The 255,223-nt window shown below is 43.6% G+C and overlaps 1 protein-coding gene across 8 annotated transcripts; it reads right to left on the bottom strand.

The window, feature by feature from the left end:
* Window positions 1-18,440: 18,440 nt before the first annotated feature.
* NOX4 (NADPH oxidase 4) lies at window positions 18,441-185,776 on the bottom strand. Of its 8 annotated transcripts, none has more exons than XR_006175841.2 (19): window positions 185,563-185,772; window positions 184,483-184,578; window positions 170,183-170,293; window positions 168,882-168,966; window positions 167,354-167,451; window positions 164,658-164,685; window positions 160,123-160,195; window positions 156,283-156,363; window positions 145,573-145,792; window positions 140,443-140,607; window positions 140,226-140,288; window positions 120,545-120,605; window positions 93,435-93,516; window positions 49,130-49,249; window positions 43,788-43,896; window positions 42,911-42,979; window positions 40,362-40,462; window positions 30,231-30,403; window positions 18,441-21,375 (listed from the first exon to the last, which is right to left on the bottom strand). XR_006175841.2 is itself a non-coding variant. In XM_024108465.3 (19 exons), the coding sequence occupies exons 1-19, from the start codon at window positions 185,617-185,619 to the stop codon at window positions 21,246-21,248; spliced, it is 1,839 nt and encodes a 612-aa protein (XP_023964233.2). In that variant the 5' UTR covers window positions 185,620-185,774; the 3' UTR covers window positions 18,441-21,245. The 8 variants fall into 8 exon arrangements, 7 of the variants coding, with proteins under 7 accessions (XP_023964233.2, XP_023964234.2, XP_042711929.2 ...); XM_024108465.3 differs by having other exon boundaries at window positions 30,314-30,403; window positions 185,563-185,774; XM_024108466.3 differs by having other exon boundaries at window positions 30,314-30,403; window positions 170,183-170,289; window positions 185,563-185,774.
* Between the last annotated feature and the right edge of the window lie 69,447 nt (window positions 185,777-255,223).

Genomic DNA, 255,223 nt, shown 5'->3' with positions numbered 1-255,223 from the left:
CATAAGTGAACAGGATTATGGTATAGGCCAGTTTAGGCTATATCACTATTACAATATTTGTGCTTAATGTTATTGGTGATTAATGCATACTAATATATACATGGTGTGGATAATACATATTATGATATATATTTATGTGCTAGCCTACATATATTAGTCATCATAGGGTGAGAAAACAAATATGGAAAAGGAGATGAACCCTGGCTGAATATGCATTATGCATAAGCATCAGCGTAACACTTTACAAAAGTTGTATCCCAGCCTATGTGCCTTGAGAGATATAGCTCTTGGGTAACAGCAACAGGTGATGGTGATGAGGAAGATGCTGAGGAGAATGATAATGACTAACACTTCAGGTTGTTCTGTAAGGGATAGTGTGAATATATAAATGCTCAGATGCTCATTCTGTATTATCTCTAGCTTGCTGGGTTGGAATGTTTGTAACTTTGCTAATTGTGTTAATAAAACTATTACAAATGCAGAAGCATTTTCTTAGGTGTGAGTGTTACAGCCATGCAGGTTGGAGTTTCCAACTGAACTGTAATTCTAGTAATAGTAGACCTTAACCTTTGAGTAATCATTCATTTAAACTACAATACAGAAACATATTTCCCACACCCTTAGAAGCAGTGCAAAGGCTTGGGGGAATCAGGGGTAACAGAGGAGCTGAAAGGTAAGGAATTGCTAGGAAAAAGCCTGGGAGTGACCCTGGGTGGTTGTTGGGTGTAAGTGGGAAAAGTATGGAACAGGATTTTTGGGGGGAGGGGAAGGATTGTTAGGGAGTTGGGGAGCCTCCCCCATGCATCCCCTGGCTGGCCCCTTGCCTCTCTCATACAGTCAGGCATATCTGCCCCTGTCCTCGTGTGCCTCTGCACCTCCACTCCCGCCATCCCCATGTCTCCCTGCAGCCTCACTCAGCCAGGCATATCTACACATGTCCCCATGTGTTCCTGCACCCTCCTGTCCCGTTCCCATGTGTCCCTGCACCCCCACGCCCTATTCAGCCAGGCATAGCTGACCCTGTCCCAATGTTTCCCTGCAGCCCCACTCAACCACTTCAACTCCCCTCATCCCCATGTGGCCCTACATCCCAACTCCCATTCAGCCCCTGGTTCAATGTTGTCACCCCACTAGCTCCTGTGCCTCCACCCCAGTCTGTCCTCCCACTAGCCTTTCTGAACCCCAGTCTGTGACCCCCAGCAGCCTCCTGTCCCCCACTCTGTCTGTCCCCCCAATATTCCGTGCCTCCTCACCTGGCCCCACCAGCAGGCAAATGTCAGGAAGGCAGCCTCTGCCCCCTCCTTCTTTGCAGCGAGCTGCTCTGGCTGGCGAGCCAGCTGCCCTCTTTTCTGGTGCCACATCAGCCCCTGGTGGGCAAAAGGTATAAATTCACCTTCTCTTTGCCTCCCTATCAGAATCTGCGGGGGGGGAGGATAATCTGCAGGGGACATTAGTTCTGCGTTTGTGCAGTAGCACAGAATTCACCCAGACGTTATTAAAGCAAAAAGAAATACCTAACTGTCATTCAGAAGTCAGGATACCTGGCAGCTTGATTATAATGTAATCAGCATTATATCTCTCTGGTTTTTGTTGAAAAGTGTTCTCTGTGAAATTCTTTAATTTTCGAAGCTGAGCGCTTTCTAGCAGCATCATTATGAACCTTGTTTTGAAAGGGAAGGAAAATGAACAGCTGTCACTCTTGTTGTTCCTCCGTCTGTATTTTGCTGAAATTCATACTTTTAGCACCTGCCCTCACCAAAGAGGCAAACATGCAATTCACCATCTGTGTGTACAAGTATGAGTGGAGTGCAAGTCACTTTGAACCAGTCTCCACAGAGAGTTGAAAACTAACAATGCTGGGTTGTTAAAAATTCCTTTCTTTCTTTCTTTAACTTGGATTTACAGATTCAGTTGCTTTTGTAATTACTGAAAACAAGTTTATTCTTGCTCACTCATTCTTGAGGGGTTTTTTTGTGCCTAGCTTTTGTAATGACTGAAAACAAGTTTATTCTTGCTCACTCATTCTTGAGGGTTTTTTGTGCCTTTGTGGCTGTACATTCCCTCTTTTCTCATGGGAGCAAGGGAGTTAATACTGCAACTAGGCCCTGATCTACACTACAGGGTTAGGTCAAATTTAGCCACATTAGGTCGATTTTATAACACATACATCTACACAACCAACCCAGTTCCGTTGACTTAAAGAGCTCTTAAAATTGACATCTGTACTCCTCCCCAGTGAGGGGAGTAGTCCTAAAATCAACCTTGCTGTGTCGAATTTGGGGTAGTGCAGACGCAATTCGACGTTATTGGCTTCCGGGGCTATCCCAGAGTGCTCCAATGTGACCACTCTGGAAAGCAGTTTCAACTCCAATGCACTAGCCAGATACACAGGAAAAGCCCCAGGAAATTTTGAATTTAATTTCCTGTTTGGTCAGCGTGGCGAGCTCAGCAGCACAGGTGACCATGCAATCCCCTCAGAATCGTAAATGAGCTGCAGCATGGGCCGAACGGGAGACACTGGATCTGATTGCTGTATGGGGAGAAGAATCTGTGCAGGCAGAACTCTGATTCAAAAGAAGAAATGCAAATATATATGCCAAAATCGCACAGGGCATGGTGGACAGAGACTACAACAGGGACACACAGCAGTGCCGCATGAAAGTTAAGGAGCTCAGGCAAGCCTACCAAAAGACAAAGGAGGCAAACGGTTGCTCCGGGTCAGAGCCCCATACATGCCGCTTCTGTGATCAGCTGCATGGCATTCTAGGGGGGGACCCTATCATTACCCCACCACTGTCCGTGGACACCTGCAAGGGGGGAGTCTCCCTCAACAGGGAGGAGGATTTTGTGGATGAGGAAGAGGAGGAGAAGGAGGAGGAGAATGTGCAACAGGCAAGTGGTGAATCCGTTCTCCCCAGCAGCCAAGACCTTTTCATCACCCTGGAGCCAATACCCTCCCAAGGTGGGATCCCTGACCCTGAAGCCGGAGAAGGCACCTCTGGTCAGTGCACATTTGTAACTACACTACAGGGTTTAAAAGCAATAGTGTTTAATGTTTGATTTGCCCTGAAGATGTGGGATGCATTCGCAGCCAGTGCAGCTACTGGAAAAGTCTGTTAACGTGTCTGGGGATAGAGTGGCAATCCTCCAGGGACATCTCCATGAAGCTCTCCTGGAGGTACTCTGAAAGCCTTTGCAGAAGGTTTCTGGGGAGGGCTGCCTTATTTTGTCCTCCACAGTAGGACACTTTATCATGTGAAGCCAGTAGCAAGTTGTCTGGAATCATTGCAGCACAAAGCATGGCAGCGAATGGTCCTGGGTTTTGGTCACATTCAAGCAACATTCGGTCTATATCTTTCTGTGTTAGCCTCAGAAGAGTGATATCATTCATGGTCACCAGGTTGAAATAGGGGAATTTTTGTAAGGGAACAGTAAAAGGTCCCTGGTCATGCTGGGCTGTTTGCGCTTGGCTAAAAGGGATCATCCCTGTGAATAGCCATGCAGTGGGGGGAGGGGTGAAGGGAATCATCCCAGAGAATAGCCACTCGATGGGGTGGGGGGAAGAGTGTGCTGCACATCCACCCAAAAACTGCAGCCCCTCCCTTTAAATGGCAAACCCAATTGGCATTGCTTGCTATGGGAAAGAAGGGCGCTGCAGTTTGAAACCATTCCCACATGTTATGAAGGCTTTAGAAGCCAACCCTCTGGCTTACCATGGCTGCGTGGAAACCAAATTCTGTTGCCCAGCCGTGTGTAATGTGTCACCATACTGGCAGGTGCTCAATATAAAAGGCAAAATGTGACCTTGTACCAAAAGCACATGCTGTCTGCTGTGAATTGCTTCATTCACTGTGACAGAGTCTCCCTTTTGTTCTCAGAAATGTATCATCTTAAATTTTACTCTCCCTTTTTATCCCCCCACAGGTGCAAATGTTTCTATGCTCCCCCTATCATCTCGTCCCTGAGGTTATCGCAGATTAGAAGGCAAAAAAAAACGCTCTCGCGATGACATGTTTTCTGAGCTTATGCAGTTCTCCTGCACTGATAGGGCACAGCTTAATGCATGGAGGCATTCAGTGGCAGAGTCCAGGAAAGCATTAAGTGAGCACGATGAGAAGAAGCAAGATGCAATTCTGAGGCTAATGGGGGAGCAAATGGGCATGCTCAGACGTCTGGTGGAGCTGCAGGAAAGCTAACAAAAGCACAGACCGCCACTGCATCCACTGAATAACTGCCTGCCCTCCTCCCCAAGTTCCATATCCTCCTCACCCAGATGCCCAACAACACGGTGGGGGAGGCTATATAAATAAATAAATGTATATAGCTATATAAATAAATTACACTCCCTTTATACATTTGGGGCAGTTAAGTTCCAATAGAACCCCCTCATATGCTTTTAGCAAATTTGACTAAATTGTTCATAGTCAAATGATTTCAATTATATAGTCTCTTTGCCTGGATTATTTACAGACATTTCTTTGGAAAAGGGCCCATTTTTCCTTCAGAATGGCTGCAAAGAAACCAAGAATTTTCTTTTCATAACACTTTTCCTTTTTGCCATTTTCACAAAATTTAACTGCTTAATTCCCTCCAGCCTCTGCAGAGTTAACTTGTACTCTCTTTCCTTAAATCACTTGCTTATCTCCCCAAATGACACCTTCATCAACTCAGATTTCACCATTCCAAATACTATTTCAGGGATCTGAATTCCCCATGTCTGCAATTACTCCTTTCCTTACTCCTGCCACTATGCCCTCAGGGCTTCCAACCTGTTTTTCGATTTCTTTATTTGTTGCCTGCCTGCTTGTCTGGGCCCGATCCTGTTTTTTCTCGTTGAACTGTCCCTTTCCCTGGGCACAAGCTTTGTTCACTTACCAATTTAGCAAGGAGGTTGGGCTCCTCAACTAGCTCTCATCCCTCCTGGTCCCTTTCCTCTTCATAATCACCCCATGGGGTGCTCTTCTTCGTAGTTGGGGGCGCCGTACATACGTCCTTCTCCCCCTTCACCCGCCATAATGGCTGCCACCTGGACAGAACGCATGGCCAATTGATGTTTCAACTCTTCGATTTCCTTTTCAAGGTGAACACACTGCTGCTGCGGCATATGCTGGGCACGAATGGTCAAATCTTTGACGAGTCCCTGAAGGACCAGTACTTGCTTAGCCAGTGCTTCCAGGCGGGTGTGTTCTGCTTTTTCTGCTTGGAAGTCCTGTCTCAAGGCCAGCAACTTGTCCTGGGCATAAGCTTGGGTTGCCGCCTGGTTAGTAATTTGCACTTTTAGTTGCTCAATTTCCACTAGCTGTCGGGTACACACTGCTTCCCTTCTCCCCAACTCCTCTTTCTGTCCCGACAACATTTGATTCCACATGGCTGCTGCAGTCCATATCAATCCCTCAGCTGCCCTAGTTTTTTACTCTTCTGCTTTTCATACTCAGCATATAGGTCTAACAAATCCTGCCAAGAATGCACTCTTCTCTGAAGCTCTGCGATGGAACCCCAAGGATTATATCCCATCTTGGTGAGAGTCCTCTCCAGCCGGGAGAGGTCCTCACCCCCCTCCCCCATGAAAGAGGCAACCGGATTTTTGTCACCACTTCCGTAGTTCGGGCATCAGGACCACCAGCCTCCCGTGACACCAGCAGGCCAGGCAGCTGGACTCCCGTATCCACGCTGCCTAATGCCCGTGCATCCAGCCCTGATCCCACCATGAATGCCGCCGTCACCCATGACTGCGGGACACCCAAGTCTGCAGTTGAACCTTTCCGTTTCCTAAACATGTTATCACAATCCGTTGGTACCGTTCTTAAAATCTCTCTAGTCACTTAAGATTTCACGTTGCCCAAGCTGGCACTGGGGCTTACAATGTTACCCCACTGGGCCAGAGGGAGGGACGCTAAGTCTCCCTCTGTATTACTCGGCCTCTACCACTGAGGGTCCATACACCCCATGCAAAAACCCAGTCATGCTACGGCTGAGGGTGCGTGCACCGAGGATTTTATCAGCGTGGAGAGAGGATCACTAAGTCCTCCTCCTATTGCCCTGCCATACTACAACTGGGGATATACTCACCTGCAACTATTTCCCCCACCGCCCAGATTGGACTGGGGTGGAGAAAGGAATGCTAAACCTCTCTCTGTTTCTCAGCCCTGCTATGATTGAGGGTAGGCATACCTTTATCACAAAATCCTCAACTTGAAAGGCCCAGTGCTGGGCAGGCCAACATGAAATATCAAGGACAGAACAGTTGGTGCGCTCCACAGGGCCCCCACCCCACAATTCTCCACCAAAAATGTGACAGATTTATTTTACCAATCTGCCTGAGGCATCAGGTGATCAGGCTGAGGCCGCAGGATCGTTAGGGGAGGAGATGAAGGAGTACACCAAGTGACTAAATTTTAAAGGTTTATTAATAAAATAACAGCGGTGAGTGATGGGTCTGGCCCCACATCACTCAGAGGAAGGAAAAACGTGTTAGTGCCCGAGCCCTAACCCACTTTCATACTCACACACACACAACCCAAGGCTGGCCAAGTCTGGGTGTAACGGAAGAAGAGGGGGAAGGGTAGACAAGAGTTCTGTCCTGTGCACAGGCTATCCAGGGTCTGCTGTTAATCTCTGATTTGTTTCAGCTCTCAGGAGGGTTTTAAGTCCTGAGGTCTTTTGGGGGTGTTTCGTTCAGGGACCTCTGTCCCCCGTGCTCTTTGTACCAGTCCAAACTGGCTTTCTGTGGCTTCCTCAGCTTTCCAAAACACACCAGCTTCAGGAACGCAAAACTGTTGTTTTCCCCGTCGCTGGCTTGTAGAATTTAAGAATATAACCTTCTGCAAACCTAGACTTTAAAAGGCCTCTTTGTATGGAACTCCTTCAAACAAGATGTAAAACTCTACTGTACTATTTTTTCACCCAGTAGAAAGAGTCAGGAACATCGGCTAATAAGGACAGTGGAGGGGTTTGACCTGAAAGTCTAACTTTCCTGTGGTAAATCTACTGTGGGATTGCAAGGTGGAAAAAGCTACTCCATTAGTGCTACTGCATTAAATTTAGTGTGAGATGATTTCACTTTCAGATGACCTCCACTTTCCATAATGAACTCAAAAAAATACAGTAATTTTTTTTATAGTTACTTAAATACCTAGACGATGAGAGCACCCTATATTTTTTAATATTATTGACATGGTTCTCACACTCACAGGCCTGGTGTAGACACAGTTTTTGTACTGGTATCATTATTTCAGTTCAGAATGTGATCTTTACCAAAATAGCTAAGCAACCCCGAATGTAGAAACAGCTATACTGCTTTAAAGAGAATTTATAGAATCATAGAACTCGAAGGGACCTTGAGAGGTCATCTAGTCCAGTCCCCTGCACTCGTGGCAGGACTAAGTCTTATCTAGAGCATTCCTGACAATTGTTGGACTAACCTGCTCTTAAAAATCTCCAATGATGGAGATTCCACAACGTCCCTAAGTAATTTATTCCAATGCTTAACCATCCTGAAGTTAGGAAGTTTTTCCTAATGTCCAACCTAAACCTCCCTTGCTGCAACTTAAGCCCATTGCTTCTTGTCCTCTCCTCAGAAGTTAAGAAGAACAATTTTTCTTCCTCCTCCTTGTAACAACCTTTTATGTACTTAAAACTGTTATGTCCCGTCACTCTTCTCTAAATAAACCCATTTTTTAAATCTTCCCTTGGAGGTCATGTTTTCTAGACCTTTAATAATTTTTGTTGCTCTTCTCTGGACTTTCTCCAATTTGTCCAAATCTTCCCTGAAATGTGGTGCCCAGAAGTGGACACAATACTCCAGTTGAGGCCTAATCAGCATGGAGTAGAACAGAAGAATTACTTCTTGTGTCTTCCTTACAACACTCCTGCTAATACATCCCAGAATGATGTTTGCTTTTTTTGCAACAGTGTTACACTGTTGACTCATATTTAGCTTGTGGTCTACTAGGACCCCCAGATCCCTTTCAGCAGTACTCCTTCCTAGGCAGTCATTTCCCATTTTGTATGTGTGCAACTGATTGTTCCTTCCTAAGTGGAGTACTTTGCATTTGTCCTTATCAAATTAAATCCTATTTACTTCAGACCATTTGTCCAGAGCATTTTGAATTATAATCCTATACTCCAAAGAAGTTGCAACCCCTCCCAGCTTGGTATTGTCCGCAAACTTTATAAGCGTACTCTGTATGCCATTATCTAAGTCATTCCTGAAGATATTGAACAGAACCAGACCCAGAACTGATACCTGGGGGACCCCACTCATTATGCCCTTCCAGCATGACTGTGAACCACTGATAACTACATTCTAGGAATGGTTTTCCAACCAGTTATGCACCCACCGTATAGTAACTCCATCTAGGTTGCATTTCCCTACTTTGTTTATGAGAAGGTCATGCGAGACAGTATCAAAAGCTTTACTTGAGTCAAGATACACCACGTCTACCACTTCTCCTCTATCCATAAGGCTTGTTACCCTGTCAAATAAAGTTATCAGGTTGGTTTGACATGATTTGTTCCTGACAAATCCATGCTGATTGTTACTTATCACCATATTATGTTTTAGATGTCTGCAAATTGATTGCTTTATATTTGCTCTATTATCTTTCCGGGTACAGAAGCTGACTGGTCTGTAATTCCCCAGGTTGTCCTTATTTCCCTTTTTATAGATGGGCACTATATTTGCCCTTTTCCAGTCTTCTGGAATCTCTCCCATCTTCCATGACTTTTCAAAGATAATAGCTAATGGCTCAGATATCTCCTCTGTCAGCTCTTAGAGTATTCTAGGATGCATTTCATCAAGCCCTGGTGACTTGAAGACATCTAATTTGTCTAAGTAATTTTTAACTTGTTCTTTTCCTATTTTAGCCTCTAATCCTACTTGATTTTCACTGGCATTCACTATGTTAAATGTCCAGTCACCACCAACCTTTTTGGTGAAAACTAAAATAAAGAAGTCATTAAGCACATCTGCCATTTCCACATTTTCTGCGTAGACTGTCAGTCCTTCATCAGACTGAGCCGATCACAACACGTCTTCCAATTTTCTCTCCCTCTGGCCATCCTTCGCCATGCTTGTCCATATCTCCTTGTTAGGAAATCATCTCACCTCTTTGGAGGCTGACCGCGTGGCCATTTCTGTTCTCTTGGATACCACTCAGATGTAGCAGCGGTCCATCTGTTGTCGCTGAGTCGGGCCACATGTCCCGTCCACCGCATTTTGCTGGGCCTGCTTTCAACAACGTCTCACACTCCAGACTGCCGCCTAATTATTTCATTGGGGATGTGATTGAGGAGCGAGATGCCCAAAAATGTTTGTTTCCTTGCCCTCTGTTGATGTTCTTCAATCTTTGTCAGTGACCATGTTTCGTGGCCATATAACATCGCTGGAAGCACGGTCGAGTTTAAAAGATTTGCACGAGTTGTTTTGCTGATCTTTCCTTGGCGGATGTCCTTGATGTCATTGAATGCGCACCATCCAGCTTTTCTGATTGTGACGCATGTTGACTACCTGGCCCAAATAAACGTATTTATCAACCTCTTGGATCTGCTCTCCTCCTAGAGTTATTTGGGTTCTTGGCAGAACACCTGATCTCATGTATTTCATTTTCAACTGATTCATTTTTAATATGACTTGACTACTTTTTGCGTTCAGTTCTTTAAGCATTCTCTCAAGCTGGGCGGTATTTTCAGCTATCAGCACTATATCATCTGTGAATCTGAAATGGTTTAGCTGCTCGCCATTGATATTAATACCACCTTTCAAGTCTACTTGTTGAAAGACCAATTCAAGACAGGTTGTGAATAATTTTGGTGAAACTGTATCTCCTTGTTTCACACCTTTCTCGATGGGGATTCAGAGGGGAGTATCAAACAGCGATATGTCCATGCTGCAGCCAGAGTTCACTTCCTTTAGTAATGTGATATATTTTGCGCTGATGCCCTGTTCTGAAAGAGCTTCAAGAATGGCGTTAGTCTCTATGCTGTTGAACGCCTTCTCATAGACTTCTCTCCACATTTTTTATTGTTTTTCCCCCCCCCCCATTGTGTAATGGGACTACCCTGACCTTGGTCTTCCTCTTGCTTCTAATGTATTTGTAGAATGTTTTCTTGTTACTCTTTATGTCTCTAGCTAGTTTGATCTCGTTTTGTGTCTTGGCTTTTCTAATTTTGTCCCTACATACTTGTTATTTTATATTCATCCTTTGTAAGTTGACCTCATTTCCACTTTTTGTAGGACTCTTTTTTGATTTTTAGATCATTTAAAATCTCCTGGTTAAGCCAGGGTGGTCTCTTGCCATATTTCCTATCTTTCCTACGCAGTGGGATAGTTTGTTCGTGCCCTTAATAACATCTCTTAGAAGAATTGCCAACTGTCTTCAATTGTTTTCCCCTTACACTTGCTTCCCATGGGATCTTACCTACCAACTCGCTGAGTTTGCTAAAGTCTGCCTTCTGGAAATCCATTGTCTTTATTTTGCTGTTCTCCCTCCTACCATTCCTTAGAATCATGAAGTCTATCATTTCATGATCACTTTCATCCAAACTACCTTCCACTTTCAAATTCTTAACCAGTTCCTCCCTATTTGTCAAAATCAAATCTAGAACAGCCTCTCCCCTAGTAGCTTTCTCCATCTTCTGAAATAAAAAATTGTCTCCAATACATTCCAAGAACTTGTTGGATAATCTGTGCCCTGCTGTGTTATTTTCCCAACAGGTGTGTGAGTACTTGAAGTCCCCCATCACCACCAAGTCCTGCGCTTTGGATGATTTTGCTAGTTGTTTAAAAAAAGCCTCATCCACATCTTCCTGGTTAGGTGGTCTATAGTAGACCTCTACCATGACATCACCCTTGTTTTTTTACCCTTTTTATCCTTACCCAGAGACTTTCAACAAGTCTGTCTCCTATTTCCATCTCAACCTCAGTCCAAGTGTGTACATTTTTAATATATACGGCAACACCTCCTCCCTTTTTTCCCTGCCTGTCCTTCCTGAGCAAGCTGTACGCTTCTATACCAATATGCTAGTCATACATATTATCCCACCAGGTTTCTGTCATGGCAACTATGTCATAATTGTGTTTATTTACTAGCATTTTGAGTTCTTCCTGCTTATTCCCCATACTTTTTGCATTAGTATGCAGACATCTAAGATACTGATTTGACCCCCCCACCCAGTTCTGTCTTGTCTCTCCTTTATCCCTGCTATAACAGCCCATGCTCCCCCCAAATTCCAACCCTTCTCCCAGGTCTCCATGTTTTTGACTTACCTGTGGGCTTTGGTCACCTGCCCCCTTCAAACCTAGTTTAAAGCCCTCCTCACTAAGTTAGCCAGTCAGTATACAAATATGCTCTTCTCCTTCCTTGATAGGTAGACCTCCATCTCTGCTTAGCAGTCTTTCTTCCTAGAACAGCATCCCATGGGCAAGGAAGTCGAAGCCCTCCTGGTGACACCATCTTCGCAGCCAGGCATTCACCTCCAGGATACATCTGTCTCTGCCTGGGCCCCTACCCTTGACCAGAAGGATCGAAGAGAACACCACCTGTGCACCAAACTCCTTCACCCTTACTCCCAGAGCCCTGTAGTCACTTCTGATCTGCTTATTCCTCTTCCTGTATGTAAGCTATGTTTGAACTTAGATGATAAATTCTTTGGGCAGGGACAGTCTTTTTGTTCCGTGTTTGCAGAGCACCTTGCACAATGGAGCCATGGTCCATGAACTGGGATGCCTTGGTGCTATGATGATACAAATAGTAATAAATGCACCTTTATACCAGTATAACTACAACCACAATAGGGGTGTTGTGCTGCGTTAACTCTACTGGTAGACTTAAAGCAGTACAACTTGTGTGTGCGGACAAAGCCTAACAGACTTGGTTTGTCATTACACTGAGCCTTATGTAGTCAGTGCAAAGTGTGGGGAAAAGAGACAATCAAAACAGAATGATGATGATCTACATCCACTTTGAATTCACTCTGCACTGCTGTGAATGACCACACAGGGTGCAGGGCACTGGAAAATCAGGCCCTATTTTAGACCCATCAGGGAATTCAGATACTATGTTATATCTGTTGCATTTGTCTAATTCTATAGTCTGTGCTCTAGATTTTCAAACCTAGGGGTAGTTAAGAGGGGTACCTAATTGCCATTCGTACCTTTGAAAAACACCCCATAGGTGCCTGAATTTAGACTCCTAAATCCACATTTGGGCACCCAAATGGAAATGGACTGATTTTAATGATGGTGAACATTTGCAGCTCCCACTGACTGCACTGGAAGTCTTTGGTGCTTCTCAAAATCGGATCATTTCAATTTAGGGGCAAAATTTTACTTTCCATGGGACTTGTACTCCTAAATCACTTATGGACCAGATTCTCAAAGGTACTGTTAGGTGACTAACTCCCATTGATTTCAATGAGAGTTAGGCATCTAAATACCTTTGATGATCTGGGCCTTTGGTACTTTTGACAATCTTGAGTGTCTAAATATGTATTTGGTAGCCTAAATTTAGGTGCCCAGGTTTGAAAACTTCAGCCTGTGCTTTTACCAGCTCATGGTCCTATAGAGCATTGCTCACCGATGTCAGTGGGAGCTGTCATGTTCAGAATTGTGTTTGGGGGAGTTAGGGTGTTTTCTTGAAGACGATTGATATGGGAGTCAGAACAGTGTCCCTGATGGAAATGCCATGCTCTGAGTAGGAGACAGAGAAAGCTTCCTTTGGAAAATTAATCCTTAAAAAGGTCAGATGCCTGGATCTAAAATCATTACATTTTCAGGAAAACTAAAGTCTGGTTTTTAGAGCTGGAACAAGCCCTTGGCTACTGCCTCACAGCACTAGAATATACACTTCAGCATGACTAGATACAGTAATTAATTACACTCATAAGTTAGCCATGACATTACTAAGACTGTGTGTAAATCATATGACCATGAAAGTCATCAGAACGAAATTTGGGGGGAAGTGAAAAGAACGCAAACCACAGACATGACATTTAATTACTTTTTGCTTCTAGAACAAAAGAGAGAGATGGCAGAAATTCTGGAGACACAATCACAGATGTGTTGATTATGCAAATTATTCCGGTGCCCTGATTCTGCAACTCCCTGCAATATGCACAACAGGCAGTGGAAGGCTGCCGTGTTCCAAGGCAAGTATGAAGGCAGGTTATGGATGGATGCACTTGTGGTTAAGCATTCGGTGCCATTTTCCAGACTGAGCAGGAATAAGTATTAACCCTCTTGCACATCTGCTCCCTGAGCCTGGGATGCCTAGGGCGGTGTGTGAGGAGACACAGGCATAAGTGTGACTTGTGGCACAGTGCTCTTGTTATGCAGGATCAGCCTGGCTGCCATTATCCTGCTGTTACGTTCCCCAGTGTTATCTGGACTGGTGATCTGCTAGGTCACTCCAATCCTCGACTCTGGGAGCCTGCTCCTCTGTGAGGACCCCCTGCTCCTCTGTGAGGACCCCCACTCCTGGGCTGTTCACGCACAGCCTCTAGCATGTAAGCTGCTTGGATTGTGCAACCGAATGACACTAGCCAATATCTCCGGTCCAGACACAACGCTAGGAACCTCCGTCTTGCAGTGTCCAGTTATGCCGGCTGGATGCTGCAAGCTTATATGAGTTTGTCAATTTAACAAAGAAATTGATATGTACCAGGCTTGTTATCCAAGGGGAGTCTCTGACACACTTCAAACCAATCGCACTGCTTCAGGTAGAATAAACAAACAAATTTATTAACTTCAAAAGATCGATTTTAAGTGATTATAAATCAAAGCACAAAAGTCAGATTTGGTCAAATGAAATAAAGCAAAATGCATTTTAAGCTGATCTTAACACTTTCATTGCCCTTACAAACTTATATGCTTCTCACCACAGGCTGGCAGGTTGCCCTTCAGCCAGGCTCTCCCCTTTGATCAGCCCTTCAGTTGCTTGGTGGTGGTGTCTGTAGATGGAGGTGGAAGAGAGAGGGAGCATGGCAAATGTCTCTCCCTTTTATCATGTTCTTTCTTCCCTCTTGGCTTTGCCCCACCCCTTCAGAGTCAGGTGAGCATTAAAAAACATATATATATATATACACCTATCTCATAGAGCTGGAAGGGACCTCAAAAGGTCATTGATTCCAGCCCCCTGCCTTCACTAGCAGGACCAAGTACTGATTTCTGCCCCAGATCCCTAACTGGCCCCCTCAAGAATTAAACTCACAACCCTGGTTTAGCAGGCCAATACTCAAACCACTGAGCTATCCCTCCCCCTCATCACATTACCTCATTGTAGTCCCACACTGACCAAGGAAGGGGGGTGACTCACTCAAGAGTCCAACAGATCCTTTGTTGCTGCCTAGGCCAGTGTCCTTTGTTCCTGTGAGGCTGGGCTGGGTTTGTCCCATACATGCCCCGATGAGGTGTGAACTGCCCCTCTGCTCCTGGAAAAATTTTGCCTGGGCTTGTTTTAAGCCATGTGGACACATTTTCAGCCTCATACATGAATACATGAAATTACAACCTATAACATTACTATAACAACAATGCTCAGCACATCATGAGCCTTCCGAAGACACCCGGCATGACAAACTTTGCATTGGATACCACACAATCATATTATAAAGATGAACATGGGAGTGCAGGGTGTTCCCCCAAGGTCACACCTGCTCATCACATTTTACCCGGCATTTATATGCCACACTGTGCCCGTGTGCAGAGATTAAATTAAGGAGCCAATGGAAGAACACAGCTCTGATTCCTGTGCTAAAAACCAAGAAACCAAGCTCCCCCAGACTCATTGGCTGTCACTGTGGGAGCTCCCCCTGCTGTTTCTGTTTGTTTTAACTAGAGCTGGTCAAAAAAATTCCATCTAAAATCCCCCCTGCTCCCTCAAGGAAAAATTGGGGTTTTCAGTTAAAACAAACATTGTTGCAAAAAGGGGCAGTGTTCTTCAAAAATTTTAGCTTTGTTTTTGGTCAGAAAACTGAACCCCTTCCCATAGTAAACTTTTTTTGGCAAACCAACACCTTTTTTGTGGCAAAATTTTTCAGCGGCCAAACAAAAAATAAAATAGTATTTTGACAAAATCTAAATTTTCCATGGGGGAAAATTCCCTCCACGCCCCCCCCTCATTTTCTGACCTTCTCTAGTTTTAATCATTCCACCAGTGTTGGGCAAGAACAAGTGTTGACAGATCAACTTTTCTTTATTTCTAAAGCATGCATGCTGTAGAACAGGGGTGGGCAAACTTTTTGGTCAGAGGGCCACATCTGGGTGGGGAAATCGTATGCAGGGCCAGGGCAGGGGGTTGGGGTGTGGGAGGGAGTGCGGGGTGTGGGAGGGGGTGCGGGGTGCATGAGGGGGCTCAAGGAAGGGGGTTGGGGCACAGGAGGGGTGTGGAGTACAGGAGGGGGCTCAGGGAAGGGGCATGGGGTGCACAGGGGTGCAGGATGCAGCAGGGAGCTCAGGACAGGGGGTTGGGGTGCAGGAGGGGTGCGGAGTGTATGAGGGGGCTCAGGGCAGGGAGTTGGGGAGTGGGAGGGGTGCAAGGTGCAGGCGGGGGGCTTAGGGCAGGGAGTTGGGGGGGTGGGATGCAGGAGGTGTTTGAGCTCCAGCCTGGCACCGCTTACCTACAGTGGCTCCGGGGTGGCAGCTCCCTGCCTGCCTGCCCTGTCCCCAGCCCCGTGCTGCTCCAGGAAGTACTGCGGCCCCTGGGGGAGAAGGGGGCAGAGGGTTCTGCGTGTGCTGCCCTTGCTGCGCCTCCAGTACCTCCCCCAAAGCTCCCATTGGCCGCGGTTCCCCATTCCCGGCCAATGGGACTGTGGGGGGGGAGGGTGTGCTTGGAGCCAAGGGCAATGCACGTGGAGTCCTCTGCCCCACCGCCCGGGGGCTGCTTCTGAGATCCGTAGTTTGCCCACCCTTGCTGTAGAAGCTGGGATATTTGCTTTTTCCATGTGTTTCTTCTCCAACAATAAAAAAATTTCTGAAAAGGAATCTAGAACATAAGAACGGCCATACTGGGTCAGACCAAAGGTCCATCTAGCCCAATATCCTGTCTTCTGACAGTAGCCAAAGCCAGGTGCCCCAGAGGGAATGAATAGAACAGGGCAATATCGAGCTATCCATCCCCTCTCGTCCACTCCCAGCTTCTGGCAGTCAGAGGTTCAGGACACCCAGAGCATGAAGTTGTATCCCTGACCATCTTGGCTAATAGCCATTGATGGACCTAAGCTCCATGAACATTTCTAAATCTTGTTTGAACCCAGTTACAGTTTTGGCCTTCACAACATTCCCTGGCCACAAGTTCCACAGACTGTGCATTGTGTGAAGAAGTACTTCCTTTTGTTTGTTTTAAATTGGCTATTAATTTCATTGGGTGACACTTGGTTCTTGTGTTATGAGAAGGAGTAAATAACGCTGCCTTATTCTCTTTATCCCCATCATTCTTGATTTCATAGACCTCTATCATATCTCTCCTTAGTCGTCTCTTTTTTAAACTGAAAAATATCCCAGTCTTTTAAATCTCTCCTGATCTGGAAGCTATTCCATACCTCTAATCATTTTTGTTGCCCTTCTTTGTACCTTTTCTAATGCGAATATGTCTTTTTCGAAATGGGGTGACTAGAACTTCATGCAGTATTCAAGGTGTGGGAGTACCATGGATTTATATAGTGGCATTATGATACTTTGTCTTGTTATCAATCCCTTTCCTAACGGTGCCTAACATTCTGTTCACTTTTTTGATTGCCGCTGCTGCTCATTGAGCAGATGTTTTCAGAGAACTATCCACAAAGACTCCAAGATCTCTTTTTTGATCAGTAACAGCTAATTTAGACTCCATCATTTTGTATGCGTATTGAGATTATGTTTTCCAACGTGGATTACTTTGCACTTATCAACATTGAATTTCGTCTGCCATTTTGTTGCCCAGTCACCCAGTTTTGTGAGATTCCTTTGTAACTCTTTGCAGTCTGCTTTGGACTCAACTATCTTGAGTAGTTTTGTATCATCTGAAAATTTTGCCACCTCACTGTTTACCCCTTTTTCCAGATCATTTATGAATATGTTGAAAAGGACTGGTCCAACTACAGACCCCTGGGGGAACCTGCTCTTTACCCTCTCCATTCTGAAAACCATTTATTCCTACCTTTTGTTTCCTATCTTTAGTCAGTTACTGATCCATGAGAGGACCTTCCCTCTTATCCCATGACTGCTTACTTTGTTTAAGAGCCTTTGGTGAGGGACCTTGTCAAAAGTTTTCTGAAAGTTCAAGTACAGTACATTATATCCACTGGATCCCTCTTGTCCACATGTTTATTGACTCCCCTCAAAGAATTCTAATAGATTGGCAAGACATAGAATCTCAGGTTTGGAAGGGACCTCAGAAGATCATTTAGTCCAACCCTCTGCTCAAAGCTGGACAAATACCTAGAGTTTTTTTTTTTTTTTTTTTTTAAACCCAGATCCCTAAGTGTCCCCCTCAAGGGCTGAACTCACAATGCTGGCTTTAGCAGGCCAATGCTCAAACCACTGAGCTATCCCTCCATTTCCCTTTACAAAAATCATTTTGACTCTTTTCTAACAAATTGTGTTCATCTATGTGTAACCCACTCACCTCCTGGGTGTGGTGCTCTGTCCCATCTAATGGCACCGAGACCACTTAGAGAGAGAGATTAATGAGTTTGCTCTACAGCCTGAGCTAACAGCCAGTTGGTCCCCAGTTCACTCCCGCCCAGCGATGACTGGATTCTGTCAGTGTTACATATGTATTTGATAATTCCGTTCTTTATTATAGTTTCAACCAATTTGCCTGGTACTGAAGTCAGGTTTACCGGGCTGTAATTATCAGGATTGCCTCTGGAGCCTTTTAAAAAAAATGAGTGTCGCTTTAGCTATCCTCCAGTCATCTGGTACAGAAGCTGACTTAAGTGATAGGTTACATACCACAGTTAGTAGTTCTGCAATTTCACATTTGAGATCCTTCAGAACTTTTGGGCGAATACCATTTGGTTCTGGTGACTTATTAATGTTTAATTTATCAATTTGTTCCAAAAACCTCAATCTGGGATTATTCCTCAGATTTGTCATCTGAAAGAAAAAAAAATGGCCCAGGTGTGGGAATCTCCCTCACATTCTCTGCAGTGAAGACCAATGCAAAGATTTCATTTAGCTTCTCTGCAATGACCTTATCTTCCTTGAGTGCTCCTTTAGCACCTCAATTGTCCAGTGGCCCTACTGATTGTTCAGCAGGCTTTCTGCTTCTCATGTTCTTAAAAATGTTATTGCTGCTAGTTTTTGAGTCTTTTGCTAGTTGCTCTTTAAACTTTTTCTTGGCTTGCCTAATTGTACCTTTACACATGATTTACAATTTAACATGTCTTTTGTTTCATCTTGTTATTGTTAAAATAACCAACCTAGCCATCACCACACTGTGTAAAAAAGTAACAAGGCACAATTTCTACTTATACTTATATATTTTAATGATTTCTTTTTGGTTTCTCACAAAAAAGTATCGCTTTTGACAATGATTCTGAAATCAAAGTAGTTTGCACACAAATTGCTTTCCGTTTTTTTCCATGGCAAAAAGAATTTCATCATATTTTCACGTTAGGCCTTGATACTGCAAAGTGTTGAAGGGCGGAGGTCGTTCAGAATTAGGGACACCAAGCACCTCTCGGTAGCTCTCAGCTCTTTGCAGGATTCAGACTTTACAAGACAGTGGGTGTACTGGAGTTTCGATCCAGGTCCCACTGAAGTCAATGGAAAGCCTCACTAAAGTCAGTGGAGGTTGGATCAAACACTTTATTTTTTATTTTTTTTGAGACAGAGATTACTGGTTCTGGTCCAGACTCAGAAAAAGTCATACATAACCTTAAACACATCATTAAACCCCAATGACTTCAGTGGGACTTAAATACATGCTTAAAGGGAAGCACATCCTGAAATACTTTATCGAACAAGGATGGACTTTAGGCACATGCCAAGAGTTAAGTATGAACTCAAGTGCTTTGCTCAACAGGGAGCCCTAATAGTATTCCCCATTGTAAGAATATGGGATCTGTCTGAAATCCTTACTATTGCTAATATCAGAAGAAGCTTTTTAAAGGTCACACTTGGAATCAGCAGAAGATTTGCCATTGATTTCAGTAGGTGCAGAATCAGCCTATGTCAACCCTGCCTATAGTTTTCTTCTATCCTTACATTCTAAAAGAGATATTCAGAGCTTAGATGACTGGCATTGTTTCTGAAGCTAGTGTTCGTGAAATGGTGTTCATATGTTCAAATGGGACAAATCCATCCTGTGTTTGATTTGATCTCATTATTGGTGTTACAACAGGAACATTTTTGGCCCAGTTTCCTGTTTCCACTGTTTGTGTATTTGTTTGAGATCCCAATAGGTGGCAAATGAAATAAGTGTGTTTCCAAAATATGTCACGCAAAATGCTCAAAGTTTACTTCTAGTACTAACAAATATATATACACAGTGCTTCTATGTTAATTAAAGCAGTATGTCATGAATTAAAAACAGTTCTCAACTCAGCTGCTCTACCATGTTTTGATAGTGGTGGAATGTTTTATTTATTCCAAAGTCATGATGTTTTCGGTAAAGTGAATATCTTGAGAATACAGTGCAGTAATTACGAGTAAATGTACAGTGCTTTGTCAAATACAATACAAGAGTGAACCCAAGTTAGTACCTCCTGGTAATATAATGGAACACAATGTTGCTCAATGACATGTGACCAGCAAAAGAACCCAGATGAATGGTTTGCTTGTCAGGATGGCCATCGAGATAAAATGGTAATTCAGTAATTTTAGAAAAGAGGCATTCTTGCAAAAGAATCTTGCAATTTATCTATATACATTAGTAATGTGGAAAGATTCAGTGGAAAGATATCAGCCCTGTGATACAACAATAGACATAACAATACTTGGCAAATCCATAGCACTTTTCATCTGAGGAACTTAAAGTGCTTTAAAAGAACTGATTGTCACAACAGCCCTATGAAGTATATATTACTACCCCCATTTTACAGCTGCGCAGACTCAGGGACTGAGATATTTAGCCTGTGATTTTAAAAGTGGAACCTAATGCAATTACAACAAGGAGTCTGGTTGTGTTAAATTCTCATTGAAATTCCTGAATCCCTTAAACTCCTGCCCAAATCCTAGGTTGTGCAGTTTGACTAATGTCACATGTGGCAGAACAGGCAACAGACCCCCAGATTCCTGACTCACTGTTTCCTTCTCTAACCACACTAATAATCTACATTGCCTCCCATGAGCACCAAACAATTTAGAAAGAGCTGACATGGAAAGAGAATCCTACAGCTGACCTAGGAATAAGAGAGTACAAAAAAACAAAACAAAACAAAACAATCCCTCCCTCCCCAAACAACAAGAGAATTCAGCCCTTAGAGTAACAATCAAGATAAAAATATACAGGAAAGACAGGCATTCATCCATGCTTCTGATACCTCCTACCTCATGTGTGTTCCTTGGAAGTCTCATCATGTAGCCCTTGTTTTTCAACGGTGTGCATTATTCATGTAATGGGAGAATAATTGCATAGAGGAAGATGAGCCAAATCCACCCCCCTTATCTCAGCATTAGTTGTAGTGATAGGTTTGCCTGGGACCCATCCCCCTTAATCATTCTGATGCATTATTTTTGTCCTTAGAGCAGCACAAGTAAGCAGCAGCACTGGCTACAGAAGGCTCCTTCTCCAGAGGAAACACAGGCCCTTACATTGCTTTGGTGTCGATAACAATGTGTGATACTCTCCTCGTTCCATGCTGGGCAGCAGAACTTACACTGATTCTCCCATCACTTGTAAATCAGGAGTACCTCTGTCCCAAACAATACAGTTACAGTGCTGTAAAATAGGGAAGAATCAGGTCCCCTCTCGTCCTTTTCAGGTGGGTCCCATTCTAATCCCACACCACCTGCAGAAACCGTTAGAGGATATCTGACAGTTCCTTCATTTTAAAAGGAAGCTTTTCATGGTCAGAAGGCCAGATTGTGACCACTTTGCTCACTTCGAATAGTACTTTACACCATGAATCGAGGCCATTAAAACCAATGAGGCTGCTTGTACAACGCAGTGAGATTAAGGGTCTCACAAACTGGCCCAGAGAGACCAGTGTTTCTTGCCAAAGAAAAAAGTAATTGATCCCAGAGTTCCATCTACGCATTCATCCATTTGCCTGGAAGAGCCTCCTGGCTGAAGCAGGTGCCTCAGTGAAAACACTGCCTTTTTCTAGAGTGTCAACACAGCCTGAGTGCTTCTTCTCAAGGACACAGAGCAGAGCATACAGGCTGGGAGTAGGGCTCTTTGACAGCACAACCCTCTTTTTTTCCTCTTTGTAGATGACGTGTCCCCAGGTTTCCTGAAGTGAAGACAGAGGAAATGTTTAAACAGTAAAAGGAGGGAAGAATTAGCAGATAAACAGGAGCTATGTGGAAACAAGGTGCATAATGGAACTAAGCAAGCTTGTCATTCAATACCAAGTGTTGTGCAGGGCCTGACATCTGGGGTGAAAGCACAGCCCTGAAATCATGCTGAATTTTGCTGCTGATCAAGGAAGGGAGAGGACTTAACAGGATTGGATCCCTCCCCTAAGCTGGCACACACAGATAGCCTGTGCCCATGGATCTCCTCCTCTCTGCACAGCTACCTCTGGTACTCTCCCTCCTTTCACTGAGCAACACAGAAGGCGCTCTTCAGGGACCTGTACACAGGGACCAAGCCAATGCCTACTCAAGTGAATGGGAAAACCCCCACGGATTTCGATGTGCCAGGGACTGGGCATATAAAGAAGGGGCAGGCCTGGGAGGGGACAGAGCTAGGTGGAGGCACGGGTCTGGTTGAAGCTGAGCATCTCCACATCTTGGGAAGTGAAATTTCCCTGCACTAATGGAAGCAGAGAGCGGGGGAGTCCCTGCTCGGTGGGAGTGATAGTGAGAAATTTCCGACCTTTTTAGCTGTTGTTAAAGATGCATATTTTCAGTTGTTCGTGGGACACTGAAACACACCCTAAACCACGTTCTCAACCTGCGGCCCAATCAGCACACAGCAGTGACATCCTCAGGCCATACAGGTAGTACACATATTGTGTGGATGCGGCACCACGTAATACTGCATATGCGGTCCACAATGATAAATGGGTTGAGAACCACGGCGCTGAAGCCTGGGATTTTCAAAGAAGACTAGAGGGAATTAAGCATCCAACTCCTACTGGCTTTTAATGGCAGTTAGGTGCCTAGGTGCTTTTGATAATCCCACTATAGGCTCCTTACACTCCTTTGGAAATGCCTACTTTTTTAACCAGTGTTTCGGCTGGGAATGTATGTAAACTTGGATATGAGATGGTGTTTCCACAGGTCAGTTTGAATAAAATGTACTCTAGGAGGGGGAGAAATAATGGAACCCTGTGTTGCTACAGGGCAGAGGTAGTGCCTAACCAATGGGCTATTGGCTATTCTGGGGTGGTCTCTCTCTCTCCACCTTATGTGAATTTCCAGCCTGGTCCTGAGGAAATTGTTGTCAAAACCCAAACACTTCCGCTCACAGTTTTAGTTTTGAGAAATCAACATTTTCCAAAGAAAAACTTTTTTGAAAAATTCCCGACCAGCTTTACTCACAGAGGTGCTGTATTCCTCTTCCAAACTGCTGTTTTCCTCTGTCTATAGCTTGCCTCTTCCTGGGAGTTTACAGAGAATGCTGTGCAGCATTCCTAATCACACTGCATTGAGTGCAACTCAGGACATATTCCGCTCACTACATGTGCTATCTGGTCTTTTGCCTTGCTCTGGGATTATTAATGGGAGAAGGCAATGCTGGGATGCTTTATTTATTCTGTTCAAAGCAAGTGTTACATTTCTAACATGCCAACAACTCTACTCCAAACCAGGAGAGGATGCTTCATCACTGAAAGAAATGCTGCGGTATTTCAAAACTGAAATAAATGCTCTGATATAGATGAATAGATTCTTGGCTACATTACTACAGCGTGAAAAGAAGGTTCTCACTCTTCCCCAGGGGTGGAGAAATATCAGCCTAACACTGTGACCTTGCAATGACAGAATTTTAATGTGCTACCGGTGCACCAGAAGTAAGGCAGCAGCTTTTCTCCCCTCAGTGTTGCTATGTACGGTAGACATTTATGTAACCCTGCTTCTCATTTTCAAGTTTGTCCTTACCTAGGGTCAACAGCAACGAACCCAAGATTTATTTATCAAACTGTCAGTGCCACTTGGGCTGAAGGACTGTGTTTGCAACAGAGTGGCAGTGAAGGAGTTAAAAAGACAGAGCACGCCGAAAAATAAAATGCAGCAAAGACAGACGCTGATACGGCCTTTTAAAAATGGTAAATTAGAAATAGCCAGTGGTATTTGTATTTCAAATGCACTACATACTTCTAAGGCATTTACCAAATTATTCCAGATGTCCTCTGAGTGCTGGTATTTTCACTCTGATTTTTGCATAGGAAGGGTTTTCTTTGCAAGCATTAGTTCACAATCCTTGGGATAATATATCTGCACCTTATTTGACAATGGGAACGATTCCTATGGGGTCTGGTAAACAAGGGAAAATTTCCCTTCCCCATCATGGCTGCTCTAAATATTTCCTATCTACCCCATCTGAGGAAAATATCCTTCTCCCTCCTCTCTAGCTACAGAGCTTTTTCTTGAAGAATCATTTGATTAATATATTATGACACCATTAACCTGCAGTTTCAGGATCTTCACATGGCTTCCTCCTTCCCCTCCGGGTAAGAATATTACGAATCACCAGGCAAAAGGTGGACGTCTCGGGTTGGGGGACAGGAAGATTTTGACAGGAGGCATAGAGGAATGCACTTAGGTTGTGTGTGGGTGATTTGTGCTCAGACTTTCAAGGTCTCCGCTAAAAGCCAGGCTGTCATTTGATTTGTTGCTTTCCGCACTTCCCCCATTATAGTGGTATGTATCTAGAGCAGGGGTTCTCAAACTTCATTGTACCGAGACCCCCTTCTGACAACAAAAATTACTACAAGACCCTAGGAGGGGGGATGGAAACCTAAGCCCACCTGAGCCCCAGGGGTCAAAGCTCAAGGGAGCCGCCCAGGCAGGGGGCCTGTAATCGAAGCCCTGCTGTCCAGGGCTGATGCCCTTGGGCTTTGGCCCCAGGCCCCAGAAAGTCTAAGCCAGCCCTGAGGATGTTCAGAAGTGGGCCCATAATGTACTTGGCACATTATGTGATGGATTTTTGTGCTACTGTAACTGCTCCCCTCAGTGCTACAAGATAGGTAATGTGATTAATACAGTAGTGATTAACTATTAATCAACATACATTAATATAAGCACTTGAAGAAATGGCATTCGTTGATTGAAACCTTTGGGTATGACAATGCATTGCACATGTTGAGCCAGTGAAAGGTGTCAGAGGGCCCGACTCTGACCAGCTCACGGCACTGAGCACCCTCAGCTTAACTGGAGAATCCTTAAAACCTTCAGGATTTGCTCAGCTCAACTCCTTGACAAATCAGGCTCATCCTGGGGACCAAAGACTCTCATCTTAGTGACATGCTCTTACACCAGTGCAACTTCACAGTAGCCTCAATGCATGTTATTACTCTTGATTTCCACCAGCAGACGAGGAGATTCATGCTTGATATTAAAATTCAGAGCATGGTGGAAATTCTCCAGTTGGAATATACATACCCCTGCAAGATGCACCTCCATTACAGTAAAGGTCAGTTCAGCTTGCAAGCCTGAGATATTTCTATTAGCTTCCAAACTTTAGTGTTGAACTCTTTTAAAAATATTGCCTTTGTGAAAAAAAATGGTAGTAAAATGGGATGTATAATCTACAGAGGAGCAGATCCAGCTTTTTCTTAAATCATGCTGACATGCATATGAAATAACTGCTCAGCTGAAGTAGAAATTAATCTTCCTACCAGTTATTTTGTTACAAGTAAACCTTGCTTTTTAATAACTGTCTTCTTGCTCCGTGGCTGCTACTAGCAGCAACTTGTTAGCCTCCTGCAGGCTTCTTCAAGCAATGTCTTACTGTTTAAAACCATAACCTGGTGGGCTGGCTCTCTCTGAATGGAGGGTTTTCTCTTGGGCTGCAGCTTGGAGAACAAACCTCTTGCTAAACCATTACTCCCAAGATTTATTTTTTTTTAAAGCGGGTCTAGAATTACAGCCTCCCAAGCCTGTCATCCTCACTATTTACACCTTCCCAGCCAACTCCTCATCGGCCATTCTGCTCCCGTTCACATGCCAGTAGGATTTAAAGCCCTGGGATGAATTCGGCTCTTGTTTGCAATGGATGTGAATCTAGAGATATGGGTTATGTCAGCATGAGATCAGAACTGGTCCCTGGTATGGCATATCTACTAACATGAGACATGAAAATCAACATAACAACACAGGACTGGAAGGGCCCTCCTGGGTCATCCAGTCCAGTCCCCTGCTACTGCAGGAAACCCCATCCTATAATCCCATTTAGCAACTTCCATCTTAAAGCCAGTTAGGTTTCTTGCCCCAACTCCTCCTATTGGAAGGCCATTCCAGAACCTCATTCCTCTGCTGGTTAGAAGTCTTCTTCTAATTTCCAGCCTGAATGTACTCCCGGCGAGTTGACAGCCCTTTGTTCTTATGCCAATGTTGACCTTTAGTGCTTCTCCCTCCCTGATGTTTACCCCACTGAGCATGAGGGCTGAAACTCAGCCACGCTGCAGACAGCCCACACGCAAGAATCTCTACAAAACTTATGTAGTAGTGGAGACTGCATGTGTGACTGCACACCCTGTGTGCTATGGAAGGGGTCTCCACGCTGGCCCCAAATAGGCTGCTGCGAAGGGAGATTTATGGACAGGGCAAGAAAGGACATTGACTATCCAGATCCCGTGACCCTAATTCCCCTGTAGGAGAAGCAGCACTTACTACCAGCACATGGACTGAAATCATGGTCCTGGAGTGGCAGTGCAACTCAGGAATGTGCCTGCAAATGGTGGGGATGGATATCAACCTTAAGCCAACCCTACCCGGTCCCCAGTTGTCCCCATTCAGGCTCAATTAGGCAACCCTTAGTCACAATGGGGAGCACTTACTCACATGAGTAGCCCCAGTGACTTTACTGTGACTGCTTGAGAGAGTCAGCACCCCGCAATGTAAATGCGGCACTAGTCTCTGCACCAAGCCCAGCTCCTCAGGGGTTGCGAGAGGGGGGGGGGGGTAGAATGTCACAAGACAGGGGCGTGGCTTCAATCAGGGGATGAGAGGAGTTCATGCCATTTTAAATGCAGAAAAATAAAAGCACTGAAAGGTTGGTGACACACACGGCAGACAGAGAAAGGCACCTGCTGTGAAAATGCTGGTGGGTCTGCAGCTTTGTGAAGTATCAAGCAAGAAATGGCACAATACCCAGAGGAATTCTCCCTAGCAGTAGGGAGCTCCTGACAGCCTGGCTTATATGGCATGTTTCAAAGCACGAAGAGACATTCAGTTATGTAAATCCGGTTGATCTGTAAACGTGGAATTAAGCACTGCCAGCATTTACTTACTTTCCTGGCATTTATTATTATTTTTTTATATATCTTCTTGGCCTAGGGGTGAAAACGCTGTGTAGTAGAAAGGCCCTGCACTGTTTTTTTGCCAATCTGTACACTCAAAAACACAGTGCGTAGTGCAGCCTCCAGAAAGGTCTATTTGTCAATAACATTTTCTGCTACTGAAGTCAACAAGGCAAGATTTCAGTGTCACAATCCCCACCCCTTAATCTTTTTGCTGCTGTAAAAAGCATGCCTCAAGGAAAGCAAAGACATTCAGGCTTTGAGCCTCTTTTTCAATTCACACCACAACGTGGAGAGAGTACTCAGACCTGAACAATGCTGAAAGATCCAGGATTCAGAGCACCACAAAAAATAATAATGCAAATAAAGACAAAAGCACCTTTTGTTATAGAACTGCCAAAGTGCTTCAAAAACATCAAGTAAGCCTCACAAAACCCGTCTGAGGTAGATGGTATTAACCCCATTTTATAGCTGGGCAAACAGATACAGGAAGGCAAAATGATGCCCCCCAAGATCAGAAAAGCCAATGCCTTAGATAGAAGTCGAACCCAAAGGTTCTAACTATTTATCCCCAGTTCTGACAACCCTCCCAAGCTATATACTAGTTTTCAAAATTTCATAAGGACAGTACCAGCTCCTCCTATCATTTGGATTAAGAGGATAGCTCATTATTCTTTGAATTAGAAGGCATCACTTATATTTGAGCTGTGCCAAACTATACAATCTAGAAAAGTGTTTGCTCTTTGTATGTTAATGGAACAGCTATATGCCAGAGAGGAAAGCAAGCAACCATAAACATTTTTGTAGGTAGTTGCTAGAGAACCTAAAGCAACAGAATAATAACCATTATATCTGCACTTGTGGTTAACAAATAAGAACATAAGAACAGCCATATGGAGTCAGACCAATGGTCTATCTACCCCAGTATCTTGTCTTCCGACAGTGGCCAATGTCAGGTGCCCCAGAGGGAATTAACAGAATAGGTAATCATCAAGTGATCCATCCTCTGTCACCCATTCCCCAACTTCTGTCAAACAGAGGCTAGGGACACAATTCCTGCCCATCCTGGCTAACAGCCACTGATGGACCTGTCCTCCATGAATTTATCTAGTTCTTTTTTGAACCCTTGGTCTTCACAACATCCTCTGGCAAAGAGTTCCACAGGCTGACTGTGCACTGTGTGAAGAAATACTTCCCTTTATTTGCTTTAAATCTGCTGTCTATTAATTTCATTTGGTGACCCCTAGTTCTTGTGTTATGAAAAGGAGTAAATGACACTTTATTATTTATTTTCTCCACACCAGTCATGATTTTATAGACCTCAATCATCTCCCCCCTTACTCGTCTCTTTTTTAAGCTGAAAAGTCCCAAACTTGTTAATCTTTCCTCATATAGAAGCTGTTTCATACCCCTAATCTTTTTAGTTGCCCTTTTCTGAACCTTTTCCAATTTCAATATATCTTTTTTGAGATGAGGTGATACAGTTATGATATTGCTGGTCATAAACTAACCACAACCCCTCCCTCTGTGCATGGCAATATCTCATCGCTACACAGGTGGCTGGCAGCATTATATTCTGTTTAATATTAAGCTAATACAGATGGCAATAAAGGGTCTGATTCTCCAGTTTTACATTGCAGTAACTATCTACAGAAGGTCTGACCATAATGGTCCCTTCTGGCCTTAAAACTCTATTAATCTACAAATCATTTAGTGAATTAGGCCCAAAAATCAGTGGGTGGGATTTAGGCAGTGACTGAACTTCAAAGGGATTTGGGCACCTAACTCCTTTTGGCTAAGATTTGCAAAGGAGCCTATCTGAAAACAACCACTTTGCCCCTTCCATTTACTCCAAACTGAGTAAAGTCAGGGGCTAGTGGCATTTGTCTATCTTTGGCATAGACAAGTGCCAGGCCATTTTCCCCACACCTCTCTGCCAAGGCCCTTCTGTCCTACTATTCCAGTCATGGTGTCTCCTGAGCAGCAGCTGCAAAAGCAGAGACCAACCTCATTTTCATTGTCACACATGCGACAAGCCAATATATGAGCTACTGAAAGACTGCACCCCTCTTAATGCAGACACTGACATTAACAGACACCAACAGACACCAATGCAGGGCCGTGTCTGTATGTTGAAAATTAAAAAGTCCAGGTGATAAAAAAAAGGGTGAGTTGAAAGCCATAAACTAAATCAAAGTGCAAAGTGCTAACATATGGGAGAGCCACAGTTCTGAGTGGGGCTGAGACCCTCCTGTTTCAGCGTATGCCACAAGCATTCTAGAGGTGATGCTCCTGAGGTCTGGGGGAAGATTAAGGGCCAGATCCGCTCAAAATCAATGACATTCTATTAAAATCAATGGAACTATACTGATCCCGATTGTGTACGTCTTTAGTCCCCTATTATCCTTAGCGCAGAACTTGAACATGAGGAAACAGAACTGGGGGATTAAAGAAGAAATAAAGGAGGCCAAGGCAATGGGATAGGGGAAATGTTGCTCCTCAGAATCAGTGGGTTCCGATTTCTCCCGCTTATTATGTACAGATTGGGAAATGGATGGTAGGAGAGAGAGCTCGTGTTCTGAAGCTCTGGGAAAAGAAAAACAACAACAACATTCTGTAGACTGGGCAAGGCTTCCATCAGCACACACAAAGCAAAGGGTCACAGCAATTAAGGCTAATTCCTACCATATTATAAATGGTGATGCAAATGACACATCTGCCCCAATTCTCCTCTCAGTTATATCAGTGTAAATCAGCATCAATCCACTGAAGTCAGTTGAGAGGCTAAAATCAATTTGAGTCACTCTGGAGTACGTGAGTTGTAAACTCAGCAGCAGAGGCACCTAAAAAGTCCAGCTTGAACTCATTCACCGGTGTGTGCGTGCGCAAAGTGAGTGTGACTTTCATGGTGACTTGGGGGTACAGCAGAAATACCCTATCTTGCTTTCTCCTGCTAGTTGTTTTTCCTGATCCAACTCCAAGTGCATAAATCATATGCTTTTTGCGAACACACTCAGTATCAAACTAGTTACCCCTATGGGCCAGTTTACACCCCACCTGTCATTTACATCACCATAGGATTGGGCCCAGAGATTTCATAAGGTTGCACTCACTTTCCCATAGTCTGGGGTGAGCCCTCCATATATATCCCTACCAGACAGCTATTCAGTATGGAGGCAGGCTAGGGAGAATATACTTTCATATTTTACATACAGAATCCCAATCTGTAATATTTAAATCTAATATTTTTGCCTGGAGTTTCTCCCTTTCAAAGCCGTTTCATTTGTGTGCCAGTAAAGAGCACCGTCAGTCTTGCAGAGCACTTTTAATTCTGATCAATCTGGTGTTCATTTAACCAATCCCAATTTCAGAGGACTGAGGTTAGCAAGCTGAACTGGAAACATTTCAGATGTTCCATGGATTGTTCTTGAATCAGCCATAAAAGCAACTGTTTGTTTCCGTTTTTTAAATTAATTTACACCCTGATAAATGAATCATCCCCACCATCATAACAAATCTTCTCTGAGCCCTTTTGGCTTTGAGCATAAACACTTGATGTGACTTGGTACTTTGCTGTGTCCTCCTTATTTCAGAATTTTAAATAATCATAAATAAGAAAACCTGCTACTCTTTGGTACATTGTATCTGCTTAGCACAAAGCTCTGACTCTTAAGTCTTACAAAAAATAATTGCACTTCTTTCTTCCATAGAGTCCTGTTAGTCCCAAGACTTTCAGCTGAAGGATTCTTTATTGTATTCGAACCTTGTCCCATAGGAGTTGCTGCTGTTGCTCAATTTGTGGAGTACCTTGGAGATTTCATTTGGTCCACAACAGAAAACGCCAACAGTTTTCCTATTAAGAATGAAAAGTGAGTCACCACATGCCAGACAAATTGTGAATCGTGTCTAAAAGGCACACAGAGCTGGATTCTAATCTCACATGCCACAGAATTACAATAGTATCATATATTTTAAGGACAGAAAGGACCATTAGTTCATTTAATCTGACCTCTTGTATATCAGTGGCCATAGAATGTCACCCATTTATCCCTGTATTGAGTGCAATAACTTGTGTTTGATCAAAGCACATTTTCCAGAAAGGAATCCCGTCTTGATTTGAAGACATCAAAAGATCAAGAATCCACCACTCCCATTGCTCAGTCACCATCACTATTACAAATTTGTGTCACTGCAATGACTTCATTAGTATAACTTCTCATTTATACCACCGTGAGATCACAATCAAGTCTATGATGATTCAAAATGCTAATTAAAAGGAAGTACTACCAGATCATGCATTATTTCTAGCAGAAGCAGAATGCCTCTATGGCTACAATGTTCTCGATTGAAACATTCAGATTGAAATTCTGCCCTCCTGCTATGCATGTCAAAGTCTTGTGAGGACCCAAAGACAGGATATGGCCCTTAATCTGTGACCAAAATCATGAGCCTAGATTCACTGATATACTTTGGTGACAAAAGGCTGTTATAAATTAGCTTACTGGCTTGTCTTCAATTAATGCCACTTAAACTGGGTTTAGGCAACTTTGCATCACTAGAACAGCACAGTCAGAATGTAGTGTTGAATATGCTCCAGATTCGGATCCCAAACTGAAGACTACACTGCAATGCATGTGCACAAAGGGACAGAGTCAAAGAGGCACATGCAACCTTATTTGTGACATTTCCTCACTTTTGAGTGCTCACCCATGGAACCTTAATGTTCTTTTAATGTAGGGTTTTGTGTGCTTTTTTTTGTAATTTAAGTCAGTGGTATTTGATCTGTGGTTACTCATCACTGCTGAAAATCCAGTCCTATGTGATTTAGTTCCTAGGCACAGTTCAGAGGAAAAAAGAGGGAATATGAGTATAACTAAAATGGGACTATGAACCCTGCATGTCCAAAATCATGCAAGTTATTAAGGGACTTAAATACGGATGTGGGTGCCCAATATTGGACACTTAAGTTAGAAAATGTTCCTTTGCTACCAAATTTGACTTTTCACTTTTTAGACTAGTATTCTATAAAGGTAAATTAACTAGGCCTTATTATTACAAACATTACAAAATTACTATTATAAAATTGTAAGGAACAGGTTAAAGAATATTTAGATAAGTCAGCAGGGCCTGGTCAAATTCATCCTAGGGAATTTAAGGAACTAGCTGAAGCAATCTCGGAACTGTTAGCAATTATCTTTGAGAACTCATGGAAGACGGGTGAAGTCCAAGAAGACTGAGGAAGGGAAAACATAGTACACATCTTTAAAAAGGGGAACAGAGGATGTGGGGAATTATACACCAGTCAGCCTAGATTTGATACTTGGAAAGATACTGCAACAAATTAATAAACTATCAACTTGTAAGCACCTGGAGGATAATAGGGTTATAAGAAATATCCAGCATGGATCTGTCAAGAACAAATCATGCCAAACCAACCTAATTTCCTTCTTTGACAGGGCTACTGGCCGGGTGAATAAGAGGAAGCAGTAACTGTGGTATATCTTGATTTTAATAAGGCTTTTGACACAGACAGTCCCACATGAGCAATTTAAGCAAATGAGAGCAATGTAGTCTAGATAAAATTACTATAAAATGGGTGCACCACTGGTTGAAAAACCTACTCAAAGAAGAATTATCAGTGATTTGCTGTAACTGGGAGGGCATATCTAGTGGGGTCCTGCAGAGGAGGTCAGTCCTGAGCCCAGTACTATTTAATATTTTCATTAATGTCTGGGACAACAGAGAACAGAATATGCTTATAAAATTTGCAGATTGCACCTAGCTGGGAGGGTAGCAAGCACTTTGGAGGACAGGAATAGAATTCCAAATGACCTTGACAAATTGGAGAATTTGTCTGAATTCAACAATGCAAAGTACTTCACGTAGCAAGGAAAAATCAATGCACAAATGGAAAACAACTGGCTAGGTGGTAGTACTGTTGAAAAGAATCTGGGGGTTATAGCCAGGGCTTTGGAGCAGAGCCCGGAACTGGAGTACGAACCAGTAGGTTTTATGCCCAGAGCTGGAGCGGAGCAATTCAAAAATTTGATTGCTCCAAATCCCTGGTTATATCAGCTCAGAAATTGAATATAAGTCAACAACTTGATGCAGCTGCGAAAAAGGTTAATATAATTCTGAAGTGTATGAATAGGAGTGTTATATGTAAGACACAGGAGGTAACTGTCCCACTCTACTCAGCACTGGCGAGGCCTCAGTTGTAGTTCTGCATCCAATTGTGAGCACCACTCTTTAGGAAATACGTAGACAAAGTGGAGAGAGTCCAGAGGAGAGCACCAAAAATGATAAAAGGGTTAGAAAACCTGACCTATGAGGAAAAGTTAAAAGAACTCGGCATGTTTAGTCTTGAGAAAAGAAGACTGAGGGAGGACCTGATAACAGTCTTCAAATATGTTAAGGGCTCTTCTAAAGAGGAGGGTAGTAAATTGTTTTCCATGTCTACTGAAGGTAGAACAAGAAGTAATGGTCTTAATCTGCAGCATGGGAGATTTAGGTTAGCCATTAGGGAAAACTTTCTAACTATAAGGGTAGTTAAATAGGTTTCCAGGGGAGGTTGTGGCATCCCCATCATGGGAGGTTTTTAAGAACAAGTTTGACAAACACCTGTCGGGGTGGTCTAGGTTTACGTGGTCCTGTCTCAGTGCAGGGGGCTGGACTAGATGACTTCTCAGGGTCCCTTCCAGCCTTACATTTGTATGATTCTTGATTATTTAAAATGACAAAGAAAAAGCTGAAATGAGCATTTACCAAATTTTAAGAAGCACATGCAGAGATGTGGATTCTTATTATACATTCGTTACTGAAGATCTAGAATGGACAGTTACACTCATTACCATTTATCCATAATACTAGTGCACACCATAACAGCTCCAAGGAACCATTGGGACAGATGATGGGAATATTAACATTAATCCGTGTTCTATGTTAGGAATTAATTATTCAAAAGGCACACAATTGTTAATGTAGTTGGATCAAATCCAGATCCCAGAGTCCTTACTCAATTCTTATGCAGTGTAAACTCCCATGGCAGTTTTGTTCTAGGAGTCTCAGTTTCAGCATCCAAAAACTGAGGCACACAAAATCAGTGGCCACTTTTGATAATTAAGGCATATGTATATAGCAGAGAATGACAGTGGCAGTTTACTGGTATATATAATCTATTTTAGTGTGCAGTTAAGTTCACATCACACAGTTAATTGCATCATCCCCTAAACTGCACTGAAGGAATTCTGCGCTGCTAGACAGAAAAAAAAGTATAGTCTAAGGATATTGACAAACTTATGGAAATATGTGCCTTTGAAAGAAGAAAATGAATCACAGAAAAAAAAAGTCTTTGGCCCACAATTTCAAATTTAGGTATCTAAAGTTAACCCGTTAAATCCATAATTAGGCAACCTGAATAACATATGGCCACTGACTTTATGAAATGAAGGGAAGCGAACACTAGCATTGCAAAAGGCAGGAAATGTCACCAAAAAAGTTGCATGTGCAACCAAAACAATGGCCTTGTGCAGGTGCATCATAATACCATTTTTAATTATATGATCCCACACGATTTACAATTTTTCCATACACATTCAGCACCCCCCATCCCTGCACTGTTGTGTATTTACATTGAATTCCATTGTCATCATGGTCCAGTGTTGCATTACTGACAAGGGGAGAAAAATAAGTGGCCTAATTTTCAGATGCATTGAGCAAATTATTGACTGTCTTCAACGGGCTCTGTTGGTGCCGAACACTTTTGAAAACCAGATAGTATATGCTTTTGTGGAGGAGAAGGGCAAGTAAGCCTTGAATATGAATTTTTATCTTATTGTGTATTTAATTCAAAGCCTTATTGTTATTAAACAATTGTATCCATAAGTTTAATCAAGTACAGCGAGTTGTTGAGTAAAACTAATATACACTGCTACCCCGATATAACGCGACCTGATATAACACGAATTCGGATATAATGCAGGGGAGGGGGCTGCGTGCTCCGGCGGATCAAAACAAGTTCAACATAACACGGTTTCACCTATAACGCGGTAAGACTTTTTGGCTCGCGAGGACAGCATTATATTGGGGTAGAGGTGTAGTCTCTCTCACTCTAGGTACTTACATAACCGTAATCACCACAGTATCTCAGCCTCTCACAATCACTAACACAGCACTTCCATGAGTGACAGCACTTCCATGAGTAGGGAACATTTTACAACAGGAAACTGAGTCAAAGAAAGGTTAAGTGACGTGCCCAAGCTCACATCGGAAGTCTGTAGCTGAGCCAGAAATTGAATCCAGGGCTCTTAAGTCCCAGTCAAGTCAATGCCCTATCCACCAGACCACCCTTAACAGTAATACTTAGCACTGCTATAGCACTTTATATTTTCAAAGTGTTGTGCAAATACTAATTCATCAATCCATACAACACCCCTGTGAGGCAAGTAGGCAGGTAAGCATTATTATTCCCATTTTACATGTGGAGTAATTGAGGAAGAGGTGAGGTGACTGGCAATATAATAAGAGCCAGAGCTAGGATTTGGGATTTTTTGATTCCAAACCATGCATTACATTCCTTAGAGATGACTGTCTTTTATAGCATGGAGAAAATGTGCCTTATCTTTACATACCTTCTTTCCCCACATGTTTTAATTTCTTCTGTTTAGCTCATTCTTAGCTCTATGGAAGAAGCATATTGCCATTGGGACCCAGCAACATTTAAAAGCTATGATAATATCTCAGAAGTATATATCACATTTTTATCCTGAAGATAAATGAACCACATAAAAGGGCACCACCCTTTCCCCAAATAGATTGCACGAAAATCCTGAAAATTGGCTGCATAACGTACACACCGAATTGTCCCAGTGCAAATACTGTAGATGTGGTATAAACTATCAACAGTAGATGGTGCACTTTTTCTCCTCTTAGTTGAACTGAAAGAATATGAACCTGATGCTGGATTGAATTAATCTGTTAACTGTGCAGAGAAATATTAAATTCTAGCAGACCTCAGACACTTAGACATGAGCTTTCCCTGTCTGGGAGTCAAGCAACCAAAACCAGTGGTATGGCTGAACTGATGAAAGCATCCCTAGTTGCATGTTTGTTTATGTTGGGCTTTTAGTAACCATAGCCACAGAATGATAGGAGGGGAAGGGAGCTCAATAGGTCATCTAGTCCAGTCCCCTGCACTTAGACAGGACTAAGTGTTATCTCTAGACCATCCCTGACTGGTGTTTGTCTAACCTGTTCTTTTTTAGTAGAAATGTAAAATAAAAACTGGGAAATACTTTGGATGTCACAAAATAAAGACTGCAAACCAACCATGTGTGTGTCTGCCAATATGTCCGGAATCCTGAATGCCAACGCTAGACTTATTTGGCTAAAAGAAGAACTGTTTGTCTTGCCCTTATTTAGTGGTATGCATATTGCACCAGGGCCATTCGGAGGGAGTTACTGAAAAATGGGAAGAAGAAATAGGAGAAGAAGCAAAAAAAGTCAGGAAGCTGAACAATTGAATTATGGTGAAAGGTTAAAGTTCTGATCTTGCATCTGGTAAGTTCTAAGTTAATGGGACTCTGTAGAGGAGCGGACTCACCCCTGCGGCGCCTCCTGCTGGTGACTTCTGGGAATTAGCTCAATCCAGCCTCCAGAGCACTCTCTGCAGGCGGGTGATCCGCCTGTCCTCCAGCCCCCCGTGTCCCTCCCAGACCCCGGTGCCCTTTTATCTGGGGTGCTGCCCCCTGGCAGTACACCCCTCAGTATTAGGGGTTTCCCCTCCCTGGGGAACCCCCACCCACTATCCCTACCTCACCTCAGAATAAGGCCACTGCCAGTCTCCCACTAGCCCCCATTCCCTGGGGCAGACTGCAATATAGGCCACTCATCACAGGCAAGGTTGGGTTTGGACCTGCTGCCTTGGCCTAGCCCTGGGCTGCCCTCTGCAACCCCCAGTACCCCTTAGCCTCCTACTAGGCCGCAGCCTGGGGCTATCCAGGCTGGAGCTCCCCAGCTCCTCAGCCTTTCCCCAGCCCTGCTCCACTACAGGTACCCTATGTCTAGCTCATGCAACCAAGCCCTTCTCCCTCTGAAAGCAGAGAGAGGGACTGCTGAGCTCCTGGCTCCCAGCCTTTTTATACAGGCCAGCTGTGGCCTGATTGGGGCATGGCCCAGCTGCGGCTGCTTCCCCAATCAGCCTGGTAGCTTTTCCTTTGCCCCAGCCCTGCTCCCTGGCTGTTTTAAGCCCTTCAGGGCAGGAGCAGGGGACCACCCTGCGACAGACTCCTTACCTGCACCACTAGGGTTACCATATCTTATAAATAAAAAAAGAGGACCCTCCACGGGCCATGGCCCCGCCCATTTCCCCACCCCTAGCCCCGCCCCAACTCCGCCCCTTCCCCCACCCTAACTCTGCCCCCTCCTCCCTCCCACTCCCAGCCAGGGGGAAAGGGCTGCCCCAGTGCTACCAGCTTCACGGTTTGCCGGGCAGCCCCCAGACCCTGCGCCCCCAGCCGGCGCTTCCCCAGCGCAGCTGGAGCCTGGGAGGGGAAGCGCCCAGCCGGGGGCGCAGGGTCTGAAGGCTGCCCAGCAAACCGTGAAGCCGGTAGCGCTCAGGCTTTGGGCAGCCCCTATGCCTCCGGACCCTGTGCCCCCAGCCGGGCACTTCCCCTCCGGGGCTCCGGCGGCTCTGCGTAACTTAATAAGTTACACAGAGCCGAAGAGGAGCAGAGCCCCCGCAGCTGGAGGCTCTGCTCCTCTTAGGCTCTAAGAGCCGGGCTGCCCCAGCGCTACCGGCTTCGGGCAGCCCCCGTGCCTCCGGACCCTGCGCCGCCGGAGCCCGGGAGGGGAAGTGCCCGGCTGGGGGCGCAGGGTCCGGAGGCAAGGGGGCTGCCCGAAGCCGGTAGCTCTCAGGCAGCCCAGTTCTTAAACAGAGCCTCCAGCGGCTGCGGCTCTGTGTAACTGACACTGGGTCAGTTACACAGAGCCCCGGGGGCTGGAGGCTCCAGCCGCTGGAGGCTCTGTTTAAGAGCCGGGGTGCCCAAGCGCTACCGGCTTCGGGCAGCCCCCCTGCCTCCAGATCCTGCACCCCCAGCCGGGCACTTCCCGTCCCGGGCTCCGGCGGCGCAGGGTCTCCAGGCACGGGGCTGCCCGAAGCCGGTAGCTCTGGGGCAGCCCGGCTCTTAAACAGAGCCTCCAGCGGCTGGGGCTCTGTGTAACTGACACTGTGTCAGTTACACACAGCCCCGGCGGCTGGAGGCTCCAGCCAGCCCCGCTCTGTTTAGGAGCCGGGCTGCCCCAGCGCTACCGGCTTCGGGCAGCCCCCCTGCCTCCAGACCCTGTGCCCCCAGCCGGGCACTTCCCCTCCCGGGCTCCGGCGGCGCAGGGTCTGGAGGCACGGGGCTGCCCGAAGCTGGTAGCGCTGGGGCAGCCCGGCTCCTAAATAGAGCGGGGGCGGCTGGAGCCTCCAGCCGCTGGGGCTGTGTGTAACTGACACAGTGTCAGTTACACAGAGCCAGCCGCAGCCGCTGGAGGCTTTGTTTAAGAGCCAGGCTGCCCCAGAGCTACCGGCTTCGGGCAGCCCCGTGCCTCCAGACCCTGCGCCGCCGGAGCCCGGGAGGGGAAGTGCCCGGGTGGGGGCGCAGGGTCTGGAGGCAGGGGGGCTGCCCGAAGCCGGTAGCGCTCGGGCAGCCCGGCTCTTAAACAGAGCCTCCAGCGGCTGCGGCTGGCTCTGTGTAACTGACCCTGTGTCAGTTACACACAGCCCCGGCGGCTGGAGGCTCCAGCCGCCCCCGCTCTGTTTAAGAACCGGGCTGCCCGAGCGCTACCGGCTTCGGGCAGCCCCCCTGCCTCCAGACCCTGCGCCCCCAGCCGGGCACTTCCCCTCCCGGGCTCCAGCAGCGCAGGGTCTGGAGGCATGGGGCTGCCCGAAGCCGGTAGCGTTCAGGCAGCCCGGCTCTTAAACAGAGCCGCCATTTTCCCGGACATGTTCGGCTTTTTGGCAATTCCCCCCGGACGGGGGTTTGACTGCCGAAAAGCCGGACATGTCCGGGAAAAAGAGGACGTATGGTAACCCTATGCACCACACACCTAACTCAAGTGTCTGCAGGATGGTTACCTTACAGAGCTTGTCTATAGACCTTAGCAAGGGGGTGATATGGGCTGAGGAAGGACATAATAAGAGTCTACAAATAATGTAAAAGGTGTAAACAGTCAAGGATGGAGAAGCATTACTGAGGTAGTACAAGACATGTTGCTTAGAAATCAAGGTGATGGGCATCTTAGAGATACAAAGAATGTATGGGAAAGTGGTACTTGAGGATCTAACCAGGGGTGATATAATAATAATAATAATGATAGAGATATCCTATCTCCTAGAACTGGAAGGGACCTTGAAAGGTCATCAAGTCCAGCCCCCTGCTTTTACTAGCAGGACCAAGTACTGATTTTGCCCCAGATCCCTAAGTGACCCCCTCAAGGATTGAACTCACAACCCTGGGTTTAGCAGGCCAATGCTCAAACCACTGAGCTATCCCTCCCCCCATGATGAGATGAAATGTAGAAAGGAAAAATGAAAAACGTCTTGAAAGTGATGTGCATTCGGGTATGCAAGAGTCTCCCAACAGAAATGATGGAGGCTCCCATTATTTTGGTCTTTTAAAAAGATTAAGAAAGAAATAAGAACGACACTTAAAGGGTTAACATTCCCCAAACTATGCAGGAGGCTGTGATTACAGGACCAACCTAGCAGCAGATCCACCTCTCACACCCTCTGCCCTTTCCTTTGCTATGCCCTATCTCTCCCCACCATAAAGAGCAGGACTGCCCAGAGCTAAGCCCCTGCAGAGCTGTTCTCCATGTTGCACAGGAAGTACACACCTCTACCTAGGCCCCAGTTCCTGCCTTTCCTCCTGCACATCACTGACTGGTAGTATTTATATATATTGGTTTGCATTACAGTAACTCCCTAACAGGGAGCATGGCTCCATTGTGCTAAGCACTTTGCTACTTTGGGGGAATAGCAAGATTAGTACCACAGTGTATAGATCAGATCTTAGGTCCTGACCGGAGAGATATCACATACCAAGCATTCACACTGAGATCAATAAGATTTGCTGGGGCCCAATCCTTCTCAGGATCTAATCCTCAGTAACCACAGCGTCAACGAGGCTGGTTTAACAACTGGGTTAAATTAAATCCAGAAGAGGTGACTCAATAATTTGGTGCGTGTCTCATTTATCCTACATCTGCCTTGTCTAGACTGTAAGCTCTGCCTCGTACAGTACTGATTACAGAGTCAGCTCTTAAACAATAAATAGCACTGATACCCCCCAAAGAAAATGTATCTTCTGAACAAAGACATAACACAGTAGAATACGGCCGGTGTTTTACTGTTGCATTTCTATTATTCAAACTGTAAATTGTAAAAGTAACTGCAGAAAGCACCAATTATATCCTTCAATATAAAACTGGCATACGTTGCAAGCAAGATACTGATTATAGCAAAGGATTAAAACATGTACAATCGCTGTGTAGTAACACAGAAATATGATTTTTATTGCCTGGGCCACTGAACGGTTTAGTTGCAGGAAAAGATGAACTGCTCTGATAGCTCAAACGGAAAGATTTCTTTTTTTTTTTTTACAGTCCATCTTTCAGCTGCAACACATTCGATAATATTAACATCAGTAGCTTGAATGTTACATGATAAGATAAACCCCCAAGTCATTTCCATACAAATAACTGTTTATTAAACATACACAATCCCCATCCCTCAAGCTATGGCAAAACCCATCAAGATTGGTACTTACTGTCTGTTACACTTGGCTATTTCATCAAAAAGGAGTTTCCAACGAGGTCGTCCAATCAAAAGCCTCGAGTTCAGGACCTGATATTTTTCACCAATTATTTTCTGTGAGAAACAATAAATTCAGTTGCTGTGTGTTTTGTACATTGTTACACATCACTCAAAGCTTGCATACTGGTCTGGTAGATGCCCTGGCTGACTTACCAAATAGCTGAAATGTAAAAACTGAACTAAGCATCAAACCAAGTGACTTAAACTGCAGCCATTTCTAGGCATCAATACCTCGGCTCCTTGCCTTTTGAACAGCCATCTTCAGGGTTGTGTGCCGTTTCTTATATAGCTGCTTATTAGTCTCCACATTATTTTTAAACCAATTTGTCAATTAATACATAGAGCAATAGTTATATTCTCATTACTCACTCCCTAGTTTGCCTTCACTGCTACCCTTAAAGGGACACTGTCCATATAGGAAAAATCACATTTCTGTCTGAAGTATTTTTACCTACTATTGGTACAAGTAACACCTAAGCTAACTGGGGCTGAAAAAATGACAATGGAAACCTCTAGAGCAGGGGTCGGCAACCTTTCAGAAGTGGTGTGCAGAGTCTTCATTTATTCACTCTGATTTAAGGTTTCGTGTGCCAGTAATACATTTTAACGTTTTTAGGTCTCTTTCTATAAGTCTATAATATATAACTAAACTATTGTTGTATGTAAAGTGATTAAGGTTTTTTAAATTTTTAAGAAGCTTCATTTAAAATTAAATTAAAATGCAGAGCCCCCCCGGACCAGTGGCCAGGACCGGGGCAGTGTGAGTGCCACTGAAAATCAGCTCGCGTGCCGCCTTCGGCACGCGTGCCCATAGGTTGCCTACACCTGCTCTAGAGGATGGTTTACCAGTTGCTTTGAACAGCCTCAGCAGTATCAAGCACCAAAGCTGGGTCCTTGGAGTGAGCACAGGATTCTTCTAGCAATTCTAACTCACTAAAATCCCAGCTGACCTCTCTTTATGAAGCCAAACCTGTTTCCACTGCATTGCATTACTGCTCCTTGTTTTACTGTCCTAATATAATGTAACATGTGGCTAGAGAAGAATTATATCTGATCTGATTTTCTGCGTTCACCCCATAATCGAATGATCTAAACCGTCTATTATACTAATACAAAAGTACATTCTAAGCTTGAACCATTTTACATTGTTTTTTTTTACCATAGCTGAAAGCATTTTCTGGAAAAAAAATGGGCTTGATTCTCTGGTGTCCTGCATCTCGGGTCACTCAGTGCAGAGGGAGTAAAACGTGACACTATTCTGGTTTGGTAGCATTTTACACTCACTTTGGATTGGTGTCAATAACAGCACAAGTGCAGGGCAATGGAGACTTGCATCCAGTGCTCCCTTGAACTATGTGGAGTAACTGTTCAAATCTGGATATATGCCAGTGTAACTGAAGACAAAATTTAGCCCTCATTGTATACAGTTCTATACTTGATGCCACCTTTTCTACCAAATGGCCATAAAAAAGAAAAGGAGTTCTAATACAAAGTCAGTAGCTACTGGACACACAATTTAAGAGTAAATATTCTAAACTGCATTACATTGACATTCAGCTTCATCTTGGATGTTTTGACTTGAACCGAGTCATTTCTTGCCTGTTAATTAATCATATATTGGATTATCTCCATGCCGGCAGAGAGATCCCATCCAGTTATTTGGAACTAGCATTGAATATTTGGAAGATTGTTCAGAATTGTTGCTGGCAGATTATTTAGCTGGAGCCCAGCAGCAAGCCCTGTGTACTGGGGTAGTTCTCATCAGAACTATAAATTGTATCTTATCTTCATCTGCTAGAAAGGAGATCGAAACCCAACAGACCTGATTCTTGACTGCCTTTCACCTTAGGCAAAGCTCACATTAATTTTGAGTGTGAAGAATCGGGCTCTTACATCTGTGCTACATCAGTCCAAAATGGATGTAAAATGCTAACATCCAGGTCACCGCATCCCATGTATAAATGGCTACACAAAGTTCCAGCCAGTGGGGAATAAATCCAACTCTCTAAACTGGCATACCGTGAACAGTTCAGTACATTTTCTGGCTGCATACTTTAAAAAGTTTGACTTCTTCAAACATTCGAGACAAAAACAACATAAAAAGAAACCAATTGGGATTTTTAAAAATAGCCAGTTTCTCACAATGTGTTTGCTTTCAAAAGTTTGGGGCTAGAATTATTCCAGCCTGATCCTCAGCCCAGGAATGATGCAAGTTTCCCACAAAGCTCTGCCAACTGTCTAGTCTGTGGCCTGGCCTGAAGGACCTCTTTCCTAGTGGATGGCGATATGGATCTCTGCCCATTGATAATCAACTGAATGCTACCAGACTTCATTCTTCTAGTATTGTGGGGCTGGACTTGTGATGCAATCTTACTGAGAGAGTTAGCCCTTATTGTCTGCTTAAACCATCTGCAATCATTCCATTTCATGCTTAATTGGCAGTTTGTGTTGTCTACCACCAACAGATCTAGTTAGGTTTATAAACAGCATTTAGCCACATACCTGTATCCCATCTGTTTGACTGAGGTACAGCTGGATGTTTATATAGTCTGGGCGGTTTTCCTGCCAAAGCTGGGAGGATCAGAAAAACATCAAGTGAATTAATACGTCTCCTCTTAGAGAAGAATGCAGTTGCTCTTGTCCAGTACCCTGATTAAGCTGGATCTTCACAGAAGATGCAGTGGACACGTTAATGAAAATGACACATTTACATATCTTTCTTTTACCCAGAAGCTTCTTTACATCCCAGGATAGTGAAGAAATTCTTCTAAAAAGATTTTAAAATAGTTTGAAAATCCACCTGATCTCTGTTTTGAGAATTGAAGATGACTTCCAACTCCCATAAACACTCACCCACCCCCTTCCTTCAGTCTGCTCACTAGATGAGCTGGGGTTTCACTTTTCTTCAAAGGAAAGGATCCACCCAGACTCTCTAGATGCATTTTTTTCCCCTTCTAGCAAGCTTCTTGACCATGCAAGGAGACTGTGTGTCCCTGAAGAAGGGTCACATAACCCCGATTGCAGGGCCTGTCCCAACATCCTTGCCTGTTTTGGGGGGGGGGGGGGGGGGGGAGAGTGAGTAAAATCCTGATTCCACTGAAGGAAATGGCAAAACTTCCATTGACTTCAGGGGAGGCAGGATTTCATCCGTTTTGTCCCACATGACTCTTTGAACCAGTCTTTCCATGTACATCAACAACAAATTTCATCTGCCATTTTGCTGCCAAACCACATAACTTGATTTGGTCCCTCTGAAGTCCCAGCCTTCTCTAGTCATGTTTAATGGAAACACTTTTGTTACTAATCTAAATATACTCAAACAGATGTGTTTATTGTCAGTATCCCTTTAAAACCAACCCTGTGTAATCGTTCCCTTTACCTTGTTATGCAGCATACACAGCAAATCTGCAAACCAGCGAAAGGACTGGATTTCCCTGCACACCCAAATAAAGTAAAGTCTTCTGAGCTTGTAGCATTGCCAGTCATCACTTTAAAATGAAAATGATATGTTTGGGGAATTAATTAACACTAATTAATATGCTTTATATTCATTGTTCAAATGTTAATTTCCATTTCCATTAAGTGAAGTTAGTTTCCCCCCCATCACACTGAAATGCCCAAATCAGTCTAAATACTGAACCAATAACACAGAACAACACACTTTACGGATACTGTCTTTACAGCCGAACAGTATATACTGCACACTGACTGCATATATGACTTACGGTAAGAATGTTGATTCATACATCATAACCAAGATGAAAGTTGTTATCTAAAAGCAAAGCTGCCTGTGCATTTCAAATACATAGTGTGGATTCTTTATTGCAATTATAAGGCAGAGTTCATTCCACAAACTCAGTTCGTCCCAGGGGAGGTGATGCTGATGAATGCAAACCTCACAAAATGCAACTCCAAAGCAAAGTTAGGGCCAAATTCTGCATTCAGGTGCATGCAAGCACCAGATAATTTCAATTATTACTTTATATGCACAGAGGCCTAAACAAGGTCAGAGCCCCATTGTGCTAGACAAAGGTATACTCCCCCAAAGAGCTTCAATGGGTAAAGCATGTTCATGGACAAAGTTTGGCATTTGATTTAGAAAACATGACACTTGTGCCAGGTTTCCTAATGGAGATGGAGACAAAACATGAATTCAGTAAAAGAGGGATGATCACCATGAACCAGGCTAGAAAATAAACATGAAAAATATCTACTGATCAACAGATGTTTAAAAAAAGTCTGCATGATTTTTTCTCAGATCAGCCATGGCTGACTTTGTTATTGTTACTTACCTATAATTTAGCCATTTAGGGGACAAAATCCTTCCCCTTAAAACTATTTACAGATCATAAAGACCCATTGGAGACCATCACAGCTGCATTCTGGACTTCCAAAATTCAGCAGTATATGTGTGTATTAGGCCAAATGCCATGTCCAGGGGGCAAGGTGTGGGATAATGGCATAGCTGCTCCATATCTCCTACTGCACAACATGAGTTACAGTAGCGCTATGGTCCCATATACCAGCATTAGGGCTACCAACTTCATAATGACTACCAACTGGACCGCCCTGCCCTGCCTCTTCCCCTAAGACCCCACCCCAGCCCCTCCTTTTCCTCCAGGCCCTGCCCTGGCTCACTCCTTTTGCCCCCCCCCAGCTGCTCTCCTCCCTCTCCTTTCCTCACAGCTGGATCCTCTCCAGCTCCCCCTTCCCGCCCAAGCCGGGCTCCCTCTGCTCTAGAGCTGCAGCCGGATGCAGAGCCTGCCTGTCTGCCCATGAGGTGCCGGTAGGAGGCAGTCCTGGCTGAGCAGGGACTTGCCCAGTCTGATGACCTCGTGCCTCCTCGCCCTGCCCATGGTAACCAGACTTTTGGTGTCCAGTCCGTACATCTTACCAGACACTGCCAGGTCCCCTTTTCAACTGGACTTTCTGGTCGAAAACCGGGCACCCGCCAACCCTAACATCTGGGCCATTTTGCTAACGCATCTGTGTAACTGATGGATATGCCACCGTCCCTTTCCATATGCCTAAACCCTCCACGGCAGGCCTGCAGAGGCGCTGTGGAGCAAATACCCCATAGCACACAGGGTGTGGGGGCTCTGACCCCTTGTGTGAACTCTCCATAACCTGCAGAAAGGTGCTGGCTGCACTAGGCTTCACGCCTTGTGTGTCTGTAGTGGGAGTGCAGCATCCTTAATGACCTGACACCAGCTGCTGCACATACAATGCTGTCCTGCAGACAAATGTTATGTCTCCCTATTCTGTATGTCGTTTGTGCTGGGAGAAACCAGAACCAAGGTAATGGTCTGACCATATGGGGTGAGATCACAAATACAATATCATATGTGCAGTACGTAAGTAATAAACTCTAGCCATTTACTCCAGCGCATCATTCTGAAATGATTAAAGAAAATTAATGTCTCTCAGCATAAATGAACTGAAAGATATACAAGAGGATTCACTGGGGACCATCTTTTATCAATTCAGACTTTTGACTTGAGCAAACACGCCAGTGGGAATGAGCTAGGTTGAATCAATGCGAGGTTGATCTATACTGTTTTGTGGCATGCATCATGTGAAGTGAATGGCAAGTCAAACATACACCTCTACCCCGATATAACGCGGTCCTCGGGAGACAAAAAATCTCACCGCGTTATAGGTGAGACCGCGTTGAACTTGCTTTGCCCCCCCCCTTCCTTGTTCCCTGACCGCCAACTCCAGAGACCCCTGTCCCTAATCACCCCCAGGACTCCACCCCCTACCCAACTCCCGGTCTCCTGACTGCTCCGATCCCTATCCACATACCCGCCCCCTGACAGGCAGTCACCGGCAGCAGCGGGAAGCGGAGCAACCAGGGGCGGCTCTATGTTTTTTGCCGCCCCAAGCACTGCAGTCAGGCGGCCTTTGGCGGCATGCCTGCGGGCGGTCCGCTGGTCACCGGGATTCTGCGGCCTTTCTGCGGGTGATCTGCCAGTCCCACGCCTTTGGCGTACCCGCCGCCGAAGCCGCAGGACCGGCGGACCTCCCGCAGGCATGCTGCCGAAGGCTGCCTCACTGCCTCCCTCACGATGACCGGCAAGCCACCCTCCACATCTTGCCACCCCAGGCACGTACTTGCTGCACTAGTGCTCGGAGCCGCCCCTGGGAGCAACGTGGCCCCAGCCCGCTCCACTCCGCCACCTCCCAGCCGCGGCCGTCCGCTTCCCACCGCCGGTGAATGTGGGGAGGTTGGGGAAAGGACGCCCTCCGCACTCACCAGTGGCAGGAAAGGGAAGTGGAGGGATGCGGCCCCAGCCCGCTCCGCTTTCCTTGCCCCAGCCCCAGCCTCAGCCGTGTCGCTGGGGGCAGAGTGGGTGTTGGGGAAAGGTCCCGCACTCACCTGCGGCAGATAGCGGAGCGCCGCGGCTGGGAGCTGGCAGAGTGGAGCAGGGCTTTTCCGCTTCTGCCGCTGCCGGTGAGTGCAGGGGGGACTGCGGGGCCCCAAAAATTGCCCTCCCACAGTTTGTACCTCCTAGACCCTGGGGGGGAGGAGCCCCTGAACGCCCCCGAGACCCTCTACCCCTTATCCAACCCCTTGGCCCCGGCCAGGCCCGGCACCCTTAACACGCTGCTCAGAACAGTGTGTCAGAGCTTTACCGTGTTGTATGCAAACCCGTGTTATATCGGGTCGCGTTATATCGGGGTAGAGGTGTACGTGGTTGGGTCTACCTACAGTAAGCTATGATGTGATAAATGTGCAGTATCATTACACAGCTAAAGATGTGTGTACGACATGCCGTGTCCACTGATACGCATGTTACTGAATATTACTACTTGTAATTAATCATTAATTTATAGACACCTGACCCATGCCAAAAAACTTCAGACTCTCTTTAAAAAAAACAATCATGATTTATAATAAATAGGCAACATTTATTAGATACCCGAGTGGAGACCCCAGCTGCTCAGAAAATATCAAAACCAAAACCAAACAGAAAACAAAAGGCTGCATCCTAGTCCTGAAGGATACCCCGATATCCTCCACAGCTGCATGTCCTTAGCAAAAAGGGCTTTGCCTGCCTACTCCCTCAAGTTTGCACACAACAGTTATCATTTTCAACCCGCTGATCTCAATTTCTATGAAGGGACAAAAAACAACAGGCAGCCTATCCAGTGGACAGGTGCTCTGTACTGCTGATATCCTTACATATTAACAGCAAAACATTTCTTGCTGTTGCTATTGTATAATATTGCAGTGCATGGCAGCAAGATTGGTTCACTGTAATGCTGGGCTATGGCATGCAGTGTTTGGAAGCATCCCTTTATCTGATATTGAAAACATTCACTGGACACTAAGCTGCTGTGGCAACGTCTGTACTAGCCTTTCACTGCCTCTATTCACTGATAGAGGCAGCCGTCTTATTACCTACTGCTGGCCCATAGTTATGATATGTGACGTTTTTGCTCAGCGCTGTCAGGGATAAACGCATCCTGGAGAAAATAGTCAGGATATCCATCGGGACTCCAGTCTTTTGGCAGAAATGAAAATGCGCTTCAGAAAATGGTACTCCCCGTTCGAAAGAGCATGATCTCAAGAGGTCATCTAGTCCAGGCCCCTGCTCCAAGATGAACAATTGACTTTGAGAGATGAAAATTAGTAGGGAACCTGTTAGGTTCTTTAAGGGCTGCACAGGGCACCAGGAGCTGCCACATAAAAGCCGGATTTTCAGAAGCGCTGAGCACCCATGACTCTGAGATTGAGGGGAGTTGAGTGAGCTCAGCATCTCTGAAAATCAGGCTTTAAAAGGTTTTAATTTCACTCCAGCTACCAGCTGATCTCTGAACAAGTGTGTCATGTGTGAATTGTAAAACACTTCGTAAGCTAATTTCAACTGTAAGCTCTTTGGGCCAGGGACCGTCTTTGCTCAGTTTGTACAGTGTCTAGCACAGTGGGGTATTGGCCCGTGACTGGGGCTACTAGACAGCAGTGTGATACATGTAATAAAAATAATAATGAAGCGATCTCCCATTAAGAGAGCCACTAAAAATTTTGTCTTCCTGGATTTTAAAAATGTTTTAAATTAACAATAATAATAATTTTAAAAGAGCCAATTAAGGTTAGGATTTTCAAAGGGGCTTAAGAGAATTAGGTGCCCAAGTCCCATTTAAGTTCAATGGGAGTTGCATGCGTGACTCCTTTGAGTTCCTGTAAAACACCTAGCTTAAGTGTTCTTGAAAATGATAGGCAAGGAGCTGTGACTGAAGCCAAATATACATCACACTGATACTGCTCAACCTTCCCCATGTGAGGAAAATGCACCTCAGTCCTGACTCTCAGCACCCCTGTTATCTCTGTCCCTGACCTTGCTCTAACACAGACTGGGGAGTTTTCTAATTAAAATGTTGGGATTGTAAACAAATATCCCCATGGACTTGGCAGAGCTCAAACTCACTTTTCACTGGCAATTGAATGGGAAGCTCTGTCTATAAGATCTTTAGGGACCACTGTCCAACCCAAAGTACTTTTTCAGCATTGCACTTTTAGCATTCATTGGGCATGATCAGCCAGCGTGAACGGATTTGGGATTTTCAATGGCAGACCTCAGTCCTCCTCCCTGTTCCTCTCTCCACAGGAGGGCAGTGTTACATGAATAGGTGTTACGCACACGCTGGAAGCATTTACAATATGCAACACGGAAGTAACTCTGGGAAAATGGCTTTAAAACAGTTAGGCTCACATACAGCAGCGTGTTGAGTATTGATGCGAATGGAGTTACTCCAATGCCTCCAGCCACACAGAGGCTAACCTCATAATTCAAGGATTCTTCAGAGGGACTCCCAAAAGGACCGTCTATGTATAGCCTGCAGAAAAACCAGAAATACTTTTCAACAAACACATTAAAATACAATACAATAAAAAGGGTGCAACGAATGTAAAGCCTCTACAGAAACAGTTTAAAGTTAAATATTATTTCTGGGACTCAGAAGATGAAAGCTTTCCCTGGGAAAGCGTATGTGATGGAGGCTGTAGAGAGGAACCTAGGTCAAGACTGAAAAAAAAAAAAACCCTAGGTATACCGAATCTCTAGAGACTCTGCATGATTACATGGTGATGGCACATTTCTCAATGATGTGGACAGAGAGAGCCAAACTATGGCTGCCCTACAGTGGAGACAGTAACAACATGGCTGGTTGTGCTGGGGAAGGCAAGAAGCACTGCCTTGCATTGCCCATTAGGCTAGCAGTCCCAGAGAAGGCCTGCTTCCTGAACATCAGGCATGGCTGAGATGGCTCAACTGCCTACTCTACATTTTCATAAGTGTAGCAAGATCCACTCCCCTGCAACCTTTCCCTGGTGTCCATTATACTTCACATGGGCATAATGACTCCAGGGAACATAGGGGTGATATTGCACATTCTGATCATGCCCAGGAAGAGACATACATTAGCACAAATGATACAGTAAAAGACTATAAAAGGATGACTGAATGACCAAGAATGGCAACAGGGTGTGACACCTCTAGCATTTCAATTAAAAAAAATTAAAAAGGGAATTTCAATAGGAAGTCTGCACTTAGGCACTTTTGAAAATGTTGCCCTATGTGATTGGGAGCCTAAGTCCCATTTTCAAAAGTCACTGAAGCACTGAGAAGCTAAGTCTCATTGAAAGTCAATGGAATTTAGGCTCCTAAGCCACTAAATCACTTCTGAAATGGGATTTAGGCATTTTTAAAAACATTACCTCTAATTCTCTGTGGCAACTTTGAAAATCTCAGCCCCAGTCATTAGAAGAATTATAGACAACTCTATAAAATGTGTTGAACAATTTCACATAAATCAAGGTTATCTTTTTATTAATATTTAAGGATTGGATGCAGTTTTTGACTCATATTAGAGAAACAAAACTAACCAGAAGTAGTAAGTATCAGAATAGGTGGACTTGATACAAAAAAAAGCTAGGTCTTTGGTTTTTCCTTGCATTACACTTAGTGTAGCTATTTACACTTGTGCAAAGTAAGTATAAAACAGCACCATTTTGATGGGCTCAGATATAAAGGTAGGGGAGATTTGAGCCCTTATAGAATAGAATAATAGAATCATAGAATATTAGGGTTGGAAGGGGCCTCAGGAGGTCATCTAGTCCAACCCCCTGCTCAAAGCAGGGCAAACACCCATTAAATCATCTCAGCCAGGGCTTTGTGAAGCCGGGCCTTAAAAACCTCTAAGGATGGAGAGTCCACCACCTCCCTAGGTAATGCATTCCAGTGCTTCACCACCCTCCTAGTGAAATAATGTTTCCTGATATCCAACTTAGACCTTCCCCACTGCAACTGGAGACCATTGCTTCTTGTTCTGTCATCTGCCACCACTGAGAACAGCCTAGCTCCATCCTCTTTGGAATCCCCCTTCAGGTAGTTGAAGGTTGCTATCAAATCTCCCCTCACTCTTCTCTTCTGTAGACTAAATAACCCCAGTTCCTTCAGCCTCTCCTCGTAAGTCATGTGACCCATCCCCCTAATCATTTTTGTTGCCCTCTACTGGACTCTCTCCAATTTGTCCACATCCCTTCTGTGGTGGGGGGACCAAAACTGGATGCAATACTCTAGGTGTGGCCTCACCAGTGCCGAATAGAGGGTAATAATCACTTCCCTCGATCTGCTGGCAATGCTCCTACTAATAGAGCCCAATATGCTGTTGGCCTTCTTGGCAACAAGGGCACACTGCTGACTCATATCCAGCTTTTCGTACACTGTAATTCCCAGGTCCTTTTCTGCAGAACCGCTGCTTAGCCAGTCGGTCCCCAGCCTGTAGCGGTACATGGGGTTCTTCTTTCCTAAGTGCAGGACTCTGCACTTGTCCTTGTTGAACCTCATCAGATTTCTTTTGGCCCAATCCTCCAATTTGTCTAGGTCACTCTGGACTATATCCCTACCCTCCAGCATATCGACCTCTTCCCCCAGCTTAATGTCCCCTGCAAACTTGCTGAGGGTGCAATGAATCCCATCATCCAGATCATTAATAAAGACGTTGAACAAAACCAGTCCCAGGGGGGACTGACCCCTGGGGCACTCCACTTGATACAGGCTGCCAACTAAACATCGAGCCATTGATCACTAGCTGCTGAGCCCGACAATCTAGCCAGCTTTCTATCCACCTTATAGTCCATTCATCCATTCCATACTTCTTTAACTTGGCAGCAAGAATACTGTGGGAGACTGTATCAAAAGTTTTGCTATAGTCAAGCTATATCACATCCACCACTTTCCCCATATCCACAGTGCCAGTTATCTCATCATAGAAGACAATCAGGTTGGTCAGGCATGACTTGCCCTTGTTGAATCCATGTTGACTATTCCAGATCACCTTCCTCTCCTCCAAGTGCTTCAAAATGGATTCCTTGAGGACCTGCTGCACGATTTTGCCAGGGACTGAAGTGAGGCTGACCGGTCTGTAGTTCCCCGGGTTCTCTTTCTTCACTTTTTAAAATATGGGCAGTATATTTGCCTTTTTCCAGGGGACCTTCCCTGAATGCCACGAATTTTCAAAAATTATGGCCAATGGCTCTGCAATCAGATCAGCCAACTCCCTCAGCACCCTTGGATGCATGAGATCTGGATCCGTGGATTTGTGCACGTCCAGCTTTTCTAAATAGTCCTTAACCTGTTCTTTCACCACTGAGGGCTGCTCACCTCCTCCCCATACTCTGTTGCCCAGTACAGCAGTCTGGGAGCTGATCTTGTCTGTGAAGATCAAGGCAAAAAAAGTATTGAGTACTTCAGCTTTTTCCACATCATCTGTCACTATGTTGCCTCACCCATTCAGTAAAAGTCCCACACTTTCCCTGACCTAGTTCTTGTTGCTAACATACCTGTGGAAACCCTTCTTGTTACCCTTCACATTCCTTGCTAGCTGCAACTCCAATTGTGCCTTGGCCTTCCTGATGACACCCCTGCATGCTCCAGCAATATTTTTATACTCCTCCCTAGTCATCTGTCCAAATTTCCACTTCTTGTAAGCTTCTTTTTTGAGTTTAAGCTCACCGAATATTTCACTGTTAAGCCAAGCTGGTCACCTGCCATATTTGCTATTCTTTCTGCACATCGGGATGGTTTCTTCCTGTGCCCTCAATAAGGCTTCTTTAAAATACAGCCAGCTGTCCTGGACTCCTTGCCTCCTCATATTAGCCTCCCAGGGGATCCTGCCCATCAGTTTCCTAAGGGAGTTTAAGTCTGCTTTTCTGAAGTCCAGGGTCCATATTTTGCTACTCTCCTTTCTTCCTCTTGTCAGGATCCTGAACTCAACCATCTCATGGTCACTGTTGCCTAGGCTGCCACCCACTTCTACTTCCCTTACCAATTCTTCCCTGTTTGTAAGCAGCAGGTCAAGAGGAGCACGGCCCCTAGTCGGTTCCTCCAGCACTTGTACCAGGAAGTTGTCCCCAACACTCTTCAATAACTTCCTGGATTGTCTGTGCATTGCTGTATTGCTCTCCCAGCAGATGGCAGGGTGACTGAAGTCCCCTATTAGAACCAGGGCCTGTGATCTGAAAACTTCTGTTACTTGTCCGAAGAAAGCCTCATCTACCTCATCCTTCTGATCCGTCTATAGCAGATGTCCACCACAACATCATCCTTGTTCCTCTCGCCTCTAAACTTAACCCAAAGACTCTCAACAGGCTTTTCTCCAGTTTCAAACTGGAGCTCTGAGCAATCATACCACTCTCTTACATACAATGCAACTCCTCCACCTTTCATCCCCTGCCTGTCCTTCCTGAACAGTTTATACCCATCCATGACAATGCTCCAGTCATGTGAACTGCCCACTAAGTTTCTGTTATTCCAATCACATCATAGTTCCTTGACTGTGCCAGGACTTCCAATTCTTCCTGCTTGTTTCCCAGGCTTCTTGCGTTCGTGTACATACACCTAAGATAACTAGCCAATTGCCCTACTTTCTCAGTATGAATCAGGAGGCTTCCCATCTTGTACCCTCCTCCTTGCGTTTCCTCCCGGGATCCCACTCTCCCACTTACCTCTGGGCTTAGGTCACCATCCCCCGGCGAACCTACTTAAGAGCCCTCCTCACTAAGTTAGCAAGCCTGCCTGCGAAGATGCTCTTCCCTCTCTTTGTTAGGTAGATCCCATCTCTTCCTAGCAATATAGTCCCAGAATATCCCATATAGGCAGTGTCTGTGTGTTCAGCTAAATATATTATTCATATGGCAATTATTTAGGAAAACAAGTTACCTTATTTGTCCCAGAACAAACATTCTACCTTAAATTGGTCAGACTTTATACTGAGGTCCCATTTAAAAATAGTTTATAAAGTGTTAGTAGATAATTCCTAGCTATTTTAATAAATAGTTAATCAACTGTTATAGTTATTAAATCCCCAAAGTCAACAGGTAGCTTATAACCATGGGTTGTAAACATCTATAACATCTTCTAGTGAAGTGCATATGACTCCTACTATGAATATCTCTGATAGGCTTATAGCAGCTATTCATCATTTATTAACCATTTAGAAACCATTTGTGAATGGACCCTTAATATAAAAAGTGACCGTGAAAACAATTATTTTGATGTAATTGATTTTTAGTGCACAGCATGTAAGTGCATGTGCACTAAAATTAAATGTTTAATTTCATCATTTTCAGTAAAATTATATAACTTCTCTTCCTAATTCACCATTTATAATGGTCAGTGTTTCACTTACCATCATATATGCCTCTCATTATACCTCCATAATTGCTTTTGCCATTGCACAAAACAAAGGTGCAACAATATCAGAAGTACTGCCAACCTCCCCTCTTTACCTGGTTGAATCTCCTCAAATTAGCAACTGATCCTTCTATAAACTAGCTAGATTTCTTTTTTAAAGTCTTGGGGCTATTACCTTATTGATCCTATGAATGACTTCATAAATACCTTTATGAAATCCCAGTGCTAATCAATATCGGGTCCCCAGACAGCACAGTGATGAGCATGGCACAAAAACAGATTAGGAAGAAATATGGACAGGTAACTTCATTTCCAGGCTGGGAAAGAAATTTAGCAAGATGTGTGCATGCATCTTGTAAAAATAGGACTTTGTTTCTATCTTTTCATAAAATATGCTATAACATTTTTCTCTAGTTACTTAATAAATGTACCAAATTGATATATAAACTATATAAATGGGTAACTTTACTCAAGAACTGTCATCGGTTCAGTAATGAGTGGAGTACAGCAGTTGCTTAACAGACCATTGCAACACTGCACAGCCATTTAATAGAGATGGTAAAGAAGCATCTGTTACCTAAATGAAATAGAAGTGGGAATGTAGATAGCCAAACCGTAATTAATCAAACTGGGATTTGGAACAGAGAACTTTAAAGTATTCCTAGACTGCAATGTAAGCCCAGGGTTAGTAGAACTCGAATGAGCAGATCCTCGATTTGTTAACTTAGGGCTTAAACATCATCCCACATTTGTAACCCCAGGCTAGGAATTGTTGAACCCTGGGTCCCAACCTGGGGCTCCAGCCTATACATTACATTATGTGGGCTCAAGGCCAGTCACTCATATCCAGCTTGCCTAGCACCCTACCAAAATGTGGCTGCTCTAGCCCTTTGTTCATGATGCAGTGCGGGAAAATTTGACTGCTCACCAAACTTGACTGTCCAGAGAACAAAGAAAGTCAGCCAAGGGGGTTTTTGAATATTTTTAGTGGACTCCCAGGGTCCAGTGGGGCTGTGTCTACACTGCAAAGCAATATGGCTTGAACCCTGGGTTAGCACCATTTGTGTATAGATAGAAAGGGGGTTAGGCTTGAACCTGAATTCAAATCCTGGGCTTACATTGCAGTAGAGACTTACCCTTAGAGAAAATTGCCACAGATGCTTTAATGACAAATAGTATGCCTCTCAGATGTACATCTCATCTGTAAAATGGCACCTCCAACAGCACAGTAATACCTAAGACAGTTGAGGTCTAATTCTGGGGTATTGGTGTAGAAAAAAAAATCTGTACTGAATCACCAGAACCAATTCCTGCAGCCCACAGGCATTCCTTGGATGTTTCTCATCCTTGTAACCTAGCCAGACCCTGCTTAGCTTGTGAGATCTAACAAGATCACAGCCAAGATGATAGGGATACAAGTACAGAGCAAACACTTGCCTTGCATTTTTTACGAATTTCTTTTTCTTTCATAGACTCATAGACTCATAGACTTTAAGGTCAGAAGGGACCATTATGATCATCTGGTCTGACCCCCTGCACGCTGCAGGCCATAAAACCATCCCCGCCCCTTCCCTGGACTCTGCTGCTGAAGTCCCCAATCCTGTTATTAGTGACCTCAATCGGCAGAGACCCTCCTGCTAGAGATCCCTGCCCCATGCTGCGGAGGAAGGCGAAAAACCTCCAGAGGCTCAGCCAATCTGCCCTGGAGGAAAATTCCTTCCCGACCCCAAATATGGCGATCAGTAAGACCCCGAGCATATAGGCAAGAGTCTCCATCCTGACCCCTTTTAGCCATTATGCTATTTACCTACCATTGCTTGGTTTTCCTTGACAACTATGTTTTACCATTAAACCATTCCCTCCATAAACTTATCTAACTTAATCTTAAAGCCAGACAAGTCCCTCGCCCCCACCGTTTCCCTCGGAAGGCCGTTCCAATATTTCACCCCTCTAACGGTCAGAAACCTTCGTCTAATTTCAAGCCTGAACTTCCCCACGGCCAGTTTATATCCATTCGTTCTCGTATCCACGTTAGTACTAAGCTGGAATAATTCATCTCCCTCCCTTGTATTAATCCCTCTAATATATTTAAAGATAGCAATCATATCCCCCCTCAGCCTTCGCTTGGTCAGACTAAACAACCCAAGCTCCTCTAGTCTCCTTTCATATGACAGGTTTTCCATTCCTCTGATCATCCTAGTGGCCCTTCTCTGCACCCGTTCCAGTTTGAGTTCATCTTTTTTAAACATGGGAGACCAGAACTGCACACAGTACTCCAAATGAGGTCTCACCAGCGCCTTGTACAACGGAAGCAGGACCTCCTTATCCCTACTAGATATACCTCGCCTAATGCATCCCAAGACAGCATTGGCTTTTTTCACCGCCACGTCACACTGTCGACTCATAGTCATCCTGCGGTCTACAAGGACCCCTAGGTCCTTCTCCTCTTCCGTTACTTCTAACCAATGCGTCCCCATCTTGTAACTAAAATTGTTATTGGTCATCCCCAAATGCATCACCTTACACTTTTCACTATTAAATTTCATCCTATTTCTGACACTCCAATTCACAAGCTCATTCAAGTCTCCCTGCAGGATATCCCTATCCTCTTCCGAATTTACAACGCCTCCCACCTTCGTATCATCCGCAAACTTTACCAGCCTACTCCTGCAATCGGTTCCGAGGTCAGTTATAAATAGATTAAATAAAATGGGTCCCAAAACCGAACCTTGGGGAACTCCACTGGTAACCTCCCTCCAACCCGACAGTTCACCCTTCAATACGACCCGCTGCATTCTCCCCATTAACCAATTCCTTATCCATCTCTGGATTTTCAAATCGATCCCCATGTTTTTCAGTTTAACCAATAATTCCTCATGGGGTACAGTATCAAACGCTTTACTGAAATCCAGGTATATTAGGTCCACCGCATTTCCCTTATCTAATAAATCCGTTACCTTCTCAAAGAAGGAGATCAGATTCGTTTGGCACGATCTGCCCTTCGTAAAACCATGTTGTAAATTATCGCAATTGCCACTACCCTCCAGGTCCTCAACTAATTTCTCCTTCAAAATTTTCTCTAACACCTTGCACACTACAGATGTTAAACTAACAGGCCTGTAGTTACCCGGATCACTTTTTTTCCCTTTTTTGAAAATAGGAACCACATTAGCTATTCTCCAGTCTAACGGGACCACCCCCGAGTTTACAGATTCATTAAATATTATCGCTAACGGGCCTGCTATTTCCCGCGCCAATTCCTTCAATATTCTCGGATGAAGATCGTCCGGTCCTCCCGACTTAGCCCCATTAAGGCGTTCAAGTTTTGTTTCTACCTCGGATACGGTAATCCCCCATCCCGAACGCCCCTCTGTAATGGTGCTAGTATCCCTAATCCCTTCATTGGCCTCATTAAACACCGACGCAAAATATTCATTGAGATATTGCGCCATGCCTAGATTGTCTTTGATCTCCTCTCCGGCAATAGTCTTCAGCGGTCCCACTTCTTCTTTCTTTGCTTTCTTCCTGTTTATGTGGCTGTAAAACCTCTTACTATTGCTTTTAATTCCCCTCGCTAGGTCCAATTCTACACGGCCTTTGGCCTTTCTCACTCTATCTCTACATTCTCTGACTTCGCTTTGGTACATTTCCTTACTGATCCCTCCCCTCTTCCACTCTTTGTACGCTTTCTGTTTTTTCCTAATCGCCCCTTTGAGTCGGTCGCTCATCCAGCTCGGTCTAAATCTCTTGCTTGGTAATCTTTTTCCCTTTTTGGGAATACAGGCCTCCGACAGCTCATGCATCTTTAACTTAAAGTAATCCCAGGCTTCTTCTGCCTTTAAATCCATTAATACGTTTGCCCAATCCACTTCCCTTACCAGTCCCCTTAATTTGTTAAAATTGGCCTTTTTAAAATTATAAACCCTAGTCTTTGACTTAATTCTGTTACTCCTTCCCTGTATTTTAAACCGAATTAGCTCATGATCACTGGAGCCCAAATTGTCCCCTACTACCACTTCCTCAACGAGGTCCTCACTACTTACCAGAATCAAATCTAAAATGGCCTCCCCCCTCGTCGGTTCAGCTACCACTTGATGGAGGAATTGATCATCAAGCACATCTAGGAACATCTGAGCCCTATTATTGCTACTTTCTACTACAAAGGTTTTGGTTCTTCCTTGAATATATAGTGTCGTGGCCAAAATCATGAAAAACCAAAAGCAAATCAGGCAAATTGGACTTCAAAGATGATGGCCTGGCATCCTTTCTGAGAATAGCTTCACACCACATTGCAGCAATTCCGTAGGCTTGTACAAAGATCTGCTTCAGATGGTCTAAAATCGAGGGCAACGTACTATGGCCTGACCCTCCAAAAGGCTAAACAACTCCTGGAAATACTGAATGCCCTCAAATCCCAGTCACGTCAATGGGAGTTGAAGCTGCTCAACACCTTGCAAAACTGGACCCAGAATCAGCAAATTACTTAAGCAAGTGCTGAATTCTATGCCTATTATACAAAGCACTTAAGAATATGCTTAAAATTAAGTATATGCATATGTGCTGCTTTGCTGAACTAGGGCCATAAACATCAGGCTTTATTAGAGAATTCCAAAAGGAGCAAAAGCAAAGCCGCATGTATGAGCAATTAGAGCTGGACCCTGCTTCCATTCAAGTCAATGGAAAAACTCCCATACTGAAGGATCAAGGCTTTACTGAACTGACGAATGATTCAACCTCACAAGCATATGGAGAGTCTTATGTATCTTTTAAGTCCTGTCAACACTTCCCCCCACTCAACTGATAGTAATGAGAAGTTTTGCATAAAAACCGGCATGGCCGCAAATGAAACCTAACCGTGTTCTATTAAGACAGCCAAGCCAAAGGGAGCTGATTTGATTTCTTGTCTTGAACTTAGTCTCAATGCATCCTGTTACAGAGAAGTTTTTATTTAAAAACATCATTAATTTAAAATGTATAAAGGGATTACAATCTTAATAAAGTTTTATTAACTCCCCCTAGCAAAGCAATTCAAATGAATTACCATTTTTCACATTTATTAATTTTCAGGCTTAAGGGTTGCTCTCAATTATTCTAGCACAACATCTCTAAACACAGCAGAGGGGAAGCACAGGGGGAAAAAATGTGCCACATGAAGAATCATGGCATGGTGTATATATATATTAAAAAAAACCCTCAAAGAAACTTGGAATGTGTATGAACTATGTAACAGTAGAACACCCCTGTTATATTCCACTACACAACTGCAAATGCTGCTGCTATGTCTTGCCTTTTTTCCAAGGCTTTGGGGAGCAGTTAGGGGGACCACAGGTGATGTTAATGGAGCAATAAGCTGGATAAGGGAGTTCATAACGAATTCCGAAGAAAGTTGTATCAGAATTTGTATCTTGAAGAAAAATGGATGGAATCTGAGTATTGAACGTTATTTACCAGAGGTGAAATCCTAGTCCCAAATAAGTCAGAGGCAAAACACCTATTGACTTGAGTGTAGACAGGATTCCACCCAAGGAAATGAGCGTTGGTACCCCAGATACCTGACCCAGAGACCGGTTATGCCAATGGACAGATTCACACTCACTTCAATAGGTTTTGGATTAAGTCTAAATAAATAGAAATTTGTAGGTTTTAGTCTCTCCCTCTGTAGTCTGCTAGACCAATATTTACCTGCCTTACAGGGATGATTCTTCTTTTTCCTTTATGACGCTTTTCCTGGTGAGGGTTGCGGCGGCAGCATGGCGAGTAGGGAGGACCAGACCTCCTTTTCCTCCGCAACAGGTTCCAGCTCCTCCTGGGGGATTCCTCAGCATTCCCAAGCCAGCCAGGAGATATAATCCCTCCAGCATGTCCTGGGTCAGCCTCGGGACCTCCACCCAGTGAGATGTCTGGTAGAGTTCCATCAGAAGCCTCCCAGGGGGCATCCTTATCAGGTCCCGAACCACCTCAACTGGCTCCTCTTGATCCAAGGAGTAGGGGCTCTACTCCGAGGCCCTCCCAAATAGCCAAGCTCCTCACCCTGTCTCGGAGAGTAAGCACAGCCACTCTGCGGAGAAACCTCATTTCCACCGCTTGTACCTGTGATCTCGTCCTTTCAGTCATTACCCAAAGCTCATGACCACAGGTGAGAATGGGGATATAGAGAGACCTGTAAACTGAGTGCTTCATTTGAGAACTCAGCTCCCACTTCTCCACCATGGATTGGTACGGTACCAGCATCACTGCTGCCGTTGCACCAATCGGCTGGTTGATCTTACGCTCCTGCTTGCCAACCCTTGTGAACAAGACCCCTAGATACTTGAACGTTTCCACTAAGGGCAGCTGCTCCCCGCTCCCCCTCCCCCGGAGAGAGCAGCCTTTCTTCCAGGAGAGGAACATGACCTTCAATTTGGAGGTGCTGAGTCTCATCCCAGCCGCTTCACACTCAGCAGAGAAACATTCCTTAACTAACGTTTGTAAAGGACTTGGACTCACTTGAGTAAAATGTGCAGAACACCTCTAAGATGCGGCCTTTCCTATCCATCCACAAAGCTAAAACTCTCACCCAGGCTCTCATCATCTCACTTCTCAACTACTGCAGCATCCTTTTCCCTGGCCTTGATAAATGCAATCTTACTCCACTCTTATCCATTCTGAATGTTGCTGCAAAGACCATTTCCCTAGTCTATTGCTCTGACCATGTCACCCCTCTCTTTACATCTCTCCTCTATTCCCCTTTCTCTATTGCATCAAACGTAAGCGGCTTCTCTTCACCTCCTGATCCTTTACAGCCTATCCCCACCCTACCTATCACCTCTCATTCACTCTCCAGATGTCAACTCCTGCTTCCAATCAGCCCAGGAGGTCAGTCTCCATCACCCACGCATTACATTTTCAAACAAATACCTATGTGATGTCTCCCATTCTGCCCCTTGTGTTTGGGAGGACTCCAACATCACAAAACTACTTCAATATCTCCTTTACATCCCTCCTTAAAAACTCTCTTTTGACGTGATGCCTCCAAAAAATTGACAAGAGTTTGGCTGCTGGTGTGCCTAGATAACTGCCTATCATGCTTACCAACACTGTCTCATTGGTTCCTTGTACCCCCCCCCCACATTTGTCTGTCTGTAGCCATCTCTTGTCTCTTGTTTTACACTTCGATTGTAAGCTCTTTGGGGCAGGATCTAGCCTTCTGTTCTGTTTTTAAATAGCATCTAGCACAATGTGGTCCTGGCCTAGGGCTACAGTAATAAAAATGATAAATGGGACAGAACTGGAAATTTAAACCTGGGTATATCTGGAACATAAATTAGGCACACAGTGTGCAAAGGTATGTGGACAGTTGTTCCTGCCTCATTTTGAATATTTGACCCAATATATAGGTTGCTTAGATTATATTAGTACAAGTTATAGAGGTTCACATTATTTTAGCTTCCAAGTAAGCCATGTTTGTCATTATTACAGAATACATGCAACACCACGGCAAATTAATAAACAGATCTCCAAGTAGTTGTTTGGTCTTTGTAAGGCAAAATACTGTATCTTACATTGTAATTTAAACTTCAAATAATTAACCTAAACTCTGAAAGCACTGTGCTCAGAAAACTTGTAATTTTTGACAGCATTTCAATATCCTTAGTCTTTTTTCACAATACACAGAGCAACAATTGAATAACATAGGAGTCCGCCTTGGTTTGGACACATTTCCAGACCTACAATATGCATTGCTTTCACGATTTAAAGTGTAACAAAAGGTGACATCTGGCATGTGAAACTGGAAATCCCCGTGTGTTCTCCTGACATTGAAAAGGACGATGTTTTCATTAAAGAAAACAGCAACCACCTAGACATCAGCTTTTTGAAAACCCAGTGGGTCCAATTAGCTTCATATATTTCTTTTTACATCAGATGTCAAAGCATTAATATTTTAATTCAATTTATATTAGGGTTTTTATTTTGAACGGCTTGTGCTCAATTTCTATCAGATTGACTATGCAATTCTTTCTTTTCAATATCAAGCACTGCTTTTTTCTTAGACCATGCACAGTGGCTTTTAGAGGTTTTTCCCCCCTTTTTATAGAATCCGCTTTCTTTAGGGTATTTATTGGTACAGTGTCTAAGTTATAATAAAAGGTTTGCTCAAAAACCGCATGGAATCAATTACCTTCATATTTTATTTTCACAGAACGATTCCAAATTATTATTTCAGTGCAAGTTCTAGCAAACATTTTGTTTTGAAACATCTCCACTAGATTTCTTTCTTATTGACTGTGCAAATCTTTCCTTTCATATTTTCCCTTAGACCATAAAGATTATCTTCTTTCCCTTCCAAACAGAATCAGATCTTTTTAGAGAGACATGTACTAATCTGCAATATAGAGGTGGAAATTATTCATTTCAGAAGCTATCTAGTAGGATTTTAAAGCATCATACAGGAGAAGCCTGCCTGGGAAATTTCCCAGAATGTTACATGGCTTCCTGAAATAAGGAAAAAAAAATATTAAACAATACCACCCCGCCCCACCCCTTGCATTTATACGATACAATTTCCAAGTAGGATACAGTGTGTATGCCGACAAGAGCGTGTGTGTACCTAATGCACCTTCAAACCCACAAATCTGTGTACACAAAAGGTAAAAGAAATTCTCTCCTTTTGCAGAAGGACCTCGGAACGTAAGCAGAACATAATTGGGACATAGGCTTTGTTGGCTCTCTGCACACAGGGAAATTGGCACTCAATCTGTGGGTACCAATGGGTGCACAATTACCCAGCCCGCATACAGGAATTTGGAGGTGGTGGACCTGCTGTGATTCTTAACACAGGTGGCTTGGGATGGGTTTCCTTTGTTTCAATTTACATTTTTATATCCGAAAAGTAGAATGCTTTAAAATAAGGAGTTGGATTCTCTGCTAATGTCTCAAAGTGTATGTCTACGCTGCATCTGAGAGGTATGATTCCCAGCCCAGGTAGACAGACTCATGCTAGAGCTAGCATGCTAAAAATAGCAGTGTGGACATTGCATCACATGTGCCGGCTCGGGCTAGCCACTCAAGTACAGACCCGGACGGGGAGGGGGGGGTTGAGTGGGCTTGGATTCAAGTGGCCAGCCCGAGCTGCCGCCAGTGCTGCAATGTCCACCCTAAGTTCCCTGTAAGCTGCGCGGCCGCCCAGCAGCCTATTTAGTGCAGTGCAGGCACTTAGGGAACCAGCCCAGGAACCTGCCATGGCCAGGGAGAGGGGCGCCTCTCCCCTCTCCTCCACCTAGCCTGGTCCCCAACCTGCCACGGGAGGGGCGCCCCTCCCCCAGCCCCAACTCACCCTGCAGCTTGGACTTGCCATGGCCCGGACCCAGGCGTGACCGGATTGGGTCCAGACGCGGCCCCAGGTGCAGACCTAGGCATGGCTGGGGCGGCGTGGCACGGTACAGCCCTGGAGCTGCTTGGGCTGGCCCCAGGTGCAGTCGGCATGGCCCAGGCAGCCCTCCCCTGGCCCGGACCTGCTGGGTCCAGGGGAGGGGCGCCTATCCTGCAGCCCCAGTGCTCCCGTGGTGGGGACGGGCGCCTCTCTCCCCCAGCCCAGGTGCTGCTGCAGGAAGAGTGCGCAGGGGGGAGTCCTCCAGTAGTCTTGGAGCACCCCAAACCCCTGATCCCCGGCCCCACCCCAGAGCCTGCATCCCCAGCCCTTCACACCCTGCATCCTACCCTCTGCCCCAGCCCTGAGCCCCTCATCCCTGGACCACCCCAAAGCCCACATCGCCAGCTAGAGCCCTCACACCCCTGCATCCCAACCTTCTGCCCCAGCCCTGAGCCCCCTCCCACACTCCAAACCCCTTGGCCCTACCCCCACCACCTGAATTTTGTTATGTACACCAATATGAAGCTTGTGCACATCCAGCATCACCTCCATATTGGTGCACATAACAAAATTCATTCCGCACACGGGTGGGAAAAATTAGAGGGAACCCACTTCTGTTTTTAGTGTGCTAGCTCACACTGAGCTAGTGCAAGTCGATCTACCCAGGCTAGGAATCACATCCTCCCAGTTGCAGTGTAGACATACCCAAAGTGGCTGGAGAGGGTTGGTAAAGAATCTTCTCTCCTGTGTCAATTGCCCACAATCCCTGGCCATACGATGAAGGAGGGAGTGTGCCGGGGGCACGGACATAATGGAGAGAGCATCAAAGAGGGTGTGGAGTAGCAGCTTTGCTACACCCAATTCTCCAGCCCTAATCTGCACAGGGGCTATATGGCTGTGATGGGATGTACCTACCCTGCACTGGTTCAGCAGGGGTTAACCACACAACGTGGGTCAAGGAGGATATGCCCCACTGCCCCTGCTGGGCTTGCTCCAGCTGGAACTCCGGTATAAATGAGTAGCTCAGCTCAGTCTGGCTGGAAGCTGAAGGGAGCAGATGTGTGTTGCAGGCTCCTGCAGAGACTGCTAGATCTCCAAGACACAGAAGCCAGCCGGACTGACCTCCAACTGACTCCCAGCCGCCCGCCACTACTGATGGAAGAGAGACAGTGGAAGCCTCAAGCTGGCCAGACTCAGAAGAAAGGGTAGGAAGTAGCCCAGGTGAACTAGACATTGATCCAGCTGTGGAACTGGGGATGGACTTAGCATGTTTTGCAAGGACCCCTGCTGATCCTGTGGTGGATACACCTGCCACAGACAAGGCCCTGGGCGAGTAAGGAGGGCCTGGGTCCCTCTATCCTGGGTGCCACCCAACCCTGGATGGTGGCCTACTCTCCTCTGGCCACTAGGCTGTTCTACCCCACTAGGAGGGCAGGTGCCACGGACTCTGACCACTAGGTCGTGCTGCCCTGGGAGCCAGGGCCGTTACGGCAATGTGAGAGATTAGGCCACTCAGGTCCTGAATCCCCTGCCTTAATTCCCCCACAATTCCTCCTGATGGGGGTACCTACCCAGTTACAATGGTCCTGAGTTTGGGAGCCACAGTTCCACCCTCTCCAATCTGTCTGACACAACAGGCCAGAGTGGAATATTAAGGCCAAAATGTTCACTCATTCGCGGTCAATGAAATCCTCATTTGTATTTATTGATACCAGAACATTTAATAAATTAGGCCCCAATCCTCCATTAGTATCCAATAGCACAGCTATCAATGAGACTCCACATAAGTGCAGGGGCTAGCAGATCCCAGTGCAGTGTTGGGGCTCAGATACCAGTGTAAATACAGAGGTAGACAGATCGAAAGATAACTTTAGAGAGAAAGTGGCCTTATATATAACTAAAGGTGAGATTTGCAAAGATGCTTAGTGCTGGCCTAACTGCTTCATTGCTAAAGCTTTCATTGAAGTTAATGGGAGTAGAGCTAGACCAATGCTGAATGCTTTTGAAAATCCCACCCTTCATTGGCCAAGGCATGATCCTGCACCAGCTGGGAGGCAATAGGTGTTTTACTGCTAGCTTTTCTCACACCTGCATTGATTCCTTCATAATTGAATGACACTGCACAATATTTATTCAATGTACTTAAACAGAGAACCAAAATTCCTTCTTACGGTCTTTATAGTAGGCGGGTAGCAAGACTTTAGTCCATCTACTTTTTGCAGTAAAAAGGTCTGTAAAAGCCTGTATATGAACTGCATGAATTAAGACGCTTTTGTTCTCTCAAAGTAGTACAGGTCTGTTGCACATTACGCGCATTTAACATGCATGAATTCAGCTTTACACGCTCGACAAAAACAAAAAACACAAAACACACACACACACACACACACAAAATAATTTAAATACTGTTCCTGTAGTGCGAGTGATTCTACCCGCCATTACACTCAATGTAATTTTGACTATATGTGGTTTTCGCTTTACGCGCTGACCGCGGAACGTAACCCCAGCATAAGATGAGACAGAGCTGTATGCATATTTTCTGTACCAAAATTTTTGGTTCAATATTCTTAATGTTATATTAATTTTGTTTCCTGAGAGTTTTTTTATTGCCTCTTCACAGAATGTGTCTAAAATGTTCCTGTGATTAAATGTTACATATAATTTAATTTAATTATAACAAGAAATCCAATATTCTGTTATTTCCTTATTACTTTCCTAATTACATCAGATATTCTCCTAAACTGCCTGAGAAATGTTTTGCTCTTCCACAACATTGTCTCATCAGTGTTGCCTAAATAAATAAAAGTTAAACGAGCAAAACATTTACATCTTTAATAGTGTCGGCCTTTTGAGAACAGACTAGTATAACTTGTCTCTCTGAAGGCTAGATTCAGATATAATATAGGGATACCAGAAGGTTTCCTTGGGCATCTGCAAACGCATGTAGGAATCTGAAAGCTGAGGTGTTTATATTGAATCCAGTCCTGAAAAGAGATGTTGAAGGTGGATGAGGGGATGTCAATTGGATTTAAAATCTCTCCTTTGTATATTATTTACTGATGTATTCAGTGTCATGGTGATTGTCCATTTCCTACAATAAATTATAATTTAGTTTTACAATAGCCAACAGTAGCAATGCATTTTTCCCTGTTATGGGAACTCATAATCCCCTGTATTACGATGCTTGGAACCCACACTGGAGTTTCTGTCTGTCACACAGCCTGACCACTTCTCCTTAGCAGCAACAATACTCTGTTCTAACAGTGTAATCACTGTCCCCTGCCTCTGCTGGCCAGGGCCGCCCGGAGGGGTGGGGGGCAAGTGGGGCAATTTGCCCCAGGCCCTGGGCCCCACAGGGGCCCCCACGAGAAATTGTCGGAGGCTCCCCACTGCCTCCGCCTTCGCCCATCCCCCGGCGCCTCAGCGCGCTGCGTCCAGGAGCGGCCCTGGACAGCGCTGCAGCGGCGTGGCTCGGGCGGGGCCTGAGGTCCTCCCGCTCAGAGCCGCGTGGTAAGGGGGCAGGGCTGCGAGCTCCAGCGGGCCGAGCGGCAGGAGTTCCTGGACGCGGCTCGCTGAGGCTCTGGGAGAGGGGGAGGCGGCATGGTAAGCCCCTCTGAGCCAGGCACCCCCCAGCTCCAAGCCCAGCCCCTCTGAGCTGGGCACCTCCCGATTCCATCCCCTCCTCCCCCAGCCCCGAGCCCAGCCCCTCTGAGCCGGGCACCCCCCCGACCCAGAACCCAGCTCCTCACCCAGCCCTGGGCAACAGTAGCATCACCCCCAGGCAGCGACAGCCCAAGAGCACCAACCATCACCATCACCCAGCGACAGCCCATTATGTAATTGCAAATGTATACATACCATTAAAGCATTTAATGTTTTTAAATAATGTAGTTCATGTATTTTCAAATTATTAAAAATTAATTTTTGAATGTATTTCACAGGTTATTTTTTACATTTCCAAATATATGTTACTATAGTATTGCAACTTTTTTTTTAAATGGAAGGGGCCCCCAAAATTGCTTTGCCCCAGGCCCCCTGAATCCTCTGGGCAGCTCTGCTGCTGGCATCACCAATTCAGACACTTGACGCTCACGAGGCCAAATTCTATGCTGAGTCAATGCCATTGACCCCCATTTAGGATTGCACACGGTATACAAATAAGTGCAGAAATCAGCCTGCAATCTTTAGACTCCAATTCAAGTTTTTCCCACCTCCAACAGTTACACAGGATTCTTGGCTATTTGAACTAACACTGAAGAATAAAAGATAGATGGGAATCTAACCAGCCAAGAGACCAAGCAGTACTGCCAATGCTGAGACATTTGCAAGTTTGAAAAAAAATCACAGCATAAAATATTTTATCTGTTGCCTTAGGATTCACCGGCAGCTGCCACTGAGGACTTCTCTGTGCTAAGAAACAGATCCTCATGCAGCTGCTTTGCATCGACAAAAACCTTGTTTTGTGTTGCTTTGCATTGCTCAAGAAAGCATCTTACCTCTAAAGCAAACATTTTCTGGCAAAGCAGCTAAAAAAATAAATAAAATCATGGAAATTTTGTCCCGGTTTTCCAACAAAAATTTACAACAAAAAATTAGCAACTAGCTCTGTGAGGTTGTCCAAAAGTGGGGAAGATATCATAATTTTCCTATTTTTCATCAAAAACATATCTTGATCACCATTTTCTGATCAGTGCTACTTAGTTTTCTTTTCCAATCCTGAAATGCTGAGTTGCTGCAGAAGTGGAGAACTATCAATCAAGAAGGAAAGGCTAGATGATAGATAGAAATCTAACCACCCAAGAGACCAACCCAAGGATAGGTGGGTGGGTGGAATGTAGGATGCTGGAAGAGGAAGACTATGACAAACAGAATTACTGGTAGGTAATTTCCTCTTCTCATATGTATAATCTTCTCCCATTTTACAATGCAAGCTTTGCACTAAATAGGAGTAGCAAGCAGTAAGACTCAGGAGGAGGAGGAGGAGGAGGAGAACTACACTAATCATTATGGATGAATTTTTCTGAGTACAGGGGAGAGAGGTAAAGCATACAGCTAGCTAACTGCCCACAGGGCTTAAAGGATCTCTCAACTAGGCCCCAAGATCATAGAATATCAGGTGGGAAGGGACCTCAGTAGGTCATCTAGTCCAACCTCCTCAAAGAAAAACCAAGCCCCAGACAGATTTTTGCCCCACATCCCTAAATGGCCCCCTCGAGGATTGAACTCACAGCTCAAACCACTGAGCTATCCCTCCCCCCATTCAAGGGACATGAGTAAGAGGAGTTAACATCATCCTGTCAAACTCTACGGTTTAGCCTGACAGACAGATGTAGGTGTGTAAAATCCACGTTAAATATCTGCAAGAAGGAAGGCGGAAGATAAAGAAAACTCCATGACCACTGGAGGATCGAACTGATATAAAACCTGTTCTGTCCCAATACATGTGGCAAAAACAGAAATGCCAAAGTCTAGGCCAAGCTCAGGCACTCCAGGCTCCTCTGATTATGCAGCAGGTGTAATTTCAGAGCGAAAGGAATAGAGAGAAAGAGAAAGAGAATAGGCTGGTTTATATGGTAAATCCTTCAGTGAATTAGACACTTAGAACAGGGCAGATCAAAATGAACAAAAATCATTGAATGCATAACTGACTTGTAACGGGGACACAGAGACAAGGGGCACTTAACATCTAGCATAGCTAAGTAGAAATCCTTTGCTACACAATATTCAATAAACTACAAAGAAAGGTATCCATAAACCATTTCCACACACTGAAGGTGACCTGGGTAAGTAAAGGAGACTAACCAAGGCAAAAAGCCATCATCCCTCTGGAGAAACTCCCTTGTTGAATTAGCAAGAAATTCTCTCTCACAATCAGGGTCTTTTGATGGAAAGATCCTCTCCTGAACTGACCTACCCAGAGCAGAGGTGGTTTCCCTGATAGGCAGTCTCACTGGGGCACAATAATGGGAACAGCTAAAGAGGTTAGAAATCCAGTAGGCTTGAGGCTCTACAGAAGGCAGAGAAGACTCTCTCTGAGCCTAGGTGCCAGAGAAGCTGTAGGACCTCCTCTGAAGACCACTGTGAGCAGATGGGAACTGAGCTCTCCATGTTAGTGGGAGGTAAAGGCAAAGGGCCTCCAGCAGTTCCATCAGTAGTCAGACTACCTCAGTTCCATAGTTTCAGTATCTTGCTGACAGCCTCTTGCCTGGAGAGGAAGATGCAAAACCAGCAAGACAAAAATGGATGGGATCCATATCCACAGAAAGCTGCAGTGAACCAGAAGTAGGGTATCAGGCTGTGGGTGATCAGGCTTAGTGGTCGAAATGAAAGTTCAACCTACTGGTCAGAGCTGGGTCCAGCAGGTCAGAGTCCAAGAGAAAAGTAATGTTCAATACTGGAGGGACATAAGCCGAATCCCAGAGCTGGGGGGTAAACCAAGGTCACAGTCAGAAGGTGTAGCTTAGAGTCAGATCTGGCCGTCAGAAGCCGAAGCTGAAGGGTTAACCAGAGTCACAGTCAGAAGGCGTTGACGAGGGTCCAAAGCCAGTACAGGTACAAGCTGGGGTTGGGACTGGGACTTGAGCAGAAGCAACACTAGGAGCAAGCTGGCCTTGATTCTCAGCTTTGGTGTCAGGGGCAACACCAGTAAATAAAAGGGCAAGAGAAGAGCCAGATCTACTGGACCTCTAGAGGAAGTTTCTGGAGGTGACATAGGCTGAGGGATGAACCCAGAGAGCAGTCCATGCATAAAAGCTGATGGTGCTACCAGAGAATTCCATCACATCCAATTATTACAGCCCTGAGTAGCTACTTGACATCTTAGTTGCCCTTCTTTCCTAAATAGTGAAGGGCCCACTATGCAGCATTCCAACCTCAGTCTTGCTAAGGCTGTATATAACAGCATCATTATTCATAAGTAGTATAGTCTGCATGTCCTAGGATAGAGTTTCTCAATCTTTTCAGGTTGTTGAGCCCTTTTAAAGCCAAAAATATTCAGGACCCCTTTATATTTACTGTAAAAGTAAGCGGAAAATAATGATTCACTGAGAAAAGTGATATAATCCTATAGAATTTGTTTGTGTTTTCAAGAAGTTGACAGACAACATCTGACCTTGAAGGGGAAGGGTGTGCAGAGAGTGGGGAAGTGAGATTTTCTTTGCTTTACAATGAGATACATTTTTCAAAGCCTTCTGACCCTCGAGATTGCCCTTCCTCACCCGGGGGGTCATTACCACTAACTGAGAAACTCTCATAGGATAATGTTACTATAAGAAACTGAACCAAACGAGGGCCTGATCCTGTGCAATTATTGTCATCACAGTGATGTCATATCCTTCCTCAATGTGAAGCCGTGAAGGAATAAGGATGGATGAGGTAACTATTTGCAGGATTTGGTCTAGCATATGAGCTCATCTCCCCTTTTTATGGTCCAGTGGATTGAGCAGAGGCCAGGGAGAAAGGAGATAGGTTTCCCACCTCTCGCACTGATTCATTGTGACAATTTGAGGAAGACATTGAATTCTTCCCAACCTGGGGAATGGGATAAAAATACTTCTCATATCTAGGTGATGTGAGGCTTCATTAATGTTTGTGATGCTCTTTGTGATCCCTTGATAGAAGCCACTCTACAGTGCAAAGTACTATCCTAGCTCATTTTTCTGTATTACTGTTTTTTGAGCAGTTGTCTCTCTTTATATTTTTTGATTATTTTGCTCCAGGTGTATTATTGGACATTTATGCATATTAAAGCTCATCTCCTTTTTACTTCCACTAACCTCTTTAAACTTGCCAGATCATTCTGCAGTTTCAAGCCAATCGCGCTGGAATTTACTATCCTTCCTGGCCTGATATCACCTGAGGTTTTAATGAATATGACATTTACATTTCCCTCCTTGTCATTCAATATTTAATATATTGAAAGGAACAAGTCCCAAGATAGATTGCTGAATTTTTGATACTTCACTCCATTTGAAACAGTCTGATTAAAAACTTCACTGCTTGCAATCTGTCAGCCACCTTTTTTAAAATCCATAAAGAACTTTTATTTATGCAGTATTTTTCTAAATTTTCTGTAGGTCAAATTCTGGACCCAAAGAAGTTAGTGGGAAAAATCTCATTGATTTCACTGGGACTAAGATTTGGCCGTAGGTGATTTGAAAATTACTTTATCAAGCACTTTTCTCTACCATATGACCTTTGTTCACCACAGGATGTAGTGATTAAAATCACCAATTTTAATCATGATTTAAATCTTCTTTTTGTATGTGCCACAACCTGGTATCTAGATAGTTCAACCATCTACCTACGGCATCATTGAAGGGGGCCAGGTGTGTAGTCCACTCTCCAATCTTGTAATTGAGCACTCCTTTACCACATGTTTGACCATCTGCATCACTGCCCCACAGTCACCTGAGAGGATTGGGATAAACCAGATTTCTGCATTGTAGTAGAAACTCTGGCCGTTCCAGTCAGCAGTCTGTTAAGCCTAGTCCAGGATCTGTGGCCCAGGTTGTAAGCTGGTGGGTGTAAATTAGGGCTTCTGAAGTTCGTCAGAATGTGTCTGTCTCTTCCAGAGGTGTTGTCCCTCTGCAAGAACACAGCTGCCAGCCCTGATATGCCATTGTTCATCCGAGACTGGCAGTGGACCGCAGCACTGGGCATGAATGCACGAATGGCTGCTGCAAAAGGATTTTGTGACGTTAGATATGGCACGTCAGCAGGAATTGGAGGTGCAGGCATTTTATTTTGGAGGTGAGCTGATCTTCTTGTGGGAAGTGTGCACGGCTTATTTGCACCTATTGGAACCACTGTCAGCCTTGTGTGCAGAAGGCTGTTTCCAACCGTCATAGTCCTCCATGCGGTTTTAAGAGTGATGGCATCTCATGGAAGTTTTGGGGGAAGATACATCAGCCAACACATATAAGACAGCTGCTAATGAGAGAGGTGGCTGTATTCAACTCTGAATCAATGAGATGCATATGCTGACTTCTGCCCCAAAGTACTGCAAATATTCCATTGGAGCAAATACCAGTGCCAGTCTCTGACTGAGACTTGTAGTACATTTGCTTCTGCTTATCAAGAGGTTCCTGCTAGCTTCTGGATCAAGGCAGTGCAGGAGGGTGATCTTTTTCTTTAAATCTTGTAGATAGATTTAGATACGGTCCAGTTTTGACTCCTAAATAAGTGACAACTGTCTGGAAAGGGAGTGGACAATCTTCAACACAAGGGGTTGATTGGCCAGGCGATTATACAGATGTAAAGTTGTGGTGAATAACTCGATCTTGGATGGACTGCCCTCATCTGACGCCAGCCTGAACAAAGGGCAATTGCAGTTTAATAACCTTGTTGATGCGCATCAGAATCAGTATCTCCATACTCTTGTATGTGACACAAAGGAGAGAGATGGGTGGATAGCTCTTGGGACCTCCCAGCAGTGTTCATGGTTCCAGAATGGCTATGGCCTTTGCCTTGTGCAGGATTTTTGGATCAACAGCTCTTGGAATCTTCCAGCAGTTTTCCTAGGGATGCAGTTGTCTTAGAAATATCAATTAAAGAACTAAAGCAGCCAGCTTTTGGGCCTATGTGAAGTAGGGACTCTATATGGACATAATCCAGGCCAGAAGCCTTTCCTGTTTTCATAAAGATCTGTAGTGTGCCGTAGAACTTATCTGAAAAAGGAGACTCAGCTTTGAATCTGCACAGGAGCTGGCCAACTCTATAACAGTAGTTTTGACTACACAGTAGTTTTGACTTACCCAAGTTCTGTGTACGGCCTTGGGGTGGGATGTAACAGCATTTCTGGTGATTGAAAACTCCTTCGTGCTGAGGACGGTGTCTCCAGAAAGTCTTTTGATGGTCTGCCAGGCTTTCTGGCTAGAATGATTAAAATCCATCTTTGTCAGTGTCTCTTTCCATTGATTACATTTGGTTTGAACCAGCAGTTGAATGAGTTCCTTGCTCTTATTAATGGCTTCCTATTTGTTACCAGCGAATCTGAACTTCTGGTAGAGCTTACTCTCCTCTGATGACCAGCCCGGGATATACTGTCAGCGACAGCCTCTGTGGATTGGTTTCTTAGCAGCTGCCTGAACTGATTTGCAGAAAATTTGACAGGGCATATATACCATCTTTTGATGGTGTCCTCTGTGAGTGGTGTAAAGTGAAACAAAAGCAGACAAAATGCAGAATGCAGACTCACGTTCCAAGCAAAAATCAGCCTGAAAGAGATGCCCTTTGAAGGGGCACCTTTCAGGGCCAGCATCGCAAGCACTAGCCTTGGGGCCAGTTCTCAAAGATGCTGCAATTCAATATCAAGAAGATATTGGCAGTAAAAAGGGATATCCTTCTCCACCTAGCTACAACCTGCAAACACATGATCTTCCTCCAGGAGACGCACTCCATTACTGATTTTTTAAATTCAACGGGCAGGAAACGTTGATTTAAATAATCAATTTTAATCGTGTTTTGCATGTCTACATTTTTAGTTATTTTCCTAAAGAAAGGCTGACTCATTAGTTGATAGCCACTAAAACATGTTTATTTGCAACGAAACATAGCCTTTTCATTAAATTTGGTGTTGGTTAACCATGAGGATATAGTGTATCTATACATATTTATTTAAAGTGATATTGCTTAACTTACATTCATGCAGATGCTTACTTTCTTATTTTAGAAAATGGATAAAGATGCATTTCTTATTTACTAGATGATGGTTATTTTTTTTTAACTTGTGATTTGTGCCACGCTGTTTGGATGGAATTTCAAATTCAATTAAGAATGCATAAAACAGCAATTTTATTCATTTTAGTTAGTTAATTAAATAAAACTACCTTAAACGTGCTGGAAACTTAAAAAGGTTTATCAAAACATGTTTTGTATTTAAAATTAACTGATTAATTAAACAAAGAAAATGTTATCCGTAGTTAGTGACGCAAACTGATTACTTCTGGTCACTATGTCCTTCAAGATTTTAGAAACTAGAAGATCTCATTCCCTCACACCTAGTTTGCTCATAAAGAAGAAGAAGAAAACAAGCTTTCCTGCTTTTTTCAACTCCCAGTTGGTTTTGTAACTTTGAATGAGCTAGTCATTGTACTGAACTAGTTGAATTAACTGAAATAAAGAAAATATTCCTTCTGCAGCTGCAGAGGAAGAGGCTACTGCTGTCAAAAGCTGGCTTCACACTTCAACAAACTCTGGTTCCAGATGCTTAGGCAGTGACTTCCACCCGTTCAGTGGTTTGACTTTCAAACTTGGCAGCAAATGTATACCACTTAATATTTCTGTATTTAATTTAAAGGATTTTAATAGATTACAATAAATTTAGGCCTTAACATGGATTGCCAATTTCACATTTAATTTTAAATAAATATTTAAAAATATATTTAAATTTACCTTAAATTAAAAATAAATCCGATTTAAATACAAAATTCTGATTTTTTAAAATTACAAATTAATTTTTAGGCACCCTGGTCCACCAAATTGTACTTAATAAAATCAGCTATAAATAAATTATTATTATTGTCCTGGCAGTAGCACACAAGGACTGCAAACAGAGAGGGGGCACCAATACCCAAAGCAAAGCAAAGCAAAGCAACACGCACACACACACTCTAAAAAGGCGGTCTCTTCTTCAGATAGCTTACTACCTGTGCATCAGTTATGAGCTGACTTTTATGAATCCATGTTGTTCATTATGAATCCAATGTGTCCCTCCTATTACTTTCTCTTCGGTGGCATCCCCTTGCTATTTCAAATATTAGTTCAATTTTTTTACTTTGATCAAAAGCTTTTTGAGACTGTCTTTTTATTCTCTTTTTGTACAGTGCATAGCACAATGGGGTCCTGGTCCATGGCTCAGGCTCCTAGACATCACAGTAATACAAATAAATAATAACAATAAAATACTTTATTTAAAGTCAGACTAATAGGTTCATCATTTTGCCGCTGCCCCTTTGTAGACTTGGAGATCGTATTTACCTTTTCCCTAATTGTTATACACATGACCTCTTTGCCAAGACGTCAACATATATTACTAATGCTATTACTATTATTTCTATTGTGGCAGCATCTAAGGGTCCCCAAACATAGACCAGGGCCTCATTGCACTAGGCACTGTGCACACATTTAACACAAAGATGAATCTGCCACAGAGGGGGAAGGATGGTTCAGTGATTACCGCACTAAATCCAAGCCAGAAGAGAACCAGGTTCAATTCCCTGTTCTGCCACAGGCTTCCCCTGTGACCTTGGGCAAGTCACTTACTTTCTCTGTGCCTCAACTCTCCATCCGTTACATGGCGATAATAGCACTGCCCTATCTCACAGGGGTTTTGTGAGGACATATATGTTAAAGGTTGTGAGATGCTCAAATACAACAGGAATGAGGGCTGTATAAGTAACTTAGATGGATAGAGAGCTCACAATAAGTCAATAAGGGGGGGGAGGAAGGAGAAGCTAACAGTACACATACATATGTTCTTATAAATTAATAGTTATAAGTGATCACCAGCCTAACTGATAAGGTGGTGGTTCTGTACATTTTGATGGGGAATTCTTGTCAAGTGCCAGAGGCAGCATGGGAGAAAGTGTGAAGACATCTGTGGGAAAAGCTAACACATATGCAATTTCCTCTACTAATTCATTTGGAATTCTTGAGTGTTTCTCACATGGCCATGGCAAATTTTACCAGTAACAATGAGGATATGATAAGATACTTGACTCAGGAGCATCTTTTGTTAAAATTATTTTCTTTTTCAGAAGCAATGTCTCTTGAGTGTTGCATCCACAAAAGTTGCTCAATAGGGAAGGAGTTTGGGAAAATAGCTCTCAAAAATTTTAGTAAGAAGAATCATCTTCTTGGACAACCTAAAATGGATATAACAGGAGGAACAGCTATCAATTTTAAAAACAGAAGTAAAACGGGTAAAGTAACAAAATGTTGGTGTTGGGGTCCATTTACTCATCAAAGCAAGATGCTTTCCCTTACACTAAAGGCTTTACAGGTAGAGCCCAAAACATTAGATTTAAGGGCCCAAACATTCTGGTGCAATACAACTACTTTGCTATGGTAGCATAATCTGACTGCAGATCCAACCTAATTACCAATGGGGGATTACCCATGTAAGAGGTCTCCTCTGCTGATGTCCAGCTGATACAATCACACATTTGCACCACCCCCTCCAGGGGTGCTGTGCAGTCACTGCATGTAGCTGAGGATCTGCTCCAATAAGGACAACGGTTTCAAAAATGGGGATCATGACGCCAAACAGCCACGTGAATCTCAAGGATCCAGCTATTAACAAAGCGGGCAGTTCGATTAGGTTGTTTAATAATGTGAAAACAAAAGCCATATGAACAAAGAGCAAAATCCTGCCTTGACTGGCACACTGAAAGGGAGCAGAGAGAAAGCTCAGTGCCACAGGAATTTGACTGGCCCACGGCCCAATTCTATGGGGAGAGGCAGGGAACAGTACCTTGACTTAGATGCACTTTGTTGTCCTTCTGAGTAGGAACCAGATGCTGACCAGCATTCTGCTGGCTAGTGCTTGATGCTAATGGGAGCACATGTGCTAGCCAGCTTGGAGGGCTAGCAGACACCCTGACCTAGAAACTACTTTCCATTGAGGACACAGAGATCAGGCAGGTAGACTAGCCCAATATGCTGCTGCTACTTGTGCCGGGCAAAAAGGATCCTCTCCTACACCTCCTTGTGCATCAACACAGCAAAAGGCAGGCATCCACTCCATGTCAATCAATTCCTATAGCATATCATTATTTTTCTGAAATATAACTGCAGCACCCAGAGACCCATAGTGTACAATCAGGGCCCTGTTTGCTAAACAAGCTCATTAAAATTGTTTTCACCACACAAAATAAAACTGTTCCTTCAAATTCAGTCACCTTCCCCATTAAATGCTTAAAGGGTGATACACAAACCCAGACTTCTGTCTTTTTGTCTAGGGCAGCATGAAATGGAGTGTCACTCTGCTCCCTTTCAAATCAGTTGGACTCAACTCAAAACTACAAAACTTTTTCTTCTTCAGTTCACTGCCAAGTTCGAGGCCACATGAACTGGGGCCAACTTTCACATACATGTCTCCTTTGAACGAAACAGGGTCAATCCAGAGGCCAGCTCAGAATGATTGCTCTATGTAAGGAAAGCTTCCTCTTTGTCTTCCTTTCATTTAAAGATAGCAAAAATATTTCGGCCAATGTCTTAATATACTTTTCCGGTCAGCTGTGATCCATTAATATGGTAGCACCTGCTCTCCCTGCCCAGACAAGAACAGAGACACAGACATTGAATAACTTAGCTGTTGTCAGCCTTTAACTAATGGGTTTTGAGACTTTATTTATAGACTCTTCTAGTATGATGTGATAGCATTTTAGCCATAGACAGTAACAATACAGAAAAGATGGTTTTGTGATTAAGGCACTGGACTGAAACTTAAGACTTCTGAGTTCAATTCACAGCTCTGCAAGAATGTCTCTTATCCCAGGATTAATCTAGTTCCCAATTCCTGGGTTTGGACAAAGTAAACAGATGCTCTATGTGTCACTTTTCCTGTAGGCTCTACTGATATAGGAATTCACTCCATGCCCAGCCCCAACCCTGTGTATCTGGATTCCCTGGAAGTTTTTACAATGATGGGAGAGTTCCATGGTAGATTTTCAGGCTCACACAGCATCACTGAACCTTTATAATCCACAAATAGCCAGAACATCAGTTTTATGACTCATCCAGAAAGATAATAATGTTGTTTCAGCAAGAAGATTCATATTATCTCCCTCATACAAGTTAAAAATACACATGTTTAAATTTGTTTACTCTCACATGGGTAAAAATATAGAGGGGCCAATTCTGACATACTTAATTGTCCCTCACTGTGCAGGAAGTCCAAACTGACAGCCCATGTGCTGCAAAATTGCCACTGACCACATCCATTTCTCTATTTTCCCTAACCATATAAAAATTTCTGCAGAGAAAATGTTATAGATTTTGAGCTTTCCACCAGGCAATGTCAAGATGTTTATTTTGCACAAAATCTTGAAAATAACTGGAGACATTTCAAATTCTGTATGGGAGGGTCCTGAGATAAGTTAACAGCTTTAAATGACTGTCCTAGGAGCTGCAGAACTCTGTAAACAGGAGCAATATGAGGATAATTCAGAAATAAAGTGTTTCACAAGGAACTACTGTGAAAGGAGGGGTTATTATATCTTAAACACTCAAGAGTTTAGCTTCCAAATCACCTACAGTAATATTTCCTAAGAGCTACTCCTGGGGGAATTCTGCATCATTGCACAGGAGCAGAATTAATGTCCCCCACAGATTTTTTTTTTCCATCTGCAGAATAATTGATTCTGATGGGAGGCGAAGGGATGCCGCAAGAGGGATCATGTTACAATTACACTGTTTGCCCACCAGGGGTTGATGTGGCACCAGAAGAGAGGGCAGCTGGCTCATGGGCTGGGGCAGCCAGCCCCAGAGAAGGGACGGAGCAGAGGCTGCTTCCTCATAGCACGCTGCCTGCAGAACCAGGTGAGGAGCCATGGGATATGAGGGGGATGGACAGAGTGGGACACACGGGGCCGTTGGGGGCGGTCACACAAACTGGGATTCAGAAGGGCTAGTGGAGGGGACAGACGGGGCGGGGGCACAGGAGCTAGTGGGGTGACAATATTGAGCAAGGGGCTGAATGGGAGTGGGGGTGCAGGGCTACATAGGGACAGGGGAGGGGCGTGCAAAGACACATGGGGACATGTGCAGATATGCCTGGCTGAATGGGGATGCAGGGATAGATGGAGACAGGGCAGCTGTGCCTGACTGAATGGGAGAGGCTAAGGGTCAGCATGGGGGAGGCTCCCCAACTCCCTAACAATCCCTCACCCCAAAATAAACCCTGTTCCATACTTCTCCCACCCACACCCAACAACCCTCCAGGTTCACTCCCAGGCTCCCTCCGAGCAATTACCTCCCTCAGCTCTTTTGCTATCCCTGACTGTACAGACATACTTGCTGACAGGTATTTTGGAATAAATTACAAAAATAATTGAAACTGGTGTGGTTATATTGTGTTATTTTGACAATAAAATATGCAGAATATTAAAATATTGTGTGCATAATTTTTAGACGCAGAATTCCCCCAGGAGTAGAGCTTTAAAACACAGTGCACATAATAAGGTGCTTACAGAGGCTGACTAAGGAGTGGGGAAGTTCCCATAACATGCACGCACATGAGTGGCGCTAAATAAGTTTCAGTACTGTATGCAAATGTTATTTGACTCCTTATAGGACATAAGATACCTCGACAGAAATGGAAAATAAAGGCATAAAACAAAATGTCACATGAAGCCTGGTGGTTTCTAAAAACAAAGCATATTATTTTAATATCTTTTCCTTTTGGTTAAGAATATAAGAACAGCCATACTGGGTAAGACCAAAGGGCAGTCTAGCCCAGTAGTCTGTCTTCTGACGGTGGCCATGCCAGGTGCCACAGAGGGAATGGACAGAACAGGTAATCATCAAGTGATCCATCCCGTCACCCATTCCCCGCTTCTGTTCAGCTTTTGTCATTACGGTGGGAGACAAACAATCTCATTAGCTTCTACTGTAGTGAGTACAAAGACAGCCTCATTTCACAGTGCAGTGCTTTCCGTTAAGCGAAGAGACTGTTACCAGTAATTATGTGATTAGAACAAACATCATAAGACTACATTAGCGCCCACTACTGCCACATTTTTATCCCTTAAAACATTTCCACAAGAAGGGAATAAATAATCAGGAACTCTAAACACCATCCAGTATATTGTATCTGTGCAACAGCTCATTAGAAATCCTTTTTTCTAATGGCTTTTGTGTTTGGAGTTTACCTACTTTAGTCTCCAATTCTCCTCACAGAACAATTTTCAGCAACACTCAGGATGGATTTGGCACCTAATTTGACGGGCTTTGCCTGTTCTACACCTGCTAATAGTGTTTTCCAGATGCTAACTGTCCAGCTGTTCAAAAGCATTTATGATTCTTACATCATATTTAACATGGGCTTAAAAGCATTTTTTCTAGGACCAGATTTGGCCTATTAGGCTTAATCTCTCGGGTGTACATTTTTAACAGTGAGGGTAATTAACCATTGGAATATCTTACCTAGGGATGTGGTGGATCCTCCATCACTGGCACTCTATTTCTACAAGATGCACTATAGCTCTAACAGCAGTTAAGGGCTTCATGCAGGAATTACTGGGTGAAGTTCCTTGGCTGGTGTTATACAGGAGGGTCAGGCTAGATGCTCCTAATGGTCATATCTTGCTTTCAAAATCTATGAATCTCCTTGTGCTTCTTCAGGGCTCATGCTTCGTCTAAGCAAGGTGGGGTTGTCTTCTGTGTATCCAGCCAGCTATGTTGACTAGTGTAAAAGGGAGTGGGACAGGGGTGGGATCATGGCCCAATATCCTCCCAACCCCTCCAAACCACCTTTGGTGTGGCTGGTACACCAAGGAGGGAGTGACCCCTGCACTGAAGACAGCTTGTGGAATATAATTTTGCTTAGGTCCCACATGGGAGTATAAAGGGGGAAATGATGGGAGGTTTCTTTGTTCTTTGCTCACATATTCAAGAGCCGGGAATAGCATGGACCATAATCTTTTCCATGTTTCCCTTTTCATTGGGCATGAAATTCATATACCTTCATTTTAAAAACCAGAATGCACCTGATTTTAAAACATCTCTAGGAACATTTGTGACACAGGCACCTGCCACCTAGGAACTGGATGGAGACCCATCAAGTCATTTCTACAAAGCCCATCGGACAGACTAGATATTAGCAATGACTTTCAGTCACTTCTGTCTGGGACTAAAGCAAAAACGAACACCTACAGCTGGTCAAAGTTTTCAAAATAAGTAAATAAATAAAATACATCTGGAGGGCAGAGGGAGAGAGAAGAGGGCATTTTTCAACCAGCTCCGATCATAACCTAGCAGTGAAAGAACCTGGATTCTTTTACCAATTCTATCAAACAAACACTCATCCTGCTCAGGAAATTTGAGAAAAATGTAGGTGCTAGACACAAACCCTGAGGTGCTAATGCACAGGCATTGTGTATCTGAGTGAGTGAATGGTGTTGCCCCTTTGTGGCTGGCCCACAGCACTGAGAAGGAAGCTGCTAGTGCCATCAGCCTGTGTCTTTTATTCATGATTCTTTTTGTTCAAGAAGAAAGGGTTTCTGGAGCTGAAGGATTCTATGTCCAGCTCTCTGGGTATGAGTCCTATATAAGGCCTTTTGTTGTCAGTTTTTACCAAAATATTCCCAAGTTTTACAAAAGCCATTATTGGTTTTTACCAATTTTCATCTAAACTTTGAAAGTACTGGAACTCTCCAGACTTGGTTTCCTGCTCCGGAAGGACAGATGGTGGCTCGCAGGTTACCAATCAGTAAGCTCTCCTTCCAGAGTGGGGAGCTAGGTCAGAAATAGCAGAATGACTCGAGCATCGGTGTGTGTACTATTCTCAATCGAACATCCACTACATACACGATACCAGCTTTATAGATAACATGGATAGTTAACTGCAGTCAAAGCAAATAAAAGTTAGTGAACTATTTTTCATGCTAAAATGGGTCAAAAATTAAAAACAAACAAACACCTGACTCTCTTTTAGAACTTAATGTTTTTTTTTAAAGCTTTGGTGGAGGGAGGGGCATGGAGGGGGGGACAGAAGAGAGTGATAGTTATCCTGATATTTACCCCCAGACATCTACTACATTCATTTTTTGCACTGATTTTCACTTATTTTTTTAAATTTTGTAAATACACGATACATTTGTACTGAGAACAAATGGCCATAGACAAATAATTCTGTCTGGTCTGCAGTACAAAGTTTTGTGGTTTCTGGTTTTATTTTATTCTAATTGCAACAGCAAAATCACAGAGAATAATTATCTTGATAAAATCATTAGTAATATGTATAAAACAGTGTCATTAAAGAGAGCATGGATTTGCCCAAAGCAACAAGCAGTGCAATGAAACTGGAGCAAGGATTTCCATAATAAGAAGCCCTTTTATTAACAAGTTGTGTTGTATTTCCTCTGATATGGCAAACTTTGCGCATGCTAATTAGAAGAAGGTAATGTTGCCTTATTAATATGAGCTGATTACGGCCTTCATTATTTTTATAAAGAGCTTTGCTACATAAATAATTTTCAGGTAAAATTGATGTGAGACTGATTCTACAGAAGGTTCACAAATGCGGTTCCAATTTTAATTCTCATTATAATCTGCTGGTTCTTGTGTAATATGAAGAGTAGGGGAAAGATGAAGTGGGCTTCTGTACCTAACTCTTCCTTGTATTTACTCTCAGGAACAATAATAAAAATGTAGGGCTGGAACGGAACCTCAAGAAGTCATCTAGTCCATATTCCCCTCCCACCCCCCCTTGCAATGAAGCAGCATTAGTTATACCTAGACCATCTCTCTACATCCTCTGTAAATGGTTAAAATTCAACACGTGTCAGAAATGCTCAAAAGTTGTTACCACCAAGTAGATATTTAGTTACCTATGTGACAAGACCTTTCTTATTCAAAATACTGATACTAAGGGACAAGTGTCTTCATTGAAAAATCACCAGCACATCTGGGAAACCCAATGACATCTGCAGCAAAACTGCCATGGATTGAATGGACAATAAGTCAAAATTACCTTCTCAATCATAGGGATTTTCCTTCTAGGTCAGATCTGAGTCATACTGGTGGGGTAACAGGGGAAGCTTGCAGTGACACTAATGTGTGGTACACTCACTCTGAGATACAGGATTCCAGGTTCCAGAGAGATCATACTGTTCACACATACTGAAGTTTATAAAACATGTTAAAAATATTTCCAGGTAGATTTTATGAAGCAAGAATGATGCATATTTCTGAACTGGGAACACTTTGCCTTTGACTCCACTGACAGATCTCCTGAGAGACCCTGCACAGTGTCAAAGTGCATTTCTGGTCTCAAAAGTGATATTGGAAATAGTGCCATCGAGGGTGAGATGATTTCCGTCTGTACAGTCTCTCAGTTACTCTAGATCACATTTGTATTCCTAACAAATTAAAAGACTGGATCAGCTCAGCCCCTCCCATGCTCAAACCCAATGCAGGGGACTCGAAAGAGGGACATCTCCGAGGAATACCCATGGAAATTCCCTGCATTGTCCCACTGATGGGCAGGGTTTGCCCTCGCCGAGGAAAAAGCCAAAGGGTGATGCACCCAAACCTGGTGGATTCCCACCAGATTACTGTGCAGCCAGGTCATGCAAAGGTCATACACGCTGGCCCTTTGGCAGCTCTGCCCCCCTAGTGGTGCATCCTGGCCCCCCATGGGCACAGATGTCTATAAGAAAACTGGAAAGATCTACAGAGGAGCTAATAGCTCCATGTTACCATTTCCTGGGTATCTCTGCAAGGGGAACTGCTCCCTCTAGCCTGCTTGGTTGCCCCTCTCCCCACCTCCCATGTAGACTCTAGATCAGGGATCGGCAGCCTTTGGCACGTGGCCCACCAGGGTAAGCCCTCTGGCGGGCTGTGCCGGTTTGTTTACCTGCCAATGGGGGCTGCGGGAAGTGGTGTGGGCCAAGGGATGTGCTGGCCGCTGCTTCCTGCAGCCCCCATTGGCCTGGAGCGGTGAACCGCGGCCAGTGGGAGCCGCGATCGACCGAACCTGCGGATGTGGCAGGAAAACAAACCAGCCCAGCCTGCCAGGGGGCTTACACTGGCATGCCGTGGGCCAAAGGTTACCGATTCCTGCCCTGGATGTACAGAGCAGCTTCTCTGCACCTGAAGAGGTTTGTTTTAAATATGTTCTCTAGAAGAACAACGCCAGAGAAAACAAAAAAATGCACTCCCTTTAATTTCAAGCTGACCCAGTATAAGAAAGCAAACACTTTTGAGTAATAAGTCAGTCTTAAACTGGTTTTAAGCACAGAGCACACAGATGCTTGTTTACCCTAGGAAAGCTGATGACTTAGATGTTAAAATGTCATTAAAAATTACTGAGCCAATGGGGGCGTAAAGCCTGGAAGAAATTCTGAAAATAATTAATTTAAATCCTCCTTGGAGAGGAGGAATAGTTTCTTATCTCTTATACGAAGATACATTCAAAACAGGGAAAATGTAATCTGAGAGCCAGGTCAAGCTCTTGAACAGCCAACATGTCTTACTGTGACATGTGTCCAATAAAATGGCTGGCAAACTTTAAAGGAATCTGGAACCATCAAAACGGTGTTTTACAAAACTGAAGGCCATAATAGACCAATCTTGGCCCAGTCATTTAGGTTAGTTGAAATTTTTCTGTTGACTATTTTTTATGAAGAGTGTCTGCTTTCGACAGGAAAATTTTGCTTTTTCATACACAAACGGAATGCCCAAAAAACAAATTACTTTTGATTTTCATCTGAAAACTGAAATAATTCTGAAATGCTACTGTGGTGTCTCATGTAGTTGTAGTTTGAATGCCTTGAGCTCCAATTCTCCTCCGTGGGCTGGGTTCATCTCCTGTAATGCGCAGCCATGATGATTAACTGTGACCTTGCCCTGCAAGGGAAGCCTGTTGTGCATCATGGGTGATGTTGTCCAACCAGAGTCCACTTATAAATTAGAATGGAAACTTGAGGCACCAAACTACAACTCCCATTAGGCACTTCACGTGGGGGCATTTCAGAATCCAAATATTCCAGATTTTGGCCTACATATTATTATTATTATTTTTTTTGCCAAAAATTCAATTTTTTTCATGGAAAGTTGTTACAAAAATGACCTGGCCCTCCCCAAAGTATATCCCAAATAGGTGGTCTCTTCTTTTCCAATCCTACACTTTGCTGGGTTTGCAGTTAGCCCAGACTTCCATAGGGACCAAGGTATGATGGCAAATTGTGCAAGTGTGTGCCTTCCAATCTCGGCTGTAGATGACCACCTCATCTATCTGAGACTCCATCACATCCCTACATAAGTGGTTAATTACTCTCACTGGGGGCAGGTATACATTAAATCAGTAAGCACACAGCTTTATCAAAAAACGATGCTTTTTTATATCACCAAATAAGCAAAAGCAAAATCAGTTGTAATGTCCTATCTTGCATGATATTTGCAGTGCTGTTTTAACAGTGTTGGTCCCAAGATCCCAGAGCTTCTCCTTAGCTCTGTAAAACTCAAAAGCTTCTCCCTTCGACCAACAAAAGTTATATACTATACACTATTATGGCTATCTTATATTAGTCGTTTTTGAACAAATTCATGATTTCATCTCCCAGATATTTTGAAAGGTTTATGAATCTTTTATTTCCAGTCAGCAAACTCCACCCTCAGTTAGAAGTAACGAGATGCTTTGAATAAAACAGTTCAACTATGTTATACTATACAGCCTACCAAAGCTAAAGTCGAACTGTTGAAATTTAGATGACTTAAAGCTTAAAAGAGTATATGTAGCAACGTTGAACTTTAAAACAGCTAACATACATGTAAAATTAAACTCCCAGTGCACAGAAGCTTTTCTCTCACATCTACCTTTTCAAAGTGTTTGTAATTGCATCTTCAAAATTTGTTAGACTGTGGGTGAAATCCTATCTCCCTTGAAGTCAATGGCAAAACTCCATTGAGTTCAGTGGGGCAAGATTTAATCCTACCTTTTTAATACTTGCATTTGTAGTATCTGAAATCTATTACAACCATGTTTAAGACTAAGACTGCTCTTGGAATGAGCTTCATGTACAGCTCTATTGACTCGACAGATTCTGCTGTAACCTACACTGAATTCAGTGGGGATCTGTCCACACAGAGTCCATTGTAGGACCAGGGCCCCAGCAGGCAAAGGGCAGGACAGAGTTCTTGCCCTTTCTCTATCTGGGGCCCCAAAACCTGCAGCTCTGCTATTTCTTTCTTTGATTCTAATCCCACAATCCTTTGTGGTTTTGCCTAATCCAGACACAATCCTTGCACTTTTATTAACATGGATCCTGCTATGACGTGATCTTTTTCACCTTGATACGAGTTATTACCACCATTTGGTAATAACCCCAAGGCAGGGAAGGCTTCACTAATACAATATAATAGATCTAAGGAACACTTAGAATCAGGACTCAAAGTAAGCTCTTCAGGGCAAGAGACTTCTTTTAACCAATCTGTTAGCACAGTGGTCAGAATTATGAAGATCCAAACCTGAGTGGGAACTCTGGGTGATACCTAAATATCAATAATGATAACTAAGAATTACTGCTTAATTATAAATATTGGCACAATTCTGGGACCTTTCACAAATAACTCTCTCATGGAATTTCCCCTCCCTGCTTCCCCTTCATCCTCTGTATCAAGTTCAAACTCCTTGCTCTTGCATTCTAGTCCTTGCCACACCACATCACCCTGCCCTGTTTTCCTTCACCCCCAGTTCCCTCTAGTGCACTAACACCACAAGCCTCAACCATCCCTTAGTTTCTCTTCCCCCTTTCATACGGGCATCCTCTCAATTTCTCCACCAAGCAACCTTCTTGTTAAAATCTCTCCTATAAAAACATGTTTCTTTTGTGCTGTCTACAAGGGGCAAATAAATCTGCCATAAAACCCACAAAAAAAGGAACCCACAAAGGCAAATGAAACATGAATGGAACCATCAAAATGTGCATGGACTGTAATTGATAGCCATGTAATCACCACAATGTAACTCCCCTCCTGAAAGTCTGTAGATGATTGCTGTGCTCACCAAAAGTTATCCTAACAACATACAGGGGGGAAATGCAACAGATGAATATAGGTTAACTGTTACAATTGTACCAGGTCAGTAGGTGATGCTGCAATAGTTCAACTAATAGTCAAAGGCAACATACACCTCACCAACACTCTTAGCATTATACAGAGACTCACCCCGTCCATGAGTTTGCACGGTTCCTTAAATTTAGAATCCTGGGCGGGCAGGAGTTCAGGCCAGCACTCTAAGTCTGGCAAAGGCAGTCCCAGGTGAAACAAGGAGGAGTGAGGCAATTCTGTATTGTGACAGCCTACACTGCACAATACTAGCTGGCGGTAACATGTGTCAGAGAGCAAGAGCCCATATCATAAATTCCCCCTCATTTCTTCTTAAACTTAATGTAGCTACACTGAGTCTTAACACCACCTCTTCAACCCAGAGAGCGTAGCTCAGCAGTAACTCACTCTTTCCTCAGTCATCTGTAAACCAAATTCAGATCTGCCGCACAACCCACAGCTGCCGCTCTCAGTGTCTAGCTGTGGCGAAGGAGTCCATGACCTGGGGCTCAGCACTGACAAGATGTCAACTGGAATGTAGTCTTACCCTTGGTCATGTGTCTTCAACCCTGGCAACTCAACAAAAGGGCCCTGTCACCGCTTTTCCTTGGCCCAGACCCCATACAGCAGCAGCTCTCTGCTCCAGCTCCCTGCCTGGGAAATGGAGCCTGCCACCCCTTCTGCAGCAGTTTCTGACCCAGGACGCTCAGTCCAGTCCCAGCAGGTGCCCACCACTGCATCATGGAATTTGCAGTCCTTCCAAGCCAGCACACAGCAGTGTCTCTCAACCTTTCTGAAACCACAGACAAGCTTGCTGCCTTCCTAGATTGTGTCAGGGAGATCTCACAGACAGGTCATTGAGAAACACTGGTGCAGAGGCCTGTCTAATCAGGATACCTCTGATAGGGTTCAGAGGCTCCTCAAACAAGGGGCCTACATTTAGTTTAATCAAATTAAGGTTAAGAGGTGAATTGATCATAGGCTACAATTATCTACAGGGGAAAGAGATTTCTGATAGTCGGGGGCTCTTTAATCTCACAGAAAAAAAGCATAAAGAGATCCAATAATTAGAAGCTGAAGCTAGACAAATTCAGACTAGAAAAAAGGCCCTGATTTTGAATACTCAGGGTACCACAGAGTGCCTCTGGCACTACCCAGTGAACCTCACTCCCTAGCTAGGTCAGGTAGTTTCACAATCACACACCAGACTGTTAATGAATATTTATTTCTCTCTTACACAGTAATACCATACAATACAAGGGTATGTTTCCCTCCCCCCAGCCCAGGCCCACCCTTTAAGCTGCACCCTTGCCTTCTGTTTCTTCCCCTTATAGCCTACCCCAGTTACCTTGTTAGCCCAGTGATTGCCACCCAGGTGCTCACACTCCCCAAAACAGAAAGCGTATAACTGCCCTCAGCTGGGCCTGTTGCCCTCTCCAGGTTGTAACAATGTCAGTGCTAGGGTGACCAGACAGCAAATGTGAAAAATTGGGACAGGGGGTGGGGGTTAATAGGAGCCTATATAAGAAAAAGACCCAAAAATTGGGACTGTCCCTATAAAATTGGGACATCTGGTCACCCTAAGAGCTGCTGATACCTAAAATGTTACCTACCGAGGTGGTGAATTTTATATCACTTGAAGTCTTTAAAACTAGACTGAATATCTTTCTAAAAAATATATGCTCTAGGTCAAACAAGTAATGGGCTTGAAGCAGAAATTACCAGGTGAGGCTATATGACCTGTGTTATGTAGCAGGTCAGATTAAATTATCATAATGGTCCTTTCTAGCCTTAAAATCTACAAATCATCCAAGAAGTTTCCTTCAAAGACAGGGAAAATAAGACTTGACATTACTGGTATTTCTAAGAGGAAAAAAAAAACAACTTACTTTAAAGCATTGTATCAGGCCTTATGTAATATCATGAAGATGCAAAGGGGCCACAAACGTAGTTTAATTATTTCTTTTCAGGTAACTTTTAAGTAGGGAGAAACTTGTTAGAAGTGGATAGTGCTGAGAATATTTTATACAAGGGCTTGGTATGTCTCTAATTAGCATAGTTCTGTGCAGCATTACCTCCTTTCTAGCATGGTTAACTTAACAACATAATTCCCTATTCAAATGTAGTGACTCTCAGCTCTTATCTTTTTCCCCCTGATCATTTTTCTTTTTACCTTTGACAAGCATCCAATTCAGCCCCTTTCAGAAGTTGGCCATTAGGCAATGTGAGATGATTACATGAACGCTGATTCTCCTCTCACTCACAGCAGGGCACATCAGCAGTAACTAGACTAAAGTCAATAGGAAATTATATGGGTGCAAGTGAGGACAATCAGGCCCAGGATGTTTAGATCTAAGCTGGATGTTCTCCAAGAATTGTCCAAGTGTCAGAATCAACAGCTTGATTAATGAACATAATTTTGTCTTCTTCAAGACCAATTTGTTATAGTTAGTGTCAGCACTGCTGCTGCTCACTCTTGGCTCATTTGTGGATTCATGTGTAAAAGGAGGATCTCTATAAGCTAGGCAGGATATTGAGTCAAGTCAGATCTCATTATCAACTTGAGGTGTGCTCTTACAAGACTATGCTAAGGGCAACATTTTCAAAAAACAGCTAAGTGAGTTAGGAGCCTAAGGGCATGGCTACACTGCCCTGCAGTTCAGACTAAGGGGGTGTCAACAGCACTGTGCACTGTAACTTCCCAGTGTGGACACTGCAGGTGTGAATTTAAAGGTCCTGAATTTGCACATATGTAGTACTCTTTGAAGATGGGAGTTACTCCTGATATACACTAGTGTGAGTGGAGGAACAGGTCCTAGGTATTTCTATAGGTGGATAGAAAGCTGGATAGATCATTGGGCTCAATGGGTAGTGATATAATATATGGAGATATACCTATCTCATAGAACTGGAAAGGACCTTGAATCCAGTCCCCTGCCTTTGCAGTGGGACCAAGTACTGTCCCTGATAGATTTTGCCCCAGATCCCTAAATGGCCCCCTCAAGGATTGAGCTTGCAACCCTACATTTAGTAAGCCAAAGCTCAAACCACTGAGCTATCCCTCCCCCCTAGCACAATGGGACAACATTCTTGGTTGGACCCTATGCACTACTATAACAAATAACTATGAATCTTAGTAAAATCTGGAACAGATGGCCAACCCTCCTTTCTCTCTTCTCCTTTTTTACTGCCACAGACAGCAGGCACAGACAGGTGACTCGACAAGCTCAGCATTCATAAACTCATTAAATTAGTAAAGTGAGAAGCTGAGAGTATGATGTACCAAGGACCTAGTGAGAGGTGCTAGGGATCTTTAGTTCCCATTCTCTTTCTTTGGTGTTTACACCCATCAAATATTTTTTTGGCTGGTCTCATGTTCACCCTCCCACCACTGGACATTACTTAGCCAAGCTATTCACAATTTTTCCTCTATTCTACCCTGCCTTGTTTCGAGGCGCTCTCTCTCTCTCTCTCTCTCTCTCTCTCTCTCTAAGATCAGCAAACTGCCTAGATCCCATGATGCCTTCATATTATTAAGATGAATTTATGGGCCAGATCCTCAGCTAATGCAAAGAAGTGTTGTTCAGCTGAAGTCAATGCAGAGGTGCTGATTTACAGGATCTCGCTTTATATGGACTCAACTTCCATTAACTATTCATACAATGGAAATCGGCACAGAATAGGAAAAAGGTGAAAGGGGAATGAGGGTACGGCCTATATTATGAGGCTGACTAGGTTCCCCATATTGCTGAGCTCAAACATATGCTTCTATCAGATCTCCCAGAAAAATCAGGATGCATCAATAGTCACCAACCAGTCTGTAAATGAACTGCAGCCAGTGACTCATGTCGGTAACAAGCAAACAATTTTGTACTGATTAATGACATTATAAGCGGCAGTCAATTACTTATGAAAACATCTGTAAAGATTTTTTTTTTAATTAGCAGCCAAACCCTGGCTGATTCCATGTGTTAGGATCAGTCATTCTTGTCAAGCAATGGTACATGTTCAGCCAATCATATTGTTGTACTATAATGCAGGAACATTACAATTTAAAACAGCATTACAGCTCAGTAATATAAACAGCATGAGATTCTGGTGAAAAGGATTTACTGTATGATTTTCAGAGAGGCTTAGGACCTGCAGTTCTCACTGACTTCAGCAAAGAACTGCAGATGCTCAGCATCTCCGCAGACCTAGTCATTAGTTACAGTACAAGTACACAGTACCTTCAGGAATACCAGCCATGAATCTTACTGTTTTTACACAGTTACGTAGTCAAAGACCTTGACTGCAAAAAATAAAAACACTTATGTCTTTGTTTATTCTTCAGTGCATAATTCCTTATAGAATACAAACAATTGAATCAGTCTGCAGGTGTTATCACTGTTATCATTAGAATCAAGCAAATTACACTGGGGAAAAGAATGTGCCCGTGAAACCAAAAAGGGAAGGGCAAGGCAAAGATAACTATGGGCAAAAAAATTTCAAGAGTGCAACGAAGCAACAAACCAAAACTAAAAACTGACCATAGCCCAAACAGTGTCTATACTACAAAAAGGGAGCACAGCCAGAGCCTCCGTAAAGGTTAGTAGGAATATTGCTATGTCCATCTATTTTACATGGAAGGCACTCAGATACTCTGATGATAGTCTGCAGTACAAACCCACAAAACAGGTAGATTTTGGCAATGAAATCCTGGCTTTCAGAAAGTCAATGGCACTGACTTTCCATCAACTTCAATGGAGCCGTGATTTTACCCTAGGTATTTAAAGTTTTTTGTGCCCATGGGACATGCTTTGTTTTCAGCAAGTGATGAACATCTAACTCTTTAATTATTGCATGTTCTAGAAAAATAAGGGCTTGCCTATACAAACTGCTAGTGCACAGCAAGCTAGGTGTAAATCTGCCTTGCACTAGTTAGCGTGTGGCTCCTGCTGCTACGCATTAAAATTCCATAGTGAACTTTAATCCCATTTTGAAATTAAGCCTTAAATCTTAATTTACAGTACACGAGAGTTACATTCTCACCGCAAACGGCTTTCCATTCATTTCAGGATTCAGTTCAAAAATTACCCACTTGTTTTCAAAACTGCTCTTGGACTTGCTTCAGCCGTTCTCACGTACTTCTCCTCCCCAACCCTGCTCCCTCTGTTCATCTAACGCTGGCCTTCTCACCATTCCTCCACGCAATCTGGCCACGGCTCTGGAGAGAACCTTCACTTCCGCAGCTCCTGCCATCCGGAACAGCCTTCCCATGCCTTTCCACCTCACTGACTCTGCTGAAAGCGCTTTCCTTCCTTTTTCATGTGACTCAATTTCTCTTTTTGTTCTTTGTTTTAATTAAGTCGGCAAAAATGTTATTTATTATTTAACTCTGCTTTTCTTTAGCTTTGTAGGAATAGCATTAGAATCGTAGACTCCTAGAAGATTAGGGTTGGAAGAGACCCCCAGGAGGTCATCTAGTCCAACCCCCTGCTCAAAGCAGGACCAACCCCAATTAAATCAATCATTATTGTTCAAGACACTCAGTAAAATAACATATTACACCGTATGAGATTTTTGTCAGGAGCAATGTTAAAGGAGATACGGCATATTAAAACCTTTGAGTGGCTTTATAGGCTGAAAGACAAACTTTCTAATGGGGGTAATCTCTTAACTCCCCACATCACTTATGGCATTGCTGTTATAATAGAGAAGCATGACATGAGGATGATGCTGTATTGATTGCTCTCTAGCATGCACGGCGGTTCCTTTGGCTTGCCTGCCCACGCGTCCCTAACAAGGGCAGTCAAACTGTTTTTAGCACTCGCATGATTCCATAGGATAGCTTGTTAAAATCCAAATGAGTCTGTCAGCACAAATGATGGAATCCCACAAGACAAGAGCAGGGATTAGTGTGACAAAACATCTGCCTGTGTCGACACACAATGTCAAGTGAAATGAAGCTCCACCAGACACTGATCTGTGCAGCTTATCATCCACACTCTGCCACTGACTCCTCTGTGACAGCTGGGTGCACTTGCAAGATATGTCTGTTTCTTCCTGACGCAGCCGTGAAGAGCACTAGGCTTATTCTATGGGAGGCTCTCTGACAGCTCTGCCTTAGGAGTTTATGCCAAAAGCATTTATAGTGCTATAAATGCTTCTCTCCCTCACTATGAATTAATAAAGACTGGTTCTCCTGAGGAAGCAATTTACTTACTTGGGGTAATTCCTTTGCTGAAAGTTGGGTAGAATCTCTGTGTCCTGACTTGAACGGAGAAGCAGTACATCTCGAAATCTTTCTGTCAAAGGGGGAAAAAAAATAGATCTAAGGTTGTGACTTCACGTTATAAAAGTTCACCTCATGAGTAAGCAAGCAGTATCCGACATACATTCTCTTCTATGGTGTGTTTTAACTGAGGTACAAAAGCTAGATAATTAATCAAAACGCTTCCACTAATGCACTGAAAACACTATAAATCACTCTTTTCTATTACATTTTATAATAATAAAGCTTTTGTACTTACTATTGGTTATTTTTTGTATTCCAAGCCAGTAGCACCTATAAGCCCCAACTGAGGATAGCAGTCTCTACTCTAGTTTTAGGTATTATTGTGATGATATTCTAATTTGGAAAGGATCCCACCACATTCGTGAAGGGGTCAATTTTAAAGGTTAAATGTCTAAGTTGATTTGATTAGATCTGTCAACAGCCTTTGATATAGCTGGCCAAATTATACTGAACAAATTGCTGACAAGCTTGGAGGATCTGGCAAGGTAGATGGGGACAGTGGCTTCAATCCTTACAGTCTAAGAGGTCTCAAAGAGTCACTTCTCATCCATCCATATTCTCACGTGTGGTTTTTCAGAGGTTTCATTTTGTCACTCTACCAGCTGAATACGAGTACAGTGCCATCCATACACTACACTATACCTCTTTGGCTCCTTTATGTCAGAGTCTGATGGCACAGGTTCTTTGCTTTCCCTGTGCCTGGTTGAGACAGGGATCTGGAGGAGACTGACACGACTGAAGCACAATCCTGTAAAGATGGAGGTGAGTCTGACTGGGAGGGGAATCAGTGTCAATAATTGGTGGGGGCTGTGTCTGCTCAATCCCTTGTCCAAGAAGTTGCTGTTTTCAATGATTTTTTTGACCTGTCTGTTCTTGGCTTCTCAGGGAAGTGTAGTGACTTGATAACGCTAACTGTACCACATCTCTCTAGGACCTTCCTGCCTCTAGGTTGGTACCCTACAATGGGCTCTATGGACAAGGCCTAACACCCATTGAAGCTTCAGACAGTACAGAATGCAGTAGTCCATCTAATCAGTGAAATGGAGAGTGAGCACATTAGACCTATGCTCTGCAAACTGCATGGGCTTCCCATCTCTTTCCCAATGCAATTCAAGTTATTGGTACTAATCTGTAGAGGTCTATATAATCAGGGACCTAGCTACCTTACAGATAACAACGGCTGACACCACATTTATCAACAGTCTTTAGATGTGGATGGCCAAAAGGGGGGAGTTTTCTGTGGCAAATACCTGGCTGTGGAACCCACTCCCCCAGCCACCTTCTAGAACTTGAGTTTGTTGGCCTTCCGAACCTGGTGTATGACATCTATTTGATTAAGCATTTGCTTAATGTTACATCTTCCGGGCAGTTTAAATTAGTGTGTGATGTATTTATTTTGAAGACACGCAGCCAAGTACCACAGCAACAGATGCCTATAAAGAATCCTACAGTAAATCAGTATTTTCTGATCCATGATATACACACACACGTCTATCACCACAAAGTGGAATACCACTCTGTGTTTAAATGGCTAACAGCCGTCTCTATGCAAAATGGAGTTACGCTGAGATGCTGCAGCTTTCATGTGAATTGCTGATGGCTGAACAGTCCCCAAATTGTGGCATGAATCTGACCAAAAACAACCTTTTTATTTCCATAAACTAATGTCAGTAAACTAATCTGAAACTCTTCTACACACATGGGTCTCATCATATGCCTGCTCATTGGGGAACTTTTACACATTTTAGCTAACTAAAATTTCAAATGTTGGACTCATTGACATAAGAATTTCTGACTCTTCCCTGTGAGATTTTAGTTTCCTGCATGGCTGCACCCATGAATTACACTCTTAAATATAAAGCAACATTTAGTAACCACTAATAGATGTAATATGGGCAATATGTTTCATTATGGGCTAGAATTGGTTTAGATTGCTAAGGTCTGGGGGAAAGCCGATAGGTGTGGAGGAGCACGTGGTTCGGACAGAGACATCCCTTGGGGAGAATCTATTAATGGAGATTCTCTATTTCCTAGTAAGGAGGAGAGGATGGAAGATAAAATACGGGTAGAATCTGATGAGAAACAGATGTAAAAAAGGTTTATTCAATTACAGCATGTAATGGGAGACAGCTAAAAAGTGACAAGTTTTTAAAGTGCTTATATTCCAATGCTAGAAGTCTAAATAATAAGATGGGTGAACTAGAGTGCCTCATATTAAATGAGGATATTGATCCAATAGGCATCACAGAAACTTGGTGCAATGAGGATAATCAATGGGACACAGTAATACCAGGGTACAAAATATATCAGAAGGACAAAATAAGTCGAGCTGGTGGGGAAGTGGCACTGTATGTGAAAGAAAGCATAGAATCAAATGAAGTAAAAATCTTGAATGAACCAAACTGTACCACAGAAGCTCTATGGATAGTTATTCTATGCTCTCATAAGAATTAGCAGTAGGGATATATTACCAACCACCTGACCAGGATGGTGATAATGACTGAAATGCTCAAGGAGATTAGAGAGGCAATTAAAAATAAAAAACTCAACAATAATGGGAGATTTCAACTATCCCTATATTGACTGGATACATGTCACCTCAGGACGGGATGCAGAGTTAAAATTTCTTGACACCTTAAATGACTGCTTCTTGGAGCAGCTAGTCTTGGAACCCACAAGAGGAAAAGCAATTCTTGATTTAGTCCTAACTGGAGCACAGGATCTGGTCCAAGAGGTGAACATAGCTGGACTGCTTGGTAATAGTGACCATAGTATAATTAAAATTAACATCCCAGTGGTGGGGTAAACACCACAGTGGCTTAACACTGTAGCATTTAATTTCAGAAAGGGGAACTACACAAAAATGAGGAGGTTAGTTAAACAGAAACTAAAAGGTACAGCACCAAAAGTAAATCCCTGAAAGCTGCATGGAAACCTTTTAAAGACACCATAATAGAGGCTCAAGTTAAACAGCTAGCTAAAGATTCAAAAAGTAATAGCACATTTTTTTTTAAGTACTTCAGAATCGGCATGGGCCCGAGGGATGTGCTGACTGCCCTTCCCGCAGCCCCCATTGGCCTGGAGCGGCGAACCGCAGCCAGTGGGAGCCGCGATTGGCCGAACCTGCGGATGCGGCAGGTAAATAAACAGGCCCGGCGCGCCAGGGGCTTTCCCTGAACAAGTGGCGGACTTGCTTTGAGAACCACTGTGCTAAACAACCAGTGGGGCCACTGGACGATCGAGAGGCTAAAGGAGCACTCAAGGATGATAAGGCCATTGCGGAGAAACTATGGTAAATGAATTCTTTGCATCAGTCTTCACGGTTGAGGATGTGAGGGAGATTCCCAAACCTGAGACATTCTTTTTAGGTGACAAATCTGAGGAACTGTCCCAGATTGAGGTGTCATTAGAGGAGGTTTTGGAACAAACTTATAAACTGAACAGTAATAAGTCACCAGAAGACTAGATGGTATTCACCCAAGAGTTCCAAAGGAACTCAAATGTGAAATCGCAGGACTACTAACTATAGTCTGTACCCTATCAGCTACTGTACCAAATGACTGGAGGGTGGCTAATGTAATGCCAATTTTTAAAAAGGATTCCAGAGGTGACCCTGGCAATTACAGGTCGGGAAGCCTGACTTCAATATCAGGTAAACTGGTTGCAACTATAGTAAAGAACAAAATTGACAGACACATAAATGAACATAATTTGTTGGGGAGGAGTCAACATGGTTTTTGTAAAGGGAAATCATGTCTCAACAATCTACTAGAATTCTTTGAGGGGGGTCAACAAGCATGTGGGCCAGCAGGATCCAGTGGATATAGTGTACTTAGATTTTCAGAAAGCCTTTAACAAGGTCCCCTCACCAAAGGCTCTTAAGCAAAGTAAGCTGTCATGGGATAAGAGGGAACGTCCTCTCATGGATTGATAACTGGTTAAAAGATAGGAAACAAAGGTTAGGAATATATGGTTAGTTTTCAGAATGGAGAGAGGTAAATAGTGGTGTCCCCCAAGGGTCTGTACTGGGCCCAGTCCTAGTCAACATATTCATGAATGATCTGAAAAAAGGGGTAAACGGTGAGGTGGCAAAATTCACAGATGATACAAAACTACTCAAGATAGTTAAGTCCCAGGCAGACTGCAAAGAGATACAAAAGGATCTCTCAAAACTGGGTGACTGGGCAACAAAATGGCAGATGAAATTCAATGTTGATGCAAAATCATGCACATTGGAAAACATAATCCCAACTATACATTTAAAATGATGGGGTCTAAATTAGCTGTTTCCATTCAAGAGAGAGATATTGGAGTCATTGTGCATAATCCTCTGAAAACATCAAAAAAACGAACAGAATGTTGGGAATCATACTGGGCTAGCTGGACCTTTGGTCTGACCCAGTATGGTTGTTCTTATGTAATTATGCCTTCAAGAGTCACTGCAGAGTTCAATGCCTCCCAAACATCCCAGTTCACCCTACCTACTCCATGGGTGATATGTATTCCTAGTGAAGAAAGAGGGGATATTCACTGGGTCCCATAAGGAAGACCTAGATCTGGTTGAAAATTTTCCGTCAAAATTGTTTTTTTGATGGAAAATTGGGTTTTCCATTAAATGACTCTGTATGTGAGAGAGAAAGAAAAGTTTCTACTTTCTGCAGAAAATTTCTTTTCTGGACTAAAAGCTGAATGTCCAAAACCAGAAATGTTATTGAACAAAGGCAAAGGCATTTCAACTTTGAAATGCAGCCACACGGCCTCACAGGAGCTGCAGTTCGAGTGCCTCATTTCCTCATCCTCCTTTATGAGCCAGGCTCTCTGGCCAGAATACATCTCCCATGATACACTGCAGCCATGCGACTATCATGATGCATTGCCTCCCCTCCCCAAGAAGGGAGGCTGTGGTGCTACATGGGAGATGCAGTCTAACCAGGGAGCCTGGCCAATAGAAAAAAATAGGAGCATGAGACATCAGAAGTGCAACTCCCATGAATCACCATGGTGACATACTCCTGCCAGAGTACCAACAAGACTTAGTCATCCAGGAGTGTAGAAGGGCTGGGAAGAGACAATAACCAATCAGGAGCCATCAGGCAAGTTAAGAAGGCTTGCCTGCTTCATCACAGGGGAATGGTGGGTGAAGCTGGGAATGGAGAGTAGCACCTCAGTCCTAACCCAGAACCCTGGGGTCAGGTCAGGGCCTTTGTTTAAAGTGCCACAACCAGGCAGTTACTTTGTGTGTTTGTTTACTGGGTTAAAGATGCAGTCAGCCAAATTCTATGTTTATTGACTAACCATGTAAAGACTGATGCTGCACTCACTGCAGGAGTCTTCCTGCTCCACATGGCTGCAACAAACTATAACAGTGATTGGCGTTTGAACAGGACATGCAAGGTGCACTTCAATATGTTCAGGGGAGGGGGAGCTTCTTCCACCCCATGAACATTGGTCACAAGGTGGGCTTTAACATATCATCCAAGGATAGATCAATACAAGTTGTAGGTACAAGTTAGGAACGTTCTCTAGTTTAGTTTACACAGGGTTTTGAAAGTGTTATGTATAAGTGAATTCACTTGCATCTGAACACTGTGAAAAGGGCCTCGACCACAGGTAGGACACCTCTCAGCAAGGGAGTAGACATGTCGTACCACCATTGTTTGTCTGAAAGAGGCCACAGCCTAGGTGACACATCCCAGACCAAAAGACAGGCTACATCTCTGCTCTCATCTTCCCCTACTCTCTCTCTCTCTCTTTCTCTCCTATGCCCCTGGCCTCTCTTATTGATGCCTGCCACCTGGATGTATTGCAATGCTGCATTTGAAAAGGTGATCTTGAGAATGGTTTCAACTAACGTGACTGTGCTGGCCAATGCTGAGGAGGATGTGGCCAAATCACACTGGCAGGAACCAGCCAGCACAGCTCTCTTACTGGAGTCTGCTTTCCAGATGAGTTTGAGAAAACCATTTCAAACCACAGCCAGTTTCCCAGTGTGGATGGATCTTTGTATCCTCCTTCCATGCCAATGGGCTAGGAATATCTTCTCACACAACCATGCATACATCTTACAATCTCCTCAAGCATGTGCAACCTCCAGTTCCTGAAAATTATTCACAGAAAAAAAGAACTACTAATGATCTCACTCTCTCTCCCTCCCCTCCATGAATGTCTAAATTAGACTAAGTTCTTTGGGGCAGGGAGTTGTGCTTTTATTTTACTGTGTTTATTTAGATTTAAATAACTAAAAAGATACCTATCCAAGGATCTAGGCACCCTAACACACCATTAATAGCACCAATCAAATCTCAGCAGCTTTAAAATAGTCAATTCAACAGGATCTCACCAAGACAGACACCTACCAAAACCCCTTTCCATTCCCACTAGGCATCCCACTGACTTCTGCTGCAGTTCTGAGTACACAGCAGCTCTGAAAAGACATGTCCTATTCTGCTTTGGCCTCCTGTCTCCAAAAGACCACGAGTCCTCGGTTACACACATGCAATTCCATTTACTTCCATGGAATTATTGTATATAATGGAGAAGAGAATACTTTATAAAATTTGTAATTACCCTGTTTTCTAGTAGTTAATTTACACAGGCAGATTGTCATTTGAAATGCACCATTTTCCTTTTTAATTATATCACCATCCTTGACCTTCTCAAATAGGATTGTGTGATACAGTCATCTGTAACAATACTAAATGGTAATGACTGGAAAATATGGTATAATAAGAGCATTCCAAACGGTCTACCAAGTCATTGGTTTCCTTATTCCAAAATGTGCCATTAGTGATACAAAGTGGCTTGAATGGAAATCATAGCCTGATGATAATACCTTGCATCTCTCTAAGATTTATCAGTCAAGGATCTCAAAGTGCATAACAATTAAATGGCACAAAAATCCCTGGGAGGTAAATGAGCATTATTATCTCCATTTTATAGATGGGCACAGTATAACAGAGGTTAAAGCTGATTTTTCAGAGGTGCTGAGCACATGCAGCTCCCATGAAATCAACACTTCAGAAGATCATGCCATAAGTGATTGCCTAAGGTCACATAGTTCATCGGTGGCAGAGCTGGAATAAAAATCCAGGTCTTCTGAATCCCATTCCTGTGTCCCCCCGTTTATGAAATACATTGGAATTAATAACAATACATAATCTATGCTAGTGAAGACAGAAAAAAAGAAAAAAGATCCTCTTTCTGTTACTAAAAAGCATGTTGACAAGAGATCCATTAAGTCAGAATAGTGCACAAATACAGTTTAAGGTGTTGTTCCCCTCTATACCTAAGCCTCCTCCCTTTTTTGAGAGCTTCAGATGTCCCTGAACTCTTAATGGAAACATTGTGTGCACTGGACCAGATTAACAGTACAACTGAAGTTAATTGCTTTTTACAGGATATGAGGCTGCTTAAGCATATCTGTACAATTACCAGGAGTTTTTTTTTTAAATAATGTTAATAAGAATGAACAGAAATGTAATTAGAAAGCGACTGTAAAATGAGTGAAGTGCAAGAGCAAAAATGCTTCCCTTCGTTAGCGATGCAGAATAGAACATTGTCATCCAAATGCTTAGCTCACTCCAAAGTTCTCCCCATAGGGATGCACTCATAGCTTGGAATATTTGTAATTATGCTTCTGTAATTATCTATAGCACTTCTGCTTTCCTCTGAGACACAGGTCTCAATTCTACCCTAAGCTACATGGGCGTTTGCAGCCATCATCAACTTCAAACTTAAAACACCTGCCTAGTTTTATGTACATTTTTATGCATCCCACTTGTTATGAATAGCTCCTTAAGCTACTGTTTACCATCTTGCAATATATATATATATAATTTTTTTTTGCTTAGTCAGCTTTCAAAAAACTGTCAAGAGCTTTAAAATGACGTCAGACCCATCACTCAGGTCTTGTCTCCAAGCTTTGCAAATTTAGAAGCACTGTCATAAGCACTTCCTCAGTGCCCTATTTAAAAAAAATTAAGAAGGGTTTAAGATGATGTTTTTGCCAGTTAAGGGCTTAAAGTGGCAACTATGCTGAGCCATAAGAGGTCACAAGAGTGCAGTGTCCATTGTTTGTTTTTGTCCTGTGACTTATTAATGTCTGAAAGTTTCTGAAGTTCAGGAAATGCTGAACATGCATCTCCTCTTGAAGAAAGTCTATATTACAAATATTCTAGGTAAGATTGAGATATGGGGAAGAGACTTAGTGAGATACAACATTCATAAGTGGTTAGAGCACAAACCACAAAATCCCTGAAACAAATTCCTTTTGCTATTACTAACATGTAGGAAACCATTTTTATCCGCCCTAACTGCTATGATTTGCACACAATTAATCTGTCCTGTATTTAGTTCAGACATTTAAGAATGCTGACCAACCCCTCTCCTTTCTCCAGTCTCTCAGTCATACAACAGAATGATCTGGGTATATTATTATTTGTAGAGCTGGTCTGAAAAAATACTCTCCCCACAGAAGTTTTAAAGTTTTTGGTGAAAACTTGAAAGCCACAAGTTTTTGTTCAAAATCTTTTGACTTTGGGCCAGAGTATTTTGATGACAAAACACTTCATGAAAAAAAAAAAAAAAGTTGTGTCAGAAGCCCAATTTTCCATTGTAAAACACTTTTAATGGGATATTTTCTACTAGCCCTAATTACTTTAATTACAGTAGCATCCATAAGCCCCAACTGAAATGTGTGTCCCATTGTGCTAGGCACTGTACAAACACATACTAAAAGACAATTCCTGCCCAAAAGAGCTTGAAGTCTAAACAGACAAGACAGACAAAGGTGGCAAAGACGTAGTATTATTAATCTCATTTTATAGAAGGGGAAGTGAGGCATCAAGAGATTAACTGACTTGCCCAAGGTGACAAAGGAAGCCCATGGCAAAGCTGGGAACTATTCCCAGATCTTCTGAGTTCCAATCCAGTTCCTTAACCACAAGATTGTTCTTCCTTTCAGACATACTGCACGTTATACCTCTTTCCCTTGTGAAGGTACAGTTAACTCCTCAACACAAGTTCATATAAAGTGCTGCAAAGCTAATAGTGCTTAGAATGAATATAGAAAGAGTAAAAAAAAAAAAAAAAGTTATACTTTAATTAAAACATACTTAATCTTTTTATGTAAATGCTTTAAGCTCTGACATTGGTACTTGCCCTGAAAAGTCTGTGCACCACAACAAAGGGCTCCCATTGTACCTGCTCAGAATTGGGTGTAGGAGGATTTGGGGGAATTCTCCTTGTGCTCTCTCCAGTCCTTGTAAACCTGTGGGGGGACCAGGAACAGTCCAACACTGGAGTCAGGCTACTGATTTATTTATTCATTTCATTATAAAATGAACATTGATGCACTGAGACCAGCACATGGCCATGGCTTCAGTGACTATGTGTGTAAAAATCAAACACTATCTATCTATATATATATATAGAAAGAGAGAGATATTAAATATTACACACACACAATAAAAAACATTATTAACCAGATCCATCAAGATGCTCAGAAGTGTACGATATTTTTATACATATTTGTCCAAGTGAGCAGCAGCTGTCCCGCTTTGCATCTAGCATATTCAAGTAGCAGCAACAAAATACTGGAATGAATTCCATCCCAGGCTGAAACTTTGCATCCATCACCAGCAGAAACATCACCCCATGACTATGATCTTTTGCAAAGTACCAGCTGGCCTGTCCATTCACATTTGATCTTATTTTAGACCATAATTACTGGATCATTTCACAAACAGTTTTCAAATACACATTCATTATGGCACTCAAGAGAAATACACAACTAACTACTACATAATGGCTTCAGACATTTAAAATTAGAGTGGACAAAGCACTAGAACTGGAGGGAATAATCTTGCACTTCCAGGGTTGGACTCATGGCCTTTTCCATCTGTAATTTCTGAGATATCCAAAGGGTGTTTTGAGGCTGTTAAAAGGCCATTGTATGCATCCTCCCCTTCATCCACTATTTTTTTTTTTTGGTACTCTGCAGCTCCTTACATCCCCAAACCATACAATTAACCATCCTCTGAACAAAGTGTGTTCACATTCCATTCCAATAAAACATTAAAGTAATATTAATGGGCTTCCCCTATACAAACCTAGGTGGCAGGGCACGGGAGGAAAGAGAGAGACCGATACTATATGAAGTAGGAAAAGAGCCTGAGACATAAGCCCCTGTATCAAAGGCCTGATCTGAGGCCTGTGCTAAAGTAGTAGTCAAATCTTTACTGATATAAAGCAAAGACAAGCTGTGAGCAGGAGCAGGACCTGCTCACAGAATTTGGCAAGAACAGGGCTGATATTGCAGAAATACACATTGCAGAAATATGCCATTTTAACTGAGAATTTCCTTGTTCTGTACTGTTTCTTACTCATGGTGGCTACATTTGGTTACAAATAAGTTTTCAAAAACTTCAGAAGCAAGCAAGTTCACACAAGAAGGAACAACAGAATGAAAGAAGGATGGTCCAATGGTGAGGGCATTAGCCTACTACTTGAAGACACCTTTCCTGTGCGGACCTGGGCAAGTCACTTAGGGTATGTCTACAGTGCAACAGTGAGTCTCAGAGCCTGGATCAACAGACTCAAGCTCACCGGGCTTGTGCTATGGCACTAAATACAGCAGGGTAGAGGTTGTGGCTGGGGCTGGAGCTCGTGCTCTGAAGCCCATCCCACCCTCCTGGCTTTACAGCCCAAGCTCCAGCTTGAGCTGAACATCTACATATCTGCTTTTAGCACCATAGTGCAAGCCCCACGAGCCTGAGTCTGTAGACCCAGGCTCCAAGACTCATTGCTGCGGGTTTTAAAATGCAGTGTCGACAGGCCCTTGGTCTCTCTGCATCTCAGTTGTAAAATGGGGATAATAGCACCTCCCCACCTCACAGGGAAATTGTAAGGATAAATACAAAAAGATTGTGAGGTGCTCATATACTATGGTAGATGGGACCATAGAAGCATGGAAGGTAGATAGAATTCTCAGCCACTACATATGGAAAAAACAATAACACTATGTACCCTGAAGGGCCAATGCCTCCAATCCCTGTCTAGCCATGTATTTATCTAACCAAAGGGGATAAAAATCAATAGAAACAAGGGTTGAATAAAGGAACAAAAACATACATACATTATATATACACACACACAATATAATTAATTATACATCATATATATAATGTATCACTCCCATTGTGTTTTCAACTCTGACTTTTCCAGAATACTTACAAGTTTAACTGCAAAAGCTTCCCCCCGCCATGGCTGCACTGAAAACACAGGGCACTGTAAAGTAATCAGAGCTCAGCTGGATCCTAATTAAGTTCCTGTTTTCTGAATAAACTTTAATAGTCAGCTGGGGATGATCACAGGAAGAAATGTATGACTTTTCCCAAGACCTCACCACATCTGAAGCTCCACCTCCTATTCTATCTCATGAAGTGCAATGCCCTGTGTGAAGGAGATCATTTGATGACGGGAAAATGAAACCAGACATGATATATTAGTTTCTCTTTATTTCATTTGGATGCATAGCACAAAGTAAAGCATATAATGTGTCAAGTAATAAATCTAACTATTGTTTTTCATCTCAGTCTATGTACATTTCTGCTATTATGTCTTAAAACTGAGCTAAAGAAGTTATTGCTAATGACTTTAGCCAGCCAATATCCTAAGGGTAGACTACAGTTTACAGATGAATCTTAATACTTTTCTTCTTCTTTAACTAATATTTAACTTATTTTTTCTATATTCACAATCTATAGATTCCAATGTCCTTGTACTAATGTCAGTGGGAGTTTTATCTTAGTAAAGACTATAGGATTTGCTCTTAGATAACCTTTTCCATCTTTAATTTCAATGATTCTATGAACATAACGGGAATATTAAATACAATAGTTTTGACATGGTACAAAGTCTGCTCCTACTCAAGTCAACAGCAAATTTTTTCATTGACTTGAATGAGAACAAGACTAAGCTGTAAATGTTACTCTGCCGTATTACATTAGTGAATTGTGCTGAGACATTTACCAGATTCAAACACGGTTGGTTAAATGTTATTTAGACCACAGTTCCTTTTACAATCTTTGGGAAAGGTGTGTAGCAATGTACTTTTCCAACATGAATGTTTTTGCAATTCATCAAGTCACTTGCTTTCTACCTATCTAACTTGTACCTAGATTCCATCCAGCTATAGATCTAAATTCTCTTATGGTGCCCATTCAAGTACCTTCCACAGAGCATGAAAAATATCTAAATCCTACAAAGAATCCACTCGCCATTATAAATCAAGCAACACAACAAGCCTGAGAGGAGAAGTCAAATCTGCTGCAAACAGAAATGGCAGAAGGTAATGAATTAAGTGCTAAACAGTTGATTTACTGTCCACTGAATTACTAAAAAATTACAATTAGCAAAATTAGATATCCAGGCTATTCAATTATGAGGCATAATTGCCCTAAAATACCCCATTTCACAAATACAGACATTCAATAATACACATTAGAATAAATCATTCTTCAAATTATTATTTCACTTTTTAAAAAGCCCATCATTGCTGAGCTGACGCAGCGCTTGAGTAATACTTGTATAATAACGGAGATCCTTGGGAGAATGGACTATGCAGTCAGTAGTCCAGTGGTAATCACTGAAGGAAACACAGTATCTCTGGTTATGTTTTTGAAAAACGTGTGTGGGAGTGTATGTGGAATTTTCCCTGAGGAAACGGCATTTATCTCTTACTCAAAACACATAAGGGAATATATTCAGTGCATGTTAGGGGAGGATGCCAAATTCTGTTTATTGAAATGAGAATGCAACCCACCAACTTATTTATTCAGATTCAAAATAATATAAAGATGCCTATCAAGGCTCTACAAGCTCTATTATTGAGATCACAATAAAATCCCAGTAGTATTAAAGTAATCATTTCACAAGTACGCAGCCAGCCAGACACTTGCTAAGACTCCTTTCCATCACTCCATTGTTATGGGAAGCATACCCTCAGCCCCTCTCCAAAAACCTGATCAAACTCAGTTCCTTCCTCCCCACCAGGCATGCACACAGCAGGATGCTTTTCCTGAGGCACAATCCTTCATGATGCTCCCGCAGGGAGGGTGGTTATGCTCTATTCCATCTGCACAATGCCCTGCTTAATATTTTTTGGTTCCAACTGGGTCAGAAATAGCCAAGCAAACTCCCACTGCGTTTAAGTACATCTGCTTCCAAACACAGAACAGGCTCCCTGCTAATTACTGAAAGTGCACTGATGATCTTCCGAAGTGGGAACAGCACTAGCTGAAATACATGGGAGATGTATCTGGATAGATAATTGGGCTTTTGACAAAACAAATTTTTTCACAAGTGTCCTCTTTCTGATGAAAATTGCAATTTTTATTCAAAAAACCCAAGCACTCAAAAACCAAAATATTTCAGCCAAAAGCCGAAATATTTCAATTTGGCTACACTATTGCACTGCCTCCAGTCCTTATTCTTTTCTATGGGCCAGGATTCCCATTCAGACTACATCTCCCAAGATGCAGGATGGCCAGGGACTCCCATGATGCTTCGCCTCTCCTCTCCAAGGGGGGAGACTATGGTCATCACAGGAAATGTACTCTGATCTGGGAGGTTGGCCTAGAACAGAATGGGAGTTTGAGGCAGCTGAACTACCACTGCCCTGAGGCAACACGGCAGTATTTCCAAATCAAAATATTTTCATTTTCAAGCAAAATATTTTGGTAGTCAAATTTTTGGTCCCCCAACGCCGGCCAAAATCAAACAAATGTTCTGGTTTTCATTAAAGTTTTCTGCAGAAAAAAAAAATCATTTCCCCAGTAGCGTAAATATTGATGTTTTTGCTGCATAACCGGCGTTGCAACAAACAATATGTAAGATGATTTCAGTATAGTTTATCCTGGACCAATTTAGTAAAAATGTCACACATCGCATAAGCCAAAGGTCACATGATATTCTTTTTTACCTCACTGTTACCAAAAAGTGGGGTTCAAAACGAAAGCAGGAAGAGCTGCAGGAGGCTGGAGTATTTGTAATGTCAGTGAAATGAAAAGCATGGTGAACAATGGCTTGTCAGATGTTGCATTTCATGGTGGTTGTGCCAAGCCCTTGCTAATTACTGTCACAGCACACCCTCCTCTGCTTAGCATGACCCTCATGCCTTTCATTGCCATGCATAGCACACAAGGCTGCAACGTCATTCACATTTTTGATAAGCACTTGCCATTCTGTTGAAATCTCTCACATGGTTGTATTTTCTTGTACTATTAATCACCTGCTAAATATTAGTTAATAGTTAATCACCACCTGTCTCATTAAGGGGTGCCATGTTCATCATATTACAACCGTTATTTTTTGCTCATGTACTAGAAATTCAACCAGAACTGTGTCCCTCATTTTGCTCATCTGAAATTCCAAAAGTTGATGCAACATTCTGGTGAATTTGGTGCTCGCAGAAGTTGCTGGACTGACAGCCACAAAGACTCAAGCCTTTTTTATTATTATTAATCACAGAATGTGTACAGCATGGACAGCAACAGGGAAATGCCTCTATCTCCACACAGCCCTGCCGGTGTCTCAGCGCTGATCTGGAGTGACCACATCTACTGGGGTGAAGATAATTCAGTGTCCATGCCTATTCAAATACTTCAACTCTGCTGAGAATGCAGTTAGTGAAAAGTTTAGTCATCCTAACACCTGTTCACTCTACAATGGTTTGAGACCACCAAATCCTTTGTCATACAATCAGGACCATCTAAAATATGTAACCATCAACCTTCAAAAGTAAGTCTTCACTGGTGGCACCTTGCCTGAATTGAGTGCTTCTGCCTTGACATGTACAGACAATTGCTAGTTGTCACAAAATGACACTTTTGATTCTAGGCTTCTAATGTCATCTCTCGAGCCATGCCCTGCACCCTAATGGCTTGGGGTGTTTATAGTTTTTTATTTTAGCAGCCATGGCAGTTGATCGGTGGTGGTTGTTATAATTTGGGAGGAGGAGTGGTCTTTGCTGGTAACCAGTTGAATTGGAGCTCCTAGCAGGCTGCTGTGGCAAAAAGAATTTAACACAATCCTAGGATGTAGGAATGGAGAATACTGACCAGGATATTACTATATATAGCATTGGTGATACCACTACTGGAACAATGAGTCTAGTTCTAGTGTGCACTTTTTAAAAAGATGTTGAAAAGCTGGAGAGCATGCAGAGAAGAGCAATTAGAATGATCTGATGTCTTGACACATGATTTATGATGACAATTAAGGAGCTCAATCTATTTTTTTAATAAAAGAAAAGGTTCAAATGTGAGTTGATCACAGTTTATATGCACCCACACACATGTAGAAGATATCTGACTTTACGGTGCTCTTTAATCTAGCAAAGGAATAACAAGATCTGTTGGCTGGAAGATGAGGTCACAACCATTCAAATTATAAATAAGATGCAACGTTTTTAATGGGATACTCTAGTTCAACCACCAATTATTGGGCTGGATTGTGTTCACTGGGTGAAATTCTGTGCCCTGTGTTGTGCAGGTTTGAGTAGACAATCGCAGTAGTCATTTCTGGTCTTAAAATCTACGCAGCTATAAATAACTACTTTATTACTGTAGTTAATATTGAATTTTTTTTTAATTTTTCAAATTTTACATATCTAGGGGGATGCATGTTCAGAGACATGTTTAGAGACGTAGTCATACATCAATAGATGGCACCTTCATGTCTCCCTGGAAATCCACAAGCACCTAAGGTACTTAAAGATACACACAGGACTGGAAAGTTCAGCCAGGCACTATAAAGTCATGGTTTAAAGCACCCATGCCCCCTCTAGGGAAAGCTGGCACATGGAGGATGGAACACCACTGAACATTTCTGAACCAGAGATATTAAAATCTGTCTAATTTAGCATAGAAAATCCCAGGACAGAGACCTTGTCTTCTTCAATAACCCATAATGTAGCATACAGGATATTGGTAATGATTAGTGGACCTTTGCTTAGAAATCCACAGGATTACCTGGACTTGGACCTTTATATTCTAATGATCTTCTTTAGTAAAGTGTAGCAAATGCTACTAATGGCCCTCTTTCTCTTACTATATTTGCAAAGTTTAAGCGGCATAATTGTTTTGAAAACCAAATAATAAGAGTAACTCCTATTCCAATTATGTGACAAACTGGATCTCTTTGATACTTGCAAATGAATGTACCATACATACACAATGCATGCACTGCCATCCAACAATCATTAGACTGTTTTAAATAGTCTTACAAGTTCTTTGTGGCAGACACTATCTGAGCACATGTGGACAACGGCCAGCAAATTGTGGATGCCACAAGTAATTAAAAAAAAAAAATCAGTTACCACACACCTGTGAAATATTACTGTCCCTGATTTACAAAATGTGAAACAGGGGCACAGAGAGATAAAGTGTCCAAGTCAGACAAGATGAAGCAGATCAGAAAATTCAACTCGCAGTTGATCTTTCAAGTCGCAGTTCAGTGTCTTAGCTACAAGATTATTCATCGTCTCCTACACATAATATATTGAAACATAAGAAAAACCTAAATCATTCAGTCATAGAATCATAGGCTCCCCAGAACTGATCCCTGCAGGACCCCGTTCGATATGCCCTTCCAGCTTGACTGTGAACCACTTATAGCTTCTCTCTGGGAACGTTTTTCCAACAAGTTATACACCCACCTTATAGTAGCTCCATCTAGGTTGTATTTCTGTAGTTCGTTTATGAGACGGTGATAAAAGACAGTATCAAAAACCTTACTAAAGTCAACATATACCACATCTACCACTTCCCCCCTATCCACAAGGCTTGTTACCCTGTCAAAGAAAGCTGTTAGGTTGGTTTGACTTGACAAATCCATGCTGTTACTTATCACCTTAGTATCTTCTAGGTCACATGTGTCAAACTCAAGGCCCGCGGGCCACATCCGGCCCGCCATACAATTATATCCGGCCCGCGAAATCGTTTTATATATCTGTTTTTAATGGCCCTGTGATATGACGCCCCAATAACACACACTACAAATCCCATGATGCAGTGCAATTGCCGCCAACGGCAAGCCGCGGTTCAAGTTCGCGGTCTGTTGATGTATACAACGCTAATATCAAATCAAAGCTAGACCCCAACAATGGCCAAGAGAAAAATTGATTCTGAAAACCGAGGCTTTCAAAGCCGGTGGGAGAATGAGTATATGTTTACTGAAATTGCAGGTAAACCAGTGTGTCTCCTTTGCGGGAGTAATATCGCTGTAATGAAGGAGTATAACCTAAGACGGCACTACGAGACGAAACATGAGAACAAATTCAAAAACCTGAGCGCAGGACAGAAGCTACAAAAGGTAGAGGAGTTGAAGAAGAATTTGACATCCCAGCAGACGTTTTTCACCAAAGCAAAATCACAAAGTGAAGCTGCTGTGAAAGCAAGTTTCATTGTGGCCGAAGAGATCGCCAAATCAGGACGGCTGTTTACCGAGGGGGAATTCGTAAAGAATTGTATGATGAAAGTGTGCGACGTCCTTTGTCCAGATAAAACGCGAGCGTTTGCAAATGTAAGCCTCAGCAGAAACACTGTTGCTAATCGGGTTTGTGAGATGGCGACTGATTTGAAAACACAGTTGACTGAAAGAGCAAAAGATTTTGTTGCATACTCCCTTGCCGTGGATGAAACTACTGACGCGACTGACACTGCACAGCTGGCGATATTTATCCGTGGTGTGGATTCCAATTTGTGCGTAACAGAGGAAATACTGGACATTAAATCGATGCACGGGACAACGAAAGGAGAAGACATCTTTGGAAATGTATTTCAAAGTGTAACCGACATGAAACTGCCGTGGGAAAAACTCGTTGGACTTACAACAGATGGCGCACCTGCTATGTGTGGTGAAAAAAATGGACTGGTGGGAAGGATGCGCTCAAAGATGCGGGAGGAGAACTGTGCCGGTGAGTTGACAGTGTATCACTGCATCATACACCAGGAATCGCTGAGTGCTAAAGTCCTAAAAATGGATCATGTGATGAACACTGTAACACAAACCGTCAACTTTATCAGAGCCCACGGTTTAAATCACCGCCAATTCCAGTCTTTTCTGCGGGAAATAGATAGCGAGTTTGGCGATATGCCATATCATACGGAGGTCCGGTGGCTAAGTCGGGGAAAAGTTCTCAAAAGACACTTTGAGCTGCGAGAGGAAATCTGCCAGTTCATGGACAGTAAGGGGAAAGACTGCACAGTTCTGCGGGATGAAAAGTGGAAATGTGAGTTGGCGTTCCTGGCTGACATAACGTCGCATCTTAGCGCTTTAAACCTTCAATTCCAGGGACGGGAGCACATAATAACCGATATGCATGATGCAGTGAAGGCATTTCAAGTGAAGCTGCGCTTATGGGAGACACAAATGCACCAATGCAACTTGTCTCACTTTCCCTGTTGCCAAGTAATACGGAACCAAGAAAGTGCCACAGTTTTCCCAAATGCCACCTTTGCTGAAAAACTCAGCGCGCTGCGCACTGAGTTCGCACGGCGCTTCAGTGACTTTGAGGCACAGAAAAGTAACTTCGAGCTGCTTCGCAACCCATTTGCAGTCGATGTGGAAACCGCACCTGTAGAAATGCAGATGGAGCTGATAGAACTGCAATGTAACGGGACACTGAAGGCAAAGTACGACACTGCGGGGCCAGCACAGTTCACTCGCTTCATTCCTGAAGCGATGCCGCAGCTCCGCCAACATGCGGCTCGAATCCTGTCCATGTTTGGCAGCACATATCTGTGCGAGCAGCTGTTCTCTGTGATGAAAATTAACAAAACGTCACACAGGAGTCGCCTCACTGATGAACACCTGCAATCGATCCTGAGAATCTTCACAACACAGAACCTAACCCCAAACATAAACGAACTTGTTGCAAAGAAAAGACTCCAAGTATCAGGCTCTGACTAAATAGGACAAGAAAATGGAATGTTATGATTTGTTATGATTATACTTTTGCTTTCAATTCAATTTTTTATTTATATTTTCAGATTTTTTAATATTCCAGCATGTACAGATTTTGAATGTATTGTATTGACAGGATATTTTTTTATGAAGAGCAAAATATTTTAAGTTGAAATGTATTTATTTTGGAATGATATCCTGTATTTTGGTTCATATTAATGGTTAAAAAACATAAATATTTAGTCTGTTAAATAAATGGTTATACTGTTCGGCCCGCGAGTTTTGAGTTTTGGCCCCCTGTGCAATTGAGTTTGACACCCCTGTTCTAGGTGTTTGCAAATTGATTACTTATTTGCTTCATTATCTTTCCGGGTACTGAAGTTAAGCTGACTGGTCTGTAATTCCCTGGGTTGTCCTTATTTCCCCTTTTATAGATTGGTACTATATTTGCCCTTTTCCAGTCTTCTGGAATCTCTCCCATCTTCCATGATAATTTTCGAAGATAATTGCTAATGGTCACGTTACGTCCTCTTCTTTATTTTTTTTTAAAAGAAGTCACTGAACGTTTGGGAAGTGTAAAAATGGAGGTCTGGCCATAACAGGAATTGTCAAAATAGGACCTTCATTGTAGGAAGGCTGTTGCTATAGGCTAATTTTCAAGCCAAACAATCTTGACTGTTTCCTTTAAATTAGGAAACAGACTACTCCAAGCAAAGCTGCCTCAAATAACAGGGTGTTTTATACCAAATCAGATGAAGATCAGTTTAAGCAAAATCATCCAGGTTAAGAGTAAAAAAATTCACAAAGGTAAACTTGTTGTCATTAACTTTCCTTTTGTAAAAAGAGCACTGAGGCTTTCAATGTCTAGCCAGTAAGCGAAATTTGTTCTGGACTCCTTTCTGTTAATGATTTATTTTAATCTATTTACAATAATAAAATCAATCAATGAACATAAATGGTTCTAAAGAGTAAAAAACTTATATTACTTATGGCAATCTTTGGCTAATACACAGCTAACTCATTTTTATGTTTTTATTATGAATATTCAGTTTTAGAGCTGGGCATAATTTTTCAGACAACTAGTTTGTTTGCCCAAAAACACAGCTTCAGTCCACCCGAAACGATTTGTGAATTGGCTACAAATAGTTTCGGCCATTCACAAAACAGCCAGACGAGAAGGTGCTGCTGGGCCTCCCACGCATCTTTATAACCTTCAGCCAAGTGATCTGAGCATCGTGTGGGATGTGGGAGACCCAGGTTTGAATCCCTGCTATGGAACAGACTCTGTTTCACTGAAAAGTCCCCACAATTTCAGTTTTGGTTTGACCTCAACTGATTTTTTTTTTTCCAATTTTTCAGAACTGCACCAAACCGACAAATCCGTTCTTTGCCCAGCTCTATTTAATTATACAAATCAAATCAAATAAGCAACAAAATCAAAGCTCTTTATGGCTCATTTCTGCAACTCTAATGCATGGAAGCACTAAATTCAGTGGGGCCGTGGGTAAGGGTAGCAGAATCAGATCCTTATTGAACTGCAAGATCAGAAGGCTTCACCAATAATGTGGGACTTCTTAGTCTGCAAATCGGATAGTTAAGCCTAAAACCTTAGTGTGCCTAACAGAGTCCCACTGTTGCTGATTCTGGAACGTTAAACTGAGATTTAATTCTGCTGGCGTGACTGACTGTACAGCTCTGAACATGGCATCGTCTCTCTTGCTGCTTTTCCTCACAAAATCTAATGTAACAAAAGAGGAACATTATTAAAGCATACTAGCATGAAATGAAATAGACCCAAAAGAGAAGGGATCTTGAGGGAATGTTGATCACTGTTTTTATCCTTTATTTGTTTACTAACTAGCAACTGGATATTTTAAAAGAAACTCAGGGTACGTCTACACTTACCGGAGGGTCCGGTGGCAGGCAATCGATGTTCTGGGATCGATCCCGGAAGTGCTCGCCATCGACGCCGGTACTCCAGCTCGGCGAGAGGAGTATGTGGCATCGACGGGGGAGCCTCCCTGCCGCGTCTGGACCCGTGGTAAGTTCGGACTAAGGTACTTCGAATTCAGCTACGTTATTAACGTGGCTGAATTTGCGTACCTTAGTCCGAAGTGGGGGCTTAGTGGGGACCAGGCCTCAGCAGCAATCAATAACTTATGAAGATAATGGGGCAAGTTTGTCAACTCTTTCACTCAAATTCCACATCCCCTCTCTCTCTTTCTCTCTCCATTCTGAACCAAACTCAATTAGGGTTGTGGTGACTATTGATTACATGGTCGGCTATCTCAACAGTTTTAATTGTATCCTTTAGGTTTCTGAAAATGAAATATCACTCTCTTTCCAGTTCCTACATTTACCACTACATTTTATCTGGCTGAAATGGCTCACAGCACGTCACAACTTGCCCCCAGGAATACCTCCTATACTCAGAGCTGTGAGGGGTTAACACAGAGCCCATACAGCCATGTCTCACTACATGAGGATTCCCCATCCCAAGAAATCCCCAGCTGCCTGTTTAAGCCAGTTTTCCAGCTCAAATAGCAAGAATCAGTTTCTGAAACATCATAAGATTGGCTTTAAAAAGCATGAAAGTTTATGTGGTTTCTGGGTTTGAAGCCTTCAGGGTGCATTCAGCTCATGTTTGCAGACTTTTCTCACATCCATGAGGAACAGAGATTTATTTTTTTCCTGTTTAAATGAAAGCTGGGATTTTCTTGAAACCACTTGACTCCAGGAGCTGGAGCTTTAAGAAAAACACCAAATATGGCAAGAGTTGGCAACAATGATAAAGAACATACTATAACTGATTCAAACCAGGAGAGTCAATACCTAAAACTGAGGAACCTCACTGCAATATTTATCCTCATCTCCAAACCAAGCAGACCAAAGTCACTTCCTGGGCCAATGTAGTAACGTACAGGATAGTAAGAGTACCAAATTCAATTGAAGGCCAACACAGTGCTATTATACTGTCCCTGTAACAATGTGTTGTGACCCAGCAACATTGGATCCGTCTTGCAAACATCTTTAACAGGATAAACAGTCTGACAGCAGAATGATATCATTACAGAATAAAAGTTAAGGCACAGTACAAAACTAATGCTTTTAATATAACCCTAACTAGTTTGTCCCCGCAGACATTGTAATATATTGCAGTCTTTTTACTGGATTTATTAAAAATATACAGTTCACCTTAATTCTTCTGTGTGCTGTATATTTATTTTCCATGACAACATCTTGCAGAGCTGCAGAAGAGCACGTCTATTTCAATGCTATCAATATCACTTTCTGTCTAAAGACCTGAAATACAGTTAATGAGCAAGACACATTGTTTGCTACAGTGTGGTGTTTTGTTTTTGCTGCTGTTGTATTGCTGGACAGATCATCATGGCCTATGGTCTCTCAATTCCCTTCAGGGGGTGTTAGTTGAAATGTCAGCTTTAAAGCACAACTAGCAATGGTCCTTGAAGGAGCAGCAAGAGAAAGGAGCATAATAGGCGACAAAGCTAACAACAAATATTAAACCAAAAAAAATTTTAAAGGACTTCTGTAAACGTTCAGCTAACAAACTTCCCGGGTCTGGAGGAGAACAGGGTCACCAGCCAGCAAGTAGAGAAGCAGAACAAACAGGTGTTAATCAGCTAATGTTTATCTACTGAATCGGAGAGACTATAAGGCTTTGTCTACACTGAAAAGTTTTGCACTTTAACTATGCTGGCATAATTAAAGTGGCAAAGCTATCTTAGGTACTTTTATAGCCCCCATCACCATTGTACCCGAGCACCTCCCAATCTTCAACACACTTGTCCTCCCAACATGCCTGTGAGGTAGGAAGTGCTATTATCCCCATTTTACAGATGGCAAATTGCCTAGGGCAACATCCCCTTCTCTCCCGGTAGATACTGGTCTGTAAGCGTGTGGGACTCACCCCTGCAGCGCCTCCTGCTGGTCTCTCAGGGAATTAACTCAATTTCCAGCCCGGAGTGCCCTCTACAGGCCCCCGAGTGCCACAGCTTGGCCCCCGTGTCCCTCCCAGACTCCGGTGCCCGTTTTCTCTGGGCCCCTGGCAATACCCCAACAGTTTTTGTGGGTCTCCCCTCCCCAGGGAACCCCCACCCACTACCCCCACCTCGCCTCAGTCTGGGCTACTGCCAGTCACCATCTAGCCCCCCGCTCACTGGGGCAGACTGCAGTATAAAAGCCACTCATCACAGGCAAGGGGGTTTGACCTGCTGCCTTCTTCTACCACCCAGTGCCTCTATGGGCCTGGAACCAGGCCCTGCAGCCTGGGGAGTTGCCAGACTGGAGTTCCCCAGCTCCTCTAGCTCTTCCCCAGCCCTGCTTCACTCCCAGCTACCCTCTTATTCCCCTGCGGCCAGGCCAGTCTCCCTCCACAACTAGAGGAGAGACTCTGCTCAGCTTCTGGCTGCGCTGGCCTTCTTATAAGGCCCAGCTACGCTGATTGGGGCGTGGCCCAGGTGTAGCTCCTTCCCCAATCAGCTTGGGCTTTTTCTCTTAGCCCTGGGCCCTCTCCCAGGGCTGGCTTCTACCCTGTCAGGGCTGGAGCGGGTAACCACCCCGCTACATGGTCCAACAGTGCTTTACTCCAGTTTGGGAAGCAAAATAAACTATATTGGCACAGCACTTTTATACTGGTAAAACTATGTGTACACTAGGGCTTTTACCACCATAGCTATATCAGCAAAAAAAAAAAAAAAAAAAAAAATTCACCCCTAACCATCACAGCTCTGCGGGTAAAAGTTTTAAGAGCAGACCAGGGCTAATGTACCACTTAGATGGCACTTGCCATCTGCCAAATGCTTTATAGATATCAACTCATTAATCCTCACAACATCTATGGGAGCCAGGAAAGCAGTTTACAAACAGGGTAATTAAGGGGAGGAGGTTATATTGCTTGCCCCTGGTCACAAAAAGAGTCGTTCCCAGAGGATAAATTAGAACTTGGGCATTCTTTATTGGCAAGCCTGTGCCAAAGCCCCACCTGTGTTTGTGACCTTACCTGATAAAGTTTTGGGGTGATACCCAGTACATTGTATTTCATTAAGCATAAGCAGACTGATCAGAAGCCCCCATCAAGTCATTTAAAAGGAAATAAAATCTTGCATGGATTGTGATTTCCTTTAAGAAATCTTACACAAGGAATTTCTTTTGGCACCAATCTAGCCCTTTCAGACAGATGTCTTCCAGGATTACATCTCTTCTTTCTCTGCCAGTTAAACACCAAACTGTGGCCCTGGAACAATGAGTGTGGCATCCAGGAGTTGCAGAGTCTAGCCCTACAGCCACGGATGCTTGAGCAGTTCTACAAGGCCAACAAGGTGGCTGTTCTTTCCCAGGGACAGAATTACACACTCCACCAAGCCCCACTGCCCTAAATGTATACAAATCCGGTAGCTATGGATTCAAATACAGGAGAAAAGATTGGTCTTGTAGTTGAGGCACTAGACTGGGACTCAGGGTCCAATTCTGGTGCTGCCACAGGCTCCCTGTATCACCTTGAGCAAGTAATTTAGTTTCTCTATGCCTCTGATCCCCATCAGTAAACAAGGAATAATTATGCCTTGCCTCCCACCCTTTGTCTGGCCTATCTATTTAGACCAGGGGTTCCCAACCTATGGCCTGGGGGCTGCACATGGCCCACCAGAGCATTTCGTAAGGCCCACGCCCTATTTCAACAAAATATACTAACGCCAATTAATTAGCATTTTGTTGTCATGTTTACGTCATTTTAGTTTATACAACCTATCTAAATACACACGAAACAAGCTGAACTTAAATCAATACAAGTGATTTTAAATCTTATTAAAATACGTTGAATCTGTTCGGCCCACACAAGGCTGTGCTTAGATCTATGTGGCCCTCCTGTGTAATCAGGCTCGGCACCACTGATTTAGATCATAAACCCCTGGGGGCAGTGTCTGTTTCCCAATATGTTTTTGCACAACTTAGCACAATGGGATCTCCAGTATTATTACCATATGACCATAAATGAAAAGTACTCTTATCTGCACCCAAAAGTCATCTTCAGGATGCATGTTCTGCCAACAAAATGGGAGACCATGCACAGCCTTTCTGAAAAGGTATTAATTAACATGCCAGATCCTCAGCTGGTGTAAACTGGCCTGGCTCCACTGACTTTAATGGAACTACTCTGATACACATTGGCTGAAAATTTGGCCCACAGGCTATGCCCTTTAAATGAGTCTCAAAACTACATTTTCCCCCCGCTGTTCAAATGCATCCCATGTTCCATTGTATTAAATCACTACTTCTTAGGAGTGAGTAATTATATTGCCTGAAGATATATTAAATATCTGCTCCTGGCCTGAAAATGTACTTCTGAAGTCATAATTATTCATTCAGAAGCTACTTCCTACATCTACTGGGATGCTAAATTTATATCTGCTGGAACCTAGGCAAGAAATGATGTTCCATCAACAGAAACCTCCCACAAGGAGTTGCCAGCTCAATTATCCTTCTGTCATCGCCTGATCAGGGATGTGGTAATCACTCTTTCAAACCTGTTCTGACTTCAGCGCTACACACATCTCCTACCCATGTGCAGTTGCCTCCCTGCCCCCAAATACTCAGGCCACATGGTTTTCCGTTCAATTTTTAGAAAAGCACAAAACCCGCATGAGTGACTTAGCCAAAAAAAAAATCTATCATAGGTATGCCTATAGCAGCATGGTATATCTGCTCCCTCAAGTCGTTAGAGCCAGAAGCAACCCAGGTTACCACTTCTTCACGGCATCTCACAGGTGCAGGTAGCAGGAGCAGCAGCCAGGGACATGGGAAATTGCTCTGAACTAACCAGCGCGTCTCTGATTCACCATATATCTGCACCATCGCATCCCTTTAATTTACGCTTATGTTCTTATGTACGTGTTTAATTGACCTCTCTGCAATACAGCGTGAGCCCTCAATGGTATCAGGTGTAAATTATTTGAAATCTAATGATCAGATACAGGAAGAGAGCTGTAAATAACAGGAATTCAAGCTGAGGAGACAGACCTGAAGGAAAGTACAACTGTCTATTATTCTTATTCTTATTGATTAACCAGGTTTATTATGGTAGAGCCTAAGGACCAACTGAGAATGGGGTCCCACAGTGCTAGGCACTGTCCAGACAGAGCAGAACAGAGTCTCTGCCCCAGAAAGCTTACCATCTAAACTGATAACACAAACACTAAGCAGAGGGAAAGGAGTATAACATACAAAACCATGTCTACTAAAATCAGGCAGCCAGTCGCACCTGCTGAAGTTCCCAACCCCTCAAGAAAGATCAGTTAGTTAACACCTCCCCACTTTGTTTTTTCTTTAAGCGGCTCTCTGGTCCTGGGGAGAAGTGGTGGGTACCAAGCCCACCCCACATTGATGAACCAGAGTAAGTGAATATAGAAGACATTCCTCTACAAAAAACAAATGAGCCGGCTTCCTCTTAAGACAGAAAATGCAAAGCTGGAAAAAATCACCCATCAGACACCAATGACAACTGTCACCTAAGTAAACAGCTGTCACGTCGAGCAGCAAATTAGAATTCTCCTCTGCATGGAATCCAGGTTGACACCTGCGGTCTGGAGAATATTGACAGAGCAGTGGAAGAGCAGAGGAGAACATGAAAGCAACCTGTAATCTCAGTGTGCCATAGGTGTTAATTAACCCGGCAGTCAACCGAACTGCTGGTATTAAAATCCCCTTATCAAGGGAGTGCACATTTCAGCATTTCTGCAGGCACCATTACACTTGGCACAGAGGCAGCAGGCTATTGTAAAAAGCATAGAGACTGAAGCACATTACTAATAATTAGCTGACAATCAGAATATCTGTTAGTACTAAAAAAATGTGTTATCTAAAGAAATACACATCTGAAAAAGTCAGCGGTGGCATTGATAAAGCAATAAAGGCAACTTTTGACAAATAAATATGAATAACTTCTAGTGAAAAATCTTCATAATCAAAGTGTGATCATTGTATTCAAGCCTTCAGGAGATAAAATTTCAAGTGAAGGTATTTGTGCCTAAAAAGGAAAGTTTGTTTCTACATACCTGTCCAGTCTCCCACTATTTTAAGATGGACCCCAAATGTTGCTTTGGTATCTGTTGGACACTGAAAAAAATGAAATAAGTTAAGGAACATTTCTGAAAAATAATTAAATAAACTGAGATTTAAGCACAATTTTGAGACCAGATCCTTAGCTGGTGTAAACGAGAGTAGCTCCAGTGATTTACACCAGATGAGGAGCTGTCCTTTTATTATAAAGCAATTGCAACTTCAGTAAAATGCAGAAGGCCTAGAACAGACTAATTCAGGTTCCAAATATTCTTCTCTCTCATTGTGATCATGGAACAGGGCTGGGATGTATCCAACTTGGATTTGATTTTGAATAGCTACTCCTCTAAGTTGTGCCCAGCTACAGTGGCTCACAAGGGACAGTTATGGTAACGGAGGATCGCAGGAGTGCAGCAATGCTCAGTATTGCCAACCCCGAGCATTCAAAAACCACTAGCCAGGCCTCCAAATCACACATTGGGAGTTCTTTTTAGTTCCCTTCTGGCTTTTCAACCTTTAGGGTTCACATTTTCAAGCTTATCCTCACAACAATGGGGGATAAACATTTACTTTTTTTTTTAATGAAAGCTGAGATTCTCTTGTATTCAAATGACTCCAGGAGGTCAGACTTTAAGAAAAACACCAGATATCATGGGACACACGATAAAATCAAAAGAGTAGGCAATACTCTACTTCAGCCAGGCCCCTACTCTGGAGGCCGCACAGCTGCTTACACTGGACAGATGCCACCTGAAGAGTCCCCCCACACCAAGCTATTTAAGCTACCCGCACAGTCTCTTTGAACTGCCAAAGCAGCACAAAAGGGATGAAGCAGGACTGAGGATCTGGCCCTTCAAATCTGTAACTCCTTGCTAGCTAGAAAGAGTCTCATCAACAGGATGACTTGCAGGACTATGATGATTTTAAACACAAAGAAGAAATAAGCAGCTATCCCTTTAGAAAAGAATATTCTTTCCCCTACTTAACAGCAAGGCTATCAGTTTCCTTTGAAGCTACAGCATTACTACTATACCCTAACACATTCTTTTTTAGCAATTAATGATAGATCCAAATATACTAACTTTCACACAAACAAGAGCCAACAGAGAAAGCAAAGGATAAGGGACTCTTCCTTATCTTATTTTTCTAAGCTTTAGAGATATGTGTGGATCTGAGGGGAGGGTTGGAACCCAGGAACTCCTGAAGCCTTCCCCTAAACCTGACACTGACTGACTGTATGGACTTGTCACAACTTTTCTAGAGAGGAAGGATTATCCAGGAGTTAGAGTACTGGCATAGGTCTTGGGAGACCTGTGTCCAAGTCCCTGTTCCACCACACATTTACAGTGTGACTCTGAAATCAGTTGCTGAAGTCCAGCAACAGAGTGGGGGTTTTCCAGTGTATTGCACCCAATGCAGCATGTATGATTATCTGCCCTTTGGGTGGGTGGCATATGTGTGCATTCGCTTCTGACCCTCAGAGACCGTGTACGGGCTTTGGAGACCAGAGCGGTGGAACAGGAGGAGCTAAGGGAGACAGAGAGGTACATAGATGAGACTTTCTGGGGCACAGTAGAATGGTCCCACCCCCAGTCCAACAGCCTCTGTACTGTTGAGGAGGATGTAAGTCTCAGGGAAGGAGAACATCAAACTGGAGCAGAGGGAAACGATCCCATAGTTGGGACCCTCCTTCCAGATGATGTTATGGTATCCTCTCGCACTGAGGATATCTCTCCAGGGGAGGAAACTCCAACTATTAGGAAGAGACAGGTATTAGTAATGCGCCATTCGATCATTAGAAACATAGATAGCTGGGTATGTGATGACCGGGAGAACCGCATGGTGACTTGCCTGCCTGGTGCGAAGGTTGTGGATCTCTTGAGACATCTAGATAGCCTTATGTGTAGTGCTGGGGAGGAGCCGGTGGTTGTGGTATATGTAGATACCAATGACAAAGGGAAGGATAGGAGACAGGTCCTGGAGCCAAATTTAGGCTGCTAGGTAAGAGATTGAAGTCCAGGACTGCCATGGTAGCATGCTCAGAAATGCTTCCAGTTCCATGCGCAGGGCCAGTTAGAGGTAGGACAGTGCTATTACCCCATTTTATAGATGGGGCACAAAGGCACAGAGATTGAGATATTTAGGCTCCTAATGTCATAAGAACATAAGAACGGCCATACTGGGTCAGACCAAAGTTCCGTCTAGCCCAGTATTCTGTCTTCTGACACTCACCCACTTGCCACTGATGGGCATGTTTGCCTGGCCAATACTGGTCAGACAGCCTATGGACTGCAATCACTAGCACAGAATAATGGGCCCTGTAACAGGTCCCCTGCCCATCCTTCTTCCTGGGGCCCACTGGCTGCCCCAATAACGCACAGAGAGGCTTCTCCTTCTGCAGCACCCGTGGCTTTATTTACAGACTTCTCCCACCACCAGTGATATACTATATACAGTTTGCAGGCCTTACAATCTCCACTTCCACCCAGAGACTGACCTTCCCCTGGCCATCCCCCCACTTCCTTCTGACTGCCAGCCAGCCAGCCCTTATAGTCCTTGAACCCTCCAGCCCACAGGTGCAGCCAGTTCTAAAGGCCAGGCACCAGACTTCTCTATTTCCCCTGATTGGGGCTGGCTGAGCAGGGGCTAATTGGGTGCCTCTGCACCAGCACCCGGCTACAGGCCCGATTTATCCATGCAAAGGTAAAGTTTGCAGCTCCTCAACTAGCCTGCTCCTATTGCAGCTTTTCTGAAGCTCACATGGAGCATGCAGCACCCTGGCCCAGCTGTTTGCCAGCAGATCTCCAGTACAACCCCGATGCAGAGCTTAAGTCTTCAGGTGGGTTTTGTGCCGGATCTCTGCTCGGTGGATAAATTTCTCTACCCAGGAAGATGGAATGATTTGTTTAATCCAGATGTCTGGAATTCCAGTTCAGCACCTTTTCTACAAGACAAGTTTGTGCCCGGCGCCCACTGGAGGTACCACCCCACAGCCTGGCTGCTCCCGAATCTCACACCCAGCGCCCGCAGGAGGTGCCAGTTGCCCTCCTGCAGCCCGACCATCTCAAAGCATGGTTTTATAGAGAAATGCAGAAGTGCCAAACCAGATTTAAAAAAAAAATTAATGAATATTTAAGAAAGATTAATTTTCACTTTTAACTGAGACAAGAAGCAACCCCCCCATCCCAACCCTGCCCAGTCACTGTTAATGTCCAATGTGAAAAAAAGACTATCCTTCCTCTCCTGTTAAAACCTCCCCCCATCCAGTGTAAATGGCAAAACTCCCCTCAACTCAGGTGGTTGCAAGTTCAAGCCCATTGTCCTTTACATGACTTATGTGAATAATTCCCTTTTGCAGTACTCTGAACAATAACCCCGTAACATCAGGATTTATTTCTTCTCACATTTTAGGAAGTATATGCTGACACCACAGGCCTAAGGGTCCCTTGGAGGGCTCTAGAAAACCTTATTGTGCTATTAAATCTTCATAGAGGAAACAAAGCCATTATGTAGGCTCTATAGAGCCTAGTTTTTAAAGCCCTAGTCATATTTTTATTACATAAATAGTAGATTCACATGTTCTGTTCCTCTGAGATCAGCTAAACTTGAGAACCCTGGCATTTCCCAGACTGCCAGACAAACGAGTGTTTGGATGGACATTAGAGACTGATGTTCATCATCAGAAGCAAGCTCCGCACAGACCAGGACCCACCAACTCAAAGCAGCACTAGACTCTGCCAGAACAACAGATGCAAAACCTGCCGACATCTCTCCCCTGCTACAATAATCAACACCCCTCCACAACAACCCACCTTTCAAGATCAATGGGTCCTACACATGGCTATCACAGCATGTGGTGTACCTCATCCAGGACACAAAATGCCCCAATAACAACTATGTGGGTGAAACCAGACAATCACTGGGCTCTCAAATGAACTCAGACACAAAAACGATAAACGACAAAAACACCACATCATCCATGGGAAAGGGCTTTTTATAAAACAATCTCCCCATATCTGACCTCTGAGAGTATGTCTAGACAGGGATAAAAAAAAAAAAAACTCGCGGCTCACCCAAGGCTCAGGTTCCCAGCCTGAAAAATTACTGTGTAGACATTCGGCCTCGGGCTGGAGCCCAAACATCTACATAGCAATTTCTAGCACCAAGCCCAAGTCAGCTGACCCGAGCCAGCCACAGCCATCTTGTCATTCAGAATTGTGGGCATGAAAATATGCAAGCCTTGGCATGTCTAAATAACACATGCCATTGACAGGTCTCTGCACACAATTACAGTAAATGCACACATGCCTAAAAATCTGAAATTTAAACCTAAACTCTTTGGCATCTCTGGTCTCCAAAATAGAATACCTCTGATCCCTGATTGAGGAAAACAAGTATATTCAGGACAATATTTAAGCATATGCTTAAATTGACATGTGATTAAGTTGCACTGAAGTCAAAGGGACTTAAGAATATTCTTAAAGTTAAGCACAAGTTTATGTGCTTTCGTGAATTGGGACCCTAAAAAGTATGTGTATGACCTTTAGCAAACTACACCTCTACCTTGATATAACGCTGTCCTCGGGAGCCAAAAAAGCTTACCGTGTTATAGGTGAAACCACGTTATATCGAACCTGTTTTGATCCGCCGGAGTGCACCTCCCCGCCCCCCGGAGCACTGCTTTACCATGTTATATCAGAATCCGTGTTATATCGGGTCGCGTTATATTGGGGTAGAGGTGTACAAGTGTCTGAGTGACTTCAGGAATGCATGATGTGCTTTTTGCAGCTCTAGTCAAAGACAATAAAACTTCTTCTCCAAGATCCCTAGAAGATAATTTAGCTATTACAAAACTTGTTAGGATTATCCACTCCTAGGACATACAAGTTGTTTTAAGAACAGTATTTTAGTCTTTCTAAAAAGACGTATTCACTAGATTACCAAATTGAGAAGGTAGAGTTATTTCCTAACTACATTCTAGGACTTTTATAGCGAAAAAAGACCTTGGACAATGTTAAATGGAATATTTCTGTACAAGAGAGCTGTGAATGAACCTTATTTGATGTACCAACCTGATTAAAATGCGAGAAATTATGCAAATTTATTGTTGCAAATAAACTGTCTGTGATTACATGAAGCTATGCTCATCTTATTCTGTCCTCAAACCAAACATGCATATCTCAAAAAAATGGAATATTTGACATGTTATAAGATCTTCCAGCAATTTTTGCTAAAATGTTCATCTGTAGGCATTCAGCCATCCTCCAGAGACTATAGGACAGAACCTCAATAGGTGTCAATTGGAACAGATCTATTGACTTTGATGGAGCTGTACTGATTTACATCACCTGAGAACATGGCCCTATGCCCTCAGAGATAAAAGTCTTCTGTATTTGAAATGGTAGATTTCCTGCTAAGAGGTTTAATGATGAGTGAGATGTAGAATGTGGCCTCCCACACACACCCTTTTTGTTTGTTTGTTTGTTTGCTTGGTTTGGTTTGCATTCTGCCATTTGTAACACTGGATTTAACATCCTATAACTGGATCAAATTTATGGAATATAATTTATTCTGCATCCTTTGCTGGGAAAAAACCTACTGTTTCTGAGCCTTCACAGACGCATGTTTAATAGGGAGTCGTCTGCCTCTATGTGATGTTCAGCTAACTCCATGATACAAATGCAAAATCTAGCACTCAGGGGACATCATGTGGATTTGTGACAATCCCTGGAAGACTCTGTCTCCATAAACCAGCATATGGATTAGTACTCATCTGTAGATGTCGTTTATTTCAATCAGCAACAGAAAGAATATGGATAATATTCTTAGTTTAACTAATCCAAGTTTAATTTATTACTAGTATTAATACATACTAGAAATTTACTTGATTTTATTTAGCAGCATCAAAAAATTCTGGACCAGATTCTCTAGTGCAAAGAAAGTGTAAAATGCTACTAAATCAGAGTGGTAACAGTTTACACCCACTTTACACCAACATAAGTGACTACATAAGATGCAGAGCAATGGAGAATCTGGTCTCATATGTGTGAGAGCACAAGAGACAGGAAATGAAAACAGATAGGTCTTTGTAAATTATATAACCTACAGTATTTAGAGTCATCAGGGACACCTCTGGCACCCATTCCCAGCCTAGAACTCTCCCTACAACCAGGGGCATGTTCAGTAGATGGCCCTTGCCTACAAATTTACCCTCTGTGGTGGTTCACTATGGATTTGGTAGCCTTTGGCATATGTTTCTGGATATACTATTACTGCGGAGGAGTCATTGGCTGGTGGATGCACCAGGCAGCACTGTAGAAAGTTCATCATCATCACAGAGGAAACAGAGGCTCAGAGGTATCAGAGGTCACATGACAGGACAGTAGCAGAGCCTGGACTAGAGCACCAGCCTCCTAAGTTCCAGTCCAGAACCTTACTCACTAAGCCAAACAATACCTCCAGTTTGAGAGAAATCTTTTTCCTGGATTACCTCAAGTAATTCGACTTGTTACTGGGGATAGCAACGGCGGGAAGAGGGAAAGAATCCTCTTTCGACTGTGGCACACTACATAGAATCAACATCAGCCTAAGGCACAGAGTGGTTTCCATAACCCTAGTACTTCCAGCAAAAGTGAGGAGCCAGACAATCCGGATCTCAGACCTCTCCAAATCACCCACCCTTGATGGCTGTGCAAGAATCCCTTGCTGAGCTGGCACCAATGCAAGGCATGTGCCTCCAATGGAGAGCCCCCCCTGCATTCTGCGCCCCTCATGAAATGGAACTGCTCGGAATCTACTGCCCAGGGGCCCTCTGCACAGGCAGAAGTGGGAACAGGACTAGTCGTTTATTGGCAACGACAGCTATGATGTGTGCTTTGGCTGGCAGAGGAATGAAAAGGAGCCCTGTCCCCATTTCGACAGCTAAAAGAAAGGTCACGGCAGAGCTGGATTAACACAAATGAACAAGCAGAGAGAAATTCCTTCTAAGAGGCTATTTCACTTTGGAAAGAGTCGCAATATGATTCTGAACTGGAATTTGGAGACATCCTGGCAGGCACTGTAAACACCATGCACTCCTGTAGCTGGTTCATTGTCATGGTAATTGCCTCCAAGGATAAAACTGCTCTGTTGCAAACCTTTCCTGTATTGTCCAAATTTGTGACCTGGAAACGGTCAGATCAGTTATGCAACTCAGACAGAAAGGCACTTAAGAGTTAATGTATATGAGAAAATGACAGAACTAAACCCAACTGAGCTAGATTTTCTTTCCCTCGTGGGGAAGGTGCGGGTGGATTTTCAACATTGCCAATCAGCTGCAAAAAGAATTTGGGCTTCAAAAGTTCAGTGAGCCATAGTTTGTCTGGTTTTCACAGAAAACTGATCTAAATATTCCCAAAACAATTTATCCTGAGATTATAAAACAATGAGGAAGAATGATGACAAATACAGGCATGCTATATAAAGAATACAGCCAATACAGAACAGCTAGTCTTAGGTTTGACTCATGGAAAGTGAACCATATTAAATCAGACTATCCCAGTTTTAACTAATGAATCACACAGTTTAAAAGACAGATGTCAGAAAAAGGTGCTTGTAAGGTTGTTGGGTTTTTTTAAGACGTTTATGTCCGAAAAAATGAGCTGTATGGGAAGAGTCTTCAAGGTGACTCCATTTATTTCTATTGTGGGCTACTTTGCAAATCTGGCTTTGTTTAAACTCTCTCCATATTGGGAACTTGGCCTTATGAGTGACTTAATTTAACTGAGAAGTGTCTGCAGACATTATAATTTGGTTGTACAGGACTATGTACAATACCAATGACTATGTAGCAAACCCTAAAAGATCTCAGTTCTTGTAGCTGTTATAGGTGGATATTTGTAAGTATATAAAGTATAAGTCTACGTGTGTAAAGTTTTTTTTGTTTAGATAAACAGGATGCGTAAAACAAAAATCTAAAAGCAAATGGATGTAAGGCAGCACACAATGAGCAAGAGAAAGGTTAATCTACACTATTTTTATTGCACTTAAATTATTTTCCACACAGCTGTTAGATTTTCTATTTGTATGAAAAGCAGACAAGCCCTTGGGACTTGCATTAGTTTGCCAGCAATATCTGCATCTCCCTGAGTGTTCTGTAGATCATCTCATACAGCCAAGTTTACCATATGCAAAAGGATTAATAAAGCTCATTAAAATCCTATCACTTTTAGATTTGTTTCTTTCTTGTATTAATCTGCTAGCATTAGGCCACTTCCTGAGGTCCTTACCTAGTTTTTACAAGGGAAAACTTCCAACAACTTAAAAATTTTAGGTATCTCAGAATCCGGCCCTTGGACTTTTCCTGTTGTACATCATTTGTTTCTTGAGTTTACCATACAGTATATAGGCATCTCCAACATTTCCCAGTTTTGTTCTTTGCATGATACTATATTACTTGCTTGAAAGACACTGAGAATCAAACTTCACTGGGGGGCTGTTAAAATTCCACTGAAGTCAATGGCAGATTTCCCATTAACGTCAATGAACGTTGGATCAGGCCTCCAATAATACAATAATGCAATCCACGGCTTTGTAAAATAAAAACCTACCTCACTAAAGCAAAAGGAAGCATTTGCTTCCACGTTCTTGTTTAAATTTGTTTAAATAACGTTCACATTTTCATTTGTTCAGATTGCTGTAACAAGGTGTCAGGCACGGACTCGAAAGCTTCAGAGCACTAGTCCTCAACCCACACATGCCTAAGTTAAATTTGTCAGGCTTTTTAAACCCTTAGGTCAACTGAACTATACATATTTCTGAGTCAAAGTGGGAAATAAATAAAAAAATAAGGGAAGATCAGAGTGCAGAGGAGAAGCTCATGAGGATGGAAAATACATAAATAAACAATAGCCTGGAGACACCTAGAAGCGATATTAAATTTTTTCATGTACACAAGTAAACCTATCTCAGGTAATTCTCTATCTCGGCTTCATTAACTATCACTCCTTTATAGAATTTTATATTTTGAGTATGTCTAACCAAACAAGGTTTGGCAACTACCTCTGCTCATTCCTTTATACATGTTTGGATTTTGTGCTGACATTTTGAATATCTCTATATAAAAACATGCCTTATTACCCATGGAAACAAGTCTACATAATACAAAGGAAACCCTGGTACATGCAGCAAGCCATGGATTGGATTTATCCAACATTGTACATGAATAAAGAACTCAACTTTAAATGGGTCCCTCAATTTTTCTGCTCAGACAGAAACTGCAATTCTAAAAAGGCAAGGTCTAAAGGTTTTTAACTGCAAATACTACCACAGTGATTTGCTTCACATTAATACAGTGATTTTCAACCTTTTTTTTTTTTCATTTGCGGAATTTGTGATCAAACACTCAAGAGACAGGGATAGATAGCATACTATAATACTAAATGAAAACATTACATTTCAACAATTGTCTATGGCAGGAGTGAGCAAACTTTTTGGTCCGAGAGCCACATCTGGGTATGGAAATTGTATGGCTCATGAAATTGGAGGTTAGGGTGCGGGAGGAGGTGAGGGCTCTGGCTGAAGGTGCGGGCTCTGGGGTGGTGCCAGAATGGCTAGAAATGAGGAGTGCAGGGTGCAGGAGGGAGCTCTGGGCTGGGGCAAGGGGTTAGGGTGCAGGGGAGAGGGCTCCCCTGGGGGTGCGGGCTCTGGGGTGGGGCTGGGTCCCAAACCCTCAGTCCCAGCCCGGAGCACCCTCCTTCGCCACCAACCCCTCATCCCCACTGTTATTCAAGTTAGCTAGATCAAAGCTATCTCAGATACATCTACTGCAGTGTAGACATACACAAAGACAGCTCAATCGCTTGAGTCAAGACCTAGCCATGGAATCTATGCATTTAGTATACGTGCAAACAGACTCATTGAAGGACACTCCACCATAAGACATATTCATCTGAAAAGTCAGGCCCAGTCATAACCAGGCTCAGTAGTGGAGGCTGTAAACCATTTGCAATCACTAATGAGACCCTGGCCAGCACTTTGGAGCTGGGTAATCTGGAGTCCAAAGGCACTCCACACAAAAATGCTACTCACAAAAAGGAAACAGGCTAGCATCACCATGTTATTCACAGAAAGAGAAGAGGCTAGAGTCACTCTGACCTGGGTAGGTTGGACTAAAGAAGCCTTAACAGTGAGCCTTCAGATCTTAACAGTGTGTGGATTTTTAATGTTAGCTACAAATGAGTGTTGGAAGATTTATGGTGGGTGGCACATGCTTCAACTAATGCCAACAACAGAAAATCGGTGTGACACTATACCCAATATTCATCATAGTAATATTATTATCATATGATTATAGCATAATTATGATGCATTTTGTACAAGATGAGTCATGTGAGGTGTCATTGGAAAAGTTATGATTTGCTGACTATGAATATCCTATTTGTATGAATGTATCATTTTTGTATCTGAAGTTATAAATATTGACTATGGATCTGTATTTCAAATGGGCTTACTCTGGAAAACACCCACCACCAGCCTTTCAGGTACAACAAGGAAGAAGCCAGCCAGTGCTAATGGCTCATCAACAAAGACAATGGGCTGTGCAATAGCTTAGCCTTCCTGTAAATGTTTCGGCCAGCTTGTAAATAATGACTGCCATGCCTCTGCAAGGGCATGTGACCAGACCACATGACTCTGACCTCCATTTGGGGTACCTGTATTTTTTCACAAACTGGTCTGGGAACCAAATTTGAAATAAAGGGTTCCCACCATATGGAAAACCTATACAAAGCAGGGAGTGACATCATCTCTTTTCTTCACTCCCCCACAACACAACACATGAGAGAAGCTCTGAAAGAAAAGGACTTGGAACCAGGGTGGGGAGCCCAAGCTGCAAAGCAAGTGCAGCTTGTGCCTTAAGAATCTGCAAACCTGTTTGTATCATCAGTCAGGGTGAGAAATTCCTAATTCATATCCAATCTTTCTAGTATTTTAGGCTTAGTTTGAGGTTTTGTTTATTAACTGGATAATCTGCTTTGATCTTTTTGCTATCACTTTATAATCACTTAAAATCTATCTTTTTGTAATTAATAAACTTCTTTTTGCTTTATCTAAATCAGTGTACCTTTGAGTGAAGTGTTTGGGGGGAAATCTCAGCTTGGGTAACACAAGTTTGTTGCATATTCCTCTCCACACTGAGGGAGGGGCGAACCGGGTAATAAATTCATATTGGTCGGCGTTTCGACCAGGGCAGGGCGGTACAGCTCTGGGGTCCTAAGCTGGGAAGCTGGAGTATCTTGGCTGTAGCCTCTCTATTGTTGGTTCACATGCAGTGGCTGGTCAGAGAGCCTGCATGTAACTGCAGCTGGGTGTGTCCCTGACTGTGCGAATGCTGGTGCGAGTGTAGGACTGGGAGTGGTCTGCAGCTTGTCACAGCAGCAAAGTGACAGAGGGAGCCCAGGCTGGTGGGTCATAGGGAACACTGGAACCCCAGTTCCAGGTGGCACCCCGGGGGGAACCTGTCACAGTTGGGTTACGAAGAAATGATGGAGAAAGGATGAAATCTCCATGCGTGAAGTCACAGACAGATGATGATTGACCTATATGCACTACAGGTACTTGGGCCTCAGACAGTTGTTCCTCTCTCACTGAGGAATTTGAAAATAGTGGGCTAAGATTTATTGTGGTCTCCATGACTGCTGCAAATGGCAGTACAGAGCTCTACAGTCAAGAGAGATACGATGTCACAGTACCTCATAATCTTCATAATGGAGATATCCCATCTCCTAGAACTGGAAGGGACCTTGAAAGGTCATCGAGTCCAGCCTGTGAAAGTAGATTTCTTCTGTGTCTCCTCTGATATTTCAGCCATGTTACGATTGGAACTTGTTCATGGGAGGTCAGCACGCTCTAGAAAGGACTGAGAGGAAACAGCTCCTTCTGTTCTCTCTGAGAATGGCAGAATGAAACTGTGATGCTGGGGAGGAACAGGTGGTGACTAAAATTCTGCAATACCAACAGCGGTCCTGCCTTCTCACTGTCAGATGAAGTCCCAAAGCCCATACGTGTGAACTGACCTGGCCCCAAACTGAATGGAGCCTCCATCTGAAATACAATGCCAAAGGGACAGTCTCCAGCAGACACCAGGTACTGGTTCGGACTGTAAAGCAGGGCAACAGAACTACCTCAACATTACCAGGAGACGTGTAAAGCCAGGGAGCAGCATCGCTCTAGCTCAGAGGGGTCTGTGCTTGCATAGTTTTCAGTACCTTAAAATAAAAAAAAACAAGAATAAAAAGCTTCCCTTTTCCCCCTTTCACTCGCCTTCCATTATGACCCAAAGCGAAACAGAGGGACACAGTGTGATGTGAGCAAGTTAAAGAAGAGAAGTGAGGGCTTATGGAATGTACCGCTTCTTGCTACAGGAATCAAGTTACTGCTCCCCCTGTTCCAATTAAATGATGTTCTGCATGCCAGAGAGGAGCAGAATGAGCATATTGGATGAGCAGCTTGAATAACCTTCATGAAGAAAAGAATTATGGTCTTGCCATTTAAACACTAGACAGGGACTCCAGAGGCCAGGGTTCATTTCCCAACTCTGCCACAGATTCCCTTTGTGACCTCGAGCAAGTCACTCAATGTCTCTACAGCTCAGTTCCCCATCTGTAAAGTCCTTCCCTTGGTCTGTCTTCTCTAAGTAGATTACAGGCTTTTGGGGGCAGGGATTGTCCATTCCTATGCATATGTACAGCACATGGCATAGTTGGGTCCCAATCTCAGTTGGGACTTCTAGGGGCTACAATAATACATGTCGATATACTGGTATGCTGAAGTGCTGAACTACTGAAATCTCTCTAGTATGAAATGTAAGAAACCCCTGTTGGACACTAAAGAGGACAGCCCTTTGGCTCCCAATCTTTTTGAATTTAGAACAGAATCACCAGTTTCAGTATCAGCTACACTTTACTGGCATAAAACGGAAGATAATGAAGCCACTTTCGGTGATAATTCAGCTTTGCCATAATGCCTAGATGCCATGGTGATGGACATATCGGAAATTGATTCAGATCATCATAACAGGCGCAATGGACAAGTCTCTAAAACCACCACAATAGGCAATTATATGACAGCCTCCTTGGCCGTCTCAGTAGCAAAACCAAGGACTGAATGCGCCATGGAATCTCTTCCATCAGAGGTGGTGCTTCCAGGCTACAAATGAGGCCCATTGGCATGATATTTTTGAAGAGCTTTCTCTATTTCTGTATGTGCTAGAACAGAGGACGTCAGTCTGCAAGGTCATCAATACAGGACTAAAGTCACACCAAAACAACTGAAAGGAATAGCCCCTCTTTGTGAAATACAGTGTTGAATTCTAATTAGAGATGGGAGCACTACTAAAAGGTAGAGGGGATCCAAGGAGCCCTAAATTTTTGGAAAGTTCTGCCCTGATCCAAACCTTGTGGCTGGCTCACACTTCTATAATAGCCTGAATCAAAACCTCAGATCTGAACCACTCCAACCTTTAGCGCAGATCCACAACTGAAGTTTGGTTTTCAGTGACTGATCCTGGTGCAGGATAAAGCTTAACGCAGTCAACACTCCATGTGAAGACATACCAAAATGATGCACATATTTTTAGTCCTGTAAAAATAAGCTACATCGCACCTCCACAAGGGTAGGTCTACACTTACCTCCGGGTCCGGCGGTAAGCAATCGATCTTCTGGGATCAATCCCGGAAGTGCTCGCCGTCGACGCCAGTACTCCAGCTCGGCGAGAGGAGTACACGGCATCGATGGGGGAGCCTGCCTGCCGCGTCTGGACCCGCGGTAAGTTCGAACTAAGGTACTTCTAATTCAGCTACTTTATTAACGTAGCTGAATTTGCGTACCTTAGTTCGAAGTGGGGGGTTAGTGTGGACCAGGCCCAAGAAAGTCAACATAATTAAATTAGCACAGCTACCCCATACAATATACTTAATGATATTTAGGGTAGATGCAAGTTTATTTATTAGCCAAGCTACATATTGTAGCTTGTAAAAGACTGTGGCTTGCTTTGATTCCTTCGTGGGTTTAACTGAGAGCACATGAAAGGACCCTGTATCTTCTACAGCTCTTTACATTTGCAAAATGTAAGGTTGTATGCCTCAAGACATAGAGCCAAGCACCACGTGCCAACACAAGAAGTGATGCCAACGTATTACATAAAAAGCTACTTCTCTTCTAATATTGCAATGAATATTTTAAATAGGAATCCCTCTTCTGAAGTCATTCATTGGTAAAAAGGAAACATGTGCAACCATAAATTACTAGTATTGTGGTTTCATGCTGTTAGCAAATAATCATCTTTGTGGTTAAGCATCTATAAAATGAGGAAATTCAATAACCCTGAGTGGAAGATCTAGAACTGAGACTGAAAGAAACAAAAGACAAAGATTTCTACAAAATTCTCCATATAAACTATTGGCCCTGATTCTCCTCTCACTCGCGTAGTTAAAATCAAAAGCAACTTTGCTGACAACAGTGGAGTTGAATCATGTTAAAACTGGTGTAAATGAGAGGATCAGCCCCATAAATGTGTTTTTTTTTTTTTTTGGAAGGGGGAAAGAAAGGGGAGGAGAATTTTGATCCGATGGTACCAAAAAGAGTGAAAGCAACGCTTTGGAAATCTAAATTGAACTTTTACAGGACCAGCACTATTGTGTTGGAAACAAACATAATTGTTGATGTTTGCTATTACTGAAGAGCCTTAAGAGATGGCTCCAGGCGTTAAGCATTAAACTGCATGACAGAATGCATAAATTCCACCCTCCCAACCACAGAGAAACTGCTGAGCAATTAACACATGTAGAGAGATGTCCTGGGGACTAATGGCACGATTTCCAGATGTGACTACTGATTTGGGGTGCCTCAATTCTGAGGTTCCCAACTTGCGACACCTTAAATGGGCCTGATTTTCATAGTATTCTGAGCATCAGCCCTCTGAAAATCAGGTCCCTTTAAGGAATTTTAAATTGGACACCCTAAAATGGAGGCATCCAGAAATCTCTAGCCCCTTTTGAAAATCTTGGCCAAAAACATATATTTACACAGAAATATAGGACTCACGAGATTAATCTGTGTAACACAGAGAGAGAAACATCTCACATCCTAATTAAAAGTAAGTGATATACAATTTTTTTTAAATATCCTTGCCAACAAAAAAAAGTAAAATGCCTTGAACATTTTTGTTACCTTGTTAGGTAACCCCCCTATTAAAGTGCATAATAAGCCTGTCGCCTGATCCAAAGCCCCTTGCAGTAAGTGGAAAGTTTCCCATTGATCTGAATGAGCTCTGGACAAGGCCCTGTGGGAGTTCAGAAGCCTTGGCACACAGGCTGCAATAAAGGAAAGAATCCATGTTTATTTTGTTTTACTCCACCAGGGTTTTGTTCTGAAAAGTGATAGGAAATACTCATCTAAAGTAAGGAAATCGGGCACACAAGGGTCCAAGCAGAAGAGTTTTTGAATGCCATACCAAATAGGGTTACCATATTTCCACAAACAAAAAAGAGGACACTGGGGGGGGGGGGAAGCCCCGCCCTAGCCCCGCCCCGCCCCATCCACTCCCTCCCACTTCCCACCCCCTGACTGCTCCCCTCAGAACCCCAACCCCCCCTGCTTCTTGTCCCCTGACTGTCCCCTGCTGAGAACCCCCTACCCTAACTGCCCCCCCCCCCCCGGACCCTACCTGTCCCCTGACTGCCCTGACCCTTATCCACTCGCATGGGTGGCAGGGTTGTAGAAATTTTGGTGGTGCCCAGAACCCCCCACCCCACCTGCCTAAGGCTCTGGGAGGGGGGTTGGGTGGGGGGAGGAGGTCTGGGGTGCAGGTCCTGGGCTGGGGATTAGGGTGCAGGAGGGGTGCAGGTTCTGGGATAGAGTTTGGGTGCTGGGTGCAGGCTCCAGGCTGGGGCAGGGGGTGGGTGTGCAGGAGGGGGTGAGGGGTGCAGGCTCTGGGATGGAGTTTGGGGGTGAGAGGCGGTGCAAAGGGAGGGGGTGCAGGCTTTAGGAGGAAGTTTGAGGGCAGGAGGGGGTGTGTGGGAAGAGGGAGGGGGATTGGGAGGGAGTTTGGGGATAGGAGGGGATGCAGGGGTGAGGGCTGTGGGTCTGGGGATGAGGGGTTCATGATGCAGGAGGGGGCTCAGGGATGGAGCAGAGGATTAGGGTGTGTGGGGATGAAGGCTGGGGGGTTTGGGGTGTTGGAGAGGCTCAGGGCTAGGGTGGAAGGGCAGGGTAAGGGCAGCCTGTCTTCCCATTAGTGGATGGGGGCACTAGGACCCAGGGGCAGCAGACAGCAGTTGTCTGCCTGTACTGCCAGAGCCAGCACATGCAGACAAGGGAGAGGCAGACAGGAATGGGGGACCCACCGAGGGGGGGATGCACGGAGGGGGGGTGGCTGGTGGAGGCTGGGGACCCATCCAACACTCCCCCACTCCCTGACTGCCCCCCCCCACTCCTCTTACCATTCTGGCTCCACGTGGGTCAGTTTGTGTGTTACACAGGACTACAGAGAGAGGGAGGGGGGAGCAGGGGAGGGCTCTGGCTGCTGGAGGCCAATGGGAGTGGGTCAATCGGCCTAGCCGCCCAATCAGCAGCCACACTCTGCATGGAAGGGAGGGAGGGAGGCAAGGAAGAAAAAAACCCCGGACATTTTAACCTTGTTACCAATTCCTCCCGGACGGCTATTTAGAGACGCAAAAGCCGGACATGTCCGGGGAAATACGGACGGATGGTAACCCTAATACCAAACAGCACTTTGGGAGTGACTGTTCAATGCTCTGAAAGGGACCTAGGGAAATAAATATTCTTAAATCTGCTTAATAGAGAGCATATTGACAAAAGTTGTACCAAGGTAGCTGAGAGGCAACGGGGAGGGCGATGTACCCTATTCAAGGATGGTGCAACGTCTATTCTATTGTGAGCTACCTGGGAGCCCCCAAAAGAATTTGCTGAGCTGACCAGCAGGATTCCTCCAGGGGACTGCAGAAGCTGGGCAGCCTCTTTCCCACCCCTCTGAAAACTATACATTTTGAGCAAGACAAAATGAAAGAATGGATAAAAATAAATGGAATTTTCATATTAGAAAAGAAAAATGTGTTTTCAAGTAGCAAAACGTTTCAGTCATTGGAGCAGGCTGGAGGAAGATCCACAGGATCAGTGCCTGCATGGATCCAGTGATTTCAACAGGGTGCACAAGTGGCACTGAGGCCTTTGACTGCCGATCCAGCTTAGAGGGTAAAATAGCAGCCACAGTAGAGGTAGGCAGGGGAGCAGCTCTGAGCCCTCGGTAGTGATATGGATTTTGCCTTTCCAAATCCACGTAGGAGTTTCACGCCTTACCCCTTCCACTGGGGGGGACGGGGAGGGAGAGGACTATTAAATTGCACAAATTACTCCGCCTCTTTACAAAATGCCATCTTATTTACCTCGCTTGGCTGAGATGTAGTGTACACAGAGACAGGTTGGAGTTCTGCTAGAGGCTTCAATGGGAGCAGGTATTGGGCTTCCACCCCAGCCTTACTTAATACCAGGCACTAATCCAAGCAGCAACATATTAAACCTTTTTTTGTTTGTTTTTTAAAGAGGGACTAATAAAGATGCATAGCCCTCCTTCTGTGCCTATACTCCCCTTCCCTCCAGCCTTTGTCTAATGGCATTGCTTGCTGCATTATGTCCAATACTGACATTGTAAGCTCCCAGGTCTACCACTTTTACTTGTCTATTAAGCACCATGCACACTTTAAAATAACAACAAGAAGAGATTATTATTACGTAAAAGAATAAGAAAAGTTGGCAAAACTCACACTGAAATCATTAATGCTTGGTACCTACAAGTAGGTCAGACAGGAGCAGGGGGAAAAATACTGAGTCAAGATATTGCCTACATACCCTTAAGCCTCGTCCCATGTCTAGCATTATACTGCAGTGAAAAAAAGCTTTCTAAGCAAAGAAGCAGCCCAAGGCAGAATAATGACCTAGAAAGACATCTGGAAACTACTGTCCCCTGCCTAAGCTGGACAGAGAAGACTATTATAAGTCTAGATGTTTCAAGTCCTTGCTATCCAATAAACCACCCAGTAATAGCATCTACTCTAGTGTAATTAAAGTGTTACTGAAATACATTTGGGGCAATAAAAATCAGAGCTAATGTCAAAATAGCAATTTAATATGAAGGAATATTTAAAGCAGTATATACTATGTTACATAAGAACAGCCACACTGGGTCAGACCAATGGACCATCTAGCCCAGTGTCCTGTCTTTTGACAGGGGCCAGTGCCAGATGATTCCAAGCGAATGAACAGAACAGGGCAATTATCGAGTGATCCATCCCCTCTCGTTCAGTCCCAACATCTGACAGTTACAGGCTTAGGGACTCCCAGCACATGGGATTGCATCCCTGACCATCTTGGCTAATAGACATTGATGGCCCTATCCTATAGGCTGTTAATATCACCCTACTTTAGTATAGAATGCATTGTACATAAGAGAAAGTTACTTTACCATCTCTTCTGCTACAGATCTAAATTAATCTATCAACTAGATATTTGTACTCAGCAGAAAATACATAACACTGTATTCGAATATAAATGAATTATTTACGTTGACTGAGAAACTATATCTGTCTCACCCAATCTTGAGATTTGCTTCTTGCAATGGATGCCATCACTGTAATAGACTTTTCCAAATAACAGGCCAGATCCTCAACTAGTCCAATCAACTTGATGTGAATGAACTTATGTCAGTTTATGCCACTGAGCCCACCTCTGCAGTCTTTCCTCTGGCAAAATTCCCATAGGAGTCAATTCAAAGATTTGCCATAGTAAAATCTGCAGGATCTGGACAAATGTCCTTAATTATAATGGTCGATTTCATGCTAGCTGCCGTTGTTATTCTGGAACCTCACATCACATTGGCCATAAAAGATTGTTTCAGAGAGTGGGCTAATTTAATAAGAACTAGCATTTATATAGTGCTTTGCATCTTGCAGGCACTGTGCAAATATTACTAATGAATCCTATTCGTTTTTATTTCTGTCAATTTCAATACAGGGAGAACAATCAAAAGATATTTCATATTTAAATGAAATGGGTCTGATTCTGGTCTTTTCACACTTACAATGGGGTAAATCAGTCATCATAAGAAGTCGAAATAGGCCCATACTCTCCAACTGTTCCATCTCACTGGTTCTACATCACTGGTAAACTTCACAACAAATCACAAACATAGTAGAAGACTGAAAAAAGAACTTACTAATGGACTAAACTAAAAGAAACTGACGCAATATCTTTGTTAAAGTTTATTTCACCAGACAAAATGAAAGTTTGTGCCTAATTCCACATAAAGATTTTCAGTGCTATTTTGTTTATATTTGAATGAGCAAAATAGAATGGATTTTTTATTATTATTATTATTTTCCACTAATGGAAGTTAGAAAATAGGTTCCTATTATCATTTTCTCAACAGTAGACAAAATTAAATAAAGTGCTGAGAGACATAACAATCACATCACTTTATATTCACAGGTAGCCTCTTAAGTGAACCAGAAGCTCTTATACAAGGAATTTTCACTGTGAATGAGAGAGAACACTCACTCACCAAAACCAAATAAATAAGAAACTACTTAAAATGCATTAACTCAAAAAAGTAAATGGATTTCTTACCATTGTGAGCGTAAATGGATGGCTTTCTAATGCTGACACTCTTGGACAGTGTAGAATAATGTACTGAAATAAATCACCCAGAGAAAAATGAATGGTAAAAAAAGATATGTTCAAAACGTTCGGTCATAGCTGCTACTAACAATACCTCAAAGTTAAAAGCATCCCTCAACCCTTGTATAAGAGAAGCTGTAGTTTTATGTGCTGTGAGTCAACTCACCTGACCAGGCCTTGCTTTAAAGTTTTCTTTCCTCATTCGTAGTTCAAGGACATTAGAGGGATGGCTTATCACTGAAGTTATCGTGACTGGTTTATAACTGCGAATATAGCGGTAGAGCCTTTCTGCACAATATAAGCACAAAGGTCCAGAAATCCAAAGCCAAGTCTGCAGAAGAAAAACAAAAATATTACTCCAAGGAATATTTTTCTTTTTTGATTTCAAAATAACGTGACTCCTTACACAGCCTAGTTCTACCATCCTTTGACTACCTGTTTAGTCTACCTGTTGACTAATGTCTTAGGCATCTGAAATACAGGCACTACACATATAGCTACAGGCTGCAGTGAAGAGCCGGCTGTGTCCACACGTGCCACTGCCGTGTGTAGATCAAAATGTGCAGATTAGACTAGATAACCCTCGCGTTTAACCTTATGGTTCTGTGATTCTCCATGTCACGTGAAAGGCTCCAATGAGGCAGTAAGACACTACACTGCTAAAAATAGCAGGGTAGTCACGGGAGGCACTGCTTGGTGAGAGCCGTGTAGAGTATATACCCTGGGGGTTCAGGCAGGTCGGGCACTCTACACTACTCTACTCGCCTCAGCATGCTAGCTGAGCATGCAATGTCTGTACTCTGACATGCCGCCATAAATGTAGACATCGCTTTACTTTGCAAGTAGTCCCAATGGAGGAGGAGGAGGTGACTGTCCTAAACACTAAGCTACAGAGTCATTCTAAATCTTTCTCTGGCCCAATAAATATTGAATTATTCAGTTCTTTAATTAAAGTGGAACAACTTCAATAGGAGAGATTCCCACATCAGCATGTTCCATAGCCCCGCAGTTAGAGCACTCGTCTGAGAGGTGCTAGAGCCCTGTTCAAATCCCTTCTCCTCATCAGGCAGAAGGGAGCTTGAATCACAGGTTTCTCACATCCCAGGCGAATACCCTTACCACTAAATTCAAAGTTATAAAGGAAGTTCTCCTTCCCTTCTTCACCCCAGCTGTTTTGTATGGACTTGCCTCTGAGCTCAGCGATTGAACTGGGCCTGGCACACAACATAGATGTTCATCTGCCTACCTTCTCTGGTTTGTGAATTGCTCTGGGGCTTAGGCAGGAGATAGGCACCCGGACATCTAGAGAGATGCAGCAGTACGTGTGCCCAGAGGCAGAAACACAGATGCTGAGGGAACTTTTACAGCAAAAAACGTGGCCACCAAGTGAATTTAGGTGCCTATGGTGTTCAGCAGGAGTTTCGTGGATTGCAGTGGAGCACAAACTGGGACTTAGGTGCCTACATCTTGGGTTTAGGTATCTAAGTAATTTTGTGAATCTTACCCTCACAGTCTAAGTAGACAAAGGGTGGGAGATAGGAAGCATTCTTAGTCCCAGTTTACAGCTGGGATTTGGCCACAGGGAGATTAAGTGACTTGCCCACGGTCACACAGTGTGTGCCTACACAGTCTGCGGCAGCCAGCCTCCCAGCCTGGTTCAACAGACTTGGGCTAGCGGGGCTCACGCTGCTGCCCTAAAAATAGCTGTGTAGACATTGTGGCTCAGGCTGGAACTCGAGATGTGAAGTTGAGGGGTGGAGGGGGCTTCAGAGCCCAAGCTCCAGCCCGCACCACAACTTCAAAGTGCCATCTATACAGCTATTTGTAAAATGGTAGCACGAACCCCACAAGCCCCAGGCTGTCAACCTGGGCTGGGGGGCTTGGTGCCGCTACCTGTGTAGACATCCTTTAGGGAGCCCTTGGCAGAGGTATGGACTAAATCCAGCTCTGCTGTGTACCAGTCAGGGCCTAAGCTACACGTCCACCCTTCCTCTCTGATTTTCACACTCAAAATACCAGCTTGTATGGTCCACAGGCATCTACAGCCCTAGCAAGTCTAATAGCTCACAGAGCTTAGAAATGCAGCAGACTTCTTTAGCCCTAGTAGCTCTCACAGCATAAGGCACTTCTAAGTCCAGCCAGGTTCCCCTGGCTACATAGATAATAATGTCACCTGGCGCCAAATATAATACACAGATTATATTAACTCATCTCCCAGAGCGGACTCTGTTTGGATGCCCTGAAGGACACATGGAGCAGAGACAGGGTGATACAAGTAACCCTGGTGCATCAGATTCATTTCCATTTGAATATTAGCGCGCCGACTGAAAGAATTGAAAAGAGTTCACCAGACATATTGGCCTGGAGGCACACGGACCCATTCTAAAGCAGCATTTCCCAGTGTGTCTCCTTACACCTGCATGGAGTCCCCTTGACTTCAGGGGTGAAGCTTTTTGCAAGACCAGGGACTATGCCTGCTCTGGAAGAGCCGGGCAACAAACAATATAAAGGACCCTTAACAAATACTGGAGATGTGGCCACCAGAGCCCCACTGCTGGAGCCCTGGGGTAGGGCTGCGGGGCTCTGAGGGCTATTTAAAAAGTCCGGGGCTCCCGCTGCCTCTACCGCCCCGGCCCTTTAAATAGCCCCCAGAGCCCTAGGATAGTGGGAGGCTTGGGGGCTATTTAATGGGCTGGGGCTCCAGCTGCCTCTGCTGCACCCCCAGCCCGCACCAGCCCCACACCCCCTGCCCTGCCCGCAGCCAGCCCGTCTCCAGCCAGCCCTGCACCCCCTGCCCGCAGCCAGCCCCTGCTGCACCCCCCGCCATGCCTCCAGCCCTGCACCCCCTGCCCGCACCAGCCCCGCACCCCCTGCCCTGCCCGCAGCCAGCCCGTCTCCAGCCAGCCCTGCACCCCCTGCCCGCAGCCAGCCCCTGCTGCACCCCCCGCCATGCCTCCAGCCCTGCACCCCCTGCCCGCACCAGCCCCACCCCCGCTGCCCTGCCCACAGCCAACCCCTGCCGCACCCTCTGCCCTGTCTCCAGCCAACCCCTGCTGCACCCCCCTGCGGCCCTGCCCGAAGCCAGCCAGCCTCTCACACACCCCTGCCCGCACCAGCCCTGCACCCCTTGCCCTGTCTCCAGCCAACCCCTGCCACACTCCCCTGCCTGAAGCCAGCCAGTCCCGCACTCCTCTGTCTCCAGCCCTGCCAACCCCTGCCGCCAGGGCCGGCTCTTGGTTTTTTGCCGCCCCAAGCAAAAACATTTTTGGCTGCCCCCAACTCACCTGCAGGCAGCTCCGTGTGCCCTGCAGGGAGGCCCCCAGCCTGAGTGTCCCCCGCTCGGAGCCTGCCCGGCCCAGCCACAAGGTGCAAGCGCTGCTCCCCCGCGGTGCGAACCGCAGCGGCCCCAGGACACCCCCACACAGGAGGCGCTGCTGCCAGGGCTGGCTCTAGACTTTTGCCGCCTGAAGCAAAAAAAAAAAAGATGGCCTGTATGTCGCCCCTGAAAATGTGCCGCCCCAAGCACGTGATTGGTTTGCTGCTGCCTAGAGCCGGCCCTGCCTGCCGCACCACCCTGCAACCCTGCCTGAAGCCAGCCAGCCTGCCCCACATACCCCTGTCTCCAACCAGCCCCGCACCCCTTGCCCTGCCTGCAGCCAGACCCTACCTCCAGTCAGCCCCTGCCCTGCCTCCAGCCAGCCCCATGTCCACTGGTGCCCTGCAGTTCCCAGGGCAGTAACCCTGCACACCTGCTTCAATGAGGGCGGCAGGGAGCAGCTGGGACCCACACATGTGCATACTCTAGGGTGAACAGACAGCAAGTGTGAAAAATCAGGATGGGGTGGGGGGTAATAGGATCCTATATAAGAAAAAGACCCCAATATCGGGACTGTCCCTATAAAATTGGGACATCTGGTCACCCTAGCACACCCCCAGGGAGTGGCGGGGACCCACACATGTGAAATGGAGCTCATTAATAACCGATCAGCAGTATATATGACGCAATGTACATAATATATAATTTGATTATTTATATTGTTATGGAACAGGTGTTTTTTTTTTAAGTCATCCCTGCTGGGGCCCCGCCGAAAATGTTCAAATCGGGCCCCGCATTTCCTAAAGCCAGCCCTGACCTCCCGTATAACACTTCCCTTGAGCCCCTTTTGCATGGATCACCCTCCCTAACTATAGCCTGTCAAGCCGCTGCCCTCTCCTCCTTCAAATCCCTCCTTAAGAACCAGATGATGTCAACGGGATTTGCCAACTGACCGTGGCTACGCAGGTGGCCAGTAGGGATTACTCATATATTTCTTTAATTTCTAACAGTAAAAAATAGATGGAGATATACCTATCTCATAGAACTGGAAGGGACCTTGAAAAGTCGTTGAGTCCCCTGCCTTCACTAGCAGGACCAAGTACTGATTTTGCCCCAGATCCCTAAATGGCACCCTCAAGGATTAAACTCACAACCCTGGGTTTAATAGGCTAATGCTCAAACCACTGAGCTATCCCTCCCTTCACTTCCTGATGTGTGTTAGGGCCCCCTATGGTGTTTTGTCTTCTGTTAAGCCCTAATACAGCAAAGAGCTCTGTGCTGATGAAACTCTGCATGCACAGAGACCCACTGACTTCAGCAACCCTCTACAAAAGGATCTTCCTGCAGTTTGTTGCGGGATCATGGTCTTAGTTTATAAGATCTTCAGCGAGAACTGTCTCTTCTTATGTTTTGTATGGTGTTCAGTACAATGGGGCTCTAATGCTGATACGGGACTCTGGGCTCTACTGTAATATAAATAACAGCAATAACAACAATAATGAAATAGTTACACGGATTATCTAATTTCTACTACGAAGCCAAATCTATATTTTGATAACAATTACACCTAAGTAATGTGTAATCAAACTTGCATGTATATGATTAAAATGAGTACAAGTGGAGGTTAATTGTTTCAATTAAGCTAAAGTCTCAAAATGCTCATCAAAGGTCCCTAAAATTTTCCCCACTGTAGAAGTGGGCTGTAGTCCACGAAAGCTTATGCTCTAATAAATTTGTTAGTCTCTAAGGTGCCACAAGTCCTCCTGTTCTTCCCACTGTACACTGTTCACCATTCTGTATTGTGCTCTAAGAATTTAATACAGATTGTTTCGTGCCACCAAATCTATGGATGCCTGAAAAGGTTTTAATAATATTTTCCATTATTGAAACTTCTTGTCCAGAGAAGTAATAATTAGTGGTTGTGGCTGACTGAAAGACTTGGCATTGCCTGTAAAACCTGAAACATTGGATCATACAGACCTCTGGGAAGTGCGACTGGAACTTGGGTTCCTCGGTGCAAATTCTCACAACGTTATTTTGTACAAATGGTTCTGGTTCTGCTGGGAAAGGCTCGGGAGAGTATTCAGGAAAAGGCTCTTCAAAAATCCCTGGCACTGGAATATCCTCTTGGAGAGTTGTGTTGGGATGAAAGCAGCCAGGAGGGTGCTCCTCTAGGTTAGTCTGGTATTTAAGCACTCCTCTACAGGAAACAAACCAACGAACAAACAGAAAAGACACTGAAACAGCAATCAAAATCAACAGGCTTCTCTCAACTTGTAGAGCATGTTATAGGCCATCACAAAGCGGATCAAAGGCTGATATTCCACAAGCATTTTTACTTTGTTTTCCCTTCAGGAGTTTGAATTAGCTTGAAGCATTCCAACAATAGATCCCTTTGTCACTAGAGTGGAGGTTCTGCAACCCACCTGGCACTCCTGATACTACTTGAGGGTAGGAGAAATTGTGGGGGCTTTGGAGAGAAATTAAATAGTTGCATTTGCAATTCAATCACACCAACGCTATTTTCAGCCACATTCTGTGTGTTACACAAGCCCTCGTTTCAATGCAATCTTAAATACAAGTGGCCTATCAATACTGCAGAATTATAAACTGCAGGGGGCACTCCCAACATTAAAGGTATTTCATGTTTGTGCATGACAGCATCATACATGAGCAACATTGTGCTTTTGAAAATCCATTTGTCAAATGAAAAAAGTCATTATGATGGGGTGTTCACCCCACACTGGCCCTGAAGGGGTTAAGGAGGCCCCAGAAGGGGCCAATTAATCTTCATAGTTACACCTAAAGGGAGACTGAGGGATTTATGAATACTAATGGCTGGTGATGCCCAGCTGGGGGAGAAGCTGGATAAGGAATATAAAGAGAGGAAGTTTTTAGTAGCAGGAGGCCACAAGGAGAGAGTCTGTAGTCACTCTCTGAGAGCAGGGAGGAGGGGGAAACCCAGGTGGGAGAATAAGCCCTGGGATCCTGGCCTGGGAAGCAGGATCAACTGGAGGAGTTGTGGGGAAAGAAAGCCTGAGAAGCCTAGGTAGGAAGAAGCCCAGGGAAACAATAAGAAAGCGGGGGGGAGAGGAGGAGCCTGAGTTCCTCTAACAGTCACTGGGAAATGACACAGCACTGTTGGAGGTGCCACCCAGACATCTGGTCTGGTGAGACTCTGATACCCTGGAAGGGGGCAGATTATATAAGTGATCTATCCGCAAGGCTGAATCGCAAAGAGGGAGCACTGTGAATTATGGCAAGAGAGACCATTGCAGCCATGGATTGACTATCGGCAGGGGCCGCCATATGGGAAGAAAGCCACTATGCCATGCCTGGCCACAGGGCCGGCTTTAGGCCGATTCAGCGGATTCGGCTGAATTGGGCCCCGCGCTGCAGCTGTCCACCCCGCCCCCCAGCTCACTTCCCCCTCCTCCCCTCCCCTGAACGCTCCGCCCCCTCCCCTGCTTCCCGCGAATCAGAGATTCGCGGGAAGTCTGAGACGAAGCAGGGGCGGGCCAGCAGCATGAGGTAAGCTGGGGTGGGGGTGGTGGGGGCGGGAGAAGGGCTCCGGGGAGGCACGGCCCGTTCCCGCAGGCCCCAGCGGCTCTGGCCCAGCTTGGCTCCAGCCCGGCCCCCGCGGCCCGGCTCCGGCCCGGCCCGGTCCCCGCGGCTCGGGTCCCCCCCCCGGCGCGGCTTCCGCGGCGCGGCTCGGATCCCTCCCGCCCCCGCGCAGCCCCCGCGGTGCGGCTCGGGTCCCCTGTCCCCGGCGCGGCACGGCTCAGGTCCCCCCATCCCCGTCCCCCCCCGCGGCGCGGCTCGGGTCCCCCCATGGCGCGGCTCGGGTCCCCCCGTCCCCGTCCCCCCCGCGGCGTGGCTCGGGTCCTGGGGGCGGGGCTTGCAGCAAGCCCCGCCCCCAGGAATCGGGCCCCGCTCTTGCTAAAGCCGGCCCTGCCTGGCCAGGAAGAGGAGCTCTTGCAGTGAGTGAACCCCATTACAGTCCTCCATCAAAGGTGTAGTACAGAGAGCCTGGAATACAGGACCTGAGGCCTGAACCAGAGGCTGTGAACCAAAGTCAGGCCATGTATTAAAGCTGACGCTTACAAGTTCACTGTTCAGTACATAAACTTGGCAAAGTTGCTGCTAGTGTACCAGGCACTAGATATATTACGTAAATATATTTCAGAAGGTTAGTACAGACACACCACATTCTAGTACAAGATAAGATTGTGTGACAGACCCAGACCAGTGGGGTACAGGAGTCTGGTAGAGGGCAAATATACTGGTCACTGGATGAGTAGTTTTCTGTTTCCTGAGTGACCAGAACAGGGGCTGCACTAGAGTAATCAGGAACCTGCTAGAACCAGTTAAGGCAGGCAGGCTAATTAGGACACCTGGAGCCAATTAAGAAGCTGCTAGAAGCAATTAAGGCAGGCTAATCAGGGCACCTGGGTTTTAAAAGGAGCTCACTTTAGTTTGTGGTGAGAGTGTGAGGAGCTGGGAGCAAGAGGTGCAAGGAGCTGAGAGTGTGCTGCTGGAGGACTGAGGAGCACAAGCGTTATCAGACACCAGGAGGAAGGTCCTGTGGTGAGAATAAGGAAGGTGTTTGGAGGAGGCCATGGGGAAGTAGCCCAGGGAGTTGTAGCTGTCATGCAGCTGTTACAGGAGGCACTATAGACAGCTGCAGTCCACAGGGCCCTGGGCTGGAACCCGGAGTAGAGGGTGGGCCTGGGTTCCCCCCAAACCTCCCAATTGACCTGGACTGTGGGTTTTTCCAGAGGGGAAGGTCTCTGGGCTGTTCCCCAACCCACAGGGGCAAGAAAATCTTTGAAACATGTAATTGATGCCCCACACAGCAACTATCCTGGCACTGTTTGGTTCACAGGAGTGGAGGGAAGCATGGTGGTGGCAGCAACCTTCCCAACCCAACCTTGCCCTTCTGACATGATACATGCTGCCAACATGGGCCAATGGATAGGGCACAAACTGGGGCCTTGGGAGACCAGGATTCAGTTCCCTGCTTCACTACAGACTTCCTATGTGACCTTAGCCAAGTCTTTTAGATCCTATTGCCTCAGTTCCCCCATTTGTTACATGGGGATAATGGCACTGCTCTACCTCACAGGGTGTTGCAAGGATAAATATATTAAAGATAGTGAGGTGCTCAGATACACTGGTGATTGGTGCACACAGAAGTACTTTAGACATTTAAGATAGCATTAGCTACTCACCCCACCAGAGCGTTGGAAGCCCAACTATGGCTTCCCCCTGCATGCTCAGATATCCGGGTAATGGGCTAGATAGATGAGATAAGTTTCGTATACTCTGTCACCTCTAATACAGGGGATACCCAAAGTGGGATAGTGATATTAAAACACACGTTTAATATTTGTCCATTACAAACTGTCACACACAAACCCTTTAATGGTTGCACTTCACTCTGCCAGGCATTAACACATCTACCACTTGGCACAAGGTAATCGACTCATTTATAAGGCACCCTTGATAGAGTGTCTCTAGGCATTATTTCTAACTAATTAAACAAAAAGTTGCAAAACCAAAAAATAGCACTGGGTTAACTAGATCTTTGGGGCTATCAGTGTTTCAGGATTACAAGGTGAGCAAGTGAGAATTGTCTGATGGTTCACATGACAAATTTCTGGTTTTGCAATTTCTACAAGATAACTAATAAATATGGGAGCTGAAAGTGAAGTCACTGATTGAAGCCTACTAGTCATGGCTGGCAACATTCTATACAACAGGTGCCATTGCCAGGGTGGCACTTTAGTGCTATGCTATGAGTTCAGAAGCTCCTAAGGTGAACTGCAATTCCACTACACTGAATCTTCCACCTATTCAATGTTGTTAGCTCATTAATAACAACAACAAAAATACCTAGCTCTTATATAGTGCCTTTCATCCATAGAGCTCAAAGCACTTTACAAAATAGGTCCGTATCATTACACCTATTTTACTAATGGGGAAACTGAGGCAGATGAAGTGATTTGCTCAAGGTCTCCCAGCAGGACAATAGGAGAGCTGAGCATAAAACCCAGTTCTCCTGAGTCCCAGTTAAGTGCTGTAGCCACTAGTCTACACTGCCTTTCTTGACAGCATGCTGTACTTAGCTGTGAAATACATTTCAAAGGTTGGAAGACCCAACCATAAAATTAGGCTGGAAAAAACAACAGACAATATCCTCAGGGAAGATTTGCAAGGAAAGGGGCTAGAATTTCCTCAGAAAAACATATTAAACTTTTTCCCATTGTTAATTTCTGTGATTTTTTTTTTTGTGAGAATCTACAGAAAGAACAGAACCAGTGATATTTTTCTACCTTCTGCTCAATATTTGTATAGAAATTTTGTTTTTATCATCATTAATATTGTGACAGAACTAAACAGGCATAGCTCCATTGACACCAATTGAGAATCTGGCCAGTGTCATTATTATTATTTGTGATAGTGCCAGGACCGGCTCCAGCTTTTTTGCCGCCCCAAGCGGCAAAGAGAGAGAAAAAAAAAAAAGCCGCGATTGGCGGCACTTCGGCGGCTGCTCTACCGCGCCACTTCATTCTTCGGTGGCAATTCGGCGGCTGGTCCTTCCCTCCGAGAGGGACTGAGGGACCCGCCGCCGAATTGCCGCTGAAGACCCGGATGTGCTGCCCCTTTCCATTGGCTGCCCCAAGCACCTGCTTCCTGCACTGCTGCCTGGAGCCGGCCCTGGATAGTGCTAAAGACACCCTCAAAGATCAGAGCCTTATTGACCTAGGCACTGTACAAACACATCATAAAATAGCAACAGCCCTGGAGAGCTTAAAACTGAAGCTGGTTGAAATGTCTGTCACAAGCTACCCTTTTTCCAATTTGTAAAAAATTGTTGACATTGCTTAATTTTTTTTGTTTTTTCTCAAAAGATTTCATGTCTTTATTTTTTTTCAATTCTTAACCATTCCTAAAATGTTTTCAATAATCAAAATTTTATGTTTATCAAAAACAGCGCTGTTCCGTAAAGACAAATCTTATTTACCAAAAAACCCACTCTTGGGTAAATCAAAATTGTTAACTATTCTGATAACATTTGAAATAAAAATTTTGAACAAAAGAAATTGAAAAGGAATCACAAATTTTTTTTAAAATGGTTGGTTTCGAGTACTTCAAAAAGTCTATACATTTGAAAATTTTCATGAAACTAATTTTGGCTATTTTGACTAGTTCTACTTACAATCTAAACAGACAATACAGACAAAAAGGAAAAATTCTGTAAAATGGTGAACTAAGGCACAAATTACCGGATTTCCCTCAGAGGACCCAGGATATCTGCAGCAGAGCTGGGAATTGAACCCGAAATCCTGTGTCTCCTTAGGAAGAAGGCTACTCTTCCTCTCATAGGCCACTCTTCAGACTTCTTTATACAGAAATGTAGTGCACAGCAAGCTGGGATGTAAATCTACTTCACACCAGCCTGCCACCACTAAATGGCTATGGGGATCCTGTTGCAGCACGCGAAAAGTTCTGTAGTGCACATCAAAATGCACTTTGGAACATCTAGTGCTTGGAAGCAGGGTTTACATGGCCACTTTACATGGTCACTGGAATTACATCCCAGCATGCTGCACACTACGTCTCTGTATAGACAAATCCTTCCATCCCCACACCGTTTAAAAGTTTATATATATACACACATATATAATTTGGTCACCTCTCGTGTCATGTCAGGATTATAAAAACTCCATTTTGATTAGGGTTACCATACGTCTAGTTTTTCCTGGACATGTCCGGCTTTTTGGTAATCAAACCCCCGTCCGGGGGGAATTGCCAAAAAGCCGAACATGTCCGGGAAAAATACCGCTGACCGGGCACTTCCCCTCCCGCGGTTGCTGTGCTCCTCCCCTGACTCTTCGGTCTGTTTAAGAGCCGAGCTGCCCGAGCGCTACCGGCTTCGGGCAGCCCCCATGCCTCCGGACCCTGAGTCGCCAGCCGGGCACTTCTCCTCCCGGGCTCTGGGGGCATAGGGTCCAGAGGCATGGGGGCTGCCCGAAGCCGGTAGCGCTCGGGCAGCTCGGCTCTTAAACAGAGCCAAAGAATCAGGGGAGGAGCACAGCCGCCGGAGCCTGGGAGGGGAAGTGCCTGGCCGGGGGCGCAGGGTCCGGAGGCATGGGGGCTATCCGAAGCCTGAGCGCTACTGGCTTCACGGTTTGCCGGGCAGCCTCCAGACTCTGTGCCCCCGGCTGGGCGCTTCCCCTCCCGGGCTTCAGCTGCACTGGGGAAGCGCCGGCTGGGGGTGCAGGTTCTGGGGGCTGCCCGGCAAACCGTGGAGCCAGTAGCGCTGGGGCAGCCCTTTTCGCGTTGCTGGGAGGGAGGAGGGGGAGTTAGGGCGGGGACTCTGGGGAAGGGGCGGAGTTGGGGCGGGGCCAGGGGTGGGAAAGGGGAGGGCCAGGGCCCCGTGGAGTGTCCTCTTTTATTTTTTAAATATGGTAACCCTAATTTTGATAATAGCGTTTTTGCTTTTATGTAGCGTAGCCTCAGCATTCACTGAAAATGGAATCTTGAACAATCAAGCTACAATACATCCACAACCACATTATATAAACAAAAGATTAACCCTGTTCTTTGAATATTATACTTTTTGACACGTTGTGTCCAATACACAAGAGATTATCTACTAAAAGCGACACACAATCATGAATCATTTTCCAAAGGCACTGATTCTTTGATAAACTATAAAAGCTATTACCATAGCTAAAGCCACTGAGAAAGCTATGTGCTCTTTTGATAAATCCAGTACCACCACATTAGTCACTTCTCTCCCCTCCTCCAAACAATCTCCAATGAAGAATATATTTGAAACACAGGAAAATAAAATTTACAAACATGTCCCAGATTTCAGATCACCAGCCAGTATTTAATAAAGTATTTGCCATGAAGACACCATTCCAGCAAAGTACTTAAGCATGTTCTTAACTTTAATACATTAATTTAATTAATTACTTAATATTTAGTCCTACTGAAGTTGAGTTAGCTGCAATGACGTATGATTTATGTTTGGGGTTTTTTGAGGATTATCTTGGCATCCTCTCTCTGGTGTCCCAGGGTGAGTTAAGCTCTGGTACTTCTGGACTTGATCGAGGACAAGGTAGGGGTAGAATCTTAAGAATTCTTCACCCTGTAGGAGATGTCTAAGTCCTTTGACAACTATAGCATTATCACCAAGGTCAGATCCTCAGCTGGTGCAAACTGGTTTAGCTCCTTTGACTTCAGTGGAGCTAGCCCAATTGACACCAGCAGAAGAGCTGGCTCCAAATGTTTTAGTAATCCTTATGTTTGTAGAATAACGTCGTGAAAGCATCTGGTTTGTGTTTCCTATTGACTTTTTGCTATTGTTGGCTTAATACTAAAGCCTACCTAAAGTTTGGGGCATCTGTACATTAAGTCACTGAAATTCTTTGCAGGTCTTGTTGCAAAAAGTACCACAACAGAACATGCATTAATTATTAAGGCTAGTTCTCTTCTCCCCCTGGGGTGAGGATGAAAGAAACAACAAACCATACATGACAGATGTTAGTCGTCTCACTTAATGCACTACTGGGAGGTGCTCAGATACTGTAGTGACCCAGGCAGTATAACAATATACATAGAGTAGAACCAGGAAGAACCCCCAGGAGAGGATCTGGGAGGAAAGGGCATGGGATATCCTAAAAATATCCCCTTGCAGAATTTTCCCCAAATCATTCCAATGGTGGGAAGAGGTTTGTCCTCTGAAGAATGAACTGCCATTCCCATGCAAATCTCAGACACCCTGGGACCCCTTGCCCATGCCCCTGCTCCTTGACAGCTCAGCTCCTCTGGTGTCATGCTGACAGTCTTTCCTCCAGCTGCCAGTGCCCAGGGGCGGGGAGGCAGGCAATCTTTAAACAGAGGATCCAGAATGAACGTGACTACAAAAAAACCCTAATGCACTTCCTAGCAATGGTCCCCACACACACCACTGCTGCCTGCTCCCTACTCAGCTATGCACACTATAACCCATAATGGAACTTGAGCTGCTTACAGAGCTGCAGGCAGCACCTCATGAGAGTTGGGGACATCTTGAATAAAGACACCAGGGCAAGTCCCTAATCTTACCAAAAGTGCATCAATGGAAGGAGGAGTGAGCCCTGCAAATTAATGGCAAAACTCCCACTGACTTCAGTGAGAGCAGGATTGGTCCTTGCATTTTAAACCTTGCTCATTCAAAAGCTGCCCACACAGGTTTTTCTGCATGGAATTCAGCTTTTTCACCTCAGAGAGAGGTAGGCCTCCATTAACTCCACTGGGATTTTTAGTCAGTAGCCTAGATGTTTCAGTCCTGATGCCTGCTCCACTATAATCTACCCTTTCAGGCTGGCTGCTAAGGATGCAAAAAGACATTAGTTATATGCTCCATCTAGCCTCAGGAATTAAGAACTGGTACTGGTAACTCTATCCAAAAAACCTTGCCAACAGATAGGTGTGCTGATACCACAGCCTATCATGCTGACTAATATTGTCTCATTGTTTCCTTGTGTTCTCACCTGTCTGTTTCTCTCCATCTGTTGTTTCTTGTCTTATAATTAGATTGTAAATTCTTTGGGGCAAGGATCATCATTTTGTACAGCACCTAGCACAATGGGGTCCTAGTCTATGACAAGGGCTCCTTAATCATAATTTAAAAAATCTGTGAATTAAAAAAAAAACATGCTTCTGTCTGAAATGTTTTTAGCTTCTATTGTTACAAGTTACATCTTACATCTACTATAACTGATGGAGGGTAGGAAAAATGTTTTCCTCTAGTTTTTAGTTTGTGTATGAGACAGCACTTTGTGCAAAGTCATTGTCACCAATTCCCCTGTATAGCCAGGCAGGCTCAGTCCTGCAAGAACAGGGGTCTGCACAGGGAGCCACCTGCCTTTTATTCAGTGCGAGATGGGGGCCTTAGTTTGTCAGATTCTCCTGTTGGGTCTTTCATATAGCAATAGTGAAGGGGCAGGGGGAACCTTTTAAAAAAACATGGAAAAGTCAGGAATCATGGTCCAATGTAAGAACCTGATACTTGGAACTCTTTTTTTTTTTTTTTTTTTTTTTTTAATTCTCTAGATTTCAAGTTTACAGTGCTCTATTTAACCACTTGTAAAATCCAACAGCTACTCATTGTTTACCTTCAGACCCTACAAAGAGAGACAAGATGAGTGAGGTAACATATTTTATTGGACCAACTTCTGTTGGTGAAAGAGACAAGCTTTCAACCTACACGGAGCTCTTCAGGTCTGGGAAAGGTACTCAGTTTCTCACACCAATGCAACTCCTATAGGTATTTAGCTGTGACTCTGAGTACCTTTCCCAGACCTTAAGAAGAGCTCTGTGTAGCTCGAAAGCTTGTCTTTCTCATCTCACATCAGTCTAAATTAGGAGTAATTCCAGGGAAATCAATGGACGAGGTCCTTAGCTGGTGTCAATGATGCAGCTGCTTTGATTCAAATGCAGCTGTGGTGATTTACACCAGCTAAGGATCTGTTCCAAAGGAACTGCATTGATGTGAGAAACTCCACAGTCTTGCACCTTGTGAGGTTCTGTGGGGATGGGACCAGAACCTGGGTCTGCAGGACAGGTGACACCTCCACGCCACTACCTGACAGCAATGGGAAACCTGTAGGCATCACCGCATACTTCCCGTGGAGATAAAACCACAGGAAGTATCACCCCAGAAGGCCGAACTGACAGCTTCCCTCATGGCCCCGATTGGTCCAGGCACATTATTTAAATCCAGGAGGAGTTCTAGGAAGCATCTTTGCAATAAGGTTGACTTCCCTGCCAGCCACTGTGATGGATCTGCCTCTCTGCTAGCTTTCAGACCCTCGGCTCCAGGTTGGACCCTCAGCTTCCAACCTTGAACTCTGACTCCGAGCCCAGACCCTGCTTTAGTACTTGGACTCTGACACCAGCTTTGACCCCTGGCTTCAGTATTGGGAGGCCAACTCCAGCTTTCGACCTCTGGTTTTGGTACCTGGACGCTGACTGTGGCTTTGATCCTGGGCTTCAGTGCTTGAACTCTGACTCTGGCTACAGACCTGGCTTTGCCCTTTGAATGCTGGCTCCATCCCTGCCCATTGGCATCAGTACTAAAACTCCGTCCCCAGTCCCAAACTCCAGCTATCACTCTTAGATTCTGATCCTGGAACTCCTGACTTAGACCTCTGGCTCTGGCCATTAGGACTGACTGCCCAAGCCCCCCACTCGTAACACTTGTGTGGTCATTTATACCCATAGATTGGTTGTTTAAAATGGTTGGGGAGAGAGAAATAACTGTTGTGTTTACAGCAATGGGGATGTGGAGAAAGGAAAGACAAAGGGAAGAGAGTGACTTCACTTCAGCCAGGGTGGTTCTGGAGACCGAGCTAAACAACATTTATTTTAGTTAACACCAGAATTTGGTGGAATGGGCAAGGAGTGGGGTTTGGTTCAGGTTTTGACCCTGCTGTGTTCTAATCTGCTGTACCAAATGATGCTCCAACCACAACACAAGCTTTACCTGAGCAATTGCCACTGTGAAATACTGATCAGCACAAGGTCACGTCAGGAAGATGCCACTTAGCTCCCTGCCTCAATGCCCTTCTTTGTGAGCTGTACCCTCCTCACTGTGCTTAAGGAACAGGGACAGTTTATTTTGTTACATACCCGGAAACATGCACCAGCAGCAGCACGTAGAAGACAAAGAAAAGGTTGTGTGTGTACCAGAAGATATCGTAGTTCGAAAGCCTGTAAAGAATAAACTGTGGTTTAATGCCATTCTCAGATATTACACTCAGTCATCGCTAATTACAAGCAGCTCTGTGTATCTAGATGAAAATTATAAACATAGAAAAATCAAAATCCAATTCAGTTATGGTCTAAAATCCAATTCAGTTATATAAAAAATATACACACGCACATTTGCCCACACTGAGTTGTTGGAAAGAGGTCAGGGGACTGGGTAGGCATGGAAGGGAGGGAAGGATAGCAGGGACTAGGGGCACATGCAAGGAGCTAAGATATGGAGACTAGCCTGTTTTCCCAGATCTCTACACAGCCTTCTTCCCCACCCCTGCTTCCATAATGGCTCCCTGACCCCAAAATTCAGCCTATAATCACAGTTCTGCCACCAATACTGGCTCCCTCAGGCCATGCCATTTGCCCTGATGCTCTTGTAGACATTTATATTTTAAAATATTGAAAGTAGCTATTAAGCATTTTAAATATAAATGGGTGTAATGGGAAGTGGGTAAAAAGGTGTGTGGAGGGGAGGCAGTCAGAGAGTTGAGGGAGAGGGGAGAAGGACAGAAGCAGGTGCAGGTATCCATGGTGCACATGCAGGGAACTGGGGCAAAGGGCAACAGGAGGGAAAATATGAAGATACTTTAGGAGTTAGAGTTGACATACAGAGAGGATGTTCTGGAATCCAGGGCACATAGAGGTAAATTGCAGGGAACAAGCAGTGCCACATAAGTGCAGGGAGTGCAGGACAAAGGAGAAGAAGGACTTCCTTCTATTGATGATTTTAAAAACCAGGGAAATTCTCCCCACATAAAAACTCTGTGAACTGTCACTTAACTTTATTCCTTTCTCCATGAATACAATCATCAGTCAAAAAAACTAGGAACTTGCTAATTAAGGAAATATTCACCCATAAGATACCTATCTTCACAAATACACAACACAGCACATTCCAACCCCACACAGCAGCACAACATATTCTCTTCCAATACAAACCCTTATCCCCACACACAATACAAATCAAAAATAAAATAAAATATAACCTTAACTCTGACTATATAATTTCAGAAACTATTATTAAGACATTGCAAACATATACTATGTCCCTCTCTTGAAATGTCTTCGTCTCCTTTTACCTAGACAGCTTATATCTGTTACATTGCCTAAAAATAAACATTATTTCTTTTTACTAAATCAGAACTTTTTTGCTATTTAAAATATATCAGACTGCTTCTTATCTACTATCTGTGATTCAAAATAGACATTTATCAAAATCTAATTTCCTAGAAATCAGTGTTCTTGAAAACCTGAGTTCAAATTGTGTGTTTAATTCCTATTTTGGGAAACTGGCCTTGGTATGTGGGTGGGTGTAGATTTGCATTGGAAGGAAATGTGTATGTGATGGTTTATAAGATAATAATGTGAATGACTATTGTTATATGTTATTGAGAAGATAGCTTGTGTGTGGGCCGTTGGAGCTTATTTAGGAAGCCCTGAATAAGTGGCATCCTATATTTTAGTGATTGAGTTCATGGGAAAGGTCCTGGAATAACTTTAACTTGTAATTGGATCACATTTTAGCATTTTTCTGTATGTTTTATTACATTTTATAATAATTCCAACTCCCTCCTAGCAAATGGTTCTTGAATGAAAAATGGAGAGTTGCTACACAAGCTGGTGCTGAGCTACTGCATGGAAGACATTTTTTTAAAAAAATTAAGACGATTTTTCAAGAAGTGTCTTCAACTGGTTTTGTTCTAAAATTCCTATGTCAGAAACTGCTTTTCCATTTCACCTCAAATCTGTATCAAGCCTTTACTTATTGCAAATATAGAGACAGCATGAAAGAAAGTGGAAAGAGTTTTCAGGAGAAGACAAAGAGGACATGAAGGAGCAGATTGGATTACAGGAGGAGAAATGGGCTTAGACACAATAGGCGGCTGCAGAGCTGTGGAATGCTTGAAGAAAAGAAGCTTGATCTTTATACAGAAGAGGAGATGCCACTGTAATGAATCTAGAAAAAGACGCATTGTCGAAGCACTAAGAGAGGAAAATGAGTTTTTGATGGGAGTGGAGTTTTAGGAAGGGGAGACTGAAGGGCAGGAGGTTGCCATAGTCAAAACGGGATATAACTAGTACACAGTCTTGGAAACAGGGAAACCTTTGTTGCCTGGATCAGGAACAGTTTTAAATTTTTATCACAGCAATTTCATTATTTCCAAGAATGTTTGCATTGCATCTCTCTCTTTTTTTTATTTAAACAAATGCTACTGTTATTTTCTAATTTATGTTGGTCTTGGAGAAAACAGACTTTTGCTTTTGGAAAAGCCCTGCAGAGCTGTATCAGTATGAAGTGATCATTTAGTGTTTCCACCTTTTATGAAATGGGTTTGGCTTTGGAGGCAAAGCCTTTAGTATAGCTTACATCCTGCCCAATTATCCTGAGATCTTATCTTGAGTCTAGCAGCACTGCAGTCTAATCCTGCTCAAATTCAGTGCTTCTGTAGCTCCATCTGTGGCTGCCAGTTCCTCAGGTCCTGATTCAGGAAAGCATCCTTGTTTAGGAAAGATTCTTAAGTACATACTGAATTGCTTCCTCAATCAGGGCCTAACAATAATAATAATAGCTAGCTAAGACATGCTGGTTCAGCAATGTAATTTACATATGCCTAACTGACATAATTCGGACTAATCTCTCATGCTTTGAGTAAGGCACATCTGTACGTACCTTGTTGAATCGAGATCTAAAACCCCAATTCTGCAAACACTTGATTCTTGATCCTGCAAAAACATTAATCTACTCAAGTGAGTACTGGATACGGACTGCTACGTGAGCAAAAGTTATGCATGTGCTTAAGTGTTTGCAGGATCAGGGCCTAAGGCTATGAAGGCTATCAAACTCAATCCTGCAGGGTGTTAAGCAATCTGACACTTAAGTCGTTGGAGCAGACACCATACAGCATTAAGGACTCTGTGCTAAAAAGGGGATACAGTTCCCTGCTCATTTTCTCTCTAGACTATCATCTCCATTAATAATGTTACCTGAGGCTGTGACCAAGAATTATTGTGTTCAGTTATGAAATATGGTACCCAGAATTCTTAATATCCCCTTAAAAAGACACTAAGTCAATTAAATGGCACATTTCTATCTGAAATATTTTATCTATGTATTGTTAGAAGAAACACCCAAGAAAGGATGAAGAAAAACTATATTAACCTCTGATTTTTCCAGCAGTTTATTTACTTTGCGCATTTGACAGCACTTTGTGTACAATTAGTTTCACTGGTACCACTGTACAGTCAGTTTCCTGTTTTGCTTGTGTGGATCTTTCACACAGTGACAGTAGGGTGATCAGACAGCAAGTGTGAAAAATCGGCATGGGGTGAGGTATAATAGGCGCCTATATAAGACAAAGCCCCAAATATCAGGACTGTCCCTATAAAATTGGAACATCTGGTCACCCTAGTGACAGGGGAGAGTAAAATTGAAAATAGATTTCAATAGACCATGTCCCTTAAATACATCTACACTCTGAAAACATCATCAGTTTTCATATTTATTGTACAAATATTGATTCCAAAACGTAATGTGCTAGTTCACCTACAAGTTAGTGCAACAAATAGAACAAGATATTTGATATTTTCCTTCCATTTATATAATGCCTGTTACATATCATTGTAGTTGCTCTGTATGCCTTCTAATCTGCGGCAGAATACGATTTCTCAGACTGTGATGTTCAATTTAATAATCAGATTAAGTCTTACCTGATAGCATATGTAGAAGCTGTGCACATTAGGAATAAAACTAACACCATCAGGACCCCCGTCAGTCCTGGAACTGCAACATAAACACACACAGATTTAAAATTGTATTAGGAAAAGGTATACTCATCTTTTATGACCATTTAAAGTGCCGGTCTGTATTAGGAGCACAAATCATGTATTGATCAAAATGATTTATTTGATTTGTGTGATTTATTTATTTCTAAGAATCAATTTTCCAAATAAACACAGTTTCAGAGAATTTTGTGCGAAACAGATTTTCACTGTTATTCTCCATCTGGAGAGGGGAAAATATGTTTTCTGCCTTGCATTAGTCCATGTATATACAGATACCTCTAAAATTCACAATTTACTGTTCACTTCTCCTCTTGTACCCCCTTTGCACCATGAACCAGCTGGATCTCAGCAGGTACCTTTCTAACAGCACAGGCTTTCAGTTTGCTGTAAAGGCTGGTTTTATAATAGCTTCTGAAATCTCTTTCAAAGCTAGTTACTTGCAGAACATTTCCATTTTAATTTTGAGTGTTATATATTTTTTTTTAAATGTACAGCTCTCCAAAACAGCACAATTAAAAAATTGGTCACAGAAAGAGAATTTCAAGCAAACCAACTGCAATGCCAGCTGTTGGTACGATCATTTGCAGACCCATTTTACCCTGAAATGGGAAAAGTGCTGCAATTAGTCTTCATAACATAGTATAATGATTGAAGTTGTTGACTGTAGAACAAAACCTGCGAAGATGAGCTGCAGTCAGCATTCCGGAGTGATAGGACAAAGACTTTAAATTACCTACATTAATGCTGGCATCTGATTTTCAAAGTTTGTACAGCACCTAGAACCATGGGGACTAGACAATGGCTGGAGCTCCTAGGCACTATGGCAATAATAATAACTAATGGTTGGTCAGGGATAGCTCATTTTATTTAAAATTAAGATGAATGGGAACTATCCGTTTGTGCAATAGCTACCTACGCACCACTGTACTCTTATTGCTGCTACTCCTTTCCTTCCTTCCTTCCTTCCTTCCTTCCTTCCTTCCTCTTGTCGTTTCACTTGTTGCCCCCTGTCTCAAATTAGATTGTAAATTCTTCAAGGTGAGGACAGTGTCTACCAATGTGTTTGTACAACACCTAACAACAACAGGGCCCCAATCCTGATTGGGACCTCTAGGACCTACCACAATTCAAACAACCACAATAACAGCGATTTGAAATGGTTGCTGTATTCTCACCTGAATGCTTCTGCTATTTTTTTTTTACAAGTTAAACTCTTAAAAATTTAAAATTAAATTAAACCCCCACACCTTAAGCCTCAAACCATCTGTGCCAAGTATTGATTCCTGTAGGATATGCAATTCCTGCATGGTTTTGATATCTCTAGGCTGGAGAGCATAAATGAAAACCTGGCCTCAGTGAAGAAAATGGAAGGTCTGATACTGACTTCAATGGGGCAGGACTTCAACACTTGGGCACAATGGGCTGAAAGAAGGATGCTATTAAATTACTGATTTAGAGTCAGGCCAAAACATCCCTTATGAGTGAATACACTGAGAAGTGAAGGGGAATGAAAATGAATGAAAATGACACAAGGTTTTCCCCTTACTCCCTTAGGGAGAGGGGGGTTCCACCTTGCAGGCTCTCATCCTAATACAGTGCATTCCCCAAGATCCACACAGCTCTCAGGGTATCCACAGAAGCAGGGTTATTCATGGAGAGGCTGTGGGCTGTACAATGTGCACTTAGGCCTTCTCCCTGATCAAGGCAGAACTGCTTATACTTTATTTGCACCTCCTATTAGATGTTGGTTTTGATGCACCTTCCCTCTTCCTCCTCCTTAGTCTGTGAACAACCCTCACCTTGAACACCCACTGAATGCCACATCAATGCCAACTGCACTACTTTTATCAAAAGAAGGCTGAGGGGAGAGATGATTACTATCTATAAAAACATCAGAGAGATAAATACCAGGGAGGAAGAGGAGTTAGTGCCTATGTAGACACACGAACAAATGGATATAAACTGGCCATCAACAAATTTAGGCTTGAAATTAGACGAAGATTTCTAACCATCAGAGGAGTGAAGTTCTGGAACAGCCTTCCAAAACCTAACTGGCTTCAAGACTGAGCTTGGTGAGTTTATGGAAGGGATGGTCTGATGGAACTGCCTACAATGGCATGTAACGATCTGCTAACAGCAAATATCCCCAATGGTTAGTGATGGGATACTAGATGCGGAAGGCTCTGAATTAATACAGAGAATTCTTTCCCAGGTGTCTAGCTATTGGGTCTTGCTGAAATACTCAGGGTCCAAATGACTGCCATATTTGGGGTCTGGAAGTAATTTTCCCCCGGGTCAGATTGGCAGAGACCCTTGGGGGTTTTCGCCTTCCTCTGCAGCATGGGGCATGGGTCAACTGCAGGTTTAAACTAGTGTAAATGGTGGATTCTCTGTAACTTGAAGTCTTTAAATCATGATTTGAGGACTTCACTATCTCAACCTGAGATTATGGGTCTATTACAGGAGTGGGTGGGTGAGCTTCTGAGGCCTGCGATGTGCAGGAGATCAGATTAGATGATCATGCTGGTCCCTTCTGGCCTTAAAGTCTATGAGTCTATGCCAGTTAGCCAACAGACTTACACCACCATTTAGAATATCACCGATTTTCTATGGAAGCTGCACCTGCTGACACCTGGTCTGAATTTGGCTTAGAACCTTTGAAACCTGTGTTTTCTATAGACTTCTAATTCCAGTAAGTGCAACAGGAGCAAGAGACACGGGACCCCATCCTGCAGTCCTTTCAAATGAAACTTTTTTTTTTGGCTTGTTTCTATGCTGTCTTGCACCAACCCCTACCAAATCAGAATAGCAGCTTCTGTCTTCATTCTGAACAGGGGTGAACAAGGTGAAACACAGTAGAACATCACACCCCGTAGGCGTCAATAGGAGTTGTGTCTGAGTGAGGAGTGCCTGCATCAGGCCCAGGGAATCCATTCCATAATGGGAGTACATTGTTCTGTCATGTGCATGCAGCTAAAACCTCTTTGCTCATTTATTTTTATGATTCTAGTTGCTTGCTTCCACGTTGCAGTTTAATCATTCTAAAGCTGAACTGATCCTGACATAAACCAGCTGAGACAACCAGTCAGTGTTTTGGTTACATTTCTTTTTCTAACATTGGATAATACAGAAATTTGGTTTTAATATTATGTAGAATCTCTGTTTGAAACTATGTTCCACTGACTCATCTGCAGAACAACAGCACTGAAGACTTTGCTCACACCACTCCAAGAGTTTCTATAACTCCTCCTTCCCGACTACTGGGTAAGCAAACCTAGGTTCATCTCATCATGTGCTTGATGTAACAAATGGCAGATTTGTATAACACCAACACAGAAACTAAATATTTTGTCTGGAGCATGATGATGAAAAATGGCAAACAGTCATGGGAGTTATTTTTTTGATTTGCAGATAATAGAGCAATACAAGCCATTATATTTAATGCGTGTTTTCTAAATATTCTAATTGAGGTTACTGAATCAGTATCACACATCCTCAATTAGATCCCTGTTTTCTTTTTTAAATAGTTACATTCTCCCTGCAGCCATCTCGAGTTGGGGGGAGGGGTTATTATCCACTGACACTCTGTGAGGCAGCAGCTTTCCCTTCGTTTAGGGTTAATCTCACCTCTGAGGGACTGAACACCCTCAACTCTCACTGAAGTCAGGCAGGGAAGTTGAGGCTCCTCAGTACCTTGCAAGTGCTAAACCTTACAGGACTGGGTTGTCCATAAAGGACAGGTAAGCCGATGAAGTGGGTCAGTTGTCCTGTAACAACCAAAAGCCCCTAAAGTCGGGCTCAGGCTACAACCTAGCCCTTCAATTTGCCTCCTTCAGAGACTCACTCCTCTTCTAAATATTAGGAGAGATCTATTGAGCAACCTGCATTAACTTGGAGCAACAAACTGGACTAGCCATCCCCCATTACTCCCTGTCCCCATCAATGCTGCTCCGTGACAGGAGACTCTACAGCAGTGGTTTTCAACCTTTTTTCATTTGCAGACCCCCTAAAATTTTCAAATGGAGCTGCAGACCCCTTTGGAAATCTTAGACACAGTGTGTGGACCCCCAGGTGACCAGGGACCACAGATTGAAAACCACTGCTCTAGAGGGTCCAACCTTTGATTTATTTTCTCTCTTCTCCAAAAACTAAAAGCCTCATTCTTCTCTCGCTGAAGTCAATGGAAGTTTTGGTTTTGACTGGAACAGGAGCAGGATAGGTCCCTACGATCATTTGTATGTTGCTATGTGGATACAGTGAAATACTTTTAAGGACACTTAGGAAATACCTTTAAGGACACTGTGATCCCAGCTCTGCCCCTAGCAAGATGGAGGTAAATCCCACTATGGGTGGAAATGAGACCATTGTCTGGCTGACAATATATTTCTGGTTTGATTGCAATATGAAATCTAAACTAATTAATCAGCTTATCAACTCTGCACAGAACATCACCAACTTACTGGTAGTGAAAAGGAGTTTCCTGGGGTCCTGAAAAATAGACACAAAAAACAAACAAAAATCAGTTGCTATTTATCATTTTATATTTCTTAATATAAGAAACTGCTCATAAATTCCACATGCCTCACTTCGACAGTCGATCCCTAAACCTGACTGTAAAAGTGGACTGTGTAACTGGTAATAGAGAACAATGACAACTACTACGCTCCATCAGTGTAAACTGAACCTTTTGCCAACCCTGCAAAAAACAACCACACACTGAATAAGAAAGCAGAGTAGTGAGACAATCAGACACTTCTCTGCTTTCATAGATAATCATTTTACAAAACAACTTTCCCTAGCTACCGAATAGGTGTGTAGGAGAGGGATGAGATTTTGAAGCTGAATATAAAAACATGGGTAACTATGTTGCTCCCATTGAAGTCAACTGGAGTTTTGTCACGGACTTCCCTGGGAGCAGGACTGAGCTTAACATGGCTGCCTCAAGGAGTTCACACTATCAGGCCAAATTCTTCTCTTCACTTCCTTGTGGGAGGTTGTGGGGGAAAAAGCAGCAGTTCTGAGTGGAGGGGAAAGGGCAGAGTGCCAACTCTACAGCATGCTTCCACAATCCCCTTGATCCTGTGGAAGCCACTCTATGGCCTTGTCTTCACCAGAGGGGGGGAAAAGTAGGTTCTTAACTCGAGTTAACTACCTCGAGATAAAATCCTAGCGAAGGCAAGGCATTTAGTTAGTTTTTGTATGAACTAGCTGGTTGAGTTAAAGACGAGGCTCCTCCATAGGCCATAGCTCAACCTGCTAACTCATATGAAAATTTCTAACTACCTTGCCTCCACTGGGATTTTGCCTCAGGTTCATTAATTCAAATTAAGAACACACCTTTTTTTTTTTTTTTTGTAGTGAAGACCAGGTCCATGAGGATCATGGGTGAGAGGGACAGGCTGCGGGAAGAAGCAATTATGGAGCAAAGGAGACCGTCACCTTCCATGGAATCATTCCTCCACTCAACTTCAGAAGGATTCTGTGAGCATAAGGCTAGGTCTACACTATGGCGGGGAGGGGAGACGGGGGGGTTCGACCTAAGATACGCAACTTCAACTACGTGAATAGCGTAGCTGAAGTTGCGTATTTTAGGTCGACTTACCTGGCTGTGAGGACGGCGGCGAGTTGACTGCTGCCGCGCCGCCGTCGACTCCGCTTCCGCCTCTTGCTGTGGTGGATTTCCGGAGTCGACGGCAGAGCCATCGGGGATCGATTTTATCGCGTCTTCACTAGACGCGATAAGTCGATCCCCAGTAGATCGATTGCTACCCGCCGATCCGGCAGGTAGTGAAGACGTGCCCTAAGTTAATGCTGGCCTTGTAAGCACTAAATGATTCCTATTCCCCCCCTATTTCGGGCAAAGCCTACCACCCAAAGAAAAGTTAGGGAGCAATGCACAGTGGGGAAGCCTGTGGGAGCATTACTCCTGTAGGCAGTGCAAAGGCAGGAGAAGACTAAGACCAGAGTATTTCCCCCAAATGACTTTTGGCCCTACATTCTGATATGACTTAAGGGGGATACATCGGAGATAGAAAAGTCAGCTGAGTATGGCATTTTGCAAGCAGAATGCAGCTTCGAGCCTAATTCAGGCAGACAACTAAAGCCACAATAAAAGTATCTGATACTGTTCCCATTCAAGCCAACAGCAGTTTTGCCATTGACTTGAATGAGAGCAAGATTGGCCCAAATCTTGTCATCCTTCAGTCCATATGTCACATTACACTGTCTGCGCAATGCTGCAAATGCAACATCTATTCTCCTGCCTCTCCCATTTTATAAGTTTTAATGACAGGGCCAATGATAGCAACATAAATGATTCAACAAGGACAGCCCAGCCGCAGTGAGGGCAGTAAACTAAGGCATAGAACAGTGAAGTGACTTGCCAAAGGGCACACAGCACGGCACTGGTGGAGACTGCTGCTGAAGATGTGGGTCTCCCCAGAATCACACTGGCTCACATGTTTGGGGACTCTCAATCCTTTGGGTTAGAAGTCGGTAGGAGGATTAACAGGATAATGGATACCACCTTAAAAATTAAACCATCATCCTGGAAACTCTCCACCTCCATAAAAAGCTTGGTCCTCTAGAGCAGTGCTTGCAGCCACACAATTCATGTTACGTAAACGGAAAAGCAGCCTGACTACAGGGACAGAAGCTTGGCTCAGCAATGTGGCTGTCCTGGCAGCTAAAGAGCAGGTAACATTTTGGAGAAGGACCCCAAGACAAATTGGCAAAGATATGGTCTAACTTTTTAGAAATCTTTAATTCCTAGCAGATAGAAACCAAGCTGTTGCTCTCCTTTTCCTTCCCTTCCCCCTTTCCTTTCTTTCCTTTCCCTCCCTTCCCATTCCTTTACTTTTTTGTTCTTTTTGTCTTTTTCTCCCCTTATTTATGGGGGAGGGAGGATTAATAAAATATAAATAAATAAGTGAAGTAACTTGCTCAAGGTCGCACAGAAAATCAGTGGCATAGCCAGGTTTCCTGACTCCAATCCTAGTGTTCTAGCCATCGAAAGGAAGGGGGGAAAAATCAACAGGATACTGCATTTTCACATTATACAAGACAAGCACCACTGTACAGATCACTCATGGAAACTATAAGGCACCATACAAGTTACATCTATTTCAAGGAAAATATAAAAGAACAGATCGCCCACCTCACCGCGGTAGTTTGCTGCATTTAGTGCCAAAAATTCTTCAGTATAGTTCACAGAGAAGTTAAGAACATTCACCAGGTGCGCGGCAACATGTAAGACTATAAAACAGAACAAATCTCAGTTCACTAAACTGCATTTTGAAGATTATGTGAAGCCCTTAATCCTGATCGCTCATATGTGTAGGTGGATCCCTGTTCTTACATATATGAGTTTGTAGATCTGGGTCCCAAGTGATTTACTAGGCTGATTCCATCATTACCATTTAGTCTATGCTACTACTAGCCTTTATATATAAACTACCTGTTTATCAAGTATCAGAGGAGTAGTATCATTAGTCTGTATCCACAAAAACAACGAGGAGTCCAGTGGCACCTTACAGACTAACAGATTTATTTGGGCATAAGCTTTTGTGGGTAAAAAAACAATTCTTCAGATGTATGGAGTGAAAATTACAGGTACAAGCATAAATATACTGGCACATGAAGAGAGGGGAGTTACCTTACAAGTGATGACAAGGCCAATTCAATCACGGTGGATGTGGTCAACTCCCAATAATCGATGAGGAGGTGTCAATATCAAGGGAGGGGAAAATGCTTTTGTAGTGACCTAGCCACTCCCAGTCCCTATTCAAGACCAAATTAATGATGTTAAGTTTGCAAATGAATTGTAGTTCTGCAGTTTCTCTTTTAAGTCTGTTTTTGAAGGGGTTTTTTTGTTGCAGGATGGCTACTTTTAAATCTGTTATTGAATGTCCAGGGAGATTGAAGTGTTCTCCTACTGGCAAATAAATTTGTTAGTCTTTAAGGTGCCACCGGACTTCTTCTTGTTTTTTTTACCTGTTTATCATTTTCCTTTGCATATTTGGAACATTAAATTTACTGACCTGCAGATTTTATATAAGAACTTTCTTTATGGAACTGATCCAGCTCTCACTGAAGTCGATTGGAAAACTCCCATTCACTTTAGGGGAAACAAGATCAGTCCTAAGACCCCATATGCTATTTTTGTACTAAGTGAGTTGGACAGATAGGCTGATATGAAAATACTACTCATTTTGAACCTTTTGAAGTACTGTAGTTTATTTTCCCATTACAATTCTCTGATTGGGAGACTGAATCCAAGGACTGTGTCAAAGCTATGTTAACACTTCACTGAAAGTGGCAATATTTTGTGATATTTACCTATACTGGCCACATGTTTGCAATGGGTCTTTTCATCTCTAACATCCATGCCTCCTCATTTAAATTGACTACATGTGGTCTGAAATCAGTTAGGATGGCAGCTTTTAATTTGATTTCATATATGAAATAAGAACTGACACTTCAGAACCTGTAACTTTTAAGGAAAGTCTTTCCACGCAGATTTAGATCCCAGGCTTCAAAAATTCTGAGAAAACATTCACACGTCTAAACAAAGAAACACAGAGAAAAACTACCCCAAAACGTACTGCGCAAGAAAAGCCACAAGTGACTTGTATTGTTTAATATGCTTCCCACATGAGCTAGTGCTCAGCACAATAAAATCTTACCCGAAAAGACACATATAGTAACACCACATGTTACATGGAAAGTTTTACTTTTATCCAACAGCCTTCTTGTTTTCCTGCTGGCAACCTAGTAAGAAAAGAATTCAAGCAATCTCTCTTCTAAAATGAAGCAATGGAAAATAAAGTTAAAAGTAATTGATGTTCTAGAGGTGATTTCTTTGTCAAATTAACTTTTACACGAGGCTTAACGCTATTTGATCACAACACCTACATTTAGTAGGCACAGGATTAGAGACAATAGGGTAACTCCATGGGCTTGATGCAGAAGTTACTGGAAGATGTTGTTTGATGTATGTTATTCAGGAGATCAGACTAGATCAGCATAATGGCCCCTTCTGGCCTTACGATCTATGAGTCTATACACTAAAAGTGAATGAAGGTTTTTAATGTAAATGTCCAATAGCACAGGACAAGGTATTTGTTTATACTGTGCATCTGTTCACCTCATATCATTGTCAGGCACAAGGCAGAGGACACAGGAGAAGGACTACAGTTATCTTCAATTTGCAACCATCCAAAAAGTGCCTCAGGCAGCCAGTACGTCTGTATTACTTGAACAGTGTTACTTAGATTTTTGTCACAAGTGACATTTTACTTTTTTTTTTACATTTTACTGATTTGAGTGACAACCCATGGAAATTACTGGTTACTGGATATTTAGAGAGACCAAACCTTCTTTAGTTTGTCAGATTTCTCTTTTCGGGATGCCCAATAGGTTATTTATTTGGAATTCAATCATGTCCAATAGCTCACACTGGAGGCAGCGTAGAGCTGCAGAATAAGGGAGGTATGTCCACTTTTCTACTCTTGGAGCTCTGTATTTCCTCGCTGCATGGCTTGGGGTGGGGCCACAGCCCGCAGCCCACTTTTCTCTGAGTTTAGGTAGAAGCAAATAGTCCTGATACTCAAAGCACACACCAGCTACTGAGCAAGAGAGGAAAATGGGGGTAAGGCTTCATTTGCGCTCAGTCTTCTTGTGCACACAGGCACATGATGACCTTACTTACCAAAGCAAGAAATGTTCTTAGCACTGGGTCCAACCCAGCTACTAGCCAAGTCAATATGAATACTTTCCTTGGCTTCAAAGGGATCCCGAGCCGGGGCCACATACAATGCATCTACCATGCACATCTAGGGGATACCTGTCTGCAGAGTAGCACTATAAACAGTTAAGCAAATGAATAATAACTAAATATGTGTGTACTATAACCCTTCTACTGTTTTCAGGAATCTGTCTATGTGCATGGTCCTTGTTAACTGACTGTATTCTAAATGTTGTTTACCTTCTGAGATCCTCGGAGGAAGGCCAGGAGAATACGGCACATCGGTAAAAGGACCAGGCTGCAGTTCAGGTTGAGGACAGATGCTGAAGCTCTGCTAATACACAATCCTAGCTGAACAAATACAGCAAGAGTCAGATTATAGGGCGATAGTATGGTCCAGTGAGTAGGGTGCTTGGCTAGGACTTGGGAGACCCAGATCAATTCCCTGCTCTGCCACAGGTTTCCTATGTGACCTTGGGCTCTCTGTGCCTCAGTTACTCCCATAAATAAATAATAGTACTTCCCTAACTGATAGGGGCGTTGTGGGGATAAATGCACTAATGACTGTGAGCGGCTCAGGTACTATGGATACGGGGGGGTTATGACAGAGTGTAACAAAAGATCTATTGCACACTTAATGTCAGAAATTCAGGTGGCTTTACAAAATGAAATAAATTTGTCCCAAAGGACCAGTTTTGAAGACCCGGTAGAGTAGAGTGACCAGATAGCAAGTGTGAAAAATCGGGACGGGGGGTGGGGGATAAGAGGTGCCTATATAAGAGAGAGCCCCAAATATCAGAACTGTCCCTATAAAATCGGGACATCTGGTCACCCTACTGTAGAGTAATTAAAAGAATTCTTTGTTCTTCCCTAGAGCAGTGGTCTCCAAACTTTTTTGATCGCGCACCCCTATCAGTAAAAATTTTTTGAGCACGCACCCCCAATATATGTATATTTATTTATGTATAAATTATATACATGTACTACTATACTAATATATTATGTACATTATAAAACATACAAAAAAACTGAAATTAAAAAAGGATGAGATAAAGATGAAATAAACAATACTTTTTAAATAATTTTTATTGTATTTTATTTATTAATGGTACAAAAAACCTTTTTGCTCTCTCAAAAAAAAGTATTATTAATAATAATATTTTTAGTGAGAGCAATGTGATTGAATATGCTTCATTATTTCTGAAAATCCTGGTTTAACACTATGATACAGCGATTCGAAGGTCTGGATTAGGGTATGGGTGCGGGAGGGGACTCAGGGTGCGGTGCGGGGTCTGGGAAGGAGTTAGGGTGCAGGAGAGCGCTCAGGGTGGGGGTGCGGGAGGAGGCTCAGGGCTGGGGCAGGCAGGAGGTGCAGAGCACTTACCTGGGGCAGCTCTTGTTTGGTGCAGAGGGTGTGCAGGTGGCTCTGCGCAGCGCGGCACCACCCCCATGGCCACAATTCTGGGAACTGCCCCCCCCCAGGCAGGGCAACCCAGAACACAGGGGCTTTAGAGGCTGCAGGGCCCTGGGCTAAGGGGGCCCCAGGGACTTGGCCTGCAGCTCTAAAGCCCCTTTCAGAATGCAGCCCTGCGAGCACGGGCCGGAGGACTAAGGAGGAGCAGGGGCAGCCGCACAGCCAGCGGCCAGAGAGAAGCGGTGCTTTCCCCTTCAAAGAGCTGCTTCTCTCCAGCCAGCTTTGAAGGGGAAAGCACCGCTTCTTTCCGGCCACTGGCTGTGCGGCTGCCCCTGCTCCTCCACGGGCCGGAGGACTCAGGGCTGCATTCCGAAAGGGGCTTTAGAGCTGCAGACCAGGGCCCTGGGACCCCTTAGCCCAGGGCCCTGCAGCCCCTAAAGCCCCTGCGTTCCGGGTGGCCCTGTTTGGGGGGGCAGCTTCCCCGCTCGCTCGTTCCCTCCCTCCTCCGGCTGCCCTTTTTCTCCCCCCCCCCCCCACTCCGGCAGCGCTCCTCCTGCCGCGCACCCCAATTGATCGTCTTGCACACCCCCTGAGGTGCACGTACCCCTTTGGAGACCACTGCCCTAGAGGAGCTTGGAGATGCCCAGCTGTTGCCTCTGAAAGCAGAAGAATCTAGAAAATTTTTATAAGGGGCAGGCCTCAGCCCCATAAGTAACTATAGCTATAGTTCAAACCTAGCTACGTAAAAGAAGAGAGAAAATCTACTGTGAGGATTTGTTGACCTAATCATGGGCCTGATCCAACTCCCACCAAAGTCAATGGAAAGACTCACTTTGACTTCAGTAGGAATTGGACTGGCCTCTTTTTACGTCAAAAGGTGACATCTCACTTGGAAAGAACTGCCACCCTAAGCAATGCTCACAAGTACATGGAATGGAATAAATCAAAAGCAACACTAATGTCAATGGAGCAACCATCCTCTAAGTGACCAGAGGGGTTAAACAGGCACAGTTAAAGCGAAGGAGAGGATTACACAGCATGAAGATCCTCATTAGCCACTTAACTAAAAATTAATGACTTTGTGATAAATGAGCCAAAGAACAATGTCATACATTAATTCAGCTAAAATGGAAATAATTGTGCAGTTTCAGAGACTGTTGGAATAGACTCACAGTAGGTCCTTACCAAGTCACCCGGTGCTAATAAGCATGTTCCCTAACTTGGACCCCAAATCAGCAGTGGGGAGTTGATAGCTGGGAATTCCACTCACTAAAGCTTTTATAAAATATGCTTCATAACATTTACCAGTCCACTTGGATCCTAAATAATTAAACCCAAACCACATGTCAAATAAATGAGCAAAGTACACCTTGTGATGCCTTAACCCTGTATTTTGTTGTCTTATTGTACTGTGTTTGCTCATTTGTTTGCTAATTCAAAAAATGTAGCAATTTAGCAATTTGCAGCAGTTATTAGTTTGAATTTGCATTTTTCTGTTAGCTTTTACAAAAGATGCAGTTAGACTGTCAGTAGATAAAGAAATTTTACTCCTAAGGAACTTCTGTAGAATCACAATATCTCGCACACACACACAAATGAATTAAAGAAGTATACAAGTTAAAAGACAAGTCATTTTTGCATAGTTTTATGTATGTGTATTTTTAAAATATAAATCAAAATAAAAATATAGTATCAATTTATAGGTTATGGCTAATGGAAATGTTTGCCCTTTTTCAAAAAAAAATAAAACATAGCTATTTTTGTAACATGTAACCTCAAATGTAATCAAAACAATTTTAGGTTTTTCTCACTTTCTTTAATAAGTGGGAAAAAATAAAGGAAAGGGGGGAAAAGGAAAGAAAAAAAGAGAGGGGGAAACTAGGAGAGAAGGGTCAGTTTACAGTTAGTTGAAAAATTAAAAAAAAAACTGTTAAGAGTTTTGGAAAAATATGAAAATTTGTCATTTCTTTCTAAACTTTTTTTGTGGAAAATACAAATTTTCCAACAGTTCTAATATTACATATACATACACGTACACTCTCAAATCAAATAATGAACATACACTTCTCATTTAGAATTCACACAGGTACATGTCTACCAAGATTACGTCCACTGTAACATTAGCGGCGGCGCTGTCTTCCTGATGAGGCATAAAACTAAGCTCTAAACCTGTTATAGTCATTAAAGATCCCAGGCACATGTTATAAAGGCAGAAGTAATAACCCTGGTTTCTTGGCCGATTTCTGACGTGGGCAGTTATATTGTATTAACTCATCCTCTACATCATAGTCTGAACAGGAAAAAATATTCTTTGATTCCTGTCCTGTTATTTAGGGTTGCTGTGTATTATTTAGGAGTGCCACATTCCACTCCAGAGGGGCTGCATTACAGTGATAGATGAAGAGATGCCTAAATATTGATTACGGATTATTGTATAAAGGACAGAGGGGACAAAATCCTGTGGATCCCTATCAGGCACGGAGCCACAGGAAGGAGGTGATGGTAACAATGATCTTATTTTTACATGGTACCTTTCATAGAGAAGGATCTGAAATCACTTGCACACTTTGGGCCCGGCGTCCCCTGTACTGAGAAAGGAAATTGTGGAAGGTTGCATGCCAGCACAGAGCTTGTAATAGTGGATGATTCTCCCGTATACGCCCCATCTCTTTGTAGTGAGTTTGGCCACAAAGCCAGCAGGTACCTGAAATACGCACAGCTTGTATGAGATCTTCAGTGGAGTGGCCCACCTGGCTGGAGCGTCTGTGCCTCCACATTGGCTCCCAATCCCCCTTGTCTCGTTTTAGTCCGTTTGTTAGAGCTGAGCTGCTAGGGATTCCCCTCATCGAACACTAGCCTCCAGAGAATGAAGGGAGGATTATCATGAACAGACTCGCAAATGTCCCTAGTGTTGTGATGATGGCATGAAGGAGTGATCACCCCCCACCCACTCACCACACACATACACCCTGGACCTGCTCCCTGCCATATCAGGGATCTAGATCTCTGCTGAATACCAACTGAACTGCTTCCGTGGGAACAAGGACAAGTGGGATTTAGGTAAAAGAGGCCACCGTCGTTAACCCATGGTTCAAAGGGGGTAAAAAATATCATTTGAACACTGTGGCATTCATAGTAAATACAGTATTTCTATTTCCTTGCCATAGATTAGGCTTAAAGTGATTCCCACTTTATTCAAAATGAATCATTTTATAACATCACAAATATTTTTGGAGTAGCAGAAAAGTGGCAGTGCTCTTGACATCCTTCTATTTCGCTCTGGCATAATATTTGCGTAAGCTGAATTCTGGAGAGGTGAAGTTTGTTGCTACTTTCATTCATTATTATTTCTGTAAAGGAAGGCTAGAAATGAGCTGTGTGTGTCAAAGGAATAATTTTAAAAAAACTGTCATCAAAGTGTTTAAACATTTTCATTAGAGGCTTTTGACACAAAGAACGGGTTAGAGAATCTCAATGATGAAATGAGAAACACGGCAATTATTTAAACTACAGGTTATGGAAAATCCAGAAATAAAATGAGAGTGCTAAAAGTAAACATTCCAAAGCTCAAGAATAATAAGCAAAGCAACTGGTAAACTTTATAACTTCTGTTATCTGGCACATGTGATATATCACAAGGATATTGAACAGGATATTTCTGCTTGGGTTGAAATGTACAGCATCCATGCAGCCATTATCTAACAGCACTTTTATCAGATTGCAAGCTCCTAGAGGCAAGGGCCATGTTTTGTTTTGCTGTTCTGTTTGTACAGCACCTAGCACAATGGGGTGCTTGTCCATGACGGGGGCTCCTAGGCTTTACAAATAATAAATAATAATAAGTAGATGTGATTATCTCACACAAAATTACAATGGAATACCATGTCTATTGTTAGCTGAGCCCAGGGTGATTACTGTCTTGAACATTATTAAATATGTGAAATTATGTCTTGTCAGAATCATAGAACCATAGGGTTAGAAGGGACCGCAAGGGTCATCTAAGCTAACTCCTGCCAAGATGTAGGATTTGTTGTGTCTAAACCATCCAAGGCAGATGGCTATCCGGCCTTCAAAACCTCCAGTTAAGACGCTTCCACAACCTCCCTATGGAGTTTGTTCCATTGTCCTACTGTTCTTACAGTTAGGAAGTTTTTCCTGAGATTTAATCTAAATCTGCTATGCTATAGTTTGAACCCATTGCCTCTCGTCCTGCCCTCTGTGGCAAGAAAGAACAACTTTTCTCCATCTTTTTTATGGCAGCCTTTCAAATATTTGAAGACCGCTTTCATGTCCCCTGTCAATCTCCTCTTTTCCAAATTAAACATACCCAGTTCCTTCAGCCTTTGCTCATATGGCTTGCATTCCATCCCTTTGATCATCTTTGTCACTTGCTCCTGGATTCTTTCCAGTTTCTCCACATCTTTTCTATACATTGGTGACCAAAACTGGACACAGTACTTCAGCTGAGGCCTAACCAGCACCAAGTAGAGCGGTACTATCACCTCCCATGACTTGCATGCTATGACTCTGTTAATGCAATAACTACACAGCTATTTTTAGCACTGTAATATAAGCCCAGAGAGCCCAAGTCTGTGGACCCGATCTGAAGTCTTGCTCCCCGGGACTATGTAGACATACTCTAATGGTTCCAATTGAAGGAGCGCCCCAAAAATCTCAACCATGTATACATCATGCAGGCTGGAAATAGCTTAAGGAAAGCATTGTATGCAGCATTTCAGCACCCCATCTTCCATCATCAAAATGAGGAGGAGTGCAACAGGAAAGTTTGCCCCGACTTTTTTCCCCAAACTTCAAAATGGCTCAGTTCTGCTTTAGTATGCAGAGTGGGTATTTTATTTTATTTCATCTGAACTGGTTTGTCTATCACTAGTTTGCACAAACACAATGTGACACACTATACACACTATATACCTTGGGGGAGTGTCCTGCAGCCCCCATATTCATCATTTATATATAATTGTGATATTTCATATAAAGCATGCCATGTGAGGTATCAGGGGAAAGGTTATGATTTGCTGAAAGTTCTATCTAAATATGTATATTAGTGCATATGAAGTTATGAGATTTTGTTGTATGGTTGTCACAAAAATATGCTGAGAGTTAGGGAACTGCCCAGATATTAGAGCCCCAGAGACAAGGACAAGGGAGCTAACCAATGCCCGGGTGGGTGTCGAACAACCATCCACAGCCATTGTCCAGCAAGGGAGTTACAATTCAGTGACTCACTTGCACAAGGCCATGCCAGGGGAGTTGCTCAACCAACCTTGCCTGGTGACTCAGCAATGCCTGGACTTATGCACATCATGGCCTAAGGGTATAAAACTGAACACAGTGGCCCCATGCTTAGTAATTTCTCTTCTCCTCCACCTACGCTGAAGGCAATGAGAACGCAGGAGCAGCAGAGACTGGTCCCCGGGCTAAGAGGGAAAAGCCTGCATATGAAAGATTGTAACCAACCTACAATATCCACTGGGGTGAGAAAAACTGCCTGATCTAGCTGTTGCCCAGTCTAATAGGGTTGAGAATTTAGACGGTGTGCTTATATTTTCTTTTTTTTTTTTTGGTAACTAACTCTGACTTTTTGCCTATCACTTATAACCACTTAAAATCTATCTTTTGTAATCAATAAACTTATTTTAATGTTTATCCTTACGAGTGAGTTTGACTGAACTGCTTGGTAAATCTGCTCAGGTCACAAAGGCTGGTGTATATCCACTTTCCATTGATGAAGTGGTGAATCAATTAACAACCTTGCATTGCTCAAGAAAGGGTCTTGAGCAGTGCAAGATAGTATATTCCTAGGGTGCAGGGCTGGGAGCTGGGGGATTTGGCTGGTGCCTTTATCTGTGTGACCATGAGTGGCTCTGGGAGCATTCATGCAATCTAGCTGGGTGCGGGGCTCCACATGCAGTTGTACTGGAAGGGTTTACTGCTTGCCACTAGTAAGGTATTGTGAGAGACAACCCAGAATATGAAGTAAAGGAGGCATAGTGGCCCCACATTCCCAGGTTGCACCCCAGGGATCCTGTCACACATAGATTTTCACACATCCCTCACTTCCCACAAGTAACTCTCAGAAAGTTATTGGGCCTGATGCAGAATTCACTTACAGTTGTTTTACACTGGTATGACTCTGCTGACTTCAGCTCAGTTACACTAGCATGACTAAGAGAAGCAGCAGGGTCTTTGCCTACTGTATTGGCACCAACTGACCACAAAGATTCTGGACCCCACTGGTGGCTGTACTCTGCTTTTTGTACATACCCTAGCAGCAACTCTTGTGCATTTCTGTCCTGCCGGAAAAGTGGGCCTTTTTTTACAGCAATTATGATCTGCTCATAGCAAAGAGTTTATCACAATTGCCACAAAAAAGTCTTTGGAATATTCAGAGTAACAGCCGTGTTAGTCTGTATCCGCAAAAAGAAGAACAGGAGTACTTGTGGCACCTTAGAGACTAACAAAATTTATTAGAGCATAAGCTTTCGTGGACTACAGCCCACTTCTTCGGATGCATATAGAATTATATTCTACTAAATTTTGTTAGTCTCTAAGGTGCCACAAGTACTCCTGTTCTTCTTTGGAATATATTTCTGTTAACCCAGAGGAAAGTGAAATATGTTAAACCAACTGTCACCCAGTTCCTTATGATCAGCAATATTATGTCAAAGTACAGCTGGGGTAGAAACAAGTATGTGCTACAGGAGATGTCCATGGAGAAGGCTGCAGGTTTCCCTTACTTACAGAGATAGTAAGTAGGCCACTAGTAGCTCATTGTCCCTTAATGAGACACCTCCCCCATTTGCTGCCCCCATATGTTCTCCACAGTAGGATATAACTCCTCTCACTCATGAGTATGCATGTCCATCTATCCCATAACTTCAGACCCCCCCCAAGATGTTCCCCCCACATGACCACCCCCTAAGAATTCTCCACTCACTCTGGTGTAAATCTGGAAGGCAACACTGAAAGCGATGGAGTTATAAAGGTGCAAATGAAATGAGAATAAGGCCCCTAGTCTCTGTGTACTGAACTGCCCAGGTACATTATGGGAGAGAGAGAGGGAGGACAGACAAGAGTGGAGGAGGGTGAGAATCAGCCTGCCTTTCTATGAAAAATTAAGAAGTGCCCTCTGCTGGAATCGGGTTGCCGTCTAAATGGGCCAGCAACCATTATTTGTGTTTTGTCTTAGTGTTATTTAATAAATACTCGCCTATAATGCACTGCCTTCCTATTAATTCAGGTTTATTTCCATCAACGTTATTACAAACAAAAGGTGAAACAACTTCTCAAAAAAAGCAGGACACTTCCAAAAAAGTGTGATTGAAGTATTTTGATGGAAAATGTCACATGGTTTCAATAATCCTTCGTGTAAGCTTTTACTGAGCAGAAATCAAATTGGGCAATGTTGTGACAAGCTCATGAGCTGTTGGAAAACTATGGATAAAGCAACACAATGAGTAATGTCTAGAACCACAGTTTACGGAAGGTCCAGAAATAAATTGGAGAGCTACAGCTTCTCTTGATAAACATCCAAGAGCTCAAAAATGTCACCAAGTAACTCATTCTTTCCAAGTGATCCCTAAATGGTCTCTCAACTTCCTTTGTGCTACCTGGGCGACTTTAAAACTATCATGTAGTAACAAATGGCTCAAAAGAGTGGACCTTTGGATTTTTAAACAATGATAGAGGAAGAGAAGATTCTTGCTCCAAGGCAAATCTTAACAGGGGAACATATCCCTGTTAACTATAAAATAGCAGGCATACAATCCTCTCTTGTCCCCTGGCAGGCTGGCATGGTCTAGAAAGAGAAGATATTACTTCACATAAGTAGCACATTAAATTGTTTCATGCAGAGCAAAAGGAGGAAGCAACTCCTGCTGCTGCTAGGAGTCCTCTGTCTCCTGTGAGGTTCTATCATCCCCATTTTACAGATGAGGAACTGAGGGTGCAACTAAGGGTACATCTCTGCTGCAAAAAAGAAAAAAAAAAGCTCTCAGCAGTGAGTCTAGGCGCCTGGGTCAACTGACTCAGACTCATGGGGCTCCTGCTATGGTGCTAAAAATAGTAGTGTAGACTTGAGCTGGAGACCCAGCGAGGGGGAAGGGTCTCAGAGCCCAGGCTCAAGCCCAAGCGGAAATGTCTCCACTGCTATTTTTAGCCGTGCAGCACAAGTCCCACAAACGCAAGTCAGTTGACCTGGGCTCAGAGACTAGCCACCGCGGGGTGTTTTTTTGCAATGTAGAAGTATCTGAAATGACTGCCCAAAATCACACAGGAAGTCTGTGCTAGAGCAGGGAATTGAAACCAGAGTCACAAGCTAGCATCCAATACACTGAATCACCTTTTCTCTCTAGGCAAGCACAAAGCCAGTATGAGCCAAGGAAGTGTATGGGGATGAGGGGGGAGAGAATATGTATACACATGTCTGAGTGGGCAGCAGGAATGGGTGGAGTGCACTGCTCTCCAGCTAGCCCCAGCAACGTAGGGTCTCATGGGGACCACTGCCAGCTGGCACATGTCAATCAGGGTAGTCCCCAGGCTGCTCTAACCTGGGCTGAAGTAAAGAACCAAGGAGTCACAACTGGTTCCTGGTTCTCTGGTGCTGCTGCAAGGGATGCTGGAGGAATGCTGTAATGGAGGAAATATGTTTTTCTTGGGTTAAGCAGGATATTTCAGCATTAGCACGAGAAGAAACTAAAACTATTTATCATTAATATAAACCACATGATGCCCCAAAATTCTCAGCCAAAGTTATCAACAACACTAAACTAAAAGTTAATGTCACAATTCCATGCACTGAAACCTAATATTAAGTTCAGGGAATGCATTAGAAGGGAGCTCACAGATAAGACCTCAATAAGTAGGGTATTATTTCACATGTTAAACCCATCTTGAAGCACAATATAAAAGGACCAAGACTAAGAGTCTATCCGTGAACTTCCATCCATGCCTCAGTTTCTCTGAGTCAAAATTATTTATAAGATCTCTGTGGGTGAGGCAGGCTCCACTGCAAACTTTATTTAATTTTTACTCATTTGCCTTTTCTTTGTACTGTGTATTTTTTCCTTATTCCTGATCACAGAGTACATGAAATGTCACACACCTTACAATCTGGGATGAAAGAAAAGTTTGGAGTTTGATCTTGGTTGAGATCAGGTGCTTATTAAAGAAAACTTATTCATACCCCTAGAGTCAGCCAAATTTGGCTGGAACTCTGGCAAAAACAGCTTTTTCTGGCTGGATTTATTTATTTCCAGAAAATGGAAGTGGGAGGAAAAAAATCTACCAGAACATTTTAGCACCTCATTTTAACTTGTACTTGTTCCTAAAAGAGGGCACTTTGGGGGCAGAGAGCTAGGTAATCCCATCCTCAATTAATTGCAATTCTTTTAAAGTTATGTTAAGTCATTGGGGGCACACTGGAGTCAGAGAGTTTTTAAATGTTTGACACGTGGTCATATATTTACAGATACATCTATATCTAATGTTATTTTATATATGTATATATATAAATTAGGGACCAGACTCTAATCTCAGTTACAATGGGATAAATCTGGAGTAACTACTGAAATCAACAGAGTTACTCTAAGTTTACCCTGGTGTAACTGAGATCAGAATCTAATGCAATGCAAAATAGGGAAGGGGCAGAAGAAAGCAAACATCAGCAGCAGATTTAGTCCCTTCCCCAACATAGGGGAATGGTCTTCATAACAATACTGAAGCTCTAAATTCTTGTGGCTAACTGTATGAGTCATTTTCTTTCCACGCCACTTGGAACCCATTAATCAGGCCACTCCTCTGAGACTGTTTTTGGTGTTTTGTCTGTTTCTTTCTTAATAGCCAGTGCATGTACACATTATATATGTTACTTGCATGTACCATATGAGCTCTGTAACTCTGCTGGAGACAAGGACACAACCTACCTGAGCAAAGTAAGTCATTGTCTGAAGTGTAACAGAAGCCATCAGGGCCTACACTGATCTCCTGCCTAGATATCTCTTTGTGTTTTATTACCTAGCCATAGTCATTTGCGGGGAGGGGATTGGGCTGATATAGGATTTTATTTGCATTTTATTTTTCAAAAATAGGGAAGATGTAACAGTGTCCTGACCCAGAGCAGGTGACATGAAGCTAGAAAATAAAGATCAGCCTCTTGTCATGTATGTATCGTCCTTCTAGGTATGTGGGCATTTTATATCACGCTCCCTTTGAAGGAACATAGTCCCTTTCTGAAGAATGGGACTCTATTATACACTCTTAACCAGAAGACCATGAAGGAATGATCCTGCCAGATACTGCGTGCCCTAAAAAATCACTGAGTCAGCTGTCGGAGAAGCGTGCTCAAAACCTCAAAGGGCACAGGTTGCAGGATCAGGCCCAAAGAGGCTTCTCTTTTGAGATGTTTGGATCTCTAATACTGTCTGGGTCATGGTTTATTGAGAAGTGCTGCTATTTCGGGGATTTCCTCCTTCTCCCCACCCCTTTTTTCCACATTTCTGTTGAATTCATCCTTCTTTGTCATTAGGTTCACACCTTGTCATGTAGACCACAATGTAAACATCAATAATGATCAGGAAACACACTGTACTCATCTCCATCTCGGGAAGTTAATCAACCCAGGCAAAACTGGTTGAAAGTAACGTTACTCTTCGAGGTTCGGGGTGTCTATGTTCATTCTAAGGCCTTGTCTATGCTAGACAATTAGGGGAAATATCCCTCCATTGCACAGATATCACTGCACCTATTCTTTTCTATGTAAGTACTTACTCTGTGCTCACCGCCCTCGTATCTAAGCTCCAATGGTAATGTAGACAGGACTCCGACATTTTTACCACAGTTCTAGAAGAGAGAGTGGTAAAACTGCTGGGGGCTTCTTGAGCCCTGTGTGCATTAATGCTCCCAATGTTGCTACTATGGATGAAGCTCCATCTGAGGTAGCACAACAGCGAGAGGTCTCCCAAAAAAACATTCATATAAACACCCTTGATGGGAGCACTGCCACTTGAGTGGAAAAGAATTAAAAAAGCAAAGAATGAATCTTAAAGATCTGTACAGTGCAAAGAATGAGCTCTTCGTTGGCCCTTAACAGATGATAACCCTAATAGCATTGTTGAACTGTTGAGTCTGAGAAGAGAGGACAAAGGGTTAAAGGAAATTCTGCAAAACACCAGAATGGCAGAAAGAGAAGGCAGACAGAACAATATAATAGGCAGCAAATTGCCTCCAAATCAGACATGGACTATGTTGACAATTGGACACTGAGTTAAAGCCTTAAACAATATTGTGAAACCCCAATACAGGAAGAGGAGCTTAAATAATAAAGGAAAAAATAAAAGCTTCTAGTAACAATTTTTGCTACACGAAACACCTACTGGAAGAAGCAAACTAATAAACACATCTGGCATCCCTTGGTTACAAGGCAATTAAATACAAAATAGTACGTTAAAGCAAACAAAGTTTCAAGATGCCTAATTCCCTCCAGACTGTAGTGGGAAAAACAGACTTCAATGGAGTTGCACCAGAAATTTGCAGGGAGAACTTGGGCCTCAAATAGCAAAGTCTTTATCATGATAAAGCAACAGCAAATGAGAGTTCAAGCCATTGTATCATCTGGAACATATTCCAAGCAAGAAATAAAGAAGACATCAACATAATATATTGTAAAATGCTATGTGCAGACGTACCAGTATAGCTAAAGTATCTCTTTTCACTTCCATTTTCAGTTATGTAATACTCCCCAAACAAGTTCCTTTGGGGATGCAATTTCTCCAGTATGGTCTCATGCCCAGAAGGTAATTTCTTCCATTAATGACTAGTTGGCCATTTTAGAGTTATGCAAAAGTGGGTGGGCAAAAAAAAAAGGGTGTGCGGAGCATTATTCAGCAGTTAAGAAATTATTTCCCATGCTTTTTTTCTCTGCTTAAAAAGATAGATTTTTATTTACTCAGTTTAACGTAACTATAAGCCTGGTGGCTTTAGAGAGAGAGAGAGAGAGAGAGAGAGAGAGAGAGAGAGAGAGAGAGAGAGATTATATAGCTTGCATTGTAAACTGACCAGAGGGAATGTGCAAAGGGGAAAAATATAATGAGGAAAATCTGGCCGTGGGTCAGATTATATATGGACAAAGGATTAAATTTAGTAGTCACAGGCAAATAACAAGCACTACTCCATCACTGGTTACTGAGAGAATGCTGGAATTCAGGTAGTGTTCCTGAATCAGAACCAGGAACTCCTTCTTTCTCATCAGCCTCTGACTAATAGATGTATCTAAGGTCCTATTTATTAGCTCCGTGTCTGTGCCCCTCACTACGTTTAATGTGTTTGTGCTCACAACACTCTTGTGAGCTAGGGAAGTATTCATACACATTTTACGGATGGGGGACTAAGACACAGACAGACCAAGGGCCAGATTTTCCTCATTATATTTTTTCCCCTTTGTACATTCCCTCTGGACAGTTTAAAATGCAAGCTAATTGCACCTACTCAGGAGATACTGATAACTTCAAGAAAGAAATAGACCTACATCTCACCACCTAGAAACTATTTCTTGTGGGTCATCATTGCAAAGGCATTATACCAGTAGATGCCAGCTTTTTCATACTGATAGCCAAAAATTAAGGCAAAAAATAATGCGGCTTATAATTATTTATTAACCAAGCACACAGGAAGCATGAGAGAGATGCAGAGGCAGAAAGATAGTTAATAAAACAACTCCCCTAAGAAATATACATAATGAGAACTGGCATAAAAGTTCACCGGAACAAGCCCACAAGCTTGCTAATGGTATGATGACTAAAAACTAAAGCCCCAGTCATCTGTGATCATGTTTACAGTGTCAGATCTTTTAAGCGTGCCTGCAGTTGGCTTTCCTAGCCACTGGACTGGCTCCTTACCCTTTATTCACTCCAACATAGAGATTGTTCTCAACACTATCAACTTGCTAACCCCACAAAAACGTCAACAATCTCATAGTAAATTTCTTATTGATCCTCCATTGCCCCCCACACACACCTTCAAGGGCTACTAAGCAGCCCAATTCGTCCCTCAGCAAAGCATTTCTGCCCCAAACTTCCCACCCCACCGCCTTGAAAAAAGGATCACTTACACCTAGCATCTGATGTAAATAGTAGTACTGTGGCCCATGGTAATACAGCAGGAAGGTTTTCCAGAAGAGCCAGACATTCAGGGAGAGCCAGAAAAGCTAAAACGAACAAGACAACAAGAAAGAATGCATGTAAGTGAAAGGCACATGTACAATCCAGAACTTCTCAATATTTCTTTCCATCACACAGCACACATGCAATGAGCTCTCTAAGGATTTTGCCGCTGAATGAGAAAACGAGCGGAAAGACATTACAAAAACAGCCCCTGCTGGCTGTAAAACTTTTTGTTCTCAGCCAGCCTCCCAAAAGTTTGAATTCGAGGTTGAGTCCTTTAGAATCTTATGTAGCATCTTGCATGCAAACTGTCCATCAAAACTTATGGAGTTAGATGCTGCTATTAAAGAGTTAAAGAATAAATACATAGCGAAAGAAAAGACAAATTACGAGACCTAAGCAAGGAAAAGCACATTTTCAGATGAGATCCATGCTTTTTCTGCCCCAACCCTGGAGACTGGCTATACCATAGATCAAATCCGCATGCACCATACATTGATACACACACATTCATTATCCCTTATTTATAGGGGTGCTGGAACCATTTTTGTAGTGCAGGTGCTGAGAGTCACTGAACCCAACTGTAAGTCCTGTCCTCTATATGATGGAAACCATTGCACACACACAGCTACACACGACATACAGAGACAAATCCCTGGTACACACAATGTACATTAGCCACCCAACCACCCCAGACAGGCGCGTGCAGATGGGACCCAGAGAACACAGGACCGTGCGATGCACACGCGCGTGTAAGGTACATTTCAGGCAGGGCTGCGTGCGTGCCCACGTACACAGAGCCACGCACGGCATGTAAGGTCCATGTGCACACACAGGCGTGCCCGGAACAAGGCAGGCGGCTCCCTGCGGCCCCGCTCCCCAGCACGCACGCGGAGCCCTGGCCGGCCGCGGTCCCCTAGCCCCGGAGAGGCTCGGAGCTCAAAGTTTCTCTGGGCGAACTTCGCAGCGGGCAAAGGCAGCGCCGTGCGCCGGGGGGGCTGCGCCCGGCGAGCTCGGCAGCATCCTACCAGACAGAGGTGCTTGGTCCCCTCATTGGCCAGCCAGCTGCTCCCGCACGGAGCCATGGTGCGAGCCCCGCGCCTGTGGCAGGGCTTCAGGGGCCAGCCGCTGAGCCGGTCCTGCTGCGGCTGCTGCTCAGTCCTGCCGCTCCCCCTCCCCGCCTTCCGGCCGCCGCCCCCGTGCTCTCCCTCCCCGCGCTGCTCTGTCCCCCGGGGGGCCGGCCGGGGCAGGCTCGCGCTCAGCATGCTCAGTTGCATCTGGTGAAGCCCCTGCCCAGACTTGCCCTCGGGCCCTGCTCCCGAATGGGAGAGGAGGAAAGGGCAGGGTGTGAGCTAGGGTGACCAGACAGCAAATGTGAAAAATCGGGACAGGGGGTGGTGGGTAATAGGAGCCTATATAAGAAAAAGACCCAAAAATCAGGATTGTCCCTATAAAATCGGGACATCTGGTCACCCTAGTGTGAGCAGCGGCGGGGCACATTGCACCCAGAGGAGGGCAGAAGGGTTGGGGGGGGGGAGAAGAAGGGCAGCTGGGTGCAACTCTGAGCACAGGGGGCATGAGCCAGTTGGTCAGGAAGCTGCAGATGCACTGCCAGACAGTGGCCAGGCAGGGGCGAGCGGGGGGGTGGGGGGGGGGGAATTGACTGGGAATGGGGCGAGCCTTCTGCGGGTTGTCAAAGGGAGATGGGGTGGTGGAGGGGCTTGTGTTCCTCGCTGGATGATGCATGTCAGCATCTCTGCCCCGTAAAGGCCGAGTGGCTAAAATTCAAAGACTAAAGAGTTTTGAGGATCTGGGCTCTAGGAGACTTGATGCAGTTGTAACACCTTCCTTAGACACACGTGCAAACCTGAGCAGGGCTGTGACCCCATGGGCCACTAAGATTTGGCCCAGCTGCCCCTCCATCGTGCCAGCAGGGAAGGGGCTTTGCCTTTAGCACCCAGCTCCGATCGGGGGTGAAGGGTTGGGCCCTGGCCCCCTACTTCCTCCCCCCTTCATTGCACTCTTGCTGAGTTCAGGTTCTCAAAAGCGCTCCCGCATTTTCAGCGCCCCATTCTGCATTAGCGAACAAAAATATATTATACATCGAAAAAACTGTTCAAAGAATGAAGCACTTGAAAGTTAGGAAATGCCAGATTTACCATTGACGGCATGACCTTATTTCTGTCCCCTTGAATGTCCATCCTGTGCACTGAAGGACATGGGGTCCTGTGGAAAAAATTGAATGTGATTATGTGATTAAAGACTGTTGCCACAGTGCATACAGACAAGGGAGCTGAATTAAGCACTTCACAGGCAACTGTAAATCTGGAATTTCCTTACTTTTGAGGGCTTGACTTTGCAACCTAAATATCATTCTTTTAACATAGTTCTTTATGTGTATGTTTTGTTTTCTTTACAAGGTTTTTTCAAAAATCAGTCAGCTATAGTATCACCCCACACAAGTCACCAGCAGAGCTTGAACACAGAACCTTCAGCATTCACACACACTACTGTTTTTTGAGCAACGGAAGGCTATTTTTCCTGAGTGAAGTAGGGTGATCGGGATGTGATGAGAGGAAGCCTAGCCAACCTGGCTCTTTTCCACTCTTGCCCTTAGAATTGGGGGGAAACTGCCCTACATGTTGCCCCTAGAAGGGGGAATTGGTCGCTAGAGCCGTGTGCCTGGCCCAGGGAGGGTTGGGAGAAGCACAGCCCTATCTCTCTCCCCCTCTGGCCTCAGGTTGTGGGAGAGCCTGCCCCATGAGATTCCCAGAGGGGGGAAGGAATGGGGCACTGAAGTCAAATGATTGAGGGGAGAACCACACCCAACACTCTCCAGTACAGCTGCTCTGGCAGCTCGTTGGTGGTCCCAGTGCGGTGGGTGCTGAGTCTGCTGCTGCTTCTTTGCCTGTGATATGAGCCCAGCCCCAAATGCTGAGTGATTTTGGCAGCTGCTTAATTCTCAAACTGAGGTCCCGGGAGAGCAGGGCTCAGGAGGGCAGCTATACTGAACAGTGCTATTGCTAAGAATGCTGGAAGCAAGCAAAAAAACACATTTGAGGCCAGAGCAGTGATGACATCAGAAAAAAGATGTTCACTACCTGGTTCTTTCTTCTTCTTTTTTTTCTCTCCCCGACATTTCTGTTGGAATGTATAGAAAAACTGAAGCAATTTATAAAGAGAGCCAATTGATAAAATTTGCCCTGCACAATAATTTTGGATGTTATAGTATATGGCGATACACCTATCTCATAGAACTGGAAGGGACCTTGAAAGATCATTGAGTCCAGTCCCCTATCTTCACTAGCAAGGCTAAGTACCATCCCTAACAGATTTTTTGCCCCAGATCCCTAAATTGCCCCCTCAAGGATTAAACTCACAGTGCTGGGTTTAGTAGGCCAATGCTCAAACCACTGAGCTATCCCTCCCCCTTTGACTATCTGGGGAATGTTCTGAACTGAAAATAAAATTTGCAGGATGTACATTGCCTAGCACAATAGGGCCTGGTTGAGGCCTTAATCACTACCACCATAGACATAAAACAACAAATAATTTGAAGTGTTATTGCAGACTTGACAATATGCTACACAGCATGTTCTTCTTGGAGATGTCTCGGGAAATGAAGTTGATGCAGAACTTTTTCTGCCAGAAGACACATGTTTCAGTGACTGTACTGGCCACCATCTCATTTCCAGAAGTTCACTTCAGCCCTTAATAGTTTGAGTCCAGTGCTTAATGAAAGAGGTGCTGGGGCTTGAGCAATTAGGTGCCAGGGTTCAAGCAAGTTTTTTACATTCATAACTGATGCAGCAAGCCCAGAGGTGCCAAGGCTATGAACTGCTAAGCCTAGAGGTGCTGGGGCTCACCTCCGGCAAGCCCTGGCACAAATTAAGCACTGTTTGGGTCCTAGCTGAATTACAAACTTCCCCGCTCCACATATCTACCAAATCGTTGGGAACAGCTGAGGCACGTGAGCTAACATCCCAAAAATGCACATGAGAGGAGGCAGGGTGGCATGCCATTTTCAGCTGAGAGCCCTTGACTCGAGTTTGCTCTCTCCCTTCTTCAGAAAATCTGAGTTTACGAGTGGTGTGCAGAGCCCAGCTACTATGAGAAGCTTTTCCTGAAGGGAGATCGAAGGGTTAACTGGGGAAGCAGAGAATCATCTCTTCCGACCTAAACCTCTATGAAACTATAATACAGGGTATAAAGTGATATAAATAAGTAAATGAGTGCTAATGAGGCCTCTCAAAGTTAATTTAGGGAATAAGAGCGCTGTCTTATTTAATATATTTTGTTATATATTTAGCTCTTTATTTAATATATTTTGTGACATGTATTTGAAGCTGACGCTCGCTCATCCTCACCACACTGTCCTAAACGTACGGTGGCTCTTCTCCCGTTTTCATACTGTTCCACCTCATCCATTGTCTAACTAGGTGTGTTGGTTGGAATACACTGGATGGAGCACTGTATTCAGTGCAGTACTCTTCTTCCTTCAAACACTCTATGATGAAGTGGGCTGTAGTCCATGAAAGCTTATGCTCTAATAAATTTGTTAGTCTCTAAGGTGCCACAAGTACTCCTGTTCTTTTTGCGGATACAGACTAACACGGCTGCTACTCTGAAACCTATGATGAGACTGTTTCTTCTAGATTAGTAACACTAAACCTAAATCCACCATCCAAGTCTACTGTTATTCTAGTCTCTCTCCATGATACTCATGACCCCCTACACCAAAGTACCTGAGTACCACACAGTCTTTAACATATTTAGCCTCACAACACCCCTTGAAGTAGGGAAGTGCTGTTACAGATTGGGAAGGTACAGGGAGACTAATGGTAAACTTTTTGAAAGCACCTACAGCCCAGATCCACAAAGCTGTTTAGGTTCCAAATGTTCATTGAAATCAATCTTTGTGTATCTAGGCCTAGATGACTTAAGAGCCTAAGTTTCATTGACTTTCAATGAGGCTTAGGCTCCTATGTCACGTAGACACTTGAAATTTTACCTTACATGATTTGCGCAAGGTCACACAGGAAGTGGGGTAAAGCAGGGAACTGAACTCTGGTCATTCACATCCCAGGCAAATAGGCCACACTTCCCCTACTACTCTTTGAAAATAGCAAAGTAACAATGACAGCTAGTTACTTGGACTTTGTTCAAAAAAGCACTCCGTTATTATTGTTTACACAGGTACTGCTTTATGCGGCGCTAAAGATTTCCCTCCTCATCTAACCCCTCGCTTCAGAGTTTTTTGCTCTCCCTTGAAAAAACAATTAATAGATTCAAACAGGAACACTGCAAGTGTTGGAGCAATGTAAAAATAAAACAGAAGAACTGGCCCATGCATGACTTCCTGTATTTGTTAAAAACATTCTGATTAAAATTAAGCTATATGCTGTTTGTCTATAGTGTGTGATTCAGTATCATGTCACAAGGTTAAAATGATGTCCAATATTTATATCACTGTTTTCAATGCTGTGTAAGAGGAATATCCTACACAAAGGGCACCTGTCCTTTAAGGCATTTCATTTTGTATCATTTCTCTTATTTTTTGAAACTGGATCTTTTCATCTGCTGCATGCCATACAATAAACTCTGTTAGGAATGGCTCCCTGACTGACTCTACAGTCTCCCTAGGGTCTGAAGCGATAGCTGCTTCTGAAGATCTGGGGCTAGAGCCTCCACAAATGTAAATCAGTGTACTTCATTGACTTCAATGGGGCAACAACAGTTTGCACTAATTGAAGAGCTGGTTCTTGATTCCTATAGAAATAGCAAAACCAGTAACTAGCCATTAGAGAAAGTGTTTGTTAAATTTAGCAATGACATTAACAGTGTAAGTTTTGCTTCTGTTAATAGCCCTCCAAACCACTGAGCCCAATTTTCACTGTTAAATTCCATGCTACAAGTATCACAAAATATAGCATGAGGTCATGTAACATTATGTCCTCAAATAACCTCCCACACATTCCTACTTTCAACAGGAAAAGACTGAACACCAACTCCAGCGCACAGCAGTAACACTGATTAATATAATGGAATGCAAGTAAGCAGCACATGCAGGGAAAGTGTGTATAATAAATACAGCTGCAGTGCATTCCATGACAAACCGGTGAAAAGTATTATTTGCATTCATTTGTCCTACTGATTATAAAACTTGCCTTGGGTTTGTAGGTTCTTTACAGAACTGACCCACACAGTCAGAAGAAAATTAAGATGGCAAAGTCTTATAGCTCTTAAAAGGCTTAAGGCCCGATCCAACTTCCCCTGAAGTTTTTCCATTGACTTCAATGTAAGTACGATCAGAGCTTTGCAGAACAGTACAGTACAATAGGTAAAAGCAGATTCAAATTTAGTTGTATGTAGTAAATATAATAATTCATAGATTTTTAGGGCCAGGTGGGACCAAAATGATCGTATAGTCTGACCTCCTTCATAACACAGGCCAAAGAAGCTCACTTGTAATTTCTGTACTGAGCCAACAACTTCTGTTTGAGATAGAACATATCTTTAGAAAGATATCCAAATCTTTATTTAAATACTTTAAGTGATGGAGAATCCACCACTTCGTTAGGCAAGTTGTTCCAATGGTTAATTACCCTCACTGTTAAAATGCGTACCTTATTTCCAGTCAGAATTTGTCTAGCTTCAACTTTCAACCACTGGATTTTGTTAGTCCTTTTTCTGCTAGATTAAAGAGCTCTCTACTATCAGAAGTCTCTTCTCCCATTAGATACTTGTAGACCATGATCAAGTCACGTTTTAATCTTCTCTTGATAAATGAAATAGCTTGAACTTTTTAAGTTTCCTACTAAAAATCATGTTTTCCAAACCTGAAATCATTCTTATAGTTCTTTTCTGACTCCTTTCCAATTTTTCAACATCCTTTTTGAAGTGGGAACACCAGGGCTCGATTCAGTATTTTAGTAATGGCCTCACTAATTCATAAATGGAGGCAATATCACCTCCCTACTCCTACCTGATATTCTCCTTCGTCCAGTTGTTACATTTGGACTCTTAGCTACAATATTACCCTAGGACATCATGTTCAGTTGGTTATTTACCATGACCCTTAAATCCTTCTCAGTGTCACTGCAGTCCAGGATATAATTCCTCCATTTTGTAAATGTGACCCACATTCTTTGTTCTTAGATGTATTTGTTTGTTCCTTGCATTTGAGTGTATTAAAACACATTGCTCAAATGAACCTTGCTTACCACGTGATCCAGACTGGTCTGTATAACTGACCTTTCACCATCATTATTTACCACTCCACCAATTGTTGTCAGCTGCAAATGACACCAGTAATGATTTTTATTTTCTTCCAGATTGTTAATAAAGATTTTGAATAGCTTGGGATGAGAACACACCCCTAGGGGATCCTACTAGATTAGGAACACCCTCTTTGGATAAGAATACTTTGCCATATAGTAGATACATAGGAGGGCCTTTTTCTTCTAAGGATCTGAAAGAGCTTTAACAAAAACATTAACTAAGCCTGAGAGCAACCCCATGGAGTAGGTAAGGCCTACACAGGAATTAACTTCACCCACAATGCAGCCACCTCTAAGGTAGAATAAGGCAGCTATTTAACAGTGCACAGCAATGTTACACAACATTTTAGGACAGGAAGCGGAGAAACCAGGTGGAATTGCTGCCAGTATTTTAGATAGGTAGAACATAATTTCCAAAGATGGAATTTAGCTAGGCCATTGGGATTAACACTTCTGCTCTTGCAAAAGTTCCATGGGATCTTTAATGATCAGGAGTCTGTTTTATATCTCCAAAAGACGGCATCTCCGGCAACACAGGGCATTCATTCAGTGCCAGCTCAGAAAGCAGAACCTAGGGGTATGTTTACAGTGCAATTAAACATCTGCAGCTGGCCTGTATCAATTGATTCAGGCTTGCGGGGCGTGGGCTGTGGGGCTATGCATAGCGGGCTTGGGCCCGAACCCAGGCCCATCTACATTGCAATTTTATAACTCCTTAGCCCAGTGTTTCTCAAACTGGGGTCACTGCTTGTGTAGGGAAAGCCCCTGGCGGGCCGGGCAGGTTTGTTTACCTGCCGCATCCGCAGGTCCAGCTGATCGCGGCTCCCACTGGCCGCGGTTCACTGCTCCGGGCCAATGGGAGCTGCTGGAAGCGGTGTGGGCTGAGGGACACACTAGCCACCACTTCCAGCAGCCCCCATTGGCCTGCAGTGGTGAACCACAGCCAGCGGGAGCCGTGATCAGCTGGACCTGCAGACGGGGCAGGTAATCAAACTGGCCCGGCCCGCCAGGGGCTTTCCCTATACAAGCGGCGACCCCAGTTTGAGAAACACTGCCTTAGCCCAAGTCCCATGAGTCCAAGTCAGATGACACAGGTATTTTATTGCACTGTAGACATATCTAGGTGTCCCAGAGAGGTCTCTATTCATTTACTAATCCAGCCCAGTCCAGCCCTATCTAGCTGTGAAGTCCTAAAAGAATATTATACAACATGCAACTGCAGGCTGTTTTTAGAAATTGTGAAGACCTTTACAAAGGACTAGATTAAACAGGTGTGTAGAGAGATGGGGGGGACACTGGTTACTTTAGTAAATATCACATTGATTAAGCATTCATAATTGCCCAATTCCTGGAAAAACTTTACTCTGAGGGTACATCTACACTACAGGGGGGAGTCGATTTAAGATACGCAAATTCAGCTACGTGAATAGCGTAGCTGAATTCGACGTATCGCAGCCGACTTACCCCGCTGTGAGGACGGCGGCAAAATCGACTTCTGCAGCTTTTTGTCGGCGGCGCTTACTATCACCTCCGCTGGTGGAGTTAGAGTGCCGATTCGGGGGTCGATTGTCGCGTCCCAACGGGACGCGATAAATCGATCCCCGAGAGGTCGATTTCTACCCGCCGATTCAGGCGGGTAGTATAGACCTAGCCTTAGGGATCAACAATGCTACAAGTGTCAGAACCCCAGATCTAAGAAGTGGGAGAGTTCTTCCTTGTTAATCTCAGCCAAGCTGCTGCGCTCATCTCTACTACAAAATTAACGAGACAGAGACAATGCCAAAACTAAATTGGAATGGCAGAGGCATAGGACGGGAGGAAATTAACTTGTGACTAAATGGACTAAAGCTGACTTTTAGCCCTCATCGAGAAACCACTCAAAAGTGCAAGTTAGAAGCTGCCAACTAAAATTAAAACAGAAAAGGGAAAACAGAATGTGCCGACAAGAAGCACCATGAACGTGCTGCTCTGAATTTTTCTGTCTTACATTTCCTAGAAAGTCTCTTCTTACCCCAAGAAGCTGTCCAAATTTATGCTGTCTAAATAGCGAGAGTAAAATCCTGGTACACTGAAATAAATGGCAAAACTCCAATTTATTTTCACCAGAGGCAGGATTTCATCCCTAAAGACAAGGTAGGTGAGGTAATATCTTTTACTGGACCAACTGTATATTGTCACATTTCAAAACTCATCTTACAATATGCTTAATGGCCAGAGTCTGTGATTCTTGTGTGTGTAGTATCTTACCTCTAGGCATAATCCCAATGAAAGAGTACTACTCAACATGAGTAAGGGTGATGGGATCTGGCCTGAATTAGCCAGGCCCTCTACTTATCCAAGTCAATTAAAGACACTAGTCCCATCAGCTATACCACTGAATGTCATTTTCAAATAGTTTAAAATAATGATCATGAAGAGTCCCAACTAAGAGCCCCAGAGATTACATGTGAAATCCTGGCCCTATTGAAGTAAATAAGAGTTTTCCATTGACATCAGTGGGGCCAGGATTTTACCTTGAAGTCTTGTGTTTATCCAGAAAACCAGTCCAGCACGGCAACAGTTGTATAAGCATCAGAATACTGTCCCATCCTGTGCTTCATTGCTGACCTGGAAGGGGTCACTTCACAGGATGGTCATTCCATCTGGTGCAATGTGGCATTGTTATTCTGTCTCTGTTCCCATTTCCTGTCATCTTTAGCCTTGCTGCTGTGATTACAACAGGGCTTCAAAACAGTGCCAAGATAGTGATTTTGGGAGATGAATAAATCTAGGAGTTGTTACAAAAAATGCCAATTCATGTCATGTTGGCCACTGACCAACTTAACAAATTTTGGTCATTACCCACCTGGTCTGCACTGAAACCAGCAATCTCTACATTAAAGATTCCATTACCCATTACCAGTCCCCTGAACCAGCTCACTTGACTCATCTCCAGAAATCTTAGTCTGATTTTAATACTGTCAAATCCTTCTTTTAATTAAATCCTGATTGCACTTCTGGAGAAAGATCCCTATTATTGTTCCAATTTCTTAATCATATCCTTTATCATACTGAGTCCAACATTTTTGCTAAAATAATAATAAATAGTAACAATTACTTGCCGTGTGAATATACATATCTCTTCACACAACCAAGCAACATAATGCGTCCTTGCCCTAATCATTAGGGCCTAATGTGTTTACAATCTCAGGTACTGCAAAATACCAAGGACCTTCAACTTATCCTCCATGCACATTAACAGGAACCAAGGGCAACCAGCATAACTGCTTGCTGAGTCAGGGCCTTGCACAGAGGTAAACATGGACAACACTGCTATTGTCAATGGAATTACATCAGTGTAACAGAGAACAAAATTTGGCCAACAATTCTCCTCTTCCCTCCCCCCCCCCCCCCCCCGAGCACTTACTCTAACTATAGCCATTAGAATCCACCCTGGCATGGAAGGCTGCCAATATCAGAATTTCCATTTCAAACTCTCTTTGTAGTTTTATGACTTACTTGTGTTTATGTATGTGACGTTGTGCAGTCTATATGGTTTTATAAAAATATAAGTGAATATAATGTAACTGGGATATGCTTCATGCAAAAGGTCTCTTGTAAGGTATCATTACAAAGCTCATAATCTACTGAGTGTGATCATCCTATTTGTAGAAATGTACCACTCTTGTATCTAAAACTAGAAATATAAAACATAACTCTGAGGGCCTATTGTAATTATGTAAAGTGTGGGCCATTAAGGATGGTTTGGAATCTTGATGACTCCCATTGTCTGCAGATGGCTGTATTTACCTGTGAGTCTTCCTGTATATGTGTGTGCTGGCAAGTGAGTAATGAAGTCTTGCAGTGACATGTGATCATGTCACCTGAACTGGAATCCATCTTTAACCTGGTGCTTTTCCAGTGAGGGGGGGGTGGAAACCCAGAGGGACAAAGGGTTCCCGCCTTATGCAAAAGATATATAAAGGGGTGGAAGAGAACAAGGGCGGAGAGGAGCCATCATGAAGAATCCCCTAGCTATCATCTGAGCTGCAACAAGAGCTGTACCAGGGGAAAGAATTGTGCCCAGGCCTGGAAGGTGTCCAGTCTGAGAAAAAACTTACTGAAGCATCTCTGAGAGTGAGATTATCTGTATTTAGTTCGATTAGACATAGATTTGCGCATTTTATTTTATTTTGCTTGGTGAGTTACTTTGTTCTGTCTGTTACTACTTGGAACCACTTAAATCCTACTGTCTCTATTTAATAAAATCACTTTTTATTTAGTAATTTATTCAGAGTATGTATTAATACTTGGGGGAGCAAACAACTGTGCATATCTCTCTATCAGTGTTATAGAGGGTGAACAATTTATGAGTTTACTCTGCATAAGCTTTATGCAGGGTAAAACGGATTTATCTGGGTTTAGACCCCATTGGGAGTCGGGCATCTGAGTGCTAGAGACAAGCACACGTCTGTGAGCTGTTTTCAGGTAAACTTGCAGCTTTGGGACAAGTGATTCAGACCCTGGGTCTGTGTCTGGAGCCAGACGGGAGTGTCTGGCTCAGCAAGACAGGGTGCTGGAGTCCTGAGCTGGCAGGGAAAACAGGAGCAGGGGTAGTCTTTTGCACATCGGGTGGCAGCTCCCAAGGGGGTTTCTGTGATCCAACCCGTCACAATGTAGTTTACATGTAACAGATGATGAGACATTGGTGAAACATCTCTTTCAGAACAAGCCATTCTTTTGCAGTATAACTGGGTGTAAAATTGGGCAAATGTCAGCTATTTTCAGCCCATTTGGTGGTTTATTGAGATGCCCTCTCCAGTGGAAATTTGACGTCTCTTCCATGTTGAGATACATGACTTACATTTTACTGTATGTAGTGTTTTGAATCCAGATGAATCCCAAAGCGTCTTACGAACTTTACACACCGATGAAAGGCGGTTACCACTTTGGATGAGTTATGGGAACTGTTTAACGGAGCACTTTAATAGTATTGTGACAGCTGGGTTATAGGTCTCTGATACCTTCTTGCCAGTTTAAGAGAAATTATCTTTTGAATGGCAAACAACCAGGGCCGGCTCCAGGGTTTTTGCCGCCCCAAGCGGCGCAAAAAAAAAAAAAAAAAGTGGTGGCAATTCGGCGGGAGGTCCTTCACTCCGAGCGGGAGTGAGGGACCGTCAGCCGAATTGCCGCGGAATAGCTGGACATGCCGCCCCTCTCCGGAGTGGCCGCCCCAAGCACCTGCTTGACAAGCTGGTGCCTGGAGCCGGCCCTGCAAACAACATAACCTTTAACTTCTTATATATTATAGGTTGGGCTTTTGTCTGGATATTCAGACAGCTATTAAATTCCCACAGTCTTTGAAATATCATGTTGTTTTCTTCTATGCAAGGGAATCTTATGGTTCCAAAACATTCTCTTCTCTCTCTCCTCATGGCATCTGACTGAAAAGCTCACTACTATCACGTTTATATATGTCAGTTCTAACTTCTACGTGGTTGCCTACTGACCCTAAAAATCACCCCAAGAACTACTACTAGCAAACAACGCCATAATTTCTTCGGCTCAGATTCTCAATATTATTGTGTAATATTCCTGATTTTCATCTCATTCTGGGGAAAATCTCTGGGATTAGAGATGGATGGCTTGGGGAAAAAAATTGCCCTCATTTCCAAAGTAGGAATTTCTATTCTATTGCTCATTCTTCGTCTCAGACATTATGAACACTCGGTAATCTAGAATAGATTAATGACATTTATTTTCCATTATGCTGGCCCTTTAGTATGGCAGCAGGCACTCCTTAGTATTTTTGCACTTCAATGTTATAAAAAGACTTTCCCTACAATAGCTTCTCTGTCCTTCTCCTGCTGTCTCACTCACACACACAAAATTCAAAATGCCTTAAGTCACTCAAGTGCTGAATGATATACCAGGTGCTTTTGAGCAAATATTTTCGGCTAGTGCTTTCTTAATGTACTATACCTCAGTATAACCTGACATACTATTAGGAAACCATAAATGCATATTCTGGCAGCTGTGAAAGGGTTAAACAAAACTCACTTTCAAGTGTCCAGTGTGTAAGGATGATCAAAATCAAAGGTCAATGAGAGGTAACATTTTGTAATGACTTTGTACAATGCAAAATTTGCTAGTTGCATTCCTGACAAGTTTGTTCCATCCCTCCCAATCCCCCTTATTCAAACATGTTAACATTTTCTCACTGATTAAGGGTATGTGAATGAGGCTGGGGGAATGTGTAGAAAAAAATTCTGTGTTATTTATTCATAGTCAGCGCTTTGCCAGAACCAAAACCCCTTATTCTTTCCTGGAATTAAATTGTTCCTAAAAGGAATTAAATAATTTAGCCCAATTCTACAGTTCAGGCAAACTGTAGGCAAAACACCCGATATCTGTAGGCAAAACACCCGATATCTTCAAGGAGTGCTGGACAGCTGAGGTTTGATATCTCCTAAATGTGTAAATCTATAAGTTTATTTATTCAAAGTTAATACCAGCAGTATTAAGAGGTGCCCGAACAAAGGAAGATATTTCACTAGCTGGTCATGTTATTTAGCTGAACATGGTATTCTTACCTAAATGTCTCATTTTCAAATATTACTTTGTTTTATATCCAAGATGGGTGTGAGGAACAACCTTAATAGTGCTTTCAATTCTATCTGAAAAGCAATCGTAAAGGCAGGCCTCTAGACACAGTTGGACATTTACAGACCCTGAACTCTGGAGCTGTTGCACATCTGTACACACAGAACAATACAGACTGTATATTTAAAGAGATGGATACCTTGAATAGGAATTGTATTGGGTCACCAGATCAAATTAGCTATAATGAGTCTTGCTGGAGTCTATTGTCCTCTGCCTTTTGTTCCTGACATCTTGGGAAGAACTATTCAACCTGGCTATCAAGGAGTTATCTATTTTTATGCCTACCAGACATAGTATCTCTTCACAGTCATTAATGAGTTCATCCTCACAACACCTCCATTATGTAGGGAAGTATTATTAACATTAAGGCTGCGAGTTTGTCATGGAGGTCATGGATTCTGTGACTTTCTGGGACCTCCGGGACTTCTGCAGGGGCTGGTTTGGCTGGCTCGGGTGCCGCCTGAGCAGCTCAGGCAGCCCCCTGGCCAGCCGCATCGGCCACTGCTGGGGCAGTCTCAGACCACTGCGCCCTCCTCCCACAGCAGCAGCAGGAGTTCAGATGGAGGGCTCAGGGCTGGGAGTTTGGGACGCGGGAGGGGGTGAGGGCTCTGGGCAGCACTCACCTCGGGGGATGCGGGGGGGCTCCACAAAAGCGACCAGCATGTCCTTCGTCTCCTTGGTGGAGGTGCGGCCAGGGGACTCTGCGCCCTGCCTCCACCTGCAGGCACTGCTCCCACAGCTCCCATTGTCCATGGTTCCTGGCCAATGGGAGCTGCGGAGCCAGTGCTCATGGCAGAGGTAGCGCGCAGAGCTGCCTGGCCATGTCTCCACCTAGAAACTGAGGGATGTCACTGCTTCCGGGGAGGCACAGAGCCAGGTAGGGAGCCTGCCAGCCCCGCCAACCCCCACCCAGCATCAGCAAGGGTCCCAGGCCGCCCCTGAGCACCCGCAGCACTCCCAGGCCACCCCCCACCCCAGCACTCATGGGGCCCCCCAGGCCACACCCCCGAGCACCTGCAGCATTCCCAGGCCATCCCCTCCCCACCAAGATTTAGTCAGGGGTATATTGTACAAATCATGGATAGGTCACGAGCCGTGAATTTTTGTTTACTGTCTGTGACATGTCCATGACTAATAATACTCATGACTAAACGTAACATTAATTATCATCCCCATTTTACAGTTTTGGGGACTGAGAGACTAAATGACTTGCCCACCGTCACACAGGAAGTCTGTGGTGGAGCAGGGAATTGAATTTGGGTCTCTGAATTCCCAGGCTAGGGCCCTAAACACTCTAGTGTCCCTCTTCTAAACAGAAGGTTAGGTAGAAGGCATTCAAAAAAGAAGAGGCTTTAATCAAATTTCCAAGAATTGCTCTTCCCTCTCATCTCTTGTCTCTTCCACTATGGAAAACCTCTACATTTCAGTTTCATTTTGTTCCAAATCTTAGCACATCTAGTAGTAGGTTAGTATTCTACCTCGTAGACCCCTAATATCATAAGAAAGCATTGACATACTTTGCTGACCTCAAAGATGCATTCTAGTTAAAAATACCATGTGATTCACTTATTTCCAATTAAACATTATAGTCCTGTTTCCCTTTGCCCTGATGTCACTTATAAAACCTCCACCAACCTCAGTGGAAGTAGAACTGGGCTCTCTGCCCTCAGAAAGCTCACACAATCGTCATTCAGTTCTATAGCATGTGGTGCTCTAACAGAACGTTACCCTCAGGTCTTTAATGGACCAAACATCTGAGTAAATTCTGGATCAGTGAGAAATACATTTCTGAATATAAATGGATAGCAAAACATCCTTCCATAGTCTGTTACAAACACAGGATTTTCTATTTTCTATCGATCCTTCATAAATCTGGTGTGCTTCCTCCTGGCTGTAGCCAATATCTGAGGTGAGAGAGAAAGAAACCGCCGATTGACTCCATAATCTATGTTGTCCATTGCTGCACAGGTGGGTGGGAGGAGTGGAGGCATTTGCTCCTGACCACTGCAAATATAACCTTTCTACCTCACAGGATTTGAATTGGAGGACTTCAGCACCATAGTACAGACATCTACCATGTTAGATAAAGGAGTAACTTCATTAGCTACCAGCAGCAGAAGGTTATTATGCTCTAGTGAACCAGGAAATAGAGGGGAAACACCACATACCACTGCTAGAGTGGCTTACAGCAGCGATCATCATGTGTCTTAAATCACGAGGCCTCATTGCTGTTATCTTGCAGGTCCAGAGAAGCGCTATTAGGATGATCAGAGGAGTGGACAGTCTATTTTACAAGGAGACTAGAAGACCTTGGCTTGTTTAGCCTATCAAAAGGTAGGTGGAGAGGGGATATGTTTGCACTCTATAAATATATTAGAGGGATAAATACCAGGCAGGGTGAAGTGCTATCTCAGCTAAAGAACAATGTGGGCACAAGAACATGTGATATAAACTGGCCATGAACAAATTCAGGATGGAAATTAGAAGAAAGTTTCTAACCATCATTGGAATGAGGTACCAGAACAGCCTCCCAGTAGGAGCTGTGGGGAGCAAACAACTTAATTAGGTTTAAGAGAGACCTGGACAAATTTATGAGTGTGATTATACAACAGGATTGCTTGCGATGGCAGGGGAACAAGGCTCATCAGCATGGGGCTTACATCTGGGTCACATCTTATGTTCCTAAAAGCTCATGCTCAGGGCTGGATTTCCAATTAGGCACTGTAGGCACGTGCCTCGGGGCGCTGCTGTTCTAGTGAAAAGTGGGTTAAAAGTTTCATTTTTTACAGAAAACATGAAGATCAGCTGTAGGCGAGGGTTTGGGGGGCACTGAAGATACTGTGCCTAGGGGCACGTAAGCTATAAATCCAGCCCTGCTCATGCTTCAGGGTTTCAGCCAGCCACCTGCAGGGTTCAGGAAAGGATTCCCCTCCCCACTCCAATGTATTCTGGTTTGGTAGTGGTGGTGATTGGTTGGTTTGGGTTTTCTTTTGTTTTATTTTTAATCTACTTCTTTTGAAGCATCAGGGATAGCTATGTCTAGAGATGGGACACCAGACAGGGTGTGCCAGAGCTCTGACCAAGCATGTTCTCTCTCAGGTTCTTGGCTGGGTGGATCTTGTTCACATGCTTGGGGTCTAACTGACCACCATACGTGGGTCTGGGAAAGAATTTCCCCCTAGGTCAGATTGGTTGTGACCTTGGAGGGTTTTTGCCTTCCTCTGCAGCATGTTGATGCAGGTTACGGGCCAGGTTTATCTGTTTCCTGCCCTGCCATTGTGGGGCCTCAGGCACTGGTGCACCTCGGTCCCCCCTGTGGCACATAATAGTCTAGTCTCTTGTGGGCTGTAATACTTTGATCTAATTTTGGTTGTTGGATTTAGTTGTGCGGGTGCTGAGTGGTGTGGGTGGCCTGTGATATCATAGAATCATAGAATATCACGGTTGGAAGGGACCTCAGGAGGTCATCTAGTCCAACGCCCTGCTCAAAGCAGGACCAATCCCCAACTAAATCATCCCAGTCAGAGCTTTGTCAAGCCTGACCTTAAAAACCTCAATTCTCAATTTCAAAATGTTTAACAGGAGCACTGATTTTACATTAATACTTTATTTTTCAAAATCCTAGCAATTTAACTGTAAAAAAAGTATAAAGGCTACTTTTTGGACAAAACTACCCAGTGCTTTGGAGCATAAAGTTGCTGGGTGGTTGCTGTTGTGGTTGCTTTTTGTCAGATAAGTATATTACCATATCTACACAGAGATATTATAGTTGTATGTGGGAAAATATTTGATTCTTAAGTGCTTATATATTATACTGTATAAGTATGCTGTAGGCTGTAGTCATGAAACTCACAATTGCCTGGTGTATGCCAAGATAATGTTTGAGCTGGAGTACAGCTTCATTCTTTTTTTTCCCCCCTCCCTATAGCAATGAACAGCTGTTATTTATAGCTCATGTTACTGAAAGAAACTAAATACCCATGTATCCTAAAGAATGCTGATTGCTAACTGAATGTTCCTTTTATGAGAACAAAGACTAGGAAAACAACCTGTGTGTGCAGAGTTCCTGAATTTTTGGGGGAAAAAATAGCACTTGGTAGTTGGAACATTATTCCACGGTGGATTTAAACAACTCATTTATCACCACCTACGTTCTAAAAGCAAGTGTAATTACAGATTGAGAGGTGTAAATAAAGGAATGAGCAGTATATACGATGTGCAATTGTAACTGTCACCTTTCTGTCTCTTGAGTTACTTTGAAAATTCACTTGCCAGGCCAACTTAAACTGTTTTCCCGAGAACATGTTTACTGAAGTGTAGAAAATGTGACTAATTTAACTAGACATTTCATAGGCCTTCATTATTGTACAATATAAACAACATTTTGAAGAAAGGGTATTAAACTAAGGTATATATTGCATTTCCCCCACCCTATAGTAAAAAAACAAAAACCCAAAACACCACAATAAAATCTTGCAACATTGTTTTCAGAGATTTTCTATATAATGAGCCTCCATTCTTTCTCTTTTTCTTCTTCTTTTTCTTTATGCCACTTTTCCTGGTGAGGGTTGCACCTTTCTAATAAGCCTCCATTCTTTAACACATACATCAGATCACTGTCCTTCGATTGGGGTATATAATTTTTCCTCAGGGAAAAGCAGAAACAACACTATTATTTTAGTGTATGCTACACTAAGAACTATCTTTATGATGTTTCATTGAGATATAAAATTAAGAATTTCAAAGTGCTACAAGAAGCTTCCTAGAAAGATTTGATGGGTTGGTGACAGCAAATATTAGCTCCCTGGGTTATTTTAGCCTGAAGTTTTCTTTTTTATTGGTTCCATTTCAGAGCTAATAAAGCTAAGCTCATATAGAAAATGGTCTTGAGATGTATATTTGCCAACTTTGAAAAAAATGTTCCAAATTTGTTGGAGGTCTCAGGGCTGCCACTGGAGTTGTTTGTGTGTATCATTGCAGCCATTTGTGCTTATGTGCTACTTTTCAAACATTATAACATCATAACTGCTAGTAATAGGGCTTTTAGTAGCACCCACTGTAACTGACAATGATAGAAAGGAAGGACAGTCTTATGAATAAGGCACTTGATTGAGACTCATGAGATCTGGGTTATGTTCTTGTCCTGCCACACATTTGGAGACTGGGTAAGTCTCTTTATTTCTCTGTGCTCATTTCTTGATCTGCAATATTTCTATACCTCATGGTGCTGTTGTGAGGCAGGGAAGTATTGTTGGTGATGGTGATCATTTGAACACTACAGTGACTGGAGCTATAAGTACCTAGAAAAGAAAACTGAAACAAGTATGGAAGCTTTCTAATGAGCCTCCATTCCTTCTCTTTTTCTTCTCCTTCTTCTTTTTCTTTATGCCACTTTTCCTGGTGAGGGTTGCACCTTTCTAATAAGCCTCCATTCTTTAACACATACATCAGATCACTGTCCTTCGATTGGGATATATAATTTTTCCTCAGGGAAAAGCAGAAATAACACTATTATTTTATTATGAACAGCCAGCAATTCACCAGAAATAAGATCATTAGAAAATGTTTACAAGAACCAGTTTCACCTGTCGCTTCACACTGGCCATTTTGTACTGTAAATTCTATCAGAAATTCAGATAATATACCCAGAAAATTCCATTTGTGATTAAACATTATTATATGTATTTCATGGTAATGGATCAAACACAGGAACTGTGATTTTGCCACGTGTTTTTCTTAAAGGCTTTCATGCTTTCCCAAATGCAGTTGTTCATGAACAGGAAGGGCTAGAATAATGCCTCGTAAAAAGCCACAGCAATAATACCTATATTCCTATATTTTTCCAAGAGAATTCTTAAAAGGTAAAGGGATGTTCTCATGGTATGAGTCTTTCAGACTGTGTGTTTTAAATTGCTTTCTTTTTATAACCCAGATGAGGTTTTTAGCAAAATGGTGGCTTACACTGAATCAAAATAATACATAGAATCATAGAATATCAGGGTTGGAAGGGACCTCAGGAGGTCATCTAGTCCAACCCCCTGCTCAAAGCAGGACCAATTCCCAACTAAAGCATCCCAGCCAGAGCTTTGTCAAGCCGGGCCTTAAAAGCCTCCAAGGAAGGAGATTCCACCACCTCCCTAGGTAAAGCATTCCAGTGCTTCACCAGCCTCCTAGTGAAATAGTGTTTCCGAATATCCAACCTAGACCTCCTCCACTGCAACTTGAGACCATTGCTCCTTGTTCTGTCATCTTCCACCACTGAGAACAGCCGAGCTCCATCCTCTTTGGAACTCCCCCTCAGGTAGTTGAAAGCAGCTATCAAATTCCCCCTCATTCTTCTCTTCTGGAGACTAACCAATCCCAGTTCCCCCAGCATCTCTTCATAAGTCATGTGCTCCAGACCCCTAATCATTTTTGTTGCCCTCCACTAGACTCTTTCCAATATTTCCACATCCTTCTTGTAGTGTGGGGCCCAAAACTGGACACAGTACTCCAGATGAGGCCTCACCAATGTCGAATAAAGGGGAACGATCACGTTCCTCGATCTGCTGGCAATGCCCCTACTTATACAGCCCAAAATGCCATTAGCCTTCTTGGCAACAAGAGCACACTGTTGACTCATATCCAGCTTCTCATCCACTGTGACCCCTAGGTCCTTTTCTGCAGAACTGCTACCTAGCCATTCGGTCCCTAGTCTTTAGCAGTGCATAGGATCCTTCCACCCTAAGTGCAGGACTCTGCACTTGTCCTTGTTGAACCTTATCAGGTTTTTTTTTGGCCCAATCCTCTAATTTGTCTAGGTCCCTCTGTATCTGATCCCTACCCTCCAGCGTATCTACCATGCCTCCCAGTTTAGTGTCATCTGCAAACTTGATGAGAGTGCAGTCCACACCATCCTCCAGATCATTAATAAAGATATTAAACAAAACCGGCCCCAGGACCGACCCTTGGGGCACTCCGCTTGAAACCGGCTGCCAACTAGACATGGAGCCATTGATCACTACCCATTGAGCCCGATAGATAGCCAGCTTTCTATCCACCTTACAGTCCATTCATCCAGCCCATACTTCTTTAACGTGGCGGCAAGAATACTGTGGGAGACCGTATCAAAAGCTTTGCTAAAATCAAGGAATAACACATCCACTGCTTTCCCCTCATCCACAGAGCCAGTTATCTCATCATAGAAGGCAATTAGGTTAGTTAGGCACGACTTCCCCTTGGTGAATCCATGCTGACTGATCCTGATCACTTTCCTCTCCTCTAAGTGTTTCATAATTGATTCCTTGCGAATCTGCTCCATGATTTTTCCAGGGACTGAGGTGAGGCTGACTGGCCTGTAGTTCCCCGGATCCTCCTTCTTCCCTTTTTTAAAGATGGGCACTACATTGGCCTTTTTCCAGTCATCAGGGACCTCCCCCAATCGCCATGAGTTTTCAAAGATGATGGCCAATGGCTCCGCAATCACATCCGCCAACTCCTTTAGCACCCTCGGATGCAGCACATCCGGCCCCATGGATTTGTGATCATCTAGTTTTTCTAAATAGTCCCGAACCACTTCTTTCTCCACGGAGGGCTGTTCACCTCCTCCCCATACTGTGTTGCTCAGTCCAGCAGTCTGGGAGCTGACCTTGTTTGTGAAGACAGGGGCAAAAAATGCATTGAGTACATTAGCTTTTTCCACATCCTCTGTCATTAGGTTGCCTCCCTCATTCAGTAAGGGGCCCACACTTTCCTTGACTTTCTTCTTGTTGCTAACATACCTGAAGAAACCCTTCTTGTTACTCTTAACATCACTTGCTAGCTGCAACTCCAAGTGCGATTTGGCCTTCCTGATTTCACTCTTGCATGCCTGAGCGATATTTTTATACTCCTCCCTGGTCATTTGTCCAATCTTCCACTTCTTGTAAGCTTCTTTTTTGCGTTTAAGGTCAGCAAGGATTTCACTGTTAAGCCAAGCTGGTCGCCTGCCATATTTACTATTCTTTCTACACGTTGGGATGGTTTGTTCCTGCAACCGCAATAAGGATTCTTTAAAATACAGCCAGCTCTCCTGGACCCCTTTGCCCTTCATGTTATTCTCCCAGGGGATCCTGCCCATCTGTTCCCTGAGGGAGTCAAAGTCTGCTTTTCTGAAGTCCAGGGTCCATATTCTGCTGCTCTCTTTTCTTCCTTGTGTCAGGATCCTGAACTCTACCATCTCATGGTCACTGCCTCCCAGGTTCCCATCCACTTTTGCTTCCCCTACTAATTCTTCCCTGTTTGTGAGCAGCAGGTCAAGAAAACCCATCTTCCATGGGTTCAAAGATTTATATTGACCCCACTTGTCAGGTTTAGGCTAGTATTCATTTTTCTCCCTCCCCCCAAAATATAAATGAATGGTTATCTAACCAAGGAGTCTATTGTTTGTTGTATGTTCTTACTTGAAATATTGATTAAGGAATTAGTTGAAAATTCAAAAACCCTTGAGGGTAGAATTAGATAAAATTAAACTTGAGGAGCCTCCATAAAAAGGAAAATGTAGCGGGTTGAATGACAACAAAGGATAAAGTGACTAACAACTCTGGTTCTGCATTTCAATAATTTAGCAGGCTGTGATGGTTTCAAAAAGACCTCAGACATACAGGAGAGAACTCATTAATCAGCTAAATCTGTGCACCCTATTAGAATTATTAGAGCTCTAGGAATCTATTGATGTAGTAGCATGAACAAAATCAAATTCTTACTGCTTCAAGGCTAAAGGGAGAATTTTAAAGCAAGAGACCAGCATGAACTATCTTAAACTTGAAAGGCTATTTAGCATCTAAGGAAACATGAAGCATCCCTGTCATTACCTGTGACAGATCAATTAATCTTTCTACAATGTATATTTGATAGGGAATGGAATTAATGTTAAGAATGAATTGTAAGATTACATAACTCCAGCATCTTTAAAAGACGACTAAGTTGGTTTCAGGGAGACACCTTCAGAGAAGACAATTAACTTGCTAAAGCATGTTGGTCAAGGCCAGAGGAAAAGATAGGAAGCCTTGGAGTTTGGAAAAAAAACAAAGGATGCGTTAGAAGAATGGTACAGTGGTTAGGGCACTAGTCTACCCTTTAGGAAATGGAGGTTCAATTCTCTTCTCTCCCACAGACTTCCTGTGTAACCATTGGCAAGTCACTTGTGGCTAGCCCACCCCCAGAATGCCACATAGCCTAGGGGTTATGGCACTTGCTGGGGAAGTAGGCCGCCTGGACTGCATTCCTCTCCAGGAGGAGTGAGGATTGTGAACCTGGGTCTCCCACTTCTTGGCAAGTGCTTTAACTACATGGCTATTTCTTTGTGGAGCTAGCCCTTATTTTTTCTGTGCCTCTGTTCCCCGTTTGTCAAATGCAGATAATAGCACTGCCCTACCTCACAGGGGATTGTGAGGTGCCAAGTCTGTGGTAATGGGGGCCATATAAATGCCTTAGACAGACCCAAACAAAGTAAGCGAGATAATATCTTTTCATAAAATATCAGGGTCGGAAGGGACCTCAGCAAATTATCTAGTCCAACCCCCTGTTCAAAGCAGGACCAATCCCCAGACAGATTTTTACCTCAGTTCCCTAAATGGTCCCCTCAAGGATTGAGCTCACAGCCCTAGCATTTAAGAGGCCAATGCTCAAACCACTGAGCTATCCCTGGACCAACTTCTGTCAGTGAGAGAAACAAGCTTTTGAGCTTATACAGTGCTCTTCTTCAGGTCTGAGAAATGTACTCAGAGCCTCAGAGCTAAATACAAGATGGAACCGATTGTTTAGCATAAGTAGGTAACACATATTTCAAGGGACAATTCAAGGTAGAGTAGTCCATTAGCTCCCCTCCAGTCATAGGGAGGAAATGAAGGGAGCGGAGGAGGAGAAGCAACTGAGAGGGGGTGTTTACATAGTAGGAACATGCAAAGGTGGAACTGAAAGAGTTTTAATTAGGGTGACCAGACGTCCCGATATTATCGGGACAGTCCCGATTTTAGGGGACTTGTCCCGCATCCCGACCTTACATTTGTCGGGACGTCTGGTCACCCTATATGAGGGGGATCGCGGCAAACCGGCGCCGCCAGCGCCACTCACCTTCCCTCCCTGGGCCCTGGGGCAGCGTGCAGCTGAGCTCCCGGTGCGGCGGCGCCAGCCCACGGGGCCCACTGCACGGCCGGCAGTAGCCTGCAGAGCACAGCCCTGCCCCGGCCCCGGCACACAGAAAGGCAGTGAGGAGCTCTCGCTCCCCTGTGTGCTGCAGCGGGGCGGGGCCTGTAGACTCCGGCAAAGAGCCCCCCCTGCCCCTGCCCCCCTCCCCTCGACCTGGAATACTGTGTCCATTTCTGGTGTGCACAATTTAAGAAGGATATTGATAAATTGGAGAGTGTTCAGAGAAGAGTCACAAGACTGATTAAAGGATTATAAAACATGCCTTATAGTGATCGACTCAAGGACCTCAATCTATTTAGCTTAACAAAAAGAAGGTTAAGAAGTGACTTGGTTATAGACTGTAAGTATCTACATGGGGAACAAATAGTTAATAATGGGCACTTCAGTCTAGCAGAGAAAGGTAGAGCATGAGCCAATGGTTGGAAGTTTCAGCTAGACAAATTCAGACTGGATATAAGGTATACCTTTTCAATGGTGGGAGTAATTAACGATTAACAATATACTAAGGGTCATGGTGTTTTTCTAAAAGCTTTTTCTAAAAGCTATCCTCTAGGAATTATTTTGGGAAAGTTCTATGTCTGTGCTATACAGGCGGTGAGACTAGGTGATCACCGGATCCCTTCTGGCTTTATAATCTCAGAACTAGGTACACCAATTCACATGCAAAATTCTCATTGAATTCAATAGGTGTCCTTGCCCTGTGGCTTGTGGTGCAGGCTGCAGCAGGGGCTGTACAACCCCTCTCACAGCTTCCTAGGGCCCCCACTCATGGCTCTGTGCACCTGTGTCTGTCATTGTCGTCCTCTCCCCTCCCCCTGCCCCGCTTGCCCAATGTGTCCTGATATTTCACTCTTGCGATCTGGTCACCCTAGTTTTAATGAACATTGATTTTGGAGGCAGACCAACCGAACACTACTTGAGAGAGGTGCACGGTATAATAAAAGAAACCTGAAAGGTCTAACAGGGCTGTGAAGGGAAAAATCAGTGGAATAAGGTGTATGACAAGTTGACTGGCTGAAAGGGTCAGAATTGAAAAAGGAAAAAAAGCTCTCCCCAGGCACACTAATCCTGCTGAAGTATAAGATTAGTTAATCAGGCTGTTTCTTTTGTTTTGAGCTGATTTTTCTTTCTATTCTTAATAAATAAAATGTTTAAATAGACACTTTGATGACCAGCACTCAGCAAATGAGTCAGCTAGCTGCTAAATATTTCTTTTTGTCCTCTTCATGCAATGTGTGGCCCCATGACTTAATTGTTGTGTGCCATCCAAACGCCGCACTGAATAGAAGATATTTTATTTTTTGGGGGGAGCTTTTCTATTGTGCTCATTACTGGAGAATTCAAGCACCTCAGAAACATGAATACAAATTCATTAATAACCCCCTAGTGAAGTGGGGGGAAGTATTAATCGCATTCTACAGCTAAGGAGCTAAAGCATAGAGGGCAATGCTAAAAATTGCTAAAGCGCCTACTAATTTGGACTGCCTCAAGGGCTCGGTGCCTAACATGAGATACCTAAGCACAGATCCTCAACGATATTTAGGCTCCTAGCTTCCATGGAAGCCTTTAATTATTCCCTTCCTCCAATTTCCTATTGTGCGCTGCCTTCTCAAAACACAACAAAATCTCTTCAAGGCCAAGGCCTGCCTTCATCTCTGTGTCCTGTCAGTGCTAAACCAATAATAAAAAGCCCCTGGCAGGGAATTTGCTGTTCTGTCCTTCTCTAGACACACAAAACTTCACTTCTTCAAAACGGTAGCCCCTGCCCATGGATGGCAGGTATAATAGGCAAGTGGCATTGCCTTCCCTCGCACAGCGATCCCCACCCCCTCCCGCCTCTTCCCCTCCCTGCTCTGACCCTTCTCCCATGGCTTGCTGCTGCTGCCTGGGTGAATCTTCCTCCTGTCCTCTACCCCACTCCCTTCCCCCATCAGAGGTCTCCGCAGCTGCCGGCCGCATCTCTCCCCATTGTGTGTGTGTGTGAGAGAGAGAGAGAGAGAGAGAGAGAGAATGCAAGTGGGGAGTCAGTGGCAGACAGACGGGGGTAGGGAGAGTAAGGAGGCGAGGAGAAGGGATCCCTGAGTAACTTTACACAGTGAAAAAGCCTTCAGGAGACCTGTTTCAGGGTAGCAGCCGTGTTAGTCTGTATCCTCAAAAAGAACAGGAGTACTTGTGGCACCTTAGAGACTAACAAACTTATTAGAGCATAAGCTTTCGTGGGCTACAACCCACTTCTTCGGATGCATATAGAGCATTCAGGAGACCTAGTAGCAGAGATCAGTGACACTGTTAAAGAGCCATTGAAGTGGTCATGAAGCCATTTAACAGGCATTTGCCAACGCCCAGGAAGCCTTTAGCCATGTTCAGCCGGCTTTTCTATTGTAGGAAAATGTGTTATTGGGGTTAAAAACAGCTTCCAAATGAGAGCCTTCAATAGTCTCTGTACCCAGAAGAAGTAACTGCTAACCTGGCTCAAGGAGGAGCTGACATTGCCAGTGAGTTTATTTCTTGATCTAGTCATTTTATTCAAATCCAGTTTAAATAAACGAGTCTGGCAGGGAATTCTGTGTAAGAAAAGTGATTAAACGACTGCCTTAATGCTGGCTGTCAATGACAAGCACTTTTTCAAAAGGAGAGATCTGTCTTCAGGTTGGCGCAGGTAGCCTGGCTTTTCGTCTCTCTCTATACAGCATACCCCGAACTCCCTGCCACGCAGAGGAGAATCTATCTGGCAACTGAGCTATCCCTGTTCCCTGTTCAGTTCCCTTGGGGAATGTTATTAGTGCTTTAAGGTGAAAAAGGGAGAGGGTGTCACGGGTGGGCAGCAGCATGGTGAGGAGGCGAGCAGCGAGCCAGCTGCACAGCAGGTGGTGGTGGGGGGTCTTGTGGCGGGCAGGGAAAAGGGTCTGGTGGGTGGTCTGAGGAGACGAGCAGCAGGTAGGTGCGCTGCAGGCGGTTGGGGGAGGAGGTGAGCGGAGGGGACTCTCGGGTGTGTGTGTGTGTGAAGAGGTGAGTGGTGAGCCAGCGGTGGGTGGGGGCAGGGCTGTGGGCAAAAGAGGCAGGACAAGGAGCTCGCTTCCCCCAGGGGAAGTTTCACCCACCACCTATGCCCCTGCCTCAGGGACTTAGAACTTTGGCCCAGAACCTCAGAGATATTTAAGCTCCTTGATTCCACTGAAATCAGTGGAAATTAGGAAGCGAAGTACCTTTGAGGATCTGAACCTTACAGTTGAGTGGATGAAAGATACTGCTACAAAGTTACAAGAGACTCTAAAGGCGAAGAGTTTCATCAAAAGTGAATGTGGAAAAAATAACACTGAGAGGTATCTCAATTCAAAGTAAGTTAGTTTTTCTGTATCTTTTTGGCTAAGTAAAAGCATTAAATAGTGGTAAACTAGAGAATAAAAAATGAGGGGAAAAGCTGAACAGCACCAGAAATCTAGAAGAAAGTTAATGTTTGTCTATTTATGTATTATTTTAAGTAGTCATAATGATGGGCTTTAGGATGTTTAGTTATAATTACTACCATAGTTTAGATTTCAGCAATTTTTTGAATTCAAGGTCCTTGAGAAGAAGCAGCAGCCAAAAAACAAAAATAAAATCAACTAGCAACAACCCTTCCAATTGAGATAAACAGATACTGGATTAGTGCAGACTAATTTCTTTGCTATGTTGGCCAAGTTTAATATTTTTGTTTTTCTGGACCAAGTTGTTGCGTTTTTAATATTTGTGTGATTGTAGAGGGTCTACGTGTACCTGAGAGAGAACAGAAACAGAGGATGGAACGCCCAGCAATTGGAGAGGGATGGTTTCACTGGAATGTGTATGTGACGACTCATTTAAGGCCACAGACTGGTCTTATTTACACAACTGTAGAACTTGAATAACTTCAGTGGTGTTTCTGTGGATTTTCACTGAGTTAACAGGGGTCACAATCCGGCCCTTGATCTAACTGAGTCTGGATATTGCAAAGTGGACCAGAGTATTCAGTCTCACTGCACACACAAAGAAACAGAGACAAGTAGAAAACAAAGATGTTCTAAACATATTGTATCTGGAAAGAAGCAAGTAACAAAATAAAATAATAATAATACCTAGTTTTTATATAGCACTTTTCCTCAGTAGATCTCAAAGCACTACATAAAGGACATCAGCACTGTTATCTCCATTTTACAAATGGTGCCATACCTATGCAGCATAACCCTGTAGTGTAGACTCAGTGTACAATGACAGGAGAGATTTTTCCATCACCATAGGAACACCACCTTCAGGAGCAATGGTAGCTAGGTCCACTGAAGCATTCTTCCACTGACTTAGCTGCATCTACATGGGGAGTTAGGTTGGCATGGATCTGGCACTCAGGGGTATGGATTTTTCACACTCTTGGGTACCATAGTTTTGTCAAACTAAATTTTAAGTGTAGACGAGGTCCCAGTTACACAGGTACCATGCAGTTGTATCAGTGTAAAAGAGCAGGGTTTACCAAGGGTTTTTAATTTGGATCTCATCTTAAGTATGAAAATATTTGTTTTCACTTTCAAAGCCCTTCATGGCCTATTCACACCCAACCTATCATCATCTCTCATTCACTATCGAGATGTTGACTCCTGCCTCTGATTGGCCCCTGAGGCCAGCCTCCGTCACCCACTGGTTAAATTTTCAAACAAGCATCTTCATGCTCTCTCCCATGCTGCCCCTCACACTTGGGGAGGAGGAATTCCCTGTAAACATCCACAAAGCTGCCTCATTATTCTCCTCCAAATCACTCTGCTGTGATGCCTATAAAACTTGACAACAATTAGGCAATAGATATGTTGTGACTATTGCCTATCATACTTACCAATGTTGTCTCATTGGTTCCTTGTCCTCCCCTGTCTGTGTCCATCTGTTGTCTCTTTTTTTAATATTTAGATTGGAAGTACTTTTGTTCTGTTTGTACATTGCCAAGCACAATAGTGTTCTGGTCCATAGCATTATAGTAATACAAATAGATAATAAGCAGAATTTAGCCATTTGACAACCACTGTGCCTTTTTTGACTGTATTGTTTGTACAGTTATAAAAAAATGCTTTTCAAACCACTAATAATTCAATCGTCTCTTGAGATTAGTTAGAAATGTTAGTTTAAAATAAATAAATTAAATTTTTAAATTAAATAAATTAAATCAAAAATAAAATGCTTTACTCTTAAGAAATAACATTATTGACCATACCAATAATGGAGATATTTCTGATGAAAACATTCAAGACCAAATTCTGTTCTTAGTTACACTGGTGTAAACCTAGGGTAAGTTCTTGGAACTCATTGGAGTTACTTTAGATTTACACCGACTTAAAGTGGAGCTGAATTTGGGCTCCAAAACTCCTGCAAATGGGCACTATCAGAAACTGCATTAAGGTATATAGTTGAGAAATGTTCAGGAAAGAAATAGAGCTTAGCCTAAACCATATTCAAACACTTCTGAAGCTAAGGGTATATGGCTTATGGAACCCAATCCAGGCTCCTGACCTGAATTTTGTGTCAATTCCTGTGTCTATAGTGGACCAAACAAAAATCTTGGGATCCAAATACCTCTGAAATTTGTGCTGTTCAAACTTGGATCTTAATTTTGTGGCTCAGACCCTTCTGTAGCCTAGTGTACATGCAGCTATTGGAGAAAGTTGGGGAACTGCAATACAGACAATCATGCCACACATTTTTGGAGACACCTGGCTCTCCAAACATAAGTGAGAGAATAGTGATGGGAGAGAGTTTTTAAGCCACTGTGTGAGGCACTTTTGTGAAGTATAAATCATCTGAAATGCAGCGAAGTTGGTCAAAAAGCACAAAAGCATCAATATGTGAATGAACAGTGTCTAGCACAATGGAGCTCTGATCTTGGTTCGGTCCTACAGGAGATTCTGTAATGAAAATAATAATACAGTTTAGACACTTAAAGCAAGTATGTGAAAAGTGAGAAGTAGGACAAGAAATGTTACTCCCGGGGGAATTCTGCACTATGGCACAATGCAGACTTTTGCAGAAATTAACGTTGTGCGTGCTGAATTTCCTCCCGCCCCTCCCCCCCCCGGCACAGAAATGGGCTGCAGTACTGCTGGCTGCCACTAGGGGCCACTGGACTCGGCAGAGCCATAGAAGACATTGCTGGGGGGATGGAGAGGGAGCTAGAGGGTTTCTGACAGCCGCAGTTCCCAGCATGCCCTGAGGGAATGCAGGAAACTCTGGGCAAGCCTGGGACTGAGCATCAGGCTGTTTCTCCATCTGATCCTTGAGCTCTGGGGGTGGAGGGGACAGGTGTCTGGGCAAAGGGGGGGCCAGAAGCTGGGCTCTCGGGGGGAGGGATGGGTATCTGGGCTGGGGGGGCCCTGCGGTCAGCTCTGGGGAGGAGAGGGTTTGAGTGTATTGGCTGGGGGGGTCCTGCAGGTTGGCTCTGGGTGGGAGGGGTTGTGGGTGTCTGGCCCCCGCAGCTGGGCTCTGTGGAGGAAAGGGGGCAGAGAAACAGAAAGTGGGTTGTCATAGGGATTTCTTTAACTCTTTACTCCAGGGGGAATTTTTGTGTGTCTGTATTGTTGTTACAGACATACTTGCTGATGGGTATTTTGAAATCAATTACCAAAATAAATGAAACTTGCGTGATTATGTGGCGTTATGTTGACAGAATTTGCAGAATTTTAAAATATTGTGCGCAGAATTTTTAGGCACAGAATTCCCCCCCAGGAATAAAATGTATAATCAAACAAAGATAACTGACAGGGTTTGATCAAAATGAGAAGACATTGGTAGATGTAAAAGAAAATATTAGCAACTAATAAAATCACCAGTGAACTATGTAAGAAGAAAATACCAGAAAAGGGTAAACAAAAACTCTCTCTTTCAAATATCCTTTTCCCAGTTAAGAGATAAATGAGACAGACAAAAGAGAAGATGATGATGCAGGAAAGCTGTATTGTGGTTGCAGAGAAAGTGTTCACTAGAAGATTTTGAGGAAGAACTGCAAGAGCTTTACTTAAAGAAAAGCCCAAGAAATAACTGGAAGCAAAGACCTAAAGAAAGGTTTTGTACTTTGAACAAAACGAAGGCTGAACTCGAAGAAACATGTGATCATTATGGTAATTGCCAGTGGGCAAAAGAAAGAGTAGCTTATATCAACCGGCAAGTTGAAAAATATAATGATCTTCGCTAAAAAACCCCCACCAACACTTGGCTATACAGTGCCATTGAACTTCCCATTTATTCCAGGGAAGAATCCTATTTCATAACTGATGACACAATATGACCTATTGGGAGTACAAACACAGGGAGAAGAAAAGAAATGAAGCTTCAGAAAGCAAAAGTGATGTGAAAGGGTATCTGAGAAGCAAGATATGGAAACATACACTGAAACAATCAAGAAGATGTATTGTAGGAGAAGGAAGAATCCACCAGGGATTCCCTGAAAGACTCTGAAGAAATCATTTGCAAGGAGATATCAGAAAAATATTTGATTGCCAGGCAGGTAGAGGCAACTATATCAAAGACTCAGGTCACATGGCTGCAGAGCACAAAGCTAACCAAGAGGCAGAATGGGATAAAGGGAAAGAAGAATTATAATTATAGCAACAGAACTGGTATTTAATCATAGCTAAAGAGAAATAGCAGAAAGGTCATTTGAAACAATGTGAGAATGCTAAGAAAGAAACTGAGGAAAATGGTAAACAGAAAGTACTGGAAGAGAAGAGCCCTGGGAATAATGAAAGGAAGAACTCCCAGTCCCTGTTACTTATGAAAAATGAGCTAGCTATTGCTAGTTCAGCCAAACATTAAAATGTAAGCAGCAATTCACAGAATGCATGAAAATAATTACCACGCCATTATAGAAACCCACAAAGATACACATAATCCAGGTTCTTGCAACAGCCAAAAGAAATCAAGAAAAAACAAAGAGTATCTCAATTAGACAGAGTAAAAGAAAAGCCATGCATGGAACAAACTTAGAGGGGATGGTTGGTTCAGAATATCAAGAGGTTCTGCTTCAAAAACTTCTCTCTCTGAGTGTATGAATTGCTGGCACCTTAAACTTCAAATATAGATGACATTGGAAATGGGCTTGAAAGGAATGGGGTTGGATCTGATCCTAAACTGGCTCTAAACCTGCGGCAGGTAGCCGCATGTGGTCCATCAGGGTAATCTGATTGTGGGCCGCGAGACATTTTGCTGACATTGACCGTCTGCAGGCACGGCCCCCCGCAGCTCCCAGTGGCCATGGTTCACCATTCCCGGCCAATGGGAGCTGCGGGAAGCGGCGGGCCGCAGGGACATGTTGCCTTTTTAATGGCAATCACTAAAGTAAGGGAAAATTCCACATTCAGACTGTGGCAAGCTCTCTCTGTACTAGCCATCATCAAACCATTAATATTTAGTAATACATTAAATGTGATTTAAACTAGCAGTCATCCAGTAATTCCGAGGACAACTCTAGCATAAGTGAATGTGAACTGGTACAATGAATTCTGAATATTAATAGTGTAAGTAGCAGTAGCTAAGGATTTTAGGTTGCTTAGATATTATTACTATCACAGTCTGTATTTCAGGAAGTTTTGGAATTCAAGCTTCTTGAGAAGAAATAGTCAAAGAGCAGAAGAAAAACAACCACCAGCCACTCCAATAGAGATAAATAGACTGGATTGATGCAAACTCTGATTTATTTTTTCCTGGCTAGATATAATTTTTTTTTTTTGTTCCATTCTTCTGGACCAAGTTGTTGAGTTTTTAAAAAATATTTGCCTATCTGGAAGGGGCCTACATGTACCTAAGGAAGGAGAGGATGTGCCCAGAACAGTAGCACAGCATAGAATGTTCAGACATTGGAAGCGATGACCTCACAGGACTTTTGCATTACTTGGCTAATTCTAAGATGTCAACCGGAGCTGGCTAGTTCTGAGAAGTCAGTTGGCTATGAACCTATTCTAGCAATTCATTCAAGAATTTGATTAATCCATTAATAGAGGCAATGGGAGACATTGATCAGTGTTCACATACCCAGCTCAGATCAGGGAAGCTAATGATCCAACCAGCGGACCAAATTCGGTGATGAATCCTGGTCACATGCCACACTTGAAGCATGTTGTGCATATGCTAAGAAGAAGTAGATGCAATACAACAACAACCCTTCCCCCCTCCCCATGTTAACAACAATGGGAATATTGAGAGTTTAAAGGCACAAGAGTTAGAAAATTCTCATGTTAGCTTTCCCACAGGAGACATCTGCATCAAAGCATACATTACCAGCATGAGAAGTTATCCAGAATACTTCAGGCAGTATTAAGCAATAAGGCCAGTTCACGCTGCTGAGGGACTTTTACTTTTGAATGGCCTTGCATTTGTTAAATTCTCAATTGGAATAAGAACAGGAGTACTTGTGGCACCTTGGAGACTAACAAATTTATTAGAGCATAAGCTTTCGTGGATGCATCCGAAGAAGTGGGCTGTAGTCCACGAAAGCTTATGCTCTAATAAATTTGTTAGTCTCCAAGGTGCCACAAGTACTCCTGTTCTTTTTGCGGATACAGACTAACACGGCTGCTACTCTGAAACCTGTCAATTGGAATAGATTTTCATTTCATTTTGTTCTTTTAAAGAAAGTGAATAAAACTTTTAACATGGAAAAAAAAAAAAAAAAGAAAGGGCCAGGGGTGCAGGAACAATTTGTATAGTGGGGGTGCTGAGAGCCATTGAACCAAACTGTAACCCCTGTATATAATGGAAACCACTTGAAACCACCCCTAGTTCCAGCACCTATGGAAAGGACCTGTACATTGATCTGACACTTCTGTTCTAACAAGTTCATCTGTTTCAGTTTGTCACTGTTTATATTCTTTGTGTCTTGCACTCCCATTTCTCCAGGTAGCCACCCCAAGCCACCAAAGCACCAATCAGCATCCAGCCCCCTCATCATTTGTCCCTTTTTCTCCAGAGCCTCAAACCTTAAACCAATTTTCCTCATCATTCCTTGTTGAGGCTCCTGATCAGAATCCCAATCGTCTGGGCAGCAACCCCTACAAATCCTCATTCATTTGCTCCCCATCACCTCCACCAGCAGCAACCTGTCCCAATCAATTTCCCTCTTCCACTTCTGCGAGCAGTCTCAGCCAGTAGCAAGCGTCTCAGCCCAGCATATTTACTGCAGCCCACTTTACAGTGACTTGGGCGGAGGCTACACAACACTCTCAGCAGAAATAGTCATTGGGGGAAGTTAGAATAACTTGATTCAGCAGGTAACTTCTTTCCTTCCAACATAGGGCTCCTCTCTCTCCCATCACTGGGACTTATTACTTCTCTTCTTCCCTCCTTGAAAGGCTCCTGGCCTTAAATGAAACATACTCTAGTCTACAGTGAAGCAATACATATCCCCTTTCTTATCACACTGATGCATATGCACTCACTCACATGACTTGTCTCCATTGTTTTGGCTGTGAACCTCAGCAGGGTAGAAGAAAGGTTGACCAACCTCCAAAAGAGATATTTCAATTTTGCAGAAACCATATTTTCTGTCGAAAGAATTCAGTGGAAGATTTCTGATCAGTCCTGACTTTTGTAGAGCCAACAAAACTTCTTGTTGTGCCATGCAAATTGCTTCCTCTTTGCAGCTCTTTACAGATATAATGCAGGTAGGAATTTTAGGGAAATGTTTTACAAACTTGGAGCTAAATTCTGCTGTCATTTACATTGGCATAATCCAGAATAAAATTCACCATGTCAGTGCATTTCACTGGATTACCACAATGTAACTGACAACATAATTTGGCCCTTGGTGCTCAAACTGTGTTTGCAAAGTTTCTCACAGGTCCTTGTGCATCCAAACCTACCTTTGCACTTGCAGAAAGGATAGGTGCACATGCAATCAGATACTTGTAGGTGCATGTAACAGTTTTGTATGCCCTAATGGAAGTTTTGGACACACAATTATTTGTGATTAAGTGCCAGCGTTTGAAAATTAGAGAGACATGTGGCTGAAGTAATATTTTTTATTGGACCAACTTCTGTAGGTGAGAGAAGAGCTTTCAAGCTACACAGAGCTCTTCTTCAGGACTGCGAAAGGTACTATGTCTGGCTATGTCTACACTAGAGAGCTTACAGTATCACAGCTGCGCTGCTGTAAAATCTCTAGTGTAGCCACTCTAAACCAGCGGGAGAGAGCTCTCCCATCAACATAATTAATCCACCCCTAATGAGTGGCGGTAGCTATGTCAGCAGAAGTGCCGACAGTGCTGTCCACACCGGCACTTATATCAGTGTAACTTATGTTGCTCAAGGGAATGGTTTACTCATACCCGTGAGTGGCATAAATTATACCGACATAAATGGTAGTATAGACATGGCCAGAGTGTCACAGCTAAATTCAAGATGGAACAGATTGAGCATAAGTAGTTAACACGTATGCTAAAGGAGCATTCAAGGTTAAGTACCCTGTTAATGGTCTCTTGAATGGTCTCTTAGAATATGTGCTAACTACTTATGCTAAACTAGCTGTTTGACCTTGTATTTAGCTGTGACACTCTGAGTACCTTTCCCAGACCTGAAGAGCTCTGTGTAGCTCGAAAGCCTGTCTTTCTCACTTACAGAAGTTGGTCCAATAAAAGATATTATTTCAGCCACCTTGTCTCTCTAATGTCCTGGGACTGACACGGCTATTAATACTGTATACAGCATTTGAAAAAGTTACCCTGAAATCGCAAACATCTCACAGCACGTTCTCTTCTCCAGTAACAAAGTCAGATGTCTACATTTAATGAAAGAGCTTTATGTTTCATTTAAAGTTTCTAGGTTACACCAGTTTAACAATGGTAGTGACCATTGCTTTACTGAGGTAAATCCCCTGGAAGACTATAAAACATAATGGATGAATGTTTTCTTCCAGCACAGATGTAAAGAGCAGTTAAACAAGCCTTCACATTATATCTTAAAGTGCTTTTCCCAGAAAGACTATATAACATCCCTGGGAAGTCACAAAAGGGAAGAAAAATACTGCTTTGCAGCAGCTTCAAAAAGGGAACAGCTGTGCTGAAGAGATGTAAGGATGAAGAGTCTTTAGAAATAGGAGAACAATAGATACATTTAGTATTGCATAATTCATACTGTGATAGATTAAAAGCACAAACACCACACAGGAGGACTATGAATCTGAATGAATGCAAGCTTATATATAATTATTTTCACTCAACTGTAGACTTATTGTTAATTATATAATTAGGGAGAGAGCTTGTCACTTATTCCTCTGTATGAATATGCAGACAGAGGAAGGGGGTGGAAGTTTCTGACTTAGTCCCCTTCCTGGGCTACCTGTATCATAAGTGGCATGTGCTCCAGGGGCTTGCTACCAATCTCTTGTGCATATATGTTGGGGATGGGTGAGGGTAGATGGAGACCTGGTTTCCATTTCTCAATCCACAACACATAATCCAGAGTAGCTGAGCCAGGGCAGAGGGGCAAGAATCTACCCCAGGTATATAGCTGGTGCAGATTACTCTCCCTGGGAAGAACCAGAAACCTGAACTTTGTTATAAAAATAACATAAAGTTTATTTCTTCTGCACCAAGCCCAAGTTGTTAAGCGTTTAGGATGTACAAGTGTAACCCTTCTGCCAGGTGAAGCCGGCAACAACCAGGGCCGGGTACAATATCTAGGGGTTCCTTTTCAACAATACAACACAGAACTGGCTTGAGCCCCCATCCAGTAACCTGGGAAAATTACACGCCACCCCTGGGCTCCTGTGAGAGGCAATACTTCCCCACTCACAAGCACAGAGTCTGAGTGTAGCAAAGAAACTTTTAATGAAAGGAGGGAAGTCACCCTGCATTAATTAGGGGAAATGCCACAAGCAGGATTCATAAACATAAAACTGTGAGCAGGACACCCACCCCGGAGTGCGTGGGGCAGAGCCTTCTGCCTCATGTTCTTAAGTGTTGCAATCAAAAGTTCCTTTTCTGTGCCCCTCTCTGCTCCCTCACCACACCCCACTCACAGTGGTTGTCCTTGGTCAGTGAGGACTGAGGGTTCAGAGGTGAGTTCACCTCCCACCCAGGGAAGAAGGCATCTTGCTTGCTCCACCATCTGAGCGCTTGGTTGGCTGCCCCACCAGCCATGGTTCCTCTCCAATGCAGCCTGCCAGCAGTCACTCTGCTCCCACCAGCTGACTGCTTGTTCAGCTCTTGCCGACCACTTGTTTGCCACTCCTGCCAGCCAACTGCTCGCCACTCCCACTGGCCAACCTTCCACTGCCACCTGCCTCTCTCCTGTGACATCTGTAGGTCAGTCTCTTAGTGATTGTCAGCTTATAGCAGGCTGGACAGAAACACTGTCCCACCACAAGTGATTTCAGCTCTCGTTTTAAGCATTTAAAACAACAAAGGCTCCTAATAGAGCCTAGTTAGCTCTATCTTTGAACAGTGGGGAGGATCAGGGTTAAACCAGACCGAGGACCCTTAGGAAGAGGCCATGCCTCCTGGCTGGGATACCTGTCCTCATCCCTCTTACTTTCACAGGGGGCTGGCATTCGAGCTCCTGGATTAATGAGGTCCTTTTAGCTGAGGATGACCCCCTCATTTGGGACAGGTTAAGTACAGTTCTGCTCCCCTTTATTCATACATTTATTCAACATTGATAACAGCATTTCACTACCCGTGCATTCAGTACTAAAGGGATTTGTAACCCAACACCAGCCAAAGTTGATCACTTTGAGCCATACTACTCTATCTGCTGGATATCTAAGCAGAGTAGGTGTGTTCATGTAAATACAGTTTGCTCCTGAAGTCTCTCCCCCTCCCAGCTAGCTGACAGGGGAGAGTTCATTCAGACCCTGCATACACAAGGAAGGCTGGATCAGATCAATATTGTATATTTTAATGTAGGCTCATATAGTATTTTTCCTGAAGTAAATTCTCAAACTCTGTAATGTCTCTTAAATACTAAAACATTTGAAGAAGAAGAAAAAAACATGTGTATGAAAAGTGAGATTCAACTTTCCCTTCGGTAAAGATGTCCCTGTTCATTAATATTGGACTTACATGGGCATATAATATGATTTCTCTTGGCAGCCAGATGGGTATTTGTACTTGACCTCAGAGTATTTATCAACAAAAACATAATCACTTGAACAGCCTCTAGTATCATCAACATCGCTCAGTTACTTGGGAGCCGATTTTAACTATAGGCAAAGGGCATTTTGTATGGGTGTGGAGGACTTTAACTTTGCTTTGCTTAAGTTTTAATATCTTTACAGTATGTCAAAGAAGGAAGTTCCAGTAGTGTGTAACAGGAATCGACAGTAGCACAAGGCAGCAAAGCCTCGTGGACAGAACACTGGGCTTGGAACACAGGGGGCTTGGTTTTATGCCCAGATCTGCCATTAACTCTCCGTGGGACCGTAAACACATTATTTCATCTTTCTGTGCCTTGGTTTCTCTCTGTCAAAATGAGACTGATGACACTTATCCTCATTTAAACTCAACTTGAGTCCTGAGCGTGAAAACTGCTGTAACTGCTAAGTATGTTGCAACAAAGGGTCCTGTGGCACCTTTGAGACTAAGAGAAGTATTGGGAGCATAAGCTTTCATGGGTAAGAACCTCACTTCTTCAGATGCAAGTATGTTATTATTCATGCCACATTTAGTGAATCTTTGCCTGCCCCAGCACAGTTTGTTCATGATACTGTTGTTACCTCTGATGCCTGAAAATATTTTCGTATTATCTGATGTTGGTAGCATTGCTTGCTCCTGTGTGACCTATCAAAGGGCACACTTTGCATATGCAGAATATGAAGAGGAGGGAAATCAATTTCCTTCTATTATATAAAAAGGACTTAGGCCAAAATCACTGCTGGCCTTAGTGAATCTGCAGTCAATGGAGATGGGTCAGCTTAAGCCAGCAGTGAATTTGGCCCTATGAAGGCTGTATGTAAGTAAATACTAGAAGCTGTATTCTTCCACTTAGGGAACAGATAAAGAAGGAGCAATCCATAAAGCAAACAAGTGCAAGTAGGTACCATAAGCTCTTTGGGGCTGAAACAGTTTTTGTGTTCTGTGTTTTTAAAACATCTAGCACAATGGGGTCTTGGTCCATGATTGGGGGTCCTACAAGCAACTTAAGTACAATAATAATGAATGAGAAAGGCATAATCTACCTCATTTCTGACATTTAAGTATAGCCAAGAAATAGTCCTGATCACCAAAACCAGAGGAGAAATTTCAGTGACGTTGAACAAGTGTGGGGACTCGTTACTATTTAGGGGAAATATGATTTTAAATCCTGACTACAACGGAAGTCTTAAGGAATCACTGAAAGTTAGGAACGTAGGATTGTTCTATTCCAGGAGTTCTCAAACGTTTGTACTGGTCAGGCTGGCTCCAGGCACCAGTGCAGCAAGCAGGTGCTTGGGGCGGCCAAGGGAAAGGGGCGGCATGTCCGGCTCTTTGGCGGCAATTCAGCGGCGGGTCCCTCAGTCCCTCTTGGAGGGAAGGACCTGCCGCAGAATTGCCGCCGAAGAATGAAGTGGCAGCGGTAGAGCTGCAACTGAAGTGCCGCCGATCACAGCTTTTTTTTTTTTTTTTTTCTGCCGCTTGGGGCGGCAAAAACACTGGAGCCGGCCCTGGTACTGGTGACCCCTTTCACAGAGCAAGCCTCTGCATGCGGCCCCCCTTATACATTAAAAACATGTTTTTTTATATATTTAACACCATTATAAATGCTGGAGGCAAAGCAGGGTTTGGGGTGGAGGCTGACAGCTTGTGACCCCCCTGTAATAACCCTGTGACTATTCTGGGGGGGTCCTAACCCCCAGTTTGAGAACCCCTGTTCTATTCTTTTCTCTTTGACAGGCACCTGGCCTGAAACATACTCCAGCCTAAAGTGAAGCAACACTTATATTCCTGCTTGTCTTCCTCTTGGTACTTAGGGATCAAGTTCACTTCCCTGCTGTCACAGGCAACCCCATCATATAATCCCATTCTACTTTAAAAATGGTTAGGATAAATGTCTTGCCAAAGCCCAGGGCCCAATCAGGAACCTTAGACCTTTAGCCTAATGCTTTTTTTATTACTCCTGTGCTCTCTTTTATTACAATTTAAATTTGTTTTGTCTTTGCACAAACAAGGGGAGAAAATGATCAAACCCAAGGTTAGGCTACTAAATTCAAATGCAAGTTTCTTACCTTCAGAGTTGTTGAGTAACCCCAGTTCAGGTCAATAGTATCTGCAGGTGTTCAACATCTCTGAAAATTATGCCAGTGCTCATACTTGGAGCAACCCCCAAAACACAAAGCTCTGGGGAAGTGTGTGCCACCCTTTTGAAGGATAAAGCATGTGCTAATACACACATTGGCCCAGCTCTACTGACCAGTATAAAGAGGAGTAAGTTTATATTCCAGCTTCCCACCATTGCTTTGGGGAGACTAGTGCCATTGGCAGCAGTAGCTTCAGGCATGGCGCCACCACAATCATGGCCTACTTTGGCACTGGGGCACAAATGATGGTGGGGGGAGAAGACTCCTTGCTCCCTTTCCACCCTAGCACACCAAAACATGGACAGCCAGGCCCCAGCCTTCAGTATTTGTTGATTACCTAGTGTAAGGGTCCCTCAGTCTCAATGGCTCTGTCCTCAACCCCCAGGGTGGGGCAGAGCAGTCAGAAGTCTTTAGCCTAGCCTCCTAGCTAGGACAGACAGCAATCACAGTCTGGGCCTGAGGGCCTACAGCGAGTGTGTGGCCAATCCCCATCCAAAGGGTAGCAGGACCCAGGCCCACCCTACTCGACCAGATCCCAGCCCAGGGCCCTGTTAGTAGTGGGTAGTCCCACCACTGGATCGGTGGTCAAGCCAAACTCTGCTGCCTCATTTCCTGGCAGCATAACCTAACCAAAGTCTGGTTCTCCTTGGCTACTTCCAACCACCCTCCATCAACATGGCTCCATAGTCAGTGAGTCCTCAGTCACTTGGAGGTAGACAGCCAACGGCAGTCCTGTTAAATCCTCTCCGCTCTTAGTATCTTCTGGCTGCAGGGCATGGCACAGCTCAGTGCCTGGTCCGGAGTCCTGCAGAGGGCTCAAGATGTCTGCCTCCTTCCCTGGCTCAGCCACAAATGGGCTGTAGGATCCTTTTTTTATATTTCTTGTCCTGTCCTTGCACTTCCAGCATGGGGAGTGGGGCTGGTTCGAGGGAGTGTAGTGGTCTCTCGGTGTTAGGCTTGGAGGTGGGCTACTCTGCATCACTACACCTGTATATACAACGTGTCATACAATTTACTTGTCTGAAATGTTAAGATTTGCAGTGCGGGAGCAATACATGAATAAGACTAAGTTACCATACTGCCACACCAGAATCAGTGAAAGCTGGCTTTAGGTCTCAGTATTAGATGGACATGACTGAGGATTTTTGTGGAGGTGGTTAGGGAGGGCGATTGGGGGGACAGATGATTATATTTTATTAATACATCAAAAGCTTTTGAACACTAAAAATTGCATTAAGTAACTTCACAAAAGAGAGTGGTGCATTTTAGTGATCTGGACAAAAACAAAAGAGACTCAGCATTATGGTAAGTGGTGTCTTGAGAGGTCTGTTCATATTCTGATTAAAACTATTTAGTCAGGTACTTAATTCACTCTGAGTCCACTTACACGATTTCACTGCGCAATTACTCTGGCCTCGTAACTGAGCTAATGACTGGTTAGATTCATGCTCAATGCCATGCACACCATCTACCTCCCAAAGCAGCAGTAAAGTTTATGCATTTTTTCCTGACGATCAAATAGAATTCCATTGAAACAATACATATGCATTGGGCCCAGTCCAGAGGAGGGCCTCCAAGGAACATTCAAAGGAGTGAGGACTTGGGTATTCATTATTGTTGCCACTTGCCCTTCCTCCACCCCCACCAATGGAACGATTTTAGTGCTGGAAAAAGGAACAAGACTGACAGTTCCAGAGCATGAAAATCTTTATGTACAGGATGGGAAGTAGTGATACTATTGCAACTGAAGCACTGGACTAAGACTTGGGTTCAATTCCTGGCTCTGCCGCAGACTTCCTGTGTGATTTTGGGCAAGTCTGCTAAGGTCTCTATGCCTTGGGTTCCCATCTGTAAAATGGGGACATTACTTCTTTCTAAGGTATTAATATTACCCCCCTTTACTATAGTATCTGAGCCCTTCAGAGTTTTAATATAGGTAGCCTGACAACACCCCTCTGAGGTAGGGGAGTGCTAGTATCCCCACTGTGATGTGTTCAAGATCATGCACAGAGCCCATAGTGGAGCAGGGAATTAAACCCTGGTGTAGCGGGGCGGTCACCCCACTCCAGCCCTGAAGGGGTAAAAACAGCCCTGGGTTGCCCCAGGGAGCCAATAGGGTAGGTTGATTGGGAAGGCAGCCACAGCTGGGGCCACACCCAATTAATAGACAGCTGGCCCTATAAAAGGGCTGTGAGCCAGAAGCTGGGGCAGTCTCTCTTCAGCAGTGGACGGAGAAGGATCTATCTGCCTGGGAGCAGGGTACTAGCACTAGAGCAGTGCTGGGGAAAGGCAAGAGGCACTGGGGCGCTCCAGCTTGGCAACTGCCCAGGCTGCAGGCCTTGTGTAAGGCCTAAAGAAGGTACTGGGGCTGCAGAGGTGCAGTCTGGGGTTAGGCAGAGGCAGCTGGTCCAAACACCCTTGCTGATGATGAGTGGCCATGACAGACTGCAGTATGCCCCAGTGAGCGAAGGCTAGATGATGAGTGGCAGTAGCCACTGAGGCAAGGTGGGTGAGAGGGTTGGGAGTTCCCCTGGGAGGGGAGACCCAGAGTGTGGTGGGGTACTGTTGGGACCGAACCCTAAAGGGCACCAGGAGGGACATGGGGACCAGCGGCAGGTGGGGGACCAGCCACCAGGAGGCGCGCTGAGTGCTGGAGAGCTAATTCCCTGGACAACCAGCAGGAGGCGCCATGCTGGTGGGTTTCAACTCCGCTACACCAGGTCTCTTGTGGCCTAGGCAAGCACCCAAACTTTTGTACCACTTTCCTGTCACACAACTGGTGCACTTCTTAGGATGGTGCATTTCCTGCTTCCCTATTTCACTTGGGTGTAACAAGGATCAACCCATGAATGATCATGATACAATGAAAAATCAGACACTATAGGGATGGCAACTGTGATGGGTTCCCCCTGGGATGCCACCTGGAACTGGAGTACCACTGAGCCCCCTGACCCACCAGCCTGGGCTCCCTCTTATACTGTACTGCTGTGACAACCTGCAAAGCCCTCCAGCCCCTGCATAGGAAGGCTACAGCCAAGGCAACTCCCAGCACCCCAGGCACGCTACCCCTTTGGAGTATAAGCCCAAAATTATACTGTCCTGCACTGCACAGGGAACTGTATAGCATAAGCTCATAAAGTTTGCCCCCTCCCTCAATGTGGAGAGGAATATGCAACAGCTTTTGCCCCTTGAGCTAAGATTCCCATACACTTCACTCCAACTCACTAGTTTAGATAAAGCAAAAACAAGTTTATTAACTACAAAAGATAGAATCATTTAAAATCTAAGAGATAGCAAACAGATCAAAGCAGATTACCTAGCAAATAAACAAAAAATGCAAACTGAGACTTAATATACTAAATAGATTGGATAGGATGAGAATCTTCTAATTCATAAGAGATGATTCAAGCAGGCTGCAGATTCTTAAGGGCAAGCGGCACTTGCTTTACAGCTTGGAATCCCCAGATGTTTCATTCACAAGCTAGAAATCCCTTTAGCCTGGGTCCAGCATGTCCCGCAGTTCAGTCTTTGTTCCTCAGGTGTTTCCAGGAGTCTTCTTGTGTGGGGAGTGAAGAACCACAGATGATGTCACTCCCTGCTTTCTCTAGCTTTTGCATATGGTGGGAACCCTTTGTTCCAAAGCTTGGTTCCCAGACCAGTCTGTGGAAAAATACTCACATCCCAAGATGGGGTCCAGAGACATATGGTCTGATCACATCTTATTGTTCTTTTTAATGGCTCATTATCCTGAGTAAGCCCTTCCTAACCTGCTATCTGGACTGAAAATATTGTGCCTAAAGGGTGTTACCACATTTGACATCCAGATACAGTCAATATTCATAGCTTCAGATAAAAAAAGATACATGCATACTGTGACAGACCCAGACCAGTGGGGTACAGGAGTCTGGTAGAGGGCAAATATATTGGTCACTGGATGAGTAGTTTTCTGTTCCCTGAGTGACCAGAGAAGGGGCTGCACTAGAGTAATCAGGAACCTGCTAGAACCAGTTAAGGCAGGCAGGCTAATTAGTACACCTGGAGCCAATTAAGAAGAAGCTGCTAGAATCAATTAAGGCAGGCTAATCAGGGCACCTGGGTTTTAAAAGGAGCTCACTTCAGTTTGTGGTGTGAGGAGCTGGGAGCAAGAGGTGCAAGGAGCTGAGAGGGTGTGCTGTTGGAGGACTGAGGAGTACAAGCGTTATCAGACACCAGGAGGAAGCTCCTGTGGTGAGAATAAGGAAAGTGTTTGGAGGAGGCCATGGGGAAGTAGCCCAGGGCGTTGTAGCTGTCATGCAGCTGTTACAGGAGGCACTATAGACAGCTGCAATCCACAGGGCCCTTGGCTGGAACCCGGAGTAGATGGCGGGCCTGGGTTCCCCCCAAACCTCCCAAATGACCTGAACTGTGAGTTCTTCCAGAGGTGAAGGTCTCTGGGCTGTTCCCCAACCCACATGGTGAATCTCTGAGGCAAGAAAATCCGCCAATAAGCGCAGGACCCACCAAGATAGAGGAGGAACTTTGCCACAATACACATAGGATAATCATATTCAGCAAATCATAACTTTTCCAATGACAACTCACATGACTTATCTTGCATAAAATACATCATAATTATGCTATTATCATAACAATATCATTATGAAGAATATGGGGTGCAGTGTCACAGTGACCATCTAAACACCTAGACAAATAAATAAAAAGAGCCTTGAGGTACTTCTTCAACGTACTCTATCAGTGACCCTCAGTCCTGAGCTGCAGAGATCACCACTTGGTATTACTCCCTGTTCAAGGCTTGACCTCTTTTTTTAGATGGCTCTCACAAGTTCATTCACACTAATTTCAAGAGTGGTAATTTATGGTAAGAACATCTTCCTTCCAAAGAATGCCTTGTCTCCAAAACTGTGCCTCAGTGTTCTTGTCATGATTAATAACTTTCAAACTTATTTTAAAAAACCCAAAGAACTGCTCTCACACACTTTTTGTTGTGGTTACTGGCTAATACTTTATTAAAAATAGTTAAGTTGGGTGACTTTCTAGGGAAAATATGCGAGGATATAACCACAGTCGCATCTTAATAGCCAGGGGTTTCAAATGGATAGTTGATCTTCTTATAGTAAAATGATTGAAAAACTAGATTTAAGAATTGTATAATTGTCTTATACATAAAAAGAAGAACAGGAGTACTTGTGGCACCTTAGAGACTAACAAATTTATTAGAGCATAAGCTTTCGTGGACTACAGCCCACTTCTTCGGATGCATATAGAATGGAACATATATTGAGGAGATATACATACACACATACAGAGAGCATAAACAGGTGAGAGTTGTCTTACCAACTCTGAGAGGCCAATTAATTAAGAGAAAAAAAACTTTTGAAGTGATAATCAAGCTAGCCCAGTACAGACAGTTTGATAATAAGTGTGAGAGTACTTACAAGGGGAGATAGAGTCAATGTCTGAAACCTGTCTTATACATAATAGTTTGTTGTGGTATAGACACTGCCTATCATGCCATTCAAAAGAGAATATAGCAAGAGAAGATGACAGACTATCAATGGTTGATTGACAATAAAAAAAATCTATTTTCCTTGTAATTTCTACATCAAGTTTTTCTATATATTGTTTGAAAAGAAATTATAGCTGCCCTATTCATATTTGCCTGCAACATAACAGTTACTTCAGGTGATACAATCTACAGAATGTTTCCTTGCAGAAGACTCATTATCAGCATGCTTTCTGAGAATACAATACTTGTCTTAGAAATCTAAATACATCTTTCTTATAGGAACTTTACTAAAATATGTTGAGAGAGAAAATAAAGTAGCCTGTAAGCTTCAGGTTAGCCATGTAGTTAAACTTGAAGCATTTGAGGTATTCTACTGAACAGGGCCGGCTCTAGGGTTTTGGCTACCCCAAGCAGCCAAAAAAAAAAAGCCGCGATCACGATCTGCGGCGGCAGTTTGGCGGGAGGTCCTTCGCTCCGAGCAGGAGTGAGGGACCATCCGCTGAATAGCTGGACGTGCCGCCCCTCTCCGGAGCGGCCGCCCCAAGCACCTGCTTGCCAGGCTGGTGCTTGGAGCCGGCCCTGCTACTGAAGTTACATGCTGTTAATCAACGGTGCTTCCAATAAAGCACATGTGTAAGTATCAGGGATTTAATAAACAAAGCAGCAGTGAGAAGGAAATCAACTGCCCAAGTGATTAATCTGTAAAGTTTTGGGAGGCAACAGATGGCACTGTTACAGATATTTGCCATGTTCTGTTTAACTGAATGAATAGGCAGCTAGATCTTAGAGAATACACAGTTCTTTCTCCCTCGTAAGCATCAAGTCTGCAGATGAACAAGGCAAATTCTATTAGGAGAAAGAATAGAGCATCAGCTTGGGAAAACACAGCAACAATATTTCTAGCTGAAAGATAAACTCCCCCATGGTAACTGTGGCAGCAGACAATCAATACTGTTTCCCACCCTCTGGTGTGAACATCCAATAAGTAAATGTCCTTTTATCACATGACTTCTCTCTTTCCCATCCAGCAAACCCCACTCTAGGTTTGGTATGAGTGGGTAGCATAGTCCCAGACTTGTGAGGGTCACTGTAGCAGGCCTGCCCTTGGGAAGCACTGCCTGCTCCTGTCCTGAGGCTCCACTACCTACTCAGCTATAGTAATTACAGTTTTATTTAGTGGCTGGGTAGGAGGAGCCTCCCCAGAGTTCACTCAGGCCTGCTGCTGTCCTCTGTGGCTTTGATGAAGAGCCCTGTGTTGCATCACCTCAAAAGCTGTCACAGCAAAGTCCTCAGTCTGCCAGTCTCTCCACATAGAGTTCTCACAAAAGGGCAGGATCTTCCAGGAAGAAGAACTAGTGGACTATAAAGCTCTTAATTGGAGCCTTCCATTGCACACACCCCTCCCCCTCTCTCCCATTTCAGTTCCACTACCCCACCGGTTCATACTGTGTATACAGTGATGGTGACTCCCAAAGTGTCACTACAGTAATTCTAGGTAGAAAGCTTAGATATATGAAGCTCTCACTGCAGCCATACTTCCCCCACATGTAGGAGGATTTGTAGGACTTGAAACAAGGTCTGCAGCACTACCACACTGCTACCAAGGAGCCTGGGCACATCAGTGCACCATAGATTTTGGGAGACCAATCATTGCAGGAAGTGCTGCCCATGGTAGAGATGACCAGCAGCCCCTCCCATGATGTCTGTTTGGCCCAGATCTACTATTTAGGCCTGGAGGGAGAACCAGGAAGTCATCTGTGCAACAAGGCAGATCCCTGACCTGCTGTTGAGACAGACCCCACCTTGTTCCTCGTTCCTGTTTCCTCACCCTGTTCCTGGTACCTTGCTCCTGGTTCCTGCCTCCCCACCCTGCCCTCTGGTTGCTGGCTATTGACTCTGCCTTAACCCTTGGCTACAGCCCCTGACTATTGACTCTGGCCTGACCCTTGGCTCCAGTTAATAGCATTGACCTTGGTGTGACCCTTGGCTCTGGACCCCACCTACCGACTCTGGGTCAACGCCTCATGCCTAACTGCTTACGGCTCTAACCACTGAACGTGACTGCCCATGGCCCAGTTCTTGACACCCACCATTCACTAATAGATTATGGTAGAGAGACCCTTCCCCTCTGGAGCTTCTCTATGGCTAGCTAAGTAGCTTATGCAGATGAAGCAGCTCTGTGCCTGTCCTTCCACCCGCTCACCAACAAATGGGAGCAAAAGAGACCCTTGCCCTCTTGAGCTTCAGGCCACAGGGCTTATGTAGAAATCTTGCCATCTGCAAAGCACCAAAAATGTGATATTGAATTTTGCCTCTTCCTCATTCTTACCTATCTTATGCACCCAAGTGTTCTGGCTCATGAATTTATTTAAAAAAAAAAAAAACCAAAACCATCAAACATTTACATTTAAAATAACTGAACTCTTATCCCCCTGTGCATGCATAGTCAGCAGGAGAGAAAAACCCAACAGCATGGTATTATTGAAATTCAATATGTTCCACCAACAATAAAAAAAAAATCAAAAGGAAGTACAGGTCAAGCATATTTACATATGCTGATTCAGTTTTTAACACTGATGGTTAATTCATTATCCAGGGGAAGATATTAGTCGCTCTCCAAGAATCTTTGATCATCTGTTAGCAGCGTTCGTCATTAAAGGATGAACATGCTATAGTATTGTCAGGAAATGCAAATGGCTATGCTAAATGGACTAAAACAGCATTTGATAGATTAGACACAGCATCCAGAGTGCTGGGAACCATATTACTATGACACCAAAGAAGTACCCTTTTATACAAAGGACAGGTCCGTACACAAGAGTTACTGGTATAGTTAAAGTGACACAGCCGCCCTAGAGTGGACGCAGTTGTACTGATATAAATGTGATTGCATTGGTATATATGTTCTTATACCAAGTATCAGAGGGGTAGCCGTGTTAGTCTGAATCTGTAAAAAGCAACAGAGAGTCCTGTGGCACCTTTAAGACTAACAGAAATATTGGAGCATAAGCCTTCGTGGGTGAATGCCCACTTCATCAGATGCAAGTTGCTGATGGAGCCATGCTGATGGAGGGTGGTAGGAAGTAGCCCAGGAGAACCAGACTTTGGTCAGGTTATGCTGCCAGGAAATGAGGCAGCAGAGTTTGGCTTGACCACTGATCCAGTGGTGGGACTACCCACTACTAACAGGGCCCTGGGCTGGGATCTGGTGCAAGTTGCATCTGATGAAGTGGGCATTCACCCACGAAGGCTTATGCTCCAATACTTCTGTTAGTCTTAAAGGTGCCACAGGACCCTCTGTTGGTTCTTATACCAGTATAGCTGATTCCTGAACAAGAAGGGAAATAAGCTATACAGGTACAAAGCACCTTTGTATCAGTATAACTGTGTCTACACAAGAGGAACTATCTCACTAATAGAGAAATAAGTAAATATCACACCCTTAATTAACATAGTTATACCGGTGGAAAAAGACCAGACCAAAAAGAGATACATAAAGGATAATATAGAGCACAAAAATGGAGAATATGTGACATTTAGGAATCAAATATGACATATCAGGCTCAAGATAAGGAAACCTTAACTCTTGGCTGTTGTGTCCATTCCTTGTTCCCCCTCTGACCAGGGCCTGGGATGAAGGGTGGACCAGAAGGCATAGATTGGGAGCCAGAAAGCCACAAAATTTTGATGTTTTGGGTTTGGGGCCACATACTCTGCTAGGATCAAGAACATGTGTCTTTACTTCTCTGCAGCTATTGCTGGAAAGAAGCACAGTTAAGTATTGATTGAGCCATTGGCATTACTCTGCTCTTCTGCTCTCAGATGGTTTGGTTAGAAAGACATTCCAGTGGGAGTCTTTCCTCGAGTTAGCACTTTGGATTGGGTCCCACCTGTTCACCCAAAAAAGAAAATCCACAGCAAAAACAGTGGCGTGGATGCATGGAAGAGGAAAGTATCTGCAAGGAATTATTTCCTCTATGTCTGTCCTATACCACTATCTTTCTCTCTTCCCCCACTCCACAAAAGACATGCCATGCAGAAAAAGGGTCAGTGTTCTGCATCAGAACTGGGGTTGACTGGTAGATAAAAGTCTGTGGGAAAGCTCAAGCTGGCAATGACTTCTATTGAAAGCTCTCTTGGTATGTCTACACAGCAGCTGGGAGGCATGATTCACAGCTCAGGTAGACATACACATGCTAGCTCTGCTAAGCTACCGTGCTAAAAATAGCAGTGTGGCTGTAGTGGCACGGGCAGCAGCTCAGGCAACCTGCCTGAGTAGAGTCCCCCCAATCCCCGGGACACATATGTGGGCAGCTAGCTCAAACCACCGCCTATGCTGCCGTGGCCACGCTGCTATTTTTAGCATGCTAGTTCAAGTAGAATTGAAATTACACCTGCAGTTCTTGTGTAGACATACCCTCTGACTCTCCTCTACAGCATCACAGAGCACAGCTAGAGATTTGTGACCAATAGCAGCACGATTACTTGTGCAGTACAGGTGGGAATGGATTAATGCAGTGAGAGAATCCCTCCATGTTACTGGTTATGTTCCACAGGTTTGGGTAACCCTTTATTGTCTTACTAAGCCCTGTCCCTGGGTCTCATGGACCTGGGAGTTGTGGGATAGAAGATTCTGACTGTTGTACATTGGTTTACCCTCTCATACTGTTTTGTGGGAAGAGAATCTGTGGGCCACAGTAATTTATACATATAATAAGCAATTTATACTTTCCTAAAATCTATTTTTAATGACATTGAGCACTGTTCGCACACTTAAAATACCTTCTGTGTAATAACAATAAATTGTCATGTCTTTAAGTGTTATATAAATGAAGACTGGAGGGAATCATTCCCTACATTCAGTGAAGCAACTGCATAATTATAAAGAAAACCTCACATTAAAAAGAATGTGCAAGGGACTACTCTAAACTGCAAAAAGTACAGGATAATTCCTGGGTAATGAATTAATCCACTGCTAGAGGGAACAAGCAGGCAGCTTTTTGCTGGGCAGATAATATAGTGGTCCACCACATCTATTATAGTTAAGGACATTTTGGCTGCATAATTAAGAGGAAGTTACTGTGAGCTGAGATCTCTCAGAAGTTTTAAATTGTGCACCCTTTTAAGTCCAATGGTGGAATCTCATCAGTGGGGGAAGGATAGCTAAGTGGTTTGCACATTGGCCTACTAAACCCAGGGTTGTGAGTTCAATTCTTGAGGGGGCCCCCTTAGGGTTATGGGGCAAAATCAGTACTTGGTCCTGCTAGTGAAGACAGGGGGCTGGACTTGATGACCTTCCAGTTCTATGAGATAGGTAGTCACTAAGCAAAATATTATTTGTATTATGGGATCCCATTATCTTTGGCTGTACAAACACAGAGCTAAACAGACAAGCCGATGGGAGGGGAAACAGAGAGAAAGGCTAAGTGACTTGACCAGAGTCACACTGCAGGTCCATGACAGAGTATTAAACATTCTACAGGCCAAATTAGCCCTTTAGCGACACCTGGGGAACCCCAGCGCCTATACACAGATGTAATCGAAGCTCAGTACAGTAGAACTTCAGAGTTACGAACACCTCGGGAATGGAGGTTGTTCGTAACTCCGAAATGTTTGCAACTCTGAACAAACCATTATGATTGTTCTTTCAAAAGTTTATAACTGAACATTGACTTAATATAGCTCCTTTACTAGGCAGAAGAAAAATACTGCTTTTAACCATCTTAATTTAAATGAAATAAGCACAGAGTCCGTTTCCTTACCTTGTCAAATATCTTTTTAAATTTTCCCTTTCTTTTTTTAGTGGTTTACGTTTAACACAGTACTGTACAAGATTTACTTTTTTTGGTGGGGGAGAGGGGTCTCTGCTGCCTGATTGCAGGCTTCTGGTTCCAAATGAGGTGTGTGGTTACCCGGCCAGTTCATAACTCTGGTGTTTCACTGTACATAATTCTCTTGATGTACAAGAAGAGAAGAGACTCCAGCTCATTGTCCAGAACCTGTGTTGGCTCTGGAAGTTTAAAAAGCGAAAGAGCAAGCAAATAGAGGGCACAGATCTACCAAGAATGGGACTGGCATCACTTTTCATAGGGGATTTTTCTACAAAACAGTTTTTCCTTGGAATACGCCGATTTGTCAGAAATTAAACTTTTCACAAGGAAGGGTTGGTTTAGACAAATGCTTTGTCAGGACGGGTCTTGGGTCCAGGATGGAATTTCTGGCCAGAGAAAACTCTGGCCCTATCCCAGAACACCCAACAGCCCGGTGGGCCAGGCACTCACCAGGAATAAGGGAGCCATGGGTTCACATGCCTCTACTGCCTGTTGGCCCCCTGGGTGCCGTTCCCGGGGTTGGTTATGACATGCCTGGAATAGCCTGGGACTGGCCTACCCAAGGGCCACTGCTCTCCCTGTGCCATCCTGCCACACCCGCAGTCAGCCTGGGCACCTCAGCTGGATCCCCCTTGTTCTAAAAGAGAGGGGGCAGCGGGCAGGGCTTTCTCTGTGAAGACTCCAAGACTCTGCAACTTGCACCCCTGCTTAGTCTGAAATAGCCTGCATTTTGGTGACTTTCTGGGCATGCTGTGAAAGACATCTGCATGCTAGGGTCTCTGGAGAAGGCTGAGGGTGTACTTCTGAGATAACAAAAGGGGGTAAGTGACCGGCTGGCTGAGTTCCTGTGGAACAGATTTTAATGCTGCTGAGACTAAATTTAAATACATTCATTGTATGTTAAGGTGCATAGATGTAAAATAACTTGCCCCTCCAGGGCTCTAAGTAAATAAAAATAAATACATACCACTCCATTATGGACTGACTTAAAACCCATAGAAAAGCGCCTGATTCACTACCTTTTTATTCCATTTTTACACCAGAGTCACTCTGTTGATCTCACTGGAATAACACAGCGGCAAATCATGGCCATCTAATATTACTGTTAGCGACATCATAATTACAAAACATGCCATATAGCATAGACTCTGCATAATAGAAAGTAGCTTGAAAATCCAACTCCATAACTTAATGCACAGCTCTTGCCTTGAGTTTCAGCCGCTTCCTTTCTGAGGTTCAAACACAGTAGATACCATTTCTAACCTGAATCTCTCAGGACAAGGTGAAACAAAAATCCATTTCTCGACTATGTTCCCTGGTTGGTTAATGCTGAAGCTGTATGGAAAGAAGAACTGTAAACAGAGAATTAGGTTGTGAAGGATTTTGGATTTACAGACAGTGGCAACTAAACAGTTACGTGCTCTATTCAGTCAAGAGATCCATTGGCAGCTATTTCACATGGGGAGAAGAGAATCAAGCCATGTCAACTAATTAAGTCTCTAAAGAAAATCTTTTCCTTGGCAAGTTTCCTGTTTTTAATTCACACTGTAGCACTGACAAATTTTTGAATGGCACCTCCAACTCCCCAAATGCCTTTTCCTCTTTTCCCGTTCCTTGTCCATTTTCTGCTGACTGCTCTGGCACAAACAAGCATTGCCAGGTGTTACTATAGTGTAGATTACTAAAACAAGCCATTCGCATAAGGAATTACAAGATCTAGTAGCATGTATCAAAACATTGCTAGAATCATTTTGCTTAGGCAAATAGGCCATTGTTGATAAGGGAACAATTCTCTCTCCGCTCATATCTGATCCAAAATCTATATACTGAACTCACTATCGTCTCTGTCAGCTCACTGAAGGAAGATGTCAGTGTTTTCATACCAATTCATAAAACATTTTACACCTAATAAAAATATCCAATGGTAACACTCTGCTAAGACTTCCCATTGCTGAGGGACACAGCTTCAATTAAATATATCTGCAGTTAGTAATAGTAGACTCTTTGGAGGGAATGCTGGAAGGGGAGAGTCACTAATGAAAGGTCTACAACAACAGACCACAGCCAGATCAAAGAACAAACCTGCTCCCTACGGTGTTGGGAAGAAAAGGTTTTTCATGCTTGAGCTGCAAGTTCTTTCTACATGACTTAAACCAAGCAAACAATGGCAACAGCACAACATTGTGACCCAAAGATGTCACATTTCAAATGAAGAAAGCCCAATTATAGAATGAACACAGTTTGTAGGAGGGTACCCCATTAAGAGACTTTCCCCCCTTCTTCCTTGCCAGTTTGTTGTTTTGTGCACTCAAGCATGCAACGTCCTCCTAAACATTCCTCTACACATTTTTCCAATAGATCAAGAAATAATCCTCAAAGGAAATGACCCTTCATTAGGAATCATAAATGCAGACTGGTGATCAGAGCCGGCATTTGAAATCAGATACTGGATCAGACCTAAGAAAAACTTTACATTTACCAAAGATTAGACCGGTGCGATTTATAGAGGATAGAACAGGAGATGTCATGCCAAATCCTATTCATCAACAGCATTGTTGCTTCTTACACCAGCAGAGAATGTAGCTGTTGGAATGCAGAGACTCTTAGGTCTCGCCACAGACTTGTTGTGTGACCTTGGCCAAGACACTTAGTTTCCCTGTGCCTCAGTCGTTTGGCAAGAGTGCTGGGACGTTTAATTAATGGTTATGAAATACTTTTTGAGATGCCTGTGTGAAAAATGCAGCAGATTGTTATTACAGCCATTTCACTTCATATTTGCGATATACAGCTCTATTATTTTATTGATCTTCACTAAATATTCAGGTCTAATTTATTTTTTTTTTAGACGTAACTAGTGATTTTTGTTGACTCAGTTTCTGAGTGTCCAGGAAGGAACATCTTAAGGGACTCTGACTTTCAGAGAGTGCTGAGCACCTGCCCTCTGGAATCAGGACCCTTACAGTGGTCAAGTTGGGCACTCAAGAAACTGAGAACCCCCCCCCCCGCAAAAATCACTAGTCGCTTTTGAAAATATAGGTCTAATACCTGGAAACCTGTTAAATGTCAGATGCCATTTCTCTTATTTCCTTTACCTGCAGTTCTTTTTAAAGAGGTGCTTTTTAGGAGGGTGGTTAGGAAAGGAAAATGAAGGACGTGGAAGGGATTTGCAGACATTGGACCAAACTGAAACATGTTCTAAGCACTTTAACCAGTTCTAAATGTGCCCCCTGAGAGGAAGCATAAGGAGAAAAACTATACACATTGAGCAGAGCTGATTGGACCATCCGCCCCCCTTCCCCCAGAGAAGTTTTTGAAGAAAGCTACTTGCTTATTTTGTTCAATTTTTTCCCCTCCATTTTTCAATAAAAATGATGCTACCAGGAGGGCTTGTGCCACATGTCTGTTCTATGAGGAACTGGACCATGTGCTCTCACGGGCCCCCAGTACTGCGCCTCACTATCCCCTGCTGAACCCAGCTGGACTGACTGTCCGACAGGACCATGATGAGGGCGAGGGTGAAGAGGAAGTGGGGAACATCAAACTCCCAGAAGGTGAGGAAGAGGTGATTCTTCCCAGAGGTGCAGGTTGAAAAAGCCCTCGGTGAGACCCCTGAAAAGGGACTGGTATCTTGACAGGGACCAGAACCCCAGACTGGTAAATTAGAACAACCTAGCTCCGCCCTGCCCCCAAACTCCTGCCTTGTGTCGGTGGCAAATTTCAACTTTTTAAACCAAGGGCATTTGAATGTATGTGCACATTTTTCCCCTCTCTGGATAATAGGTCATGCATTGCTCTGTGTCTCTGTGTGTGTGCAGTACAGTGCTGAAGCCACGCCACTGTCCCACCCCATTCCCCTACAAACCTCCTCCAACATTCCCCCTCCAGTCAGCCCCTGCTACACCCGGCCCCAAAATGGTCCTCCAGCAAGATATGTTTCTCAAACATTTCTGAAGAACCACAATTACAGGATATGTGGCTTGCCTTGCAGACCACATCATGTAAACACTTTGGAAAGGAAAAAAACAACAACAACAGTGTGACCCTGTGTCTGTCTGTTTCTCAGCCACCTGTGAGGCAGCAAGAGTCTCTGGTGCATGGCTTAGGTCTGGACCTTTAGAGCTGGCCGAGGAAAAGATTTCCACTGCAATTGTGGGTCACGGGAAAGTTAGTGAAGTGGCAATGTCTCACCCTTCTATTCCCGCTCCTTCCTGGCAGCCAGGCAGGCTTCTGGGGCCACGTGGAGAAGGGGAGTTACAGTCCAGTTTCACAGTGGAACAGAAACTAGTGTTTAAAGCTGTCTGAGGGGAAGTTTTGCAGTGCTATATTAACTGTCCTGGGACCCAGAAAATTTGCAGTCTCTCACCCCTTTCCTCTCCATTTTTTTAGAGTGGTTAGTCAGGCACCCAGGCAGGGATCTCAGGGATGGGTCAAGGATGTGTGTGGGTCAAGACTCCTCTTGGATGAAAGTCCCCATCCTAGTGTAACTCACACACCTGGGTGTGGTGTTCTGTCCCATCTAGTGGCACCAAGACCACTTAGTGATTTACACTTCTGCTCTATAGCCTTAACTAAGAGCCATGGCTTTTAGCTCATGCAGTAGAGGCTCATGCATTTCACTCCAGAGGTTCCCAGTTCAATCCCACCCACTGACCACCGGGGTCTGTCCGTGTTACACTAGCACAAAATTATGTTGATTTGCATTCTAATTTTCTCCCAGTCCTGATCAAGCAAATTTTCATTCAGCATGAACTCTAAGTGGTCCTTGAGGGTCAGTGGGAGGGCAAAACTGTTTGGGCACCTTTATAACTCATCAAACCTCTCCATTCATTAATATGTAGTGAGGGGACCATTCTCACAAACATCTTCCTGGCACAGATTGAGGGATCCCCATCACAGGAGTGAACAGCCACTTCTGTTTTCCATTCAGGTACTTGAAATAACACTGCATCTTCCAAAGATAGACCGGCCTTGTAGGGAAAATATATAACTGGTAACAGAGCCCCAGGAAGGAATTACCACCCTCCACCCCTCACCCCAGCACCACCACTCCCTGATGATATGGTGAACATTTACATTTGTTAAAAATTCAATGTGTTTGTATCTCATGAGCAGTCACAGCACTGTAAGGACCAGGGCACAGATTGTGGAGATGGGTTGCATGCTTTAAATGTTTAAAGGCATCAAAATCGTGGCTTTCTAAAGCAAAGTTATGTTATGTTAACATAAGAGTGGCCATACTGGGTCAGACCAAAGATCCACCTAGCTCAGTATCCTGTCTTCCAACAGTGGCCAATGCCAGGTGCCCAGAGGGAATGAACAGAACAGGTAATCATCAAGTGATCCATCCCCTGTTGCCCGTTCCCAGCTTCTGGCAAAAACAAATAAATAAATAAATAAATAAAAATAAAAAGGGTCCTTAGATTGTTGGAGAAAGTCCTTAGATGATTTACCCAAGGCCCAAAATATAATGCTCTCTTTCTTATTCAATTGGCAATACCTTCAACTCCTGAGCGTGAAACCATCCCACCAAGAGGGCAGAAGCAGAACCCCAGAGAAGGCAGAAGATGACATAGAAGGACCATGTTTGCTGTGATAGAGCAGAGAAATCAGGAGTGTTTTGAATTCCTGAGGGCAAGAAGAGCAGGTTCTGCAGCAGAAGAAGAGGTGTGTGGACCTGGAAGAGGAGAGGCCGCATACAGAATGGGAACATACTTTTATGTAATAGCTAATTGGACTGGTGTGCAACAGAGTGCAGTGTCTGCCTGCTAAGGCCCCAGGACCAGCTCATGAGTCTCCTCTTCCTCCTCCTTCATTTGCAGGCCATGTTGCAGCTACACTGGTAGCTCTGCAACCAAACAGCCCCCTGACCAGGCAGGAGGACAAAGCTGGGCCAGCAGATGTGCTAGGAAATCCACAATTACCAGCCTTTTCAGAGAAACTCCTGTGTGGCTCCCAGAGCAATCATGCCTCACCGTTCTCCCAAATGAGTAGGAGGTTAACTATTCAAAGAGATTAAAATTTCAGTGCAATTCTCCTTTAGAAACGAAGCAACATAAAAGTTCTCAAATTCTTGACTTCTGACACAGTGTACAGAAAACTGCTTGTGAAATTGTTTTGTTGTTTTTTTAATATGCTGCCTTGAGAAATATTTTGCTGCCACTGGGACATCTGTGTGTTTGTGTGGTACTGTGATATCCTCTGCCTGTTAAGACTGAGTTGCACATAGAGGTTCTTCTACTTGTTCATATTACACCTTTTTTTTTTTTAAACACACATTTGACCATCTACCTCACTGTTTAAGTCAAATTTATTTCACTGCGTGTATCTTTTCTGTCCTGTGTAGGTGAACCGATGTCCTTGGTGGTAGAATGAGACTCCCGTTTTCTACCCTACGTCATTGAATGGTGTAGAAAATTTTGCTGGGATGACTGTGGAAATCTCCCCCAAAGTTCAGAAATATCTTAGGGCTTGTACACACTAGCACTTGCTTTGGTATAACTTAAGTCACTCAGAGGTGTGAAAAAGCCAGCCCCCAAGTGACATAAGTTACACGGACCTAGTGTAGTGTAGCACTAATAGCGCTACAGCAACGCAGCTAAAGCAATATAGCTGCGCTGCTGTAGCAATTATAGTGTAGAGTAGCTCTTAGTGATACACATCAGGGATGGGGAAAGTTGTGGGAATGTTTTCTGTGCTGGAACACATCCTGCTTTTCAGCAGAGTTGATGTCCGCCAGCAACTGTACAGAGTTTGCAAATCAAAGTGTCCTGAGCCTACTTCTCATGGAAATACTCACCTTTACCTTCACGGATGTTGTGCAATGCTAAGCACATATAAACAGAACTCTCCACATTGCCTACAAACCCTGCTGGATGCCAATGCCAATGGGACTTGAGCCTGCCAAATGTACACTCCACCACCATCCTGCAGCTACTGAGGTTGAAAGTGAATTTTCTTTTTCCAGGACTACCAATGCAGAGGTATGGTTTCATGAGTGAGTAAGCAGGGCATAATAAAAAATAAAAGTTGGCACAGATACCCCTTTCATCACAATATCATCTCTGGGGAGTAAAGTCCCTGCTTCACCCTTCAAGTACGGACTGATCCCCACCGCACTCTGGCTTTCCTGTTCTCTCGACAAGTATTCATGAATCTCTCTGTGATCCACCAAGCCTTGCAGAATGATGGTAATGAAGCCTTCGTGGTTCACATGCTCACGGTCATGACTGGGAGAAGGGTGGTCAGACCAGGAGTCAGGGGTCAGACCATGTCAGATACCTGGAGGTTAGAGTCCAAGACAGGCCAGAGGGCAAACAGAGTCAGGCATCAGGAGGCAGGCAGGGTCAGGTTACCAGGAGATCAGGGCTGGGCACCAGGTTACAGACAACAATCAAAGAGCAAAACCAAAGACAAACCAGGGTCAGAAGCCAGAGTCTAAGATCTATTGTAGCAAAACGCTTCAGTAATTTACTTACTGTCTTCATGAATTTTAAATGATTTAGGGAGTTTTATTTTTACCATTCTATAGATCACTTGCTTCCTTTTAATAGACCAGGATCCTTCTGCCTTTGTTGCTATATCCAAAATATCATTGTTGAGCATATCTGAGTTGTTTATTGTTTCATATAGAGAAGAAATGGTTTCTGTGTTTAATATAAGATTCTAACTTTTCCCAGGTCCTTTTGGTTTCTGATCCCTTCATGTTTGTTTTTTTCCCTGCCTCCCCAATTTAGCAGGCCTGCTTAAATCTGCTGAAAACTGACTGGTGGCCCTTGAAATGGAATTGGGTACTCATGAAATGGATATAGTGGCTTTGTTTCTGGTGCGGCAATTCTTTCTCATATTGCGTAGCCTTTTCATTCTGCCGTGTTGTCCATCATTGCTGAGCTCCAGTAATTCCAGTCTTCTGAGTAGAAGGCAAGGTGTAGAGAAAATCTGACCAGTGCTAATAATGGCTAATCCCTGCAGAGCTAACAGAGGTAAAATTCCCATTGGAGACCTGGTGATGTCAGTACGGAAGGTAAAATTAGTGTAACTGCTAATATTGCCATTAACCATGGAAGCGTCTCACAGGCTCTTTATCAGCAAGTGTTTGTGGGCTAGATTCTCAGATGGAATAAATCAGCGTCACTGAGGTTAATGAAGCTATGGTGATTTACTACAGCTGATGATCTGGCTCTATGCATTTATCTGCTGTTGTTATGTTCTGAGTGCTAATCAGAAAACTACATGAGTGCAGTGTGATCAAGAGAGTACATAGTGGGAAAAATAATTCAAGAAAGAATGGGAAAGAAGGCCATTGTCCTTAGGTCAAATAAAGCGAGCAGTAAGGAGGATTGGAATCTTTCTTCCACTGCGTTTACATATAACTGGATACGCACAGTAGCCATTTTTCTTTCATTTTTCTTTGTATTCCTAGTTCTTCCAATAGTATCTTGAAGTCCATTTTAGTCATTATGTTCTCTTAGCACTAGATATAAAGTACAAATCTCAAATCTCTAAGTAATCTAGGATCCTAAATCCCATTTTCAGAAGTGACGTAATCACTTAGGAACCTAAGTCTCATTGAAAGTCAATGGGACCTAGTGTGTCTGAAGTGCCTGGGTCACGTCTGAAAAAGGGACATAGGCATTTTTGAAAGTTTTATCCATGGCAAATGCATTCAGAAAAATCAAATGGTTTGCAGTACATCTAGGAGAAGTGTTCACAATCAGACAAACCTCATTGCACCTGCTTTCAGATTCCTGTGTCAAATCTCAGAGGATGTACGTCAAACAGTTCATTAAAATTCCCAAGCTTTCTGAGTGCACCTGGGTCCAACACTGAGTGCATCTGGGCTCATTTATGATTTTGCATTAAAACAAGAGACACTTGGAAGTTTTGTTTGAGATTTTGATTTTGGATTTGAGATTCTTTGAGCACCCCTGGCAGCATTCAAAAGAGAGTTGGGTTGTAATTTTTAAATAGATGCTTCAAAAGAACTATTCATTCTATGGGCCATATTCTGCCCTCATTTATATCAACGCGTATTCATAATGACTCCTTTGACTTTGTGTGGAGTAATTCCACTGCCCACTGGACTAAGCAAGAGCAAAAAAGGGGCAATATTTTGTTAATTTTCCCACTATGATAGAAGAGCTATTATTAAAATCACCAATCAGCTGCATACACTAATGCCCTGACTTGCAGATGTGCTGAGCACTCAACTCCAGTTGAAGTCAATGACAATGAAAGCTGCAGGTGCTCTGAAAATCAGGCTGTAAAATGTTGGAGGTTCTGCTAACGTTACACTACTGGAACACCATTCTCTTGGATTGATAATGAAATCACCAAACCCCTGGGAGGGAATCTGAGCCTTGTTATGCATGTGGGGCAAATCCGTTCTTTCACTAATGTATTTGGAACATATGATGTAATGACCATTCCTATTGTCACATCATCCATCAAGAAACCTGAAGCATCACATTAAAATAGAGCATTGCTCAAACATCTGTAGACTTTGTTTTAAGAAAAAAACAAACCATTTTCTGAAAGATTTGTCTAAGTGGCAGACCTTAAGCTGTTTGGTTCTCAGAGATGGGATTTCTGGAGGCAAACTACCAAAGTGAAACACTAGTGTTTAGTGTTGTGAAGTAGTAGTGCAAGACCAGCAGGTGCATCTCTGGGCTGAATATTATCATTAGCCCCACTGCATATTTTCTCAGTCCTCCGCACTTTCAAAAAAGCTGACATCATAAATAAGCCCCGTGTTGAAGACATACCTTTACTTTAAAACGAAGAAAGCCCAAGTGTTCAGATATTAGCTTAAACAAAATAATAAAAGGACTGCATTTTTAAAAGATGATATGCAAACAGAAAGGCTTGTTCTTAGAGACGTTGGCACAGGGCTGGGAGGCAGGAACTCCTGTGTTCCAAGTAGACCTGGGTCTGAAATTAATTTTTCAGTTGAGTGGCAGTTCCAAAAAATTTGAAGAAAAAAAATTGGTTTTGGGCTGAACCAAAATTGAATTTTTAAAAAACATTTGTGAATCAGACAAGTTCTTTTTGTGTCAGCTCTAGAACGGGGATTCAAACCTGCCTCTGCCACAGCCCTGGTGCATGCCCTACCCCTGGGGCTAAGGACTATGAGTCACGGGGAGGGGGAGGTATAGCAGCATCACCAGCAGCATCACCATTTTGTGAATGGTCAGAAATACATGTACCAAATTCATGAATAGTTTTGGATAGACCAAAACTGCATTTTTCAGTGAATAAACCATTCGTCTGAAACATTTCACTCAGTTCTAGTTCAAAATCCTCACTCTGACTTCCTATGGCAAATCACTTCACTTCCATGCCTCCGTTTTCCAGTCAGGAGAAGGGCTATCGTGGTGTTAGCTTAGCTTCCTCACAGGGGCATTTTGAGGATTCATTATTTAAAACAAAGCATATTACAATATTTGTGGAGCTAATGTGACATTTGACAATCATCTCTTTGTATTTCTATAGAACCACAAATGGCTAAAAGGGACTTGAGAAATCACCAAGTCCAGCCCTGTGCACTGAGGCAGGACCAAGTAAACCTAGACCATCCTGATGGATGTTTGTCCATCCTGTTCTTAAAAACCTCTAACGATGAGGATTCCACAACCTCCCTTGGAAGCATATTCCAGAGCTTAGCTATCCTTATAAATAGAAAGTTACTCCTAAAGTCTAACCTAAATTTCCCTTACTGCAAATTAAACTCATTATTTCTTGTCGTACCTTCAGTGGACATAGAGAACAATCGATCACTTTTCTCTTTATAACATCACTCAACATATTCAAAGACTGTTATCAGGTCCCCTCTGAGTCTCCTTTTCTCAACACTAAACATGCTAGTTTATTTAACCTTTCCTCATACATCAGGTTTGCTAAAACTTTTATCATTTTTTGTAGCTTTCCTCTGGACTCTCTCCAATTTGTCCTCATCTGTCTTAAAGTGTAATGGCCCAGAACTGGACACAATAATCCATCTGAAGTGTCACCACTGCCAAGTAGAGCTGAACAATTATCTCCTGTGTCTTACATAACACTCCTGTTAATGCATCCCTTTTCTCTACCCTTGTCCATCTTGTATATTTACACAGTAAGCTCTTTGGGGCAGGGATCATCTCTCACTACACATTTGCATAGTGCCTAGCACAATGGGATCCTGATCTCAGTGGGGCTTCTAGACATTACTGTAATAATAAATAAAGTAATGTTTGCAAAGCACATCTAACTCAATATGCAAGAAAACCATATGTAGTATAATTAGAGAGCATCTTTCATTGTTTGGTCATTATATGACATGCACTGCTGCTTTCCTCAAAAGGCCCAGACTGTTTTTAATCACTGAAAATATGAATTTAAGATGTAAATGAACTCAAGTCAACCGTATGTTGCATTCATTACCTACCATATCATTACAAACCCTACATACCATCCTCCCACTGCTTTTGTCTAAAATCTAATCTAGACATGGACTAGAACCATGAAGTTCTGGCTTGATCTAAATTGTAAGGTCCAAGACTGCCTAGATAGAGGGAGTTAGTTTGGACCACGCACTGTTTAAAATACTTTGATATGAGTATTTGGTTCCATGACCAAGTTACTTAAAATTGGCAAACTGGCATTGAATAAATATTCTCATTGGCATTCGGTAGCACTGTGTAGCATGAAGGAGAAAATGCAGAAGCATGAGAAATGGTGAAGGAAGTGGAAAATCAAGATAATGATGCTACATCCTCTCAATGCAGCCCCTGCACTACTCACACTACAGAAAGCAGCTAATACAAAGTGTGTTCTTACAGATGACTTAGTAGTGGCATGTGCACAGCTGTCCAGATTTGACTGAGGGGTTTCAGCTGGTATTTCTCAGCCAGTTCTCAGAGCTCTTGCTGAGAAAAAATATTGTGCGTGAGATTAATCCACTCAGTGGGAATGGCTCTTGTCGTCTTGGTATCACAGTGCTCCACTCTGCCCATAAACACATATCTTAAATCATTATCCGATTAGCTATCCTTAATGGGCAATCTTCAGTCCTGAGTGGGCAGTATATCATTAGTCTGCATGACATTTAGAGCCCATTTGCCTGACTGATAACACAAGCTCTGCAGATCTTGCCAGCTCTTCATCTGCTGATAGTCTTTAGGTAGGCTGTTTAGTAACAGGGAAATAGTGATTTGAGCAAAGCTTGGGAACCAGAACTAATAGGCTCTCTTCCTGGCTCTGAGGCCTTAAGTGAGTCACTTGTAAACTGAGTCTCAGTTTACCGCTCTGTGCAGAATGTAAAATACCATTTTTACTGGGGGAACCAAGGTTGGATTATCTAATATCTGTAAAGTGCTTCTAAATATTTAGCTCAATGGGCCTATGTAAATGTGGCATGGTGGTGTTGGGATTTTATTGCGTGTTTTTTAAATATTTGAATAACAACCTGAGAAAAACAAGTGACAAAGTCTTATTTTGCTGGATAATTACCCAAAGATGCTGGTAAAAGTGGCTGCAGCATAAAAACTCCATGAACAGCTTGTGCCTCCCTGAGCGAGATACATGAGTGTTGACACAAATGTTTCCAAATGTTGCAGAGCCCTAGAAAACAGACCCTATCAAACTAACTGTACCCAATTTTCTCCCTGTTTTGTCATTCTCTTTTTTCTCATTGGTCCAAATTCATTTCTTGTTGCCACAACCACAGTGGAATTCCAACAGGGATATGTTTGGCCTACAGTAGAACCTCAGAGTTATGAACTGACCAGTCAACCACACACCTCATTTGGAACCGGAAGTACACAATCATGCAGCAGCAGCAGAGGGGAAAAAAAGCAAATACAGTACAGTACTGTGTTAAACAAAAACTACTAAAAAATAAAGGGAAAGCAGATTTTTTCTTCTGCATAATAAAGTTTCAAAGCTCTATTAAGTCAATGTTCAGATGTAAACTTTTGAAAGAACCACCATAACATTTTTTTCAGAGTTATGAAATGTTACCTCCATTCTGGAGGTGTTTGTGACTCGGAGGTTCTACTGCATTATGTTTTCATTTTGACTAAGCTTTGCTATGTATGTCCTTTAGAATGTGAGCATAATTTGGGGAGGCAAGATTTTCCTCAGCTGTAGAAAACCCAGCAAGAATAATCCTCTTTGCCCACTCCCACAATGAGAAATAACAGAGTCCTCCTTACCTACAACTCTAGATGTCAAGGTCAGAAGGAATCAATGTAATACATATTATCCAGCTTCCTGCACTGAATTTTACCTTGTAATTCCTGTATGTAGGGACATATGAGATAAAGAGAGAGAGAATGCATATGTTCACAATAATTTGGGACCAGAAATATCCATGGTATATATCACACAAGACCCAAATCTCTGCTCTGTAGCTCTATTGAAATCCCTGCACTATGATGTGACAAGAAGGTACATTCTACAATGGCAAAGTAGGGATGTGCTAAACTTGCAGAACCCATCCTAAGCCCCCTTTTCATAATGGATAAAAACTTGACAAAAGCCATGACAAAGCTCCCATTGACTTCAGTGGGGCCAGAATTTCACCCAGTTTCATTAGAGAAGGCATCTCCGGTGCACCATTTCCACCATTATTAATGCTTGGCGCGTGTATATACTGTGCATGCTTACTTGTCCCAGGAGCTTCATTTCCCTAACAGCACGTTCGCCAGATATGGGTTGGGTGCCGCACAGTAAGGAATGGGATATTACTCTCTTCTCTCTCTCTCCCAGTAGCATCACCCTCACCACTAGAAATCAAGTGTCATTGGGCTAGCATTGGGGAGGGAGGGATAGCTCAGTGGTTTGAGCATTGGGCTGCTAAACCCAGGGTTGTGAGTTCAATCCTTGAGGGGGCCACTTAGGGATCTGGGGCAAAAACAGTACTTGGTCCTGCTAGTGAAGATAGGGGGCTGGACTTGATGACCTTTCAAGGTCCCTTCCAGTTCTAGGAGATAGGATATCTCCATTAATTTAATGTATTTTTTTTTTTAGCATTGGCAAATGAGGCAGGAGAGGCGATAGCAGGTGCGGGAAAGAGCGTAGAGAGCAGTTCAAGCTAGAAGAAAGCAATCTTTGTCTAGGGAAAGCGATTCTGCTCAACATTTTGCAGAGACATGGTGAAGTACTGTTATCCTCTTTAAACTCCCTATACATTTGTAATGCTGTAGTCTTCATTCTCCATAGCTTATGTAAGAGACAATGCTCAATAGAGATTGCCACTGAAACAAACTGTCTTATTTGTAAGCCTCTATAAATCCCATCTCTTACAGTTGGTAACAGTAAAACAAGAGTGTGTACTGTAGCTAACATAATATTGCCGTTTGTAATGCTGCTGTAGCTATGTTGGTCCCAGGATACTAGAGAGACAAGGTGGGTGAGGTAATAGCTTTTATTGGACCAACTTCTGTTGGTGAAAGAGACAAACTTTTGAGCTAACACAGAGCTCTTCTTCTTGTAGGATGGAAAGCAGATGTAGTACATGTGGGATTAGAGAACATCACCTAAGTTTTTTAAGATTGTTCAAAATATGAGGTTCACAAAAAAAGCCTAGCATAGTATTGGAGTATTTATACTATTATCCATATTGTGACTTCCAGTTAATAGATTACATTAATTATAATGACAACAACAAAGCCCCCTTGGCACTATTTATGTGTACAGCTTGATTTAATTGGCATCAAGCCAGCAGCAACAATAGTGCTTCATCCGAAGTATAATGTAATGTTTTGACTCTTTGATTTCAAGACTCCCCGTGAGTGAAGGAAAGAGACAGAGTGAGTGAATGTGTGTTAGCAGGGGGCCATTCTGCATAATAGCCATGAATTTCAGCACATAACTGTCTAATTAATTTCCATTGTCTTCAAATGTAATCATGCAGAAGCACTAGAGAAAACACCTGTTCTGTATAAGTAGGAAAAATATTTATATGGCCAAATTTTGTTCTCAGTTACTATGGTGTAACTCAATAGAGTTACTCTAAATTTACATCAATATAAATAAGACCATTGTGTTAGTTCAGTGCCATAAGGCTTAATAATGATGTGAGTAGAATATAGACTTTATGTTGACTCTTTGTAGCGGGTGAATTTCACCATGAGAGCTTACTATGTAATCATTAGCACGTAGAGTACTGGTGGTGTCTTCTGTCCATATCAGTTTGGACAAAAAATAATATACACCGTTTGCATTTAGTCACCCTAGATTAAAAAATTAGGCAGGGTGTCCATTTTATTTTATATTAATTGAACAAGATCTTTCCAAGACCTTTATTCTGAATTGGCTTTCTGATTGTGGCCACAAATCAGGTAGAGGATCTGCTTTGGATCCACATTTTTTTGTAAAAAGAACGAGAGTACTTGTGGCACCGTCTCTCGAAGGTGCCACAAGTACTCCCGTTCTTTTTGCGGATACAGACTAACACGGCTGCTACTCTGAAACCTGACATTTTTTCGTATGTGCATGTAACAAAATACCCCTGGGAGAATTATCAGCAGCAGCGTTTGAACCTCTGGATCTAAAAAGCATAAACCTCTACTGTCTGAGCTACAAGAGCCTGCTCTGTTAGATCTAGGTTAAATCTATGGCTAGAAGGTTTTTAAGGCCTGGTTCGACAAAGCCCTGGCTGGGATGATTTAGTTGGGATTGGTCCTGCTTCAAGCAGGGGGTTGGACTAGATGACCTCCTGAGGTCTCTTCCAACCCTAATCTTCTATGATTCGATGATCAAAGGCTGTATAATCTCTACATGGGCCAGTCTGGCACTAGTTGGGATATTTTTTTCACACATTTTCACACATTTTCTTCTGAAAATGCCTCTTTGTTGAAAATGAACCTTTTGGCTGTAGCGTGCCATTCTGACAAACCTTTCATTGTGAAGGTTTGGAGGTACAGGATTGAATTTCTGGTGGGAGAGGGAGAGATCGAGTGAGCAGGTGCATGCACAACTCCCCATGCCCTCAATAGTCTTGGCGATTAGGTCAGTCATGTGAGAAGTGAGGGACCCAAGTTCAAGTTCCAGCCCCACATCAGGCAAAGCAGCGAGTTCAACAATAGAGTCAATCAAAAGAACATAAAAACGGCCATACTGGGTGAGACCAAAGGTCCATCTAGCCCAGCATCCTGTCTTCTGACAGTGGCCAATACCAGGTACTCCAGAAGAAATGATCAGAACACGTAATCATCAAGTGATCTATCCCCTGTTGCCCATTCCCAGCTTCTGGCAAACAGAGGCTAGGGACACCATCCCTGCCCACCCTGGCTAATAGCCATTGATGGACCTATCCTCCTGTTATAACCCCAGTCTCTCAGTCTCTTATGCTGAACTGTTCCACTTATTTATAAAGTGAATATTCATTAGTCCAGAGAGACTGACTTGATAGCCTGAGCAGTAGGGCGCTGTAGAAGACCCAGGTTCAAGCCCCTGCTCTTTCACAGCCTAGGTGAGTGTCCCAACCCCTTCGATTTTCTAGAGTGATGGTCGGTGTTGGTCTCTCTCTCTCTCTTTCATTTTTTCACAAAAAAATTTCCAAAAGTCATTTTCATTCTGATGCAGAATGAAAACCAGATTCAAAAATCTGAGGCGGGTTTTTTTTGCAAAACAAAATTCTTGTTTCCCACCTACCCTTAGTCCAGGAATCCATGGGAGACAGAGCACCACACTGGATAAGCCCGGGTTACATACAGAAATGCAGGTTCAAGTTGCACCTGTGGAAAGGGAGACCAAACCTCAAGTGGCCTTGTGATGATATATCCTTTATATCTAGAAAGTGTGTTGTCATTTTCATTAAGACTCTTTTATTTATTTCACTTTAACATAAACACAGGCAGTAATAATGTATTTCATTGCCGTGTTGTTTTTATCCTTTGCCAGGACATGTTACATACACTCAGAGTGGTTTTTCATATAGCCACACAATGTAAGAATGTGGTTTTCGATTTTGATAGGTTCCAGCCCTTATACATTTCAATTTTTCAGACTGCCTGGCTGTCAAAGACAACACCGTATTCAGCCCAGTTCTCCTATCTTTGTAATATGATACAGTAGCCCCTAAGATCCCCAGTGCTGGATAAGATCCATCATATTACACGATTAACAATTACATAACAAACACGTTGTCCCTGCACCACAGAGCTTACAATCCTAATGTAAACTGGTAGGTGGTTTCATCAGTCAGGAATGGAAATAAGATTGTGTTATATTTCACAGCATACAAACAGAGATGTTAAAGAAAAACCTAAATACTCTTTCTGAAAGGCTGCAAGATAACACTACTTTATTAAAATCCAGAACCTTAGCACACAAAGAACCAAAAACAGACAGAGACAAAGCAGGCTGCTCCTTAAAGCAGAGAGGCACGACTCAACCCACCTTGTTGTAGGCTGGATCTTTGCAGACTGACTCAGATTGAACACTTTTCTACAGAGTCCCCTAGCCTGTAAGCAGGACCAGGAAACCCCTTACATTTTTAAAGTGACAGCTTGTAATTTTAACACAGTTTACAATACACTACATCTTCCATGCCTCAGTCCTTTTAAGGTCTTTTCCTCATAGGGCACTAATTTCCCAGAGGCTTTCCTTGCTTTAGCCAGCCTGGAGATGAGAAGGTACACCTTACCTATTATGCCCCTTTGACCCAGTTTCCCCTTCCATTTACACTCTGTCCTAAGCAACCATGTGACCAGCTGGGACCTCTTAACCCTTTACAGGCTGCAGCTTCTCTACCTTGTCATGCTACTGATCTCCCTTCTTACCAGTTTTCCATGGAGGTTTCCCTATTGGGCTGTTGAATGACTCCCAAACTTACACTGATGGGAGCGGAGAATCAGGCCCCAGATGTTCCATGTGACTCACCAATGAGTTCCAGATAGATGCACTCTGACTCAGAGGAGAGCACATCCCAATTTGAGCTTCAGGGATCGAACTGTCACTTGTTCTATTGTATGTGGAAACTCGGCAGCTTCTCAGTTTTTTCTTGTTAATTCAACCAAGTTAATAAGTAATTATTGCAGATCAAAAAGTTCTCCTCCCCCTGAGTGGGATGCATCTCATCAGACTGCCGAATTTCTAAGATAAATCAGGGTAAGAAAACTAATTCTCTCGCCTTTTAACACATATTGAAGTAAAATATGGCTTTTCACCGGGGGCTAATTCCATAGTAGTCAGCTCATGAGCCCATTGCAGAATGGATCCAAACTCCTCCAAGACATCTGAGGAATACAGATCCAAATGTGGCTATTTCTATAGCACGTAGCAGGGTTTAATTTTAACATGACAGTGCTACCTAGGGTGCTATTTTCACATTTTAGCAAAATTATTATTAAGTTCTTTATTTCACTTCTTAAAGAATTTACGCCACTTTAAAACAAAAGTTACAAACATTTTTTAGGTTCTTTACAATAAATAGAGTAGTGAAAACCCCAAACATTAAAAAAAAATCATGAGTTAGATCCCCAAATCTCATGAGATTGGCTTAAAAATAATGAGACTTTGATTAAATGATGAATCTGAAGCCCTTTTTGTTTGCCTTCTGGGGTTTTTTTTTTTTTTTTTTTTTTTGAGCTTCTAAAGCACATACTGGTCGTATTTTCAAGCTTTTCTCTGCAACCATAAGGGCTAGAAACATCTTTAAAAAATGAAAACAAAGATGTTCACATCATCATTTGACACCAGGAGTTGGGACTTCAGGGAAAACACCAAATATCATGCACCTCAGGATAAAATCATGACAGCTTGCAACATTGTAGTGGTAATACAATCTAGGTACAACTATGGCCCTCCATTCCCATAGAAACAACGTATTCCACAATGTTTGATATATGTATCCTCACAACACTCCTGTGAGATTGGGAAGTAATTATCATCCCCATCTAACAGAGGCACAGAGACTAAGTGAGTTGCCCAAGATCACACAGGCAGTCTGGTGGAGCAGGAATTGAATCCTGGCTGCTCAGGACACAGACGAGCACTCTAACCACTGCACAATTCTGACATTCTTCA

The sequence above is a fragment of the Chrysemys picta genome, chromosome 1 (assembly GCF_011386835.1).
Source record: "Chrysemys picta bellii isolate R12L10 chromosome 1, ASM1138683v2, whole genome shotgun sequence".
Taxonomy (NCBI): domain Eukaryota; kingdom Metazoa; phylum Chordata; order Testudines; family Emydidae; genus Chrysemys; species Chrysemys picta.
This window is presented reverse-complemented; position numbering and strand designations above follow the sequence as displayed.

What these genes read in the sequence shown, in the direction of transcription:
- NOX4 (XM_024108465.3), bottom strand. Translation starts at nt 185,619, where the DNA reads ATGGCTCCGTGCGGGAGCAGCTGGCTGGCCAATGAGGGGACCAAGCAC. An exon ending in GCTTCTACATATGCTATCAG is followed by an intron (nt 156,364 to 160,122) that starts GTAAGACTTAAT and finishes TATTCTTTACAG; the next exon opens with GCTTTCGAACTACGATATCT. An exon ending in TTAAAGCAAGGCCTGGTCAG is followed by an intron (nt 140,289 to 140,442) that starts GTGAGTTGACTC and finishes GATTTATTTCAG; the next exon opens with TACATTATTCTACACTGTCC.